General features: G+C 41.9%; 1 protein-coding gene, 1 long non-coding RNA gene and 1 pseudogene across 8 annotated transcripts; 1 reads left to right on the plus strand and 2 right to left on the minus strand.

Annotated features, from left to right (window-relative positions):
- Positions 1–75,662: 75,662 nt before the first annotated feature.
- On the minus strand, positions 75,663–77,115 carry LOC122493015 (annotated as a pseudogene).
- An 8,002-nt stretch (positions 77,116–85,117) lies between these two features.
- Positions 85,118–211,245, plus strand: PCGF5 (polycomb group ring finger 5). Of its 7 annotated transcripts, XM_043596959.1 has the most exons (11): positions 117,361–117,372; positions 122,351–122,360; positions 139,311–139,604; positions 157,861–157,957; positions 166,946–167,001; positions 167,116–167,175; positions 169,669–169,817; positions 189,002–189,100; positions 192,219–192,308; positions 199,594–199,653; positions 200,025–200,212. In XM_043596959.1, the coding sequence occupies exons 3-11, from the start codon at positions 139,493–139,495 to the stop codon at positions 200,187–200,189; spliced, it is 888 nt and encodes a 295-aa protein (XP_043452894.1). In that variant the 5' UTR covers positions 117,361–117,372; positions 122,351–122,360; positions 139,311–139,492; the 3' UTR covers positions 200,190–200,212. The 7 variants fall into 7 exon arrangements, with proteins under 7 accessions (XP_043452896.1, XP_043452892.1, XP_043452897.1 ...); XM_043596961.1 differs by lacking the exons at positions 117,361–117,372; positions 122,351–122,360; positions 200,025–200,212 and adding exons at positions 85,118–85,211; positions 205,521–211,245; XM_043596957.1 differs by lacking the exons at positions 117,361–117,372; positions 122,351–122,360 and adding an exon at positions 85,118–85,211.
- A 27,508-nt stretch (positions 211,246–238,753) lies between these two features.
- On the minus strand, positions 238,754–239,478 carry LOC122493542. Its single transcript, XR_006299916.1, has 2 exons — positions 239,155–239,478; positions 238,754–238,908 (listed from the first exon to the last, which is right to left on the minus strand). It is a non-coding gene; the product is annotated as an uncharacterized LOC122493542 (long non-coding RNA).
- Positions 239,479–288,358: the final 48,880 nt, after the last annotated feature.

Raw genomic sequence — 288,358 nt, forward strand, 5'->3', positions numbered from 1 at the left:
TTCTCTCCTGAACCAGCTCCTCACAGGTACCGTCTTCATACTTTCTCTTGTTTTTCAGGACTCTCTTTTCTCCTGTAATGGCTGCCAGCACCTAAAGCTTGCACTCTTTTTCAAAGCTTTTGCCCAGACAGTGTGAGTTTAAATTACAATTCATCTATGTAGACTAATAATTAGGTCATTTATGTTCTTGTGCTGTCTCCACGGCCACAGAGGAGTCCCTTTACCTCCCCAAACTTCTGGTGACTGGATGGGGAGAACTCCACTGGCAAAGGCATGTTCCCCAGGCACATGCACACACACATACGTGCATGTTTTCAGAATGAGTTATGAAGGTGGTTTGAATTACAACCCCACGGTTTACTATCACAGATAATCTTGGGCAAGTTAGTTCTTTGAGTCTCAACGTCCTCATCTGTGAAGTGGAGAAAAGAACATCTCCCTCAAGAAGTTCCATAAAGAATGAATGGCATCGTCTAGGCAAAGCACTAAAGATTGAGCCTGGCCCAGGGGAAGAACTTAGTGGATGTCAGTCAGCATCCATCATGGGCCTTCCCTCACTTCCAGATCTTCTGGTGTTCACAAATGCTCTCCTAAGGCTCCCTCCCCCCACCCCCACTCTCCTCTCCTTCCTTCTTTTCTTTTTTTTTTTTTTATTTAAAAAAAAATTTTTTTGTCAACGTTTTTTATTTATTTTTGGGACAGAGAGAGACAGAGCACGAACGGGGGAGGGGCAGAGAGAGAGGGAGACACAGAATCGGAAACAGGCTCCAGGCTCCCAGCCATCAGCCCAGAGCCTGATGCGGGGCTCGAACTCACGGACCGCGAGATCGTGACCTGGCTGAAGTCGGACGCTTAACCGACTGCGCCACCCAGGCGCCCCTCCTTCCTTCTTTTCTATCATCTTAACTGAATAATTCTTCAGCCTTCACTTCTTTTTTCCATTTGCACTGAAAGTGGTAGAGGGCGGGGAAGAGGGTGGATCTGTGTCCTTTAAGTATGCCAACTTGTACTAATTAAGGAATGACAGTGGCTGTTCCTACACTCTCCTAGCATTGGTGGCCAAAAGAGACAGGATGGTTAAACTCTATAACTGGGCCTGAGGTTAACTAAGATTGCCTAACCATTTAAATCATAACTTCATGAAAAATGTTTTATTGCCATCACACCATATTCTTGCAAGAAAAGCCAACAGCAACATTAGATGACTTTCTGAAAGTATTTTCTCAAATGTTTTTTTTCTGTAAAAATTACACTATAGGAAAAAAATGTGAGTCGTATGATTTTAATATCCCTTTTCTTTATTTTTTCTTAAAATTTATTTTTTATTTGGCTTTCCTGACTATACATTTATTTTAGAAAATAGGAAATTAGAGAAAAATATTTGGAGGAAATTAAAGTAATCCATAATTATACCTCCCTAAAACAAATACTGTTATTTTTTTAATATTTTCCTCTTTGTAAATGCTTTTATTTTAAAAGTTAAGAGCATATTTGAATGTACAGTTTTGTGTCCTGTGAACATTTTATGATGCCCATAAACATTTTATTTATAAACAGAAAATTTTAAGATATTCCGTTGTATCCAGATTTAACCAATTGCCTATAGTGAGCCATTTTGGTTGTAGTTTTGTCGATTTTGTCTGTTCTACGCCCCTTCTCCTCTTTCCTCTTTGATTATTAGTAATTCTAAATATTTTTACATGTTTATTCACCCTAGATACTTGTGAATTGTCAGTTCCAGCCACTTTCCTAGTAATGATACTGTTCACCATCATTGTCCTCGTCATAGCATTTCGGGCCAAGAATGGTCAAGGCCAGGTTAACTCAGACTCTTGGATAGAGAAGATACTGGAACAGATTTTATCTCACTCCCAGCATTTATCTTCCGATACTGGCATTCCCTGGGAACAGTTGGTATCGAAAAGAGTTGTTTTGTTGCCAAGAAACCTATTAGAAAGTGGTTTTGCAAGGACATCCAGGACTGGTGTGGGGCCTAGAGCTAAATAGGAAGCTACCAAGTCATGGGCTTTCTCAAGACAGCTCTAGTCTCAGCTAAGGGAATGAAATCCTAAGAAGAATAATTAATGAGGAATAAAGCATGGAATCTTTGTGATCTCAACACAGAGAAATCATTCCTCCAGGGAAGAATTAATTTTTTTCTACACAGTTCCCTTTAGCCCAACTCTTTACTGCTAGGCTCAGCTCAATTACCTGGAAATCTGAAGAAGCAGAGAATGGGAAATAGATACCCATGCTCCAAATTTGGGATTGTACACCAGCCAGGACCTTTCCAGGGCCACCTGCCTACCGAGTTCACTGACCACAAGATTGGGCAAGTCAGGGAAGGCAATTGTAGCTTGAGGACAAGTAGGAATGTTGGTTCCTTTACCGAGGATAAAAAACCAATCATTTCTCTTGTCACTAGAAAGACTGGACTTTCCTCCACCATGCTTCCTGGCCTTGATGCTTGATGACCTCCACAACTTTGGGGCACAAAAGCACATTTAATATCATCCTGAGAATATAACATTCTTGAAGTCAGAAATAAAATCTGCAACTTCTTTGGAACTCTCACTGCACAGAGCTATCAGACTAGGAGCCACCCAGAAAGTGTATCACTTTGCTAGATTCCAGGTCCTTGCAGGGATGGGTATTATTGCCTGGAGGGGAGGAAGTGGGCTGGAGCAAAGTCAGAGGCTAAGGATACCGTAAAACTTAAATCAGCTCATATCACTGTCTGCCCAATGCCCTCCCTCACCCCATATACTTTGAGTAGAAGCCAGCATTTTCATGATGGCCTCCAAGACTGCATGATTTGGCTGTGATCCCTCCCTTACCTCCTTCCCTCCCTTATCTCTTTCTTCTCTTTTTCCTACTACCATTCACTCCATTCTATGCACAGCGGCATCACTGTGGCATCACCCTCCTCCCTGGAAGAGCATGGCCTCAACTTGAAAGCTGGAGCAAATCCCTACAGCCCTAACAGCTGGATGCTATCAGATAAGCGCACTCCCAGTAGCTGAACAGCAAGTTCTTTCTTAAACAGAAATCCAAGAGGTTTATCCCATGGCTGCCATTCTCCCCAAAGTAATTTTTCCAGGATGTTTACCCCACCACCACCCCCAACCTACTGACCATGTCCCAACTACGTGCTCTCATGGTATCCTGCGCATTCTAACTCAGTGTCAGTGGCCATTCACTTGTCTCTGTCTCCTACTGGACAGAGGATAGAGACTGTGTAATTTTATTCACCAGTATATCCCCAACCCTAACCAGAGCTTGGAACACAGAAGACATTCAGCAGATGGCTCTTAAATGAAAATATAAATGAATAAATGATACCAGCTGCCTCCATTCCCTTAACCTGCTACAGAATTAATAAACAAATCTTGAACCTAGTGGATATATGAAAATAAAAATGTCACTGAGGACTATCAAGCCAGCCTTTCTGTACCGGTTACTATATTCTGCTTGCTGATTTATGCTAATAATTACTGCCATGTTCGCTTTGGATGTGGATGAAAAACTACAGTGTCACTTGAGGGAAAGCTCCCAAATTTCTTAGCATGGGGGACATGTCTGCTGGGGACATGAAACTTCAAAGGGCTCAGAAGAAATTTATTATGCACGCGTGTGTGTACACACACACACACACACACACACACGTCTAGCAGACCACATCCCGTGGAATAATTGAGTAATGAAATTTTTTATCTCAAACTGATTGGCCCCAGACCTCTCAACCCCATGGCTAAGCCAAAGGTGATTTGGCAACCTTGTAAAGATCCATAGGAAAATATAAGAGAAGGACTCATAATTTTTCTCTAGACCCAGGTGTATTTCCACACATTGGCTGTGCAATAGAAGTACCTGGTGAACTTTTAAAAATTCCAGTGCTCAGGCCATACCTGAGGCCAATTACATCAGAATTTCTGAGGGCAGGAAGCAGAGAATGATATTTTTTTCAAGGGCCCCACATGCTTTCAACATGCAGCCAGGATTGAAAAGCACTGTGCTAGATTCTTCCTTTCCCTGAGCTCTTTCATGGAGCCCTACTGTGTGACAGGTGTTGTGGGAAGCACGGTCCCTTCCCTTATCTTGTTTATACAGAATTGTATCTCATCCATTTTACATGGACTGGTCTGCTCCCCAGAAGGGAAGCAATTTTATAAGCCCTCATTGTTAACTCTATACCGTCAGGGCACAGGGCAAGAATAAGAACTATAGTTTATAAACTTGCTTAAGCTATTCCCCTAATATCTAAAGAGAATCCTTTAGCTCAATCCTTTTTAAGAGCATTGGAACTAAAGCCATTCCATAGATAAACTCTGTAGATGTTTAACTTACAAACTTAAATTTACATGTGATGGGATAAAAATGATTAATGTTTGGTGTTCCCGGCATTCTTTCCCGACCTTTGCTCACTCAGCCCCTCATGCCTCCTTCACTTTCGGTGAACAAAAAGGGGGGAGATCTTGCTCTTGTGAGAAAAGCAATTAGAGTAGAACTCAAACCTCAGTCCTCAGAGTGTGAGACTCATTTGGAGTCTGTGTGGAAGACCTTTGGGAGACCAAAGGACCGAGTGGCAGACACAGGGCAGAAGAAAGAAACTCTAAGGAATTTGGTGCGGTGGGGGAGAGGGGGCACCTGGGTGGCTGAGTCAGTTAAGCACCTGACTCTTGATTTCAGCTCAGGTCATGATCTCATGGTTGGTGAGATCGAGCCCTGCATCAGGCTCTGTGCTGACGGCGTGGAGCCTGCTTGGGATTCTCTCTCTCTCTCTCTCTCTCTCTCTCTCTCTCTCTCCTCTCTTTCTCCTTCTCTGCCCCTCCCACTTTCGTGCTTTCTCTCTTCAAATAAATAAAACATTTCAAAAGAGGAATTTAGGGGTTCTAAAAATAGAAGGGGACGAGAGATTTTAATGCATTTCTAAAGACTAAGTTATTATATCTGCTTCAATGTTTCTGGGGGAGTGAAGTATAGAAACTGAAACTTCTGTACAGGCCGTGCCACCAAACTCCAAGCCCCCCCGCCGCCCCGGCAGGACTGCAAAGGCCACATGTTTGTGTGACTTATGTCGATATGTGAGTCCACCACCTGGACTCTGATGCCTGTCCTGGACTCCCTGGATATTGAGGAGACGTATCGGGAGTGACTGCCGAGAATCTCCGCCCTGCTTCCCAGGGAATCCTCTTCTGTATCTGTCATTCTCCTTCTCCGTCTTCTCGTCTCCTTTTGGACTCTGAGTGCCCGTTTCTGCTTTGCATGCACACTGGTTGTGTCCTGTGTCACGTGAACACAGAGTTGTCCTAAGGTATATTGTAGTTCTAGATACAGTCTCATGTACTCATGGACGAACCAGCCATGTACTTATTTAACACGTATCTACTGAGTGTAAGCCGCATGTCTGACAATGCAGAAGTTAAGCAGTATAGTCACAGGCACCTAGCCCTGGCCTCAGAGAGCCTAACCTCTAGCAGGAAATTAGGTGCAATTAAACAAGCAATAGATTTTTTAAGTATCGTTTTTCATCCAGGGCAAAAATAAGGTGTTCGCTGCGGAGCCTCCCCATCAGGGAAGACTTCCTGAGGAAGCGACACTTAAGCTGAGGATGGAAGGAGACAGGTGACGAGGAAGGGGGAAAGAGTGTTCTAGCAAGCGTTAAGAGTGTGTTGGAAACCTGGTAAGGGCAGCGAAGAGCACTCAAGGAATCAAGGGAAGTTCAGCAGGACAGAAGAATAGTGCTTGACGGGAGACATGGCGAGAGACAGTGACAGAGGTCAGGAGGGGCCGGGTCTGGACCTTGAAAGCCATACTCGGAAATCTGAACTGCATTCCCGAGCAAAAGAGACCCCTAGAGCAGCACTATCCAAGGAACATTTGGGGGACAGTGGAAATGTTCTATATCTGCTCTGTTCGGTATGGTAGCCACTAGCCTCGCGTGGCTGTTGAGCGCATCAAATGGCCAACTCGACAAAGGGACTGAACGTTATATTTTAGTTAATTTAAATAGGATACGCAGAGCAGAGGGCACAGACCCACAGTGCTATAATCACCGGACACTTACACCTGAGTCTGTTTGTTGACACGTGTATGTGCACACACCTACATGAGTGGTTTTGTGTCTGCGCATAATTCTACACCCTCATACCTCGATAACGTGCACATAGATGCAACTAGATACAGCTTCATAGAACAGACCCTTTCCTATTGTTATAGGAGGGTACGAATGACAAAAGTTGAAACCAGAAATAGTGCAGGAGTCAGTACAGGGAGATTTGACACAGGAAGACCTGGTGTAAGAGGGATATGGGTGGGTCGTAAAACAAAGTGAATTTGGGGTGACACTTTTTAACTGAAAACAGGAAAAAAAAAAAAAAGAAAAAGAAAAAATCCAATGAGACCACCAGTGGTTTGGGAATCGAGGCTTTGTTTCCTTTGATCTTTTCATCTTTCGGCAAAAGGCTTTCACAAATGACACATATCCTTTGAAGGCAGACCTGAACTGTAAAGATGGCCTTGACAACTGGGAAGAGCTCCAAAGGGCATAGATCGAAAAGGGGAAGGAAGCCCTTCTTAGCCAGGATGATTTGTCCCACTGACATTCATCCACCAAGAAAATTTCAGGCACTCTGGTTTGCACAAGTACTTATTTCAAAGTTACTAAAATTGTTATGGGAAGAAATAGATGAAGTCCTAGCTGATAGAAATATTAGTTTACCTGAAAGATATACCATCTCATGGACTAGCGTGATGACTTTTTCCGTGTTGAAAAGTAACCGAACTACATACCCATGAACTAAATAATAACGCCTGTCTCCAGTAAGTGGTATAATTGTTACCAGCTAGGAATGTTATGATTTGCTTCCCAGTGCTTGTCTCACCCATCTAAGTCTCTTGGTGGATACTCTTTACCCATCCTGGCCTAGCAATTCCCTCAATATACCATGTTCCTGATTGCCTCTGAGTCTTTGCATGGGCTGTTTCCTCTATGTGAGACATTCTTCCCAATCTCTTACCAAGTTAGCCCGTGCACATGCTTCAGATCTCAGTGCACACACCACTTCCTTACGAATGCCGTCTCCAACCCACTCCATCTAACCCAGATTAGATCAGTCCTTCCTGTTTTATAATTTCATAGCCCCTGCTCTTCTCTTTCATAGCTCTTTTCACAGTGATAATACCTTAATTACTTGTGTAACTATTGTTTGGCTTTACCTTGTCTTCTGGATTGTTGGCTCCGTGAGGTCAGATATTGGAACCTGCCTTGGTCATCATTTACAATGCCTACAGGATTTAGTACAGGACCCAGTAAACAGTAGGTGCTCAGTAAATATTAACCAAATGTTCAATAAGTGAATTAATGTAATTAATTTTGTTTTCATTTTAGATTTAGTCATCTAATCCCTTCCTTCCATATTTCTGTATCATAAGTACACTATTATGGAGTTCTATACAATGGAAAACAACTCAAAAGAAACCCTAAGCCCTGTACATAGTTGATTAACTCTGATATTCCTTGTGCACTTCCCCTTAAGATCTGATAGAGCATCTGGTGCTAAATCATTAAGTCACAACAGCTATAAACATGTTCAGGCCCAGCATGAACTTGGTCTGACATCCAACCAGTCTTCTGGCTGTCGCAGAAATGCCTCCATCCATTTCAGAAATGTGCTTACTACAGAAATACGAGGCTCAGTTTGTTATATTTATGAGATACTGAATTTCCAGGATGCCTTCAATCAATAGAAAATAGACATTATATTCTTACCTGAAGGCAATAGTGATGTGACTGGCTGTGATTCTGGGAGTGAGTGAAATAAGACGGCTCTCAGAAAAATTATTTTAATAGAGATATGCTAACTTACCTTAGGGAAAATGACTTTTGGAACAACGAGGCTTGATTGTAATGAGAATTATGGAAATTTTTTAAATGTCCATTGGCCAAAAGGGGATTCATCAGTGATGGAGATATAGAAAGGAAGCAACACGAGTGAAGGACGTCACAGACAACGGATCACGATGAACTATGGTCCCATTGGCAGAACCTTTTCTCCCTTGAGAGAGGGTTGAGCAGGCTATCTGTGTCCATCGTGATTTAATATCCTTTTCATCTTCTTGTTTTGACTCTATGCTCACCAAGCTACCTTTGATTATAATTTGGTTTCTTATGTCTGTCTACTGGGAGGCAGTATGTTAATCTTGCCAATATGCATGTCCCTGTGGACCTGACCGTTGCTTCTCCTCAGAAAGACTTGCATTGGCACATGGGTTTTGGGAACTTGGTTAACTGGCTGACCACAGTCCTCTCCTGAGCGCTATGCCCCTCCTACCCGCACCCCCCCAACCCAGGTCATGTCTAGAAGCAGGTGACAGATGTGTCCAGTTGAGGCCAGCCCCAAAGACTGGGACCCCCACCACTACGGGTTGCCCTGGCAAGCTTCCTGAGGCACGGCCTGCCATCCCTCTTCTCCTGGCAAAATCCCAACCAGCTATACGCTGTCTCGGCCCAGATTTAAAATGGAGGCCCGTTCAAGTAACTTGTTTGGTACAACTAGCCGCACCCTCCTAGAGATCCTTTTGAAGATTTCCATTATGAGACATTAAATTCAAGTCACATTGAGGTGATGATGAAAACTACCGCCTCAGGAAAGGCAACGGCAGCTGGGAGGAAAGCAAGGAGGGGAGCAGAAGGAAAGAGTAAGGAGCCAATGTCCTCATCATAGAAACTGAGGAGACAGAAGATACTGTATCAGAGAGTTGAATGGAGACCTGGCAGAATATAACTAAGTCAACGAATTATCAACGTAAGAACTAAAAATAACCATAGTAACTACTCTGTAATAGATAACATCCATGAAGAAGGAACGAACAACGGTGAGAGTAACCACATTGCCCTAAATAAGTACCTAGGTGAGGAAACTAGAAAGGCAAGAGAATCACATTCAGCTTTACCATGGCAGGGAGCAGATTGCGTAAGTAGAAGCATGTTATTTAGAGACCTAGGACTAAACTCACAGAAAATATAGCTTAGAAAGTTCTAAGTGGTTACCTCTGGAACTCTGACTGAGTAAGAAGAGTTGAGGCAAAGGAGGTTTTTTTCTTTTTTAAAATAAGTCTGTTACTATTATCATTAAGGTTTGATTTTAATCACGTGCATTTTGATTCATTTGTTCGTTCAGTAAATATTTATTCAGTGGCCATCAGGTGCGAGGTACAGTCCAGTCACTAGAGATAGAGCACCAAACATTATACACAAAAATCCTGCCCTCAGAAATGTAGTAGAGGGGACAGAAAATAAGTAAATTAAATATAAGGCATGTCACATGATGTTAGTGTGATTGAGGAAGATAAAGTTCACCTAGGGGAGAGATTTGAACACAGACTTGAAGGAGGAGAGGGAGGGAGCCATGTGGCTTTCTGAAGGGAGACTGTTCCAGGCAGAGGGAACAGCCAACACAGAGGTCCTGAGGTAGGAATGCCTAATGAGTTGGAGAGACAGCAAGAGGCCAATGGAGCTGGAATGGAAGGAATGAGAAGGCACAACCGGAGGCAGTGGTGTTGGGATGGAGCGAGGACACGGTACAGGCTTCCTAGCAATAGCCAGATTTTGGCCTTTACTCGAGCGAGATGGGAAACCCAGTGAAGGTATTCGGCAGAAGAGTAGCATCTAACAAGTTTTTACAAATCTGACATTTTAAATAACAGGCTCTTTTCAGATTGTTGGGGGGGGGGGGTAAGAACAAGTAAGGAGGGAAGACAGTGGACAAACATTGTTTAAGTTATAAAGAAAGACAAAAAAAAAATAGACCGCCTAATTTATCATTAAATAAAACGGTATGTTTTCTTGTTTTAACATGTAAATATCTGTGGGCTAAATATCTCTCGTGACACAATGGAAGAACTTCCTAGAGTTGTCCTTGGAGATTCTTTTAGCATGCTTGCTTTCAAAGAGGGTCCATCTGCCTCCCTACGCTGCTGCGTTTCCAGAATTTGGAGACTGGAGCAGCTCCTTGGCCATCCCAGCCTCCACCCTTCACTTTCCGTGATGTTGAGTCCTACGTATTTCTGTCTCCGTTGTTCCCATGTTGGTGGTTCCCAGGCCTGGCTGATCACTAGAATCACATGGAAGAGCTTCCTGGGGTCCTCCCCTCAAAAGACTGAATATTTTGGCTTGAGGTGGGATCTAACTTAGATGGCAGGAGGGCAATACACCCTTGATCCCTCAAGGACAGGTGCAGGCAATTAGTGGGCGCGTTGTCTTTCGAGAATTTAAAGAATGATAATAGAACCAGCTAAAAGTCAGCCTGCTTTTTATTATCACCATGTGCTAACAGTTCTAAACATTGTCAGTGATAAAATACTTCAAAATCTTGTTTGATTGGTGGGTGGGTTGGTTGTTTTCATCTTTGTCATTTTGTTTTATTTTCTTTGTCTAAGTTCTAAGCACTTGCTGTTAAGTTTAAGTGATATATACTCAAGCCTCAAATCGTACATTTTTATTACTAATCCTTTAGCGAACATCATATCGTAGATGGAAGTAATTTGCAGAACTCATAGTTATTCAGCCAGCCCCCAACACGGTCTCACCTATATATATTCATTTCCAGAGAAAGTTTTTAACAGTTGACATTGGAGACTTGCTTTGGGTTCAAATTGTGTCTTCAATACCTGTAGTGCTACATTTTCCTGCATTCTAAATAAATAAGAATGACCCATGGTAATAGTCTTAGTCAAGATAAAGAAGCCGAACTTGAATTACTTCAAATTTGCCATTCTGTGTAATCATCTAGAGTTTTTATTTGTGTTCCAAATTTAAGATGGTGGAATAGAGTGTAAATTATTAAGTACACGTACATTTTGGGATGGGCACATTTTATTCCATTCGTGAACTATCATATTGAATAATCTCTTTTATTTTTTTTATTTTTATTTTTTAACATTTATTTATTTTTGAGACAGAGAGGGACAGAGCATGAGCAAGGGAGGGGCAGAGAGAGAGGGAGACACAGAATCTGAAGCAGGCTCCAGGCTCTGAGCTGTCAGCACAGAGCCTGACACGGGGCTCGAACTCACGGACCGCGAGATCATGACCTGAGCCGAAGTCAGACACTTAACCGACTGAGCCACCCAGGTGCCCCTGAATAATCTCTTTTAAAGTAGGCTACAATGCCCAAAGCGGTGCTTGAACTCATGACCCTGAGATCAAGAGTTGTGTGCTCTACCGACTGAGCCAGCCAGGCGCTCCTTGACAATATTTTAAAATTAAAAGGTCTTCTTTTAAATTGTCAACTATAAAAAAAAAATGAGGCAAAAATGTTTTTATATATACCATTATTTGTTTTATCTCATACACATAATGTACAGCATACATTTTACCTATATATAACATGACTTAGGTATCTTATATGACATAGTAACTACCAATCATTGCATAATTACTATTAAAATAATTTTGTCCTAGGGGCGCCTGGGTGGCACAGTTGGTTAAGCGTCCGACTTCAGCCAGGTCATGATCTCACGGTCCGTGAGTTCGAGCCCCGCGTCCGGCTCTGGGCTGATGGCTCAGAGCCTGGAGCCTGTTTCCGATTCTGTGTCTCCCTCTCTCTCTGCCCCTCCCCCGTTCATGCTCTGTCTCTCTCTGTCCCAAAAATAAATAAAAAACGTTGAAAAAAAATTAAAAAAAAATAAAAATAAAAAAATAATTTTGTCCCCAAATGGCGGCGGGGGGGTGTTAATGCGCTCCAGTTGTCAAATGTGCTGGGCACTTCCCTGGATCTAGAGGTCTATGTTTTAAAAGCTCTCCAGGTAACCTCCTACATGCAGCCAGATGCAAGATTCACTATCTGTACCACAATCAGCACTTACTCTAACTCTGTTTCTATACTCTCCATCTTCCTTCCCAATACCCCCTCTGCTCTCGTTAAGCGTCCACGTTAGGTCTACCAAGGTCCCTGGGGAGGTGAAAGGGTGCTAATTAAAACCTTTGTTGCCTCCAGGTAGTGTTGTGCTAATGAGTACTTGACGACCAGCTCTCTGGGGGATTCATAGCATTTATGGATTTCTGTAGTGTGAAATACTCCCAACACCAACATAATGTCAGCCTGCTCGAGAAGTTCCTGCAAATGTAACAGTCAGCTCTCACAAGCTTGTACAAGTCAGCTGCGGCACACAGCTGCTCCCAGGGGTTCCTAAGACATTCTGCTGGAAGGATAATGGATTCCCATTGAAGAGTTCACTCTTTTTAGAAAATAGAGTTCCATTTTCTGGAACATTCTTTAAGTTTGTAGGTTCAGCATTAAAATTTAGAACACTCTTATGTGCACTCTGCCACCAAGGGTCAGGAATAACAACCCTTCACATTCCTTTCTTTATCCATTTTGTGAAACACACACCAGCCCCATATTCAGAAGTGGTTTTGGGTAAAAATGTCTGTCCAGCAACGTGTGTGAACACACACGACTACAAACTCTTCCTTCTCCCCTTCAGTTTGTTGGAATGTACCCGAGAGAAACCACGCTACTTCCCCTGTCCCCAGCCAGCCTGTTCCTCCGTAGGACTCACCTTCAGCCTTTCTTCATTCTTTTCTCTCAAAAGGAGGTGCTAAGAGATGAGGCAGCTTCCCTTCCTGACTTTGAACTGTGAGTCATGGCCAAACAGACCTGGGTGCAAGTCCCATTTAATACCACTTACAACATGTGAGGCCATTTACCGTCTTGGAGCCTGAGTAATAATAGTCGCCACCTCGGAGGACTGGTGTGAGATTTAAATGAGATAATACTAGCCAAGCGTGTAGCCTACGCCCGAAACATAGTTAGCCTCAACAAGTGCTATTATTATTCTAATTACCTTGATAAGTATTAATGAGATCACTTCCCTAGATGTTCCAGTTACCATGGAAATGAATAGCTGGGGTGCTGATGTTCACTTAGATGCATATTGACTGAGAACAGCTAGAGGATTCTTCACACTGCTCAGTCCTTGCACTTATTAGTTGCAGAGCATTGCTTAGAAGCAATCCTAATATGTAGTTTCTTTGCATTGCTTTGTGTAAACAAACCCTCAATGCTTAATTCTTTCTTATTACTTAACTGTTCCCTTATTGTGCTTCGTTTTCTTAACTGTTTTGTGAAAATTCAGGAGTCATGTCTTATTTATCAGTGAGCTCCTTCAAAGCACTTAGCAGAGTGCCTGATATGAAGTGGATGTTCAGTAAATATTTGATTCGCTACGTTGTTTACAGAAAAAGTTTGCACTGTATTTTTGTTTGTTTGGTTTGGTGCTGTAAATCTGTACTATTTTCTTATTCTTGGTTCCCGGGGATTAAGGAGTGTGGTTCAAACAGAGCACCCTTTCCCCTGCCCCTCCAGCAAAAGAAGTGTACATTATTTATATTAGTACAAAGTATGTATTTATATAGATATATTTCATTATAAGGAATATACTTTTATCTTCAGAGTGATAATAAGGCATTAAGTATCTTCAGACCTGTTGCATTTCTCTGTGCCTCTGTTAGAAACTCAGTAGGACACTTTGGGAGCTGACCCAGGCTCTGTCCATGACTGTGCTAAGCCCAGGTGTTCAACACCTGCCTGCCTCAAGACAGATCTTGCCTTACTGTTCTTAAGTGGAACCAGGAGGCAGGAAGCCTACAGAAATTTGGGGACCTTGGTACTACCTGCATGGCTGCGATACACGTAAGAGACACACTTGCTGAACTTTTAGTTGTCGGGAGCGAAGGATAGGGAGAGTCATGGATGGAGCTAGTTGTTTGACTTGAACCATGGGAAGGGTGCAGTTTACTGAGTTGGAAAACTATGGCACAGCAACAGATTTCAGAAGGAAGAAAAAAGTCTGGTTTTGGAAACATCAAATTTGAGATGCTTATAAGTCATCTATGTGCAGATGTCAAGGAGGAAATTGGACATACAAGTCTATAGCCCTAAAGAGTACTCTGGGTTGGAAATGTAAGTCACGGGGAGGTCATGAACACATCGATGGCATTTGAAAACAGGAATGGATAAATTTACCTGGAAAGAGAAATGAGAAATTCCGATTTAGAAAAAGCAGAGAAGAGTGGAAGCCTGAAAAGAAGCAGATATGAACTGACATAGAAGTGAGAGAAAGACCAAGACAAAGTAGGATCACAGAAGCCAGAGAAGGAGCATTTGAAGAGGAAGGTGTTTTTAGTTGGTTTCCTCGGGAAGCAGACTCTGGGACAAAACTCTGCATCAAAGGAGTCTCTCTAGGTCTAACACACAGAAAGGAAGGGAGGGAGAAAGAAGTTGAACTGCAATGCGGGACCAAAGGCACCTTGGATTATCCCACAGGTGGCTCTGGAAGTAGAATGGCTCTTCAGAACGCAGCTAGGGTAGCCGGGCCTTTACTCTTCCCCACATCAGTCACATTGGGTGGGAGCCACAAAAGAAGTGTGCTCTTGGCCAAGGGGCTCTTTGCAGCTAAGGGCCTCCTTGAACAGGCTCACAGCTGAAGTCTCTGCCTACATGACTCCTAGCAGCTGGGGAAACAAGTCCCTCACTGAAGGTGGTTCTGGGTAGTACATCACAGCATCCGTCCAGACAGCAAGTCGTCAGCAGTGCTGAAGGTTCCAGTAAGTCAAGGGTGTGGAAATGCACATTGCATTCGACTATGTTAGTATGGCGGCATTATGGGTTCGAGGCTGGTTTTCTAAGTGCTGGAACATTACTGGAAGCGGAGTAATTCAGGAAGACATGCACACGACTCTTTTATTTGAAGGGGAGCTCAAATAAAAGAGTAGAAGCTAGAAAATGGAATGTGGGATAAGTGAAGGATTTTGTTGTTGTTGTTCGTTACACTCTGAAAGATCTCCTTCCCTGTGACCCGTTGGATTTCCCATCCTTGGGTTCCATGAGATATTTGCACACCCTTAAAATAAAGTAGCCTTTCTATGCTTAGGCTATGTGAAGGTGCATTTTATTGCTTGCAACCAAAGGGTCTGTATCAGCCAGGATTTGATCAGAGAAGTACTACCATGAGTTCTATAGGCTAAGGGATTTATTATAGTATTTAGACTTTCTACAATGATAACCTGTATTGGAGACTTTTATATAAGGCTGTTGCCTCTATGTCTGATGTTGGACCAGAGATACAGATCAGCAGAGCAGGCAAGAAGGAAGGAAGGAAGGAAGGAAGGAAGGAAGGAAGGAAGGAAGGAAAGGAAAGGAAAGGAAAGAGGGAGGAAGAGAGGGAGGGAGGGAGGAAGGATGGAAGGACAGGAAATGGGGAGAGAAAGGACAATCTAGAACCCCTGAAATGGAACCCATGAGGACAAACTACCTCAACTTTGTTAACATCTGTGACCTATGAGAAAAGCCAGTATCTTTCATCATGGAACTGCATACATACCTGGCCCAAGTCTCGGAGAAGCTGAAGGAGAAAATTCAGCAGTAAGTGGAGGAGCTAGAAGCCTGGATGCTGCCCCGCAGCACCAACAAGGGGAGCAGCAGACCAGTGCAATGTGGAAGAGCTGCCACTGTGCCTTGTATAGAAATGGCTGAAGCCGGGGCGCCTGGGTGGCGCAGTCGGTTGGGCGGCCGACTTCAGCCAGGTCACGATCTCGCGGTCTGTGAGTTCGAGCCCCGCGTCGGGCTCTGGGCTGATGGCTCAGAGCCTGGAGCCTGTTTCCGATTCTGTGTCTCCCTCTCTCTCTGCCCCTCCCCCGTTCATGCTCTGTCTCTCTCTGTCCCAAAAATAAAAAAAATAAAAAAAAAAAAAAAAAAAAAAAAGAAATGGCTGAAGCCGGGGCGCTTGGGTGGCTCAGTCAGTAGAGCGTCCGACTTTGGCTCAGATCATGATCTCACGGTTTGTGAGTTCGAGCCCCGCGTCGGGCTCTGCGCTGACAGCTCGGAACCTGGAGCCGGCTTCAGATTCTGTGCCTCCCTCTCTCTCTGCCCCTCCCCTGCTCATGCTCTGTCTCTCTGTCAAAAATAAATAAACATTAAAAAAAAAAAAGAAAAGGAAATGGCTGAGGCCTTGTTTGCCTTCCAAATCTCATCCAAATTTCTCTTGTAGCTAACCCTAATCTCCAATCATATAGGGAAGTAACTTCACGTCTCTCAATATACACAATAAAAAGACACCACAGAGCCCCAGATAATACAAGGGCTATAATTTCCTTGCAGAATTACTGTAAAGAACTGGAGATACTATGTGCATGTAAATCTCACAGAGTGACAGACATATAATTGGTCCTCGATAATGAGAAGGGAATGACAATGCTGTTGATGAGACTAATAAGATAACATGTAAAAATGTTAGCTTATGGTGTCTTTTTCTTATATTTTCCATTATGTTGTAAGCAGATGGCCCCAATTGTCCCCAATATATATTATTTCCTTCTTGTTAGTACTAGCATCCCCGCCAATACTATTTTTTCTTTTACAGCCATGAGTAGTCTTATGAATTAGTTCGGTCAGTGGATTAGAAGTACAAATGACATGAGAACTTCTAGATCATTTTCTGAAAGATAAGTTACGGGTCCTGGGCTTCCTCTCCTTCTCTTTTATGTGGGCTGGGTCACAGACATAGAGCTCACGCAGCTCTGGTCATGCAGATGAGGACAACATCCTAGGGACCAGTGGAGAAGAAGAGAGAAGGACCATGAAGAGAGACTGAGGAGGGGCTTGAGAACAAGAAGAAATAGAGCTCTCTTCCAGAGAAGAGGACCGAGGTCTTCAGGATCCCTGAATGGTGGGAACCCTAAGCCCACTCTGTGGCAGAATCCCAGGAGGTAGCAAGTATGAAGGGGAATGACTGTCTGCTGCCCCAGGAAGGCTGGACCCTGGTTCCCTGGCTCTGGGTCTCATCATAGAATACCGTGAATGGGACAACAGAGATGCCTGGGACAAAGAAGGTCTTAGCGGTAACCAGTCAATTAGCAAACGGGTCATGCTAACACTCTACCATAGGAAGACCCAGGAACCCTTTGCCCAATGGCAATCCGGATGGAACCTCAGTAAAAACTAACACGTATTTCCCATTAGCTTGGAAGGATGGGGACTCTGAGATAGATTTAATATTATTTTAAAGAAAATACAGAAATGCGGGTGAGTTTGTAGGTATGGATCAGTTGGATTCATCCTCATTTTTTATTATTATACCAAGAGCCACACTGGATTTTGTATTTATGTGAGGGTAATCCCTGCCTTGGCTCAGGGACCAGCTAAGGCTGATTTGTGGAGGGAAGGTATTAGTGTCGACAAGTGAGGAGGACTGGGGGAGGCAAGGCAGGAGAAACTTTCATGGTCTCAGAGGACTATGGCTCTGGGGCTGAGTAATCTTTTCCTTAGTTCTTATGCCTCTGATGTCCACCAGGCTACCTTTCTCTTTCCTCGAGTGCTTAGCTTGATGCAAACAAATAGGGTAGCTTGGGGACAGTGGTTTCCCAGAGTGCCCTCCATCTCAAGCTCCTCTTGGCGCAGTGAGTTCCAGGGTATCGGCATCATCAGACAGGTGATCACAGAAGATTGCAGAAGAGCCACAGCCGGCAAGGACTCTAGAGACCCTACAGCATAACTTTCCCATTAGTCAGATGAGCAAGCAGGGCCTAGAGGGAGGCCACTCGCTCACATTCACACAGCTAGTTGGAGGCAGAGATAAGATAGAGACGAAGGCTCTTGATTCTCAGAGTAGTCCCGAGTTTATTACACATAGGAAGAACCTAAAGAGAATTTTTCCATTGATTTTACCAGGGCAATATAAAAGGGAATTAAATGCCCATATTCCCCTTCCATAATCCTGCCGAGGAGCTGTAAACTTTCAGTATTCGTTTCAACCCTTGAAGCCTTAAGCCCATAAGCTCTTATGTTGACATAAGCAGAAACAGAGCTCCATGAGAATGTAGGAAGGGATGTGGAAGCCAAAAGATGCTGACTGGTGGGCCTTCCAGAGAACTCATAGGGAAGCTGACTTCCAGCATCTCACTCTCTTCCCCTCTCCCTTTCGTAGACGTACAAACCATCCTCAGCTAGGGAAGGGCACAAGAAGAACCAGAAGTGACAGGAATCAGACTAGCCTGGAGGGATGAGATCCCTCTCAAGGTAAAACACTGAAATTTCCTCGTGGCCACCTGGACACCCTTGAGAGGCTTTGCAAGTCACAAAGGGCTACCAACTTGTGGAGAGTCTCACCATAACGGCCTGAGATCTTACGGCCCCAAAGCAGGTGTAACAAATAGCTGGAGAAGACAAATAAAGCTTCTCCTTGGCGGCTAGGTGCACTGGTCCCAGGAAGTAGCGTGGCCAGCCCAGCTGTCTGTTCTTAAGCCCCTCCCTCCCTTTCTCCCTCTCTCTCCCATATTCTTTCTTCCTTCCTTTCCTGTTATCATTCATTAACTTACCCCAAAACATGTATTTGTGTTCCTTATATGTGCCAGGAACGCTGCTTAGACACTATGGTTACAAAGACAACCTTTAGTCTCTGCCCTCGAGGACATTGCACATTCGTATAGATTATTCATTCATTTACTCATTCATTCAACACACATTTATGAGTTGCTGGGCTAGGAAAAATACAGCCCCCTGGGCCTGGAGCTTATACTGTTACATGCCCTACACAATTAGCAACTCTTTTCTACCAAGTGTGCAAAGAAAATAAGCATTTCTTCCAAAGATGGATTATGGAATCATCCACCTTTCCCTTTCTCAACTCCTGCATGCCTGTGTCCACTAATGTTTCTTCCCAAAAAGGGAAATAGTTTGTGCCTGAAATTCTAAACTCCCTGATTTCAGACAAGGCCGGGAGAGTATAAATAAGCATATGAATATTTAGCAAAAATGACTGCTATGCGAAGCTCGAAGCACTGTTGTCATAATGCAGAGCCTGCTTTAATCGCAGCCACAGGGAAAGCATTTGTTGCCGTCTTATCACACAGGAATGATTTTCCCATTGGCAATGGCAGCCTGCCAGCTGGCTGTGGAGCCAGCGCCTTCTTGGTCCTTTGGGTCACAATATCAGCTGGCATGCTCCACCACCACCAGGCGCTGACATTTCTATTTTTGCAGAAGGTGCCAGGTCAGGAAGCAAAACTGCAGAATCACAGACTAATTCTTATTTACATTGAATGTGAATCTCATCTTGGCTCGAAAGCCTATGAATTTCTAGCCCTTACAGTTCAATACCTCAGAAATGACTTGGAGCTTTCCTGACTGAAGCCGGCTGATGGTCTTTGGATCTTATCATTCCCTTTAAATTCCCAAGGTGGGTGGGAGAGTGTCTCTATAAATCTACAGTAACTTGCCACTTCTAAATAAAGCTGCAGCTCCGCTGAGGCACCACTTTCATCCAAGCCTAGCTCAGAATGAGTACAACAGAGCAATGGCTTGTACAGAGAAAGTGAGTCTTCTGAAAGAGGAGTTTGGGACCATCCTTGGTTGCCCTCCCCAAAGAATGCTGCCAAAGGCTCCTTCAGACCTTCACCTGAGATAATTCATAGCCATGTAAACTCCATGATAACTATGTCTTGGAAATATCTTAACATTAGATTGGAACTTCTGACTCTAGCCAAGACAGAGGAACAGAGATCAAACTTATTCTCCCACATAAAACAAAAATACATGGACAAAAATATACGAAGTAAGTTTTCAAGACATTGGACAGCAGGCAATAATGGATTCCTGAGAGCCAGGAAATAAACAAGATAATGATCGTTTCAGCTTACTCATTTAAGAGACTTCCCAGGTTGCAGTTCAGGGGTAAGGAAGACACAGGTAGAGTGCAATAGATTTCCTGAGTTTGAGGACGGGGCTGAGAGTCTGAGAGACCAGGGCAGCTGGGGTTTGGAAGACAGAACCCTGGGGAGGAGAAAGCAGCATGCAGAGAGCATTCTGAAAATCTTAAGAGAGTCCCTTCTGAGTATTCAACTGAATAATAATCAGTGTGTGCATGTGAAGAAACTACATGAGGCTGAGGAAAGAAACGCCCCAGAGGATTAGCGGTCATAGTGCCCAAGAATCGCATGCATATAGGCATGATACCTGTTCCCACAAGCCAGACTGGAAACTTCATGATTCATGAAGCATTTGGTAAAGTACACAGAAGATTCTTCTGTAGTGCGGGAAAAATTAGCCCTTGACTTAGCACTGCTCCAGTCTTGCCCAATAAGTCTTAAAAGCAAGCCAAGAAGATCAAAGTACTTCTAAGTGAATCCCAGGCACAAACTATTTCTTAACTAGATCCTAGGAAGGAAAGAAAAAAGGCTTAAGGGTATTTATAGGAATACAAAAATATCCAGCACCCAACAAAGTAAATTTCACAGTGTCTGGTGTCCAATAAAAAATTACCAAGCATGAAAAGAAGCAGGAAAATACAACTTGTAATGAGGAGAATAAACAACCAATTAAAATCAACCTAGAGCTCATACAGGTGTTAGAAGTAGCAGACAAGGACATTAAAACAGCTATTATAACTACATTCCATATGTTCAAGAACTAGAGACATAGAAGATTTTTTAAAAAGGACTCCAACTTCTAGAGATGAAAACCACAATGTGAGAGATGAAAACTACTTTGGATGGGATTAATGGCAAAGCAGACATTGCAAAAGAGAAGATTAGTGAATGTGAAGGCAGAACAATATAAACTATTCAAAATGAAGCATAGAGCAAGAAAGAGAATTTTAATGACGAGCAGAGCATCAGTGAACTGTGGGCCAGTCCAAATAAGGTAATATAAGTTTAATTGGAATCCCCAAGGGAGGAGAGGAACAGAAACAATTTGAAGAAATAATAACCACAATGTTCCAAATTTGATGAAAATTATAAACCCATAAATCCAAGAAGGTCAATAAATGCTAAGCACAAAAAATTTTCTTTTAAAGTACACCAAGGTTGGAGTGCCTGAGTGGCTCAGTCGGTTTAGCATCCTACTTTGGCTCAGGTCATGATCTCGCAGTTTGTGGATTCGAGCCCCACATCGGGCTCCGTGCTGACAGCTCAGAGCCTGGAGCCTCTTCAGATTCTGTGTCTCCCTCTCTCTCTGCCCCTCCCCCACTCATGCTCTGTCTGTCTGTCTCTCTCTCTCTCAAAAATAAATAAAATTAAAAATATTTTTTAAGTACACCAAGGTCATCATATTCAAATCGCTCAGGCTCGGTGTTACAGAGAAAATCAGCAGAACAAAGAAAAGGATAACATCAGATTTCTCATCAGAAACAATGTGCTTGAGAAGACAATGGAGTGACATCTTTAAAATACTAAAAAAAAAACACTTTTGAACTAGAATTCTATACCCAGAAAAAATATCTTTCAAAAACAAAGGTAAAATAATACCTTTTTCAGAAAAAGAAATGCAAAAGAATTCATCACCAGCACACCCATACTATAAGAAAAATTGGGAAAAATTATACCAGATGGAAATATGGATGCACAAAAAGGAGAGCTTTAGGAATTGTAGCTCTGTGGGTCAACATATAGGTTTCTTTTTATTATTTAAATCTCTTTTAATTGATAATTGTTTAAACAAAAATCATAACAATGTAGTATGGATTTATGTGTGTGTGTGTGTATGTGTGTGCACATGCATGTAAAATGTATAAAACTATATCACAAAGTCTGGGAAAGGAGAAATGAAAGTATATTGTTTAAGGTTCTTATGCCATACACGACGCGACATAATATCAGTTGAATGTAGACCCTGGTAAGTTAAAGATGAATTCTATAAACCCTAAAGTAATCACTAAAATAACGAAGCAAAGAATTATAACTAATAAGGCAACAAGAAAGATAAAATGAAATAAAAAGTTTGAATTAATCACCTAATTTTATTGCCCAACATACTTTAAAAAAATCCAGTTAAAATTTAAGGAAGCAATTTGCATGACATGGGAAATGCCAGAGGAGTAGGGGACTATGAAAAAGAGTGGAATTCACCAGTAGAGGGGAGTGGGTGATAGATAAGATATGAGGATAAGGAAGAGTTGAGGAGGGAATCAAGGACAACTGGGGAGACAGAATGTCAAGAATGAGGGAGTTATTTGACATACCTACACCGTAGGATTTAAAAAATGATCTAGAGGCACTCAGTGGCTCAGTCAGTTAAGCGTCCGACTTCAGCTCAGGTCATGATCTTATGGTTTGTGGGTTCGAGCCCCACATCGGACTCTGTGCTGACAGCTCAGAGCCTGGAGCCTGCTTCAGATTCTGTGTCTCCCTCTCTCTTTGACCCTCCCCAGCTACTCTCTCTCTCTCTCTCTCTCTCTCTCTCTCTCTCCCATGGAGCCTAGGGTCTTCATTCAGCCTTCCCCCGAATGTTCCATTTGCACTCACAATGCCAGTACTCCAACTGGTGCCCTTCTAAAGTTCACTGCTCTTCCAGTGTTGATGGAAAATAACCAGGCACATGTTTTTATTTTATTTTTGTTCCACTTCTATCCCAGAAGAGTGCCTCAACTCTCCTCTTAAAGCACCCCCTATTAGGCTTCTGTTTGTGAGTATTTGTCCTGACCCAAAGTCAGCCTGGATTTATATTTGAAATTTCCTAAAATGTTAGAGAAGAGGAAGAGGAAGGAAAAGGATGTTATTGTTGTTGAATGCCTATCCACTGAGAACAGCAGAAGGACCCTTTTTGGTTTTGCCAAAATTAGCATCGCTAGATAAAATGGGAGACTTCTATCCTCCTGCTTGCCAGGAGAGCATGCCAGCTAATTTTAGCCCACTGTGTAAATATAACCAGCGCTGGTATGCACTGGCCTTTAACATCCACAAGGGTCAGTGACGTCCTGGAGCAGCCAAAGACACGCCTGTGCTGCTCCGGTATTGACCGAACTTTCTGGGCCCTTACGCCCCTGCTCCTCCAGGACATACTGATGTTCCACTCGGAAACAAGCTCAGAGATCCTGATCCCCTGCACCGAGCATGGCCTCCTCCACTTCTCCAAGCAGAAAATTGGCCACCAAAGGCCATTTTAATATGGCAGCATCTTTAATGAGTTAATACATGTAGGGCACTTAAGAGTTCCTGGAAGATGATGAGGGCTTCATAAGTACTAACTATTCTTTCATTGTTGCTGTATGAATTGAAATCACAGCTCCCTATTTACTAGATGGATGACCTTAGCAGGATCACCTGGCCTTGATTTCCTCATCTGTAAATGGGTATAAGAAAAAACCTTACCTGATACATAGGATTGCTGCTAGGATCAAATGAGTTGAAACACATAAAGAATTTGGCCTCTGCCTGGCACCTGTGTGTGCCCAGGGTGTGGTGGCTACTTTTGTTATTTCTGCAAGAACTCAAGAGTCTTTTCAGTCATCAGTCACACTGACAAACTACTCAGCTTAGACGTTTCCAGAAGCAATCTCAGAGTAGCTAAAGGAACTTAAGAGAGATGTATGTGTTCATTTTCAATTTATTTTTCCTGTATGGCTACTGAGATTAAGACAATGGCAAAGACAAAATGGTTTTAAAATATGTAAAATGCGTAGGGGGGCCCTGGGTGGCTCAGTCAGTTGGGCATCCGACCCTTGGTTTCGGCTCAGTTTCGTGAGTCCAAGCCTCACATTGGGCTCTGCGCTGGCACTGTGGAGCCTGCTTGGGATTCTCTCTCTCCCTCTCTGTCCCTCCCTCACTCACACTCTCTGTCTCTCTCAAAATAAATACATAAGCTTTAAAACAAAAAAATAAAATGTATAAAAATAATCTTAGAACGAGGTTCAGGGTTTGAGAAAGAAAACATTTCTGGGCTGGTGGGGTTTTTTTTCTTTACCTTTTCCTGGGTGGGTTTTGTTTTGTTTGTTCTGATCGTGAAGTTAGCTACAAAGACGATGATGGGGTTATTAGCCAAAGGGAACCAGCCATGCCACTGTCCTCTGGAAGCGCAGACAAACTGAGGGATGGAAGAACAGCATATTACTTGTATATAGATCACGTGAACGTGAAGAATGCCCTGAGGGGGTGAATATAAATGGATGGATGACCCCCCCCCCCGCCCCCACCAAGTTTCCCTCAGTTGTTTAAGTATGCATCACATTATTTCTTTTTAGCAACCAGTTTGTCCTGCTAGCTACGTGTGTGCTCTGGCTGATATTAGCCTATATAGTTCCTGAGCCAGTCACGTGATTGGTATAAGATAGTGACATGGGGAGGGAGTGGGCTCCGAGTTTTAAAACTGGTAACAGAACAACCACAGAGCAAATCGTTCCGCATTGAAATGTGGAATATTGCTAGTTTGTTTCCTTTTTATGGGGAAGCATTTCTTTTAGGTAAACTATTTCCAGTATTAAAAAAAAAAAAAAACAAACCTGTACTCCCAGGAGTATACCCTCGTTTGTAGTTTCTTTTAGAGGCGAAGATTTCATTGTAATGCTAGAATGACCGTGTGTGGCTCTTGGTGGACACCTTCTCACTACAGCTCCCTCCTCCTCCCAGTGAGAGAAGGGACTTATCTTTATTGCTCTACTGGGAAAAGTGCAGGGGCGCCTGGATGGCTCAGTTGGTTAAGCGTCCAACTCTTGATTTCGGCTCAGATCATGATCTCACGGCTCATGAGTTTGAGCCCCGTGTCGGGCTCTGTGCGGACGGTGTGGAGCCTGCTTGGGATTCTCTCTCTCTGCCTCTCTAAATAAATAAATAAATAAATAAATAAATAAATAAATAAGCAAGCCAACTTGAAAAAAAGAAAAAGCGTAGAAATCAGACAGACTTTGTTTAAAATCCTACTCTATGACTGGCAAGACTTACTTCACCTCTAAGACCCTCTAAGCAGGAACATGGCCCTGGCTTTGCATGCTTGCTTTTAGCTTAATAAATGCTAAGCTCATGACACCTCTGTGAGGTGGGTATTATTATCAGTCATACTTTACAGATGAGAAAACCAAAGCTAGTAAGTGATTCAAAAGTAAGGCCATGCTACTTACTGAAGGCAACCTAGACGATGATGGATTGCCAGCCCTAAGAGGATACAGACGTGCATGGGAATCTGGTTCCATGCTCCAAACACAGGGCTCCAGTACTCACCACGAGTGGGAGGTAGAAGGAAGAAAAGGATTGTCACCTCCCTACATCTGTCTCCCTCCCTATCCTCCCCTCTAGGTTGACGACAGTTCTTCTGAACTGTAGGTGGTTTAGTTGACTAAAGAAGGCATTCCTTGTAAAGCAGAACATTTTCATTTCAGTTCTTCTGCTAACAGGCCTTGTTGCTCATGCCCCCTTCCCCCATGCATGTACACACATGGACACACACACACACACACACACTACTTCTCACCACTCAGCTCCCCCTCCCCCTCCCCCCCCCCCCACACTCTGCCGTGGCCACGGGGTGGGTGCGAGAGCTTTCTTCGCAGTGATGCTAAATTGAGTCTTCTGAGGGCCCAGAGCCTGACAGCTTGGAATAGGCCTGTCTGCAGTAGGAAGTTAAAAGGCCAACAGAAAAAGAAGCAAAGACCAGCAGAAATGAAAGACACGCAGAAGGCAATTCAGGTCAAGTCAACCGATGGCCCCTCCCAAGAAAAAGGCCATCAGGTCCCTGTGTCTGAGATCTCTGGCATCTCTGTGCCGTGCCCCCCTGAAGGCTAGTTGTTCATCTCTTTTTCAATCCTGTGAGCTTCGCAGTGTCCCTCCCTCCCAGCTACCTGAGCCAGTTTAAGAAAGCAAATTTGGGTTGGGTATTTGCAGCCAAAGGATTCTATTTTAGTGTACTTAAGTCCTCCATCAGAGAGTCGAGGAGAAAGGGAATCCTAAATGTAAATCTGCTTTTTAGTTTTCTGAGGGTGATGCTACTCTCATTCAATGAACTTTTATTGAATGCCAACTACATGCTAGGCCTGTGCTGAGGGATGGCAATCCAAGGATGAAGATATGGTTCCCATCCTTACAGAGCCTTTGGTCTAGAAGAGGAAGATAAGCATTAAGTGAAAAATGCAATGCGATGCCACCAGTGCCTTGACAAAAGTCATGGGGAACTATAGGTGCAGGAAGAAAAAAAGTAGTCAGTTCTTCCTGGAACGTTCAGGAAAGACTTCAGAGAGATGATAACCCTTCTCTAGGGTTTGAAAAACAAGCAGTCTAGGCTTTTGCTATTCAAAGTGTGGTCCATGGATCAACCACAAGCAGCACCTTAGAAATACAAAATCTGGGGCCACACTCCAGACCTAATGAATCAGCATCCAAATTTTAACACCCCAAGTGATTGGTGCCACGTGAAAGTTTGAGCAGTGCTGATCTAGGTAACAGGAAAGGTAGAGGAAGAGTAACTTCAGGTTGAGGAACCATTTTGGACAGAGGCTGGCAGATACGACAGAGCATGATGCATTTACGGGACTGTAAGCCACAGCAGAGAGTGTGAGGGAGGATATGATGTGAATGAAGGCAGGTCCAGATCGCAGAGGGCCTTGCAATCCACGCACAGAGGGCTGGACTTTATCCTATCATCCACGGAGAGTCAGAAGTACGCAAAGTAAGAGTGTGACCTCATTCAGCCGCACACTTAAAAGCGGAGTAAGAGAACTTGCTGGCTAGCAGAGTAATAGATGAAGTCTGGACATGACCCCCAAAGGAGGGGAGCCACCGAGAGATTTCAAGACAGAGAATAACATGATTTGATTTGATGTGATTTATCTGAAATCTTATACCTAACTGCCTGAGAATAGCGTGGAAGATGGATTGGAGAAAGGGTTACACCGAAGGCAGGGAGGCCAGCTGGCATAATCTTATCCTGGTAAGAGATGAAGATCTAAACCACAGAAGTGGCAGTGAGGATAGGGAGGGAAGAGATGGTCTTGAGAGAGGCAAAGAGGTGGAATCTGCAGAACTTACTCAGTGGTTAAAAAATGCATGCTGGCGTCAGTTGGGACAAGGATTCCTGGCTTGTATGATACAAGAGATATGGCGAGAGAGTCAGTACTAGAATGAACAATACTGAGTTCTGTTCCAGTTCTATCGGGTTGGGGCCCCATGTGGGACACATACATGGAGAGAAACAGCACGACATTAGCTGTTTGGCATTAGCACCAAATACCTACCTTGATGTATAAGGCCTCTCTTGAAATTCCTCAATTAGAGCCTTCTTTACTTACTTAGAAAGCACTTAATTAATTCCACAAATAATTAGCTCTGATGTAGAATTTAGTGACTGTGAACTCAGACTCTACAGCTTAAAGCTGTTCTTTCACCTCTGCTCACGGCACACACAGCATGGAAAGCCATCGAGGGGTCAGCTGAAATTCAGAGTGTGATTCTAGAGACAGAACAAGAGGACTTCTTTCTGTCTTCCCCAAATACCCCCAGATCCCTGAAGTCTTAAGTACGATTCAATTTGGCAAGTGATGATTGAGCATGTTGCGTGAACCAAGCACTGCTTTAGGCACTAGAGACACAACAATACAGAGAGACCACTTTCTCACCTTCACTGGGCTTACCTCTAGCACAGGAGACAACAGTTAAACTGAAAATAAACATGTCAGAGGCAGAGATCTTCTGCCCAGTTCTCCCTTCAAGAAAGGACTTGCCCATCTATCGGCAGTAAAGTGAGCCGACAGCCTCCAGCACTTAGCACCTTCAGGGCCTCCTCAGCTTTCAAACTAAGGTCACACTCTTCTCAGGATGATCCAGACAATGACTGAACGAAGCAGCAGTACCTGAGAGCGTGCACTTCCTGGGGTGCCCCCCAGCGAGAGTTGCCAGATTTAGCAAATAAAAGCACAGGACATCTAGTTAAATTAGTATTTCAGATAAACAATGAATATTTTTTAGGGTATTTCCTAAATATTGCATGGGATATACTAAAACAAATTCGTTGTTTATCTGAAATATAAATTTAACTGAACATCCTATATTTTCTCTGCCTACCTCAGTCCCCAGCTAGTGACTAAGCAAGACAGTGGTCCAAAGACCTTCCCATTTCCATTCAACCTCAGACTGTATTCATAGGTGGTCTTTGCTCCAGAACTCTTACTGGGTTGGTGGGGCTTTTGTCATGTCTTTATCCTGGTCTGATGGCTTTCTCCACATAATCCTGATTTGGCCCGTTTTCCTTTCATAGGTATTACTCCTCCATAAATACTTTGCACTTCTAATTCCATTTCAGCATCTACTTCCCAGAGAACTTGACATGCAACAGTCGGTGCCAAGAATAAAGGTTTGGAGACAGTATTGCTCACACCCAGCTGATTATGAAGACCACTCCCTACCCCTGGTGGTAGGTGGGACGAAGGTAGCCTTTGGCATGAGATGGCAGTCCAGTTGTTAAAAGTTTCACCAATGGCGAGCTGGGAGGGCATTTAGACACAGGAAAATGCACCGATTCAAGCATTTGAAATGTAGTTTGAGGCTTGTACATATAAAGATAATGGAATTGGATGATTATCACTACGTTGCATTGATATCCTATAGGAGGATACTGAAAAGTTGAGAACTATTAGCAACTAAAACTAAGTAAGGAGGGAGTCTCTACAAAGAAGCCCTCTTATTGTGAGTGAGCAGAAAAGCTGAAAGTAAAGCACAGGGTTTAATCAGTTACTAAAACTTCAAAGACCATTCAATGCTCAATCAAAGCAGGGCTGTTGTGCCAAAATCAGACCGCAGTTTGCAAAACCTGAGATTGTGACACAGCACATGGGAGGTTCCCTAGACTCCTCTGAACCTTCTGAGCCCACAGGGCTGGCTTGCCTCGACCAGTGAAGAGCTAGCACATTGCTTGTGCAGAAAAATGACACCGAGGGTTTTCCCCCAAAATACGGCAGGTGGCTTTCCCTCTTCCTCTCCTGGACATCATGTCTACCATTAGGGTTAAGTCACAGCTTAACCCAGCCAGGAATACGCTAGGCCAGTTAAGGGAAGAAAGCGACCATAAGAAGCTGTTACATGAGATTAGGTGCTTGATCAAGAAGGCTAGAACTTAAGTCTGAATAATGGAGCGTACTTGGACTTGGGTCACTCTCTTGAGATTCAGGAAACACTCCAAGAAGCAATACAAAATTGCTGTTAGGGTGGCTCCTAGAAGCCTGAAGAAAATGATAACCCATGCTGAAAGGCTGAAATGCCTGAGTGCCATGGCAGACATAGGGGAAGAAATTAAAAGCCTCAGGAAAGTGGGCTTGCAGGAACGAGTTTATTACGTGAGGCCAGAAGGCCAATCAGAAGATACACCATTTACCAAGGCCACTGAGAAAGTGCTGGTGAGGGGAACATGACCAGCATCATGAACTGAGGTTTTTCCTCTGAGGTTGACAAGAGGAGAGTCTGTCACAGAACTTGGCTCACTGATAGCAACGGGGATGTTGGGCTCCTCCAAAGGCCAGGTGGTGGTACTTAACCATCGGAAGCCAGGTGGTTGTAATTATCATGACAACTGACAAGAACAGAGTGGTGGCCAAGAGGGCCTAACCTATAGAGCATCATGGGGACGGTGAATAGAGCTCAGCATTCCTAGGAACAGAATGGATAGGCAGCCAACTAGACTGCCTGTTAAATATATATAATCAAAGGGAGGAAGAATGAATGAGCAGAAGGTTGAGGGCGGTTTCACCAGTGCAAAGTCAGGATAACCTTGCCAAGGTGCCACACCTGAGCCAGTTTTCAGATTCAAAATCTGTTGGCTGAAAAGTGGCTAGATCTCTAGGAAGAAGGACTCTACAGTACCAGGGCAAGTATACACTGTAATGACACACAAGTCCTTCCCCAAGAGCCTTATTAGCATTTACTTAATTGACTATGCATTGGAGAAAGAAATATCAGGCCTTCCCCAAACTGTTGGGCACAGGATCTGAATTGTCATTGATGCCTAAAGACTGAAACACCATCATGGGCCCCCGTTTTCAGTGGGAGAACATAAGTGTAAGGTAATAAATGGACTCCTGACCAAATGGCTTATAGCAAGTCCACTGTTCCATGGATCCACATAGTGGTCACTTTTCCTGATCCCAAATGTATAATTAAGATGATTATAGGGGTGCCTGGGTGGCTCAGTCAGTTGAGCGACCGACTTCGGCTCAGGTCATGATCTCACGGTTTGTGAGTTTGAGTCCCACGTCGGGCTGACAGCTCAGAGCCTGGAGCCTGCTTCTGATTCTGTGTCTCCCTCACTCTCTGCCCCTCCCCCACTCATGCTCTGTCTCTGTCTCAGAAATAAATAAACATTTTTTTAAAAAAGATGATTATAATTGACAGTTGATACAATTCCTACACTGGGTCCTTGGTCTCTTGGGTAAGCACTATCATAAGGAAGAAGGTCAAGTGGAAGTCTCAGAAATTGCTAGTTTTTAAAAAAAATTTTTTAATGTTTATTTATGTTTGAGAGAGAGACAGGGCACAAGCGGAGGAGAGGCAGAGAGAGAGGGAGACACAGAAGCCAAAGCAGGCTCCAGGCTCCGAGCTGTCAGCACAGAGCCCGACGCGGAGCTCAAACTCATGAGCCTTGAGATCATGACCTGAGCCGAAGTCAGACGCTTAGCCGACTGAGCCACTCAGGTGCCCCCAAATTGCTAGTTTTAATAAGTAAATCAAAAATAGTATCGTATCCTGAAGGGAATAGTGGAGATTAAAGATCTCAGAATGCAGCGGGGATGGTGGTCCGTATCATATCTCCACTTAATTCCCCAGTCTGGCCCTTATGGAAGCTGAATGAATCCTAGATAATGACTAGAGACTATTACAAGTGCAACTAAGTAGTAGCCCTGATCACATCTGCTGAATGAGATATAGTACCAGTGCTAGAGCAGATAAATATGGCCTCAGGTATGGGGTATGTGACCACTGACTTGGAAAATGCATGCTTTTCATTCTCAATCAAAAAAGGCCATTAAAAACCGTTCACATTTGAATGGAATGGGCAACATCATACACTTACAGTTTTGCTCCAAGGCAATGCTAACTCTCCTGCCTTCTGTTATAATACAGGCCAAAGAGATCTAGACCATCTGGATAATATGAAGAATATCACATTGATATTGATACAATATCAATATTGACCCATTAAATTGATAACATGATAAGTAAGAGGGGACTACCACATTGGCAGCCTTGGCAAGACAGATGTGCTTCAGAGAGTGACAGATACATCCTGGAAGATTCAGGAACCTGACACTCCAGTAAAGCATTTAGGGATCTGGGTTCAGACTATGGTCGACACTCCAAAGGAAAAGACAAATTTCTGTGCCTTGCATCCCTGCTGAAAACAAGGTAACACAATGCCTGGTAGGTTTCTTCAGAGTCTGGGGGCAACATATTGCACACCTAGAAATACTGCTCCAGCCCATAGATTGGGCCATCATTGAGTAGGGCCTAGAACAAAAAGAGGGCTCTGCAGCAGGTCCGGGCTACCTCAAGCACAGGTTAGCCGCACAAGCAAGTTTAAACAGGTATCTCAGAACTCAGGCCACCCATTATAATTGAACAGATGTCCCTACTTCAGCTTATAACTATGGCTATGTAGGTGATCCCTTAAGGCTGGCTAAAGGAGGAAGGAAAAGCCTGACCTTTATTTGTGGGTGTTAGTTCAGTATGTGGGTACAAACCAAAAAAGATGGCAACTGCACTACAAACCTCACTCAAGCCTTGAATGACAACGGAAGGAGCGCTACAAGCAGGACCCCTACTCATCCAGTCTGGAAGGAGAACTGACCTGAGGTTAGAAGACATATGGACTCATGGGCAGTGGCGAAGGGCCTGGCTTGTTGGGCACAGAACTGGAAGAAAAAAGATTGGTAAACTGAGCAAGATTGTCTAGAGTAGGATAGAGGTAGATGGATGAAAATATGGAACGAGCACGAACTATGAACATTTTTGCATTGTATGTGAATGCCCACCAAAGAACATCCACCAGGGAAGAGGCGTTAAACAACCGAGTAGACAAAATGACTCAGTTTATCTTGGTCAGTTAGGCCTTGTTAGCAGCCATCCCTGTCCTGGCACATGGGCACGCTAAAAGTGTAGCCTAAAGCTTAGGGGCTTGAAACAACAATATTTCTTATCTCACAGTGTCTGTAGATCCAGAAATCCAGGCATGGCTTAGCTGACTTCTCTCATGGGCTTTAATCAAGGTGTTTGTTAGTCAGGTATGTGGTCTCATTTCAAGCCTCGACTGGGGAAGGATCTGCTTCTAAGCTTACTCATATGGTTAGTGGTAGGATTGAGGTTCTCACAGGTTGTGTGGCTAAAGGCCTCATTTCCTTGCCACATGGACCTCTCTGTATGGAAGCTGGATTCACCAGAGTGAACAAGGTAGAGGCCAGAAAGAGAGAGAGAGAGAGAGAGAGAGAGAGAGAATTACAGCAAGATAGAAGTGATAGTCATTTATAACCTAATCTCTGAAGTAGCAACCTATCATTTTTGCTGTGTTCTGTTTGTTAGAAGTGAGTCACTATGTCCAACCCACACACAAGGAGAGGGGATTACACAGGATTTTGAATAGCAGAAGGCAGGGATCGTTGGTAGCCTTCTCAGAAGCCTGCCTTTCAAGCTGTGTATGGACCCAACAGCATAGACCTCCACTTACCCATGCTAATCTAGCTACCACTGCCTATAGATGTCCAATATGCCAACAGCCAGAGACAAAAACTGAGCTGCCAGTGTGCTACTATTCCTAGGGGAGACCACCAAGCTACTTGTGGGCAAATTGACTACCCGGGCTCCTTTTTTCCCAGAAGTGGAAGTGGTTCCTTTGCACAGGAATAGATATGTATTCTAAATGTGGATTTGCCTTGCCTGCTCACAGAGCTTCAGCCAGTACCACTATCCAGAGGCTTACAGACTTCCTGACCCACTGCATGGAATCCCATACAGCATAGCACTCAACCAGGGAACTCACTTTACACCACAGAAGGTGTGGGAATGGGCCCACGACCATGGGATTCACTGGTTGTATCACATATCCCACTCCCCAGAAGCTGCCATTCTGATAAGCCAGCCCAGAGGCAATAATAGCCCAGGAGGATGGGGTGTCATCCTCCAGAACACAACATACACATTAAAGCAGAGACCTTTATATGATACTAGGTTCCAATTAGGAAGAATACATGACTTGGGGAGCCAAAGAGTAGTCGTGGAAATTGCCTCACTTACTATCACTCCCAGTGACCCACTGGGGGACTTTATACTCCATATTCCTGCGTCTCCAGGTTCCGCAGGGTTAGGAATTGTACCCAAAGAGGATATACTCTCACTAGGGACGCTACAAGGGTCTTGTTGAACTATAAGCTATGGTTGCCACATGGGCACTGTGGGCTTCTTGTGTCCAGAGATCAATACGCAAGAAAAGGAACCATCATCTTGTCAGGAGTGTAGACTGTGCCCATCAGGAGGAGGTGCTGCATTTACACAATGGGGGCAGGAGAAACCCAGCAGATGGGCCTGGGGATCTCTCAGTACTCTCTGGACCAACTGTGACCGTGAATGTACAAGAGCTGCAGTCCTGGCTTGAGAAAGAATAGTTAACGTGGGCTCAAAGTTCAAGTCTCAGCATTGGATAGGCTACCTAGACCAGGAAAGATGGCCACTGAGGACAAGATTTCAGAACGGATCATGAAAGAAGGGATGATGAGTACCAGTTGTAGCCCCAGGACAAACTTCAGCAATGAGGAGCTATAGTCCATCCCACTAACTTCCTCTTTTACATTTCCTGTCAGGAAAGAAGGCCCACCGGAGCCTTGGAATATTGCCCCTTGCACAGCGTAAGAGGTGGGTTGTGGCAGATATGCAGATATGTTGTTCAGACCCCCATTCAAGAAAGAATTCATCGTGTGGCTGTGAGGACTGTGGTTAGCTGGCCACTTTCAGCTGTGAGCTCCTTTAGAGTCTACCTCAGCTTTCCAGTCAAGACTATTCTTTTCTCAGGGTGGCCCCTAGACAAGAACTGATCATATAGCCTTAGTCTTTTCCGTCCAATACATAACTCCTCTGATGGGTAGCCCTCACTCCAGAGATCCCTGATGGCGGGCAGGGACTTTGTGAGGCCTGCATCATGATCTGAAAGGCCTCCCTATCTAATTCTGTTTCCTTCCTGCAGTCCCTACATATCCCCCCCACTGCCGCCCCAAATATGTGTGTCCATATCCTGATTCCCGGAATCTGCAAGAATTACCTTATTTGGAAAAAGAGTCTTTGCTAAGGTGAATAAATTAAGGAATTTTAAGTCATGAATGGAAACCATTCTGGATGATCCAGATGGGCCTGTAAGGGAGCACAATTTGCCACCCCAAAATGTATCTCTTTGGCATGTGGATTATTTTAGGCTGGTTATTTTTAAGAAACAGCAGGCTCAAGAAGAACTTTTGACCTTCCCCCTAACTGCCTGAGAGAATGTAGATAGAGGACCCATTCCAGGAAGGGAGCTGTCACCATAGACAACTACAGCATAATATGAACTAGGTGTGGTAGACAGGGAGGAACGTAGCTGTTTCACTGTTTGTTAAAATTCCTCTCTGTGTCCCTATTGTTTCTGTATGGCCCAGCAAACATTTGTTTACCAAACATTTCCTCTTTTTCATCTTCCTGTGAATGTCTTCCTTCCTCTTGAAGTCCCAGACCCTTACCCCCTGCTCCTTAGCTCTGGATGGCATATATGCCTCAATTGACCGACTGCCTGTGGGGCTCATAGTCTCATGGAGCTCCCGTGTGTACATGATTAGATTTGATTTTCCCTGTTCATCAGTCTCATGCCAATTTCTTAGACCAGCCAAAAGAACCTTGAAGGGTTTAGGAAAGTTCATCCTCCCCAACAAGCCCTAAATGTAACCACATGTATCCTTATAAGAGTGACACACAGAGGAGAGAGACGGAGAAGGCAGTGTGAACGTGAAGGCAGAGATTGGACCAATGCAGCTGCAAGCCCAGGATATCTAGGGCTCCTAGAAGCTGGAAGAAAGAAATGGATTCTCCCCTAGAGCCTTCAGAGGTAATGCCACCCTGCTGGCACCTTGGTTTTGAATTTCTGGCCTCTGAAACTATGAGAGAACAAATCGTTGTTGTGCGAGGCCACCAAGTTTGTGGCGATTTGCTGTGGCAGCCACAGGGAACTCAGACACTCCCCTTTTCTGTTCATGGGTGTCACTTCCCAGTCTTCTCCGTGCCTAACTACAATGCTGCGTCTGCTTCCTGGGGAATTCAACCTGCAACAGCATCATAGAATACAATTAAACTGTATGATTAGGAAGAGTACACAGGAAGGGGACTCAGCCCAGTCTTGGAGAAGTGGGAGGGGATGGGCACAGCAAGGGCTTTAGGGAGGAAGCGACCATTTCAAGTGGCCTGCAGGGTGGGTAGCCAAATAAAGACATGCCAGACAGGGTGTAACATACTCGCAGAACTAAAAAAACAAACAAACAAAAAAAAAAACCCTCAGTATGAGGGAAAGGACCAGTTGTGTGAAGTAAGGGCAGTGAGGCAAGCAGAGGCCAGACCAAACTGGTTGAGAATGGTTTTAGGTCTTTGTACGTAATTCTAACAGGATTTTAAACAGAGGGTGCGATGATCAGCATTTCACTAATAAAGATTTGGCTTTAAAAAATTGCCATAATACAACTATTCCTGAGAAAGACACAAAAATAAAACCTCCTCGTGTATGCATGCCTTTGTGTGAACAGTCGTACTGATCCGATCCTAAGAACATTTCCACTGGGGACATGGGGACTTTCCGATGACCTCCGGGAACACTCTTTTCAAAGTCTGATAAGGACAGCCTTTTCTTTTTCTTTTTACAGCCTTTTCTCAATCTTGATACAAAGTGCTATGCTAAGGGAGTTTCAGGTCCCGCCTTCCATCCAACCAGATGGACAACCCTCATCCCTTGTAAATAAACACTCTGGAGCTGTCTTTTGGCCATGGCCTTCAGGACAAGAAGGATTTTCCACCCAGATAGGAGTGGAAGTGATGCAGAAAATGGCATAACCATCTGCAGCCTTGGACTCCTCCCCAGGGGCTGCCAGCGCGGGACTGGGACTGCTCGGGGAGGTTATCTCCCGAGAGCAGCCCTGAGATATGACCACCCCCTCAGAGGAGAGACATCAGCACCCACTCCAGGAAGGCACAGCCTACACAGGAAATTGTTATCTTGCCTCCGTTGGGGAACAAAGAGGAAGCTTTGTTTGATGCAGACATCAAAAACGAGTGGCCTTAGGGCCACATCTGGTCTATTTTCTCTGGTCCTCCGGTGGTGCTGCTGCTACCCGTTTGTAATTCAACCGACATTCAAATATTAGAAGAGTTCAAGGAACAGCCCAGACCTCTGGGCTCTCTGATCAAAACAGGACCCGGGCCTCAGTGCACCTTCATTCCTGTAGCAACCAGAATCCGGAGTGGTGGTCAGAGGTCAGCACCTCCGCAAGGGGACAAGCTTCCTTCCATCTACGGTGTCCCACATCCTCCCGATGTTCTCCCCAATGCAGAAGCCAAGTGTTTTGTTTTTCTAACACAAGTAGTAGAATTATTTACCTGTAGCCGCGGTCCCACCAAGAGTAGGAAAATGAATGCTATGTTGAGAGGGCCAGAGCTTCAAACAAGTGGGAAAGGCTCTACGGTAGTTCTCCTCTGATACCCGCCAGTCTCGTCCATTTAATTTCTATGTCCTGATTTAAATGGTTTTGTTAATTTTTTTAATTGAAGCATAGTCAGCATACGATATTACGTTAGTTTCAGGGGTACAACTTAGCGACTCAACAATCCTATACGTTGCTCAATGCTCACCAAAGATGTGTGTGGTCACCATCTGTCACCATGCAGCGTTCTTACGGTATTGACTGTATTTCCTAGGCTGGACTTTTCATCCCTGTGGCTTATTTATTTTATAAGTGCAAGTCTGCCTCTCTTAATCCCCTTCACCTATTCCCTACCCACCCACCCACCCCCCCCCCAACACACACCTACCAGTTTGTTCTCTGCATTTATCGGTCTGTTTCTGTTTTGTTTGCTCATTTGTTTCGCGTAGCCCCTTGCCACCCACGCCTTCTCCCCTTCCCGGCCCAGCATCCGTCCTCGTCCTCCAGCTGAGACGCCAGGCCTTGCTTCTATCAGTGGCTGAGTGTCTCTGCAGAGCGGGACGGAGCCGCGGATACACCAGAAGACAGTTTCTGGAAACTGGGAGCCCCAAACTTCTGGGAAGAAGCCACAGGCAGGAAGGGGGAAGAGGGGGACTACAGGGAGAACTTGGCAGAAAGGCTCTGGGTAAAAAAGAGATTGTTTTGTTGCAGGTACCCCGTCCTTCCCCTTCCCTAACACACGCACACCCCCAGGGGAGACCAAGCCTCGCTGTTAATGGTACCAGGAACTGGAAGCGGAGCCTGCACGTGTCGACTCTTCTCCTTTGCGGGTCACTGGGGGAGATGCTGATCCATCTGGGGGAGCTCTGTACCGATGATCTCTTGGGGGGCGGGGCACGGTTTCCTCTCTCCTCTCCCAGGAGCCGGCCAGTGGCAGCCCTTGTGGGGTGGTGAGAAACCCCAGAAACCCCGGGGTTCCTTTGCTAAGGAACTGTGTCTTCAGGACGCAGTGTGCTGCAGGCTAGGGTGGGGCAGGACGGGGTGTGGAGGGGGAGCAGATCTCCCTAGCTGGGAGGAGTGTTTCATCACGGGTACCGTTTAGAATCACCTGCACAATTTGATATTTGCTGATCGGGTTTGACAACAAGGCTTTTTATTCTGTGTTATTATTGCGGTTACGTTCTCTACAGAAAGGCCTGGATCCGGGGCAGCACGCCCATCCCCCCTTGAGGTGCCACGGCTCCCTTCCCTCTGTTGCCTTTAAGCTCCCAGGCCAGACAGCCCAATAGGGCTAATGCCATTAAACCAGGCCTCATTAACATGCTTGTCTTATCTGACAGAATCGTCCCAACAGCCCTGGGAGGTCTTGTGACCATGCTCCTTTTTGGGATGAGGAAACAAGCTTAGGGACGGGGTGAGGGGGGTGACCTTCAAATGGTGAAGGTCTCGTGAATGCATCCTTGCGCTGGACTGATCACCCACTTAGCTTCTGTCTGGTCAGGCTCCCCGTCTTGCCTGCTTCTGGCCTCACGGCTACACGGTTCTTGTTTCAGCCGCGGCTGGCCCGCTGGCACAATACCGGGACACCTCTTCCCTGACTCAGACCTCTGTTTTTCTTCTCAACCGAGTCTAGAATTCTCCTTTTTTCCATTCAGCCCCTAGATTTCCCCAGGAAGATCCTCCACCTATTCCAACCTGGCCAGGAAGAGGTCCTCATATCTTGGAGGGTTTACTCGTCTTCTGTGAACAGGATTTGAACTACACGGAAATGCGTGTGCGTGTACGTGTGTGTGCACGCGCATCTGGAGGTGTGGAGTGGCATGGTAACGCATGGGAGGGGGCAGTCCTGTTGAGATAAAGTAGCTAGAGATACAGGGGGAAACCTGGCGGTAGCAGACCTGACTCACTGCCCTTGCACGCTTTACAAACGTGTCTTCCGCATAGATTCCTGCCTGGAAAACCATTCGTTGAGTTAGCCTCTGCTTTTCTGACTGATGCTATTCAGGAATAGTTCCTTTGTTTTGCTACTTGAATATTCTGTCAGTGCTCCAACCAGCAATGCAATCCCCCCCACCCAACTTAGCAGGATAGAAAAGCACTCTTGCTTCGTTTTCTCCCTTAGTCTCAGACCCACAACCATAGGACTCAGGCCTGGTCACCGGCCACTCTGTGCCCAGAGGACGGTCCGAGGGTACCAAGCATGTCAGTGTTCTAATGTGCAAGAGCGAACTGGGATAAAGGTATATTTTAAACGAACGATGCCATTTAAGTGCTACAAAATGGTTTTAGAAATGGATTTTAATTTCATAAGTAATGCATATTCATTGAAGAAGAATTGGAAAATCTATTTATGCAAAAAGATAAAATCTCACCACACATACAGGGAACCGTTGATAATCTCTGATTGCATATTCTCCAAGGCTTTTCCCATTAATGTGATTATGTATGTTACATATGTGTTTTTATAACAAGCATAAGAAGTACGTAGTTTTGTAAACTGCTTTTCTAAGGAACTGTTCATTGGGGCGTTGGTATAGTTCAATCATTCTGCAGAAATACAGCTTCCCCTATTACACTCTCTAACCTTTTGTAATTGAATGCATCACTGAACAAGAGACCATCAGGAGCAAGAATTAAATTTTTTAAAATTCGGTTTCTGTCTTAATGTCTGCCTATGATGTGCTGGGTGCCATAAATGTATTATCTCACTTAATCCTTACATTAAGTTGATTTTATCACTCTCCAACAGCTAAAGACACCTGGGGTTAGAGTGGTTAGTTCACCCTCCCAAGGTCACACAGCTGGGAATTGGCAGGTCCACTCTGATGTCTGACATCAAAATCCAACTTCTTTCCAAACTGTCGATCTGTCAATGAGCTGCGACTTGACCCTGAACTGGTAGGAGAAAATGTAGCAATATCGATCCTGCGATGTGGACTGGGAAAGAAAGTACCCGCCATTACCATGGGGCCCATCGTCAGCACCTGGTGTGAATGACTCTGATGGAGGCCCACCTCAGTCTCTGCTGTTGAGCCTCCTCCTAAGCATGGTAGGGAAACTGAGGCAACTGAACAGGCTTATTAATAGGCAGAACCGGCGCTGCCCTGTTGGTTTAGAGAAAATGGACAGATGTCATCATCATCAACTGGAGCTCTACTGACTAAAGTTGACTAGCAACTATATCGGCCCTAAGACGGGCTCACAGGGAATCGTGGGCAAGCACGCTCAGGGCCTATTAAATTCAACTGCTCTTTTGGAAAGGGATCCCTTGTGTTTCTTGCAAAAATTCACAATAAAACAGGGAAATTTCCTGGTGGTCACCCATGGACATCGGCTGACCACAATCCGAAAGAGAAGGACAAACAATTAATTACTCCATTTTAGGAGCCCTTTTTGTTCAATGAGTGAAACCCAAGAATGTATGTGCCGACTTGCAGGTTTTGGTGTTTCTGTCATAAAGGATGGAGGATTAGCACTCTATAACTTTACCCTCTACTTGCAGGGGGAGTAATTACTTGCTAGAACGACAGTCATTCATTTCCTTCTATGCTACAGTCATAACTCTAAACTATTTTAACATCTTTGAAGAGAATTAATTAGCTCTTCTGTTGATACTTCTAAAGCGCTTTAATGCAGGTCTGGTTTTAACTCAGCCTTTAAAAGAATTTCCATGGCAGCCATTTAACAGATAACAGACTTTTCAGGAAATGCCCAATGCTTTGTAGTATCTGAAAGGAATCATGTTTGATGGACATTTGTGCAATTAAGAAATATAATTACTCATTGATAAAAGTTGATGAAAAATCCCTTAAAAATGAAAGGTATGTCTTATAATTGATTTTTTTCTGTAGACAGAAAATAATATCATGGCCAATTTCTTTAATTATAAGGAAACTTTAAAGTATAGGACAGTACTGAGTGCCAGGAAAATCACAAATTATTTAAAATCTCCTGAGTGAAATTCATCATTTCTCCCAATGGCACATTCCTGCGTCTAACGGACATTTTCATTCCAGATCTTCTTAGTTTATCCTTGAATCAGATTTATTGAAAGCCACTGGGCACCTGCTGTATGCCAGGGTAATTTGGCAATCATTAATTTGAAATCTGCAAAACCAATTCCACACAACAGGTTGTAGTAAAGTAGCAAAAACACCCCCCAACCCCCCACTTTCCAGATGAGCAAATGCAAGTTTTGGAAAAATCAATTCACATGGTTGAAATCACATAACCGTAAGGGCCAGAACCAGAACTTGAACCCAGGTCTTCAGCCTACAGTCAAGCTGCACCTGCTTTGCTAAGGAGCAGCTGTGGGAATGTCACCCGCTGTGGTCCTGTGCACACCTGTCTCTTCTCATCCTGGTCCCTACGCTAAGAGAGTTGCTCATTTCAGGCCTGCTGCTAGAAGCTGGGTCTGTAGTGTGTATTGCCCAGTGAAAGCAATCCTGATATAAAAAGCGAGTTTACAGAAGCACCACTGTGTCTTATTTGATCGGGATTAATAATATATGGATATCTGTATTTTTTAAACCTTCCTCAGCCGTTTTTTGGGTAGGAAGAAAGAGTTGAGAAACACGCTTAAAATCTATGAACCCAATTCCATTGGCCTCTGTCACAAATCTCATTTTCTGCAAACCATCTTCACTTTGCCTTTGCTGCCTTGGGACTCATCCCTCATAATTAATGTGGAGTGGCCCTGGAAGAGACTGCCAGCTCCAGGATAGGACTGTGGCCAGTTTCCTTCCTGTCGAATCTCCTCAACGTCTTCTCGCTTATTCAATATTTAGGTAAAAAAAAAAAAAAAAATCAACGACTTTTTCTAAAGCTAAGACAGGTCTGTAGGTGTAGCTGTGGAGGCAAAACACATCTGTATAATTGAAAGAACATGAGAAGTCAGCAGACCTTTCTTGAAATCCTTGTGACTTGATTTGGGCTAAGTAATTTACTCTCTCTGAACGTATGAAATAGGGCTAATCACAGATACCTCTTGGAGCTGTTGGGAGATCGTGGATGGGCCTCAGATAGAACTGACACCAGAGCATCATACTCAGAGAAAATAGAAATCATCTCCAAAAATACCTTGAAAAGCAATGTATATCTGTATAAATGTACATCTGAGGTCTCTTCAATGGTGACAAACATGGCCGACAAACGGCAAATACACATCCGACTCAGCCATGGACTTGAAAGTCAGATTGCCTACATTCAAATCCTGACTCCGTCGTTTCTTAGTCGTGTGTCCTTGGACGTGTTTGTAGGTCCTGTCTCTGCCTCAGTCTGTTCATCTGTGAAATGAAGGTAATAATAGTATTTACCTCGGAGGCCTAGAAACTACGAGAAATAGAACAGCCAAGATAGAACAAATCTTTTCGAGGCCGGTTGCCTTGCTTCCTGGAAACCTATCTCAATCGTAAGTAGGCTGGACAGAGCTTGTGGAATTTAGATGCATGGTCTGTGTGTGACCTCTTCCTCCCTCCTATTTTCCTGACCACCACCCTCACCCCTGTCCCAACATCCAGTTCCACTGGTCTGGAATTCTGGAGGGCCATCTTTTTGTACAGCTGAGGCCTAGAGTCTCAGGATTCAATGCATTACTAGACGTAAAGAACAGTGCCTGGGACATAGTCTAGAAAGTGCCATGGTAATTATCCTTAAAACCCTTGACCCAAGTAAGTCCCCAAGGTCCCACATCGGGTGGCAGCTGCCCCAGTCTCTCATCTCTTTCTCTCCCTGGCAGTCCTGCCTCCCTGGCTAACGCCCTCCACCTGCCTCTCAAACATCTTCACATTCCCCCATCCCCATAGGCCGAAGCTCCTCCTCAGGTAACATGGTGGACCCCTTTCCCTACTTGCCTCATTTCTTCAACTAGCATCCCAACCTTTATTCCTGTCAGCCTCACAGGCGTGGTCAAGGGCCTGGAGAGGCAGCAGGTCATAGGATACTTTTGTCACACACACACACACACACACACACACACACACACTGTTATCTATTTTCGGTGCTTGGCACCTAGTTGGCACTCCATAACTTTGAGTTCCCTTCGCTCTTTAATATTGGTTGCAGAACAAAGGTAAAGTGACCCATTTCAGATGTTCATGGAAAGTCTGATACCACCAATTTCTTCACATCCCCAGTGTGTTAATACACCTACCTGATGATCTGGGTTCTGAAAACCAGAACCACAAACACGCACAGGCTTGAGGCACACGCAATCTGAGGCTCCACAGTTGGACTGTCGAGCGTAGCAGCCCCTAATCACATGAGCCTACTTCAGTTGGAATAATTAAAATTAAATAAAGTTAAAAATTCAGCTCCTCAGGCACATTAGCCACATTTCAAGTGCCCAACTGCCAGATAGGACGAATGGCTATTACACTGGGCAGCACGGCCATGGAACCTCTCTGCCGCAGCAGAAAGTTCTACTGGGTGGCGCTGGTGTGTCTAGAGAGATAAAACAGAGCATTTCAGCCCTTTTGGAGCCTCCAGGGCTCGGCTGCAGAAACCGAGCCCCCAAGTGTCCAAGACTGTTGCAGCCGGATATCAGGGCAGAGGCAGGGCAGTGCTCAGGACGGTGGGAAAAAGAAGACAGACTCGAGGTCGGCATCCAAATTCTGCAAGCTCTAGTCTGCCTAAGATCAAGATGGATTCCCAAGAAACAAGGCAGCATGCCTTGCAAAGGTTCCTTCTACCTCAACCAGTCTAGCTCTTGGGGCTGAACCTCTTGGGACAGGAACTCTGAGATCATTTCTTGCCTTTTCAAGTGGAGCAGATGTTGGGAGCAATTATCAGGACGTTTCAAAGAGAAAAATGTGTGAAATAAGTTATCAGCAAGGTTAATGCAACAAGTAAGCTTTCTGCCCTGAGTTATCCGGATTATTGCTTTGATTCTTATGCGGACATAATCTGAGAATTTGTTGCCCACGCTTGCTTGTGACTTGTTCCTGCTGTGAAGTGAGAACCGCAGGAGATGAGAACGGCCGCAGTCAGGAGGATGTGCTCGCAAACGTGGTCTGGCCAATGGCAGAGTTCGCTGAATGGAATCTTTTTTTTTTTTTTTCAACGTTTTTTATTTATTTTTGGGACAGAGAGAGACAGAGCATGAACGGGGGAGGAGCAGAGAGAGAGGGAGACACAGAATCGGAAGCAGGCTCCAGGCTCTGAGCCATCAGCCCAGAGCCCGACGCGGGGCTAGAACTCACGGACCGCAAGATCGTGACCTGGCTGAAGTCGGATGCTTAACTGACTGCGCCACCCAGGCGCCCCCACTGAATGGAATCTTGATCGTCAACTGGTTCTTTAGAAGTTGGCGAGGCTGCCAAAATGGATTCTCAAAGGCATCCTGCCTTTCCAGGGCCCCCTGCCTCTGGGCCTTTCTTTGCCGCTGTCTCTGGAAGGTTTCCACATGCAGTCCTGACCAAATGGGATTTCTGGATTTTTTTACAAGGTATTTTTTATTTTGTCTCCCTCTCTCTCTCTCTTTTTTAATGTTTACTTATTTACTTTGAGAGAGAGAGAGAGGAAGATAGTGTGAGCGAGGAAGGGGCAGAGAGAGGAAGAGAGGGATCCCAAGCGGGCTCCACGCGGTCAACGCAGGGCCTGGCGCAGGGCTCGATCTCACAAACCCATGACATCACGACCTCAGCTGAGATCAAGAGTCGGACACTCAACCCACTGAGCCACCCACGCGCCCCACGAGGTATTTTTAATCAAAGACTTCTACTCAGGGAAGACGTGAGCTGGTGCTCAATGGCCACGAGTGACCAGGGTACTTCTACGTTGGGATAGCAGCTGTCCAAAGTAGTCGATCAGGTGTCTGAGGAAGGATGAGGAGGGTATATACTGCCACAACCTCCAGGCCAACCTGTGAGTGTACAAAGCAAGCCAGCGGCCTCATTGGCACCTGGCAGCTTAGGGAGACTTCTGAGGCCCCCTGCCTCAGTTTCCCTTCTTTTTCTGTCACTTTTCCTACTGCCCCACAGCGCCCCACACAGAGACACATTCTGACGCTTACACAATATGTGAGGGCTTCTTTAGAAAAAAGGGTAAACAGTGGTGAACACAATTTAAGTCAAAAAGGGCATATTATTTACACTTTGAAGTCCTAGAATCATAGAAATTCAGTGCCCTTCCTCTGAGATCTCTTCAGGCAATTCACCAGAAATGCTTACACAGCATTGCTTCCTAATGGCAACCTGGCTTTTCCTCTCTACCTAGAACATTCTGGTTGTTGCCTGCAACAAGCGGTACTCGCGGGAGCCACGCAGGTGAGGGTCCCTGAAGTTCAAGCTTTATTAGCTTCACAGAAAATCCACCTCTGGGTGTAGCTCATAGATGGGCTATGGATGGGCTTGTAGGGTGAGCCCAAGTATGACAGCTCTCCAGTTTTTTTCTTTCACAAATAAGAAAATGGCCCCAGAAAAGTAGTTTCCCCACTCTCCCATAGCTTTTAACACTAGGAATGAGAACCGGGTCTCCTGATCCCCAGACCTGATTCCTCTAAACCACTTTGGTAAGAGGAAGCATCGTGGAGTGGCCAGAGACCGAGCTTGGAGTCAGAAGCCCCGAGTTACAAATCCCTGAAGTGCGTCTTCCTAGCAGCGATATCTCGGGCAAATCACACAGCTTCTCTGAACCTTTGTTTCTTTGTCTCTTGGGCTCGTTGTGTGCACTAAGTGAAATCATACATCGCAAATGCACAAAACGTGGTCGGCGCTTAATAAACGTTGACGGCCTTGTGGCGCGAATGCCATTTCTTGGACTACGCCTTTCCACGGGAGGGTGTGTGTTTACAGCAAGAGAGAGTGAAATTAAACGGTATAACTAACATTTGTTAAATTGTGTTTTGCAAGTCTAAACGAAGAGGAACCACGCATCCTTATGCCGTTTTTACAATTCAAGCAGCCCAGGTGTGGGGTTCCCAGAGTATAACTGTCTATGAAATTAGCTCTAACCCTGTAGGAAAATAAAGTACAGAAGTAATTTACAATTAACGTATTCTCCATTCGGCTCTTGATATCTCCGTGGTTAGTTTAACGCATTTAAAAATACGAATTCAAACCAATGCTTAAAATATGGGGTATCGATTCTGTTGCCTATTTTACCTGGTGACAAAAGAGATTTCATGCTGTCATATACACATTCAAGCAGAAAGCCATTTTGCTTTTTCCATTTGTTTTCATTACTTTTTTTCTATATTTGTTCTTTGACACTGTTTGTATTGAAGCCAGGGTTTGCCTTCTTTTCACTTTATCTCTCCATGGCAACAGATAGATTGCAATGCCACACACAAAAATGCAGAATTACAACCGCCCTGCCAGATCAAGCAGAAAGAACTGTATACAGTGTAACCAGTAATGGAAACTCGGGATAGTTAATGAATAAGCCAAATCTTTCTTTTTCAGATAGAATATAAATCACCATTCCTTTTTATATCTTCTCTCTTCTCCCTAGGAAAGATCCCTGGTAGGCACTCAATAAATATTTGTAGAATGAATGACTGATTGACTCTCACTGTTTCCTTTTCCGAGCGTTTGCCGCTCATCTGAGCCGTGATGTAGTTAAGAGATTGTAACTGTAATTATTGTAGTTAAGAGATTGTAACCGTAATTGTTGTAACGTATTGAATGCTTTCCTTCCACAGTGCACTGTAGAGAATACTTTACATACAAGAGTTCATTACGTCATAACTACAGCCCCATGGAGTGGGCATTGTCATCTCCTTTTGCAGATGAAGAGCCAGAGGCTCAGACAGGTTAAGTGCCGCGTTCACAGCTAAGTGGAGGAACAGAGATTTGCTCCTTTAAAGTCCGTCCGATGCTAGGGCTTGGCTTCTTAGCCTCTCTGCTGGCATGCACACCCAGAATTTTGCTCAGAGATCAATGTCAACTCTGTGGATCCATTTCTTCCTTGAGCTACTGCTCCCACCTCGATTTTAAGGGGGGGTACATCTCCTCATCTCTAATGTGTTCCTTGTGCTTTCTCAGAGGTTTCTGACAGTGGCTCTATATTACAATTCCAGTTTCCTTCAGTGTCTAGGATTTGTTCGACACAGACACCTGAACTCATCTGAAAATAGATACAAAGCCTCTTTCTTTATACTGTTTGTTACAGTCCTTCCAGTATCAATTCCACATTCTTTTCCTACGATTGTTCTCTTTGATGATTCATTCTTGGGAGCCATATTTGCTCTTCCTTCAATATTTACTCCAAAGTCCTGTTGGCTTTTTTCTCTGCACCCTCATTCAGACCTGTTCTTTCTTTTCCAGCTTTGCAGCCTCTATCAGATCAAGACACTGACACGACACCCCTAAATTATTGCAGCAGCCTCCTGAACATTCTCCTTTAAGATCTCCATCCCACTCAGTTCTCCTGCTAAAGCACTTAGGACTCTTCTGTTTAGGAGTTTACTGCAGCTTTACGTCTCTTCGAGGATAGGTACCAAATCCCTTCGCTGTCCTTGAACAAGCCCATTTTCTCATTCTTCCAAAGATCAGACCTAGACTAGCAAATCTGTAGGTCTCTGACATAGGGTCTACTGATATCTGTCTCTAAACTTCCCCTGCACCGCTCTTCTGATTGAAATTTCCTCTCGGCTCCTCTCTGTCAAAATGTGTCCTTTCCTTCCATGATTAGACACCAAGCTTCTTTCTCTCACTTCTGCCAGTAACTAGTTTCGGATGGTGGACAAGCCTCTTACATTTCTATCTTTTTAGGCAATTAACCAGAAATGCTTACATAGAAATGCTCCCCCAAAGATTGGCTGTCCTGGGCTTCCTGGTGCCCTCCCCAATTAAGGCTTCCCTTTGGCTTGGTGCCCAGGAGGTTTTACGACTTAGAGCAAGGCACCCAAGTAAAATTGTAGGGGAACAAGGACCAGATCATTCTTTTTGTGGAAAAATGAGCCACCTCTCAGGCAGATCAAACTGAATAAAAAGATCAAGCTTCATAATAATAATGCAGAAATTCTGGATCTGAAAATGGACTCTCTTCAAACACCCATAGGTAAGCACCCCTTGAAAAATCTTCCCATACAAATGCTCCAGATTGGAGATCACTGGGACTGCAGGATACTTGAAGGTTTTTCCAGTGATAAGGTTCCATATGATTTGAGTTTAAGCTTCTGTCTGGGCATCCTGGGAGGTGCAAATCCTGGAGCCAAATGATCGACATTCAGCTCTCAGTGCGTTCCACCACCTACTACCTGTGTGAGTAACATTACACATCCGCTCCTTGACTAAAGAGAAATAATAGTAGTGTCTCGCTCACAGAGACGTGAAGAACAAATGAGTTAGTGCAACGAAAGCACTTAGAACAGTGTCTGGCACATATTTTAAATACTTAATAGATATGAACTGCTATACTTAGAGAGATGCCCTCGCAAGTGTTTGAGAAGTCAGTCTTCCGAACGGTTGAGGGGGTATCTGCATACAGGCAGTTATGTAAATTGTGTGCAATGGTGCTTCCGAGGAAGTCCTTTCATTCAACAAATGCCTATTGATCACCCACTAACTGTGTGCTAACGGTCCCTCACCCTGCCAGAGCTAACAGCTTGGAAGGGAGAGTTACGTCAGTCAGTGCGTGCTATCATGCAACTTAGGGACAAAATGATTGGTCGACCATACTTGCTACAGGAAGTCAGAAAAGAGGAGAGCGGGAAGGACAGATGCCTTAGGAACTAACTGTGCCTTGGACAAATGTGGAGGGGGCTGACCATTTTACCCATGACCTGAGCATCACCAGAAGGGTTAGTACAGGAGACTAAGTTGGTGAGAGAGAGTGAGGGAGCTCAGTCAGCCGATGTTGAATCTTAATGGGGAAGAGATAATGGTCCCTAGCCAACAAGATGGCAATTGATAGCAAAGTTCTGTGTCCATGCCCCAAATGTCAGCTACGCAAGTTGAGGAGTAGGTAACCTTAAACTGTCAGTAGTTCATGTGAAAAAAATCCAGAAGGAAATTAGGGGCCAACTGACTGATTGCAAGCTTAATACGGGCGGGATTTTTTCAGTCTGGGCTGAAATTCCTAACCCAGCCTAGGAGGCTATGACAAGATCAAGTGAAGTGATCTTTGAAGACTATTAGGGGGCTGATTTTGGTTTTAAAATAATACGATGCTTTAAGATACGTCGTTTTAAACTCTAGTTCTTAAGCTTTGAACTTAACTTACAAACCCTATCATTTAATTCTAGTAAATTTAACAATCATTTTTAAATGGACTTTGAATAATACTTGACCCTGATTATAAATGTAAAGATCTCTAGACATTTAAACTATGTTTATAAATTTAATATAGTCCGTTATATTTAAAAAAAACTGTTTAATGTCTCACTTAACAGAAGACAAAACTTCCCAAGTGCTTAAGTAATTATAATAAAAATAAATTGTATTTATAAACATGACTCAAACTCTCTTAAATGTTCCAATACTATTATACACTTAGTAAGATTTGCACTTAAAATCGTAAGTCTAAGTCACATCCTCAGTTACATATTTTATTTTATTTTATTTTATTTTATTTTATTTTAAGTACGCTCCACACCCAGCACGGAGCCCAACGTGGGGCTTGAGCTCATGACCCTGAGATCAAGACCCAAGCTAAGGTCAAGAGTCAGACACTCAACCGACCGAGGTGCCCCAGCTACCCAGGCGACCCTAAACATTTGAAACTGGAGTAATAAGGTTGCCTCTCAAAACAATTTCTAAATATTTCAAATGTAAATACTAAATATGTATCGATTCCTTGATATAAAAAAATTAATATCTTGGGTTTTAATTTTTAAAACATGTTACACAATTTTAAATCTTCCCAAGGTTTAACCCGTAAGTTAACTATTTTACTTTTGCTGCACAGTTTAGGTGTTTACTTTCTCATGTAATATGGGGAGTGGCCTTTTCTGCATGAGATGACAAATGACCAGAGATTTCAGTGGGCCGCTGTCTGCATTTTCTTCTTGGAAAAGCTGGATGGAATGCTTTGAATCCAATTAGTTTTTATGGAAATTACTCCATAACTTCAAAGGGTTTACGGGGTAGAAGGGGAAGAAGAAAGGAAAAGTAACCTATTTCCCTGGATTCAAGTTTCATACATTACCTCGTTTTTATTCTTGTCACAGATGTTTGTGATTCCTACCTAAATTGACCATTTGACTGGATTTTGCATTTGTGTGGTTCTCAAGGGAAGTGTTTTTCCCTTCTAACTCTAAAAGCCCTTGTACTTAACAGAACAGTCCAATTTTTCCCCCCACGTATCTGCGATTGCTTTAGGGTCCCACACAACTCCTGTAATCAGTAATAAGACATACAATTAGATTCTGGATATCTCTCCAGATTTTGCCTTAATTTTTACCCCAACCCACAAGGCCGTGCGGATACTCCAAATCTACCGTATTTGGCGCTGGGCAGACTGCGTCAGGTGCCTTCTGTCCAGTGCTACCCCAGGTGATTTGAAAACGCATGACAACACAATAAATGCCTACCAAGGGGGCAGCCATCTGGACTGCATGGGGCCTGGAAACCAACATGCGTGCAGGAGGGCACAAGGGAGACATAACGACTCTCTGCAAACGTGTGAACAAGTGTCCCGTGGAAGAAGAAGAAGTAGACTTCTTTTATTTGGCTCCGCTGATTAGATGTAACAGAGTAGCAAACTTTCTAACTTTCTAACAATGGGGTTTCTCCCAAGGGAACAGGTTACCTTGGGAGATAGTTTCCCCCTACTAGCTGAAAGTATCCAAGTGAACCTGGGTACCCATCTGTCGAAGATGTACTAGAAGAGACTAACAATAGCCAAGAGGTTGACTTAAATGATTCATAAACTTGCTCCCACCTTTAAGAATCTCTGATTACAAAAAACAGAGCTCACAAAGCTAGATGGCTCATAAAAGGCATCTAAATGCCAAAAACTTAATGCCGCCATTATATTGCCCCACTTATGGCCTCATGGGCACGTCAAACCTCCTGAGGCTGAAAGCCTTCCTTTTTCCTGGGACAGAAAGCCTTTTGAGTTTGACAAAGAGATTAGAAGGGAGATGGATCAGGGAAGTGGTGGAGGGAGAACGTGGGGGGGGGGGGGGGGAGGCGTTGCAGCCACAGCTGGAAGAAATTAGAGCCACAATAGAAATCAAAAGGAACAGATACCCTGAAAGAAGCGAGAAAACAGTGCCACTCTGCAGTTTGGAAGGGGCAAAATGGTGGAAAAAGCTTTCCTTGAGATAAAGCCCTTGAAGACACAGGTACCCACATCTATATGTATATGCTTGTGTGTTTGAACACGCGTGTGCATGAAACAGGCAAAGGAAATTGACCTGAGTTAACTAATTATAGTTTATCAGGTATGGGACAAAATAAGTCATTTAGCCACTTCGCTATTAATCATTATATTTTCATAGTAGTATTAGCTAACGTTTATTGAATGCCTACTCAGTGACGGGCTGTACCAGACATTTTCCATGTTCTTTCGTGTTCCATATAAGGTACAGATTTGGCATGATAAAGTGATCAGATAAGACAGGAAAGCCTAAAGAGCATTGTAGAAAGATGTCCATTGACCACTCTTCAGATTACACAATTAAACGTTCCGATTCACTGGTCAGACACCCGGCTTTGAAACTAGGCTCCCCTATTTTACAGGTATGAAAAGTTTTAACTCCTTAAAACCTCAGCTTTCCTAGATGTAACATGAGGGATAAATGATATATCCACTATTTCACAGTGTTAGAGACGAGACAATGGGGCGCCTGGGTGGCTCAGTCGGTTAAGCGTCCAACTTCGGCTCAGGTCATGATCTCACGATTTGCGAGTTTGAACCCCATGTGGGGCTCCCTGCTGTCAGTGCAGAGCCTGTTTCAGATTCTCTGTCCCTCTCTCTCCCTGCCCCTCCCCTGCTTACACTCTCTCTCTCCCTCTCAAAAATAAACATTAAGAAACCAAAACAAACAAACAAATAAGACAATAGGTCCAAAATGGAGTCGCTTGTGTAAACTCCATGTCATCAAGTAGAGACTTAACTCAGTTACAGTTTCAGCCCCTTCCAGAAATGGAGTCTTAAACCAGTCAGGAATCACCCGATCAGAACTAGTTAGGTCATCTGCCTGATAGACCCTCCCATCCCACAAAGGAAAGTAACCTTACTGTATCACCAACTGCTTTTTTGCCTGGTGTAAGTAACTGCCTTGTTTCATTCCGTACAGCTCCTCGGAGCTCCTTTCTATCTGCAAGATTGGATGCTGCCAGATCCAAATTGATTTTTGCCCAAACAAACTCTTAAAAATTTTAAATATGGCTCAGTTTATGTTTTAACAATACGAAGAGTTGTCAAAATTAAATGAGGAAACGCGTGTAAAATTATCTCTATGGTACTTGGCACACAATAAGTACTCAGGAAATGGAAACTATTCCTCTCTCATACGGGTGGGCAAACTTTTTCTCGAATGGGCCCCACGGCAAATATTAGGCTTTGTGGGCCGTATGGTTTCTGTCACAACTATCCCACGGCCCAGTGACTTTATTTCTGGACGCTGAAATTTGACTGGAATAAAACTTTCACCTATCATACTACGATTTTCCTCTTCTTTTATTTTTTTTTTCGACTATTAAGAATGACAAGAACCAGGTTTTTTTGTTTGTTTTTTTTTTTGCTCGCAGTCTGCGGGCCCTAGTTTATGACTCCTGTTCCAGCAATCAGAAAACTTGTGCTTCCATTCCACAGCACGTACCAGTGAGGCTGCTCAGGCCTCAGACCCTGTCACCAGAATTCTCTTTCCTCTTAAACATCTCATTGCTTCTCCTCAGCCACAAAATGAAAAATATCTTTGCTAAGTGCCCCCACTGTGCTAAATGTTGCAACGGAAAAAGGACTGCCCTTCGATGCTTCTGATTCTGCTAGAGAGGCAAAGAGTAAACTCAGGGAAAGCTGATGGCCCCTGCCCCCTTGCTCTCCCAACATATCCATCAAATCCTGCCTGCTTCCTTACTAAGGGCATCTTCACACTCCGTTTCTTGCTTCCTAGTGCCACAGATTCCCTCCCCAACCTAGATCCCATGGTAGCTACTTGAAACTGACCTTTCAAGCAACGGGAACTCCCTAAAAGTTGTTTTTGTTTGTTTGTTTGTTTGTTTGTTTGTTTTTAATTTACACGCAACAATACAGGGAAACGCAGTGTGACCAAGTCCCTTTGGTGGGCTTTCATTACCATCTTTTTATCAAAACTGTGTTCACTGATGAGCTCTCAAATAAATTAACATTTCTATCCTACTGCAAACTGGAAAGGGGACATCAGCAAGGCTTTTTACAATGCATGGAGACGTTCATACAACTTTCCTGGAGAGTGACTTGGCAACATCTATCAAGGTATTTAATGTTGCCAGTGCTGTTGACTGGGTAATTGACCTTCTAAGAATGTGCCCCAAGGAAATAACCATACTCATACACAAAAATTTATGAACAAGATGTTCATCACAGCCTGTGTCCCTCAGACCAAATTCTTGAGAGAAAGACTCATCGCTTGCCATAGTTGGACCTATGGTTCTCTGCCCCCTGCCTCCCCGCGTCCTGCTGCCCCTGTGTCTGATGCCTATCTCTGGTCCAATCAGCTATGACTACAAAGGTTGAGAGGTGAGCAGGGTCATGTGATAATCAAGGTCGTCGCCCATCGGGGATTGTGGTTAGGGACACAATACTTTCCATACGCTATTTAATGACACAAGAAAATATCCACAATGTAATGGCAAGTGAAAAGAACAGACTGTAAACAGTACATAGGATAGATCTTAATTTTTAAAATACAAAATTATTCAAAAAGACAAAGATACTTACAAAAAATGAATCATTCAGGAACCAAGATATATATGTACAGATCATCAAAACCTATTTGTGAGGAAACTCTTAAAGTTATTTCTCTACCCTTACAAATGTTTGATACGTGCCCCCCTTAATGCCACGCTGGACCCATCAGTTCTACAGCCTGATGCATCCAAGCATAGCTCCAACAGTTCAAGTGGAGTCAGGATTTGTTCCTTCATCTCCTTAAGGCTACAAAGAAAAGTGGTAGCAACACAAAGTTTTTGACACATGCCTACAAGTAGACATTGCAAGGTATCACGAATATTGTAATTCTTTCAATTATCTTGTCAGCAACCTGTGGCTGCGTAACACAAACACACGTGTACATTTTTGCACATGAACACACACACACAGAAAGCCACTGAAGGATGCGCCCCAAAAGGCGAGTGGTCATTACCTCTGGGTGATAGGATTAGTGCTGTGGCTTGTTTCCTTCTTTATATCTTTCTGTATTTTGTAGATTTTTCTGCATTAAAAGTGTCTTTCCTTTATAGTTATCAACAGTAAGCATTTTTTTAAAGATTAAAAGGAAAACCATTGAAAGGTAGCAGAATATGGAACACCAACATATGACTGAAGGAGTTCAGGACATCGCACCCCAAAATACGCTGCTTTGGCACATTGATTATTTTGAGCCATAGGCACTTAAAAAACAGCAAAAGCGGGGAGAGACTCTCTCTGAACTCCCCTTATCTGCCTAAAGACTCATCCTCCAGAAGCAGCTCCATTGTCATAGGCCCCTATCTGCAGTTTCATCAACAAGGAAGATTGACTGTTATCCCGGGACAGGACAGTAGAAGTGGACTTCTGTGTCCCCAGCTATCATACCGTTCTCCTATTTTTCTAAGGTCTTCTTCATCTCTCCTAAAAATCAGTTACTCTCCCCTAAGAGGCCTACATACCCCCACCCCTTTCCCTGTTACAGGGTATTTAGGCCTGAATTCAAAGCCACCTCAGGGAGTAACTTATTTTTGTCTAAGAATCATCCGTGTATACATGAGGTGTACATGTTGACAAACTTCTCCTCTTGTATTTTAGGGGCCTCGGCGAAGAACTCAGAAGCGTAGAGGGACATTGTTTTCCCTCCTCCGTGGAATTCTTTTACAAATAATAATAATAATAATAATAACCATGCCAGATATCATTCCTGAGCTTGCTGCCCCCCTCCCCCCACCCCCAGTCTTCTCTCTGCTCTTCTATATGGGAGGTGGAGCCTCACTGCAGGGGGGGATAAAGCCATGTTGATTAGCCTGGAAATGTTCTCTGTGCTGCCATCTTCCATTTGCTTCTCCAGATCTACACTCTTCTTTCCACTGCCCTGTGCTATGGTAGACTGACGCATACGGGTCTGCATCACCAGCCTCCTTTGTCCTCTGGGATCCGTTGGATTCGGCCAACCTCAAGGCAGGGTGTAGGCCAGCAGAGAAACTGAGGGCAGCAGCGTTGGCCAAAAGCCACAGCTACCTGTCCCTGTTACTCCCTTCTCTGTAAGTCCTGATAATTGGTTTCTCCCCTTGTGTCTTCAGGCCTGGTAGTGGTAAGGTCCCCACTGTGACGGCTGCAGAGCCCTGCACCCTTTCTGCCACATTCCCTAAGAGGTGGAAACCAACCTTTGTTCAACTCTCCTTAAAGACCCAACTTGAGTGCGCCCTCTGTTTCCTGCTGAGTCGCTAATAAATATTCACACTGCTCCACACATCCTGCCCCACGCCGCTCCCCATTGCTTATGTTCCTCCTGCTGACTCTCCAGGGTTCTCCCACAATGAGGTCCCCACCACATTCATAGCTGGATCCTGGAACGGCTCAGGCCTCGCAGGCTTCCTTTCCACTCAGCTCTCTCCCCCCAGAGATCTGGAAGTCAGAGGATGCGGCCTCTCACAGGTTCATGGAAACCTTCCTCCTGGACAATCTCTGCTCCTTACTGCTTCCCCATTGTTGGCGGCTGCCCAGACTGCGGTGACACCCCAGATATTCCACCTCTGCCCCTTTCTCCTTTCCATATCATGAGATGGTGTCCACTTTTATTTCCAATCCTCAAACTAACCTTTGCCACACACACACACACACACACACACACACAGAGGCTTTGTATATGGTGTTCAGCTATTAGTGAAACTAAAAAGAAATAAAAGAGTACATCTCCACTCTCTTTCTTGGGTGAAACTCCTTCCCATCATACTAGAGATGCCCATGTGACGCCACGGACTCCCATAGCCCACCACCTCCAGACATGCCCAGAAACATATGAATCCTAGTTTTTTGGACAAGGCCCTTAGTTTTCCAAGTTATGCCACCAGGAATGGGCCACACAAGCCCCTAATGGGGTCAGTGAATGGAGTTAGCCGATAGGGTGAGAAGGCCTTCTGGATCCACGGCTGGGTGATTAGCAGATATTCAGCCTACAGAGAGCCGCAAGAATGATGTGAGAAGAAAGACCAGGTTCAGCTTGAGTTTCGTACGTGCCCTGGAAAACCATCTCTCGCATTTACCCTTCCGTCTTGCTTGTTTGTTTGTCTTTTTCCACTCTCTCTCCTCGTGTCCTCATACCTTCACTTCTCTTCCCATTAAGGTGGTGCTGTTCATAGCCCATGGCAGGTCCAGGGCAGCCTGGCCTGAGACATCTCATCATCACACTGACAAATAAACCAAGTGTTGAACTAGAACCTTGGTGGGAACGTTTGATTAGGATTTGACATACCTGCTGTTCCACAGCCTGAAGACCCGCCTTGACTTGGATCTTTTCAGAGCATTCCACTTGGGGAAGCACCTGGCTTTGGTTTTGTTCATTTTCTCCTTTGTATTCAGCACCGGGGGCATTAAACTTTATCTCCTCTGAACCCTCCTGGTTGAACTTCAGGGTAATCTTAGAGTGATCTTAAGTTCTTTTCCTCAGTCTCTAAAAGCTTATCAACTCTGCATGAATCTAAGATATTTCAGAAAGCAATATGGCGGTTGCCATCTAGGTGGAGAACATGGTATAGCTACTGTGGAATACGAAGGGTATTAAAAGGGAGTTTTGGGGCGCCTGGGTGGCTCAGTCGGTTGAGCGACCGACTTGGGCTCAGGTCACGATCTCGCGGTCCATGAGTTCGAGCCCCACGTCGGGCTCTGTGCTGACAGCTCAGAGCCTGGAGCCTGTTTCCGATTCTGTGTCTCCCTCTCTCTCTGCACCTCCCCTGTTCATGCTCTGTCTCTCTCTGTCTCAAAAATAAATAAACATTAAAAAAAAAATTTAAAAAAAAAGGGGGGAGTTTTCAGGATGCCTGCATGGCTCGGTTGGTTGAGTGTCCTACTCTGGGTTTCAGCTCAGGTCATGATCCCAGGGTCATGGGATTGAGCCACACTCAGTATGGAGCCTGCTTGGGATTCTCCCTCTCTCTCTCTCTCCCTCTTCCCCTGCCCCACCCGTTCAAGGGTGTGAGTGCACGCTCTCTCTCTTTCTCTCTCAAAATAAATAAAAATCAATAAGAGGGAGTTTTCGGCTAGCCATAATAACAGTAATAACAGACATGCATAGTGAGAAAGTTAAACAGCAACATTTAGAAACGGTTCAAGAAGGTCCCCAAGGCCGTACGATGCCATCCTTGCTAGGGCTGTCTTCTACACAGAGCCTGGCATGTAGCGGTCACATACCGTCACATAAACGTCAGTCAATTAAAAGCAGAAGGGAGCCTCCCAAGGAGCCCCCACAGCCAACCCCTCCGTGGTTCCACCACCTTCCTGGGTCTTCCTCGCCAACGTCGGCCCCATTGCAACTTCAGAAATCATTTCCTCTCACCTGCTTTGGCTTCTTCCTTTCCCGCCTGTCTGAGTCCATTTGGGCTGCTCTAACAGATACCATAGCCTGGGTGGCTTAAAAAGCAAACCGGTGTTTCTGATGATTCTGGACATTGGAAAGTCCAAGATCAAGGCACCAGCAAATTCCGTGTCTGGTGAGAGCCTGCTTTCTAGTCCCCAGAGGACCATCTTTTCACTGTGTTCTCACATGGAGAACAAAGTTCTGTCAAAGGACCTTTCTGGGGTATGTTTCATAATGGCATTAATCCCATTCGCAAGAACTCCACCCTCATGACCTACTTGCCTGCCTAAAGCCACATCTCCACGTCCCGTCACACTGCAGATTAGGTATCCACATATGAATTTGGGGAGAACACAACCATTCAGTCTATAACACCACACATGGCACTTGGTATAATCCACTCAATTTAAATGCTTGGGCTTTCACTAAATCACAGAAAAGAGCGTCATGTCAGGCAGCCTCTTAAATACAGCCCTGCAAACACCATAGAGGCCAGGAACACCAAGAAAAACAGTGGCAACAAACAAACGCTCCATAAATTACTCTGACACACCAGTCAGGAAAAATCTCTTTCTATCCTACTGGTCTACATTTCACCGGAGGCAGCACTGGGAGAGTGGGGTGTAGCAGGCCCTTGGCTATAGGCCAGTGAGATATAGCTTAGGGGGAGGACTGGTGAAATACACCCAGGACTGAAGGAGTTTGGCCATCGGTCCCACCCATTTGGCTTTGGATCACATGTTGCCTTACATTGATTCCGATATGATTGTCTTCCATCTCCATTTGTTTCTTGATTCTCATTTCTTTTATTGCAGTTATATATCCTGCCTCGCCAACGACACTCTAGTTCTTATAAGAGCAGGAACCTGGATATATACCTCTTTATATGACCCGTGGAACTCTACAGGTGCTTGATAAATACCAATCAAAATAAATCATGACTCTTAAAACTTTAAACAAACCCTCTCTCTTTCCTAAGTAAGATCCTAATTACTGTAGTCTTTCTTCTCTGATAAGTGGTTCTTCCAAGGCTGAATATTTACAGTTACTAATCTCCAAATGATATTCCTTATGTGCAAAGAAAAGTATTTCAGCAACAGAGAGTCAAGTTTTTAGAGAAGCAGGTATTTAATTATTTTTTATGGAATACTTTGCATTTAATTTCTAATATTAGGCTGATGACACAAAGCATTTCCTTGGCTATCTAAGGTGAGACAATGTATTCAGGGACCGGCCTCTAAGAGTGTGGTTCTCAAAGGGTGGTCCACAAACTCCAGTGACCCTGAGATCCCTGAAAATATAAAAATAATTTCATTCTTCTCACTCTCAGGGAGTGAGCAAAGTAAAAACTGTTTCCATAATAATACTGAGAAATTGTTTGCATTCCTGCATGCACTTACATGCAGTTGAATACTTCCCCGGATTAGCGCTGAGGGTGCAAAAGTGACAGCAGGTGAAACCACAGTTCGCTCAGCTGCAGGGCTCACTGTATTCTTCACCACCATACAGCAGCAATTAAAAAAAAAAAAAAAAGATGGGGCACCTGGGTGGCTCAGTTGGTTGAGCTTCCGACTCTTGATTTCGGCTCAGGGCATGATCTCACAGTTCGTAGGTTCAAGTCCCATGTCGGGCTCTGCACTGACGGTGTGAAGCCTGCTTGGGATTCTCTCTCTCTCCCCCCCCTCTCTGCCCCTCTCTGTGTGCCCCTCTCTGTCTCTCTCAAAATAAGTAAATACACTTTTAAAAAAGGCAATTTCACTTAAGAATGTCCTTCATGAAGGAGCAAAAATGATTAACTTTATTAAGTTTGAACCCTTGGGAGCATATGTTTTTAATATCCTGTGTAGCGAAATAAGAACCACATAAATAATGTCTGCATTATAAATATGAAGACTGTCTTGAGGAAAAACACGCATGCAATTGAATTCTGCACTATGCTCACTTCCTTCATGCAACATGTTACTTGAAAGAATGACAGACAATGGCCATGACAGATACCTTCTCCAAAATGAAGAAAGTGAGCCCATCACTTCAAAGAAATAGAACTGACAGTACTTGTTGCCAATGATAAAATTTGCATTTTCAAACAAAAATTACAATTTCAGAAAACTCGTATCGCTCCCTGCGAACTGGACCTCTTCTCAATGCCTAAAGAAATTGATGAGTTCCAGGGTAATATGAACAGCGTTGTTTTCTATTCTAGAGTGAAACATCAACATTGGAAAGATCTCCCAAATTCAGCCAATCAATAATTTCCAAATGAATAATTCACTATGCTACACAAATGATGCAGGGAGTTAAATTTAAAAAAAAAAAATCAAAGCACAGGGTAAATCAGTGGATTTTACTATAACAGAACATGAAAAGATAACATGGTCTCAGATTCCACAATGCGACCAACCTCTAAAAAGCCACCACCGGGTGAGTTTTAGTGTGGTATCCATAATTACCTTAGCAATATCCATAATTACCTTAAAAAGACTATGAAAATATAGACCTTTTCCAACTATTCATCTGTGCGAGGCCAGATTTTCTTCATCTACTTTAATTAAAATAGTATTACAAGAGCTTGAATGCAGAAGCAAATATAATTATCCACTCTTTTCTCCTAAATCATACATTAAAGAGATTTGCAAAAAAGATAAAAATAATTTCATTCTTCGCACCAGTTTCTTAATTTGGAAAATGTAGCTAATTGAAATTGTTTCATTTATATTAATGTGTAATGGGTTTGTTGTAATTTTATTTTTTTAAGTTTATTCATTTTTGAGAGAGAGGGACAGAGTGAGAGCAGGGGTGGGGCAGAGAGAGAGAGGGAGACACAGAATACAAAGCAGGCTCCAGGCTCTGAGCGGTCAGCAAAGAGCCCAATGCAGGGCTCGAACTCACGAACTGTGAGATCACGCCATGAGCCTAAGTTGGACACTTAACAGACTGAGCCACCCAGATGCACCGGTCTGTTGTAATTTTAAAATGAACTAATAAATAGCTGTTTGAAATCCTCTATAAATTGTGTATTTTTTAATGTTTATTTGTTTATTTTGAGGGGGGAGGGTCAGAGAGAGAGAGAGAGAGAGAGAATCCCAAGCACGCTCCACTCGCTCTGTCAGTGCTGAGCCCCACATGGGGTTTGATATCACAAACCGTGAGCTCATGACCTGAGCTGAAATCAAGAGTCAGATGCTTAACCAACTGAGCCACCCAGGCGCCCCCCAAATCCTCAGATTTTAACCTTTTGGTCCTGGGACCAAAAGGTTTGAGAACTGCTGGTCCGGGATAACTCAACCTGTAGGTTTTCTTCTTTGGTCACAACTTACCAACATGACTAACAGGGAGTTACATCTTTAAGGTATAAACCCAGCATCTTCAAAATATAAACTGGATTATTTTTTATCCACGAGTCTTATCTGATCCTTGCCTACACTGAGGCTCCCAGTTGGTGTTAATGGTGGCATTTATGGTGCTCACATGGCAAGACTGAAGAACATCCTGTATTTCGCTTCTCCGAGGAGCTTAGTGCTATTTGAAAATTTGGAAGATTTGCCTTTCCAGATCATTCATAAAGATATTGAGTAGGAGTTCCCTCTGTACTTACTACCCCTAAAAGGTATCCATTTTGCTTTATGTGCTTTCTGTCACAAAACAACTCTCTGCCCTTGAGTAAACATTGCCCTCAGTTTCACAAGGTTTCAACAATGGGACGGACTGTGGTATGGGGCTGATAATAGTCAATATCAACCGCATCCATATGTTTCCTTTGCTGTAGATGTATGTAGCCCCTCGAGGATTCCTGGGGCATTTTTCAGGCATGATTTCTCTTTACAGAATCATTTCCCCAAACAGTTCCTGCTTGATCCAGCATTCCCTGATCTTGCAGCTTGAGGGACTCATCCCGTAGAATCCTAGCCACTCAGAGATGGCTCATATTAAAATGGTATTCCCTATTCTATATGATCCTTGAATTTCTGCCTAATTTCTGATATGAGTTTGATCTGACAGAAGTTATATGCTTTCCTGTTTCTGTCATTTGTGGAATGTTTCCCTTCTCCCACGAAACCCTCTTACCGCCAGTGATTTCGTTTACTGCTCCGGTGAACAACATATGATTTTTCCTCCAACAGCTAATTTGCAAAATTGGTGACATTCATTTCTCAAGAAGGTATTTTTAAAGTCTTCGTATTATTTTTTTAAATGAACTACAGGTATTTATTTCAATGTGGCAATTTGGTTTTATTTCCCTTTTAAAATCAAGCATCTTGATGGATTTTTTTCTTACTTTCCTCTCCCTCTAGATTCCGAATTCAATCATGTTGTCACTATTATGTAACAGTTCCCCCACAGCTACTTTCTGTAGCTATTCCTGACCACCACTCAGGACAAAATACAATGTATTCCTTTCCTTGTGGATTTGAAGGCTAGCTTTAAAAAAAAAAATCTTTTTTTCTTTGCCCCAGACTCTTTATTTCTACAAATCCGTCTTGAGGGTAAGTCCCTGGCTATTATTATTTGGTCTAATTGTGTAGCTTCCCTTCTAATTGTAAACTGTCAGCTCAGACTCATCATTCAATTTAATAAACATGCGTCCAGAGCGTACAATAAAATGAGTGCTGTGGGATAGAAATATGAAAGACAATATAAAATACTAGACACACCATGGTTTCTGAACTCCCAGGAGTCCAGCCTAATTGGGGAGACAGAGGCTGACAGGAGTTAACTCCAACGGGCACTGACCAAGTGTGTTGGGAGGGCAGCAGGACTCCCGTTACCATAGCTGCATTATTGAAGGCAACTCTGCCTTAGGGTTCTCCTTCACCCACATGGTGCAGCCCTTGTATCCCTGAGCTACACCAGTCTTGGCATCTATGAGGCTAGGGTTATAAGCGCAAGGGCATTTGCATCCACCCACTTCAAGAGATCATATCCAACACCCTGTACTTCCCGGTGTATTCCTTTCTGGTGGGTTCTTCAACTGTGGTCAGTCTTCACTGCTTCTTCTAACATGTGTCTGGAACCCCACTCCACCGCAACACTGTGGCCTTGACTTCCAGTGCCTTCGGTGCTGGGCTCCCCTGCCCTCATTGCCATCACTGAAGAAAAGTTCGAGAAGCTGGGACAATACTTTTACCCAGTCTTTGAGGTCTCAGAAAGGTTGATTAGTTATTTTCAAGCTCTTAGGTTGGTCTGTCTCTTCCTTAGCCCCATCAGGAAAGGGGTTTGGTGAAAGCCCTGCAAAGCAGGGGGGAGGTGGGAGATACGACTTCAGAGGCACACCATCCGTGTGTTGAGCACTCATATGTATGATTTTTTTTCTCCTCACCATAAATATTTCACCTTCCCGGAGGCATACTGATCCCAGAGGTTGGGAAGCTCTTTATCTCCTTTCTGTTGAGCTACATGACCAAGGTATTCTAAAATCTGACACCTTCAAAGTCCCTTCAGCATTTATCCCAGGAACAGCATCTCCCATACAAACGGGGGTCTTGAGGGACTGCCTGGCTATTACAGCATTTCTGAGGTTAGCATTCAGATTAGGCCCCCACACCAATCCTCAATCCTCTTGTTAATGCTTTTCTAGCAAGACTTTTTCATTATCGGAGTAATACATGTTCTTTTTCAAAAATTAAAATTATACACAAAATATATATAAAGTAAAAAAGGTCCCCATTGTACCCTCCCACCGATCTCATTTCTCAGAGATGGTTATCATTTCAAATCTGGTGTCTTTTCTGTTTTTACACGCACGCGCACGTGCTCACACACACTATTGTTCACATGCAGATTTTTAACAAAATAACATTATACTATGCATATTATTTTACAACTGAATTCTTACCAATAATAATATATTACTGTTGTACCACGTCGGTTCATGTAACCCTACATTTTTCTCTTCATGGTATTCTTGGTATCCCATAATATGAATGCATGATAACTTGTATAATCATTTATATACCCATATGTAGGTATATTATTTCCAATCTTTTCTTTTTTTCAAGCAATTCTACAACTAACATCTTGTATGTCCAATTGTGTACGTGCACATTTCTTATAGGTAACACCAAAATAACAAGATTTTAAAATTCTTACCGATCATGCTGCTCCTCACACAGATGCTTCACCCTCTTCTATGTGTCCACCCCTGGATTTCCTCAAGAGTTTTTTTGTAGCCTGATAGTTCTCTGTCCCTTTGTTTGCCGACCTCTTAGCTATGGGGGTTCATTCTATCCCAACTCCTAGCACGATGCCTGAGACATAATAGATACCCGATAGGCACTTGAAAGAAAGGAGGGACAAATGCTAAGCACTACAGTACATGTATTGTTTTATTAGCTGCTATCTGCATATCTTTAATATTACTTTTATGCCACTCTCCACATCAGTTGTTGCTTAAAGAGGTCTTGGTTTTGTCTGTTCACAAGGCTATAGAGTGATGGAAAGTGATTGTAAGGAATTCTTGGTCCTTGGCCTTGGAAGCCCTAGAACCGTCTCAGAGTTAGGGAAGAGTCAAGATGTTAAAAGGGCCACCATAGTTCCCAACCTTTGTGTTATCCTCTCATGTGTCTTTAGACTTGGCCATGTAACTTGCTTTGGCCAATGGGACACAGAGACTTGGAAAATGTTTGCATATTTGGGCTTGTTTTTTCCTTGCAGCTCTTAGAAACCCTGAAACTACCATGTGAAAAGATTACAATTTCAGCCAGGCTCTTAGAGGGTTCAAGACCATATGGAGCAGAGACAAGCCTTGTCAACCAAGGCTTCCTAAATCAATCATCCCACCAAGCACCAGACATGTTTGTTGCTATCTCAGATCATCCAGCCCCAGCCAAGCTGCCACTTGACTGAGCTCTGATCAGAAAAACCACTCATAGCTGACCTAGAATCATTCAGAATAATAAATGTTTGTGTTTCAAGCAACTAAGTTTTGAGGTGTTTTTTTGTTTCTTTCTTTTATGCAGCAAAAACTAATTGATACACAAGAACTTACCAGAAAATGACAGTATCAGATAGAATAATTTAGATTCATATTATACCTTACAAATGCAAAGCCCTACATAACATATTAACAAATCATGTGCCATGTGTAAACATAGAATCATGGACAACGTGGGTTATCTCAAGAATATATGGGATTTGCCACTTAAATCATCCTATCAACAGAACAAAGAGAAAATGTTTCTAGTTGTCTTAATAGACGCAGAAAAAATGCTCGATAAAATTCAACAGTGATTTCTAATAAAACTTTTAGCAAATAGGAACAGAAGGAAATTTTATAATGATTGTCTTCTTAAAAACACACCTAATATCAAAGTTAATGATAAAATGTAGAATTTTCCTTTTAAAGTGAGAAGATTAGGATGTTTACTATCACTGCTTCTATTCAATAACATTCTGGAAGTCCTAATCAGTGTAATAAAGTAAGAAAATAAGATATGAAAGAATTAGGAAGAAAGAAAACAAATTGTCATTCACAGACAACACGATTGTGTAATAGAGAAAATTCAAGTGCATGTAAAAAATATTACAAGTTTAAGACATTTAAGCATAGTGGCAGAATACAAAACCAATACCCAGAAATCAATAGGACTTTCCTACAGAACAGTGGTAACCAACTGGAAAATTAAATTTGAAAAAATAATAATCGCCACGGTCAAAGCCCAGTCTAACCCTGTCTGCTTAATCATCCTAGCTGTACTACCATGAGATATGGACGGACTAGTTGCAGATTTCTAAGTTGCATGAGGGCAGGGACAGTATGTGTTTTGCTCAACACCGTAACTGTAATACCTAGCACATAGTGGGTCCACAATAAACATTTTTGCCTAACAAACCTGATAGAGTAACCAACTATCCTGGTTTGTCCGAGGCTGAGAGTCTTCCGAGGATATGGAAGTTTCAGTGCTAAAATCAGGACAGTCCTGAGCAAGCTGAGACAGCTGGTCACCCTACCTGTCAATAAAGTCAAAGGAAAGAGAGAATTTGAGGGTCTTTGTGTACTGAAAATTTCAGTTCGGTCTACCTCTGTTGCAGGGAAAGAAACCCTTTCTTCCCTACTGTGTGTCTTCCCTGTGACTCTCCTTTACTACTCACACAAAACAACTCATTTGTGGTCACCAAATATGTGGGTTTTCCCCACTCCAAGCAAGTCTCTCCAACACCAGCCCGGTCTCCTACAATTTAACTCAATTCTGACACTATCTTATCAGCAAACAGCTCAGATCCCACAGCTTAAGGGCTCAGTCCCACAAGACTGTCCCACCTACCTCTCACATCCACTCCTATCCCCCACTCCGGACTCCAGTCACAAGCCCAGGTTATCACCTTGTTTCTGACCAACTGCCTATAGATTGGAGGTTCCAAAAAACCCCTCTTTGGGTTCAATTAATTTGCCAGAGTGGCTCAGAGAACTGAGGGAAACACTTATGTTTATTGGTTTATGAAAGGATATGATAAAGGATACAGATGAACAGCCAGTTGATGAGATACATAAAGAGAAGTCTGGGAGCCAACTGAGCACAGGAGCTTCTGTCCCTGTGGAGTTAAGGTATGTCACCCTCTTGATGTGTACATGTTCACCCACCTGGAAGCTCCCCAGACCCCATACTATTGGGAACTTATGGAGGCTTCCTCACATAGATGTGATCAATTATTAACTCCACTCCCAGCCCTTCTTTCCTTTCTGAACGATGAGGGGGTGGAGCTGAAAATCCCTCGCTTCTAATTATGGTTTTGTCTTTCCGGTGACCAGAGAGCCATCCAGGACCCATCCAGGACCCCACCCAAGGTCACTTCATTAGAACAAAAGATACTCATAGTATTCTTTTCACTGAGGAAATTATAAGGGTTTTAGGAGCTCTGTGCCAGAAACTGGGCAGAGATCAATATATATCTTCTATTATTGCACAACCAAGGAATAAGCTATTGGTTTCAGGGTTAAAAAAGAAAAGTGACAGAGTTTTCGTTGAGTTTGTTGTGGTAGGTTATCAAGCAAATCAGGCTAGGTAATGAAACAGTGCCTCTCCCTGCTAAAAATTATACAGTGATATTTTAGAATCTAAGACACAGTTAAAACCACCAAGAGTTTGTAGAACTCATAAGATTCTCCTTACACCATGCCAACACAATCTAACAGCATCCCAAAGTGAGAAGCCATAAAAGAATTTTCTTCATTAAATTGCAAGTAACTGCAATGTCTTTTCTCCCAAAAGAAATCTGAAAAATTCAAAAGGCCCTGTTGCTCTGGAAATGAAATAATAATGAAATAATACTCATCTGATAAAACAACTACTTCTGGTGAGAAATAGAAGTAATAAATTCACATTACATTGAATACTTGACAATTTTTCTAAAATACCCTGAACAACCACACAGATTTTCTATTTCAAATTAACACCCATTATACTCAAGGTGCAGGGGAGGGATACAGTGGTATCGATGATTCAATATGTAAATAATATTTACCAAAGTGTCACGTCATGGTCTGTGATTTGCCTATCCACAAATAAATGCAAATTTCTTCAGCGTCCCTGGGTAACTTCCCATGTCCAGTTGAAATCTTAGACTCCTGTGTGACTTCCGCCTCATTCTTTCTCTATGTCAGCCACTCCTCAATGATTCTGCCTTTATGATGCTTTTCTAATTCTTTTCTTCTGCCCAAGTCGAACCCAGGTCTAACATAAGGGGAATAGAAATAGAAAATAGATCAATTTATGGTACTTTCAGATTGATCAGCCAAGCAACGATGGAAAAGAGAGAACAACATATACAGAGTCCCTAAAGTGTGCCAATAAATATGTTGCCTCATTTAATCCTTAAAATAACTCTGACAAGTATGTATTGCTATCCCTGTTTGCTTATGAGCAAACTGAGGCTCAGAAAGTTTGAATGTACTGAACAAGGTCACTCAGCTACCGAGCTGCAGGATTCAGATTTAATTAATCTGGGTGAACACACCCAGGTGGCTTGGGTAGTCAACGATAAATGAATCATCCAGACCCACATAATTAGAAAGTGAATTTTCTTGGCTTTAACTAATAAGAAATGTAAGAAAACTAACTTGTATGAATGTGTAATTATATTTTTAGAGTTTATTATTAACATGATTTTATAACTCCAAATTTGATTAAGCTGAACTAATAAACCACATATATAATAAATTTTTCCTGACCCCCTCCCAAAAACAAAACTCACCACTGTGTAGATAAACACATTCTCTTATTTTAGCTTCAATATATATTAGTAGTTTGGATTTTATATTATTTCAAAAGCACATCTAATTTAAGATATCTCATTTTGGATCAAATTATTTGATATGTGATGCAATACATCACCCATAAAGCCATAATTGCTAAATAATGTTTAGCAATTCAAAAACTTTTTAGCTTCCAATTCTTAGCTTTATTAAAACTTATTTTATTCTGTTCAAGTGACATTATATTCTATGTTAGATTTAATAATACTAGCCTTATTTATTTTTAGATTATAGGATCTGAACTATGTCATTAAACAAATTAGCAATGCTGTTATATATAAAGAGAAATATAGTAGAACAGAGGAGAAACAAGCAGAGGTCAGTTTATGGAGGGTCTTATAGGTCAGATAAAGGGGTTTGAACTTCACTCACATTCATGAAGAAGCTAATGGAAGATTTTAAGCAGGAGAATGACATGATCTGATTTCTGTTTTAAGAAAAGCATTCTGGCTGTTGTATGAAGAGTGGATCATAAGGAAGGGCAAGAGTGGGATCTGGAAGATGAGTTGAAAGGTGTGGTCAAACCATGTTTAGGGGAAAGACATTGGTAACTGAATGGTGGGGAAATAGTGGAAATAGACAGAAGGGTCGTGTTTGATATCTTACTGATGGATTGGGTGGGGAGTGGGCTGGTTAGAGATTGCCAAGAGCCAAGGATACCTCTCGGGTTTAAAGGCTTTGCATTGGATGGCAGCATTTTCCAAAATGGAGGATAGGAGAGAAGCAGGGTGCTTCCCTTGTTGGAAGGTTTAGATGTGTGCTTGTTTGGGGATGGTGTGGCTCCTAGAATTTCACCCTACTCTACTGCTCACATACATTTTGTAGTTTTCCAATTGCGGCAGATAGACTCCACAGTGGTCCTCTTGATCCCACCTTCCTGGTGCTCATGCTTTGTGTGACCCCTTCCCCTTGATGGGACCTGTGTCTTGCTTGTCAACAATGGAATACAGCTTCTCACCAATGGAATACGGCAAATGTGATGGTACATGTATATGGTATTATGTAACACTGTCACCCATTTTGTGAGGAAACTCTCTCTCCTGTTGGCTTTGGAGAAGCAAGAAGCAAGCTATCATGGTGTAGTCTGGCTGAGAAGAGAGCCAACTGGCAAATAACTGAGGGCAGCCTCTGGTTAACATCCAGAAAAATGCTGAGTCCCTCAGTGCGACAATCTGGAACAGATCGAATACTGCCAACAACTACACGAACTTGGAAGCAGATCCTTCCCCAGTCAGACCTCAGATAGGACCGCAGCCCAGCCGACACCTTGATGGTGACCTTTTGAAACCCTAAGACAGCTGAGCTGTCCCTAGATTCCTGATCCACAGAAACTGTGGCTTAATAAATGTGTGTTGTCTTAAGCTATGTGTTTGAGGTAATATTGCTAAGTAGAAATAAGTAACTAATAAATCAATTTTCTTAAACTATTTTTTAAAAGACATGATCATTGTAACAGGATTCAGGTTTCTCCCATAGAAACATCCTTATTGCTGTTTTGGAAAAGTTGCTTTTTATAAATGTATAATATTTATAAATGTGTAAGTCCATACACATTTGATACATATGTATAGAAGTATTGCACATATCTGTCAATTTAACACTTCTAGAATTATAAGCTACAAGGAATTCGGAGAAGTGAAGCAACTTTACCCAAGTTCCTACAGCCAGTTAGTGACAAATCTGGGAGCAAAACTTACCACATTGAACTGTGATTTTAACATTCACAGCACATGTAACCACAAGGAAAGCCTTGACAATCTTCCATTTTTAAAGCACATCCTACCAAAATCTTTCAAGAACGGCCCGAAAGACAAAAATTCTCTCACCTAGAAAGTGTACTGCCATATGTAAACTTAGCATTCTAAAGCCCATCAGAGCTGAATAAAATGGCTTTTACTTGTATCTGACTCCCTACTTCACGCTAAATTAGTTCATGATAAATGTTTTTTGGCTTTTATATTTCGTTCGAGATCTTATTAAATACAGACGAGCCACAGTAGATGCCGAGAAAGGGGGAGAACACAGCCTCCGCTCTCGCAAAGCTGCTGGTTTGAAGTGGTGTCTATGGCATACACGGATAGATCTATCTTGGCTTAGGAAAAGACTGTCTTAAAATGTTTCATTTGATCCTGATAAGAAAGCATTAATGACGATGCAGGCACAGTCCCGGGCACAGAGTAAAGTACACGTTGTTATTAGACAGAAAGGAAACGGGAGGGACACGGGGACGGTGTGTTCCAAACTTTCAGCCAATGATGACACAAACCTCCTCGCCCTATTCCTTTGTCATTCCCATGATTTTACTTTCGATAGTTTGCCATCTTATTTGATAACGACCCTGATAGAAACAAATGTTCAGCAGCATGCTGAGAGCAACCGGAATGATTCATCAACGTGAACAATTGCCCAACGATCCTCAGGTGTGGAAAGTGACTGAAAGTTGCGCCAGTACAAACAAATACTTCGGGCTTCTGCCAGAGGCTTGAGAAACGGCCATGGGCAAACTGCAGGGTTGAACTGGCAAAACCTGGAGTCTCTTCAATTCTCTTTGGCAGATATTTATTGAGCACCTACTGTCAATCAGACACTGTGCTAGACGCTGGGAATGGAAAAATGAATAGAGTACAATCTTTGGCCCCAACAAAAATAAATTGTAAAAGTGCTCTGCAGTGGAACGGTATTCACAAGGCCACACAGAGGAATAAAGGTGTAACTTAGCATGGGGGTCAGAGAAAGCATCTTGGAGAAGGTACAGGGTTTCTTTAAAGGGTGACGAAAATGTTCGAAAAGCGATCGTGATGATGGTTGCACAACCTTGTGAATATCGTAAGAACCATTGAATTGTATACTCTAAATGGGTGAGCTATATGGTATGTGAATTGTATCTCAATAAAACTGATAGAGGAAAAAAGCCACAATAGATGTGGGATCACTGAGCGCTCAGATGGTCTCAATTTTTCACGTGACTCTGTATCCATGTCCTTGGACATGTGACTTGCCACTTCCTCTCACTAAAGAGGTCGAATTATTTCCCTACACATCAAATCTGGGTTGACCTTGTGACTTGGTTTTTCTATTAGGATGTAGGGAAATGGCTCAGGGCCAGTTCCGAGCCTGGGACTCAAGAATCCTTCCATGTTTCCATTAGATCTTGGCTCCCCTGCCATTGTCATAAGAACATATCTGGATGAGCCTGATAGAGGATGGGAGACATGAGGTGCAGAGAAGATTCTCTTTCATCATCCTATCTGAGGTTATCCTAGATTAGCCAAAAGCCACCCAATTCCCAGATGCGAGCCCCAGGCGTGACCAGAAAACACCACCCTGCCAAACTCAGCCCGAATTGTTAACCTTCAAACGTATAAACTAGATGGTTTTTGTCTTAGGCTCCAGTGTTTTGGGATAGTTTGCAGGATTTTTTTTTTTTTTTGGTAGAAATAGGTAACTGACAAAGTGGTATAATACAGCATTCAAGTGTCATTTTATGAACTTCAAGAAGGAGGAGAGAGAGTATAGTGAATGAAATCCAGAGCTTCCTGGATACCTTCTCTTACAGAGAAAGAGCTGGAGGGTTAGAATACGTATATTCAATTATATGTGTATGTATGTGCACGTGTATGTGCATAAAAATATAAAAATGCTGTTTAAAAGTAGTACAAGGTGGTTGGAAATTCGATGGTGACACTTCAATATATAGCATATACTGGGGGGCCTGGCTGGTTTGGTTGGTAGAGCATGCAACTCTTGATCTCAGGATCATGAGTTCAAGCTCCACATTGGGCATGAAAAATTGTAAATAAAATGATAAATTAAAAACATTATAAATAAAATATAGCACATACTATTTAATATATACTAGTGATCACATTGAAAAATACATCTTCATTTTTTCAAACAACATCCCATCTGTAGTATTCATGCCAAAAATGTACGACCTCAACTTGTTTCTAAGAAAATTTTAGGGGCGCCTGGGTGGCTCAGTCAGTTGAGCATCCAGCTTCGGCTCAGGTCATGATCTTGCGGTTCATGGGTTCGAGCCCCGTGTCGGGCTCTGTGCTGATAGCTCAGAGCCTGGAGCCTGCTTCGGATTCTGTGTCTCCCTCTCTGTGCCCCTTCCCCGCTCACACTCTTCCCCTCTCTCTCTCTCTCTCTTTCTCTCTCTCTCAAAAATAAATAAACATTTAAAAAATTTAAAAGAAAATTTTAGAATACAGGCACCATTTTAGAATACAGAATTTAGGGGCGCCAGTGTGGCTCAGTTGGTTGAGTGTCCAACCTCACCTTGGGTCATGATCTCATGGTCTGTGGGTTCGAGCCCCGTGTCCGCTCTGTGCTGACAGCTTGGAGCCTGGAGCCTGCTTCAGATTCTGTGTCTCCCTCTCTCTCTGCCCCTCCCTAGCTCACACTCTGTCTCTCTCTCTCTCTCTCTCTCTCTCTCTCAAAAACAAATAAAAGCATTTTTAAAAAATTAAGAAAATGTTAGAATAATCCAAAATTGTGGGACATTCTAGCAAAACAATTGGTCAGCGCCTTGAAAACTGTCAAGGTCATGAAAGACAAAACAAGGAACTTTCCTAGGTCTGGAGGAAATAAAGGAGACATGGCAATCAAACGAAATGTGGAATCCTTGGATTCTAGAACAGAAAAAGGACATTAGTGGGATGATTAGCAAATTTTAAATGAGATCTGTAGGTGAATTAATAGTAAAAAATATTAAATCAATGTTAACTTTCAAGTTTCAATAACTGTATTATGTAAGTAAGTTCTCAACATTTGTAGAACCTGGGGAAGGATTATACAAGAACTCTGTACTGTTTTTGCAACTTTTTTGTAAGTCTAAAATTATTTCCAGACAAAGTGTTTTTTAAATAAGAAAGTTAGACCAAGGGTAATGTGATCACATTTATATTTATTTCTATTTATATCTATATTTGCATTTGTATTTTAAAGACAAGAGTATATGGAAAACTGTTAGCAGCAGCAAATAATTTGTGGACATGCCTGCCACACACTATTCTAGATACTGGTGATATAGCAGTTAATAGGAGAGAAAAAAACCCTGGACTCACTCGTAAGTGGACAGAAATATACAAGATAATTTCAGCTGGTGCTAAATACCACGTAGAAAATAAAACAAGGTGAGGGAGTAAAAATGGATTGGGTAGGCTACTTTAGATTAGGTGGCCCCGAAAACTCTCTTTGAGGACGTATCTATCCTTTGAGACCTGACTGACCTAAGAGGCCCACTTGGTGCAGATATGGAAGGGACATTCTAGGCAGGGAAAAGCAAAGCAAGGGCCTTGAGGAAGAAGCACATATGAAGTAGGAAGAGAAAGGCTAGATTGGCCCAGGGTGGAACATGACCAGGTCAGACTAGAATGCAGGGATTATTCAGAACAGGTCGGCCTGGGTAAGGAGTTTGTGTTTTAGTTTATGTGAAAAAAGAAACCATCAGATGGTTTTGAGAGAGATGGGACATCATATGACTGACATTCATTAAGATGTCATTTAATTTGGGGGGGGGGGCGGTGGAAATTGACCCACAAGAGGACAAGAGTGGAAGGAGAGGGGCCTGCGAGGAGGCACTTGCAGTAGTCTAGGGGACGAGGGATGGTGGCTTTATTGGGGGGAGGGGGTCAGTGAAGGCAGAAAGCAGTAAACGATTTGGGATATCATTTGTTGGAGATGGAGCTAAATTTTGCAGATGGATTGGATGTGAGAAGTGAGGAAAAGCAAGGAATCTAGGATAGTTCCTTGTTTTCTTGTGCAACTTTGCATGGATTTTGGTGCCAATTACCAGGGAAGAATGATGGAGGAATAGTTTTCTTGGGGGAAAAAAAAATCAAGAATTCTGGTCTAGATATATTAAATTTGAGACATTAGATCCTCTTTATTTCAGTTTTTTTTTGCAATGATTAGTGTGTGTGTGTGTGTGTGTGTGTCTGTGTGTGTGTAAGTATAAATGTATTTTCTTTTAGGAACTTACATTTTGAAAAAAAAAATAAGTTGAGGAACATTCAAAATATGTTTGACCAACCAGGTACCTCAATTATTCAAATAGACAGGGAGCATGCCTCACCTGGAAAAAGTTGCTGGAATATAGGACAAATGGTCCCATCAACAAGCAGTTATAGAATTCACACAGAAAAGCAATGTATTAAATTTGTTCCTGAACATGAACTGATGCTGGGCATCCAGGGGTGAACCTTTTTGTTTTTTTAATTTTTTTTTAACGTTTTTATTTATTTTTGAGACAGAGAGAGACAGAGCATGAACGGGGGAGGGGCAGAGAGAGAGGGAGACACAGAATCGGAAGCAGGCTCCGGGCTCTGAGCCATCAGCCCAGAGCCCGATGCGGGGCTCGAACTCACGGACCGCGAGATCGTGACCTGAGCCGAAGTCGGCCGCTTAACCGACTGAGCCACCCAGGCGCCCCGAACCTTTTTATAATCATCATCACCCATGTAAATACAACATCTTTTAAGAGAAAAACAGTAGAGACCATGCCCATGTCCTTCAGGTTTAGAAAAGGGAACTCTGACCAAATGTGCATCTAGGAAGAGATATAATGGTCATTTCTTTTCTTTTTTAGAGGAGCAGTGCACAGGGAACCTGGGGACTCTTGAGAGTGTAACTACAGGAAGGACTATGGTATTGCGGCCAAGGAGGTAAGCCGTGGATCCCACAGTCTGTGCTCTATTCCCACCACCACTTACTTGTGGTTGTACAACTTGGTTCAAGTTCTATAACCTCTCTGTGCCTCAGTTATGTTATCTGTAAAGCTGGGATAACAATATGTGGTAGACCCTGTAATGCCTGCCCCCTCCCCTTTCCCAGATTCTCCTTCTTAACTACTAGGAGTGTTACCAAAGGATGGACTTCAGCTGTCAGCCCTCTTTGGCAATTGCCTTGGCTGAAGAAATTGTCTCTCCTAAGGTCACACCTCCTTCTAGGGGCAACCCGTGTCCAGTGGCTGGTCAACAGGGGTATGAAGGCATGAACTCCCAATTCAGGGCAGCTAGAAGGGCCTTTCAGCTCCAGAGCTCCCGGTGGAGTTGGCTGATGCCTTCACCAGGCTTCAACTTTAGTGTCTCACTCTATCCAATCCTGCTTCCTTCTCCTCCCTCCCCCAGGAGTTGGTCCCAACACCTGTCCCTAAGAAACATCTTGTAATGCTAATGATCTCCCTTCCACTCAGAGACTGCTCCCCAGGGAGCCCAACCTGTGACATAAGAGAACCCTGGTGTTCTCTTAAGCACTTCCAAGAGTGTGGGTACATAGTAAGTGGATAGAAGTGTTAGCTACTGTTGTCGAAGAGTTTCCTTATGTAGTTATCAGTAGCTGCAATAGTCTTTTCCACCCTAGCCACGAAAAGCTCATTGCAGTGGTTTGAGTTAATTTTCCGTGCATTGTGTTATATACGAATAACGCTAAGTGGCTTGTTTTAGGTGACAAGAAAGGAAAGAAATGTATTTCTGACCTATTTGTTGCTACTGGAATCCCTTCATTCTTATTTTAAATGTTTGTTTATTATTTTTTGAGGGGGGAAGGGGCAGAGAGAGACAGAGAGAGAGAATCCCAGGCCGGCTCCACACTGTCAGTGCAGAGCTCGACACAGGGCTCGAACTCACAAACTGTGAAATCACGACCTGAGCGAAAAATCAAGAGTCAGATGCTCAACCGACTGAGCCACCCAGGCAACCCTGGAATCCCCTCATTCTTGATTGTCAGGGGAGTATCTCTGTGTTTGCAAACTGACTATTAAAAACCTTCTCTCTCTCTCTCTCTCTGTGTATATATATATATATATGTATATTTATGTGTATATACATATATGTACATATACATATACATATACATATACATATACATATATATTTTCAACTAAGAAAAGTTAAGCATGATTTGTATTTTTATTAGGCTGGGATTACATACATCTCCTGACAAAGACTTCTTCGCAACAGGAATTCACATTTACAGGGTCTTCTAAGATGAGAGGAAACAAATATCCTGAGCTTCATCCATTCTGTTCAGAAATAGTTCTGATAACCAGAGGGCTAGATAGTAAGCTCATTTTGTCACTGCATTTTATTTTTCTGGTTTGTAAGTACTTGATCCTTTTGAATAAAATAAAGAAGGAACCTTTCCCGCAAAATGAAAGATCCTAAACACACGGATAACTAGAGAGCTTTCGTTCTTGAAAACAATGAATACGAGACCACATAAAGCTCAATTTGAAAAACAAACGTTATGCAAAATACCAGGTTATGCATTAGATCAGACCACAATCTAACACATCAGGAGGAAAAAAAAGGAGTGACAAATGCAAGCTAGCTGAAAAGCAGAGGTTATGGTTGGTGAGAAGTTACCTTTGTACCATCTACAATTCTCCCAAGAGCACTGGTTGAATCATGTGGTTAAGAGTCATGTATACAACACATACAACAGGTGACTATATTCCTCTTCTTCTGACTGGAAAACCCAAAAGTCTGTGGTCCTGATCTCCTGTGTTTGATACTATTCCCTGACACAAAGCCCTCATACTGTGAACAGTTTTGTAAGTCATCACCAGAAGAAGATCCCTCCCTGTCCTGTTCAGTGGGAGTTCTCATCCCCCAGGTCCATTTGAAGGCCCCCGGCTTTCATGAGACTCCAAGTCGGTATTCACGGCACCTGGGACACGTGCCCTCACTCCAGTGGGCACCTCGTTTCTCAGCCACAAATTGAATGAACTGGGAATGTCTGGCACAAAGCCTGAGTTGATCAGTGACGTCCACCCACTTCACTTTCTTGGCATCATCACCGGCTTCCAGAGGAAGCTCGTCCATCACCTCACCCGTTTCATCATGGTAGTTCACAGCTTCCGTCTGCATCCACGCATTATCTGTGTTTCAAGGATCATCCACGTAGCCTTTATAGACTACAAAGTGTTCCTGGCTGAATAGTTTGTGAAGTTGTTTCTTAAACTCCTGTGTTTCTGCTCTGGATTTCTGTAAGGAGTTCATGGCTTCCTCACCAAATTCTCTCTTCAGCGTGGTACTAATTTTCTCTCCCGGCTCCACCATTCCCCCTGAGATGGCCCATTCTCCACAGTCCTTCCTTTTGATGGCTACAAATTGCAGGATGCTTCTCTCAGAAACAGGATGGGTAACTTTATTTCCCGTGCTATCCTTTTTCCACCTGGTTGAGATGGGGTCTGCGGCACGATTTGGAACCCACGGCCTTAAAAGCCCTCTGCCAACCAAGCCCTGTCTGACCTGCAGGATTTCTGGGTCTGCCATTTTCAAGCTCATACAAGCCATTCTGGCTCCTTCTTTCAACATGCCCATCCCTTTCGTTGAGTTTAGGAAAGAAGTTCCTTTCCCCCACTGCAGGGTCTGCCCACATGGGCTGGGCCAAGACAGAGCCAGCAGTGTCCTCGACAGGTTTGTACTCTGGCCATTCGACCAGCCAGGAACTTTCTCGTTGGGGACCTGGCTTTGCTCCACTTTAGAGCCAGGGTACAGAGATGTCCTGGCCTTCTTGTGGGGATGCTCAGCTGCGCCATTCAAATCTGACATGCTGAAGCCTGGAGGAAACCCAAGTGAGGAAAATGGGCTCCAACTGGGGAGACGTTGGGGCAGCTGCTGAGCCTGACGGCTGCAGAGGCCAAGGTCAAGGAAAGAGACACCGCCGCTAATGCCTTTGCCCAGCTGTGTCCGGCCATCCACCGTCCCACGGCCTGGGGGTGAGGGGTGTCCGAGGCACTCAGCGGGGTGCTGGGACCGCGCGTGGAGCCAACGGTGAAGCGGGGCCACGGTGGGTGCCCCACCACCCCCTCCAGGCCGCGCATGCCTTCTTATTTTACACCGAAAGATTTCAACATCTGGAAGGGCTTCCAAATGCAAAGTCTGGGGTTGAGAACAACCAGTGTCAGAACACCTGCGGCAAAATTAGCATACAAGAATCATAAAAGTGCTTTCTTGCTTGCCAGGGTATTAGCCATTTAGTTCCCTAGGTCTAGAACCACAGTCTGCTTGGGAGAGGGCAGAATGAATGCGTTACAGGTGGCAGGTAGGGGGGTGGGGTAGAGTGAATGGGAGCATAAAATGCCTTGTTTGGGATGATCAAAAGCCTGGTGAGTGTGACCTCCAAGGGGAAAAAGAGCTCGCTTGATACACAGAGCATGGTTCTTGTGGGAAATCCATGATGCGTAAGGTGTGGGAGATGGTTCAAATCTTAGGTCCACCGTTTACTAGCTGAGTGGCTTGGGCAAGTTGCTTAATTTTTCTCTTCAAAGGAAGTATTGGCTACAGCACGCCAGGTGCTGTGTCAAGCACAGAAGATTCTACTGTGGTCTGGACCGTGTGGCCACTGCTCTTAAAGGATTCTGGTTGGGAAGGCAGCGCATACATTAAAAAACAGAACGGACACTGGAAGGGCCGGGGCCTGGAATCCTTAAGAGTTGAACACAGTCAGGTTCAATCCCAGCTTCCCCTCCTTTGCTGGGACCCTCTTGGGCAAAATTACTTAAGCTCACCTCAGTTTTCTCATGTGTAAAATGGAAACCATAATATCTACCTCACAGGGTTGTGTTGACAATTAAATGGGATGTTATATGTAAAGCTGTTAGCACAATATCTGGCCCACTGCACACACTCAGAAATGCTATTTGTAATTACTACAATTATTATTACCTTTTTGACCCTTGAAAACTATAGAAAAGAATAAGACAGTTGAAAATAATTACAGGAATTGGGCAGCTCAGGTATGAGGTCAGAGTTAAATGAACTACGTTTTTTTCTGTGTGGAGAAATTCAGGCTGAGAAATAATAGCACCTGGGTCCTAAAATGATAAATAATGAGAAGAAGAGGCACAGGGTAAGTCATTATATCCAAGACAACAAACCCCAGGGAAAGGTATCTTAACATTAGAAACAGATAGTTTTGGAACAAAGGGAGTACTGTAGACTCTAATTGACCCTCAAAGGATATTTAACATTTCCTAAAGTTTGTTCCATGTTACCCAAGTCCCATAAATGATCTGATGGTCAAATATGTTTGGGAAATTCTACACATTTCACCACCCTCCCTTAGAAATTCAGGATTCACATTACTGTTTTAAAGATCCTGTGAATTCTGGTAAAATTGAACCAACTGACCCTAAGCTATTTAATTCTGTTTCATTTCATATTTTTCAGATTGCCTGACCGGGGAATGCTTTTTGTATGCAATACTTGGCATTATTTTAGGAACACACCTCCTCAACTTTAGAAAAGTTTCCAAATGTGTGCTTAGGGGTAGATCTCTAACTATTTGAAGTCATCACCATTCCTATGGAAGGCAGCTCCTGAAAACCCACCCATCACCCTCATCAAGAACCCTAAGCTAAATGAGCTAGGCTTCCAGAAGGCTTGAAACCCAGAAATAGCTGGGACCATAGAGAACAAAATAGTAGAACTGACAGCGTAGAAATGTGAGAACTGGTTATGGTCAGTCGTTGTCATCATCATCACTGAGTCCCAACTCTGTAAGTCATGCCTTCCTGTGGCTGCATTTTTTTTCACTTGTGGAATTCTTATTTCTCAGAGCCTCCTGGAAATGTATTAGGAAAACCACTTATATGAAAAGGGAAACATGTTGGAGGAAGACACTTACAAATTCCTTATAGTATTATTTCCAGGGATCATAATCCAACTCACAAGAAACAAATGAAGCAGAAGTCTTGGGTCTGGTTCTAGCTTTCCCCCACCATAGGCTGTGTAGCTTTGCATCTGACACTTGGCTTCTCTGGGTCTTGGTTTTATACTATAAAAGGAATCGATTGGCCTCTGTTATCTGCAGAAGTCCTTCCACCGTTAACATTTTATGATTCTGCGATGCTTGAAAAATCTCATTATTAGAAGGCCAAAGTCAATTTTTGCTATGAATCAAAAAGACCAGATGTTCAAATATAAACGACCAGATGCTCAGGGGGTAATAGACACTTGAGGAAAGCAAGGGAGCAGGGAAAGCCTGGTAAGTCAAGTACAATGCAGAAATTCAGTGGACCACAGAAGAACACCTACCCAGAAAAGGACATCAAAACCAGTAATGAGAGGTTTCGCTTGTTTTTGGCATCATCAAAGAGAAGAAGATGGTTAAATCACACCATTTGATGATCATGGTGCAAAAAGTGTCCTAAGGGAAGGAAATGAAGTACTATAGTCGAGACCAAAAGAATTATTTGCTGGGAAGCCACTGGGGAGATTCTCTTTCCTAAGTTGTTGTCTGAGGCATAAAAACAAACAGAGCTAGACACAGAGAATGTTCTGGTCCATCCAGGAGAAAGCCCTAAAGGAATTGTAAGCACAGTCAGAGAACAAGTCTTTGGCCTGTCATTATGAACTATTCTTGGGCCAGAGATTGCCTGTTTGATCCCCATTTTATCATGAATATTATGGAGGGCAGACTAGGGATCGATAGTGCCCGGCTGATTATAGGCCCCCAGCAGCACAATTAAGCCTAACCATCCTTCCAGCCTCTCTTTCAGAAGCAAAAGCAAGTGGTACCCGGAAAACTGGATTTCCGTGAATTATCCTCTCCTCCTAAAGTGATGCTAAAGTCCAACTTCTGAAAAAAAAATCTGGAAGGAAAACAAAGATGAGGCTTTGTACTCTCTTTACGGTGGTAACACTGATAGTGAATAACAATAATAAAATAACTACCATTTACTAAATGCTCTCTATGTAGCAGTCTTTGGTATAGTGGTCAGTGAGTGGTCAGGGCACTGGGTCTTGGTCTGGCTTTGAAGTAAAAGAGAAAAACGGACGACGATTAACTTTTTTAAAGATTAAAGAAAATTGTGCCTTTTAGGAAATGACTTAGGCAGGATAATTAATACAGCCATATGCAGAATGGAGGCCGTCTACAATTTAGCCTAAGAAATCTGAAGTGAAATGCGTTACAATGAAAGTCAAAGAGCTTTTATGTATATGAGAGGTAAGTTCCATTTTGTGCGGTGTGATGCAAAGGTGTTAGGAAAGTCCAGCTGCCCCCAAAAATGTCTTCCCGCCCCTCTTAAAATACTGCCTGGATTTACACTATTAAAATACCCCTCTTTGAATGTAGTTTATGTTGTAAAATGCACATTTATTTCACACTCAGCTGTTGTTGTGCTTTCCAGTGAATCAGTGCAACAGGCTGATAACTAGCTAAGGATGTCAACTGAAGAGAGAAAGATTTGAAGGGGGAGGAAGAGGGCATCCTTTCGGTACATGTGGCATTGCTCAAGTCCACTCAACAGCATGTGGGCACCTGGAAGGCCCCAGATACCGAGCTAGGTCTGAGAGATTAAAAAAAAAAAAATGGGACACCTGGGTGGCTCAGTCGGTTAAGCAGCCAACTTTGGCTCAGGTCATGATCTCGAGGTTCATGAGTTCGAGCCCTGCATCGGGCTGTGTGTTGACAGCCTGGAGCCTGCTTCTGTTTCTGTTTCTGTGTCTCCCTCTCTCTGCCCCTCCCCCATTCGTGCTCTGTCTCTCTCTGCCTTTCAAAAGTGAATAAATGTTAAAAAAAAAATTTTTTTTTAAAGGTGAGTAACACGGTTCATTTCAGACAGTGAACTACATGAAGATCATGGGGTTGGGGAGTTTTGAAAAGTGGGGCCAGAGACTAAGAAAGGAAAGGTGGAGAGAGAAAGAAAATTCTCTTCCATCACAATTTATTGAAGGATTGGACACTCACTTTTTAAACCAAGGCTTTTTCTTGGTCCCAGTGAGTTCCTCTAAGGAACCATCAAAATTTAAGCCGGTAAGTTTGACACTCTACAGGCTGCAGGATGACAGATAACTCAAACCCCTTTAATTCAACAATTATTTTTTGTCCTTTGAAATTTAAATGAGTAAAATTTGAGGATATCAGAACTTGTAAACTACATTGCTTAATGTGGAATGTGCCCATTGCTAATTTTTCATGCCCCCCACCCAGAACTTCACAGGATGCAATACTGATTGTATGGTGGGATTGCTGAGGCCGGTGGCAGAGCAGATAGCAGGAGGCGTAGAGGAATGGTAGCCAGGAGGATAACTGAGAACACCAGGCCAGAGGAGCCGCCATATTTTCACAGACAGCATCTTAAGATATGGCTTCTAAGAAATGGGGAGAACACTCAATTACTGCTTAAAAGGTTTGGGGACCATTTCTGACTCTGGTATTTACCAGCCAAATAGCCGTGGGAAATCATAATAATATTCACCTCTATTTAGTGAAGACTGACTATGTGCCCCGCACTGTGCTATGTGTTTTACCTGTAAGAACATTTAATTCTCACACCAGCCCACTGGGATAGATTCTATCATTTTCCTATCTTATAGATGAGGAATCTTAAACACTGATAAGTTCAAGGTCAAATAATCTAACATTTGTCAAAGTGGGCATTTGAACACAGGTATTCAAACTCTAATGTCCACATTTTTTTGCTTTTTTAAAAAGTTTATTTATCTTTTTGAGAGAGAAGGTGCATACATGTGCATGCACATGAGCAGGGGAGGGGCAGAGAGAGAAAGAAAGAGAGAGAGAGAGAGGGAGGGAATCCCAAGCAGACTCCATGCCACCAGTGCAGAGCCCAATGTGGGGCTCAATACCATGAACCATGAGATCATGACCCAGGCTGAGATCAAGAGTCAGCCACTTAATCAACTGAGTCACCCAGGCACCCCTCTAATGTCCGTGGTTAACTACCGTAATACTCCAGCTACCTAAGCCTGGTAGGCCTCAGTTCATTCACTTAAAAATGGACAAATCAAGACAAGGTCTTGATTTCTTTCTGGCTTTAAAATATTATGATTCTAATTATATGAATTATACACACGCTGAATATACTTAAGGTGAATTTGTGTTTCTGCGTAGTCTGTCTTAGCTGAAATCTAAAGGCAAATATTTGAAATCTGGTCCTATATCCTACCTGTACCTTTTGTTCATTCAAACTGGACCATTTTATTCACTGTCCCACCAAGAATGCTTTTCCTCAATCTCCATTTATTGAATTCTCCCCACCCTGCCAAAGTCAGCTGAAATGCCAGTTTAGACTACGGATCTGTTAGGCTGTTGAGAGTTGAGATTTAGGAAAAATAGTTGAGCTAGTGGAAGGAAGAGATGTGGCATAAGAAAAAGAAAGGGGGGAGGGAGGCACCTAACAGAGGAGGAAAGCTAAGAGCAGTGACGTTGGTGACCTGTACTAGCAAAGCCTTCCCTCCGATGGAAAATAATGAAGCCACCGGAGTTTATTCAAGGGTGCCCAGCTAGCAGGGGAGGTGAAGATAAAATGAGATCACATATGTGAAATGCCGCGCACAGTGTCTGGAGGGGAACTATACGATAGGTCCGGATTCCATGACCTACCATAGGAACCCATTGATCTCCTTCATGCTGAAGAAGGCTGCCATCCTGCTCAGGAAGGAGTAGGACAAAGAGGGGAGCAGGGACTCCATGGAGAGAAGAGAAGTCAGGAGGAAGTATACTGGAACCCAAAGAGAAAAATGGGAGCCACAGAATAAGAGAGAAAAAGGAAATATAAGGGAATTGTGGTAGAGAAGAAGCTAGAAGGAGAAATGGAAGCAAAAGGGCAAAGAGGGACCGGAAGGAGGAAGGGAGTGCTGGGGCTCAGAAACAAAGTGTGCTCTGTCCCTGCAGAATCCCTGCGAAGGAAGAGTCCCCGGGGTAACCAGATGTTGCACCCATGCCCTGGAATGTCAGTGGCCTGCCACTGTGCTCTCTGATCCACCTCCTTTCCCTCCTCTGATCTGCACTGTAGGGGCTCTGACCCCTGCTCTCTGTCATCCTGTCCCCTGGCTTCTACTTTCTACCACTGGGTGGCCCTGGAGGGTGAGAGGGATTTCTTTGCTATGGGAGGCGTCTTCAGCATTCTTTGTAAGTTTCTTCATGGCTTCAGCTCGCACTGGGCAAGACCTTCAAGGTTCCGGCAGCCTCTTCCCTTTGTCCCTCCAGCCCTAGGGGAGAGATGCATCCAGCAGTTGCTAATCTCAGGATTGCCTCACCTTCCCCTGGTTGCACTTCCAGTTCTTTCATCACGTTTGTAACTAATTTGCTGCCTTGAATCATCACTATGGAACTGCCTGGGAAAGAAAACTTTACTTTCACTTGGATTTACCCTCAGAATTCAAAGACAGCTTTCCCAGTGGGACTGGAAGCAGTGAATCTAAAGAGAGAAAGAAATCCAGCCATCCCAGGAGTCGGGGAGGGTCTGGGTCTACTTCCCTAGTGTTTGGCTGGAGACTGGCAAATCCATACTAGCTGTCAGGGTTGAGGGACTCTTAGCCCCAGGAATTATCTGTAAAATGACTGGGTTCCTGGGCATTCACGTCTATTCCTTCATGATTTACTATATTCATTTTAATCACCTTGAACTTTAGCTTAGGGAACATCTCAGTTTTACTCCCCCAAGGGTTATCAGGTGCCCATTAAGAGTATAGAGGGCACATAGCTAGGTGTGGTGGGGAAAAGACACAGAGACACAGGGGAAATGGAGGGCATTCTCGGGTTTTGGAAGTATTTGCTTTTTGCAAGATGAGGTTTGCAGACTATCAGGAGACCCTCTTGATAGAGGCTCTCTTGAGTCCTTCCGGCACCAGCAGAGCTGCAGACATTCAGTGACAATTTTATTCTTACAGCCTTCTTTTCTCCCATCCCCAGGGCCCTGTTAAAACCAGGCTCCTGTTCTTAAGGAATCCACAGACTGGTTGGGGGCACAGAGTAGGCACATGACTGACCCTCAAGCCAAACTGATGCCGGCCACAAGGGGTGGGTTCTGCACCCGGCTGGTGGAGACTGCACAGAGACGGTAGGAGATGCTAGACAAGCTGTGTCCACGAGGGTTTGACAAGCCGTGGGAGCTACAGGGTTCTCTGGGTTTGTGGCAGAGAACGGAGCAGGATCAAAATCCATCTGGAAAGAACGGGGGCACCTAAAGTGTTGTCTGCAGGCAAAGGTTTTGGGGGTGAGGGTTGTCAGTGGAGAGGAGACGGACAAGTGGAGGCCCAGGTGTGGAATACTCTGAGGCTGAGGAATCGGAGGTTGAGGCCATGGGGAGTCATCTGGGATCTTAGGCATCATGAGGCAAGGTCATTTCTGGGATGGCAACTTTGAATGCTGCGTGAGGACAGAATACAAGCCGAGAAGCTGAAGGCCCGGGAGGAAACTGAGCTCCCAGGGATAGCTTACAGAGGAAGGTTTGGCTTGACCATCGCCGAAGGGGCACATTTGAGCTGCTGCTTTCTATCCACTCAAGGGCAAGCTTCCTCCGTCTGTGGTGGGGGGGAAGAAAGTGCCCCTTCTCCTGCTGAATGACACGAAGTCCCCAGCTCAGAAGTTTCGAATTTCTCCTTGCCAAGGTCGGGCCACTACAGGTGGGCGATGGCGAGCCTTGGGCCGACGAGTGGCTCCGCGCCCGCCGCCGGCGGCCGCCGCGGCTCGTCCCCTCCAGGCCCGGGCGCCGCCGCGGGCCGTGCCGGGCAGGGCGCTCCGGGAGCTGCGCGGCGGCTGCTCGAGGAGGCCTGGCGGGCGGCGGCGAGAGGCTGTGCCCCAGTTTGTGTCCAATCAGGGAGTGCGGGCTGTGCCCCGAGCCGGGCAGCAATGCGTAAACAAACCCACGGCAACTCCTCCGCCCCCTCGGCGCGCTCGCCCCGCGCCCGCCGCCGCCGCCGCCGCCGCCGCCGCCGGCTCCGCTCTCCTCGCGCCCGCCCGCCGGGCCGGCCCCCCCGCCCCCGCCCGCGCCGCCCGCACCCCCGCTGCCCCGCCCCGCCCCCGCCGGCGCGGGCTCCCTCACCTACCGCCCCACGCGCGCGCGCTCGCGCACCACGCGCCCCGCGCGGCCCGCCCGGATCGTGGCCTCCCGAGAGCAAGGTAAGGGCGATGCACGGGGACCCGGGCGGCTTCCCCGCCCGGCGCGGCCCGGGGAAGTTTCTGGCGTCGCCGCTTTCCGCTGGGCCGGGGGGTGGAGTGGAGGGGGAGGCCCCCGGCGCCGGGCGAGCCCGGCGGGCGGGAGGGGGCCGCCCGGCGCCCGGGGGTCACAAGTTGCCCAAGCTGACATTGGCGCGGGCTGGCGGGCTGCGCGGCGGGGCGGGCGTCGCGCGGAGAGGGGCTGGAGGCGCGGCGGGGCCGGGCGCGGTGCGGGCGAGGGGAGGGCCCCGAGGAACTTTCTCCTCCCCGGAGGGGCTCCTTCCAGCCCCGGCCGCGGCCCCGCCTCGGGAGCAGCCGGCTCCCGGGCTGGAGGGAGACCATGAAATGTGTTTGAAGAAGCTGACGCAGTTTGTGACGCTCGCGGCTTCCTGACGGGGACCGGCAAGAGCGGCGCCTTCTGCGAGGAGGGACGAGCCGGGGCGGCGCTCGGGCCCTTCCCCCCCCCGCCCCGGAGCCGCGCGCCCGGGCGCCTAGCTCGGGGGCCGCGGGCTCGGGGGGCGAGCATCTAGCCCCGGCCGCGAGACGGGCCCCGGCAGCGCGCGTCGCTTCCGTTTTGATTAGCTCGGGTTATTATATAAGATGTCACGGAGAGGGAAGGGGCGAGCGGGAGGCGCGTTGGCGAGGAAGCGTCGGCCTTCGTCGAGTGGCGGGGAGGGGCGGGAGGCAGGGCCGGGCGGGGACCCACCTGTGCGCCCTCCGCGCCCCCTGCGGGCGCCGCCGACGCGCGTGCCGAGGTGGGGGGGTGCCGGGGGCCCGGGAGGCGGGCGGGGGGCCCAGGGGGCGGGCGGACGTGCCCGCCGCTCCCCTCCCGGCCCCGGGAACGGTCGGGCAGCGGCCGAAACGTGCCGTTTCCTCCCCGCCGCCTCGCCTGGGTCTACACGTTTCTGGCTCCGGGCATTCGTACTTTGAAACATTTGTTTAATATTAAGGAAGCTGCGTGTGCGGCCGTCATAGTACGCCCGGAACGTGTGGCCGTGAGCTCCAGGGCGGTGAATGAATCATCGCCCGCGGACCCGGGCGCCGATGATTCATGCGGGGTACACACGCGCGCGTACTCGCAGTGTGCCTCCGACCCGGGGACAGCGGCCCTTCTGCAGCGATGACGCCTGGAGGGGCGGGGGAGAGTTCATGCAAAAGAGCGGCGGCTTGTTTTTTGCCCCTGCCTCAATGTGTGGGAACTTTGGGGTGTCAGGTTCCCCAGATTTCCCGAAGCTCGTTTCCCATTCTTGGAAAGGTTACAGGATTCCACCTGGCTGCATTAATGAGTCGGCGGAGGAGCGCTGATTCGCTGCAAGGCTGGGTCCTGTCTCATTCAGAATTTGGATGGTGTCAGGTGAGGTACTGGGTTCTGAAGGAGTCCTTCTAGTAATTGCCTGTACTTAAGTACCGCTAAAGTAATTAGCACAAACTTGAAAAGTTGGTGGATCTTAAAAGAAAAACAAGTGGCCCCTAAGTAGAAGTCCCAGTTAAAGATTTAGGCTTTGGGTTTTGTTTTTTTTTTTAAGGCAAACCAAAAAGGAACTTAGTTTGCCGTTAATACAGAACTTTGAACCACTGTGACCACCCTTAAAGACTGACTTGACTCATTCCCACATCATTCCACATTTGTAGGATTAAGAGTAAAGTTTTCTTAGCGTTCAGGACTCACGTCCTGAATGTACTCAGCAAGGCCCTGTTGATCATCTTAAATAGCTTCTCACCCCTCACCCCAGGAACCACACCCAATCCTATTTTATTTTCTCCATAGCACTTCATCGCTATCTGAAGTGGTTTTGTTTAGGTATTCTTTAAGTCCTGTCTCTTTGCACTAGAGTGTAACCTCCACTGTGGCAGGGATTTTTGCCTGTTTTGCTCACCGCTGTAACTCTAGCACCTAGCACAGTACCTGGCATATATTAGGCACTCAGTATTTGTTGAGTAGCGAATGAACAAATTCTCTTTCCTCGTTTCTTGGTAGGGCTATCTTTGACAGTTGAAAGTCAATGCCTTTTATGAGCAAGGCACTGAGATGGTACAGTTTTTTTTTTTTTTCCTTCCAGTTTTCTTTTGGTTGATTCATTTCCTCCTCTGTGCTTGTTTAACTGATGGCACAAGATGCGTTTGAGCATCACATCCTAAGATGCTGAGTGTGAAGAAAGATAAGGCACAGGGAGCCTTGTCAAGAGAAAGTATATTACTGTATAAGACTGGGTGCTTAAAAACATTACCTGGGCTAATTGAAAACAAGTGCAGGATATTGAAACAGAATCAACAAGGTCAAGTTCCCAAAGGCCTATATGTTTTAAAACTAATATTTTAAATACCCATAGTTCTATATTCCTCCCTCCCCGCTGTTTTCACCAACTTCAGCATTAGCTGAAGCTTGGGAAGGTCCATCGGAAGTAGCACTTAATATGAAGTCTCAGTTTAACTAAGTGAATACAAGAGGCCGTATCCCTCTTCTTTGTTGTCGTTAATGTCAATAACTCTACAGAAGAGTAGATGGAAGGAGAAGATACTTAAAATTATATTTTAAACATCTTAAATGTATTATAAAGAATTAAAGCTGTAATCAGGCAATGATGTAATGGAAGAATTCAAATGTAGTGTACCCTCCTTGGAGGGTAAACTTTAGTATACTTTTTATTATTATAAATGATAAACTTTGGAAGGATATTAGTCAGCTTTACTCTTGTAGCAATGTTTTTAGAACTCGGTACTCCCAAAGTTAAAGAGGAGTGGGCATCCAGCAGGTCCCTTTCCCTGACAGTGGTTGTGATCGCTTTCAAAAGTGTAATCTAATTTCAAGAGTAAGCTGGGCAATAATAGAAATTTAAAACTAGAAGCGACCTTGAGACTACTAGCACAATTCATTCCTTTGTACCAGTCCCTTTGCTGAGGAAGCTGAGACACAGCGAGAAGACTTGCCAAGGCTGCAGAGCAGGGATTAGAACTTAAGTGTCTTGACTTCTTGTGGGAAGTCCCTAAATTAACCAGAGCTCCCCTAAGTAGGGGAGGAGAGGTTCCTACCATTAATCCATTGACTGCCTGTTGCTTGTAAACTCTCCAAGTAAAACTGTTTCGCTTCAACTTTGTGCCCTCCCATGTGCCTTGGACATCTAGGAGCTCAAAAATACTTGCTGAATGTGGTTGGGCAAATGTATTTTAAGTCAAGGAATGTACTTATGAATTGAAAAAGCAGGAAAACATATCTCTCTTCCAGATTGGGGAAGTTTTTTGACAAGAGTCAGGATGTTGGCAGTTATTAACCTTAGAACTTTCATAGTAATGAAGCTACTATTTAATTTTCATGCCTCCAGTTTCAAACAAAATGACTTACAACTTCTAAGTACGTGTGCTTGCTTAGTTGGCATAATTATTCACTGGAGAAACAGTAGGACAGGAGTCAAGACATATGGTAGGTCTTGCCTCTGCCACAGTGTCCAATTAGAAAAGCCTAGACTTGACAGCCAAATAGAATTAGGGCTGAAGCTCAACTCTGCCCCTAATAAGCAGGGCCCTCTGTAGCAACTTACTTCACTTTTCTTGAGCATTCTCTCATCTTCTAAGGGGGTAGTACCACCTCCCTCGAAGGATTGTCATGGGGCTGGATAGCATTTGTAAAATGTCTGATGAACACTAGGTCCTTAATAAATGGAATGGCTCCAATTATGACTTCTGATTTATGTGACTATGGGAACAGCTTCCTCTCTCAAACTTTTATTTTCTCAACTGGAGCCTTGGTAGCTGGGATAGGACAAGGGCAGGGGGAGGTGTGGTTTGGGGAGGAATTAAATGTTCTTTAAGATCTGGTCTATCTCTGTACCTGTCTGTAGTTTAAGGAACCAATGAAGAATGCACAATTCTCCTGCAAAGTTAGTAAAATGATTCATATATCCTTGATCTAACTTTCATGTATCCTTGAACCAACAGCAGAAATGGTTTGTTTCTAGGCCTTCCTAAGAATTTGGCATAATTAACTTTGATGATATTAAATGCGTTTTCATTCTTTTACATGATATATGATGGATACCAAGTTAACTTGAATATTTCAGCCTCTCAGCTTACTATATATAAAGCAGTATAAAGAGTATACAGGTTAATCAGGCCTTGGCACCCTTTCCTTGAGAGGTTTGAGAGTCATGCAAGGAGCATAGGAGAGGTAACCAAAGGCTCTATTACATGGAAGAACTGTGAGAGAGGCACAAAGAAAATTATTTGTGATTTCAGAGAAGGAAGAACTTAAATAAGACCGAATTCAGGCATCCTGAGCAAGGCCTTAAACAATTAGTAAGACTTCAGCTGGCTGAGAGGTGGGAACCAGCCTATACTAAGACCTGAATAAAAGGATGTAGGAGCATATCCAGAAATGGAGAGGGACATGCTTACGCTGAAGGGTGAGGAACCTGGAGGCAGATAGTCGGCCAGAAGGCTGCATGGCAAGGCTAGGACCCTACTGTGATGGTCTTGAATGCTGGGCTAAGGAGCCCATTTTGCAGGCAGTATATCACCATCAAAGGTATTTTAAGGTGGGGGAGGTGATGTGATTAAAGCTATGCTTTAAGAGAATTAATCTGAATCAGAGGAGCCACGGGCAGTCCAGTTAGGCAGCTATTAAAATACTCTCCAGAAGAGAAGCAACAGAGAATGTAAGTTAGGGTGGGAGCAGGTGGGTTGGGTGTGACACCATAGAAGTGAATGCGACAGGACTTGTTGACTAATTACATGAGGGAGTTGAGGGACAAATGAAAGATGGAAGCGGAGGGACTGGATGGCAATGGCAGGAATTGAAATAGTCAAGAAGAACCACTAGTAAAGGCACCTGCTAGTAGTAGAATGCAACCAATAAGTGTTTGTCTCATGAATGGAAGTGGCGATACGTTTGCATTTGGATATGTTCACATTTGTGTGCCTGTGGACCATTGCAAATAGAGGAAGATTTGGGGCATCCTTGTGAAGGGATTAAGTTGTGAGAAGGGTTCACGGTGTGGGTGAGAAGGCCAGGGCAGAGCCTTGGAAAAACCAGTATTTGTGCACTTGGAGGGAGACAGAAAGAGGCTGTCAGGATGCTGAGAAGAGGGAAGCAAGAGAACAAGGAAAGGACTGGGTCAGGAAAGGTGAGAGAGGAAGATTGGCGGAGGCTGATAAGGTTGGAAGGTGGAGGATCAAAGACTGGGAAGAAGCCGTTGGACTCATCTGGGAGACCATTGTCAGCAGCCTTTGAGGATGGAGTCAGTTGGGCTGTGGAGATAAGTCAGAGATAAGTCGCCAGATAGATGCCTGAGGGGTCCCTGAATGGGAAGGAAATGGAGTGAGCGTAAACTGGGATTGCACTGTGAAAATCTGAGAGGTCGGTGACTAAAAAGCATAAGAAAAGCCTGAGAGTGTGGTGGCTGTCCAGTGGAGAGGGAGGGACTGAAGATCAGGAGAGGGAGTGGGAAGGTGATTCCTGCACCAGGCCCTCCACAAGTAGTTGGGGGGGGGGGGGCGGTGGTAGGAGCAAGAGACAGTGGCTGTATGTCCGGATCACCCAGGACAGTCTCGGTTCACACCTGTTACCCCAGTTTATTTATAGGATAATGTTTGGATAGATACTACAAATACCTGGACAAATAATCCTCACTTTCATTCTACAAGAAGGTCCTTTTTTGAAAAATAAATTATTTGATTGCCCAGGTCATGGCACAGATAATTGTTCATGGAAAAACAGATGTGACCTAGAGGGGAAAAGAGGTTACATAAAGGCAAAAAGATTTAGAAAGGGAAGTTGGGAGCTGGGAGGGAGGGTGGCTGGATCCGAAATGGATCCATTGCCTTCTGTTGGGAAGTAAGAGCAACAACAGAGGAGGCTAGTTGATTTGGTCAAAGTAAGTTGGGAGTGAGGCGTAAAGTTGGGAGAGGGGGAAGGGGAAGAGCTTGGAGTAGCTGCACATCTGAGCACCATAGGGAGCCAGAGGTGGCTGGGCCTGACCAGTGGTAGAAGGAATCTTCCCCATCTCCCTGACTCTCTCCAGCAGTGCTCAGAGAATTGGAAGTGGTGATATGAGTATCACTGGCACTGCCAATTCCATCTGGGCCCTCGGTGGAGTAGAGAGGCACAGGAGACTGGCACAGACGGTCTGGGACAGTGGGCAACAGTCAGGAGAATGGAATGGGTTAAAGGGTAGCGGCTGGTTCAGCAGGGAAGGGGGGAGGGAGACATAAGAGAGGATGTGCAGGGGGTGGTTGTGTGGCTGGTGGCAGAGGGCACGGGGAACTTTTAGAGTGTCTTGTCGCTATGCGGGGGATCAGTTCTGAGTGATGATGTACATTCAGAATGTCACTGAGCTTGAGAAGGGTGAGGTGTCCCAGCCATGAGGTGGAAGGTCATTGACCTTCAGGAACTGTGAGGCCCAGGTATACAATGTCAACGTCTGCTTTTAAAATCCCAGAATACATTTATTAAAGCCTTTTCTGCCCTTTAGAGTTGGAAAGTACCTTAAAAAATAGGGAAGTTATCCCTTCCTTCAAAAGATGAGGAAGCTAAAGTCTTTCAAAGGCTAGAAAGATTGTGTCTTGCCCCAGATCACGGACGTGTGTGGAAGGGTTGGCTCTGGGAGGAACCAGAATCCCTAAATCTCAGTTTAATATTGCCCTCTAGGGCAGAAGTAATTAAAGTATCCACCGAACAACACCTTAGAAAGCTTCCTCACCACTCAGTTTGCTTACATACTGCTGTTAAAACACCAGTGTTTGTGGGCATAAGAACCCACTGAGATCTGTGGGATCAGGTCCATGTCTTCTGACTTCTAACCCGAAGGCAGTGGTGGCGTCTTTGAGGAGGACCCATGGAAAGCACCAGCCCTTCCCCGCTAATTAAAAAACAGATACACGCCTCAGCAGGTAGACAAAATATTTGCTTCATTATTGATGAAGGCTAGATGGGAAGACATAGTGTGGTGTGAAGGTGAACATGGTCTTGTGCAACCTCCACCTGGTGTAGGCTTTGGAACAAAATTTGAGGCTGCAGAGCAGAACTACCCGGGTTCCTGCCTTTCACTGTCCAGCTAGAGAAACAGAGAAAGAAGCCGAATCTCTTATGGTTAATATCTTTTGTAGAAAAACTCTGTCCATTTGAAAACTGAGAAATGGTTGCCACGTACTAACCAAATGAACTGTTCCACCTCTATGGGGAGGAATATGGTGTAGGGCGAGAAGATGGGGGTGGACAGGGAATATCCCTCCTTTGGAAACCTTGTGAATGGGAAAGAGATGTTCCCTTTGAACATGAGGTTATTAACCACTCGTAGGTTTCTTATTTGCATTTGAGTTAAAGTAACTTCTGAGGCAGCAGGTGCATTTTTATACTAACTAGAAGAAAGTGAAATAACTAAGAACCACCCTTCATTTATCAGTTTCACAGCCATACCTGGTGGATCTCTGCTTCCTCCCTGGGGATCTCAGGAAACCCACAGACAGCAGAGCAGAGACCATCAGCTTTGAGATCCTGTTTTTAAATTCAAAACTTTGGAAAAGTGGAAAGTTCTTTCTCCTCGTAAAGTGTTAAAGGAGCCCTTAACTGGACATACAGCACTTGGAATTAGTGCTAATTCCATCACTATTAGTAACCTTACTAATTAACTGTTAAGTTCCTCAGTTTCTTCATCTGACAATAACTATTGAAATTTGGGGAAACTCCAGTTTAGGCACTTAAGGTAAATCATGATGACTTTTCTCCCTTTTCCATGTCAGTGTGCATGATAATTTTAGACAAGTAAGATTATAGCACGGTGTTTCATGACAAATGAAATTTGACTTTTTATCCATTTCTCTTTTAACTGTTAAAAAAGTAATTTTTATTACAAAACATATCACATGAAACTTTTGAAATGTAAAATGTACAGTTCAATAAATTATTAAAAAGTGAACATCCATGTAACTACCAACCAGCTCGAGAAATAGAACAATTTAATTTTTCCCCCTATCGGAACCTTTTTTGTTAGATGCTTGGTTTTCTTTCCAGGGCTGTCATAAGTAGTAGCAGGAGGCAATATGTGCTCCTTTAAAAAAAAAATTTTTTTTAATGTGTATTTATTTTTGAGAGAGAGAGAGAGCACAAGTGGGGAAGGGGATGAAAGAGGGAGACACAGAATCCAAAGCAGGCTCCAGGCTCTGTGCTGTCAGCAAACAGCCCGATGTGGGGCTCGAACTCACGAACTGTGAGACCATTACCTGAGCTGAAGTCAGACACTTAACTGACTGAGCCACCCAGGTGCCCCAATATGTCTCCTTTTGAGTGGAATTAGATAAAAAATGCAATGTTGGTATTTTACCCTATAGTAATTTCTTATTTCTATAACTATGAATTTAGTGTTTAGGACAAGTCCTGGGTTTTCAGCCTAAAGATAAAAATCTTCAGATTAAGAGTCTTCAGATTTGTGTCTTTGGGATGAGAGTGAAGAAAATGTGATCATTTGGTTGTGAGAAAAGTTCTCATGCTTAATTATTTTTTAAACTTTCTGATCATCCCTCCTTTGCCTGTCTTTAGAAGCCAGACAGCAAAGATTCCAGTATTTCTGATGACTGACAGTAGTCAAGGTCTTCCTGGAAAATACCTGACCATTGAGGCAAATACCTTTCAATTCAGGTCACCATAGGCTAGATTTGAAGTCACAAGAAGGAGTTAACGAAAACAGCTTTATTGCCGGAAATATCTATATTTTCTTTGTTCAGTTATAATCTAGTATTTAGAAATCTGCTGGTTTGAGACTAAATTAATGAGTCCATAAATAAAAACTTTTTTACGGTAACCAGGGGTGCCTAGGCAGCTCAGTCAGTTAAGTGTCCAAGTCTTGATTTTGGCTCAGGTCATGATCTCACGATTCAGTTCGTGGGACTGAACTCCAAGTCAGGCTCTGCATTAACATTGTGGAGCCTGCTTGGGATTCTCTCACTCCTTCTTTCTCTGCCCCCCTCCTTCTTGCATGGGCACTCATGCTCTCTTTCCCTCTCTCAAAAATAAATAAACTTAAAAAAAAAAGTCTCAGGGCACCTGGGTGGCTCAGTTGGTTAAGCATCTGACTTTGACTCAGGTCATGAGCTCGTGGTTTGTGGGTTTGAGCCCTGCATCAGGCTCTGTGCTGACAGCTCAGAGCCTGGAGCCTGCTTCAGATTCTGTGTCTCCCTGTCTCTCTGCCCCTCCCCTGCTCAGATGCTCTCTTGCTCTCTCTCTCTCTCTCTCTTTCTCTCCCCCTCCCTGCCTCTTAAAAATAAATAAACATTTAAAAACAAAAAGTCTTTTGTGGCATCCAGAAAAGGATTCTCTCGGATAAGGTTTCCTTATGACTAAAAAAAGAAAATGATGATAAACGTTAATTGGAAAAATATCTTAGCTGATCTGGTGTATGTATAAAAACAAAAGCTATGGGTGTTTGAAAATTGGTAAAAAAAAAAAAAGGCTCATCTTTTGGGGCAGTTTCTGTGGTTGTAAGATTTGGATATGGCAGCTTCGGGTTAGAATTTGGTGGCCTGAACATGTGTTTAGTGTCAGTCCTGCCAAAACACCACTGTAATGATGGGGAACACAAGAGGCAACAGCAGATGGGCAACACCAAGTTTTTGGAGGATGAAAAGCAAACAGACCTGTGGCAACGGACTTAGTGCAGTGGAGAAAGTTGGTACTCAAGTGCCCTGAAAGGAATTTGGGACTAGATCCTGGGAAGAAACAGCCAGTTAATCTCCCAGAATCCCAGAAAGCCTCTGGAATGAGAGGCTCTGGAACGGGGTGATTGCAAGCCTGTGAAAGGAACCAGAGCCGCAGGTGACTTTCCCCATCCTGTGCGGTAAGATGAAATCCTTGCTGGACACTGGACATTTGTCTTTGGAGAAGCTGAAGTAAATTAGTGGTTTTGGATTTAGAGATACCAGGCAAAAAAGAGGATAAGGGTGAAATGCTCAATGAAAACAGACGAATGTAATGAAATTCAACATACTAAGCAGTGAGACCCTATGCTCTTTTTCCCCCTGCCCAGTCTTAGGAGAGCAAGGTGATGACCAACCCAGGTAGGATATTGAAGGACTCTTCTCTGGATGTAAAGAACAGCCCTAGGGAAAAGACCTAAAGTACAGGTACCGACATCTGAGGCCTCACGATGAAAACACTGACTTACTACCCAGTGTTCCTAAAGTGAACCCATCAGGCAACAACCCTCTTCCCTCAACTCCATGAGTCTGCAACTTGCAACCAGCTCTTTAGGACCTTACTCTTGAATCCAATTAGACTATATATTCTCTTACTAGTATGATGTAATGCCTGCTGAACGGATCCTCTCATTGTATCTCTTCTGGTTTTCTATCGTTTTGCTTTTATTTCAGCTTTATCTTCTCCTTCCAATGGTTTTTTTTTGCCATCTGATTTTTAATTTCTAATATCTGTTTCTTATTCTCTGATGATTATTTTGTACAGCCTCATTCTTATTTTATGATTTATAGGTGGATTTAGGAATATGAAATTAAATATCTGAAGAGATAGCTAGAAGTTTTAAATGTAGTTTACCTTTAGAAAGTGGGTTTGGGGGTGACGAAGAGGTAAGACAGGCTACTGCTGTATTTTCATTTTAAACATGGTAGTAGTATATGAATTTTAAAGTAATCTATATGAGATGGACAGAAATGAAATTAGTTTTTTTTTAAATGTTTATTTAATTTTGAGAGTGAGAGCGAGCAGGGGAGGGGCAGAGAGAGAGGGAGACATAGAATCCAAAGCAGGCTCTAGGCTCTGAGCTGTCAGCACAGACCCCGATGCAGGGCTCGAACTCATGAACTGCGAGATCATGACCTGAGCCAAAGTCGGATCTTTAACCAACTGAGCCACCCAGATGCCCCAGACAGAAATAAAATCGGTAAGAAAAAACTAGTGTGATGCCAGTAAGTGGATTAGGGAATGATTTACATGTATCCAGAGGTTAAAAAAGATAAATATTAAAAGTTAAGAAGTGATGTTTTGATGTCGGAATCCCCCGTCACAACTGGGATTCCAGCCCTCAGTCTGTCTCAGAATCATTTGAGGGAGCTTTTCAGAAACTCACATGATTCCCTTTAACCCAAGATTCTTATTTATTTGGCTTTGGGTGGACCCCTGGGAAGAGACATTTTTAAAGGAACTCCAGCAGCTTCTGATACGTGGCTCAGGCTAACTCCTAGTCAAATAGTTTAAACACCATTGTTGCTTTCTTCAGTGTTTCTTGTATTCTTCTTATTCTCTCTCTGTCTCTCTGCTTCTGCTTCTGCTTCTGCTTCAAGTCAGATCTTCCCTCTCTCCCAGTTCTGAATTGATACAGTCTATTTTAGGTCAGAAGAGTAGGAGGAAAGAAAGGGAGACATGGGAGAGGTCATTTGGATGACCATAAGTAATGAGAGTGGCTGCACACAGAGCCAATATTTATTTCCTTTCGTTTTGTAGAAACTACTTAAATTGATGACCTTATCTTGAATTTCCTATGGAGTAATTTTGGAGCTCAACTTGAAGTAAATTTGAACTTAATAGCATTTTGTTATTTGTGTACCTTTAGTGTTGCCTTTTGGGGGTAAATCAGCTGCACCTTCAGGTTCCCCTCAAGTTCTTTTACCTCCCTTGGGTTTTGCCCCTGCCTGTCCCAGCTGTGGTCTACCAGATGTTCACCAATTGCAGCATTTCCATTTTGCACCTGGAATCAACAGTAATTTTCATGGCTCTCTAGTTTTCTGTGAGGGGATTCTTAGAAGAGTGGTTAGCAGACAAGAGATGAAGGAATGTAAAAATTACATAATTTCCCAAGGGTGGAGGTCTTGTTGCATTGGATCTTTGACTACAGAGGATTTGTGTATCTAAAAGAAGAAATGTTTGTTGTGTGGAGGAGAGAAACATTTCAGACTCCAGGGAGAAACTTAAAAAAAAAAAAAAACCTGACTAACTTGAAGTTTATAAAAATACCAGTAATTACAGAGAGTTGAGGTTTCCTTTGTACCTTTCCCCAGTCCTACTCCCTGCCTCCCTGGACTCAACCACTCCTGTGAATCGGGTGTGTCCGTGACTTACTTGTCATTTCACATCAAGTAAGTCGTCAGGTAACGTCACATCAAGTAAGGCGTTTCATGCCCTGCTCCATAGAGTGGGAGGACTTACGTCTAGCATTCTGTCCAGTGTAGAGAGCTTTTTAGCTGGTGTCTGAGGGATCACTTCACATTTAGTACATTTATACAGCTAGGCCAAAGAATGATCTTTAAGGTGAGGGATGGGTTCATCTCATCAATAAGTCTTATTTAGAGCTTGCCCACTTGATGCAAGACTTCTAGACTAGGGCTTCTCACACTTGACCGTGTACACACGTCACTGTGGATGGCATTACATTGCAGACTCCAATTCAGTTGATCTCAAGTGGGGCCTGAGCTTCTGCATGTCTAATCAGCTCCCAGGGGATGCCACTGGTCTGCAGACCACAGGTAGAGAAGCAAGATCCTGGCTAGTGGTTCTCAGCCCTCATTGCTCATGAGGATCACCTGGGTGCCTTTTGGACCTATCCTTAGTGATTCTGAATTGACTGGTCTACGGTGGGGCCCTGACGTGATACACACGTGTGTGTGTCCATGTGTAGTTTAACTCCCCAAGTGACACTAATGTGCAAATAGGGTTGAGAACCACTGTTAGAAGTTCTGCCCACCTTTGCTGTGACTCATAGGTAACGATCTTCATGGATAGACTTTTGTAGCAATCTGGGAAGCACCTTAAATAGCCTTTATGAGGTAGATTCACTTGCTTTGTAGATACAGTCCATGAAGAAGAGATTCCTCTTGGATTGCTAGGTTCCTGAAGATAAGGTGGAGGTGCCTATCAGAGGAGGACATATCTAGGAAGAAAAAAAAGTGGCCTTTTCATTGAAATCCAGTTGTCACCTGATACCAAAATGATATTTGAAGTGATGAACAAATGCAAAGTTGGGGTCTCTTCATTTAGCAGATCTTTCTGTTTTCTACATCCTTTCGGTAAGAGATTGGGGAAAAGTATGTTATAAACTTTGATGCTTTGTGTTTTCTTCAGAGAAGTCTATAAATTTACTTCTTACTATTTCTATGTATATGTTTGTCTATAAATATATGTACTTGCAAAGTTCCTGCATAGCCAGAATTCTAGTATGTATTTATATTTTTCCTTTGCCAATTATTTAGAAAAATTTAGAGTATTTTCTATGCATTTACTTTTAGGTCCTAATTTGTCCTAAAAAATTCAGTGACGGCATTCTGATGAAGGGACTGTTATTCTCAGGAGCTTCCAATGCTAATGGCAGATTAATGATTCAGTTTGCTCATAACTCATAGGCCTTAGCCCAGTTCAAATTTTGTTGTTTTATTATTATTACAAGGATGATCCGAGAAGCAAATAATACAGTTTTATGTACATTAAAATTATGTGATTACAATTTCTTGGAAACAATAAGCTTTAAAACCAGTGGGTTAAAGTTAAATATAATTGTGCTGCTGAAACTTTGGAATCCTCTCCTCTACCTCCCCACCATTCAATCATAAAGTAGGCCTTTGATTTTATTTCCTTAACATTACCTTGTCTGCTTCATAGCTCCTGACTTCAGTCAGATTGTCATTACTTCTCATTCACCTTAATTTCCTCCCTGGACCTCACTCCCTCGAGTCTTGCCCCTTTCTCTCTCGTGGAGGTAAATCTATGGGTCTCCTTTGTCTGAGGATAAAGTTCAAATCTCCAGAGTGTCATGTAGAGCCTCTGACCTGGCCCTCCCCTTTCTCTGCCCTCATCCCCTGTCACTTCTCTGGATGGCAGTGTATGCATTCCTTAACTGAGTTTGAGGACTGGGGAGGAAGTATTGGAGGCTTGAAGAGAAAGGGAAAGGCATGAACGAGTGGTTTAGGAGAGGGGGACAGGAGATGGCATGAGGGCCATGAGGTGTGGTTGCTGACAGGGGATGATGGACATAGACTGAGACCAGTTAGCCTACAGCTGCAGGGTTCCAGATGCACAGGAAGTGGCACCTTGACTAAGCCATTCTACTTTTTGTCTCTGTATTTGTGCATGCCGGGTCCTCCATCTAAAATACTCCTCGTATCTTCATTACCCAGAACAATCTTTCTCCTCCTTTGAGAAACCCCAGTTAATAGTATTTCCTTTTTCCAGATATTCTCCCTTCATTCCCGTGGTATTTGATCATCGTCCTCCATTTTGCCCCCACTGTTCCCTTGACCAGTCCCTGTTAATTGCACTTACTACACCACCTGCTCATACCTGGGTCTACTGGGCTGTGAGCTCAGCAAGGGCAGGGACACAGTCTTCTGAGATTCCAATTCGTAACACAGTGCCTGGCACATAGTAGACACGTATAATAAATGCTGGATGCATTCATATAAGCTTTCTCTGTGAAGTCCTACTGGATTGGAGGTCATTTTATTTTTTTAAGATATTTATTTATTTATTTATTTTGAGAGAGAAGAAAGAGCAAGAGAGAGAGGAAGGGGCAGAAAGAGAGAGAGAGAGAGAGAGAGAGAGAGAGAGAGAGAGAGAATATCTGTGGTGACAGCACAGAGCCCGACATGAGGCTCGCCCTCAAAACCATGAGATTATGACCTGAGCCGAGATCAAGAGCTGGATGCTTAACTGACAGAACCGCCCCAGGCGCCCTTGGATTGGGGATCATTTTAAAAATGAATTTCACTTAATAGTAAATGACATGAAATTTTTATTGCCTTAATTTTTAATTGATCTACCTCTACCAAATATCCAAGTTAATAAGATCTGTCCAAATATACACATGTATGTACACATGTGTGTGTGTGTGTATATATATATATACACACACACACACACACACACACACACACACACACACACATGAACTACATAAAAATGGAGGAAAGTTAGAGACCAAAGAGTATGAATAAATATTAAGTAACAGTTCGTAGAGGCCTGTACAATACACATGGCTTATCTGCCCCCTTGGCTAGCAGGGAACAGATTGAACACATCTGTATTTCAAGTTGCGTTGAAGTTACGAGTAGAAAAATGTAGTTTTGAAAAGGTTTTTCCCAATCATGTAGAAACATGGAGATTTTAACTGCCAAAACAATTTCATAGCATTTGCAAATGAAAAAACCCAGAGAGAAATTAAGAGGTACCTTTTTTCTGAGGTAATGGTTTCACATTTTTCCTTATGAATGAGGGGACTTGAGTTCTGTTGTGACGTGCCATGAAGGGGCCGTGTTGTCGGATGATCTTTACCACCTCTCTAAGCTTCAGTTTCTCCGTGGATAAAATACGAGATTTGGTCTAAATTATTACCAAGGTCATTTTGAATCATCTGTGATTCTGGAAAGTTATGAAACATGGCCTGTAACCATGGTGAGGCAAGTTGATTGGTGATTCCAAAAATAGACTTATTTTCTCCTTCTGTACAACATTGATGCTCTCCCATTGAATAAGTCACTCTGTGTACATTGCCGTAATAAACCAGTTTCTTGATGTTTTTTTCTTGATGCCAAGCGCTCAAAAGTGAATGAAAGATTATCTGAAGAAATACCAAACAAGCTCTTGTCTCTTGTTTTAAATATAGATCTGAATTATTATGCTCTTTTGCATTCCCGTTGCAGGTATTCATAAAGCAGAAGGTGGTGATTTGGTAAATTAGAAACTATTTCGCATCAGTTCCTGCTGCCTTTTGTGTTTGTGTGGGAACCTCATTCAAAATATGTCTTGCCTATTCTTCCCTTAAAATATGCACTTTCCTTCATTTTTGCATTTGTACTTATAGATGTCCTCAAGGTCTTTGGGTAACAGTTATTTTTCTCTACTAACACGTAGATAATCTCATCAGATATCATTACATTTTCTTCCTGAAGCCCTTTAATATCTTGATATGTAGCATGATAAGCCTGTCCTCAGTGCAGTGATGTGTAGAGGGGCCCTCCTGGACTCACTCTGAGGTTGCAAGGTCTATGGCCATGCCTTGCCCTTCAGGGACTGTCCCCAGGCTGGAGCACTCCACCTGAACTAAGATATCTTGACCTAGTTGGGCTAGGCACAGTGCTGGTAGGCAGAATCTCCCTGTCTGTGAGCATCTGTGCTGGATCCAGCCCTTTGAAGCAGAGAATCAGCTCATTAAATGAACATTTTCAATGCCTAGAGAGATAACAGAAATTTAATTTTCACCATATTCTTTAATAATATATATCCAAAGAATCACATCACTGTCTAGCTCTGTGAGATTAGAGAAGTCATTTACCTTCTCTGAGCCTCAGTTTCCTCCTATAAAGTTTGGATTTGATTTCTAAAATGACTTTGGCTCCAAAATTCTTTTTTTTTTTTCTTTATAGCTTTGTCATCATCCCTCTAGCCCTAAACTGACTGATGGCAATCTGTATTCTTAAACTCCAGTAAGTCTTAGTCCTTTTTGTGGTGCAGAACAGTTCATTTTTCCACCCACGGGCATTCGTAGAGATTTTTAAAGAGCATCTAGGATGATTTTAGTCCATTTATTTTTTTGTATGGTTTGAGACCAGATGATGTCAATAACTCAGTTGTTTTACTTGTGTACTTAGATACTGGCATAAAAGTAAAGCATGCTTATTTTTGTGGAAATAACCAACTTTTTTTTTTTCAGCAACATTGCTCTGAGAACTGAGTTGGTTAGTGAGAACTGAGCTGTTAGTGAGAACTGGGCTGATTAGATGCGGGAATATTAAGAGAGCAGTTATTTGATACTTACCCATATTCCTCCCCATAAATCAAGAATCTTTGTTCTAATTAGTGTTTTAAAACCATTGAAGCTAAAAACAGTCTGTGGAAGTGGGGTTTGAAAATATTTCAGGATAGAATAAGTTTAGTTATTTATTCAAGAAATATTCACTGAGTGCCTACCAGGGACTCTTTGGACTATCAGTGAACCAAACAGAGATCCTTGACCTAATGGAGTTTATTTTCTAGCAAAGGAAGACAGGTAATAATCAATAAGCATAATAAGTATTTGTTATACGGTTTGTTATAAAGTGATAAGAGGTATGGAAAACAGAAAAAGTTGAGTAGGAAAAGGGGAATGAAAGGTGGGTGATGAGTGGAGAGCTGAGTTGCAGTGTAAATACCATGGTCAGGAAAGGAGGTGTGGAGCGCAGAATGGCCCCCAAAGACATCACTCCCTGATTCCTAGAATCTGTAGATGGGTTACATAGCAAAAAGGACTTTCAACCTTTAATTAAAGTTACAGACTTTGCAATATGGAGACCATCCTGGTTATGTGCGTGATCCAATCTACTCAGAGAGCCCTGGAGAGTAGAGTAATGGTTAGAATCAGAGAGATGTAGCTGATGTTGAAACATGAGAGAGACTGAACCCACAGTGCTGGAGGGCAGAGGCATGGAAAGCATGGGAAGGAAAGAGGGAGCCTCTAGGAGCAAAGAGCAACCTCCCAGTGATAGTCAGTGAGGACATGGGACCTCAGTACTACAGCTGTAAGAAACTGAATCTGGCCAACAACCTGGAAAATCCTGGAAGCAGATTTATCCTCAGAGCCTTCATAAAGGAATGCAGCCCTGCTGACAACTTAAATTTGGCCTTGTGAGACTCTGTGCAGCAGACTCAGCTGAGCCATGCTGTACCAGAACTTTTGACCTACAGAACTATGAGATAATAAACGAGTGTTGTTTTAAGCCACTGAATCTGTAGTAATTGCTCATGGCAGCAATAGAAAACTAATACAGGGACAAGGAAGTTAGCCAGGCTGGGAAAAGAATCTTCCAGGCAGAGGGAACAATGAGAGCCAAGTGCTAACGTGAGGTCTGCTTGGGGTGGTAGAGGCAGAACAAGTGGCCAGTGTGGCTGGAGTGAAGAGCACAAGGGAATGAGCAGTAGGAGATGAGGTCATGAAGGCAACTGGAGTGGATAATGGAGACCACGAAGGGCTTTGGCTATAATTCCAAGTGAGCTAGAGAGTCATTGCAGCATTTTGATCAGAAAAGTGATCTGATGTGACTTAATTGTTGAGAGGATCATGCTGGCTGCTCTGACAATAGGTTGTAGGGGAGAAGCCAGGAGACCAGTTAGGAAGTGATAGTAGAAATCTTGGCACAAGGTGGTGGTGGCTTAGACCAGTGGTAGTGGAGATGATGAGAAGTGGTCAGATTATAGACCTATTTTGAAAATAAAATCTATTTCTTTGTGACTTATATGTGAGATAAGCGAGAGAGAGGAGTCAAAGATGACACTATAATTTAGGTCCTGAATAACAGGAAAGATGAAATTGCTGTCAACTAAGAGGTGGAAAGCTGTGGGTGGAGGAGATCTAGGGTGGAGGGGAGAATTCAAGTTCAGTTTCAACACACCAAGGATAGCTTATCTTCTAGACATCCAATTGAAGATGCATAGTTTGGTAGCAGAATAATGGCTTCCAAGTATGTCCACACCCTAACCCCGGCACCTGTGAATATGATATCAAGAGGGACCTTGCAAGTGTGATTAAGTTAAGGATCTTGAGACAGAGAGACTTTTCTGGATTATCCAGGTGGGCCCAACCTTAAAAGTGGAAAACCTTTTCTGTGGTGGTAGGAGGGAGATACGACTCTGGAAGAATGGTCAGAGAGATGCGGTGACTTTGAAGATGCAGGAAGTGGGGCACTGGTCAAGGCACATAGAGGTGGCCTCTAGAAGCCGGAAGTGGGAAAGAGATGAATTATCCCCTGGAGCCTCAGGAAAAGAACACAGCCTTGCCAGCATCTTGATTTCAGCCCAGTCAGACTCATACCTGACCGACAGAACTGTAAGATAGTAAATTTGTGTTGCCTTAAGTCACTCAGTTCATGGTACTTTGTTACAACAGCCATAGAACATGAAGATACAGGATAAGCAGTTGGATATGAGTCTGGAGGTGTTGAAAGCATAGGGATTGTCCTTAAAGCTGTGGGACTGGATGAGATCTCCAGTAGAATGAACAGAGACTGGGAGGAGGAGGACAAAGCGCTCAACAGTTGGCACTGAAAGAAGGGAATAGCAAAGCACACCGAGAACGATCAACCAAGGAGGAAAGGGCTGTGTCCTGGAAAGTCAGTGAAGAAAGCGTATCAAGGAGGAGGGAGTGGTTGCTTGTGACCAATGCTGCTGCTGGGTTAGCTGAAGTGGAGAGTGGGGCAACGCTAATGAAGAGTTTTGTTGCAGAGGAGAGGAGGCATAAGGATGGTCTGAGGGCTTGAGTCGGGTGCCTACTTCGATAGGAGAATGGTGAGTTCTTTATGGTGTTCGTAGAGAAGGCAGAGAGTACAGAGTGGGTGAATGTGGTGGGAGTGTGGGGGGTTCTCTTCTGATGCTTCCATTTTCTCAGAGGAACAAGAAACAGTTGAGAATGAGGATGGGGAAGATGGTTTGGGTGATTTAACAGACTAGGGACATGTAGCAGGATTACCTGGCAGCATTAAAAGCCCATTAGAAGTTTATGGTCATGAATTCAAAGGAGTAAATACCACCACACACATTGGAGAAAAATGCCTCTTAATAGCTAGATACCTCCTCCCTCCAAAGGAAAAAGAAAAGCCAAATATTAAAGGAAAATTCCAAGTGGAATCATGTAAGGAAAGCCCAGTATTTCTTTATTTTCTTATCATTTCTATTGGCACCTAGATTCCTATAAGATAGCTGGCCTTATAAAGGTTATTAATACTTCTAAGTTGTTGAATATAAGTCATATCTTGCTAAATCAAATTTAAACACTGTCCTAGCCTGGGTTCCTCTGAATGTCAGAATGTGGACAAGGGTTTAGGGACAATTTGTTTATTTGAGGAGTAATCTCAAAGAACAGGATTTGGGGACTGGGAAGACTTAACAAGGAAAGAAGAAAACCCAATTTAAGGTTCATTCAGTAACTTGGTCACCACTGTGGGCAGCTGGGGCGTGATCTCACAGGGGACTGATGGTCCAAGATTATGCCTTAGAATTGCCCGATGGAAAGACAGAGTGAGGGAGGGGTAATTCATTTTCATCCCTTGCTCCCATCCCCTCCTGGTCAGGTGTTGCCCAGGGGGTGTAAAGTCCATCACAGGACCATGCTTGTGTCAGAATGCTCAGCAGGTTCCTACAGACGAGATGAGAGGAACTTGGCAGCAGTATCCCCAGGACTACCTGGAAGGAGCTAAGTTTCTACTCGTTGGGTGCATGGCTTCATCATTCATCTTCCTGTGTACTTTTTTCCATGCCGTGTGGCTCCTCTTGCCCAGTGAAGGTACTTGCTAGATGAGGAGCTGCTGGGGCTCTGGGAAGTCACTGGTGGACAAGACGCAGTCCCTGCCTTCACATCTCACAGTCTGTTGAGGAGCTTCCGGGTTCTTTTTATCCCACGCATGAGGTGGAGCCCCACTTGAATCCTTTTTTAAACAGAAGAATCACTTGGTATGGTTGCTGTATTAGAAGGAGACGAGGGAGTTGATTGGCAGTGTTCTGGTTATCTAATGGTGAGAGGCATGCCACCCCAAAACTTAATGATTTAAAACAACTGTTTTAACATCTGTTATCTCTCATATCTCTCAGATAACATCTGTTATCTCTCATGGTTTATTTGGGTCGGGAACTTAGACTGTGGTCAGCCGGGTGGCCTCTGTTCCGCTCAGCATCAGGAGGGAAGACTCAAAGACTGGGGGCTGGGACCACCTTAAGGTGTGCTCACTTATATGGTGCCGGGTCTGGGACACCTGGGCTCTTCGAACATGCTCTTCACCCTGTGTGATGTCTCCATGTGGTCTCTCCAGCACAGAAGCATCATGGGAAGCAGACTTGCTAATGGTCACTGAGGGCTCCCAAGGAGCATGTCCCAAAAGAGAAAGAATCAGAGAAAAGCTGTATCACCTTTTATGACCTAGTCTTGGAAGTCACAGAGGGTCACTTCTGCCTAGTCAGAGGCCTGCCCAGATTCAGGAGGAAGGATCATAGACCCACCTCTCTCTGGGGGAGCATCACACTATAAGTAGAGCCTATGGGATGGGACATGTATGTCAGTGCCACATCTTGGGAAAATAAGGTCTCATGGGCAGTATTATCATCACAATTGCTGACATTTATTGAGAGCTTACTGAGGTCCAGGCATTGAGCTCTACATGCTGGATGTATTCTGTTATTTAACTCCTGGCAGGTGTGATTTGTAAAATAGCCCCCATTTTACAGTGAAACAGGAAGACCCTGCGAGGGTAAACAACTGACGTAAGTCCACAAAGAATTTCTAAATTTAGTGATAAAAAGGCGAATAGTTGTAAGGAGTGTGTGGGAACCTTGCTTCCAGAGGGGAAACGGAACCTTAGGCCCCTTGATTGACTCCTCCTTCAGCACCTCCTGGACAGCTTTCTGCCACCCCCATTCCCTCCTCACTTTTCCTCCCAGCATCAGCATATTTTCATTGTGTTCATTAAATTTCAGAGATGTTTTCTACACCCTTTTTCCCACTATGCATGTAAATCATTTTAGTTATGTTTGAGTCTGTGGATTGATCTGAAAACATAAGTATTATGAAAAGGCACACAAACTGATTTAAAAAAAACTTTCTGGATCATAAACTATCGGTATGTTGAAAACTTTTATATATAAAAAGGACACGTTTTCTTAAACCAGTGAATCTCAAACATTTTTACATCCAGAAGGCACCCCTGAAAATTGTCTAGGTCAGTGATTTTCAAAGAAGAATCTCCATCCTGACAGGTTGGGAACTAGTGTAGTTTGGAAATACCCCACCCCCCCACCCCAACTTCCTCCCTCCTGCCTTGAGAATTGCCAGCCTATGGCACCCAGAAAGCCAGCGGCTCTGAAATCCTATTCATTTTACCCTTCATTTTTTAAAGTTTATTTATTTTGAGAGACAGAAAGAGAAAGAGCGCATGAGTAGGGGAGGAACAGAGACAGGGGGGAAGAGAGAGGATCCCAAGTAGGCTCCTCGCTGTCAGAGAAGATCCTGACATGGGGCTTGAACTCATGAACCATGAGGTCATGACCCGAGCCTAAATCAAGAGTCAGTTGGCCAACCGAATAAGCCACCCATGCACCCTCCAATCCTATTCATTTTAAACCTCATTATTGAGCATCTCATAGACACTGTCACTCAATATGTATTTAATGAATGAATTCCATAAATGTAAAACCTCCCCCTCCCAAACTGTTGATGCTTTTGTCATTTCCTCCTGCATCTAGGCATCCGGTTCTTAGAAATTAGAAACATATTTGGTTTTAGGGCCTTGCCTAGGTGCCTAAAAGAGCAAATAAATAGTTATTTGGTATTTTGGCCTTACAGGACTGATTTAAACACACACCTTCCAAGGATGCAGAAATATTATTCTCCTTGTTTGGATTTGGATTCATATTGCCATTTAGAAAAGAGATCTTCAGCTTCTTCTCAAGACAATCCATTCATCCATTCAATAAATATTGATTATTAAGTGCCAGACACTGGTGTGGCCATGGAGAAGAGGGGTAGTCTACAGCAATGAATCCAGGTGACAAAATTTGTCTGCCCTCATGGAGCTCAGATTCTAATGTGTTGAGACAGCCAGTAAGTATATAACATATAATTTGTCAGATAGTCAGAACCGCTATGGAGAAAAATCAATCCAGAGAAGGGAATAGGAGTGTCAGAGCTTGTCGCTGTAGCTAGTTACGTTTCCCTGGCTTCCCATCTTCCCCACGTAGAAGGTCTTATGGTGGCCCAGAAGGCCCTGCATGATCTGGCCATTATCCTCCCTGACTTCAGCGCCTTCTCAGTTCTCAGTCACTCTGGCCTCCTTGCTGCTCCTTGGGCATCAGCATCCTTCCTGCTAGTGGCCCTTCCATGTCGCTGCTCATCACCACTCATTCTTCAGATAACCATAAGACTAACTACTCATCTCTTTTTGGTCTTGGCTCATGCGTCACCTTCTCAGTAATGCCTTCCTTGTTTTAAGTTTTAGTCACCCTCCTTACCCACCCCTTGCACTCTGTACTGTCCAGGAGGTCACAGTCCAGCAGAGGAGGTGACTGGATGCCACCAGTTGGGCACCACCATAGGCCAAACAGCATCACGGGCTTCCTCTCAAGAGGCAGACCTGCCTGTGGTCGGAGAGCCCTCTCTGACTTTCAGTGTTGTTGGAGAGTTCTCAGCAAAGGCCCCCCTAGGGGCAGTACCATGGGACTCTCCCTGGCCTCTTCAGCAGCAGTGATCCAACCCTGAGCTTAATTAGTGGGAATTCCCAGGATGGCACTTGCTTTTGTCATACCATGGCATAATACCTCTTATGCATTAGTTGTAGTCTCTTGAAATAGAGGGCCCTCTTTGAGATGGATTATTTCTACCCCATGATTTTTGACTGGGTGTGTTTGGTATGTTTAGTCTGTTTCTCCTCCTTGGCGAGGCCGTTCTTGTTTTGCTTCTCTCTCTCTCGTCACCCACTGTGACTGCCTCATCTGAGTCCTCAGCTTCCAGTTTCACTGACTATGCTGACCTTTTATATATTTCTTGTTTTTGTTCAGAAACCGAAACTGCATCTCATACATGACTGGCTTATATCTGCCTCATTCCCATTTTATTAAAAAAAAAAAATAGCTCTTTCCCTCCTTGTCTCTGGCTTCCTGGTCTTACAGCATTAAAAAGAACATCCCTGCTTCCACAGGCCAAGTTCAAAAGTCTATGACTTTCGTGGCATAATAAACACAATTTAAAATGTGATTGTCATGGGTTGGGTTTCCCGGGAAACAGACTCTGAGGTGGAGCTTGGCATTCAGAATGTGTATTAGGGGGTAGGAAGGAAGGGGAAGAAGGAGAAGTTGGGCTGCGGTGCAGGCCCAGCGACAACCTTGGTCAGCCCCATGGGCATCTCTCTCTGGAGCTAGAATGGCTCTTCAGGGTTGTCTTGACTTGGCTGGGATGGTCAGGCCTTTACCCGCCAGTATCCCTCAGTCATTGCATGTTGGCCACCTTGGGAAAGTGTGTGACCTTGAGCAAAGAGGACCCTTGCAGCTGAGGTCATCCCTGTAGAGGCCAACAGCACCCCCGGCAAGTATGTTAAGAGGACCTCACTGAAAGGGAATCTGGGCAGTGCCTCTCAGCTCCTTCCACATTAACAGAGGTGCAGTGCGGCAACAGCTCCAGGATCCGGTGCAATGTTTTCATTAAGAAGTAGCCTCCATTGTTACTTTTAGTTTGTGATCGAAATTGGCTTTATTTCAACTGGAAGCATAGGATATTGGAGCCTGAAGAGGCCATAGAGATCCTCTATCCAGCCTTCTTGTTTAATGAATGGAGAAATGCAGTACTAAAGGAGAGGAGATCTCAGTTTGGTTTCCCCAGAAACATACCCTAAAGCAGGGTTTTGAAGAGGAAGTGGTTTATTGGAGAGGTTCTCCCCAGAAGCGGGCAAGTGGGACAGGGAAGAGAAGGAAGGCAACAAAGGTGCATTTGCGAAAGAGTGACTTCCGTGGGCGCCTAGAGCTCAGTCCCTTAGGGGAACTCGGGAGAACAGCGCACACGCTTCCAAGTTGCCCTCTGTAAAGGGCAAGGAAGCTGGGGTATTTGCTCAGCAGCTTGCCCCATCCATCCTTGACGGAGGATGGCACTAACTTCCCTGCATTCCCAGCTCACTCAGTGAGTGGGCCCAGCCTCTTCCTGGAGCCAGAGGAAAAGCCACAGGTGTTCCCAGAAAGCTGCCTGCCACATGTAGAGGTGAGCCTTCAGGACATAGGAGGGAGCGAGAGACAGAAAGAGCAGGGGACATAGTCCCTCTTTTTGAGAAACAGTCTAACTGGAGGGCCAAGCACACACGCATGTCGGGGAGAGCACAGAAGTTCCCAGGCATCTGCAGCAACGTGCGCGGATGATACTGTATCCAAAGCTGTGGTGCGCGTGCCAATGTTGAGAAGCTGCTATGAATCGCTGCCTCAGAAGGAAAGGTGTTCTTTTGTTTTGTTTTGTTTTGTTTTGAAATTGATTTATTTATTTTGAGAGACAGAGAAAACAGGAGTACAGGAGGGGCAGAGAGAGAAGAGAGGGCGAGAATCCCAAGCAGGCTCCACACTGTCAGCACAGACCCCAGTGCAGGACTGGAAGTCAGAAACCATGAGATCATGACCCCAGCCGAAGTCGGACACTTAACTGAATAAGCCACCCAGGCGCCTCTTGGTTTTTTGTTTGTTTGTGTGTTTGCTGTTTGTTTTTAAGCACGAGTCTCAGTCAAAATTTTGCACGTGGAGTGATGTGGACCGAGAGGCAGGGTAGAATACTGGTGACGAGTCAGGGGCCTTTGGAGTGGGCCGTCTAGTTTTTCATCCTGCTTCCATCACTCTTGGTCACTGGATGGTGGGCAAATTAAGCCTCAGTTTCCTCCTCTATAAAATGGGGACAGTAATAGAACCGAATTCATAGAGAGCATATTCATGAAACAATTGATGCAAACACACTGAACCAAGAGCCTACCATGTGGGAAGGAGTTTGATAAACGTTGGCAGTGGTTGTGATAATTGTTGACAGAGAAGAATGGTAAGGTAAGGTCAAGTGGGAAAGTTATTAGGGCATGAGATTCAAGAAGCGAGAAGAGACATACTGTGAGGTACAGCCTCTGGGATGCTGGGGGAAGTGTTGGGGAAGGCTTTATAAGGTCGAGAAGGGCTGCCCACTCAGACTGAGTTCTCATGGGAGCCTAGGTCCCATCAAAATGAAAGTTTATGGGGAAACCCAGTATGTTAAATATATAAACACAGCTACTCATTTGAAGGTGGAGTGGGGAAGCAAGGTCCTGTCTTCTCCCCTCCTCCCTCAACCACCCACAGCCCCTGAGGGAATTCTGAGAAACCCCAAAGCTATGAGAACAAAAACAATTTCTACAGAAGGATTTTAAAAAGCTACTGTAACACCTCATTTGTTCTGTATTGAGTTAGCTTTCCAGAAAAACATTTTTTTAGAAACTCATCTTGGTTGAAATTTTGTTTAAGTGTGTTACTTTTTTGCCTTCTTAACAAGGCTGAGTGAAAACCTTTTAATCTGTTCTTGATGATTTTTGATTATAGTAATGAACATTTAGTTATGGTTCTGTGCTTTAATGCGGTGATTTCCAACCTCAGAGGTTCTGAAGAGTTAGGACTGTTTACTTTACTCTGCTTTTTAAATTGTTGCAAGAAGCACCATGGCTTCAGGGAGGGTCTTGGATTTGGGAGCCAGACTACCCGGGTTTCTCCCCCAGCCTTGCATCTTTTTAACATAGTGACCTTGGGCAAGTACTTAACATCTCTTTGCCTCAATTTTTTCTTCTGTAAATTTGGAATAATAATCCTACTTACCCCATATGTTTATTGTGAGACATAGACAAGTTTTTGTATGTCCATTGTTAGAGTAATGCCTGCATATTAAAAAAATGCTATGAAAGTGCTGTTGTGATGATGATGATGGTGAGGATACCTGTTTTTAGAATCCTTCTGTTGTCTTCTTTGATGTAGCATAGTGGTTAAGCCTATGGGCTCTCAAGCTAAATAACCTGAACTTGACTCCCACCACCATTGTGATTTGGGGAAAGTTCACCAATTTTCTGTGATTCAGTTTATTCGTCTGAAAAACGGGGTTAATAACACAAACCAGTTCACAGGATTGTCATAAGGATTAAATTGGATAAAATTTGTAAAGCCTCTATTAGCACAGTGTCTGGCACATTGTGTCATAGCCATAATTAGTATTAATTATTAAGGCTCTAAATGAAGGATACTGAGTATAACATGTAATGTATACGTGTAATGTAATATAGAGCCGGAAGTTTTTACTACATTGACTCCTTAGAAGCCTTTTGAAAGTTCCTTCTTGTTACTCAATTGGTTTTCAGTTAGTAGAGGTTGTTAATCTTAAACAATAAACATTTTTTTTTCAACGTTTATTTATTTTGGGGACAGAGAGAGACAGAGCATGAACGGGGGAGGGGCAGAGAGAGAGGGAGACACAGAATCGGAAACAGGCTCCAGGCTCCGAGCCATCAGCCCAGAGCCTGACGCGGGGCTCGAACTCACGGACCGTGAGATCGTGACCTGGCCGAAGTCGGTCGCTCAACCGACTGCGCCACCCAGGCGCCCCCAATAAACATTTTCAATGTGCCTCTTAATTTTGGAACAAGGAGTGCATGGGCAAAGGGATTAACCATTGATACTGCGTGATGTGGTGTTTATTATTAAACCCTGACTTAGAACGTTTAGATGTATTTATGTTGAAGGAGTTAGATATTTTTTGGTTAAAAGGTCGACATGATTGGGGCACCTGGATGGCTTAGTCAGTAGAGCATGAAACTCTTGATCTCCGCGTTGTGAGTTTGAGCCCCACGTTGGATGTAGAGATAACTTAAAAAATAAAATCTTTAACATAAAGTGAAATGAAATAAAGGTAGATATGACTAGTATTCATACAAAGGGATACTGTCAAAGGAAGAAAAACAGAAAAGAAATGTGTTGGTAGAAGCAACACATGATAGGCAGCAGATTCTCTGATATAGAAGAATAGAGACTAACCATGTGCTAAAAAGCAGGGAAGTGGATAAACTGATTTTGCAGCCTTGGTTGGGGGGCAGGGAGACTGTTCAGCCATCAACCATCAGTGTGCCCCTTAGTACTCAGCATTTCGAGGTCTAAATTAAAGTCTGTAGAGCATGTCACTTTCAAGACTAACTCTTGCACAAGGGTGTTGTATACCCAAGGTTTTATTGCATATCCAGGTCGTAAGAAAAACTATCCAGTACTTAGGAATAAGGCACAAGGATGACGCATGCCCTTTCCATGTTAGACTGGAACATTGTCAGACATACCCAGCCAAGGATCACATCATTCTCTAGGGAAACATACCTTTATGTAACTTACTATTTGCTGTTGATTGAGACCCAGATTTTATGAAGTTAGATGTTAATTGTAGATAACTTGCAAATTATTTGTCTGATGGAGAAGATAATCCCCAAAGTTTAGAGTTTTATTGACCTATAGGACATTAACTAGTTTTATATCTAAACTATTTTTTAAAGCTTATTGTATTCTTTCATTGACTGTATATACTCCAGTCTTTCATATATTCACCGAACCAGATGTATCATCCTGCTGGTTTTCTCATTAATAGTTTAAATAAATGTTTGACAAATGTTCAGTTTATATTTGTGTAAGTCACATTTTTAACTTCTTGAAAACTATATGCCAACAAATAAACTACCTATTAATGGAAATTTTCTTTCTTACTGTTTTTTTACTTTCCCTAACATTTTTGTTTCCTTTTCATTGTAATTTCAAAATTGGAGTATATGTTATATGTCTTTTATTTTTTTAATGAAGGCATCATGTGAAGAACAGAAGCAAGTGTAGGAGTTAAAAAATTTTAAACCTTCTTTTAGGGTAAGTTTAATTGTGAATCTAATATTTTCAGTAAGATCCACATTTTTGAAGTGTGTGTAAGCTGATGTAATGCTTTTATAGTTTTCATGTGACTGTACAACTAGTTGCTGTTCGTTGTAGTCGATTGAGTTTGTGGAGCATGACATCAAAAATTGTTAAGATGTTCAGGGCTCCTGGGTGGCTCAGTTGGTTAAGTGTCTGACTTCAGCTTGGGTCATGGTCCCGCAGTCCGCGGGTTTGAGCCCCACGTGGGGCTCTGTGCTGACAGCTCAGAGCCTGGAGCCTGCTTCGGATTCTGTGTCTCTCCCCTCTCTGCCCCTCCCCTGAGCACGTGTGCTCTCTCTCTCAAAAATAAGTGAACATTAAAAAAAATTTTTTTTTTAATTGTAAAAATGTTCCATTTTATGGAACTGGAACTACAAAATGAAATAGTGTTAAATTTAGAGAAGGCATTTTTAAATAGTTACTCTCTTTTATAAAGAAATGTTTTAGAATTACCAATATAATGTTTCATTTACATACATTCCTGCCCACTCTTTACTCCTTATAAAATATTCTGACTAGCTTTGCAGTATAGAAGAGAGGTATTGTTAGGGACGTCTTAGACAGGGTGCCAGGCTTGGATAATAAATTTAATGTGTGACCTTTAAGGTCACTTGGATTGTTTACGTTATGTGATCCTAAGTTTTTCATGAAAAATTTCTCATGTTAGTCTCTCCTCCTTTTGTTGGAAGTTTGCTTTCAACTGTCTTAGATACCTTAACTAATATTTACTTTACAGATATTTGTTTAATATTTAATTCTTTTGGAATATAAGCTCCCTGAGGAAAGGGTCATGTCTGTGTAATTTACCATTGTTCTCAGACACCTGTCACAGTACCTGATATACAGTAGGCCTTCAGCAAAAATATTTCTATAATACACTGTATTATAAAATGATTTAGAATGCGATCATAGACAATTCCTGCTGAATCCACATGCTGAATGTGGCTAGAGATGTAGTCTGGGGCTTTCCCCAGCAGTGAGAATCATGCAGACACAGCACACCTTTCAAGTTCTCTTCATGGTCCTCCGTCTCAAACCCCTCTATTCTCTGCAGCATTGGTTGTCATTGTTGTTTAATTAGCCTGTTTGGCAACTACCAACATCGGAAACAAATTGATATGAAATGGTAGAGCCAGCTCTATCCAGACACACTTTTGGTTCTCAAAAATCTTGGGAGATGATTAGCATGAGAACCCCCAAAAAATACAAAGAGGGAAAGCTCAGAGAATAAAAGCAATTAGTTGTCATAGCAAAATTTCCCCCAGTCCCAGTTGATGGTTGCTCTGTCCTTGTTTTCTCTCTTCCTCCTCCAATTCCTTCCCCTGTTAACTGCCTCAGTTTCTGGTTCTGAAAATGAGTGCTCTGGGTATTGATTTAGTGCTGTGTAGGCCACCAAGTTTGAGAAATGTAACAAACTGCCTTTATCTGGGCGCAGTGTTAAAAGTTTTCTAACTGTACAAGTTTTAACTTCTTTCTCACAAAATGCCAGCAGTGAAGATTTTTGTAAAATTCAGAATGTGTGTTCAGTGTATTTAAATTGAGTATCTATATTATGTATATGTAATTGGATATATTATGTATTAAATTTGTAATCTTTCTAAAAACGGTTCTTTTTAAAATTTTTTTTCAACATTTATTTATTATTAAGAGACACAGAGACAGAGTATGAGCATGGGAGGGGCAGAGAGAGGAGGAGACACAGAATCCAAAGCAGGTTCCAGGCTCTGAGCTGTTAGCACACAGCCTGACACGGGGCTCGAATTCACAAACCAGAGAACATGACCTGAGCTTAACCGATGCTTAACCGACTGAGCCACCCAGGCATCCCAAACCTATTCTTTAAAATTTTGTGGGCAAACCAAATTATAACAAATACAGATTTAGTACCCTAGTCCTTCCAGTCCAGTGGGATTAGATCTGTAAATATAATCTTTTTTTTTCAATTTTTTTAACGTTTATTTTTGAGACAGAGACAAAGCATGAACAGGGGAGGGGCAGAGAGAGAGGGAGACACAGAATCTGAAGCGGGCTCCAGGCTCTGAGCTGTCAGCACAGAGCCCGATGCAGGGCTTGAACTCACAGACCATGAGATCATGACCTAAGCTGAAGTCGAACGCTTAACCAACTGAGCCACCCAGGCGCCCCTAAATATAATCATTTTTAAAACATCAAATGTATTTCTGTCCCTCATTAGAGTCACTAAGTTGGGCAGAATCTTTATTTCCTTCATTCTCTGTCATCCATTCTTTTTTTTTATTTTTTATTTTTTTATTTTTTTATTTAAAAAAAATTTTTTTTTCAACGTTTATTTATTTTTGGGACAGAGAGAGACAGAGCATGAACGGGGGAGGGGCAGAGAGAGAGGGAGACACAGAATCGGAAACAGGCTCCAGGCTCCGAGCCATCAGCCCAGAGCCCGACGCAGGGCTCGAACTCGCAGACTGCGAGATCGTGACCTGGCTGAAGTCAGACGCTTAACTGACTGCGCCACCCAGGCGCCCCTCTCTGTCATCCATTCTTGAGCACGGTTGCTCTCAAATAGTTTGAAAGCATATTATTGAATTAATTATCTTTTTTCTGAGTTTCCAAATTATGTGGCACACCTCTCTGCCACCGGTCCCCAATAGTATGTGAGTAAAAACGTACCTGTGGTCTCAGATACCAATATTACAAGTGACAGTATTGTATCCAAAGTTCATTTATGAACTAATTGCTATGAACCAAACTCAAAGTACTTTTTTTTTCCTCTAAAAATTCTATTATAAATATTATAAGTGATGGGTTTCACAACTCCTATCTGATGTGTGGTCAGTCGTCCATCTAACCATCCCTCCATCCACCAAATGCCTGGCAAGGTCCCTACTATGTGCCAAGCAGCTTGCCCTGCATCAGACTGCATCTGAATAATTTACAGTTAATAGGAAAGGTACAGTATTAACATCTTGGCAGCCCTCATAACAAGCTTAACCAGAAATTGGCTTTTTAATCTTTTAATCTATAAACCAGTTCCACAAATATTTACAGAAGAACTTTTATGTGGCAGACTTTGTGCTCATCACTGGGAAAAAAAGAGCGAACAGGGTGATCCCTGCCTTCAAGTAGCGTAACAGCAGAACTCTTAAAGAAAAGCGAGTTTGGTTAAAGGCAAATAGAGAGGTAGGCACAGTTTTCTGAAGCCTGTTCTGGGTGTTGTGAAAGACTTTTTTGTAGTGATGGCACCAATGGTTTATTGTGCTTCAGTCCCCTTCAAAACTGCACATCCAGGAAAGGGCGATGATTCTGTGAAAACCAGCACTGGATGTTGTAAATACAACTCTCAAGCTTGTCAGCTGTGATAGGGCTCATTTTTTTTTAACCCCCCAAACCAAAGAGAACATTTCTGAGGCCTTTGAGGGTTAACAGAGAGTGAAGGGAGGAAGGAATTAGGCAGAGTATGTTTCCTCGGACGTGGAAGAAATAACCTGAGATGGAGAAGGGGAGCTTGTATGGAGCTCTACACACTGAGCGGAGCAAACTTAGCTGTTTACCCACAGTGGCCCCTTCCTGGTGGTACTGCAAAGTTGGCTGGCCAGAGCACAGAGGACATTCACTGGACAAATGGAGAAGTGGGAGATAGCAATCAGACTAAACAAGAAGGCCTTGATACTGTCCTGTAAGGGATACTGACCTCTGATCTCATCTCCTACACCCTCCACCTCACTCTGTGATCGTGCCTCCGTGCCTTTGCACATGCTGTGCTGTCTGCCTGTTACACTCTTCCCCCAAGACACTCATATGGTTTAGTCCCTCACCTCATGTAGGTCTCTGCTCAGTGACCCTTGGCTGCAGTCCTCTGACCACCCTGTTTTAAACAGCACTCCTCTGCGGTCCCTCTCAGCTTTAGTTTTCTCTATAGCACTTAACTGCTATCTGACATTGTTTATTTGTTTATTGTCTGTTTCCTTCTACTTAAATGCAAGCTCCATGAGAACAGGCTCTTGGTCTGCCTCACCTTTCTATTTCCTGTGATGATAACAAGCCATGGCACATTGTAGAAGAATTATGTGGTGCATTTCCAGAAAGTGGGCTTTTAGCCCAAAAAGTGATTTTTCCTAAAAATCTTTTAAAGAGGGATTTTTTTGCAGCCTGCCATTTCATTGTATTCAATTTCAAGACTGCTCTGTGTGGGGAGAGGGTACAGTTAATTCTGATATTCTGTATCCTTCTACCAGAAGGTTGTGGGTTGGGGGGCCATTTGTGATTGAATTGTTTTTTGGTCTTTCACTGTTTTTTTTTTTCTATTTCTAATTTTTTATTTTGACAAATTTGAACTCTACAGAAAATTTGCTACAGTCATTCAATGAATATCCATATACCTTTCACTTAGATTTATTGTTTAACATTTTGCCATATTGCTTTGTGTCTCTATATGCATATATTATTACAGTTCTCACTGAACTACTCAATGTTTAACAGTAGGTTGCAGATATGACCTTTGGCCTCTAAATGTTTCAGTTTGTATCTCCTCAAAAGGAGATACAGTTACCATGTTTAGGAAGGTAACATTGATACAATAGTAGTGTTACCTAATGTGCAGACCTGTCTCAATGATGTCTTTATAACAATATACATCTAACAACAGGAAGGAAGTCTTAATCCAGGAAACAGTCCTAAAACTATAATCTGTAATCACAGATTACATTTAGTTATGTAGTTTCTTTCATCTTTCTCAGTTTTCTTTGTTTTTCATGACATTGACATTTTTGAAAAGTACAGGCCATTTGTCTTATAAAATAAATGCCCCTTAGTATGGGCTTATTTTATATTTCCTCATGATTAGAGTCAGGTTATGCATTTCTGGCAGAAGTATTATGCAGGTGACCTCCTATCTCAGATCTCAGGACTCATATCCTCCTAAGTGTATCACCTCAGCAGGTACATTGACGTCAGGTGGTCTCATTACTGATGACATTAAATTTAATCACTTGGTTTAGGAAATGTCCAACAGAATTCTCCACTGTCAGGATACTGTTTTCCCTTTGTAATTTAGAAGTAACCTGCAGAGAGATAACTGTAAAACTATATATATATATATATATATATATATATATATATATATATATACACATATACATATATGTATATATATACACGTATACGTATATGTACATATATATACATATACATATATATATATGTGTGTGTGTATATATATATATATATATATATGTATATATCCTACTCCTCAAGAAACTTTCACCTAATGGTTTTAGGATCTCTGGAGATTCTTGCCTGAATCCATTACAACCGTGGTTGTTGCAAAATGGTGGTTCCTGACTCTTTCATTCCTTATATATTTATAAATCGTGAATTCTATTACACATTCCATTGTAAAGAAGAGCATCCACTTCACCCATTTGCTTATTTCCTTATTATAAGCATGGATTCATGCTTATTATACGCATTGATTTCCTTAAATTCAATGTGTGATAATTCATTACTGTCATTCATCTTGATGTTTGGATTGTCCTAGAAATGGCCTCACTGCATTGATCCCTCACATGTGGGGAGAGAAATACCTAATCACAGGAGTAAGAAATATTTTTAGTACATTGACAGTGCTTCTTAAATTTTAATTGCATACAAATCACCTAGGGCCCCAGATTCTGCATTCCTAGCAAGGTCCCTGGTCATGCTGATGATGATGGTCTGTGGACTACAGTTGTAGCAGTCTGTAGGCTGATCTGGAAGACTTTAAATACATCCTGCTCTCCCCATAAAATTCACCTCATTAGCATGGAAGAGACTGATCTTTTGAACAGTGTATGAGCTCTGGTAGGCATGGAGAGAGAGGAGGTACACCCCAGCTACTTGATTCCCAGAAATCATGATAATGTGAAACACTGTATTCCCACTCACATTTGCATTTCCCTAGAAATCCTGACCTTTCAGGAAGCTGTCTTCGGCTGGGATCCAACACCTGGGATCAGGGGACAAGAGTGACAACGTTCATGGAGGATGTTTCTACCAGTGTTCTCCATTAGTCAGACCCAACTTTATTGATACCCAGGGAAGTTAGGCAGTTTGAACTCCCCTCCTCAAAAAATAAATATTTATTTATTTACTTATTTTGTTCCACAAGAGGTATGAGTTTTCTCTCATTGGAAGATTTCGATGGCTTTTGTTCAAATAATTTCCTTTTCCCCCTTTAAAGCCATTTTTAGATAGATTGTTGTTGGCACTCTGGCCCTTTGCAGTTTGCAACCACCCCATTCATAAACATTACAAATGTCCATGGAATTTTGTATTGCTTAGTCATATTGTCTAATCTGTTTACATTTTTTAAATCAGTAATCCTTTCTTCCCTTGGCATGATTTCATTTACCCATCTGTCATCTGACTTTTCTATTTCCCCTTATTTTCTTCTATTAAGAATGCATGGCATCTTCCTTAGAAGAAGAGAGCTTTACAGCTGAGGGAATCCCTCTGCGGAGGTTATAGAGGATGCGTCCGAAATCCGAGGCCATCTAGTGTTAGGGACTGAGTGTGTGTGCTGCTAATCACCACTGGGGAGTGAGTGTGGAACCCATGGGCACATAGCAACTCATTTAACAGGATGCTGAGGATTACTAAAGTCAATGTTTTGTTTCTGACTGTATGTTTGTTTTAATCTCTGCCATTTGTATCTTCTGCTGTCTCTGGCATTTACATAGATAGCTGATAATAATAGTAGAGTTGAGTAAAACTTGGGCAGTTTCTGGCTTAGGAATGATTCACAACTTCCTACATCCCAATTAGTGCTATTAGTGCCCACTTCCTTTCAGAAGGCCAGTCCCCACCTCCCCGCTAAGGGATGCAGGACACTCTTACCTTTATTGCAAAGAATCTGTCTGCTCCCAGAGCCTCCTTCTCTAAAAGAAAGTGCTACAGCTCTTGCGATCTTGTTCTTGGTCACGGCACATACTAACATGTCCATTGAATTAGGTGGGGCTACAGGGGGTTTTATTCCCCCTCTCTGAGTAACATATGTTATAGAGGGTGTTTAATATGGCCCCACTATGAAAACATTACGTCTAAAAGCTAACCTGAAAATCTCGTGAGATACACCAACAAGTAAGCAACTTTAGTGTTTTCTTTGTTAGAGGATGCAACCTGAAGATTTCTAGGATCAAACAGTATAATCGACTTAGCTTGGTGATAGATGGATTGCCCCACAGAGGGTCAGTGGTTGCTATAGAAGGTCAGGGCCAGAAGAACTGTGGTCTGTGCAGGCCACTTTCAGGGTATTCAGGGGCTTGGCGGGTGCCAAGGACTGTCATGGCGGGTGCCAAGGCCCTGTGGAAAGCAGAGAGGCTGCGTCAGTGCCTCAAATGCTAGGCACCTGGTACCAATTAGACCGCACCTGCTTTCTGCTGTTGGGTCTCTCCCTTCCTCCTGTGAGCTACTTATTTTTTTTAAGTAATTTATTTATTTTGAGAGAGAAACAGAGCAAGTGGGGGAGGGGGACAGAGAGAGGGAGAGAGAGAAACCCAAACAGGCTCTGCCGCATCAGTGTGGAGCCCAGTGCAGGGCTCGAACTCATAAACCATGAGGTCATGACCTGGGCTGAAATCAAGAGTCAAATGCTTAACTGACTGAGCCACCCAGTGCCCTTCTTGTGAGCTACTCTTAAAAAAACAAATCACTGAAAACCAGAAATGTTTCAGATTCTGACTCAGATCTCTGTGTATCTTTATAACCTCTGGAAACTGAATTCTGGTGATGGCAGTAAGTAGGAGAGAAGTTTCACCTCTTCTCTCCTTCAAATGTAGAGGAATATCTCATTCTAGCATTGAAAAATTCTCGGGTGAGCTGCTTCACACACATACAACACACACACACACACACACACACACACACACACACACAAAACCTCAGCAGGACGATGGCAGCATCCTTCACCATGTACAAAACAGTGTTTAACATGTAGGTACTGGGAAGTGCTTGTTAAATGATCCAAAGCAAAAAGGCCAATTGAGTGCCTTTTATTTCCATTTCCCATCTTATCAATTTTTTCAAAACATCATTTTAATTCCAACAAACTTGGATCCCTCATTATGTTTCTAATGTTGTATTTGAACGTTGCTTGAATGTCTGTCCCTGGCTGTTTAGGTGCACACATATGCATACACTGACTCTCTGTATCCAAACACAGAAATGCCTTAACTTAGTTGATGTGATTAGCTGGAGAAATTGGCTGTTAGGTTGAAGAATACCCTGGAAGTGAATATGTGCCTTTAATTTTACCCAAAAAGTCTTGAGATGATTTCTAGAGTGTTACTTTATGACCATGAGCTGCATGAATTTTACTTCCCATGTTGCTAGAGAGGTTATATAAATTCAGTCAACATTTACTGAGCATCTGCTAGGTTCACAGACCTGTGCTGGGCCCCGTCTGTCCATGCCTTCAGGTGTCCGTCTTACCTGACAGACTACATAAACACAAAACATTAAAACTCACACTAAACTAGTTAAATATCAGGTGCACAGGTTTCAGGAAACAGAGATTCCAACGAGGTAGAAAGGTTGGAAGAAGGAACAGTTTGGAAAGCTGTGTAATTGCCACTGGCCTTCATGGATGGTGAAAAGGAGGAGAAGGAGGGAGAGCATTCCATTTAGTGGCACATAGTGTAAGCAAAGGCTAGAGGTTGGCATTCACATTGGATTTGTGGGTCAGCGAGAGCTTGGTCCGGTTGTGGCGTAGAGGTTCTGTGTTGGAAAGAGCGGAGATAAGGTAGCGAAGCTTGTCTGGGTCCAGGTCCCAGGGGTATTATGCTGCCACAGAGCAGAGTAGTCTGGAACGTGGTTTCAGCAGCACCAGGACCTTCTCTGCTAGCTTCCGCCCTTGCCTCCATCAGTCCTCAGCTTTGTGATCCCGTTGTCCCACAAGCTCTGGGCCACTGCTTCTTCATCTGTAAAATGAGGGCAGTGATTTTATTTATCACGCAGGGTTGCTGTTGGGAGTAGAAGAAGTAATAGTCACACAAATTGCTTGGCACCGTTCTGGGTACTTGGTAGGGCTTATGACGTCATTAGTTCTTGGCAAGGGGAGAAGTAGTGGCAGCTATGCCTTAGAGAGCTGACTTTGATAGAGGATAAAGCTTTGGTACAGGACTGAAACTTGGAGGCTGGGTAGAATTGCCTCCCGCCTGGACGGAGTTGAAGATGGAATTTTAGAGCTGTCCCCACCATTTCCAGCCTCCACAGGAAGGCACAGGAAAGGGTACAGGGTGATGTGCTGTGCAAAGCCTTTCTGCTTCCACTGCGTCTCCATTTCACAGATTTTAGGAATGATTATGCTTGCTCATCCTTCAAAAATGATTTGGTAAGAGTAATTGGCAATGTCCCTGAATCACTAACCACAGAGAACTCCTAATGCTGGTCAGTAGGCAGAAGTGAATCGTTGAGCCAGAGGTAACTGGAAGTTTATTTGCTTGCTCTTTTTTTGGTTAATATTTTATAGTGTGTACCCAGAGGCTGCTGTGCTGACAGGGATAAGATAGAGAATTGAATCTGAATAAATCAAAATGGAAAATAACTCTGAATATCCCTGTAAGAATTGCAGCGCCTAACTTCCATAACTCATGCATGCTAATTCTGCCTGTCGTATTTACACTTTGGGTGGACGAGAAAATGGAAGGCAGGCCTCTCTGTAAAGACGGGAATTCTGTTTCGGACCTTTCCTTGAAGCTTTTCTTTCTTCTAACCGTCAGGTTTTTAGCCTGAAGTAAGTTTAATTCATCTAGTCGGAGGTTTGCGTTTTTACTCAGCTTGTCTTTGTACAGGTATGAATAAGTTGCACTTTGGCCCTACCGTCATGGTGGCAAGTTGTATGAAAAAAATGTACAACATGAGCACTATGCTTCATGAAGAAACAGAATCTTCAAAGGGTAGCATTACAAAACATTTACATTTTTGCTTATCACAGTGAGTTTTACTTCCTAAGTGCTACTTGTCTATATTTTGATTCTGAATATTACAGATGGTCCCATCTATGGTTGGGAGTGCTCTTTTGTGCAATTTAAAAATGGATTCAGGAGTCAGGGCGTATAAATGTTGGTAGTTCGGGTACAGAGCTCCAAGTGTAATGCCCAGTGTGTACTGACATGTACAGTTGTTGATTAGTCTTGATGATATTTGTGCCTTACAAAAGAAAAGAGATAATCAGTTAAAATGAGTGTGACTGTACGTTTGAAGAAGCACATCTCTCTAGTTCTTTGCTCGTGCAGTCTTTAATATATACTACGCATATGTGTATACAAATACGTACATATGTGTATGTTTACGTATATACGTATCAAGTAATCTCTGTAACTGCTTAGCTCTGTATAGCACAGAGTAGTTCTATGCCAGGTATTTTAAGTATTAACCTATATCAGATTCCCTTGAACTGATCCAAAAGAATGTCTAGAATTAAGTACAGTATAACTTGGTTTTAAAATAAGCATATTTTAGCTTATATGCTTGGAAAGTCCGTTGATATAAGTGGGTATTCACTGCCCCTCCGTTTCTGTTTAGTCCAGCCAACCCTGTCTGGATCCCTCCCTTCCTTGTCTTCTTCCGCCCCCGGTGTGATCATCCTGACCCTTCTCTTAGCTTCTTCCTTCTACCCACTGTGTCCACAATCCTTTACCCTTTGGGCCGGTCCGTTTATCCATTTGTGCTGCTTCTCTGCCACCATGGCTGTCTGCAAATCTGTACCGCTAGAAGTGTGTTATCCAATTCAACTGGGTTCTCAGTGCTGCTGGGTTTTGTTTTGGGTTTTTGTTTGTTTGTTTGTTTGTTTTGGCTTGGTTTTGGTGTTGGTTTTTTGTGGGAAGCGTTGTTTGTTTGTTTGTTTGTATTCTTCTTCTATATGTGCCTGGACAAATTGTCTCCCATTTCCCATAGCCGTGATCATAAACTCGATCAGTGTCCGTAAATTCTTTGACCCAGAGGTAGTTGAGCTGCGGTGCCCCCTTCTGGCGGAAACCTCCCTGGAGGAGGCTTCCCCTGTGGCGTGTTAGTTGTGGTGCCGCTACCCCAGTCTCTGCCTGTGTCGTCATATGGCCTCCTTCTCTGTGCGTCTGTGTCTGCACACGGCGTTCTCTCTGGGTTTCTCCTGCTCTTCCGAGGGCACCAGTCCTATTGGGTTACAGGCCCAACTACTCTGGTATGACCTCCTTGGAACTTCATTATGCCTTCAAAGACTTCACTTCCTAATAAAGCCACATACGCAGGTACCCCGGTCAGGACTTCAACATGTCTTTTTGAGGCACACAGTTCAACCTATAACAGGCATTTAGAATAAATGTGTGTAATATTTAACATGTATCCTTAACATGTGTGTTAAGGGTTTGTGTTTAATGTGGCATTTAAAGATCACGAAGTCAGGAAACAAGGTACGGAAGTGTGAAGCATTCACACCGGTGTTGGGTATGGGCGTTGTAGTATCATACAACTTTTAACTTTTAAAACTTTTTTTAACTTTTAAAACGAATTCTATTTATTCAATTTTATCAATGACTAGTTTCTTGTTGGATACTTCTAACGTGAATTAACTGACATAACGTAAAGTCTTCATGCAAGCATTCATGCCTATGCATATAAGTTCAGTTTCTAATTACAGAAATTCTTTCTTTTTCTAGCAGAAATGAGTACTCCACTTAAAACTTCAGACTTCACTGGTTAAAAAAAATGATTAAAAAATAAATTGTTCAGGAAATACTGTAAAGGAAATGGTGATCTACTAATTTATAATTATCAAGTTCCAATTAACCTCGTCAGTATTTGTGATAAGCATTATCCTTCCAAAATTTTTAGGAAGTGAAATACCACTGTAAGTTGTTCGAATCAAGAACAACAATTCTTGACAAAACTTACCTTTGAAAAACGTTAAGTGAACCCAATTTGACAATAAATTATATAAAGAGAGAGAGAGAGAGAGCGCACAAGTCGGGGAGGGGCAGAGAGAGAAGGAGACACAGAGTCCGAAGCAGGCTCCAGGCTCTGAGGTGTCAGCACAGAGCCTGACATGAGGCTTGAACCCACAAACCGTGAGATCATGACTTGAGCCTAGGAGCCCGATCTGATATCTCTGATAAGAGAGTTCTGTGTTCTATATTCATCGGCCTCTTTTCTGTGTGACCACCATTCAGCCTTATTTATGATGTTCTGCTTCTGCACAATCTGCTATTGTAGTGATGAAAAAAGAGGGACAGGTTGCCTTTAATAAAAAGAGTAATTTTCTTATTGGGGAAGAAAAAAAAAGCGTTACGTGAATACATGTAACTACCTCTTTTCTTTTGATTTTTCTGCAGTTTTCTTAATTTAGTAAATTAAAATGCCAGTATTCAAATGATCCAATAGCAAAGCCTCCTCTTGTAATTCAGCAGTACAGTAGTGAATGGACCTCAGTTGTGATGACTTACGGGAAAAGTACTTTAAACTCTTTTACCCTTTTCGCAGATTCTTCTTGATTTGCCTGTAACAGTCATCCAAAAAAGCTAGAAGGGGAGAATATCATCTTGACCTATCAATTGCATCATAGGAATAGAAGCATCCCTCCTTCTCCTTAGGTTGTCAGGCCAGATCTAGTTCCCACAGTATCCTCATTTTAAATGTGCCCTCTCAGGCTGCCTGGGTGGCTCAGTTGGTTAAGCTACCGACTCTTGATTTTGGTTCAGGTCATGCTGTCATGGTTCATTAGATCGAGCCCTGCCTGGGGCTCTGCACTGACAGCATGGAGCCTGCTTGGATTCTCTCTCTCCCTCTCTCTCTGCCCCTCCCTGTGCACATGCACACTTTCTCTCTCTCTCTCTCAAAATAAATAAACATTTAAAATAATAGTAAATAAATGTGCCCTCTCTCATTGGAGCTGCTGTTCTTCGAAGGAGATGGGATGGTGAACTCTTCCCACCTGGTCCTTCGTGGCCTCTTCTCAGACCAGGATCCAGGCTGCCAAAGCTGGCCACAGGGAGGCTGGCGGTGACATACACACACATTGCAGTGTGACTTGCCCAGGTCAGGCTAGCTTGCAGCACTGTCTCTAAGTATGTAAGCAGATAGCTTACCCCTTGAAGCCCTGTGTTTTCTCTTAAATCAGCACTCTAGAATCTCAGGTAAAATGGGAAAATATTTAAAAAAAATTTTTTTTAACGTTTATTTATTTTTGAGACAGAGAGAGACAGAGCATGAACGGGGGAGGGGCAGAGAGAGAGGGAGACACAGAATCCGAAGCAGGCTCCAGGCTCTGAGCTATCAGCCCAGAGCCCGACGCGGGGCTCGAACTCCCAGACCGCGAGATCGTGACCTGAGCTGAAGTTGGACGCCCAACCGACTGAGCCACCCAGGCGCCCCTTAAATATTTTTTATTTAAATGCCACTGGGACTATATGGTGTCTTTAAGTCAGAGGTGAGAGACTAAGTCTGCTCTTCAGCAAACAGGACAGAATGTGTTTATTTAATATTCTTTTTCTCTTTGTTGGTAGATTTTCTCCACTGTGACATAGGAGAAAGATCAGATTATGATAAACCTTTAAACTAAAAAACAATTTTTTTTGTTGTTGTTTTTTGAGAGAGAGAGTGAGAGAGCACGTGCACATGAGTGGGGGAGGGACAGAGAGAGAGAGAGAGAGAGAGGGAGACACAGAATCTGAAGCAGGCTCCAGGCTCTGAGCTGTCAGCACAGAGCCCGACCCGGGGCTTGAACCCAGGAGCCATGAGATCATGACCTGAGCCAAAGTCGGATACTTAGCCGACTGAACCACGCAGGTGCCCCATGATTATGGTAAACCTTTACAAAGAATGAAAGATAGTTTCTAACTCTCTGAGCTGTTGATGGTGGTGGTGTTGGTGGTGATGAAGATGATGATACTACCACCATCTTTTGGTAGTTAAGCCACTGCATTCTACTCACTGCCTGGAAAATAGAAATCATAACATTAAAATGTTACACTAAAACAAGAGCTTATTGGAATTGTAAACATTATCAACCCTGGGACACAGAAGAATTTTAACTGCTATCCTCTATACATATTCACAGATATATGCTCTAGGTCAGGAATTGGCAAACAATAGTCCCAAAGGCCAAATCTGGCTTGCTGCCTGTTTTTTTTTTTTTAAGTTTATTTATTTATTTTGAGGGACACAGAGACAGCAGTGAGGGACACAGACACAGTGAATGGGGGAGGGGCAGAGACAGGGAGAGATTGAAAATCCTAAGCAGGCTCCACGCTGTCAGCGCAGAGCCTGATGTGGGGCTCGAACTCACAGACCTCGAGATCATTACCTGAATCCAAACCAAGAGTCAGTCGCTTGACTGACAGAGCCACCCAGGTGCCCCTGCTGCTTGTTTCTTAAATAAAGTTTTATTAGAACATAGCTACAGCCATTCATTTGCATATTGTTTTTGGCAGCTTTTACCCTATATAGGCAGAGTGGCATTACAACAGAAACTATGTAGTCCACAAAGCCTAAAATACCTGCCATCTTGTCCATTGCAGATAAAATTTGCCAACCTCTGCTCTAGGTAATGCTTCCAAAGGGTCATTAGAGATCATGTAGCCCAAGTCTAGAGCAGTTTTATAGATGGGCAGATCAAGGCTCATGAAGTGATTTGCCAAGGGTCTTAACTGTTTGCTGTGATTTACTTTTTCTTTTTTTAAAAAAAAAATTTTTTTTTTCAACGTTTATTTATTTTTGGGACAGAGAGAGACAGAGCATGAACGGGGGAGGGGCAGAGAGAGAGGGAGACACAGAATCGGAAACAGGCTCCAGGCTCTGAGCCATCAGCCCAGAGCCCGACGCGGGGCTCGAACTCCCGGACCGCGAGATCGTGACCTGGCTGAAGTCGGACGCTTAACCGACTGCGCCACCCAGGCGCCCCTACTTTTTCTTTTTAAAAAAACAAAGATTTTTTTCCCCTAACATTTTTTTATTGTGGCAAAATATACATAACAAATTTTACCATTTTAACCATATTTAAGTGCACAGTTCAGTGGCATTAGATACATTCATATTGTTGTGTGGCCATCTCCATCATCCATCTGCAGAACTTTTTCTTTAAAAAAATTTTTTTTAATGTTTATTTATTTTTGAGACAGAGAGAGAGCATGAACGGGGGAGGGCCAGAGAGAGAGGGAGACACAGAATCCGAAGCAGGCTCCAGGCTCTGAGGTGTCAGCACAGAGCCTGATGTGGGGCTCAAACTCAAGGACCACGAGATCATGACCTGAGCTGAAGTCGGACGCTTAACCGACTGAGCCACCCAGGCACCCCCAAGCATCAGTAGTTTTTAACGTTTATTTATTTTTGAGACATAGAGAGACAGAGCATGAACAGGGGAGGAGCAGACAGAGAGGGAGACACAGAATCTGAAACAGGCTCCAAGCTCTGAGCTGCCAGCACAGAGCCCGACGCGGGGCTCGAACCCACGGACCGTGAGATCATGACCTGAGCTGAAGTCGGATGCTTAATCGACTGAGCCACCCAGGCGCCCCTGCAGAACTTTTTCACCATCCTAAACTGCAACTCTGTCCCTATTAACCTAACTCTCCCCTCCCCTTCCCCCTAGTCCCTGGCAACCACCACAGTACTTTGTGTCTCTATGAATTTGACTACTCTAGATACTTCATATGAGTAGAATCATATAATAGTTGTCCATTTGTGACTGGGTCATCTATAACTTTTTTTAATTGAAGGAAATGTGCTTTACAGAAACAAGAAAATTCTATCCTTACCCCTTACTTGACTTGGCCCAGGGTAAGCTGGCCAACCTTACTTCATGTCCCCAACTCTAAAATGGCACCTTTTAAGATCTATCTATGAAGAATTTAATACGATGTCATTCATGGTATTAGTCAGTTACAGTAAAAAAGAAAGATCTTAAACTTTACAGTGGAATAGTCACAGATATTAATTTTACAGTTCAAGTATTTGTTTTCAGAATTTTGGTATAGGAGAACACAAGTGCATACTTAGAAAGTAACTTTGTGGGCATTGGAATCAGGGCCAAAGATGAAGGGTGGTAATTCAGGTCTTAGGAACCACTGCTGGGTAGGATCAGAGCATGCTTCTCTGGTAACTGTTTCAGAGTTTGCCAGATTCAGTGTCTCCCTATCCTAGACAGAGCTGTCTACACACAGGTCACATCTTGCCCTTTGTTCATCATCCTTTGTCTATTTACATAAAGTTACCCCAGATGAGGTAAACTATAATTGATTTTTAGTTTACTAACTGTCACATTTCAGTTCTGCCTCCCTAAGACTATATGCAGATCACTCAGTTGGAATTTTGAGTGTTCATAACACTCTTCAGACTTCTGTGCACATCCTATTTCTTGATTTCGTCTTGAGTAGTAGAAGCTGTGAGTTTCATATTTTACTCATTTGCCGCTTAGAGAGTAAGCTTGTTTTAAAATTCTTCCAGGGCAAGGAAGGGCAACTGGCAGGAAAGTTGGGTGACTGAAAAGCAAATAAATTGTACAAGGCATTTGTTCAAAGTATTTGTTTGTCATCAGGCCTTAAATTCTGTCTTCTGTTTTACTGTTGTTTTGTCTAAATAGCAAGGAAGCGTATAGATCTGAAATTCTTAAACTTAAGTCAGCATTTTCTTGCTTACTAAGTGCATTGCTTGAATTGTCTCCTATAATCCCCTTAAAAACTCCTAAAATGTGTGCTTTTATTATATCCATTGAAGTCATGGGAAAGCTGAGACACAGAATAGTTCTTTGCCCTATGACATATAGCCAGGAAGAGACTGTGCCAAAATTTGAACACTGGCACTCTTGAGTGCGAAGTCAGATTTCACTTATTTGCTTGTTCATTTGTCCATTCATTTATTCAACAAATATTTAAGGAGAGCCTGTTATGTGTTAGACTTGATTTAAGGGCTACAGCAGTCATGATAAAAAGTCTTGCTCTCATGGAGCTTATGCTGTTAACCACTTTGCTGTGAACCATCTTGCATTCTCCTTCATCATCTAGTCTAAGATGCTTAGATGCTGGTGCTTTTTTCAGCTTCTCATCAAGAAGATATCAGGAAGTTTTGGTAACTGGTAGAAGCTTTTCCAGTCAGCTAGTATAACCCATTTCAACAGACAGAAATTAAGAAACCATTGAAGACAAATGTATCATTTCTTTTTTCTTGAACTATCACAAGTTATCATGGCTTCTGAGACTGTTGTGGGGTTTATCACCCGGAAGGTAAAGAATTAAGAATATCTAATAGCTAATGTCCCCTTGCTTTAATTTAGGCCAGTGTTCTCTTATCTTCCTGCACACCTGAACACAAAGTAATCGGCATCTTAGTCATTAATTCTGAATAGTTGAAGACATTGTGAACATACCAGTTTGCCTTTTGTTTTCAAGAGTGTTTTTGTTTTTGTTTTTGATCCAAGACAGAATTGTGTGAAGTACAAGAGAGAAGGTTGTTTTTGGTGGTTTGCTTTCCTCCTCTTGCAGTTAGGCTTTCCTTCCTCCTACTGGTTCCCCCACCTCCCAGCCAGCAAAGTGTTACAGTTAATATCCTGCTAAAGTGTTAAGTAATAACTAAAGCCTCCTGTCCTTCCCTGGCCTTTCTCCCTTCCTATGGTCTTTCTCCCTTCTACTAATCCTGGTGAGCTGGGAACCCATAGCTTAAGAGGTGGCTCATAAGAGCCTAACTGTGACCCCCTCCCCCCGGATATTTTGCATTTCAGTGGAAAACCTTAAATTTCTGCTACCCCTTCATTTGAGGGAAGTGAATAAAGATTTAACACATACCTCTGAGATGTTCAACTAACCCAAATTATTAAACATTTGGGGATTTAGTTTTCTTTGTATGTCACTGAATTGCTTAGTGTGAAATATTTAGGGTTTCCCGTCTTGTTTTTAAGCATTGGGTGGGAGAAATACTGAGTTCAGAGGAAGGAATACTTTGTGGCCATTGCGTGCCTTACTTTATGCTGTGTCCTAGATCCGTTGCTTTGCCTGAAGTGTCTCATTCATCCTACAAACATTCTTTGGCTATATCTCAGCATCAGGACCTCTGCTGGGTGGGACAAGATTACTAGGTACCGTTCAGTGCTGGTGGCCCACAAGATTACCACTTATACCTTTCATGTTTATAGTCCTTTATGGTTTATAATTTAAAAAACATTTCTCACTTACCATCTCATTTAATCTTCTATATGCTCATTATAATAACACAGAAGTATATAAAGAAAATAATCTTCCCTGTAGACCAGTGATTAAGATGATAATATTAATCGTAGTTTTTATAGGAGGAAAATGAAGCCAAGGGAAGTTAAGTGACTTGCCCTGACCGAAAATCAAGTTCTCTTATTAGGTCTAGTGTCCCTTCCTCCAAACCACAGCTACCTGTAAAATAAGGACTTTTTCAAATCATGTGCCTAGTCTCCTCTGGTATTTGAGTGTTTATATCACTAAATTTTCATATTGCATTTGCCCCATTTGAATTTCATATCTTTTTTTGGTAGGGCTTTTTTTCTAACTTTTCTATAATCATTCCTAACTTAGAATCATCTACATTCAGATTTGATGGAATATTCTTAGTTTCTGCATGTCAGTCACTTGTCCATTTATAATCCTCGGGGATTTAATCTGACCTCCCAAAATAACAGTTGTGGTTTTGTCATGATGTTTTAAAATATCCATAGCCCTGATGATTGGAGTAAATGCAGCTTTTCCTTATAGTCTGTACCTATTTTAGCTACATCTCTGTTCTTCCAGTATAAATGGAACTTGCTCTAGCCAACTGTTGAAATCGCAGTAAAGAAAATACAGCTAGTTTTTTCTGCCTCTCAAAAGAGGAAAAAAACAAGTTGTGTTGGTCTGTCTCTTTAGCATAGTGTATTTAAGGCACTTTAAAATATTTAGCTAGTTGCACTGTGTTTCACAGACTAATCTTGTCCCTATACCTAATGCTATTTATTTGTACTCACTTTTAGCATATTGACTTAATTTCCCTTTTTTTTCTGGCTTTCTCATTTATTTTTCATATCCATAGCTTTTGGTATTTTGCCTTGCTGTATTTATTACTGGTAGAGTCATAAGCATGTAGGACTAGTTTCTTGACCTCCAATAGCAGTGCCTCTTTCAGCTGGAGTTTTTGTCATTTAACACCTTATTAATAAGTTTGGTGTATTTGCTCCCTACTTGTTTCTTGTGGATAAGTCTCTGTTGCCTGTTGTGATTTCATTTAGTAGTCCTAGATGGCAGGGATTATGCCTAACATATCTTTGGAAAGGTCCCTCCAGGAAGAAACCAGAGAAAGAGTACACAGAATAGGTCTTAGAGTGCCTACAAATATTCAGCTTTCAGTCAGTGTTTATTTGAATGCTTACCATTTGCCATCCATAGTGCTAGTGAAGCACAGTCGAGCAGTGGATCCAGAAGGGGGCTCAGCCGCGTCAACCAGGTAACCCAAGACAGTGTGATATGAGACTTGAGAGAATAAGCTGAGTTGTCATGTAGGTACGCAGTGTATGTATATCATGGAAGTTCTTCAGCACCTTCAGGGTGTCTTGGAAAGTGGCCTTTGAGATTTCCTGATACCTAAAGGATAAACAAGGGCTGACAGATTTAGCAAGAGTGGGGAGGGGTGAGGGAACTGGGACAGGATGCTCATTTGAAAGAAAGGAGACCCACCTCTGTAGTTCGAAGGTAAAAATGTTCATTAGGGCTACAGCCTAGACTTCAAGGGAGAGGCTGTAGAAGGAATGGGAATCTGGGATGGGTTTATTAAGTGTTTGGGTCGTTAGCCTAAGAAGAGAGTTGTGTTTTTTCTTTGTTTTTTTTTTTTTTTTTAACTGGGGAGCAACACGATCCGATTTGTAGTTAGAGAGTCCTCTGGTTATGCTGTGGAGAAGGGTTTGACAGACAAGAGCCATAGCTTTCTAAGAGTTCGTTGAAGTGATGGAAGGTAGACATGGTAGTAATCTCAACCAGGGTAAGTGGAAGGATTCAAAGGCATTTAGTAGAGAGAGTCCTTGACAATTATTGATCATAAGGGAGGGCTGCATTAACAGGAAAAGAGACGTGGTTGAGGGTGATTGGAAGGCCTTCAGTTCTGTTCCCCTCTCATTCCACTGTCACTGATTTTAGGTAATCATAGATTTTGAGCTGTAATATCCATGGTTATAAAATAAATACATTTTATTTTATATGTCCCATTTATTTTATTTTATTTTATTTTTATTTGTTATTTTTATTTATTATTTATTTTATTTTAAATGTCCCAAGGGGCATTCAATTTGAATATTTCCTAAAATCTCTGTAGGAAGACTTTTAGATTACAGAGGATAGTTTTATGTTAGAGATATTCTGTATAAAACGATTAAATAGCATACTTAGGTAGATAAAATAATTTACAATAATGAAAAAGCCATCTTATTTAATATCCCAGGGGAAATGTAAATAAAGTTCTAACCCGATTTTTAAACATTATGCTATTAAACGTCAGTTCATTGATAATATATTTATTAGCCAAGGACAGAATGTGAACTTTTCAGTATAGAATTACTTATCCATTACCAGGCCTTGACTGAAATAAAAATCTAGACATAAAATATAAAGTAATGAAAACATTTGTCAGATATACAGGTACCTCCAAATAGTTCCAAGAGTTATCAGGAGCCATTTGTGGTTCCCTGGAAGAGTCTGGATCAATGATGAAATGAAGCAAGTTATTGCTTTGGGATGATGCTTCTTTGATAGGAGATCACCAGTGGCAGTTCCTCCTGCATGCCATATCGGCAGTAATTCCCCTCTCTCCGTTCATCCATTCTTCTCTCCCTTTGTTCCTTATTTTCTTGTAAGCTCATTTGTTTCTTACCAAACCTCCCCTAAAATCCCGGACTTAGGAAATTCCCTTTGAGAGATGTAAATGATATGGAACCGGTACCTTTGTTTAGGTGTTGGCTTTACCAAAAGCAGGTCTGTGATTACGAACTTGCCACTTCCCAGGATCTTGGTTTCTACGTTTGTAAAATGAGAAAGCTGAAGTAGATTAGTGATAAGGGGACTCTCAGCGATGATTCTTTTATCTGCCTTCCCCCCCGCCCCCAGTCCTGTATATCCAATTGCTTCCAGGCCTTTGTTTATTTGAGGGTCTACTGGTACTTGAGATTTGTTATCAGAGCACCTGCTCACATGGAAGCTTCTGTGGTTTGTTCCAACCCCATGTCAGAACCAAAGAACTAAGAGGTAAGTTACTGGCAAGTGTTCCCAGGGAAGAAAAGGAAACAGCCACCAAAAGTCCTATGTTTAGATGCTCAGAACCTACACCTAGGTCAGGAAACTTGTCTCTTTGTAACATTCTCTCTTACCATTTCTTTTGATACTAATTTTTTTAACCAGACAAATGTTTGAGGTTTTTTCTTATTTTTTTCACATGTGCATTTTTTTTTCTTGGGCTGGGAAAGGTGGGTGGTTGCTGAAGAAGGGAAAGGAGGCACCACCGAGCATTTTACTACATCTTGTGCTACCTCTGGGTACACAAGGCACAGATTTCCTTACCAAGGTTGTAATTCTTTGTTACCCCCAAGCCCACCATTTGTGGTTCTGATTGTGGCAATGCCACCTCTACATCCGTGTTCAGATACTGCTCTAGCATGTTCATCATCCCTCTTCCATTGCTAATAGAAGCCTTCCTAATATCCATCCTCGAGCTCATTTCCTCAGGGAATGCTGATTAACCCCACTTACTATTGACCACCAATTGCATTTAAGCCCCCCTGGACCTTCTGTAAGTGGTGTGTGTGTATGTGTGTGTGTGTGTGTGTATATATATATATATATACACACACACACACACATACACACACACACACACATATATATATACACCTATATATGTATATACACACACACATATATACACATATATGTATACATATACATATGCATACATATACATACATATACAAGTGCATATACATATATGTATACATATATGTGTGTATATGTGTGTGTGTATATATACATTTTCCATTACATGTTTTACACGCACTTGAAATAGGGCGACTTTTCACATATTCATCTGTTTTGTCTCTAGGATGAAAGATTTGAAAGTAATCCTTCCACTCTAAAGTCATTTGACCAATGTACACATTGTGATTGCTGTGACTTATTGAAGTTGATCTTAGCATGGAAATTGACATATATATTTTAGGTTCTTATAAGGATGATAAAAATGTCATTGAAAGCTGTTTGAGAAAATGTATTGCTCCTGCTGTAATATTAACAGTGGTATTTTTTAAATGTTATGTCCACTCTACATAAGTTTTATGATAAATTGGATATTTTTAAAAGCTGTCTTTGTCTACTTGTTTGGTGTATTCACATTTGAAATAGATCTTTGAACACCTGTATGGTTGCTGGACCGGTGGTTGTTGGGTTTGTTGGCCACTAGAACCATTTCCACAGTCTGTCCCTCTGGTGATAAGGAAGGTTACTCCTGTCAACAGGAGATCAAACAAATAACTTTGCATTAATCGCCCCCCCAACTGTCAGTTCCCTAGCCCCCACTGCTCTCACTTCTGCAGAAGCAAAGATGATGTAATTGCAACACCTTTCCCTCTTATGCACAAATTGAAGCCACCTTTTGCTGATTACCTTTGGGATGTTCGCTTTGACTTTTGTTTTACTGGTGGAGACCACACGGATTTGCCTGCCACCGTAGGATTACTGGGTTGCAGTCTTCTAAGAAGCAAAGAACCAGGTCTAATTTAATGTTTAGCAAAAGAGTGGTTGTAGAAGAAATTTGTTAAATTTTTGGAGTGCAGTAGAATAGGATTGAATGACTTTAAGGAATCCTTTAATGCATGGTTTTGAATACATTTTTGCAGTAAGTGGTCTCTTGCAGGTCTCAAAGCCACTAGGAAGAGAACTGGGGTTTTTGTTTGTTTTGAACCTTGAAAATAGTAGTAACTCTTTACCTTTCTGCTAATACCCCCACCCCCACCGCGCTCCTTGCTCAGTTGTCCACGATCCCCACCCCACAGTAGTAAGTTCGTTAGTGATTTTTACATTAGGTGTAAATCAAGGAATGTCTTCGTCCCCGCTGCTGCGCAGGTGGGACTGGCTTGGGGAAGACGCAGTTGAGTAGACAGTTTCACAGGGTGACTCATTATCAGCACTGACCGTTGCTTTTAAACGCACCAGGGAAAATGTACCAGACATTGTTATGATGAAAACAACCGGGAGGGGTGGCGAGAAGAAGAACCGAGATGAAATTTGGCCAAGGCTGCGAGTCGCGCTGAAGCCAAGGAGGCCAGGGCGGGCGGCAGGCCGCAGCACCTGCGAGGAGCGCGGGCAGGCGGGCGTGGCCTGCGGGCGTGGCGCCGGGGGCGTGGCCGGGGGCGTGGCCGGCCGGCGGCGCCGGCGGTTGGAAGGGGGTGGAGTTGCCCTTGGAGGCGGCACCGGCTCTGGGCCCCGAGGCCCGCCGCGCCCTATCGGGCCCGAGCCGAGTGGCCCCGCGGAGCCGGCGCGCTCCCGCCTGCAGGGGGAGGGCGGACGGGGCGCGGGGACCGGCCAGGCCGCGGCGGGCGCTGTTTCTCTTTCACTTTCCTTCCCTCTGAGGCCGGCGCGCTGGCGGGCGAGGAGCGGCGGCGGCGGCGGCGGCCGCGGGGTAGGTACCGGGCGGGCTTGAGAGCGGCCGAGGGGCCCCGGCCGCCCCCGCGCTCCCTGCCCAAGTTTGCGCCCGGGGCGGGAGCGGCACCTCCAGGCACCTGCCGCGGCCGGCCTCGCCTGGAGCCGGGAGTCTCTCGCAGCCGGGGGCGGGGTGTCCGGCCAGGGTCTGGGGGCTTCGGGGCCGCGTCCTGGCCTCGGGCGCGGAGAGGGCGGCGAGCTGCCGGCGCTCGGCCCCGGGAGAGGCGGCGCGTCTTCCCCGGCGCAGCCCCGGCCCGGCCCGAGCGGCGCGTCCTCCGGGCCCGGGCCCGCGCACCTGCCAGGCGGGCGGGGCGGACTTGTGCTTGGACCGCCCCGGGCCGTGCTGCCGGGTCCCGCCGGAGGACGCGGAAAAGTTCCCTTCCTCCCCGTCACTGCAAATACTTGCTTCCTTTAACCGTCGTGGTGACAGGACTCTGTGGCTCGGGACCGTGCATTTCCTCTTTCAGAAGACTTTCTCTTAACTTTGGAGCTTCCTGGCAAACCTGTGGACAAGGCAGGGCCCTTAGTCCCAATGTGTACAGGAGAAGCTGAAACCCAGGCACGGATATTAAATGCCTTGCAGAAGGTCATAAAGGGCCGCAGACCAGACCCCCCCCCCCCGCCCCGGCCGGCTGTTATTTATGCTCCCTTTGTGTTACACTCTCGACACAGTTCTCCTGAACGGTTAGGATGACACCCCCAGAACGTGTACCGTGCACATTCTTAATGGCGATGTGTCAATGGAGTGATGCCTTTTACCTCTCCCATTGCTTTATACTCACCTGTGAGTTAACCGCTAAGATAGGAGAAAAGTTCCTGTTCATAGGATTCACTTAGGAAATCAGTACCTTCCTTCATGCTGTTTTCTCCTAGAACACATTTGTTTGTAAGAAACCTTTAAAACTTTTTCTCCAGCAACTCCACGGACCAGCCAACTGTGCTAAACATTTCTGGGAAAAAAGTTAATGACGTTCAGTTCTTATTGTGTGCTAGCTTTATGTATATGGTCTTATTTAATCCTTACCACTGTAGGGCGCGCGCACTCTTTTCATTAATAGTTTAAAAACTGAGATTTAGAGAGGATAAATAACATTGCCCATGTTATACATTTACTAAATGTGACCAGTTTCTATCAAAGAATTTGCAGTCTAATACAGGAGATAAAGAATGAATGGAACTATAAATTAAAAGAAAGATGTAATAGGAGAGCAGTAAGGGTTAAACCCGAGAAGAGAGTACACTGAGCATAACTTTGGAGAAGGGTTTCCAAGGATACAGGTAGGATTTAGAGGAGAGGAAGGGCTTGTTGGACGGTGGGTATATAGAGCCTGCAAAATGGACTATGAGAGATCCTTTCACTTTGCCTGAAGAAAAGTGTTGAAGGGTATGCTAAGGTCAGCCTGTGAAGGTCTTGTATGGAAAGCTAAGGAATGTAAATGTCTGTCTGTTTGTAAAGAGGGAACACTGACAATCTTTGAAAAGAGGACCCGAATGTGATAGAATAAACTAAATCTGGTAGAATGTAAGATGGACTGCAGGTGGAGAGGTAATATTCAAATAGGGTGGCTATGGATGGAATGGAAAAGGACATCAACTTGATTTCACTGACTGGATGCAGGGTACAAAATGGAAATAGGAAGCATTTTGATAGGATAATGATTTCAATTTTGAATCTTGTAACTTGTATTGGTAAGGACTCCTAATAGAGAAGTCAAGCAGATAGTTAAACTGCATTACTGAAGAGGTAAAGATATCAAAACTGGAGTTAACCGCTTTGGGTGTCACTTGTAGAATTGAGAGTTAAGGCTCCAGGATTGGATGAATTTGTCATTTTCCTGGATGACACCATAGCAGGTTTACAAATTAATGTGACAGTGAATGAAGTGTTCTGTTCACCCATACACCCAATTTGGAGCATATAACACTTGCTGCTAATATGTTATTAATACCGTATGAGGAATTTGACACTCTTTTTCTCTTATCTTTTTAAAATTACTGTGGAAACAGATATGGGAAAGCAGAACCACCAAAAGGAGTGATGACCAGCGATCTCATGATAAATCTGGATGTTAGTTCTCATGCCTCAGGACATCCAGTTGGGAACTCCACGCCGGCTCCTGGGATCAGACTTCGTCCGCTTACTACCCCTCTTTGCCTGAACTACTAAAGCCAGTCCTAGCTAACCACGAATGGCTACCCAAAGGAAACACTTGGTGAAAGATTTCAATCCTTATATCACCTGCTACATCTGTAAAGGGTACCTGATCAAGCCAACTACAGTGACAGAATGCCTCCATACCTGTGAGTATTCTTTTTTGTCATTTATGCCTCAGAAGTTATGGGCTACACTTGTTCTTCTAAAACCACCACATTTTGTTTTTATCTAGATTTTAGCTTTCAAAACAATGAGTATTCCAAGAATTAACTTTGAATCTATTTTCAGGATTGAATTTGTCATTAAGATACCAGGGGCATGAAATTTTTCTTGTATTATTATGTAATAGTTGACTTTTGTTTAATTTTCATGTTCTAAAAACCATAAACATATTATTGGATATAGTTTTTTGAAAAGCGAACCATTTTAGCTTTTTGATTTAAAAAAAATTATATTGCAGGAATTAATCTCACAGGTTTTGTTTGGGTATGCTTGCTTTAATTCTTTGGCTTTTTAAGACTTTATTGTATGGTTGACTTACAAAAAGCTGTACATATTCAGTGTATGCAACTTGATGAGTTTAGAGATAAGTATATGCCCATGAAATCATTACCATAGGTCATAAACCTATCTATTTCCTCTAAAAGTTTCCTCCCATGCTCTTGTTATTATTTTTTTGTGATATGACCACTGAATATAAAATCTATGCTCAGCAAATTTTAAGCATACAAGACAGTAATATTAACTATAGGCTGTATGCCGTGCAGATCTCTAGGACTTCTTCGTCTTGTTGAACTGAAATTTTCTACCCTTTGACCAAAAAAACAGCAGCCTATGCGTCACTTGGGAACTTATAAGAAATGCACATTAACAAGCCCCACTCCAGAATTACTGAATCAAAAGGTCTGGGAGTGGACCCAGCAATCTGTGTTCAATAAGCCCTCTAGGTGATTTGGAAGCATGATCAAGTTTGAAAACCTCTGTTCTAATATGGTCATGTCTATGGAACTCCTGTCAAGTTTCTTTCTCACCTGGCCTATCAGTAGAAGTTTCATTGTTCTAGCCACTTATGCCAGGATTCCACATACTTTTTGTGTTTCTGCCCATATGAAACTGTTTTCCTGTTTCAGTGAAAGTAATTCTAGTAAGTTCTAGTTTAATGCCTATTATGTGCACCAAATAGATACTTTATTTTATATTATACATATATATATATATATTTTTTTTTATATACTTGATTTCATTTTAGCTTTGCTTGAAACAGTCTGGAGTGGATATTGGGAAAGAGAGAGTATAGAGATTATCTTCATTTTGTGGGTGTGGAAACCTTGAGTTAAGTAACTTGCCCAGTGTCACAGCTAATGAGTGGTGAACCTTATTCAACTCCAAAGCTCGTGCTCTAAGATCCTCCCTTTCACCTGTTCTCCTGCTACGAAACTGACATAATACTACACCAGGAGTTTTAGATAGGTACAAAATAGAGAATCACCTGGAAATGGTTAAAATGGCAAATTTTATGTAATATATAGTGTACCACAATAAAAGCAAAATAGAATCATTCTAAGAAGCTGTTTAAAATACATACACTCAGGGGCACCTGGGTGGCTCAGTCGGTTGGGCGTCCGACTTCAGCCCACGTCACGATCTCGCGGTGAGTTCAAGCCCCGCATCGGGCTCTGTGCTGACAGCTCGGAGCCTGGAGCCTGCTTCTGATTCTGTGTCTCCCTCTCTTTCTGCCCCTCCCCTACTCATGCTCTGTCTCCCTCTGTCTCAGAAATAAATAAACATTAAAAAAAATTAAAATAAAATACATACGCTCAGATTTCCACCTGGAGCGATTTGGTGAATCAGTTGTGGTGAGGTCTGTGTATGTGTATTTTGGAAAACCTCTCCAAGTGATGGAGATATGTATTACCTTTGGGTATTACTGGCCTATGCTATTCAATTAGCAATTAACTATGAACTGTCTTGAAATACTAATTTGCTGTTGCCCTGTATCATTACTTAACTTGAATAATTACCAGTTAAATGTCATCGAACAAATATTTATTGAATACCTATTGTGTGCCAGGCACTGTCCATCCTGGACACGGAGGATACCGCAGTGAACAGGATAGTCAAACATCTGGGCTCTCAAGAAGCTTAGATTCGAGTAGCTGAAACTAATAATAAATATGTGCCATGTAAGATAATGATAAATGCTATGAAGAGAAATAAAGAAGGGTTGTGGATAGGAGAGATGGGGTTATTTTATATACAGTGTCAGGGTTGGCCTCTTTGGTACGATGACATTTGAACACAAACCTGAAGGAATTGAGCTCTGTGTATATATGGGAAGAGCATTCTAGATGGAGGGAAAAGCAAGTATGAGGCCTTGAGGTGGGAATGCCCTTGGCAGGTTTATGGAGCAGCAATCAGAAGGCTATCACTGCATGTCAGCTGAAAGATTATAGGGCCTTCAACCAGGGTAATCAGGTGTGCAGTGGAGGCGGGGAAGAGTGGATTGTGGATGTATTTTGGAGGAAGAGCCAATAGGATGTGAATACTCTAGGGCAAGGACTCAATCTTCTACTTACATGTTTCCCACTACACCAAGCATAGTACCCAGACCTGGTCCACGGTCTGTTTTGTTTTACTTCTTCTAACATTTGTGCATTATTTTCATATTTGGATTTCTCCAGCAAAAACTGCCAAATCTGGGAGATAAGAAGAAAGCACAAATTCTCCAATTTCTTCCTTTCTAATGCAGATTTTATATCTGTTTTTCTGAAAGAAAATTTTCTCTGGGACATAATAAAATCCCAATTTTAAATTGAGATGGAAAACAAAAGATTCCAGAAGTATAAACAGTCATGTTATAAGCAAGGGCTATGTTTATGTTTGCAACAGCAGTTTAAAGTCTAAAGGGGTAAGTGACAGTTTAACTGCACAAGTCATTCTGGCCTGAAAAACTCCTTGGCCATCATCAAGCCCCTTTGCTGAAAGAGAATGTATGTGGCAGAAGTGGGATTAAAAGACAGTGGTAAATAAATCATAAATGTGGCCTTTATCATCAGCAGAGAATACCAAATAGTAGAGTAAATGATGGAGTCAGATACTCAACCCAGTGTTTCTGGAGAGCTGAGGATCCTGTAGTACTCATCTTTATTCACTTTCTGGTCCTTGGATTTCTGGGTACTATTTTGCTTGTATTTATATTAGAGCTTGTAGGCAAAAACTATCCCATTTGCAAAGTATCTTATTTGTAACGATAAGATAATACTGCAACTCAGCGTTTCTCAGTCATCGGTTGGGTCTTTGATCTTACCCAGTTTTCTTTTTTTTTTAATAAGTTTTTTTTTTAATATTTATTCATTTTTGAGACAGAGAAAGACAGAGCATGAACGGGGGGAGGGTCAGAGAGAGGGAAACACAGAATCCGAAGCAGGCTCCAGGCTCCAAGCTGTAAGCACAGAGCCCGATGCGGGGCTCAAACCCACGAACCGTGATATCATGACCTGAGCCGAAGTCGGATGCTCAACCGACTGAGCCACCCAGGTGCCCTTACCCAGTTTTCTAATGTATAATATGGGTCAGATATAATGATGCTGTGATTTGAGATAGTATAAAATATAAAAGTAAGATGGCCAAATGGGACAGGAGGAAAGTGAGAAATGTTAAGTGACACTGCAGTACATCATCGTATTTTTTATCTTGACTGATAGAATACAGAAAGAATATCTTATTAAAATAACTCTGTACAGGGGCGCCTGGGTGGCTCAGTCGGTTGAGCGGCCGACTTCGGCTCAGGTCATGATCTCGCGGTCCGTGAGTTCGAGCCCCGTGTCAGGCTCTGTGCTGACAGCTCAGAGCCTGGAGCCTGTTTCAGATTCTGTGTCTCCCTCTCTCTGACCCTCCCCCGTTCATGCTTTGTCTCTCTCTGTCTCAAAAATAAATAAACGTCAAAAAAAATTTTTTTTTTTTAAAATAAAATAACTCTGTACAAAGACTATGATTTTGTGATTCTTTAAGTAAAGCATGGGTAAAAAAAAATAGTTCTTACTATGAAAATTCATGATATAAGATTCTGGTCTTGAATTTTGAAAATTAAAATATATAAATGGAGCTTTACCGTTGATGAGTAAAACCAGACATGGAATCTGCCCTTCTGGACTTTCTGGTCAAATGAGGAAGGACAGAGTAATCAAGTTAAGAAATATATGAAATTTGGATGCTGATAAGTGCAGTGAAACTAATGAAACGGAATGATATAATAGCAGGTATGTGTCGGGATATTGCAGCAGAATGGCATGCAAGATAAGAAACTAGAGTGTTTTTTGAAATTCCTAAAGCCATAGGCCCTGGCCTTCTCAGGCAGAGATGTGAGTAAGCTTGGGCCTGGCTGCGGTAGAAATGCAGGCAGCAGGGCGGGAGGTGGGAATCATGCATGATGCTCCCCACTGTCATATGGATACATGAAGTTACTTTTTTCCTTTGGGATACTCTGCAAATGCATTTCACCTCTTTGTCTCTCCTCCTCAGATCAGATAGGTTGATGCTCTCCCATTCTCCCAGTAAGTTCTGGAGCTAACACTGCCCGGCTTCCCTATTGATGTAGAAAGAAGGGCCAACAGAACCAGCATGATAAGTGACTGCAGCAGCCCTCGATGTTAGCACGCCAGCTGTGTGGAAGAAAGAGAAAGGGGCAAGCCAGTTAGAAGGATGTGGGAGGCAGAGGTGACAGGGCAGGCTGTGTCCCAGGCTCTGGGTAAGGAATTGCCAAAACAAACAGACAGACAAAGCTTACAAAAGCCCCCATTTTTAAGTAGGTTTGTACCTCACCTACTAACACCACTTCTCTAAAGCAGGCCAAGGACACTTGATAAAAAGATAAATTTTTTAAATTAGGTGGAAATTAACATACAAATGAGTTTTATCTTTGGTCACTTCATGCTAGATGAGCTAAATCCACATTAACCATGGTTGCAGATCTATGAGATCCTTTTAATAATCCAAAACTTAAGGAAGTAAACGTCCCTCCGAATAATTATTGAATTATTTAAAATATTTACTTGTCAGTCACTTTGCTAGCCACTGGAGTAGAGTGGTAAACAAAAAAAGATTGATTTAGAACTTAAACTCTATCAAGCAAACTTCTCATAAGCCAAGAAAAAAATTCTATGTGTGTATTTGGATCTTTTTCTTTTCCATGTGAGCTCACCTACTCTGGGACTTCAGCTGCATGTGCTGATGTCTCCCAATCTTTATTTCTGGCATAAACCTTTCTTCTGAGTTTCAAAATCCTCCAGGTGTCCACCTGGATGTCCTGAAGCCATCTGGAGCTCAGCATGTCTAAAAATGAGTGAATGGGATACTGATCTTCAGTTATTCCAGCAGGAAATAAGCTCCACACTCGACTCTGTTTACCCTCCCTAACAGAATGGGGACCAAGTCCTGTCTGGTCTCTCTCTTTAATCCCTCTCAAATCTGTCCCTTCACTGCCACCCCCCTGTGACTGTTCAGGCCCTCATTACTTCTGCCCAAAGTCTCTGCAGCCCACTTCTAACCTGTGTCAAAGCATGATCATTTAAGCAGTTTACTGTCTTCACTGCTCACTCATCAGCTGACCCAGAATTTCTTAGAGATACCCAGGTGCCTCGGGATAAATTGAAACTACTTAGCCGTGCCCACATCTTCCTCCCTCACTGCCTACTGCACATACATGCACATACTTGGTTCGGCAGTGTGCTCTGCTTTAGAATGCACTTCACCCATATGCCCAGTGAGCAGATGCACATCCTTTAAAACCCATCTCCTCCAAGATATGCCACCGACTTGCTACCATAGGTAGCTTTGGGTTACGTGTACCTTAGTGCCTGGTACTTAGGTGCTTGATAAAGGATTAAATGAATAAATGGCCAATTTGTTGATTATTTTATTGTGTTTTTTCTGTCAGAGATTCATACGCAGTAATAGGTAGCTTGAAAGGCATGTAGGCAATGTCAATTAGGAATTACATATTTTGAAAAACGTTCCTCTACAATTTAGGGGGAAGCGTCGTGGGTCTTAGGGAGAGAGAGACACTGGATTGGGGACCAGAGATTGGCAGTTCTAGATTAAAGGATGCTCTGTCTCTTGCACCAGGATCCTCAGAAACTTTTTGAGGTTGCTTAGGGTGTATTTGCTTGTGGCTGTATAGGTTGTTGACTTAAAATTAAAGACTTTTCACTTCAACTAAGAACAAAGGAGCTTTGTTCCGGCAGCTAAAATGTAGAGAATACAGTGCATTGGTTCTTAACTCTCTTGTGGTTAGCGGCCCCTGTAAGAGTGATGATTCTTTCCCCAGGAGAAAAGGAAGGTTATAGACGTAGAAATCTGTGGTACAGGAAAGGAAAGCTTTCTTCTTTGTGCCCTTTCAGAGATTGTGGCAGTAATCCCTGCACAGAGAACAAATTCTTTGGAAAAGTGTTGCCGTACTTAGTTTTTAACTTATGCAAAGAAGAAGGGTTAATTGATAATTAAGGGACTTGGTGATTTTATGTGGTAATAAGTAAAAATGAAGGAACAACACAATCATAAGGTGGTAAAATTTAAGTATAACCAACCATTTATTGTTTTTGAACAAGTATCATAAATATATTAGTACTTTAAGGTACAGAGATTTCTTGATATGTTCATACTTGATGTTTAAAAATCTCGGGCTACATCCACTTGCTATATCCAAAGTGCAGTCTCCATCTGCCAGCAACAACATCACCTGGGAACTTGTTAAAAGTGCAAATTCTTGGGCCTTACCGTAGACCTGCTGAATCAAAATCTCTGGGGACAAGGCCAGAAATCTGTGTAATAACAAGCTTTCAGGTGATTCTGTGATGTGCTAGTTTGAAAAGCACAGCTCATGACCAGACTTTTATAATACTAGCATACTTCAACTAGGCAGTCTGTAATCATACTGCAATTAAATCACACCATAATTAAAATAAATGCTAATAAAAGATTAAGCTAATGGTTATTATTTATTGAGTGTTTGTTGTATTTGGGGTCATGAGCTTTACATTTATTATCTTATTCAATCTTCCCAAGAACCCCTCAAGTTAGGTGGTATTATTTAATCATTCAACAGATGTTTATTAGCACCTACGTTGTGCCAATCATTATTCTAGCCAATGGAAACACAGCAATAAACAAGACAGACCTAGTCTGCACCCTCCTGGAACTTCTGTTCTAATTGGAGAGACAGACAATAAGCAAGTAAACAGGATAATTTCAGATGCTATGTATAACAACAGCTATGAGAAACAATAAAACAGAGAAAGGTCTTTCTTGGGACTTACCATTTGAACAGAGACCAAAATAATAGGAAAGAGCAAGCTGTGACAATGGTTGAGGGGAGAGTATTTCAGATTTTATCACAGTGTTTTTCACAGAAATAGGACTCAGAAAGGTTAAGTAACGAAGCTGATAAATGCTGGAGCTGGGTTTGGAATCCTGGACAGCTGACTCTGGCATATCTTCATAATAAATTATGATATTTTCCTAATTTTATTTTTTCTTCTTTATGCTTGGCTTTGTTTCTGAAGCTTCTTTAAGCAAAGAGGTGAATTTAAATATACGTATATACAGAGAGAGAGCGTGCACACCCGTGCACATGAGCTCACACACACGGCTCTCCCAACTATGTTTGCATGACAGTATACCTGTCATTATGTACCCAATCATGATCTGAATTTATTAATTTATTAATATTAAATAGCCATTATATTGAAGGAAAGATATAAATTGAACTTTCCAATAAGGTATTCTTTATAAATTTCAATTTTTTGAGGCGAGACTTTTTCTTAGAATAAAAATCAAAGACCTAATTAGGAATTATATTTAAAGTCTCAACAGGTTGCACGTACAGTGTTTCAGGATTGTACTAGAAATGAGGTGAGGTCAATGGTATACTGATGTTACATGTTTCAAACAATATTTTGGCAGAAACTAGACATTCATTTATGAAAGTGGTTATAGTGTTCATTTTGATGGTTCTTTTTAAATAAGAAAATAATTATAGGTGTTAATCTAGGTGTTACTAGCAATAATGCTAAAGAAAAACCATTAAATTTATGGTTCTTTTAGCTTTTGAAACTGTGCATGAGATAATAAAGAATGTTTAAACAGTTGAGCAGAGCATCATAGTGGACACTAAAAGACAAAACTAGGGGTAACAAATTTAAAAATGAAATTGTCTTATATTGCCTTCTGAAAATAAATTATATCTAGGTCATAACCGTTTGTGATCAGTGACGGATTGAAAATAAAATATGTACCCTAAAATAAGTAAGTATTCAGAGTTAGAAATCATGGTTAGTGTACTGGTATGTTTAAGAGTTGAACACAATGGTTGAATGTAACCGTTATGAGTAAGTACAGTCCAAACATGTAGAAAAGGCAGAAGACAATTTCTATTTGGATACTTTGAAGACTTTTCATAACTACTAATTTTTTATAACATACTGGTTTTTTTTTTAAGTTTCTTCATTAGAGAGAGAGAGAGAGAATGAGTGGGAGAGGGGCAAAGAGAGAGGGAGACACAGAATCCGAAGCAGGCTCCAGGCTCTGAGCTTGGCTCGAGTCCACGAACTGTGAGATCATGACCTGAGCCGAAGTCAGATGCTTAACCGACTGAGCCACCCAGGCGCCCCGATTGGTTTTTACCAGGCTACTATATTGTATCAAAAAATTTAAAACCAGTAGACAAAGCTTTGTTCTCTCAGAATGTTCAACTGCTGACATTTCTTTATTCAGTTAACAGAAAATGATCATTGTATTTTAGAAAACTAAAATAGATTTTAATTTCTGTTGAATTAACTCTTTTTAATTGTCAAAAAAAATCACTAGTAAACTCAGAATCTCTTCCCTTGCTCTAGTTAAGTATGTAGGCTGATTTCTGACTTGACTACAATAGGACACTATAGGCCCTAAAATCCTGGCTCCCTTTATTATTCCTAACCCTTGTGTCCTCCTTTATTTCACAAATATGTACCGAGCACCTCCTCCTCCAGGTACAATTCTGGGCACCTGGGACACATCAGGCAGCATAGTAGGCAATAGGTAAGTCATAGTGTATAGTGGTAGGGGGTGGTAAGTGCTCTAGAAAAAAGGAAAGTCAAACTGGGTAAAGGGAATTGGGCAGTGACATGTTACAATTTAAAATAAGCCTGGGGGCACCTGGGTGACTCAGTCGGTTGAGCATCTGACTCTTGATTTAGGCTCAGGTCATGATCTCATGGTTGTGAGATCAAGCCCCATCGATGTTGGGCTCCACTCTGTGTGTGGAGCCTACTTCAGATTGTCTCTCCCTCTCTCCCTTTCTCTCTCTCTCCCTTTCTCTCTCTCTCCCTTTCTCTCTCTCTCCCTTTCTCTCTCTCTCTCCCTTTCTCTCTCTCTCTCTCCCTCTTTCTCTCTCTCTCCCTCTTTCTCTCTCTCTCCCTCTCTCTGACCCTTTTTCTTTCGCTCTCTTTCCCTCTCTCTCTCTCTCAAAAAAATAAAATAAACCTGTGTTCCGGGTAGACCTCATTAAGAAAGTAACATTTAGACATTTAAGGGTGCGTGGGTGGCTCAGTGTTAAGCGTCTGACTTCGCCTCAGGTCACAATCTCACAGTTCATGAGTTCATGAGTTTGAGCCCCATGTCAGGCTCTGTGCTGACAGCTCAGATTCTGTGTGTCCCTTTCTGTCTGCCTCTCCCTCACTTGTGTGTGCGTGCTTTCTCTCCGTCCCCCTCTCCCTGCCCCCCCCATCAAAAATAAATAAACATTTAAAAAAATTTAAAAAAAGGAAAGTGGCATTTGAATGGACAAGGAGGTGAAGGAGTTAGTCAATCACATATCCGAGGAGAGATTATTTCAGGTAGAGGAAGAGCAAGAGCGAAGGCTTTAAGGCAGGTGTGTGCCTGCCATGTTGAGAAATGGTCAGGAGGCCAGTGTGGCCACATGGCAGTGGGTAAAGGAGAGTTGAGGAAGGTAATGGGGTGGATGTGGGCCACAGGCACAGTGCACAGTTCTTGTAGAGCCGCTTTAAGAAGTTTGGCTTTTACTCTGAGAAAAACAAGACCCACTTCAGGCAGAGTTTTGAGTAGAGCAATAACATGATCTAACAACGTTTAAGAGCATTACTCAGACTCCTGTTGAAAATGGACCCGTTAGGAATGATTGCAAATAAGCCAGGCAAGAGGTGGTGATGGCTTGCACCAATGGGGTGGTGGTGGTAAAAGTGGTCAGATTCTGCTTGTATTTGAAGGCAGAGCCAGATTTGCTAATGAACTAACGGCGGGTCATACAAGAAAAAGGAATTAAGGATATCTTCAAGGTTTTTGGCCTGAGAAACTTGAAGGATAAAGATGTCACTAAAGCATGTAGGACAAACTGAGGGTGGGAGATCAAGTGGTTGTTTTTTGGAAATTGAACAAAAAGCTGTGAGGGACAGCTGTGAGACATCCAGAGATACCGAGTTGGGAGGTGGACATAGGAGTCCAGAGATTATCAGCATATAGATGTATGTAAACAATGGAAGCACCGAGGGAGGGAGTGTAGATAGAGAAAAAGAGCAAGGACTGACCCGGGGACGCTGAGAAGGAGAAGAGGAGGCCTGAGGTAGGAGGAAGACTGCACGTCACCTGGAGGAGGAGTCAGCTGAGTCAGCAGGGTTGAGGTAGACAGGACTGAAGTGTAGACCTCTAGGTTTAGCTACCTGGAGGTCACAGATCATCTCATCAAGCAGTTTCAGCGGAGGGGTCAGGAGTGAAAGTCTGGATAGATGTGAAAGGATGGAAATTTCTTAACTCCCTGGTTTTGATGATTGTAGTATGATTCTGTAAGTATTTAACCTTCATGAAGGTAAAGAAAAGGTGAAAAAAATCGGGAAGAGAGGAACTGGGGAGAATAAGTGTGGTACCTCTGAAATGGAGTGATAGCTCACAAGGGAAGTAGAGTCAACAGAAGTTTGTGGGTTGTTTTTTTTTTTTTAAGGTGGAGAAATAATATATTTGCATGTTGACGGGAATCTCAGCAAAGACTAATGTAGGTGAAAGGGGAGACGCACTGGAGCAGTGTTCTTGGGCCATTGGGAGGGGATCTAGTCCACAGGCAGAGACTGGCGTGAGATAGACACGTGAATGTTTGGAAACAGGCAAGAGCACAAAGTAAAGATGCTAGTAAGTAAACAGATGTGGTATGAACTCTTTCAGTTTTGTTTTTTTTTTCTTTCCCTTTTGCTTTCAGTAAAAAGGAAGTGAGGCCATCGGTGGATAGTGAGGATGGGGGAGGAAATGTTGGGGATTTGAGCAGAGGAGAAGTTACGAAGTGTTAGCAAAGAGTGTAACGGACTTGGGGCAGATGCACGACCCACTGACGTTCACGGTCATGAGTTTAAGGGGAGAGACCAGTCAGCATGGTGCGTGTGTTTGCCCGTGATACAGTGTCCCACTGTAATCCTGTAGAAGCAGAGTATGTAGAGAGGTGGATTTTGTGGGGGTATAATAGTTTAAATGAACCAAGTATGTCGAAAAAGAGAGGCAAAAGAACTGAAGTAGAAGAGAGCAGAGCTATTCAAGGGCATGAATGAGGAAGTATAATTATTTTGATTGATCATGAAATTTATATGGATAAGGAGGGGGACAAGGGCAGTGCTGCACTGACTGAACTACCAGACTCTACCCTGACCTTGGAGTCCTGCTTGACTCCTTAAACCTTTCTGTGGAAGTGGGGTACCCTTTCTAGCCTTTCTGGACCTTTTGGTCTCCTGGACTGAGATCCCCCTTACCATGCTTAAATCCCAAGACTCTATCCTGATCCTGTTCAGAAAATTCTTTTTGCTACCTGTTCCTCTGTCCTGGCCAGATAATAATAATAATAAAGCATTCTGCTCAGTAGAAAGGAATGCTGTCCTTAGTGTTCACCATGAAACCACAACTCATGTAGGTCTTTGAAAGAAATATGCTATGTATGACATGAGAGAAATAAAGATGTTTATTAGTTTCTTATGGAAGTAAAACCAGAAGATACCATCTCATGGAAGCAAATGGCAGATATTCTGGAAAACTTTTTAAAAACTGTCAGTTTCACACATAAGAGTATGCATCAAAAGCAGGAAACTGATGCCTCTTCTCTTTGCAGATGACCACAGTTTACTTCCAGACTGTTAGCAGATAATAGATAAATTTTTCAAAGGCAAAAAGTATCAAATGAGTGCTATCAAGAAGGGCATATAAAGATAGTGATGTGTTTAAGGAAACTAGAAAAAACATGCTTCTGTGTTAACAGATAAAACTAACACATTCAGATGATTTTAACAAAGGAAGTCAGCATTTGATCACGTTCAATAAACAGGGCATTACTAATGAATGACTACACCAAGGACATGAGAGAAAAGAATATTATTGTTTTATTATCAGTGATAGCAGACTCTGCTCAAGAAGAGAAATTTGTGCAGATTAGTTTGTGTCATCAAAGCTGGGAAGCTAGCCCTCTGTGATACATAAGAGATGTGGGTGGACCATATATCTAAGATAGCAACAACAAATGGTCCTTGTACCTGTTGTGAAGAACTCTCTCCCTCAAGAATTTGAAAATAAAGTAAAATAGATAGCCCTTGAATAAACTGTGAAATCAACAGATGACAGTGCTTCAGAGCAGGTATGTGCAAAGTGATTGGGAAGAGACAGAACAAGGTAAGGCCTAGGCAAGTGGGGCTGTGCTGGAATTATATTAAACATATAAAGTTAAGGAAGGAATGTGTAGTGGAGAAATGTTGGTAAATCTTGGAACCTCCACCCCAGAAAAAGAAATACCACACATGCAGAGATAGGCAGTTCCCATTCAGGTGAAGGAGTGTGTCATAAATGTCATAGCTGAATTGCAAGACTCTCTAGGGTGGAAATGGCTGCAGAGGATTGATCCCACTACATGATAGAGATTTCAAGTTTCGTTAGCAAGGTCATCTGGTATTTAAGATGGACACATGAAACTGATGCCGTTCAATATTCAATTTCTCTGATTCTCCTCCTCCTCATTTTATGTTCATCCACTGATCAATATATAGTGGTAGCTCACATGTACTGAATATTTACAAGCTCTCTGCCACGCATTTCCATACTTTGCATATACTATCTCATTTAATCTTCACAAGAACCCTGTGAGATAGGAACCTTTGCTATCTTCCTCGTACATAGAAGTGCAAAGTAAGTAATTTGCCAAATGAGAGAACTGGGACTCAGCTCCAGGCAGTCTGCTGCAAGACCATTTTTATCTAGAACAACTGTGTTGTATACTACCTGGTTCTCAAGTAGATCTGCATTATGGGGAGAGTGAATTAATCCCACATTCTTTTGACTATGTTTTGTCCTGTGACAGTGATTTCCTTATGGTGAATAAGAAAGTAACTTCTGAAGGAATCCTTGGTCAGGATTTCCTGGTTGTTTTTTGGCTGCCTCAGTGAGAGAGCTTTGCAAGGTTAAAATCTCTGGTGCTAATCTCACAGAGATTCAGGCTTAATTGGTCTTGGATGTGGTCCACCAATCTATCTTTTAAAAAAATCTCACTGGTGATTGTGGTGATTTGAGAACCACTACTTTTAAAAAAAAAAACGTATTTTTATTGAGGAATAATTGACATACGATATTATATTCGTTTCAGGTATACAACATAGTGATTTTATATTTACCTACATTACAAAATGGTCAACACAATAAGCCTAGTTACTATCTGTCACCATATAAAGTTGACCCAGTAATATTGACTGTATTACTATATATATTACTGTACTATATATACATTACTATATATATTACCATATTATATAAACATATTCCCTATATTCTACCTTACAGCCCATGTCTTATTTATGTTATAACTGGAAGATTGTAGCCCTTAATCCCTTTTAACTATTTCATGCATCCCCCCCCCATATTCATCCCCTCCTAACAAACTAACAACTATTAGTTTGTTCTCTATCAATCTCTTTGTTTTATTTGTTCCCTTTTTTTCTTTTTAGATTACACATATAAGTGGAATTTGGTTTTCTCTGACTTATTTCACTAACCATGTAGGTCCATCCATATTGTTGCCAAGGGCAAGATTTCATTCTTTTTTATGGTTCATATTCATATGTATGCATATTATGCATGCATATTATACATATTATGCATGCATACAATACACACATACATGTACATACAGACGCGTATATACATATATACATACCCCAGAAAAAAGAACCACTGCTCTTTTTTAAAAAAATTTTAATATTTATTTATTTGAGAGTGAGCACAGGTGTGCACAAGCAGGGGAAGGGCAGAGAGAGAGAGAGACAGAGAGAGTTAGAGATCCCAAGCAGGCTCTCTGCTGTCAGTGCTGAGCCCAGTGTGGGGCTCCAACCCACCAACTGTGTGTGAGAACATGCCCCGAGCCGAAATCAAGAGTCCAACACTTAACTGACTGAGCCACCTAAGCACCCTGAGAACCACAGCTTTAATTTTTTTTTTTTCAACATTTTATTTTTTTTGGGACAGAGAGAGACAGAGCATGAACGGGGGAGGGGCAGAGAGAGAGGGAGACACAGAATCAGAAACAGGCTCCAGGCTCTGAGCCATCAGCCCAGAGCCCGACGCGGGGCTCGAACTCACGGACCGCGAGATCGTGACCCGGGTGAAGTCGGACGCTTAACCGACTGCGCCACCCAGGCGCCCCGAGAACCACAGCTTTAGATGATACAATGATTTTTACTCTGTTTGTGCAACAACCTAGTTCAAATACAAGAAACGGTGAAAAGGAAAATTTTGCTTAGAAAGCTTTAGGCAGAAGTTTAAGGCTATTTTAGTGCTGGGCGAAATATAAGCATCAGTTAAAAAAATGCTTAAATGCCTTAAGTGAAATCTTTATGTCAAGGACCAAGTGTTACAGACATTAAGATTTGGTGTGTGGCGCCTTGGATTTTAGGCCTGGGGCTGCACGGCCTGAGGATGGATGTCGTCTGCGCTAGGCAGCCGACCAGCTGCGGACAGCCGCTCCGCTCCGGCTCTCCAGTACTGCATTTCTCATTTGCCCAAGGGGGTGGTAAAAGTCCATCCTGTAATGACACAAAGCCTTGAGCCCAGAGCCTGGTATTTGGTTAGGCTCAGGAAATGTTAGCGCTTGTTGCTCTTTAAGTGTTTTCCAACTGGGGATCTTTGGTGAGCCTGATTCCCTTTCTCACCCAGGTGTTTCTTGTGGCTAGAACATCTGTCCGTAGAGGGGCTTGTGAGAGTGAAAACTCTAGTTGGTCTCCATACACAGTCTTAACCATGGGCCGGGACTTTTTCAACATCTTTCTCAGACTCGCTGATTTAACCAGTACAGCAGTTGAGCAATTAATTAGAAAGCTTGGTATTAAATCTTTAAGATATTTTTAAAATGTATTTTCCACCTAATATAAACAATTATAAACTAAGAGAGGTCAGTTTTGTAATGATGGATTTTTTAAGCATCTAAGGGAAAGTAAATCCTCCCTTTACTTTTTTCAGTTTTGCTAAAATCCTGGCCTGGATTTTCTCAGGTTCTAATTCATATAAGGTTGTGCTTTATTCAGCAGTTTTTAAAAGCATGTAGGAAATGTATTTTCTAGAGTTTTTCTTTATTTTAAGGAATAAATGAGCTATTAAAGGGGCTATTTTGTGCAAAATATTCAGCTTAAAAGGAGATCTGATTCTATACATAGACATTTTTAAAGTTTCCAAATTAAGTGGTAAGGCATTCTTTTTCTATATATTATAGGTCCATAGAAATAAAATCAGAAGAAACTATATCATGTAGACATGCATTAGTTAAGCAAATGGGCTCTTGACTCAAACCCTGGCTTTTCACACTTACTGACTATGATTTTTGCCAAATTATACTAAAGTTCTACTCTATTTCTTCAGCTGTAAGAGGCCTAATAATATTACCTAATTAATAGGGTTGAAGCATTTAGGGTAGTGCCTGGTACACCTGGTACTTTCCTCTGTAAAGTTAAAAAAATCTTTAAAATTTGTGATTTCATATCAGAAAACCTGGATTCAAGTCTCTGTGCTGCCATTCATCAGAGTAAGCAGGTAACTTGGCCTGTGGAAACCTCTTCTTCGTATTCAAAAGTAGAATAAAGTACTTTATCTCAAATGTTGGTGTGAAAAATAAATTCACCTCCTGATGGGGCTTTCTGCATCCTTCTAAAACAGCACTCATTCAGTAGAAATAAAATGTGACATTCCTGGTAGACAGCCAGGAATTCCTGAACTCTTTGAGTTTGATAAACCTTTTGAACCACAAGGATCAGAGCTCCAGGGTCGGATCAGAGATTTAGGATAGGATCAGGCTTTGTAATACTCTTCATTCTTGCCTCTTATCTGTCTTTTTTTTTTTTTGCTTCTTTCCCAACTTTCAGAGACTTATCTTGTGTCCCTGGGAAAAGAGCAAATACTAGCAAGCTTTGAAAGAATTCAGCTTCTCTGCTCTCCACTTTAATATAGCTTACCAAGAAAGTCCTTTCTTCCCAAACATTGACTTTTTAAAAGACATTTAGAACCTTCTTGGGGCCAAGGGATTTGGAAGACAGAGGAAGTATTCATATCTAAGCTCTTTTATTTTTAAGGATTTTGATACTGTTTTCTCATCCAAATTTGGGGAGAATTTTAGTGAAGAGGTATTGTCCTAATAGCTATGTGCTGGGAAAAAGAGAGAATATGGGAATCAGGTGTACTTACCTAACAAAAAATATCTGCTCATATGTCATCTTCTTAGAAAGCCCTACCCTGGCCACTCTGTCTAAAATAGCTGATAGTTCTTAGCACTCACTCTAGCTACTTTTTTTTATATATAAATATCACTTATTACTAAAATTCTTTGCTTGCCTGTCCAAAGAAAATACAAGCTCCGTAAAGGTCTGGGCTTTGTTTTGTTTGCCCCCACATCCCCAACTCCTAGTACGATGCATGGCATTCGGTGTCTATTGAATCAATGAGTAAGTGAAAGGAAGTACCAAGATATCATTCTATATATGTACTAATGACTTTTTTTTTTTTATTTAAAAAAAAAAATTTTTTTTTTAACTTTTATTTATTTTTGAGACAGAGAGAGACACAGCATGAACGGGGGAGGGGCAGAGAAAGAGGGAGACACAGAATCGGAAGCAGGCTCCAGGCTCTGGGCCATCAGCCCAGAGCTCGACGCAGGGCTCGAACTCACGGACCGCGAGATCGTGACCTGAGCTGAAGTTGGACGCTTAACCGACTGAGCCACCCAGATGCCCCTGTACTAATGACTTTAAAATTAGAGACCTAGTAGAATTCTTCCTTGACCATTGATGCCCTGACCGACGTATGTGAGATGCTTGAATTTTCAGACCTAATCTCAGTGGGAGGAATCCTAGTGTGTACTTTTGATCAATTGTTTACATAAACTTTTTCCTTCTTTTAGTTAGTGTGGGGCATGAGGAGGGGGGAAAGTAGTAGTTTGTAGTGGAGTTGAAAAAGGGAGCTGGGGGAGCTGATCTGTACTGGGTAAGAATTTCAGATTATACAGGGTAATAAAATGGAGGAGGGGGTATTGAGACAGGGAATTAGATCCGTTTTTTTTTTTTTTTTTTTTATAGTTTAGGTGCTATAAATATGTTTAAGGTTTTTGGGCAAAACAGTTGACATAGTAGGTAATAGAAACCTAGGGAAAAGGTGAGAGAGATTCATAGCCAGAAAGATTTGTACTGTTAGAGGAAACATAGGGCTATATGGACTTGTGGCCAGAAATCCACATATCGTATTTCTGTTGTCTTTGTTTAGAACTTTTATTTAAAATCTTACTTACACCTGTCCGTTTCTCAGTTCTTCCACTTTAACGCTCATGCCTTTGTACCAACTTGATGCCACTACTGTACTTTGTGCTCCGTGGAGTTAGGGCACTTGGGAGCACAGACTCACCAGGCTCTGCCACGGCCGGCAATTCCATTGTAACTCCCCACCTGTCCTGGGAATTTTCAAATGTGTTGAAAATTCTCAAGTTTTATTAAGAACTATTTATGTTGCATTCAAAAGAAGTGCAGAGTTACCAGTTTGTGCTTCTTTTCCTTCTTTAAATGAGAAAACTGTTGTTTACGTAAATGCACCAGCTTTTTCATAGTAATATGAACAAATTATTTGGTTTGTGAATATATTTAAGAAAAGCAATCAGCAAAGTAGTATATACTTTTTATGTTGTTGACTGTAAGCTTCATTTCAGTTGGGTATTTATTTTATTATTTGGGTGTTAAAAAATTTTTTTAAGGTTTTATAAAATTTGGTAAAAGAATAGTATTCTACCCATAGTAGGCAGTTGTTTCTAATTACATTTGATTTAAGTTCAAATGATATGTTTCAACCTAACATCTTCTTCCTTCTTAGTCTGTAAGACTTGTATTGTCCAGCACTTTGAAGACAGCAATGATTGTCCAAGGTGTGGCAACCAAGTGCATGAGACAAATCCATTAGAAATGTTGAGGTAAGTAAATGTATTTTATAGTTTGTCTAACTTAAATTATATAAACTCTTAATATGTTTTATTGTGCATCATAATATTTGTTGGCACTTGACTCAGTTAATATAGGTTTTATGAATTTTTTTATTTTCATTCAAAGTATTTTGTTTCACTTTAAAGCATTTTATTAAGAGGAATTTAAAAATAAGGCTGTGTATATTAAATACTTGAGAAATGTATTTCCAAATTAAAAATTATAACTTTATCTCATAGCTACTTTAGATGTAGTTATTTTTGGTGTTTTAATATTCCACACATACTCTGCTTTTACTGAGCAACATGGTAGTGGAAGAGAGGGCAGACCTAACAGTGAGGGAAACTGACCTCGGTACTGTTACTTTTCTAATTATATCAAAAAGTATACAAACATTTATGTAAACTTAGACTACCATTTACTTAAGAAGTGTAATCCTAGGGGCGTCTTGGTGGCTCAGTCGGTTGAGCATCCGACTCTTGGCTTCGGCTCAGGTCATGATCTCACCGTCGTCGGTTCAAGTCCTGCACTGGGTTTCTCTCTCTCCCTGTCCCTCTGCCCCGCCCCCAAATAAACTTTTTTTAAAAAGAGGTATGGGGCGCCTGGGTGGCGCAGTCGGTTAAGCGTCCGACTTCAACCAGGTCACGATCTCGCGGTCCGTGAGTTCGAGCCCCGCGTCGGGCTCTGGGCTGATGGCTCAGAGCCTGGAGCCTGTTTCCCATTCTGTGTCTCCCTCTCTCTCTGCTCCTCCCCCGTTCATGCTCTGTCTCTCTCTGTCCCAAAAATAAATAAATGTTGAAAAAAAAATTAAAAAAAAAAAAATAAAAAGAGGTATAATTCTTTATTTTTAAAGCTGGAAGTAGTCCATAAGATCCTAAACTCTTTTTTTTTCCCAGATAAAATTGAAACTTACAGAAGTGACATAGCTTTTCCTAGGGCTTCAGCAAACTCAAATGTCCTTTCCCAAGCCCAGTGTCCTTACCACCTAACCCATTTGCTTCCTATTTTTCCTGCCCTAACTCTACCACAGATTGCCTGTGTGATCTTAGGGAAGCACACATCTAAAAACAGTACTAGATACTCCCTAAATAGCCCTTCTGTAACCCTCATGATCTGTGTGATGTTTGCCATCATTCTGTAAATCTGGATTTGCAAGTCTTCTCAGACTTTTTAAAATTAAAAAATAATTTCTTTAAACCTTTATTTATTATTGAGAGAGACAGAGCATGAGCATGAGCATGGGAGGGGCAGAGAGAGGGAAACACAGAATCCGAAGCAGGCTCCAGGCTCTGAGCTGTCAGCACAGAGCCCGACGCGGGGCTTGAACTCACAAACCACGAGATCGTGACCTGAGCCGAAGTCGGACACTTTACCGACTGAGCCGCCCCAAGACTTTTTTAAATTTTATTGCCGTGTCTGTAGTTGGGAGTAATTAATCTATCAGTAAATGTCAAGCCTCGTGGTTTTCAAAATGTGGTCCCCAAACCATTAGTATCTTGTTGGAAACGATAGTGACTGGTCCCCCCTCAGACCTGCTGAAACGGAAACTGGAGAGGGGAGCCCATTTTAATTAGCAAACCTTCCAGATGCTTCTGATACACTCTTGTACTGTGGCCTGTAGTTCTGAGCAGGGCTTCTCCTACTTGGATTTACACCAGTGCTTCTCAAGCACCAATGGTTTTTCCCCCCACCCCCACCCCTGGTGTACTTTTAGCAATGTCTGGAGATATTTTTTTTTTTTAATTTTTTTTTCAACGTTTATTTATTTTTTGGGACAGAGAGAGACAGAACATGAATGGGGGAGGGGCAGAGAGAGAGGGAGACACAGAATCGGAAACAGGCTCCAGGCTCTGAGCCATCAGCCCAGAACCTGACGCGGGGCTCGAACTCACAGACCGCGAGATCGTGACCTGGCTGAAGTCGGACGCTTAACCGACTGCGCCACCCAGGCACCCCTGGAGATATTTTTGATTGTCAGGACTGGGTGGGTGCTGCTGGCATCTAGTAGGTAGAGGCTAGAGAGGCTGGACACTACTGAGCATCCTGTGATTCATAGGACAGTCTCCTCCCACACCAGTCAACCCAAAATGTCAACATTACGGGGGTCAAGAAACCCTGATTTAATTCACTCAGAAAAGAATAGGGCAAACTCTTTCTCTAAAATTTTTTCCTGATGCTTTTATCAAAAACTGTGTCAAAAGTTAATTATTACCTACTCCATTTTAAAGTGCTGTGTTGGAAGAAAAATTAACTTTTGGTTTTGACTGTTAGATACCCAAAGGACTCCAGTCACCATTTAATCAAATGTACTCCCGTGGCTAAAGTATGATAGCACATTTTTTTTTCTACGTTTTTATTTGGAAAAAATTTAAAACAAAAAGTTCCCAAAAGTAGTACAAGGAGCACTTGTACTCTCTTTACCCAGGTTAGTCTGTTGTTAACATTTAATCTCATTTGCTTTGTCGTGTGCGTGCATGCATGCCTGCTCTGTTTTTTTCTGAATTTGAGAGTAAGTTACATACCTCATGGCCCCTTACCCCTAACTACTTTAGTATGTATTTCCTAAGACTAGAGATATTATGCACACTGCATAACCACAGTGTGCTTACAGGGGCATAATATTTTAATCTATCCTCCATATTCCAGTTTTGTCAGTTTATCTAATGATATCCTTTATAGATTTTTTCCCTCCTATCCCACTAAAATTATTCTACAAAGGAATAACTTTAAAGATGTAAACTCACAGAAATGATAAGAACGAAAACTTTAGTATTCTTGGCACCTCGGGATAACTCCTGGAACGCAATACATTCTCAGTAAATGCTTGTTGAAAGGATGAGAAGTGATGGGAATTGGAAATGGGAATTGGAAAGCAGATTGATGGTAGTGATGGTCCAGCAGACCCAAGAGAATGAGGTGGCAGGCAGAAGATCTTCCCCAAAGGGTACCCTCAGCAGCTTCCACACTAGGAAACATGCAAACCCTCGGTAAAGGAGTTTGGGGGGGGGGGCGGCGCGGGGTGGGTCTACAGGTGCCTTAGTAAATTCTCATTTATGCCTAAGGCTGGACATATTGCTGCCAGAACATAATCATATTTTGTTAGCAAGAAGAAAGAGGGATCAAGCCTTCTTCAGTAGGTAACATTGTGTCTGTTACAGAGGTATCAATTTTTTCTCCTACATACTTTCTCAGAAGGCTGCTGGAGGATGTGCTGGTGCATAAACCAAGGAGGAAGGGAATCTAACATAGGAGGGAGATGAAGGGGTATGGCAGTTGTGCAGGAGGCCTGGACAAGTCTGTGTCCATGCTGTAGAGTCTGGTAGTCATTAGCCACATGTGGCTGTTGAGCACTTGGGATTTTGCTGGTACACCTGAGGAAAGGAATTTTAAGTTTTACTTAAATGGAACACTGCAACAGTATGAATACTTTCACATGAAATGGAACCTTATTGTCAAGGAAATTCAGATTACTAAACAAGCGCATTGTTAAATATTTTAATGCATTAACCTTATTAGAATTACCTTTACACAAAACATGTAAAATACTTTTGTTCTTGTGCCTACAAGAGAATTTAAAATTATTTCTACCGGATACAGAAGGTAGAAGGAAGATGGAGTACTCTATGAGGAATCATTCATTCAAATATTTACTGAATGCCTGCTGTGTTCAGGCACCGTACTAGGTGCTTGAGGTCCATTAGTGGGCAAAATAGATTAAGATTTTTGCCCTTGTAGGATTCATATTTTTGTGGGGAGAGACAGACAACAAACTGTATAATAAATAACTTATATGGGATACTAGAAAGTACAAAGGGGGAAAAGGAGGGGGTGCTGCAGGTGAGGGGGATCAGGAGTGTGAAGAGAGGGACAGATTGCAATTTTAATTACAATGGTGAGGATAGGCCTTGTTGAGAAGGTAAGCTTTGAGCAAAGAATTAATGGCCATGAGGGAGTTAGCCGTGTATAAATCTAGGGAAAGCAGGCCTGTTCCAGATAAAGGGAGAAGCCAGTGCAAAGGACCTAAGTCAGGAGTGCTCCTGAAACTTGTTTGAGGAACAGCAAGGAGAGCAGTGTGGCCAGAGAACAGTGAGGGAGGGAGAAGATAGCGGGAGATGAGGGCAGAGAGACAATGGGAGCCTAGGGGCCACGTAGGCCACCGTAAAAAACATTATCTTTTACTCTGAGTGAAATGGGGAACCACTGCAAGGTTTTGGTTACAGGATGGACATGATCTGGTTTTGTTTTAAATCATTTTGATGACCATGTTGAGAATACACTGTACATCACAAGGCAAAGGCAGGAGCAGGGAGAGCAGTTAGAAGGCAATTGCAGTGATCCAGGTAAGAGATGGTGGCAGCGGAGGGTGCAAGAGAGGGTGCAAGGGATGGATATAGTTTGAAGGAAGATCCAGCAGGATTTGCCGGTGGATTAGATTTAGAGTATGAGAGGAAGAGCAGACCCTGACCTGAGATTCTGGACCTGAGCAACTGTAATAATGGAGCTGTCACTAACTGGGACAGGGAAGACTAATGATGGAGCAGCTTTGGGGGAGGGGTAGATTGGGAGTCTGGTTTGGGACATGTTGAGTTAATCATTTCAGAGAAGAAAGGAAGTTGGCAGGTGGAAATCCAAATCTATGATTCAAGGGAAAGGTCTGGCTGGAGATAAATATTTGATAGTCTTCAGCATATAGAAGGTATTTAAACTGTGAGACAGGATGAGATCACCTGAGGGAATATAGATAGTGAAGAGTGGAGGACCAAGGATTGAGTCTTGGAGCAAACCAAGAGATCAGAGAGAGGAGGAGGAACCAGCAAAGGAAACTGAAAAGGTTCAGTCATTGACATAGAAGGAAAATCCGGGAGTGTGGGTTGGAAGCCAAGTACAGAATGTATATCCAAGAAGAGGGAACGATCAGCTGTGTCAGATGTTGTTCCTGGGGCCAGGTAAGGTGACGACAGAATTGATGCTCAGATTTCACAACATGGAGGTCACCAGCCTTGACAAGAGCACTTCAGTAGGGCCATGATGCAAAAACCTAACGGGATTGCTTCAAGAGAGAAAGGGAGAAAGAATAATTAGACATAGTGAATATGGACAACTCTTCCAAAGTTTTGCCACAAATAGGAGGAAAGAATGGGACAGTAGCTGTTAGGGGAAATACAGTCGAGAAGGTTTCTGTTTGATTTGATACAGGAGAAAAGATGTCATGTTTGAAGGGAATGGTCCAATAGACAGCAGAAAGTTAATGTAGGAGAGTAGGGTGGAGGGGGGACTGGTGAAACAATGTTCTTGGATAGATGAGAGGGAATGGAATCTTCTAGTATAAGAGAGGAGACAGATTTTATATAGGAGCACTGACAGGTCATCTGTAGCAACAGGCAGGAGGGCGGAGTATATGTGGGTACAGACACTGTAGGTAGATACGGCGGTCAGAGTCTGTGGAGGTTTCTCATTGAGGAGAAAATGTTTATCGGCCAAGAGGAAGGATGGAGAGGGGGATGTAATGGTTTGAGGAGAGAAAAAACGGTGAATCCAGGAAAGTGAGAGAGTAAGTTGACTAGGGAAGGGAAGTAGGATTCCTAACGACTTTAAAAGAACATTTGGATTATAGTTATGAAATTTGTAGGGGTGTGGTTGTGTTTTTTTCCAGCCACGGATGCAGGCACAGAGTTGATGGATAGTTGGATTTAGCCAGTGTTGTGGTTGTACTAAATAATTTTGAGCAAGTGAGAGAGGGACAGACAGGGGAATCAAAGGTACATGCAAAGGTGTGGTTTTAATGACTGACCTTGGAGTAAATCAGTCCTAAACTGGATAGGAGGACAGAGGGCATCAATTTGATGAGGGATGTCTCAGGGGAACAGAAATGAAACTAGTTGATTCCGGATCTGTTTGTTGAACAGTGAGAACAAATTCTTTTTTTTTTTCAACGTTTTATTTTATTTTTTTTGGGACAGAGAGAGACAGAGCATGAACGGGGGAGGGGCAGAGAGAGAGAGAGACACAGAATCGGAAACAGGCTCCAGGCTCCAGGCTCTGAGCCATCAGCCCAGAGCCTGACGCGGGGCTCGAACTCACGGACCGCAAGATCGTGACCTGGCTGAAGTCGGACGATTAACCGACTGCGCCACCCAGGCGCCCCAGTGAGAACAAATTCTTGTAAGAATTTGGGAATAGGTACTTAGAAAATGAAGAAAAGAAAGCAATTTCTAGCTTTAGAGAAAGAAAAAAGTTGCCTGAGGTGATGTCTATAATCAGAGTACACTGCAAATATTTATATAACCATGTAAACTGGTTATTAAACCAAAAAATAATAATAAGAGTAAATCAGGGAGATGAGAGTAGTTTGGAGGAAAGGGGGCTGGCAAGATGATAGCAGAGAACCAAATCTTTATTTTCCATAAAAGGAAGTCAAAAGAATCTAGACAGCAGAAAAGGCGTGGCTACCAGAAGAAACAGGTTGGATTTAAAAGCGGCTGCCTCCTCAGTTGTGAGCGTCAGAAATGGAAGGGTGGCTCATCAAAATGTTGTATTTTAATATAAGTTTAATGGGCAAGTTTTATTTGGAAATTGTATGTGTGTATGTGTGTGTGTGTGTGTGTACATACATATATAATGTGTATAATTGTGTATGTATACACATAGGTATATGTATATATAATAGATGTGTATATATGTATGTGTATATATACAATTATGTATATATTTACCCATGTATATAGTACTCTGATTTAAAAAAATCAAGAAAAATACTGCTTCTCAAGTATTATTTCTATTAAATAGTCTGGGAAAACTTTGTGAACAAGTTAGTATTTGAGTTAAGTTTTGAAGAATAAGGTGACATTGGTTGGGTTGGAGAGCAAGAAAAGAGTGTATGAGCCAGGATGAAGAGCATGAGGGAGAAAACAGATGGGAATTGACAAGACATTCTTAGGGATAGTTAAGTAAGCCAGTTGGCTAGAGAAGAGAGACAGTAAGAGGGTAGCACCAGTTACGATTTGTGGGTTGGATTCAAGTTAGATAAACACTCAAACCAGCTGGTGGGAAGAAATCAGTCCTTGAGCAGGCAGATAATGGTCAAGTGACTGCTTAAGGAAAATTCACTAAGAGTATGTCAACTTAAAGAGAAGTAGTTATGTGCTGTCTTCTAAGTAGGGTGGTGACTGACAGTGGGAGCATGGGAGGTATGGAAAGACCAGGTGGGAGAGACATGGAGAAGGTGCAGCCAGCGGGGCTTGGTGAGTCAATGTACGCATTGTGAGGGGGGGTGGGGGAAGGCTTAGATAATTCTTGCATTTTGAGCCTGTTTGGGAGAGCTGTGGTATCATTTCTAAATTTCATTTTTAAAAAGTAAGACCATGAGAGAGGTATTCAGTATTTTGTTGAGGGATAGATGAGACAGTCTTGACACTGATGAGCAAAAGGAGGTGCTTGAGATATTCAACATCAGTTCGAAAAATGGAACTTGAGCTCAGCAGAGAAGTGTAATGGATATGCATCTATGTTTGTGTATACACATGCACACACGTGCACATACAATCTGCCTGGATGTTAGCTTTCAAGCCACAGAGTGGATGTGATAGTCAGGGCATGCAGCCTGTAGAAGAGGTCAAGAGTGCACAGCAATGGAGAACAGTCAAATTGCGAGGTAGTCGGGAAAAGAAAGTACTTAGGGACAAAGAGAAGTAGAGAGAAAAAAGGAAAACCAGGAGGGGGAATTTTCAAGGAGGCAGTATCTGGCAACAGTGTCAAGCTGCAATATAAGAGAGAAATGACTTTTAAAAACCATTTTAAAACTTTAAACTGCAATTCTAAAGCAAGAATTTAAACCTGTGCACTATGGAAGCTATGGATGATTCCAGGAGTCCAGGAGAGTAAAAGAAACAAAACACAGAGTATGGGGCAGAACTAACATCGATTATGCTTTCAGACTTTTCCAGTTAGAAGAAAATATTGAGAAACTGCCAAAAGCTTGAAAAGACAGTAGATTAAGGAAAGGTTTGGGGGGTTTTGAGATGTGAGAAGATTGTCCATATTTGTATCCTAGAAGAGCGATGCTGCTGAGCAGGGTGTGGGGGTGGGGAGCAGAGGGGCTGTGGGAGCAGGGGGAGAGTGAAGAAACAGTCACAGAAAGGAGGCATTTCACTCTTACATGGCAGGAAAAGGAAACAGGAAAAATGTCAAGATAAGTGTTCACATGTATTATCTAGGAAGACAGAGTGACTAAAAGGTCTAAATTGCTCAGAAGAAAGGAATGGACATCATTTCCATTACAGCAAAGAGCCAGAATTGTGGTAGAGAGTTTGAGAACAGGTGTACCGGCTATTGCTGCATAACAAACGAGCCTTAAATTTAATGCTTAAAGCAGTAATAAAAGCGTTTGTTATTCCTCACAGTCCTGTGTGGTTCATAGATCTAGGTGGTTCTTCTGGTCTTGGCTGGACTCACTCAGAAGACTACAGTGAATGAATGAGTCAAAAGTGGTCTCATCAGGGCAGCTTGGCTCGTACGTGGTGTCCCGTCCTCCTGACTTGTTCTCATGATGGCAGGATTCTAAGAGAGAGAGCGCACGGAGCACAGGAGGCCTCTTAAGGCTTTGGCTCAGAACCCAGCACAGTGTCATTTGGGCCACATTCCGTTAGCCTAAGCACGTTTCAAGGCTAGCCCATATAGATTGTTGAGATGGGGAGATAGATGCCATCCTTTAATCAAGGGAGGGATTTCAAAGTCCTGATCAGAGGGTGGAGATGTAGAGAGCTGGGGACTCTGGGACCATTTTTGTCATGGATCTGACACTGTGGGAAAGGCTGGAAATGGGTGCACTCTAAATGCAGAGGAGTTTGGTATAGTGGATGTGCTAAAATTGTGTATGTTCTGAATTTTGCAATACATGTAAGATACAGATCTCAAACTCTTTACATATTGGATTTTGATATCTTCATTGTTAGTATATTCTCTTTTTTCCTCTTTGGAAGGTTGGATAATACATTAGAGGAAATTATATTTAAGCTGGTCCCTGGACTGCGAGAACGTAAGTTGCTTTTTGGCTTCTTGCAGATTTTTGTGTTCTGTGAAGTCAGCATTTCTATTAAAGATTTTGTGATTGTTTCTGTTATTCTTATACCTTTTTTTTCTTCTAAATTAGAAGAACTTGAGCGTGAATCTGAATTTTGGAAGAAAAATAAGCCTCAAGAAAATGGACAAGGTGACTTTTTCTTATTTCTCTGGTACAATCTCTCAAATCGGTTAGCTTTATGTAGCTTTGGTGAACTAATATCTCTTCAAGCTCAAATTTATCCTGTACAAAATTCATGTACCCCTTTATTTACATTGTGAACCTTTTACATAAAATCATGAGATGTTATATACATATATGTAAATCTGGAGTTACGGCAGTTGAAGGTAATTGGAAATAGAGGAAATTGGACTTTGGGAAGAGAAAAGGGAGTTAAGACTAAAAACTGACTACTGATTATAGCAATATTTGCTGGAGAGCTGAAGGAAACTCTAGTAGCCATAGTCTGCAGCTAAACATGGAGGGGTTTTCTGTTTTATTTATTTTAGTTTATGTGTTTATTTTAGTAAGAGAAGGAACCAAGATGTGGCTGAGTGCCAAAATAGGGGGTCTTTCTATGCTCTGATAATCTGGAATTAAGTTTTTATAGGTGGAACTCAGATGATACAGATTTGTATATTTTGGGATTTAAAAAATATTTCTAGTTGCTTATGGGGATTTTCTCCATCACTTATGCTGAGTGTCCAGATTTCTCTTTTGGATCCCAGGAGACTCAGCCATCAGTAATTTTTAATAACGTCAGCAAAATAGCAAACATTACTGGGCAGAGAAAAGGCTTTTAGTATGTATAATTCACACAAAGGGGGGGGGGGGGAGTACACCATACCTGAAATTAGAAGGAACTAGTATCCTTTCCCATTGTTCTCTAATACGATATTTATTTCAGGAGAGCCTGAATACCACTAAAATCTTTTAAGGATGTATGTTTTTATAGGCTCATTGTGAGCTCAGTCTCTTACCCTTGGTTTTCCCTTAAGATCATAGGATTGTCAATTATACATCATTAGTATGGGTGAGGAAATGCTCTCTTTCTCTTTTCATCTGTAAACTGAGGATCATAGTTTTATTAACTGTTCAAGGCTGGCTTCCAAAGCAGGGGAGGTTTGAGAATAGCTTTCAATGACTGGAATAAGATAGTAAAGGCTTATTATCTATAACAACAAAATGGGCAAAGAAGTCAAATCAGACAAAAAAAAAAAAAAAGACTTCACTAAAGGCTTTGTCTTACCAAGTGTACATTGCAGTTTAGACAGTAGTGCTCTAATAAAAGTGCAAATAATTTAAAGTTGACTAAATGTTCCAATTTTTGACTGTCTTTTCAAGAGGGCAGGAACCCAAGGGACTGTTATCAGAAGCTTTTACGTAGTAGGTTTAGTCGCTAACTCTGTATCTTACAAGACTCACAAAGGACCACAGCCTCCCGTGTGTGGACCTCCCTTTACCCATCTCTCTCTCTTTTTAAAGTATTTTACAATGTTTGCTCTTAGTTTGGGTAGAGAATTTGGATCTTTTCTTGGAGCCTGGGAGGTCGGTTCATAAAAACCCACCCTGTCTACTTGGGCTCCATATAAATATGTAGAAGAAAGAGAACCCACCTGCCCTTTATGATATAACTGTGATGCTTTTACTAGTCATTAAAGAGGAGCTAACCTGTCATTTTTTTCTTTCTGGGATTTTGTATACTGTAATGCTTAACTGGCTAGCTCTTTCAGGTTTCAGCTTAGAGATAGTTTATCTGGAAATCTTCCCTGAATCTCTGCTTCACCCCAAAGTTTGGATTTATTACCTCTCTTACATGTGTCCACATAGTCTGTTTTTACCTCTTCCATCAAAGTCCTTATCATATCTCTCCATCTGTCTGTTTTCTTTACTTGCCTGTATCTCTTCCTGTACCCTGACCACTATGAGGGTGAGGATGATAACACTCTAGTTTCAATATTCCCTCAAGCCTAGCACAGTGCATATCCACCACAGAATTAAAGGGACTCTGTAAATAAGGGAGTCAGCACGTGGAGTTGCAATGTAGGCTGCAGGTATTTCATAGGCTAAATACACTTGTGTAGAACACGACGTATGCTATCCAGACTTCCCTAATGGATTGTTAATGTTACACAGCTACATACATGTTTCAAAAGCTAACTCATTCTACTCATTTCACTAACTGATTTTATGACTATTTAATAATTTGAAATGTTGAGAACTCAAAGAATATTTTATATTTTGAAAAGAGTACTTAGTTTCAAATTTGAATGTATATAGAAGTTGGAATATTTTTATGTCCTGCCTACTTTCTAAGTGATCTAATCACCAATTGCGATCACTTTTGTGGCCAGATATAGCTAGTCCTGAATCTTTCATTTGGATGTCCCAGTAAGTCTAGAAATTTTAGGCCATGTTAATGAGCCACTGATGGCTTTTTAAAAATATCTCCATTGTTGAATTGGTTGGAACATTTTAAAGATATTAAAATTTTTAGTTATTCTTCAATCAAAAACTAAGAAATGTCTTTTAAACATTTTTGTTTTGATGATTTTGTTTTTGTTTTGATGATGAATATACTGTTGCTTAACTTTAAAATCAACTTTGAGTTCCATCTAACTTAGTTTTGTTTAAATTATACAGATGATACTTCAAAAGTTGACAAACCTAAAGTAGATGAAGAAGGTGATGAAAATCAAGATGATAAAGACTATCACAGAAGTGACCCACAAATTGCTATATGTCTAGATTGTTTACGAAATAATGGACAGTCAGGAGACAATGTAGTAAAGGTGAGTGGATGAGCAAAGTTATATTTTTTAGTAATCATTTCATAGTAAACCTTTGATAATTTGTTGATGAATTTAGCTGGTGTTTGCTTTCAAAATTTTTGTTAACATTATCAAGTAGAATGTCATTCTCTCACAGTCTCGTAGCTACAAGGGACCACACGGTTGCTTACTCCAGGCGCCTGATTTCCAGCCCTCACAACTGAACAGTCCTGGGCCAATGCCACCACCTAGTGGCTAATTTCAAGAATCACGCCTCTTTTCTCTGTCACCTCCTTTTATACTTTTGTTGGGAGTTCATATACATTGTTTCTCCCTTCTTACGTGTAGTAACCAATTCAGACTCCCATCCTTACATCATGGGCACTGCCTCCAACTCTTTCATTCATACCTTCTTCATTTTCCTATTTTTCTGTTTTTATTTGCAATTCAAAAAGCTATCCATGACATGACTAATACATTTCATACATAATATAATTAGTTTTGAAGTAAAATTGGGTGTCATAAAGTGCCTACGAACTTTTAAAGTTCTTGAAGTCTCCCAGACATTTCCTGTAGAATCTCTGTTTCTAATTCTGTTTCTCCCTGTATTTGCTAATTCAAACTTTTTTTTAAAAAATCTATATACTGAAGAGTTTAAAACACCCTATTCAGTTTTATTTATTTTCTTTGGTTTTTACATGGTGTTGTTTAAATATTGTTTTCTGCTTTTTTATTGCAAGGCACTTCCCTTTTCGTTATAAATGTTCACTACTTTAGCTCTTAAATAGATTTTTGTCCATTTGTCCTAGCAAATATCAGTGATTGAGAATATTGTTTCTCTCTTTATACTCCATGTTTTATTCAAATACCTATCTGTATTCATTGTTTCTTGTTTTCTTTTACTTACTTGCTCTGTATAAATCTGTAGGTGAGTGAGTTAGATTCTTCACTAATACATTTAATGATATTTTCCTATTAGGAAATTAAAAACAAATAATTTTCAATTCAGATTAAGTTTTCCTAGCATCTTACAACAAAGTATGTAGGAGCATGGGGATTCAGTGAAGATATAAGTGATAAGAAAAACAATTTTTCACTCAGGGAACTTTAGTTAGGACCTACGCGTGTAGCCAAACAGTTATAATAAAATAATGGGTTTAGTTAAGAGGGGCTGGTTGGACAAGGCATGTAATCAACAGCAGCAGTCTTTTTTAAATTTTTTTTTTCAACGTTTTTTTTTATTTATTTTGGGGACAGAGAGAGAGAGAGCATGAACGGGGGAGGGGCAGAGAGAGAGGGAGACACAGAATCGGAAACAGGCTCCAGGCTCTGAGCCATCAGCCCAGAGCCCGACGCGGGGCTCGAACTCACGGACCGCGAGATCGTGACCTGGCTGAAGTCGGACGCTTAACCGACTGCGCCACCCAGGTGCCCCAACAGCAGCAGTCTTTAGAGAAGTGGTTACCAGACCTATTTATCCTTCCAGGCTTCTCTGTTGTTTCTTATGTCCTGGTGCAGCACTCCTTGCTTTTTGTAAGTCTTTTTATTAACCTTACATTTCTCTCTTATTGCCAATCATTTCTGTAATCCTCTTTTTAAGAGATTCTTCTTAATAGCGATTGTGATCATCCTTTAGCTGTCTGACACATGAGTTTACTGTCTTGTAATGAAAATTAAATCAGTAGAAAAGCTGAATATCTTTTCATAAATAAATGTGAAGTCTACTTCCTGTAGGATTTCTAGTATGAAAGTTATAAAGCACTGCATTTAATAGATTCACCTGAAAAATTACCCCTTGCCTTGATACTCTCTTTTGACAACTTTGACACGTGGCCGTTCCAGTTGACCCTCTATCCATTCAGTCTTTCCTTTATAGAGTTTTGTTCATCCTTGTGCCTTCTATTCATAAAACAGCTTTCACAGCTTATATGACTTTTGCTACCCTGATTCCCACCTTTCTCTCTGGCCCTTCCTCCACTGTCTCCACTTCTTCCAGTCCTCTACTTGATATATGTGAGTATCTCCTAATACTAGTCTTCCACTCAGTTATCCTTTCTCTGGATTTATCCTAGGAGTTCAGTACGATTCTCTGTGGCTTCAACTCTACAGAGAACTTTTAAACCCCCATTTCCAACTCTGTCATCCCTCCCATGTTGAAGTATTAAGTCTCTGACTATTAAATATCCCGGTTGAAAGTTTCACTAACACCTGAAACTTAGTATGTTTAAAGACAGATTCATTATACTTTCACCTAACTTTACTCCAAACGTTCTATTTCAATTAGGACTGCCATCTTTGTCCTAGTCCTACAAGTTCAAAACCTTGGAGTCATGTCTCACTTTTTACTGTCTCCCTTCAACAAGCCATAAGTCCTGAAAACTTTGCCTCATCTAGTGCTGCTCACCTTTTTCCTAGATTTTTGTAAGCAGTCTTATCATCCATGGCTGAGGCTATAGCCTGAAGGTGTGGGCCAGAGTCATGGCCAATATTAGGGTCAGATAGGAAATATTTTAGGCTCTGTGGAACTCCCAACAAAGATACGAAAGGAGAGATGAAATACGTTCTCTTTTGCAACTTTTCAGCTTACTTATTGTAGCACTACAGCAGCCTTCGACCATAGTGAATGAACTGGCATGATTGTGTTCCAGTAAAACTTTACCTACAAAAATAGGTAATTTTGGCTTGAGGTCTGTGGCCGTCGTTTGCCACCTTCCAGCCTACGGAATCAAGTCTCACTTATGTTAGCATTCAGGGCCTTCCGCTAACTAAACCCCATCTTGATAAGTTTATCTCCCATTATACCTATGAGTGAACCCTCGTCTCAAGACAAATGATTATTGCCATATATCTGACAAAGGATTTGCATCCAGAATACATAAAGGCTCGTATTAAGAATATTTAAAACGCTCTCAAACTGAGAAACACTTCCTTTTCTGGCACGTTCTTGCCTCATTTCACCACTTTGCTATGTTTCTGTCAAGACCCAAGCAGAGACCTCCTTTTTGTGATGCAGTTTTCAACCCTACTCAGTCCCTTCTCTGAGATTCTGTAGGATTTGCATTTATAACTCAGGTTGCTATTTATCCAGTCAGCATTTATCGTGTTCTTGAAGTTTTCAGGTACTGATACTTTTATCTTTTGAGTATATGTCTTATCCTTCAGACTAGATTGTAAACCCCTTAAAGGCCAAGAAACCCTGTCTGTGTTTCTTGATAGCCTTCTCAGCCACCTCACTTCTGTGGAGTAGGCTGTGCTTTTCAAATGTGGGGGTGATGTAGTTGCACATACAGTTTATATAGTATACCTGCTGTTTTTGTAATTCCAAAAATCAAAGTCGGGAGCAGGAAGACTGTGAAAATGGTAGAGTGAGGACCTTCAAAAATTCACTCCTCCATAAAAGCAGTGAAAAAACTGCCAAAAAAAAGAAAGAAAAGAAATTACCTCTCAAAAGCTTGCAGAAGCCCATGGAACATTTAATCAAGAAAACGGTGTGAACAGTGAGTTTTGTGGCATTTTAACTTGCCTTAGTCCAATCCCCTGCTCTCCAGCTCAGGAGTAGCCTTGAGAAAGAAGAGCCCACTTTTCCACTGCAACCTCTCAGGCACCAAAGGGACAAAACAAAGGTGGAGCTCTTTCAAAGCCGAATTGCCAAATAATTATCATTATTTGACCAGACTGGTGGTTCCTCGAATACCCCGCTTACAAGGCTGTCCATATTAGACCTGATATGGACCTTGCCCAGTAGAAAACACCTCTGTGGTCTGGGAAGGGTGGAGCATTTTTCAGAACCAATTACAAATACTTTAACTTCATGGCTGTCTGAGGTATAGCTAACATTTGGGGCAAACCATAGACAACCAAAAAGCTTAAAAGAAAAAGCTGGTGAATAAGAGGTCCATAGATATCAAAGTCTATAGGGACTTTGAAAAGCTCTAACAATCTACAATTTTAAGCATGTAGATAGGACTGTGTACATGCTCAAGAAAGACCTAAGTAGGCCTTAAGCTCTCACCTCTGGCTGACCTTGAGGCTCTGTACAGAGTCAGGATGTGAAAGACTAAGGCAGAATCATCAACAGCCTGGTTGAATGTTGAAGGTGTGCCCTCAAACAGTCAATTAGCAAAGATTGGGAGACTTATTGGTTCCAAGTGTATAAGGAAATCTCTGTTCAATCACTAGCCAGCCATTAGGTGGAAACTTAAGTGGGTACATACTGTAAAGAATACCAGCTTCACAGAATTAGTTTAGGAAAGGCACTAAACAAAGAGAAACAGCAAGACATAGACACAATAACAAACCCTAAGAGGCAGGTGGGAACCTGATTCCATTGTTGCCACATTCTATTACTTTAAACATCAAGTTTTCAACAAAAAATTACGAGATGAATAGAAATAAAGCACAACTCATATACAGGGCAAAAAAAAAAAAAAAGTCAATTAAAACTGTCCCTGAAGGGGCGCCTGGGTGGCTCAGTCACTTGAGCATCCGACTCTTGATTTTGGCTCAGATCATGAGCCTAGTGTCATGGGATCAAGCCCTGCATCCTGCATCAGGCTCCATGCTGAGTGTAGAGCCTGCCTCTCTCCCTCCCTCTCTCTCTCTCTCTCCCCTCCACCCCTGACCCTTTCCGCCATCCACACACTTACTCTCTGTAAATTAAAAAAAAAAAAAAAAATCTGCCCCTGGAGAAGTCCAGACATTGGACTTATTACTAGATATAGATTTTAAGTAATCCATTTTAAATGTGTACATAGAACTAAAAGAAACCATCTGTAAACATTTAAATGAAAGTGTAAGAGCAGAGCAAAGCTGAGGGCCAAACAGGATCTTGAGCTCGCCACGTCCCAGAGACACACCAAGACAGCCACTACGTTGATTATGACTAACTCTAAAACTGACTTCAAGACTGGCAGAACAGATCTTCCATAGCTAGTCATAGAAAGAAGGCTACATCAAAAAGGGTAAAAGGAGTGAAGATTTTGTTGGGAACCATGCTAACCACAGACAAGAGGGATATCACAAGCACAGAGGAGCAAGGGGATTAGACCCCTTACAAGTCACCCCAGCCCTGGGGATGCACACTGGGAAGATGAGTCCCTATAATGCCTTTGAAAATAAGTGGGGCTTAACCCTAGGAGAGCCAGAAGGTGATAGGAAACCAAGTCCCCACACTTAGTGCATTGGCTCTCTAAATAACGTGCCCTGAGACACAGCACAGCACACAGCATTTTGAAAAGTATTTGAGGTATACGTGAAGGATATTTATTGACTAATCTTAGGACCTGTACCAGAAGGGGAGGGATCTGCAGAAGATTTCTCTGGGAACAAAACTGCTTGCAGGTGCCGTATTTCTTGCCCTCTCCCAGCCTAGGCAGCTGGACGCCTGCAGAAGCCAGTTCTGACACTCTACATCTACCTTGCTAGCACCACAAGACACACCCCAGGATTCCCCTGCAGATTTGCCACACCCGACACATTCAGTTCTGCAGACATCCCTCCAAAGTGGCACTTGCCCTGCCGTGCCCAATAGGCAACCCCAGCCAGGACTGGCACCACTCCAAAGTGACTCCTGCTCTGGAGAGGGGGACAATTAACCCCACAAACCAGCACACCCTTAGTTTCTACAGCCAGGCTTTTTAGCTGGCTACCAAGGGAGCAAGCCCTGCCTGTCAGTGCACCTGCAGCTGATGCAGAAACGAATTGCAGATGGCTAAGCTCAGTACCAGCCCCACCCACCAGTGAGCCCATGGCAGCTGCAGCCAAGCCTCTGAGTTGGCCATGCAAGAATCAAGCCCTGCCCATCATTGCACATTTCCCTGCAGCTAAGTGAAGACAGCTAGCCTGTGTGCTGGCTCCACCCACCAGCAAGCCCATGACAGCTTCAGACAGACCTCTTAACAGCATGGGGAACAAACCCTGCACAGTGTGCCCACGCCAAGTGAAGTGGGTCATTATGGTCAGCTAGGCTGAAGACCGGCTTCACTCACAAGCATGTCCACAGCAATCACAGCTCAGCCACAACAGGAAGGTGCACACAGCCCACACAGGGACACCCCTGGAGTACCTTGTTCTATTGTGCTACAGGGCACCACAGAACCTCTTCTACACAGGGCCAGTTATTTCAAGACCAGGAGGTGTAGCTGACTTGGCTAATACATAGAAGCAGAGAGTTAGACAAAATGAGGAGACAGAGGAATATGTCCCAAATGAAAAAAAAAAAAAAAAACCCAGAAAATCACAGAAGAGCTAAATGAAATGGAGATAAGAAACATCCCTGATAAAGAGTTCAAAATAATGGTCATAAAGGTTCTCATAAGACTTGAGAAAAGAGTGGAGGAACTCACTGAGAACTTTTTAACAAAGAGGTAGATATAAAAAAGAACTAGTTAGAGCTAAGCATACAGGAACTGAAATGAAGAATACATTCGAGAGAATCAGCAGCAGATTAGAGGCTGCAGAAGAATGGGTCAATCTGAAAGGGTAATAGAAAGCAACCAGGCTGAAACACAAAAAGAAAAAAATGATAAAAAATAAAAATTAAGGTTAAGGGAAATTTGCCGCATCATCAAGTATAAAAACATTCATATTATAGCGATTCCAGAAGTAGAAGAGAGAAGAGGGCAGAAAACTTATTTGAAGAAATAATTGCTGAAAACTTTCCTAATCCGGGGAAGGAAATAGACATCCACATCCAGGAATTACAGAGAGTCCCTCACAAGGTGAACCCAAGGAAGTCCACATGACAACAGGTAATAATTAAAATGGCAAAAAGTAATGACAAAGAATCTTAAAAGTAGTGAAAAAACTGAGTTACATACAAGGGAAACCCTTTAAGAATATCAGCTGATTTTTCAACAGAAATTTTGCAGTCCAGAAGGGAGTGGCATGATATATTCAAAGTGCTAAAGGAAAAAACATAAAACCTACAGCCAAGAATACTCTACCTGGAAAATTTGTCTTTCGGAAATGAGGGAGAGATAAGAGTTTCTCAGACAAAAAAGTTAAAAGATTTAATCACCACTAAACTAACCTTATAAGAAATACTACAGGAAACTCTTTAAGTAGAAAAAAAAAAGGCCATAACTAGAAATAAGAAAAGTATGAAAGCAGGGGGAACCTGTATTGCTTTACACAGAGTAGTAAAATCAGTTCTATCTACAAAAATTAGTCAAGGGATACATAAAATAGAAAGGTGTAGGGGCACCTGGGTGGCTCAGTTGGTTAAGTGTCCGACTTCGGCTCAGGTCATGATCTCACAGCTCCTGAGTTTGAGCCGCACGTCGGGCTCTGTGCTGACAGCTCAGAGCCTGGAGCCGGCTTCCAATTCTGTGTCTCCCCCTCTCTCAGCCCCTCCCCTGCTCATGCTCTCTCAATAATAAATAAATGTTAAAAAAAAAAAGAAAGAAAGAAAATGTTTAAAAAAAATAGAATACACATTCTTTTGAAGTGCACATGGAACATTATTTTTTTTTAATGTTTATTTATTTTTGAGAGACAGCACTAAGTGGGGGAGGGGCAGAGAGCGAGGGAGACACAGAATCTGAAGCAGGCCTCAAGCTCTGAGCTGTCAGCACAGAGCCTGATGGCGGGGCTCAAACCCACAAACCGTGAGATCATGACCTGAGCTGAAGTCAGACGCTTAACTGACTGAGCCACCCAGGCACCCCATGCACATGGAACATTCTTTAGGACAGACTGCATATTGGGCCACAAAACAAGTCTTGATAAACTTAAAACTAAAATCATACCAAGCATCTTCCTCAATCATAATGGTATGAAACAATCTTTCATAACTCTTCTATAGTTTTCAGAGTACAGATCTTTTGTCTCTTTAGAAAGGTTTATTCCTAGGTATCTTATTGTTTTGGGTACAGTTGTAAATGGGATTGATTCCTTGATTTCTTTTTCTGCTCCTTCATTATTGGTATATAAAAATGCAACAGATTTCTTCCTGATTTTTATCCTGCAACTTTGCTGAATTCATGTGTTCTAGCAATTTTTTTGGTGGAGTCTTTAGGGTTTTCTACATATAGTACCATGTCATTTGTGAAGAGTGAAAGTTTGACTTCTTTATTGCCAATTTGTATGCCTTTTATTTCTTTTTATTGTCTGATTGCTGAGGCTAAGACTTCCAGTACTGTATTAAATAGTAATGGTGGGAGTGGACATCTTGTCTTGTTTCTGACCATAGGGGAAAGCTCTCAGTTTTTCCCCATTGAAGATATTAGCTGTGGGTCTTTTCATATATGGCCTTTATGATGTTTAGGTATGCTCCATCTATCCCTACTTTATCGAGGGTTTTTACCAAGAACAGATGCTGTATTTTGACAGATGCTTTGTCTGTATCTATTGACAGGATCATATGGTTCTTACCCTTTCTTTTATTAGTGGGGTGTATCACACTGATTGGTTTGCAAATACTGAACCAGCCCTGCAATCCAGGAATAAATCCCACTTGCTCATGGTGAATAATTCTTTTAATGTACTGTTGAATTCAATTTGCTAGGAACTTGTTGAGAATTTTTGCACCCAGCTTCATCAGAGATATTAGCCTGTAATTCTCCTTTTTAGTGAGGTCTGGTTTTGGAATTAATGCTGCCTGGCTTCATAGGAGTTTGGAAACTTTCCTTCCATTTCTATTTTTTTGGAACAGTTTGAGAATAAGTTTAACTCTTTTTAAATGTCTGGTAGAATTCCCCAGGGTAGCCATCTGGCCCAGGACTCTTGTTTGTTGGGAGATTTTTGATAACAAATTCAATTTCTTTGCTGGTTATGGGTCTGTTCAAATTTTCTATTTCTTCCTGTTTCAGTTTTGGTAGTTTGTGAGTTTCTAGGAGTTTGTCCATTTCTTCCAGATTGCCTAATTTGTTGGCATATAATTTTTCATATTATTCTAATTGTATTTCCGTGGTGTTGGTTGTGATCTCTTTTGTTTGTGATCTCTTTGGGTCCTTTCTCTTTTCTTTTTGGTAAGTCTGGCTAGGGGTTTATCAATTTTGTGAATTCTTTCAAAGAATCAGCTTTTAGTTTCATTCATCTGTTCTACTGGCTTTTTTTCGTTTGTTTTCTATATTATTTCTGCTCTAATCTTTATTATTTCCCTTCTGCTGGCTTTAGGTTTATTTGCTGTTCCTTTTCTGGCTCCTTTAGGTATAAGGTTAGATTGTATATTTGAGACCTTTCTTGCTTCTTGAAATAGGCCTGAATTGCTATATACTTTCCTCTAGGATTGCCTTTGCTTCATTCCAAAGGGTTTGACTGTCATGTTTTCATTTGCTTTCATGTATTTTTTTATTTCTTCATTCATTTCCTGTTTAACCCATTCATTCTTTAGTGGGATGTTCTCTAATCTCCATGTGTTTTTTTTTTTTTAATGTTTATTTATTTTTGAGAGAGAGAGAGACACAGCATGAACGGGGGAGGGGCAGAGAGAGAGGGAGACACAGAATCGGAAGCAGGCTCCAGGCTCTGAGCCATCAGCCCAGAGCCTGACGCGGGGCTCGAACTCACAGACCGCGAGATCGTGACCTGAGCTGCAGTCGGACACGCTTAACCGACTGAGCCACCCAGGCGCCCCTAATCTCCATGTATTTGAGGGCTTTCAAAATTTTTTTCCTGTGGTTGAATTCAAGTTTCATAGCATTGCGATCTGAAAACATGCATGGTATGATCTCGATCTTTTTGTACCTATTCAGGGCTGATTTGTGACCCAGTATGTGATCTATTCTGGAGAATGTTCCATGTGCATTTGAGAAAAATGTGTATTCTGCTGCTTTAGAATGAAATGTTCTCAATGTATCTGTTAAGTACATCCAGGCAGGCCAATGTGTCATTCATAGCCATTGTTTCCTTACTGATTTTCTGCTTAGATAATCTGTCCATTGCTGTATGTGAGGTATTAAAGTCCCTTACTATTATTGTATCATTATTGGGTTTCTGGGTGTTTGTCATTAATTGATTTATATACTTTGAAGAGGACATAAAGAAATGGAAAACATTCCATGCTCATGGATTAGAAGAACAAACACTGTTAAAATGTTTATACTACCCAAAGCAATCTATACATTTAATGCAATCCCTATCAATATACCACCAGTGTTCTTCACAGAGCTAGATCAAACAATCCTAAAATTTGTGTGGAACCGCTTAAGACCCTGAATAGCCAAAACAGTCCTGAAAAAGAAAAACAAAACTTGGAGACATCACGATCCTGGATTTCAAGCTATATTACAAAGCTGTAGTCATTGAGACAGTCTGATACTGGCACAAAAACCGGCACATAGATCAATGAAATGGAATAGAAACCCCAGAAATGGACCCACAACTATACAGCCAACTCATCTTCAACAAAGCAGGAAAGAACTCCAATGGAAAATAGTCTCTTCAATAAATGGTGTTGGGAAAACTGAACAGCGACATGCAAAAGAATGAACCTGGACCACTGTCTTATAACATACACAAAAATAAATTAAAAATGGATGAAAGACCTAAATGTGAGACAGGAAACCATCAGAATCCTAGAGGAGAACACAGACAGCAACCTCTTTGACCTTAGCCAGAGCAACTTCTTACTAGACACATCACCAAAGGCAAGGGAAACGAAAGCAAACATGAACCATTGGGACCTCATCAGATAAAAAGCTTCTACACAGTGAAGGAATCAATCAACAAAACTAAAAGGCAGCCTACACAATGGGAGAAGCTATTTGCAAACAACGTATCTGATAAAGGGTTGGTATCCAAAATCAATAAAGAACTTATCCAGCTCAACACCCAAAAAACAAACAACCTGGTTAAGAAATAGGTAGAAGACATAAATAGACACTTTTCCAAAGAAGACATCCAGATGGGTAACAGACACATGAAAAGATGCTCAACATCACTCATCATCAGGGAAATACAAATCAAAACCACAATGAGATACCACCTCACACCGTCAGAATGGCTAAAATTAACAACACAAGAAACAACAAGCATTGGCAAGGATGTTGAAAAGGGGGAATGCAAACTGTTGGTGGGAATGCAAACTGGTGTAGCCATTCTGAAGAACAGTCTGGAGGTTCCTCAAAAAAACAAAAACAGAGCTACCCTACCATCCAGCAATTGCACTATTAGGTGTTTACCCAAAGGATACAAAAATACTCAACGGGGTACATGCACCCCAATGTTTATAGCAGCATTGTCAACAGCAGCCAAACTTTGGAGAGGGCCCAAATGTCCATCAACTGATGAATGGATAAAGAAGATGTGGTATATATGTACAATGGAATATTACTCAGCCATCAAAAAATGAAATCTTGCCATTTGCAACAACGTGGATGGAGTTAGAATGTATTATGCTAAGCAAAATAAGTCAATCAGAGAAAGACAAATATATGATTTCACTCATGTGGAATTTAAGAAACAAAACAGATGAACATATGGGAAGGGGGAGGAAAAAAGAGAAGAAAGGAAAACAGACCGCAAAAGACTCTTAACAATACAGAACAAACTGAGTTGACGAAGGAGGAGAGTAGGAGATGGGCTAGATCGTTCGATGGGTATTAAGGAGGGCACTTCTGATGAGCACTGGATATTGTATGTAAGTGATGAATCACTGAAATCTACTTGTGACACCCATGTTGCACTGTATATTAAAATATAACTAAAATATGAAAAAAGGACTTCTCAAATTAAAAAAAAATAAACATAATGGTGTGAAACTAGAAACCAATTACAAGAAAAATACTGAAAAAAAAAAAACAACAACCAAACACATGGAGGCTAAGCAACATGATACTAAACAACCATTGGGTCATTAAAGAACTTACAGAGGAAATCAAAAAATACATGGAGACAAATGAAAATGGAAACACAGCTATCCAAAATTATTGGGATGCAGCAAATGTTCTAAGAGGGACATTTATAGGAATACAGGACTATCTCAAGAAACAAGAAAAATCTCAAACAATTATACTTAAAGGAACTAGAAAAAGAACAAAGCCTGAAGTTAGCAAAGGAAGGAACTAATAAAGATTAGAGTGGAAGTAAATGAAATCGAGATTAAAAAAAAAATCTCAATGAAATCAAGAGCTGTTTCTTTGAAAAGGTAAACAAAATTTGATAAACTTTTAGCTAGACTCATCATGAAAAAAAAGATGAAGACTCAAATATACCAGAAATGAAAAAAGAGAAATAACAACTAACACCACAGAAATACAAAGAATTGTAAGAGAATATTATGAAAAATCCCATGTGAACAAATTGGGACAAGCTAGAAGAAATGAATAAATTTCTAAAAACATACAGTCCTCCAAAACTGAATCAGGGAAAGGTAAAAAATTTGAACAGACTGGTTAATAGTAACAGAATTGAAAAAACAAAAAAAACAGAGGATCAGATAGTTTCAGAGATAAATTCTACCAAACATTTAAATTTTTTAAATAATTTTTTAATTATAAAATTATTTTTAAGAAGAGAAATAGAGTGCGAGCAGGGGAGGGGCAAATAGAGAGGGGGACACAGATTCCAAAGCAGGCTCCAGGCTCCAAGCTGTCAGCACAGAGCCCGACGTGCGGCTCAAACTCAGGAGCTGTGAGATCATGACCTGAGCTGAAGTTGGACACTTAACTGACTGAGCCACCCAGACACCCCAGATTTTACCTGCATTTAAAGAAGAGTTAATACCTATTCTTCTCAAACTATTACAAAAAATAGAAGAGGAAGGAAATCTTCAAAATTCATTCTATGAGGCCAGCATTACCCTGATACCAAAACCAGAAAAAGACACTACAGAAAAAGAAAACTACAGGCCAACATCCCTGATGAGCATAGATTTAAAATTCCTCAATAAAATATTAGCAAGCTGAATTCAATGATACATTAAAAGCATCATTTACCATGATCAAGTGGGATTCCAGGGATTAAAGGGTGGATGAATATTGGCAAATCAGTGTTATATCACATTAACAAGAGGAAGGATGAAAACCACAATTATCTCATTAGATTAAGAAAAACCATTTGACAAAAATACAACCTTTGTTCACGATAAAAACTCTCAACAACATGGATTTTAGGGAACATACTTCAAAATAATAAAGGCCATATGTGAAAAACCCATAGCTAGCATCATATTCAGTGATGAAAAACAGAACTTTTCCTCTGAGATCAGGAACAAGACAAGGATGTCCACTCTCACCACTTTTATTCATCATGTACTAGAAATCCTAGCTGAGCAATCAGACAAGAAAAAGAAATAAAAGGCATCCAAATTGATAGGGAAGAAGTTAAACTCATTAATTGCAGATGAATGATACTATATATGGAAAACCACCAGAAAACTATAGAATACATGAATTCAGTAAAGTTTCATTAAAATTAATATAATATTAATATAAAGAAATCTGTTGCATTTTTGTACATGAATAATAAAGTAGCAGAAAGAGAAATTAGGAAAACAATCTCATTGACAGTTGTACCAGAAATAATAAATTATCTAGGGAATTTAAAGAGGTGAAAGACCTATACTCTGAAAACTAGAAGACACTGATGAAAGAAATTGAAGATACCACAAATGTAAAGATATTTTCATGGATTGTAAGAATTAATATTGCTAAAATGTCCATACTACTGAAACAATCTACAGATTTAAATGTAATTCCTATAAAAATACAAATAGCATTTTTCACATAACTGGAACAAATAATCCTAAAATTTGTATGAAACCACAAGATTTTGAATATCCAAAGCAATCTTAAGAATAACCAAGCTGGAGGCACCACGATCCCAGATTTCAGGATCTACTACAAAGCTATGGTAATCAAAATGGTGTGATACTGGCACAAAAACAGACACATAGATCAATGAAACAGAATGGAAAGCCCATACTTACAAGGTCAATTAACCTACAACAAAGGGGACAGAGATATACAGTCAGGAAAAGATCATCTTTTCAATAAATGGTGCTAAGAAAACTGGACAGTTACATGCAAAAGAATAACATTGGACCACTTTATTACATCATACACAAAAACTCAGAATGGATTAAGGACTTAAATGTGAGATCTGAAACCATAAAATTCTGTTTTCTAAAAAAACATAGGCAGTAATATCTTGGACATCATTCTTCCAACATATTTGCAGATATGTCTCCTTGAGCAAGGGGATAAAGCAAAAATAAACTGTTGGGACTATACCAGAATAAAAAGCTTTGACACAGGAAAGGAGACTGCCAGCAAAACAAAAAGGCAACCTGAATAGGAGAAGATATTTGCAAATGATGTATCTGGTTAGGAGTTTATATCCAAAATATATAAAGAACTTAAGCAACTCAACACCAAACAACCCAATTTTTTTAAATGGAGAAAGGACCTGAATAGACATTTTTCCAAGGACATAGAGATAGCCAACAGACACACGAAAAAATATTCAACATAATAATCATCAGAGAAATGCAAATCAAAACCACAATAACATATTACCTCACGCCCATTAGGATGGCTACTATCAAAAACAAAACAGGGGCGCCTGGGTGGCGCAGTCGGTTAGGCGTCCGACTTCAGCCAGGTCACGATCTCGCGGTCCGTGAGTTCGAGCCCCGCGTCAGGCTCTGGGCTGATGGCTCGGAGCCTGGAGCCTGTTTCCGATTCTGTGTCTCCCTCTCTCTCTGCCCCTCCCCCGTTCATGCTCTGTCTCTCTCTGTCCCAAAAATAAATTTAAAAAGTTGAAAAAAAAATTTTTTTTAAATTAAAAAAAAAAAACAAAAACAGAAAATACCAAGTGTTGGTGAGAATGTAGAGGATGACAGATGTATTGGAACCCTTATCCACTAATAGTATCAAAAAGAGAAATACTTAATATATTTAAGAAAGCATAAGATTTATATGCTGAAAACTGCAAAACATTAATAGAAATGAAGAAGGCCTAAGAAATGGAAATATATCCCATGTTCATAGATTAGAAGACTTAATATTAAGACAGCAGTCCTGCCCCAATTGGTCAGATTTAGTGAAAACCCTGACCCAAATTCTAACTGCTGTTTCTACAGAAATTGACAAGCTGATCCTATTTGCCTTATAGAAATCCAAGGGACCTGGAATAGTCAAAACAATCTTGAGAAAGTACAACAAGCTGGAGGACTCAAAGTCCCGTTTTCAAAACTTGCTTCAAAACTACAGTAATCAAGAGAGTATGGTACTGGACAAAGGGTAGATATATAGGTCAGTGAAAAGAATTGAAGGTCAGAAATAAACACATGTGTCGATTATGAATTTATTTTTGACTTGAGGGCCAAGCTAACTCAAGGGAAAGAATAGTCTTTTCAAGAAATGGTGCTGGAACAATTGAATATCCACATGCAAGAAATGAAGTTGGGTTTCTACCTCATGTCATAGACAAAAATTAACTCAAAATGGACCCATACCTAAATGTAACAGCTAAAACAGTAAAACTCTTAGAAGAAACATAGAGAGAAAATCTCATGACCTTAGATTTGGCAGTAGATTCTTAAAAATGATACCATCAGCAAAAGCATCAAAAGAAAAAATATAGATAAATTAGATTCTATCAAAAGTAAAAACTTCTGTGCTTTTCAGAGAACACTATCAGGGCCCCCTGGGTAGCTCAGTCAGTTAAGCATCCAACTCTTGATCTCAGGGTTTTGAGTTCAAGGCCCACACTGGGCTTTGAGCTTCGCATGAAGCCTACTTAAAAAGGTGGGGGAGGTGTATGGGTGGCTCAGTTGGTTAAGTGTCAGATTCTTTTTTTTTTCTTTTTTCTTTTTTTCTTTTTTTGTTTTTTTTGGTTTTTTTTTAATATTTTTTTTTAATTTTTTTTCAACGTTTATTTTTTTGGGGACAGAGAGAGACAGAGCATGAACAGGGGAGGGGCAGAGAGAGAGGGAGACACAGAATCGGAAACAGGCTCCAGGCTCTGAGCCATCAGCCCAGAGCCCGACGCGGGGCTCGAACTCACGGACCGCGAGATCATAACCTGGCTGAAGTCAGACGCTTAACCGACTGCGCCACCCAGGCGCCCCAAGTGTCAGATTCTTGATTTCAGCTCAGGTCATGATCTCATTTGTGAACTACCAAGAAAGTGAAAAGACAACATATAGAATGGGAGAAAGTATTTGCAGATCAGGTATCTGATAAATCTTTAGTATTTAGAATATATAAAGAATTCTTACCAATCAACAAAAACATAACCCATTTTTTAAAGTGGGCAAAGGATTTAAATAGACATTTCTCCAAAGAAGATGTACAAATGGCCAATGAACACATGAAAAGATGCTAAACATCATTAGTCATTAGGGCTGTGCAAACCAACATCACATGACACTTCACACCCACTAGGATGCATGTAATTTTTTTTTTACAAAAAGGAAAATATGATAGTTTTTAATAAACTATAAGCTAGAATCAAATACTGTAACATGCTATGACATGAACGAACCTTGAAAACATTATGCCAAGTGAAAGAAGCCAGAAACAAAGGCCACATATTGTATGATTTCATTGCTATGAAATGTCCAGAAAAGGCAGTCCATAGACACAGAAAGTAGATTGGCTTTTGTCAGGTCTAGGGAAAAGGAAGGAGAAGTGACTGCTAATAAGTAAGTTTCCTAGTGGGGTAATGAAATGCCTTGGAATTAGATAATGGTAATGGTTGCATAACCTCATGAATATACTGGTATTACTGAATTGTACATTTTAAATGGTGACTTTTATGGTATTTGAATTTCAATTTTTAAAAAAGTTGAAGTCGGGGTGCCTGGGTGGTTCAGTTGGTTAAGCGTCTGGCTCTCGGTTTCGGCTCAGGTCATGATCTCACGGTTCGTGAGTTCAGGCCCCATGTCACACTCTGTGCTGGCAGTGCGGAGTCTGCTTGGGTTTCTCTCTCCCTCTCTCTGTCCCCCTCTCCTGCTCACACTCTCTCTCTAAATAAACTTTAAAAAACTTTAAAAGTATATATATCCATCACCACACCTAGTTACAAATTAAAAAAAAAAAAAAAAGTCGAAGTCAAGCTTGATAGCCGTTTTAGCTGGTGAAGATACTAGCCCTACCATTCCAAAGATGACAGAAGAAACAGGGGGTTGGGTTTAAAAAAATAAGCTCAAATAATCGTTATCATAAGAACTAGAATTTGTTGCATTGTATTCTACATAACTGGAAACCCGTATAACTCATGATTTTGACCACTAGCTGATTTCAAATCTAGTCTCTTACATCTTTTAAAACAAAGAGATTAAAAAAAAAGTAAAAGTGCCTCTAGGGTAACCACCTTAGAAGCAGAAAGGAGCCTTTTTTTTTTTAACTGTTCCTCTTCTGGTTTGAGTTTAGGGAACAGGTTAGAAGGCAAGGCACTGTGCCATGCAAGAGAAAGGTAATATTTCTTCAGATATACAGGGGAGCCTGAAATGTTGATCCCACCAGAGCAGCTGACTACACAGCTGCTGTCCCAGCCAGCAGTCTCCCGTTAACCCCCTGTGTGTAGTCCAGATGTTTCCATTTTCTGTGTGTTCTGAAAGGGAATGCTGGGAAGATGCACTGCTCTTAGGCTCACCTCTTCCTGGTCATCTACTCAGCACTCTTGTCATTGCCTCTCTTAAAACGTGTTGATTACTTGTTGATTCAGAGGTCTGTATAGCAGTTTCCAGGTGTACCTATCTAGGAAACAGCAAGATTAATTTGGTATAATTGTAAAATGTTTCTGTAGAGGGAGAATGCATAATTGTTATATTGTCATTTTCTAAGTACTTACAAATCAAATATTAAATAATTCAGGCTGGAATTTTGTTAGAGAATAATGTCAAAGTTTATTGAGTTATAAATTCCAGAGACAAGCTTTTGCCTAATTTTTAAAATCTTCTCTTAACTCTTCTGACAGCTCTCTCCTTATTAACAATTTCCAAAAAGTAGTGATGTCATGTTCATTTCTGTAGGTTATTTTAACAAGCTGAGATTTCTCTGCAGATGATAATATACTTAGAGGGTCTTCTAGTACCTTCACATTATACTCTAACTTAACTGGGACCTATAAAATGTACCAAGAATTCTTTATAAACCGTTTGGAACAATAGACTGGAAACATTGGGGTAGTTTAGAGGATGGGAATAGATAACAGGGAAGATCTATGTGAATATTTATCCCTTCATTTTCACGCTATCTGGAGTATCAGTCTTTCCATTTGAAATGGCTAGTGTGTGTTTTGCTTTAGATGTAACTTTTGACTTCTGTTTTCTTTTAATGGTTACTTTACCATCTAAATAGTGACCAAGTATCATTTGTAAATTTGTTTCTGTTGGTCTTTGCTAGGAAATATATTTTGCCAGGAACACATTTGCTAAGAATACATACTGACTGGATGGCTCTACTTTGGGCTTAGTGAATTTAAGAATATCCTGTATATATAAGTAGAAGTAATACCTTACACCTTTAAAAGATTCAGTTGCTGGTTTTTGTTTTACTGTTGAAAACTTTTAAGGTTTGGAGATGTAATTTTGTTTCACACATTGGTTCGTGTTTATCATGTCTCCACACCTCATTTTGACTAATTTTAGTTTGAGCATTCATTCTGGATTGCTAAAAGAGTAAGTCAGTACTGCTAATAAAATGAGAAAAATCCAGGTACAAAGAACATGTTTTTCCAGTAGAGTAGTCACAACCCATCAGACACTGACTGGGACATGTTTCTCCAGAACCAGAGTCCGTTCCACATGACTTTTACTTGCTAGGGATCTTGTGGCCTGACTGGCCTCTACTGAACTCTGGAGCTCCTTATGGCCCCATCTGAGATCACTGCTCTTTTAAAAAACATTTAAAAGTTTATGAGACTTTTAAAAAATATCCCTAATTCTTTTAGAAGTGACATTCTTTAATAAAATATTTTATATTCTTTTTGTGACCTTTATTTTTGATTAAATTCATAATGCGTTGTTAACTAAACAAATTGACAAACTGCATACCTCTAGACATTTCTAGACATGTCTAGAGGTATGAAGATTTTCAATTTCCCAGGATTTTCTGAGTGTACATAATAGTACATTCTTGAAGAATACCATGTAAGTATCTAAAAATTAGAAACATTTTTTATTTAGTAGTACTAAAGAGTATAATTTGAAACATTTTCAGAATATATTTTGAAAATCCTCAAAGTGATAGTGGGAAAGGACACCTGTGGTTTCATTACAAGATATATTTTAACTAATAATCTGTTTCCTTTAGGGTTTAATGAAGAAATTCATTCGATGTTCTACCCGTGTAACTGTGGGAACTATTAAAAAATTTTTAAGTTTAAAACTAAAACTTCCAAGTTCTTATGAGGTAAGTTAACAATACAATCTTGATCATTTTGATAATTCTAATCTGAAGTAAAATTCTAACAAAAGAAGTAAAAATTAACAATAATTTTGTGGAAACTTGGGTTATTTTCATGTTAAAAATTAATTTTGAGAATGTAATATTCTGTTTATGTAATGTGTATTTTTTAACATCCTGACTAAAACATACAAATGCATTTAGTGTTTTACCATTAGAGGAGATACCTAAATAAAATTAAGTGATCCAAAAATAAATATCTCAGCTAACTGGACTTTAATGCCAACATGCTTTAGGGTCTTTTTTTTTTTTAATCTGAGACCTGTGAGATCCAGTTTTACCAATTCTTTATAGACTTCTTTTTCAGAATGTAAAACATTGTCTTTTTATGAAAAGGGATTTTACAAATAGTGTTCCTTTAATTATGTGATTTGCAAAAGTGATATTGTTTAGCAGAAGGTAAAACCAATGTAATTGCATCTGCATAAATGCAGTCTACCAGTTTCCTTACAGGAGAGGTAAATTGCCCTGATATTGATCACAGCACAGCTTGTAATGTGTTCAATGTTTAGAGAATGTTTAAGATGCTAGAATTACAGCTATAACATAATGAGGAGATACGGTCACCATTTCTCACCTGCCCAAATGGCAGTCTTACAACTTCTATTAATTTTCTCTTGCTCCCCTTTGGGTTCTGAGAATAGCTTCTGAAAAAACCAAAGACCAAACTAGTGTTCTGTATAAACAAAGACATCAAAGGCAACATAGTTCTTCAGGCTTAGGTATAGTAATATTAATATGAATAGTTTATCATAGTAGAAATAAAATAGGATTTGAACATAGGCATTGACGGGTATTAAGACTGTATTATGAGGAAGCCTCTGATCCTAAATTTATTTAAAAACTTCTCTCAGACAACTAATTAATCTATGGATTAAAAATTCTTACTATGGTTTGGTCCCACACATATTAAAACATTTCCAGAGGGGCGCCTGGGTGGCGCAGTCGGTTAAGCGTCCGACTTCAGCCAGGTCACGATCTCGCGGTCCGGGAGTTCGAGCCCCGCGTCAGGCTCTGGGCTGATGGCTCAGAGCCTGGAGCCTGTTTCCGATTCTGTGTCTCCCTCTCTCTCTGCCCCCCCCCCCCCCCCGTTCATGCTCTGTCTCTCTCTGTCCCAAAAATAAATAAACGTTGAAAAAAAAATTTTTTTTTAAATAAAAAATAAAAAAAAATAAAACATTTCCAGAGACATCAACTTTTACATTAGGGAAAAAAAGGATGAGAGTTAATCAAAGCCCTATGTACTTGGTAAAGTAAAAGATAACAATTTATAGATACAACAGTGAAAATAGAAAATGAAACTGTTTTTGTACTTTATTATCTTCTTAGAAAATACCACATGCAGTTTTATTTCCTTACTTTCAGGTGTGACTCAGTTATTTTCTAGTTTCCAGGAAGTTGTTAGAGCTGAGAGGATGATTTCTCTCACAGTCTTACTGCGGGCACTTATCATCTCTCTCCATAGAAAACAGCAAGGCAGGAGACTTAGTCCACTGACAGCTCCTTGTCTATCCCAGTGTAAAGGACTTTTCCTGTGATTTTTAGAAGGATTTACTGGTTCCTCCCTTATTTTGCTGTCTTAACATATAGGGGGATGTAGTAATGAAATACTTATGAGCTGAAGCCTTTTGCAACAGCATTGCTCATTGGGGGAGATAGTTTCATCTGTAAATGACAACAGAAGCAGCATACCGAATTAGGGATTGCATCCTAAATCTCTTTACTTCTTTGCTTATGAGTTTATTTTACAGGCAAGATTAAAAAAAAAAAAAAAATCATCGGGGCACCTTGGTGGCCCAGTCAGTTAAGCATCTGATGCTTGATTTCAGTTCAGGTCATGATCTCACAGTTCGTGGGTTCAAGCCCCACATCAGGCTCTGTGCTGACAGTGAAGAATCTGCTTGGGATTCTCTCTTTCTCCCTCTCTCTGCCCCTCCTGCGCTCTCTCTCTTTGAAATAAATAAAATAAACTTAAAAAAATAAAAATAAAACTATTTTGTCTTTTTAAAAATGTCTAAAAAACATTTTGAGGTCCATGTAAGTCACCATAAATCATCAAAAAATCAATATAATTTAGCTAAACATTTGTGTAATACAATTGGAACTCTACTCATTTTAGACTTTTAAAGTTCAGGACTCTCTAATCTCTATCTAGCCAAACACAGAATTATTTAAAACCCATTCTTCTTCCCCCTTTCCACACTTTAAATTAAACTCTTATCAGTTTGCTTTTAATAGCTAAAGAACTGAAATGTTTTACTTTGGGGGCCTATGATAAATGTTTGTTTATGTTTTGTTGAATTGGCAAATCATAGCCACAGTTCTTGGGGCCTTCTTAATTAAGGATTTGGGGGGTTGTTTGGTTCCTGCAACTCTAGAGCAAAAGTGAGCTTTGAAACACGCAACCTTTTTTGAAGTTTGATGCAAGGTGAGAAGAGGGTCCTGGAAGTATTATGCAAGTTACCAACCAAGCAAAACAGGCCAGAGAGCCCTAGAAGACACAGGCCTGTGGCGTGGTCCTAACTGTTCTGTCGACTTTAGCTACAGGTAATTACCAGAAGTTCTCATATGCCTTGACGTCCCCAAAAATCTTGTATCCACATTCATTCATTTACCCTCTTGGAATACAAACTAATGAGAGGAAAGCAAGTCCTCTAAATCTTGGGAAGGTGAAAGGATTCTGAGAGGTGAGCTCATAAGCCCCAGGTGCTGTGAGGTCTCCACACTTCCTCCTCATTCTGTAAGAGACAATCATGGAAATATGTCTAAACCTGTAAGTGCACAGAGACATGGACTAAAAAATCTTACACTGCATTTCAAAATTATGTGTATAGACTTGACTGACAGGTATGTGGGACAAGACAAGCAGTCCTTCATGTTACTTCTATCTGAATTGTTAATACTTATGAAATGGACCAGTGCTTTTAATAAAAATATTCAATGCTCTTTTTAAATAATGGATAATACCTCTATTTTTTATAACTATTTGAATCTTTTTTTGAAATTTGGAAAAAAGTGTAAGACACGAACTACTTACGTTAATGGATCTGTATTCTTTTTAAAGTTGGATGTGCTGTGCAATGGTGAAATTATGGGGAAGGATCACACTATGGAATTCATCTACATGACAAGATGGCGACTAAGAGGCGAAAACGTAAATTGCTTTTATATTTACCTATGTGTATATTTAGTTCTATGTCATTTTATTACTCATATTTAACAGTATTACTTAGAAACAAAAAACTAGCTTGGGAAAGAGAAGAAACTGATTCCTTTTACTGTTTACACCCAGCTACTCCATGCTAATTGGTCCCAAGTACAAGACCAAGGTCTGTGTTAAATATGGTTTTGTTATATTGAAGGTGAGTTAAAAGTCCCATCTAAATATGTTCAGAACGCTACTAACCTCAAGACAGAGATGATGGCATGTAAATGCTTTTAAACCCCAGTAAGATATGGGAATTTCTAACTATATGGAGTTGAGTGGGGAGACTGAGTTTTGCCATGATTAGTACGTCTAATTGATGTTATTTTTTTGGTTGTGCTAGAAGGGACAGATAGGGTAGAATCTAGGTAATCCTTTTTTTCAGGTACCTCCTTTTCGTGAAAGTGTAAAATCGGACCAAAGGGTAAGTGAGTTTGCAGTGGTTTCTGATGCCAGAATTAGACTATTGTGAGTTAGACCCTAGACAATACAGGAGAAATGATTTAAAAGGAGAAACCTGAGAAAAATCCAAGAAACCCCAAAGGAGAATTTTATATTTTGAAATGTATCTTTGCTTAGGGTTAATGAGAAGGTTCAAGCATATCTTACCTGAGTTATATATTACATTGATATTATGGAAATCCGAGGGACTAGGGATTATGACACTGATATAGATCAGTGAGGAATGTAGTGGTGATGCTACCAGAAATTCTCTTCATAATCTGAGTACATGAATACACATTGAGATTGACTAGAAGGTTGTGCTAGGTGACCTACAAGGTCCTCTCAGACATTGAGACTCTGTGGTGGTTATGGTATAATATGTCATACTTCAAAACTCAGTAGTTTTAATCTCTCTAATAAACTAGGCTTTATTATATTTTTGTGAAAACCTGAGTTATGAAAGAATACTAAAGAAATGTAACCTCAGTCAAGGACAAGTGATACAGAATCTGAATATAATGAGGGTTGCCATATTCCAGTGGTTCAAAAACATACTTGTGTGGATTGGAAACATCTATGGAACATTAATGAAACAGACCTCAAAAAATCATTTTTGTGTGTTCTGTTCAATGGATAGGATAATTGGCTACATTTTTCAGAAATGTCTTGATATAACGATAAACGAAGCACCCAACTTCTAAGGTCAGACTTTTTTTTTTTCTGAGTCCTACTTGGGTAAAATCTTCCTTTTGAGGCGGAATTCTCATGACCGGAAAGAAGAAATGATGTTTGAGGACCAGTCACCAGAGAGTTGTGTGCCCTAGAAAAACATATTAGACCTCTCTAAGCCTCATCTTTTAAAAACCAAATCTAATTGTATTTGATAAATTACTACTTGACTTTCGAGGATATTTTATAGTTTTTTAAAAAACGGTTCTACATACATCACCCTCACTGAATCCTTCCAGCCAGTGTTTCAGGTCCCAGGTGCAGCTAAACAGAGGTAGTCAGTTCTTTCTTACCCAGCACAGTTGGGGCCTAGACATTGTGATAGTACATATAATTTCGTAACGATATAATTGCAGCTTTCTTTCTTTGATAAGTCATTGGGCATTTTAAGTATGTGTTAATGATTTTCAGCCACTATGAATGGGTTTGCCTTAGGGTTGAAGAGATGTAAGAAGTCATCCACTGCAAGACCTCTGCCAGCACTCACTTGTCCTTCACACGACCCCCCTCCCAGCAGTCGCCCACACTGCCAGTTATTTTAATGTCAAAGTGTGAAGGAGCTAATGCATAGAAATTGATATTAATAGACCATCAGTTAAATCAGTCTTTACTACAGTTATGTTTCTGATTACACATGTTTGACAGTTTAAATTCCTTGGTTGTTTAAGGCATATTTTAATAAAAGTTGCTTGGAAAAATGGTTCGGTACCTTATGATTTTTCATTCCAGTAAAAATGAAACCAATAGATAGAAAAGTTAACCACATTTTATATTTAGTACAATGGTAAAGTAATGTATTAGCCCAATTAATTTTTTCAACACGACAGCCCTGTTTTTTGTTGGCTCTCCTCCAAGCCTGTTTGCCCCTCAGTCTTCACAATCTCGGTAGTTCCAAAATTTGTCATCCCATTTTTCCAGTTTCTCACACCAAAATCCTTGAAGTCAGTCCTCATTAGTTTCTTTTTCTTTCTTCTATCCTTAGCAGATTCTGTGACCTCTGCTATCAGAACACCACCATCAGAATCCAGTTATATCTTACTACCTCCACTCTGCCACTCTGGTCCCAGCCACTGTCACCATTTTCCAGAACATCTGTAAAAATCTCCTGCCTGAGCTCCATGCTTCCACTCTTGCCTCCACCTGGGGTCCACATACTGTCTTTGGCCGGCATAGTGATCCTCCTAAAACAAGTTAGAATATGTCGCTTCTCTGCTCCGAGCTCTCCAGTGACCTCTCATCTCACTTAGATAAAAACTGAAGTCCTTCCAGGGTCCTGTAGATACTGACCCCCATCATTTTCCCCAGACATCTCTCTGATCCTATGCTTTACTTTCCGTTGGCTCATCACATTCTGACCCCACTCACTCCTGTTTCCTCTAACATGCCAGGCTTTCTCCTGCCACCCTAGGTATCCACCTATTTTCTTTACCCTCTTCACTTAAAAGAATTTTGCTTCTATATCACCTTTTCAGTGAGGGCTCTGACCTTCCTTAATATCACAACCACCACTCCCATTCTGGCATTCTCCTAATCCGTTTTCAGGTTTGACTGTTTTCCGTAGTATTTTTTTCATACCATCTGACACACTATGCCACTTAGTTATGTTATTATCTGTCCCCCAACTAAAATGTAATCTGAGGATGGGGATGATTATTTGTTCCCTGCTGAGTCTCCAGTAGCTAGAGCAGTGCCTAGTACAAATACTCAAAAAAATATTTGTTCAAAGAATAAATTAAATGCAGAGTTTGTCTTTTATAAGGTAATAGTTATGCAAAATATATCCTAAAGATCATCTCATTTATTTGGATCTCCATTTCCCATTTGTTTTCTGTTAAACAGATTTTAAATTTTGGCTCATGTTCCAATTAATTAGGAGTTATTATAATAATAATTGGTGAATTCTGACAGTTGGAGTGAATGGAAAAATAAGCAACAAAACAGTCATTTCTTGATCAAGCCCCTACTAGTGTACTTGTTGCAGTCACATCTGTCCCCATCTCTGCCCCCCACTCTGTCCCCATCAGTGCCCCTCCACTGCCAGCGGGATGCCAGGATGTCGGTCTGAAAAGTTCACCTTATCTACTGCTTTTGCTCCCTGGCTGTGCCTCCTGCTGGGGTCAGCTGATTTCCTACCTTGTGATTCTTTTACTTGTCTCTGGTACTTTTTTACGGTCAACATTTTGATCTACCTGGGATTTATTTCCTTACACACACATACCTACCACTAGGCTAAGACTCAGGCTCCTGGGTGACTCAGTGGGTTAAGCAACCGACTCTTGGTTTTGGCTCAGGTCATGGTCTCATGGTTCACAAGATGGAGCCCTGTGTCGGACTCTGTGCCGATAGCCTAAAGCCCGCTTGGGATTCTGTCTCTCCCCCTCTCTTTCTTCCCCTCCCCAGCTCACACGTGCTCTCTCGCTCTCTCAAACATTTAAAAATTTTCTATTAAAAAAATAAACCAAGACTAAGACTAAATTATTCTAAGATTTTTTTGCCAAAAATATCATTCATTGAATAATCCATACTTTATCTCCGTGTTTTGAGCTGTCAGCATTATCTATGCAGATGTTACCTGTACACGTTTGTACACACACAGGTATGTACATTGTGTTCCTGGACATTGTTTTGTTCTTCTGAGTGGGTCTTATCCCTGCACCGCATTACACATCATATATAGCTTTTATAAAAATCTGATCACATACCACCCCTAATTTAAAGCCCCTAAGTTGTCCATTTTCCTTGGGGTAAGTTTGAATAAAGTTCAGACTAATTTATAAGGCAAATAGGTTGCTTCTATCCTAGGTTGCTCCTTATTACCCTTTTAAAAATTGTGTTGGCTCGCTTTACCCATTTGTTTTTTCAGATGAGCTCTAGAATGGGACTGTGATTGGCATTGGAATAAATTTTTAGATTGACTTGGCTAGAATTGGCATCTTGGCAACTGTTTTCTTCTCTTCGGTGCCGTGGGGTGTTTCTCGTAGGTGCTATGTTCTCCTGGGTCTCTGAGTAAACCCTGTGGCTGTCTTCCCTTTTCACACGGGATGCTGCCCTGCCCCCTGGCTCTTCTGCCTCAGGCAAGGCCAGTCATACTCCAGTCACCTCCTGACTTTAGACCTACATCTAGACTCCCAGGAAGAATCTCAGAGAAGCCAGCTTTGCCTCCGCTTCTCCAGGGCTGCAGCGCACCTCCGGTGCCACAGGGCCTCGGTGCCGCTTCTTCCTCCTGGGGCAGCTCCCCTTCAGACTCGGTCTGTTTTCTCAAGTCCTAGCACTTTCTGAATTCTTCAGTGTGATGCATTTTTAAAAGGTTTTTATCATTAGGAATCAAACATCTGGTTGCACTTAGCAAATCCTTAAGAGATTTTTCAGTTCATAACGATACTGCCGCCTGAAGATGTTATACTCAGGATTGGTGTTTCATCTTTTGCTTATGAATGGGAGAAAATGTACTTTTTTAAAAGCCAGTGCTTCTCAAACTTTAATGTGAATAGAAATCATGTGGGGATCTTGGTAAAATACAGATTCTGACTCAGTAGGTCTGGGGTGGGGCCCAAAATTCTGCATTTGTAACAAGCTCCCAGGGAATGCCAGTGCATCCGATCTTTGGACCATCCTTTGAGTAATAGAACTTTAGGAAACATGATCCATGACCACTGGCTTGCCTGTGGCTTCCAAATCTGTAAATTGAGGGTATAGAATCACAGAATCTGATCTCAATCTAGAAGGGACTTAGTTATCTAGACTAATCACCAATAATACATGATCCTGTTATAATATCCAGGGTTCATCACAGTTCTGAAACATAAACGGACTCATATGTACTCTTCTGCAACTTTTTTTTATCATTTGATGATGTGTCTTATGGAGAATCAACAAACTTTGATACAATTCTTTATACCACATTTGATAGTATTCCATTTGTGTGTCTGTAGCATAATCTGATTAGCACACTCCTTTGGTGGAAATTTAGACTTTTTCAAGGTTTTTTTTAACATTACAAGCAATAGTTACTCCAGTACATAGATCTTTTTACACATGTGCAAGCATATTCATTGGTTAGATTCCAGGTGTGGGATTTACAAGAGTATGCATATTTAACTTTTTGGTAGATAATAACTATCCTCTTAAAAGATTTTAGCAGTGTATAATTCTACCAGTAATACACGAGAGTGCCCATTTTCTGACACCCTCACCAACACAGCATATTATCAATTATGTATTTTTTCTGTGAAGTTTCTTTTCATATCAGTTGCCTTGTTGTTTTTCTGTTGTGGTGTTTGTCTTTTCCTTACTAACTTCTAAGAGCTCCTTATGAATTCTAGAAATGAATCTCTGGTCATATGTGTTGTAGCCATTTCCTCCCAGTTGTGTTCTGCTTCCTAGTTTTGACTCAATTTTTTGATCCCTAAAATTTGAGTAACAATACTTGTCTCGAAATGTCTTAGTAAGAATGAAATACTATGTAATAAAGTACGTGGCAGAATGCCTGACATAATAAATGTTAGTAAGTTTACGAATAGCTTATGTATCTTACATAAGGATTATTGTAACTCTCTCTAGTACCTCCTCTCATCCCTGAGAGCTTACTTACTATTCCTATCTTCCCATTCGGCCTCAGCTTTCGTCATGAGCTCGTGTTCTTCCTGCTCTCCTTTTCTTGGGTAGGTTGAATACTAAGCCTCAGTACAGCCCATCTTTCCCAGATGATCCTGGTTGATTTTAGGTCTTGTAGCAAGCCCCTGCCAGGACGTACCTACAGTTACTGTACCACATTTGTCTTACTTTGCGTTATTTGCATTATTAAGCACTTTTAGGAAAAACAAACATCCTTCGTGGCTGGTACCAAAAGAGATTAATAGGAAAAAATAATCATCACTCTAGTGAAGTAGCCTCTTTTTACCTGAACTCTTCCCTTAAATGCTGTTTGGGACTCGGCACAGTTGAGGACGTGCAAGGTCTGATAGGCCAGAGCATGGGGACTCCAGAGTGAAAAGGGAAGGTTGCCAGGGCATATCCTTACAGCATGTTGGTGAACCCTGGACACAAAGTCAAGAACTCACTTCTGGAAAAAACTGCTAGTCTTTTGAGGAAATGGATAATTTCTAACATTTTATTTAAAAGGCCACCAATACATTTGTTTTAATCATTGCTTACTTTAATATTCTTTCAAAAAGGTGGCTTGCTTTGGCTAGATTTATCCTGGTTAATTTACACCTCACATGTTTTTTATGCGTTTTTCCCCATTTTGAAGAGGCATACAATGTTGAACTCATATATACATAAGTTTAAAGTATATAATCTCAATTATAATGTTTACGTTTAATAAGTATTTAACCCAGTATTGAAAAATCAAGATTTGGGAATGATTTCTTTCTTTAAATATGAATGGTTAAACTGTTAGAACTTAGCAGGTTTACAAATGAATCCACTCAGTAGTTTTAAGATGTGTTCATTCATTGATTTACTCACAAAACCTTCTGTAAGAAGCTGCTGTGTGCCGCTCAAGGAGCTCACAATCTCATGCTATTAAAATAGAGACAGAGACTAAACACCTCATCTGAGCAACATGAAGAGCCTAGCCTAATACGTAAAATGGACCTCTTACAGGTTGGGGCAAGCCTCATGCCCCTTTCAGAGTTCCTGAGGTCCTTAAGCAGTGTTCCTTTCACGGGTAGTGGAAAGGAGAGCTAAGCGAGATCAATCACAGGAAGGGGTGGAAGAAAGAGAATACCCCTCCTGAACTGAAGATGTGAGGGTTTTCCCAGAAATCATTATTTGAAGAGGAAATGGAAAGGATAGCCACCATTTTGGTAAATATTTGCAGAATAGTAACAAAACTGATATTTTAGATACTAAAGTTGTTTCAAGCTACGTTTTACCAGCCACTAAGTTCTTAAAATCTTTTTTTTTTTTTCCAAAAACAACTACCATATTTTGGAAAGTGTTTACTTAAACTAATCATGTTGACTCATGTTTGACGTTAAGATAGTTTAAATAATCAGTTTTAAATATGTATCCAGTTGTGGATGCCTCTTATCTGATGAGTTCATCTCCTCCGCAGTTTCGGTGTCTGAACTGCTCAGCTTCGCAAGTCTGCTCTCAGGATGGCCCTTTGTATCAGGTAAGAGGCACTCACGACTGTACATATGACCCTGACGATGCCCACCAAGATGGTGATCGCTCTCATCCCAAATTCAAGTTTCTAAGACATGTCACTTTGCCAAACTAATATTTATTTGAGCTACAAAACGTCATTTTTCAATTTACGTCCCCAAATTTCCCATTATTTTAGTCATCTTGTATTATCTATTTAATTTCACAGAACTAAAAAATGAAATTATAAATGTTAAGGCCATTATTTAGGAGTCAGAAATTTTCAATAATTACTAGTTTCAGCCCTTGAGAAATCTCTGCTCCATATTGGATCTCTGCTCCATACTTAACACTTCTTTGTGGAAGTTTTTGTTTGTTTGTTTTTTGTGTTTTAATCAGTCCCCTACAAGCGAAAGATGCAACGCCGGGTTAGGTGAGGCTCAGCAGCGGCAACAGCCACATGTAACTGTGAGCTTGCTCGGGTCACTTACTACAGATGATAGTGGACAAGTTTTAAAACGCACTGACAAAGACTCTCCTCAGATGCACATCCCAGTTATCTAATAAAAGTACATCTTATATTGGGATGATGAGTTGTAGTGATGCTTCTGCCTTTAACCGTAACTCCTACATGTGTGGTTTTATGCTTTCACTCTTGGCACTGATGTCTGTTCCTTAGAAATAAAGATGTTCTTAAACTCCCATCTAAAGTATCAGAGAAGAACCGGAATAAGATCGGATTTTTCAAAATCCTCACAAATTCCCTTTTCTTCCTTCAACACTTCATTATGGAGTATATGGTCCTGTCGCAGAGTTGAACTTGTGATTAACAGGATGCACCTTTAGCCAAAATTCAGCTACAAGTTTTCAAGGGAAAAGTTATCACTTTTTTATTTCAAGAAAATATTATGTATATACTCTTTACACTATTTCATTTTTAAATTAAAAAAATTTTTAAATTCCACCAAATGGACAGTTTTCTAGGAAAATACCAGTGGACTAAAATTCACCCACGAAGAAAGAAAATTTAAATCTGTAAGCCATGAAAGAAAATAATTATTCAAAAATTACTTCCTCAAAGGATGCCTAAATAGCTTGATGGTCATGCTCTCTCAAATTTTCAAGCAATAGATCATTCCCATTGTAAACTGTTTTAAATTATTGAAAAAGATGGAATTCTTTTCAAATTTATTTTACAAAAGTAACATAATCATGATACCAAAAACTGACAGAAAACCCCCAACTAGAAAACCAGTATCAATCTCATTTTGAATACAAATACAAAGATGATAAGTAATATACTAAAAGAATGATAAACCAAGACTAAATAGTATTTTTATCAGAAATGGAAGAATGGCTTAATATTGGGAGGAAGGAAGTAATATATATTATGTAATATAAACATATTTTATATATACACACACACACAGAGTCGAGTAAAAACCATCAGTAGATACTGAAAAGGCATTTGATAAAATTCACTAAGTCCCAGTTTTTCCTACCAGCTTATTTTAAGTTTTCCAAAAAACAAAACAATTGAAATAATACAAAGGAATATCCTTTACTTGTGCTTAGATTTTACCAGTTAACATTTTGCTACATTTTATGCTACCTCTTTCCTTCTCTTCCCTTCTCCTTATCTTATTAATCTCTTTACCATTCTGTCTATTGTTTCTTTGTGCAACTATTTGAAAGTAAATTGCAAGTATCATGACAGTTGACTACCAAATATTTCAGCATATACTTCCTAAGATCAAAGACTTCCTCATAAATAACCAAAATGCCACTTCACACACAAGAAATTTAAATAGTAAATTAAATATTACAGAGATGTCATTTCTCCCCATAATTAAATTATCAAGTTTGATATAGTTCCAGACACACTTTTTACCAGATTCTTGTTTAACTTAACAGAATCAGTCATTCTAAAGTTCATCAGGAAGTACGAGCCAGTGCTTCTGGTCCGTCACAGTTTTTGGTGGGTAATCAGGGGGCATGTGCACCGCCACATCCTAAAATGCATTTGTAAGCTGAAGTAATTAAAATAGGGCACTGAATTAAACACAGACCTATGAGTCAAAAGAATAGCTCAGGGCTCAGGGACAGACTCTAGTATTGTATGAATCTGTAAAGAGAGTATTTCACGTTAGTGGAAGAAAAAAGATTTATTTAGCAAATACCTACTGAACACTTAACTATGCACTGGGTACTCTTTTAGGCCCAAGTACTCTTTTAGGACACAAGTAAAAATGAACAACTTCCTCACAGAGCTTACACTCTAATGACGGTAACAGATGAAAAATAAATGAGTCAGATTTGTAGTGTTAGAAGAAAAATTAAAGTAGGGAAGTAGAATATTTTAGATAAGATAGCCAAAGGAAGACTTCTTTGAGGTGGAGGTTCTTGATCAAAAGCAAGTGAGAGAAATAGCTATGTGTGTATCTGGGATCGGATGCTTCAGGCCAAGGGAACACAGTGGAAAGATCTGGAGAAGTGGTCATACCTGGTTGTTTGAGGGTTGCAAGGAGGCCAGCAGGGCTGGACCGGAGACAGTATTTGGCAGTCGGCAGGGCTAATGGGTGAACTCAGAGTATAGATTTTGGGGGGAGGCTGTGATCTAGTAGGGTTAGTTTTCAATAAATTTTAGTGAGACTTGGTGGTGGTGATGGAGATTCAGTTCATACCTCACATTATAGGAGATTCTCATGGCTTAAAGTGGTAAATATTAAAATAGATACCATCAAAGATCAAGAAGAAATATAGTTGAATAATTTCAGAGTGGGGATGGCCTTTTTCACTGTACACACAAAAGGAAAAAAAGACAAAGCAAGTTGACTGTTAATATTGAAAAGTACATGGCAAAAATATCATAACTAAGGAAATATTTGCAGTATACGCAGAGAGGTTTAATGGCCTTAATACATGAAAGAATTCATGCAAATCTGTAAGACAGAGTTCAACTTATCACAGAAAAATGAACAAAAGACCTGCTTAGGAAAGTCACAAAAGAAGGAAACAAAACTGGCTAATCAGCATTCAAAAATGGTTAATTTCTTTAGAAGAAATAAAATACTATTTTATGCTTATTAAATTGCCATATTAAGAGGGAAGAAAAGATAGTACTCATTATTGATGAGACAAGTGAAGAATGAGCATTTATATTTCTTTTGGAAACGTAAAGATAGAATAACTTCCCTGAAGTTCAGGGTGACGGTATTTATGCTGTTTGAACCAGCAGTTCCACTCTAGGAACCAGCCCTGATCCTTGGGGCAGGATTAATCTATAATCACAAAAAAAAAAAAAAAAAAAAAAAAAAAAGGGAGGGGGGGAGGGCACCTGGGTGGCTCAGTCAGTTGGGCATCTGACTTCGGCTCAGGTCATGATCTCACAGCTTGTGAGTTCGAGCCCCACTTCAGGCTCTGTGCTGACAGCTCAGAGCCTGGAACCTGCTTCAGATTCTGTGTCTCCCTGTCTCTCTGCCCCTCCCCTATTTGCACTCTGTCTCTCTCTCTCTCAAATAAACATTAAAAAATTTTAAAAAAAAAGGAATTAACTAAAATATACAGCAAAAGGAAATTTTTTGGTAACTTATGATTCTTTTCTACAAAGCTATTATGTTCTTCCTTTAAAAATGATCAAGGATATTAAATGGTGCCAAATAAGTTATGGAATTTTTAAATGGAAATTAAAATTTTACACGGACAAAATGATTTACCAAACAATATGTGTAGCTTGATTACAGTCTTGAAAAAAAAAATATGTATACAGACAGAAAGACCAGAAGGATAGACACTAAAATAATTATGGTAGTTATCTTTGGATGGTGGTATTTAAGTGAGTTTCCTTTTTTCTTGGTGCTTTTCTGTATTTTCCAAATCTATCATGAAACCACATTCACTTTTATGATAAAGATTTTTTACGAAAAGCAGTACATCAGTCAAGGTCGATGTGATTTATCACTTTCCAAAGTTATCACATTTGAAATGGATACTGTGGGAGTATCTTTTATTTTAGCACATGATGAGACTGACGACTAGCAACTCTCCAAGTAGGCCCATTTGGGGCAGTCGCTCAACACTGTGGGGTGGTGCGCCACATTCCCTGATACTAAGCACGGCGCTGTTTTACTTCAGAAAGCAAACTGAAATACAAATAGAACTTAAAGTAGATCTTAGTGGTTTCCAGCATTGTAAAACACTTCAGTAAGATTAAACTTCAGCTGTCATCATAGAACAAACACAAATGGTTACTTGGAGAAAGCAAACCATTTTCAACCAAAACCAGAAAATCCTGACCACCGACAAGCCATTTTACTTCCCTCTCTGCCTTCATCCCAGTAGAACTGCTGATGGATTCTTCTATATATTATGAAGGAATTCTAGAGTGAGTGCCTTAATCATTTGCAGAAAGCGTGCAGACTCCACAGAGTCCGGGATGAAGAACAAAGCTAGGAAGGTTGTTGTGGCGGAGGGAGGGCAAGCCGTGGGCTGGGCCAGAACAGGAAGTAGATCCTACCCTACTGCAGAGTGTAGGGAGTCTGGGTAGCAGTCTCCACAGCTGGCTCAGTTTCACAAGACCCAGGGAGTTTTTTAAAATGCACATTCCTGTTTCTCCCAGATATTGTCATTCAGAGGGAACAGAGTTTAAATAAAACCAAGTAAACAAAATATAAACCAAAATAGATTTAAGACCGTGGAAATCTTGAGACACTGTGACTTTTACTCCAGCCCTCAGAACTGGTGGTGGCATCCCCCTACGTCCTCAGCTGGGAAGAGCAAAACCTAGAAATTTCCATTCCCACCTCCAGTCCCATCCTGAGCTGAATGGCTAAAGACCAATGAGGAGTTTTCTCAGGATAGAACCTAGCTATACGGGCAGAAATAGTCCTTTTTAGGATTATAGAGCCTCAGCCCACCCCTTTCACCTGTATGAAAGAGTACACAATTTCGTGGCCTGGATTTTTGTGTCCACTTACACTGAGATGAAGGGGAACCATCAATGACAGTCTCAGCACTTTCTTGGTTTCATAAAAGGAGCTTCTCAATGAAATTTCACTTAAAAGGGGGAACCTGAAGCTTTCGGGAAGGGAAAACCAGTGGTTCTCCAGACCAGACTTTGTGATGTTAGGTTCTGTATGAAAAGGTACAATAGCAGGTGAAAGCAGATACTGAAGTGGCAATGTGGCCTATGCCTTTTATGCCCAGGAAGTAGTTTCCTCTCTAGTCTGTTGATGTAGGGATACCTTGTCTGTAGTCACAGCAATGAAGAACAGTCCGTACCTTTCAGTTGTGCGTCCACCCAGAATATATAATAGTATCAACTGACTATTGAAAGGAGGTAGCAACCCGAATGTTCCATGTAACAATTCGCTACTTGTTTTTCAGTTTTTAAAGGACCATTAAAGTTTCAATGCTAAAAAAGAAAAGTGTCAAATTTACCAAAAACAAATGTGATTTGTGAAAACTACCCCAGTTTTCATAGCAAGAGGTCTCTGTTAATTGGTGACTCAGCGGGCCCTCACAAACAGCAGCTTGGGTGGAATGCAGCCCCACGAGGTACATGATTGAACGAACACCTTCAGGCAGGGCACAGAGCCTTCAGTCCTCCCTATTACTTTCGTGCGACTCATACCCAGCCAGCGTGACCTCGTGAGCCTTTGAACTTGACCTTTGTTACATATCAGAGAAAACTTGCCTGATTCTAGAAAAATAATGGTAATTTAAAAATAAAGCATTTTAATGGTAACTAGTCTTTAATTGTCATAATCACTAGTAGTACTAGGAAATATTGTGAATAATAATCCTGCATTCTTAAAGCCTTTTGTATGTAATCTATATTGTTTTCATTTTTCATATAAACACAGTCTTATTCATCATCATGTTTTTATTTTATAGTCCTACCCCATGGTATTGCAGTATCGACCAAGAATTGATTTCGGTTAGACCAAGGGGCCTAGATCCCACGGAGATGACTCCTGCACTCTTTGTTTACTCATCAGCAGATCGCACAGGGAACGGTGTGTGGACGAGAGGGACACAACCAGATTTTCAGCATGCAAATAAGGCCATTGTCTGTCTCTAAATTGTCAGTTGCATTTATGTTGTTTCTATTAAGAGTGAACCAAGTGCCATTCTGCTACTGAATCATCCGCATACGGTATTTGTGCTGTCTCAGTGTACAAGTCGTGGTTGCAATCAGCTACGGGTGCAGCCACGATTCAGCCTCCCGGATATTTTGCTTGCCTGTTCCAAGACCGTTCTAACGTTTGATTACACTAGTAATATGACTCAATCTGTGTGGTGTTGCAGTTTTCACATACTTAATATTTTATTAATTTTTGTTTAGAGTACTGTACAAGAAATAATTCTTATATCTTGAAGTTATTTTGTATGGGAAAGTATTTAGAAGAGTGGTTTTTGAGCCACGGTCCTGTTCTAAGCTTTTTCTGTGTGAAATAGTTCACTTTTGAGTGTGCAAGACTTTGGGGGAAGAATTCCAATTATTCTCGTCATTAGAGCACATTATAGTTGTAGACATGTTAAGTCCTCCAGCTGTGTGGTCTACCTACCATTGCACAAGGAGGCATGCTAGCCCTCCAGATTGAAAGTGTGTGTGACCGGGTGGACTACTGAAGTCCGATTCAGAACCATTGGAAAGGTCGACAGCTGGCCACACTTACTTCTAACAAAATTACTGCATCAGCAAGGTCAGTCTTTCGTAATGCCTTATGACGAGCAGGTGCTGCTTCGTGAAACATCACTGTGTAGCCCGTTCTATGTATGCGTCATTCTATTGTGGCTCTCATTTAATGAGTAGAATGTCTCTCTTTTTAAGTTGGCCTTAGGTGTGTGTCATTGTGGCATGCAGAGGGTTATGATGATTTTAAATATTAGGATTTTTAGAGCAGATAACATTAGCTATTTTATGGATTTTAGAAGTCTCAAGGCAATTATAAATTAAAACTGTTACCTACCGCAGCTCCAAGCCACATGCGTCTAATAGAGTAACTGCAGTGTAGTAGGTGAACATGCTAACCCAAATTAATGATTTGAGGAGATTCCATTTTAGATCCTGTAGTCAGCAGGGGGAAATGGGATTCTTGTTTTATACATAAACCCGTTAAGGTCAGAGCTGGGATAATGTCCTTGATTTTGCAGTTTTGTTAAGTCTTCCATTCATTTTGAGATTAGTCTGCAAGTCAGAGAAAGTCTCATTACCTGAAATTATGTGAAGAACTTCGTTTTAAACCTTTAAATCGACAGTTGTTTTCAAAAAAACTTATTTGGAAATTAAGTTTTGTTAATTGCCTCAAAATAAACAAGTTAACCTCCGAAACTTAGTAAAAGTCTTGAAAGCTAGGAAAAACTGTTTTAGAAATCTGACACGAGCACAATCTGTGTGTTACACACATAGTTTTTATACTGTATACATTGTAGACGTGCTACATTTTCCAGTAAAATGTATCACGGATTAATGCCTTCTGAATCTCAAAATGCTTCTTAGGAATAAAACATTGTACAACTCTAAAAAACACATACAAAATACAGCTAAATCTTGATGCATTTCACACTATAAAAGGCTGAAACTTCCTAAATTACCTTTTCATGTGTCATTGTTTCAAGTCAGGAAGCCTCTATCAGAGTTTTCTGTCGTTATTGTTTGGACTTTTGTGAAAAAGGTTATGGCAGTGCTTTCTTAATTTCATTCTGTTAGATTCTGTTTGTGCCTGGAGGGACTCAGAAGCAGAATTTAAAAGGCAGATTATTGTGAACTCTTTCAAGATGGTTAGAACAGACCATTACACTCAACCAAAAACAGCATCTACTCTCTAGCTACAGAAATTATTTTGCTGTGCTGTGAAATCCGATTCCCTGACATCCCTAGGAAGTTCTAATATTATAAATTTGTCACATCTAGGTCAGTGATTCAAATAGTGTTTTACATATGGAAGTTAACTAACTCAAAATGAATTGAGAGTGCATTTTAAAATAAAACCGCAAATGAGACCTGTGTGTTTTGGGGTCCCCAGCCAAAACTTAGAGCCTTCGGTGAGTTTTAGACACATGAGCTCTTTAAGTTGGGTCTGTTGCCGCCTCATCACATGTAATTTTACTGTTTTCCAAGGAAATACGTAGGAAGCGATTATGGAATTGAGAATCGTTTTATGTAAAGTTCCTTTATTCACTGTTCACATGTTAACATTTTTATGGAAATGCAGTGGAATATGTGCCAAAACATGTGAAAGGAAACCATAAGGGAAGCAGGGCATCAGTTGGCATTTAGGGAAACGTACAGTTTAGGACCGTCCTGAGTGATACAGCATTACTATTCAGAACTGTAGACTTCTTCAGCCCACCTCTTGTGGTATATTCAGCTATAATTTCCTAAGTATGGGACTGCTTTCATGTCTGAGCAATACACTAATTATCCCCTAAGTCAGCTTAAGGAAGTTGCAAGAAACCAGATACAAGAAACATATACAGGTGACTTTTGCAGTTAGTTTTATAAACTTAGGGTGCTAATAAAGCTCTTATATAAGTAAACTGTAGGGATAACCCTCTGAATCTGCAAAACTGGAGAACAAAACTCCATTAAATTTGTTTAAATCTGTTGTCTCTTAAGCAAGAAACCGAAAGAACTTTACCTTCCATAAAGGACTTTGTAATCGCTTTTCTCTGCCCTAGGATGTCAGAGATATAAGAGGGCCAAGGAAGCTTGGATATAAAGAAGGACTGTGGTTCATGCATACCACTTTAACTGAAGTAATCACATCAGTTAACAGAAAAATCAGAATATGGCCTTTTCTCTAGATGAATGGAATACTTTTAAGAGGTATAAAAAATAAACTAAAAGGCTCACTGATGAGGTAAGATAAGGTCATTCAGTCTGGGGTGCGGGTACTTTGGGTAAGGTCTTTTAACTACTTTTAGAAAAATGTATTATTTATCCATTGAAAAATCTGTCCCATACTCAACTACATTATACACTAAAACGAAACCCAAATTTAAGTGATTCTTGAAGGGGGAAAAGTGTGTTATATAATACTGTCAACTCTTTAGCTTTAGTGAAATATTTAAGAGAAAGTGCCTCTTTTGCTAAAAGTGCATTTCTGTTTAGATTTGCTGCATAACTTTTGAGTTCTCTGTACCTGTCTCTTATGAATGGTTTTATATCCAAATAGGCACTCATAAGTGAGAGTAATCTCTTTTTGAAAGATTTTCATAAGAAGTAGAGATCACCAAAGACATTCTACTGTTGATTAACAATCATGCTAGAGAGACAGTTTTAACAGTTTGGAGGGTGGAATTTTTTAGGTTGCAATTTAATTTTATATAGTTAGGCAATAACCTTAAGTAACCTTAACTGCTACAGTATCACCAAAGAAAGGCTTTAAACTGATTTTTGTGGTGAGATCAATCAAATGTAGGTTTTTCTTGCAATAATCAGAGCACACTTCCTCTCCAGTAATGGCCCTTGTTTTTCCAGCACCATCTGACAGATCTTAGGAAATCCTCAAAGGTGAGAAAGAGATAAAGCACCACAGTTAGCTCCCCCTTTGGATTCAAGTGGGAGAAATACATCCTTTGAAGAGAATATTGAAATTGAGATTTTAAAGTTTAATTTGAGAAGCTCTTTAATTCACTTCATTAGAGTCCATATAAACGAAATTTGTGCTTATTTGGTTCCTGGGTTCTTAGTAAAAGGAGAAATTTCATTACAGACAGACTTTGGTAAAAGTGCTGACATGCTTACTTGTATAAGAAATAGTACATTCTATTGGACTTACGTAAGTGGGTTTTTTTTTTTTTTTTTTTTGTATTCAAAAGCAAAGTTTTCATTAAGGCTGATTTTTTTTTCTTAAAAAGCAACTCTTTGTCTTCTTTCTTAGTGATTACCTTATTGTGATTAGAATGTAGCCATACAGCCAAATTTGGCAAAATAAGTCCCAGATCAAGAGCATATACATCAAGTTAGGCACTGCCCATCCGCCGTTCTCCCTGGGAGCTTACGCTGTGGCCACCTTGAAGGTCAAACTCACGTGATGCAGCCTGATAGGCCACTGGGTCAACCTCCTTGGATGCAGTCTGCCACATACTCTGGTTTATCGTAAGGAATCTTCCCTCCGGCTAAGCTTTATACCAGTAAGATTTTGGTTGTAGGAATTGCAAAAATGAATCCATTTGCTATAACTTTAATCTTTTGGATTAGAAACAAAAACGTGAAAACGCTATTAATACTGTAAGACATAGATCCTTACAGTAAGGAACGTAACATGCCCGCCAGATCTGGTCTATGGAAAAGTCAAAAAAGATGATATATACTAGAGATGCAGAAACCCTTCGAAAGCACAAAAACACCATCCAGTTCTGGATTCACTTGACGTACCTAGGTCTGTAGTATTTTTGATGGAAAAACTTCAGATTGAAAGGTCATTAAAATGTACTTCTACATTACAGGGTTTTCATGGTTTTCTTTTTCCTAAAACAGAGGTATTTTCCCAATAATTTAAAATGCTTCTCTTCCTAGGGAAGAGTCTTCACAAATGGTATATTTACTCACTATCCTTAAACTGTATTTGCAAACAGAATTAAAATGCTTCAGCACTTCCTTTTCAGAAAGTTATGAAACTTTAAAATAATTTATTTTAAATGCTCAAATATGTATACTCATTGTGCCCCTTTTTCTAGGATTCAGTACTGAGACATTATTCAGAAATGCCTTTTAATTTTAATTGTCTTTAAATATAGAATCAAATGAAAGATCTGTTAAAATACTGGGTCTAGTTTTCTTCCATCTTTCAGAGCTTCATGGAATAAGAAACTAATCTAGTACAGACGAAGATTAAATATTTCTGGGCACATTGTACAGACAGTAAACAGATCATCTGTCCCTAGACTGCACCTCAGTCCACTGGAGCAGAAGTTCTACACGTTAGAAATGTAATGGGATCAGCCTCACATTTTGGGGGGTCGGTTTTCTTTTGCTGTATTTTTTAGAATGGGGATGGGGGCCTAAGTGTCCTTACGAAGCTGTGGCCCACGACGAGAGCTTGTGGGAGAGCGCCAGCCTTCAGCTGCGTTCCTGTACTTGGCGACAACAGCAAGCACCAGAGTTTGGTAGAGTAGCCCTCCCGTCAGACAAGACCGTCACAGGATATACTGTATAGTTATGTTGCTAATTTTCCTTTGAAATATAAAATATTTTAAGCTTTTTTTGTCAAAAGTGGTAACATCTTAATACAAATAAAAACCTTTTTGTGGTTGTAAGATTTAGCTTATAAATCATTCAAATTGAAGTGAAAGATTACCAGGTCATTGTTAATGACTTCGTCTATTAAGAATATATGTATTTTTGTAAAGGAAAAGCACTTGTAGATATTTAATCAGTACAAGATATATGTCTGTTTTGCAGAAATAAAATGCTGCTTAGAGATTCTCTTTAAATATTTTTATTTTTGTGCTCAAATGTATTTTCTGTTGATCTATGGAATGTTCTGTATAAAGCTGTATGGTTGTACCGTTGGGCTAGATTCTTTTGTTTTTTAAAATCTGGACTTAGCCGAGTATATTTGACCATGTTAAAAATAGTATCTTTGTTATTAAAATTCTGATTGCATAATTTCTTGTTGCCTGTCATCCTTAATATTAGTGGTTGTAGACCGCAGCCTCCGTTAATTACTGCTGTGGCAAATTTTATGACAGTTTTGAGTGTCTGAGATCATAAATCTTCTCTAGAGGTTCTCGAGCTGCTTAGTTTTGAGACGGTGGGCTGTCCCCAAGTAATACTTGAGGCCTGCACACACACGCACACTTTAGAACAGTTTATTTTGTTAGCTTCATCCAATCGAAATAACCCTTCGAAAGGAACTGTCAAAAGAAAGGCCCACGTGAATTGAAAGCTGCTGTCGTCGGCCAGTTAGAGAAGAGTTTTGTTTTATTAATACATCCGTAGGTTCTCGCCCTAGGAGTTCTAGTTAGGACGCGTCAGACATTCAGGTCCGGAAGGTTGCCGTGACTCCGCTCTCTTTCCCGTCGTTACTGTGGTGCCTGAGCTCTGTCTCCTGTTACTGACACCATGGTGCTCCCCGGCGCCACCGGGCACACAGCGAGACATGGGGAGTGGCACCCGCTGAGCAAGGCTGGACTCCTTCCTTCCGAGGCCGTTGCAGAATGGGAACAAACACGGAGCCCCGTGCGTGGGAAGTGCTCAGAAAGGCAGCACAGGTTACTTCGGTCACGTGTCACTGGCCGGGACTCACTGCCACAGCCCCCCCTCGCTGAGGCGAAGGCCTCCGGGAAGGCCGGGGGACGCGGCTAAGCCACGTCCCAAAGGGAAGAGATCAGAAACCTGCTGATCGGTGTCTGGCAAACCTCCGTGTGAGAAAAGGGGTCACGGTTTCCCAGCTCTTAGAAGCGTTCTGTCAACACAGGCTCCGCTCTGATCTTCCCACTGGTTTAGAAAGGTGTGGAGACGTCTTGTTCTCCCACGAGGCCTGAGAAGCCGGGGTCAGCCCCTGCTTTCTACGTGGCCGGGGGATTTGCAGGCAGTATTTGGCTGGAAACCACACAGAACCCTGCCGGACACCCAACCCCCTGCCACGGAATGTGGGGCGCCAGGACCGCCACCGTAACAGCCAGGCGCAGAATCATGTCCAGGAGAGAGAAACAGGCGACAAATGATCACCACTAGCTCCGACCCACCAAAGCCCTGCGCCTCCTACAAAGCCCGGTTCCGATCCAGCAACTCAGGCGGGCTTATCCAGACCCGCTCCCTCTTCTCTACCACTCAGCGCTTCCAGCGCAAGCACAGCCATGGGCGTTTGTCCTCCCACTAGACCGTGAGCATCGGGAGGGATGTTGACAGCCGTCGTTGGATAGCCCCACGCCCACGCGACACGCCCACCCCACGTAACTGGCACCCACCAAACCACAGTGGAAGAATCCAGATTCTACAAAGAGGCAATGCTGCTGACAGAGTCTCCAGGTGTCCCTCCCCTTCTTACAAGGACACCAGTCCTACTGATTGGATTAGAGCCCCACCCTCATGACCTCATTCAACTTAGTCACCCCTCGAAGGTCCTATCTCAAGACACCCTTCAGAGAGCCATGTGGCTGCCCGCAGACTGGGGTTCAAATTCAGGGTCACTGTTGTATAACTTTTGGCAGTTTACTTAACCCGGCCTAGTCTCTTGTTTCCTCAGGGTAAAGCACAACCGCCCCAACTCACCCCATACGTTTGTGGAGGAAGAGTTGCCTTGGCTCTCAGAGCGACCCCAGAAGGAACAGGGACAGTTCTCCATGTGCTCGCGTGCAGATCAACCTGGGTTACATCCCTGTCCTCCCCGTTGGCTGCAAGTATAATGCAGTCAACTCAAATCTTGGGACACCTGGGCGGCTTAGTCAGTTGAACATCTGACTCTTGATCTTGGCTCAGGTCACGATCGCACAGTTCGTGAGTTCAAGCCCCACATCGGGCTCTGCGCTGACAGCATGGAGCCTGCTTGGAATTCTCTCTCTCCTACTCTCTCTGCCCCTTCCCTGATCACATGCTTGCCTTCTCAAAATAAATAAACTTAAAAAAAAAACAAAAACAAAAAACCTCACATCTTGCTTACCTAGAGCTATTTCAATCCCACGGTAGCTCACAAAACTCATTCCCACTGAATGTGCTAATCCATGAAGGATCCAGCACAGAATCTAGCACATAGTAGGCACTTTACAGATGTCTTCCTTTTCTCTCACACCCATGTAATCAGCCGAACAAAGCTATTTTGGCCCAATTTTAATGGTGTGAAAGGGAGTCTCAATAACTCACCATCCACAGAATGTATTTGGGTCTCCAACACAGGACTTCTTTGTCCGAGGGGGATTCTGCTCTCAGAGGCACGGCCTGGGTCTGAGGGCTGAGACATGCAGGGAAGTTGTGCTCAGGCCCTCGGAGCCCCTCCGGGATGGCCCACATACAGGGTAAACACTTGCCAGCCAGTGTGTGCCTCAGACGACACAGCAGGCAGGTCACTCCTGTGTTCGACACACTGTTTGAGCACCCGCTGTGTACCAGGTGCTGTGCGGGGCGTGGAGATGTAGGTGGTGAGCCGAACAGGTGCCACCCTTGACACTAATGGAGCCTCCAGTACGGGGAATAGAGAGACAGGGAACACACAATAAATAAATACACAATAATAAGAACACAGAGGGGCGCCTGGGTGGCTCAGTCGGTCAAGCGTCCGACTTTGGCTCAGCTCATGATCTCACGGTCCGGGAGTTCGAGCCCTGTATCAGGCTCTGTGCTGGCAGCTCAGAGCCTGGAGCCTGCTTCGGATTCTGTGTCTCCCCTCTCTCTCTGCCCCTCCCTCGTTCATGCTCTCTCTCTGTCTCAAAAATAAACATTAAAAAAATTAAAAAAAAAAAAAAAAAAGAACGCAGAGTGTTCATGTAAGAATGCAAGGTCCAGACTTTTCTGAGAAAATGATGTTTACGCTGAGACCTGAAAGATAGGGTAGAGCAAGCCAGGCCAAGTGCAGGGGGAAGCGTGTCCCTGAGGGCAAGAGCGAGCATGGAGGGCTCCGTGCAGCACAGCCAGCTGCAGGAAGCCGGTGTGGCCAGAGAGGAGCGACAAGGCAGAGAGCAAGGAGAGAGGATTCCGGAGAAGGTGGCAGAGGCCGGGTCGGTAGACACATCTGGCCCTGTTTAGAAGCTTGTATTTTACTCTGAGCACAAGAGGAGGATTGGATTTTAAACAGAGGACTGACATCTTTTTTATATTTTAAAATTATCACTCTGGGAGCGTTGCAGAGACTAGAGTGTTACGGGTGTAGGACTATAGAACAGAAATGGAAACAGGTTAAAAGCCCAGAGCAGTAGTGCAGGTAAGAAAAACAGAAGGGGCCCAAGCCAGTGTTGGTGGCACTTGAGGTGAACTTAAGCGGCCAGAAGACATGCTGGTTTCTTTTTTTTTGTTGTTTTCTTTTTCTTTGAGAGAGACAGAGAGGGAACAGTGAACAAGTACATGAGAGCAGGGGAAGGCCAGAGAGAGACAGAGAGAGAGGGAGAGAGAGAATCCCAAGGAGGCTCTGCACTCACAGCATGGAGCCTGATGTGGGACTCGATCCCACGAACCATGAGATCATGGCCTAAGCCAAAAGTCACGAGTCAGACCCTCAACTGACTGAGCCACCCAGGTGCCCCCAAAAGCAGATTTCTTTACACACATCCGCCCCATCCCAGGGGCCCAGGTTCATTGTAACCTAAGTTTTCAGGTCTTGGGTGAAGCTCTGGATGGGGGTGGGGGATTCAGAACAAGAGGATGGGGAGAAACCTTGGAACCAGAGGGTATCGGCCACGTCCGAGCTCCCGCTCTTCCTTAGGAAACCTGGGCTGGGCAGAGGACGGGAGCAGGGAGGTAGGTCGGTCCTGTTTGCAAGGAGAGAAAGGATCCCGAAAAGCCTTCTCTGCCAGCCCAGTCCAGGGCCTGCCACCAGGACTCTCACGGGACCTGCTCCCAGCCAAGCGCCCAGACTTGTCCAGTGAGGCCCCTACTCAGCCCTCGAGGCCCAGCCTCCAGCACCTGCGGAGATGCTTCTCCAGGAGCCATCACCCAACCTCCCTCTCTGGGGGTGGTCTCGCCTGCCCTCCACCCAGCCCTTATGGAACCCTGTCCTGTCACAGGGGTTGGAGGGACACAACCCGATGCCCGCTTGGGTCCCACTGATGAGCTGCAAGAGGGTAAATGGCAGCGTCTCTTCTCAGAGGTGCCCGAGGCCCTGATGCAAATGTGACCTTCCACTAGCAGAACTCACACGATGTAACTGCAACTGACTTACTTGTGTCTCTCCAGTCCCCTTCCACTGGATAAACATCAGCAGTCCCCCAACTTTCTTGGTGCATTTTATTTTTTTATTTTTTTATTTTTTTAATTTTTTTTTTCAACGTTTTATTTTTGGGACAGAGAGAGACAGAGCATGAATAGGGGAGGGGCAGAGAGAGAGGGAGACACAGAATCGGAAGCAGGCTCCAGGCTCTGAGCCATCAGCCCAGAGCCCGACGCGGGGCTCGAACTCACGGACCGCGAGATCGTGACCTGGCCGAAGTCGGACGCTTAACCGACTGCGCCACCCAGGCGCCCCTCTTGGTGCATTTTAAATCCCAAAACCCTGTCTTAACTCAGAAACCAGAATGTCCACTTAAGTATATTAACCAATGCTTCAACATTCTTTGCAAGATGACCCTTCTCTGTTCCTCACCGAGACCTGGAAAAGTCACCTTCCTTCCAGAAATAGAGGGTGGTCGATTTCCCTCCTCCTCTTGCCCTCTCTGGTTTGGGAGTGGGAAACAGCACAACAGATCGGGCTGTGAGCCAGCTCCACGCCACCCGGGCCTGACATTTAAAGCTCCCTCTCCCGGCCATCTCTCTGGGTTCTTTGGAGGATCCCTCTTGGACCTTTCAGCCACCACTCGCTTTGCCAGGGGCCATGCCTTGATTTCAGTGGGCTGCTCCTGGTGGCCTTCACCTTCTATTCCGGGCAGTTCTCTCCTCTCACAGGCTGCCATCTTGTGCGGGATCCCTCATTAGTGGCTCCTGGCTGATATTCATAGCTGATAGCCCTCAGGGGGTCCTGAACAGCCCTGCAACACCACCCCACTGTCAAAGACAACTCTGTTTCTTACCAGCCTGGCAGTAACTCTCCCTCCCTCCCTCCCTCTTCCCCTCTCTCCCCAGTCTAGATGCCTCAGGACTGAGAGTCACAGCCTCTGGCCTCTAGATTCCTCTGTGTGTGTCAGTTCCAGGCAAAATGTCCCCACAGCCACAGTACACACAGCAAGTCTCCATGGGGTGCTATTGCTGTCCCACCCTCACCAGACCTGGGGGCAGGGCCCAGCGCCCACCACCTTTCTGCCCTGAGGAATGGAGTTCACAGCCCAGCTCACTGCCCAGAAGACCTCTGCCTAAATCTTTTGACTCCTGCAGCTGGTGAAGGATGGCCCACCCGGTAACCAGAAGCCTTGGCCAGTCTATGGTCACTGGGCACAAGCAGACTCCTCCCTCTGCTTTCTCTCTACTTCATGCCCTTCATGTCCCAAGGAACAGAGGCTCTCCAGGCTCCCAAGAGAACACAGCTTGCTCCTGGTCATCTCGTCCAGCCATAATATAGCTCTGAATGGCACCAGCAGATCGAGAGAGACCCACCTGCACCCCGCCTTGCAGTGCACCCCCCAGACTGAGGGACTGAGCCCTGGCGCCAGCCCAGGCCAGGCTCTCCAACAGCGGCCCCCTGAGAGCAGAGGGCACGGCCGAAGGAAGGGAAAGCCGAATCCCACCTGAACCGCCAGAGTCCAAGACGGCTGACCTGGTCACTGAGAGCAGTGACCCACCCGGGGACCAGGTCGGAACAAGCAAGTCCTGCATTAGGTTGTGCAGATCCCCACAATGCAGAGGGCTCTGCTCCCTGACTGTGGACTCGGTGCCAGCTGTTCTGGGCTGGTCGATACAATCTACTGGCATCAAACTGCCTTTACTTCTCAACTCCCCACGTAGAAGCAGTTGGGTGAAAAGTCAAAGGGCAGGGCTGTTCTGCGAAGTTTTCCCAAGGGTGCTGATCAAGAAGGGAGATGGAAACAGCCCAAGGACAGGATTGCCTGCTGATTCTTAAAAATGTGCACACTGAGGGGCGCCGGGGGGGGGGGGCTCGGTCGGTTAAGAGTCTGACTCTTGATTTCCGCTCAGGTCATGATCTCTTGGTTCACGAGATGAAGCCCCGCACTGGGCTCCGTGCTGACAGCGTGGAGCCTGCTTGGGATGCTCTCTCTCCTTCTCTCTGCTCCTCTCAAAATAAATAAACTTTTTTTTAAAAATATGTACACACTGAAGGTACCTCTCAGGGCTGCCACTGGGCGGGGGGGGGGGGGGTTGCACCTGAGGCAGCCCCAGAGCTCTGGGCTTGAGTGGGGTGCTGACAAGGAAATGAGAAGGTATCCAGAAGCATAACGAAGGAAGACTTCATTTCTAGCTCGGCACTCACTAGCTGTGTGACCTCGGGCAAGCCACCTGGCCTCTCTGGTCTCTGCCGTGGCTCCGTTGCCCTGGGCCTCCCTTCCTGGAGCACATCTCAGCTACAGGGACCTGTGCAGCATCTGTCTCCGCAGGCAGGCCACAAGCTCCCTGAGCAGACAAGCCAGTCTATGTGGCTCTGCCCCGTGGCCCAGCCCCCGGCACAGCTGGAGAATGGCGGGGACTCCCCCACACTTCGAACTCACACGTGCTGCTCTCAGTGGAGACGAAGGAGGTGCCCTCCCACTGGGGCGAGAAGGGGCCTGCTCCGTGCCTGCCTTTTAGCAAGCCCTGCACATCACAAGCTCCACAACACGTTTTGGAGGTTTTTTTCTTCTTTTTTTTTTTGGTCTTTCAGGAAACTTTGTTGAAGGTTCAAAGACCACATGAGTGAACAGGAATTAGGGGAGAGGAACATGCCATCTGATTTGGTCTCTCCGGCCACAGGATGCTGGGGGGGAAGGGTCATGGTCTCTGTCCTGGGAACTATGGAAGGGGGGTGCTGCCTGGTTAAAGTCACAGGCCCCAGATCACCCCCAAGTGAGTATCCCGGCGGACAGCGGCGTCCTCTCCCTCGCCTCTGCTGGGGTCGAATAATTTTGGGAGGCCCTGGCTCCCTGGGGATCCTGACGAGTCAGTCTCCATCCTGGGTTCAGGCGGGTTCCAGTGGGTCCAGAGAACATGGGAGCCCGGGCCAGTACCCAGCTTCTGCCCCCCCTGCCCCAGGGGGCCCATGGAACCACTCAAGCTCACAGAGAGCAGGACTGCCTGGGGGAACAATGCCTCTTCTATCCTCTGGGGATCCGTCTGCAGGGTCCTGAGTGAGAACAGAGGCTGGCTTGGGTGGTAAGATGCTATAAATAACTAAGATATTTAGGCACGTGCCATGTGGCCTCCATTTGTACTCTGGCTTCAAACCCTGCAAATTTAGGGCTGTGTCTGTGTGGTTGCTCAACGCTCAGGGTTAATTAGTCAGGAGCCATCACTCCTTATGCGCTAGGTACTGTGTTAGTACCAGGTCCTTCAAAGATCTCAATGTCCGGTGAAGTTGACAGACACATGGATAAGTAGATTATAATGTTGTGTGCCCAGAGCAGGGATAGAGATGCATAGAGGCTACAGGGAGAGCACGGAGAAAAGTGTCTAATGCAGGAAGGGGTCAGGTTATTTTAGACTTAAGTGCCTCCCCAGCCGACAGGTCGAGAACAAATTAGACTGCCAATCTGGAATCCAAGTGCTTCCTGGAAAAGCTAGAAGAAGCCAAAAAAAAAAAAAAAATCAAATAAAAATAGTAACAACAGCAGCAAAAACTGCTGCTGTGATTCTTCAGAGTGGAACCTGGGCCAGGCACTGTGCTAGACCCCTTCCACGGGTTAGCTCATTTAATCCTCATAGTGACCGTTCGGGGTGTGGTGATGGCCCTCATTTGGCAGAGGAGGAAACTCTGACTCAGAGAGGTTAAGTGACTTGCCTAACATCACAAAGCTAGTGACAGAGCTGGGATTTGAACCCAGGTCTGTCACATTCCAGAGTCTATGTCTTTAACCACCGTGGCTCGTGCACCGTCTGTGTGCCCAGCACCGTGCTGGGTCATGCACACAAAAGGATCTGCCAGGCGTTCACTATTCCAGAGGGGAGACCTTACAGCACACGCTTAGCTGCTAAGATCTATCCAGCAACTTCAACCACAGTAGGCGGGGAATCTGTGACAGATGAAGAGCCCCCCTCACGAAAAGGGAGATAAGATGACTAAGGTGGGAGGCTGGGGGGAGGCCGTGCTAGGAGAGATATGGGCCATTAGGACTGCTCAGTGGGGAATGGTGAGGAAAGAGAAGGGCACCAGGGGCATCTATAAAAGAGGACGGAGCCAAGATGCGGGGACCTTCAACGTCTTCACCCCTCCATCTCACACAGGACACAGTGCCTAGGCACACAGGTAAAGGCTAACTTTTTTTTCAGTGCCTAGATGATCTGTCCCCTTAGCACAATGAAACAACGGTGACCATTGCTTCCTTCTTGAAAACAATTTCTCTTCTCCTGGCTTTGCCTTGCAACTCTCTGATTTTCTCTCTTCCTCTCTGGCCAGCAGGAAAGGGACTGGGGGGGGACAGGTGGAATGTCTAGGCTGGGTTCTCTCTTCCGGTCAGCCTAACTTGCTTCCCTGGGTGATTTCACCCAAGCCCACGGCTTCGCTGACCCCATCGGCTCCAAGGACATGCAAACCCCATCATTCCTCTGAGCTCCTGAGCCAAATATCCAGTAGCCTACCCGGGAGTCCCTCTTGGTTGTTTCAAACTAAACATTCTCAAAGTAAAATGTAAAGTCCCCTCTCCCCAAACCATCTTTTCCAGTGCTCACAGACTCAGTCAATGTTTCCACCATCTGTCAAGTCCCCCATACCTGAAACCTTGGGGTCATCTTAGACACAATCCTCTTCCATCAAATCCACCAACCCCAGTAGGTCTACCTCCTTAATATCTCTTCAATGTGGTGCACATCTAGTCTGCCGTCACCACAGTCTAATCCGCCATGTTCTCTCAACTGGATAGCCGTAAAAGCCTTTTCTTCCGGCTCCCCATAGTGGCTCTCACCAACACCCCGTCCCGTGCCCATGCTCGGTTTTCGCAACACTATTTACAAATTGCAAATCTGATTACGTTTCCCTATCCTCCACACCTACCCCCACTTTTGCTGAGAGCCTTTTAAAGGCTTCTCATTGGTCTTAGGAGAATCAAAATCCTTTAACATGGCCTCTGAGGACCTACATATTCTGAGCTCTGCCTACCTCTCCAGCCTCATTGTGCCTCCACTTGGTCATTAATGATTCTTAATCCAATTCCAATGTGTGGGTGGAGGGGAGTCCCCCGCACCAACAAATTCTTTGTGACGTGAGCCGGGTGTCCTACAATTCAGTTCAACTGTGAGGTTTCTACCTGGAGATAGTGTCAAATCCTGCAGGTGAAAAGTTCAGTCCTAGAAGATTACCCCCCACCTCAGATGCCAACCACAAGTCCAGATTGTCACCTCTGCTTCCGACAGACTGGCCAGAGACTGGAGGTTTCAACAACGTCCTCCTTGGGGTCAATTAATCTGATCGAGTGACTCACAGAACTCAGAGAATTATTTTACTTACTAAATCGCCAGTTTATCATAAAAGGAATTAACTCAGAAACCACCAGAGAGAGGAGTTGCAAAGGCACAGTATTGGGACAGACATAGAACTTCCATGCCCTCTCTGAGCATGTCCCTCTCCCCAGATCTCTCCAGGTTCACCAACCTGGGAGCTCTCTGAACCCCACCTTTCGGGGCTTTGCTGGGGCTTCCTTACATAGGCACGGCGGATTAAATCATTGGCCATCAGTGATCAATTCAACCTCCTGCCCCTTTCTCTGGAGGGTAGGACTGAAAGTTTCAACCCTTCAACCACATGGTGGTGCTTCAACCACCATATTCAGGTGCTTTCCAAAAGTCACCTTATTAACAAACTCAGATGTGGTTGAAAGGGGTTATGAATATTAAGACTCTCTTATCATTCCTATCGCTTAAGAAATTCCAAGAATTTTGGGGGAGGGGGGCTCTGTGCCAAAAACAGGGATGAAGACCAAACACATAAATTGCAATATCACAGTCACGATCTACAAGGTCCATCCAGACATACCTGGCCCCTTAGCCTTGCTAGTTTCTCCCCATCACTGAGGTTTTGCTCACATCTCCCCTTCCCTTGACCTAAGTAACTCCCAACAACCATTCGCTCAGCTTAGTCATCATTACCTAATGAGCCAACCCTTCCCAGTTCCACTCGGGAGAACCTACTTCAGGGAAATCTTTCCTGACTTCCACGGCTGGGCTCTTCCCAGTTCCGGTGGGTATCAGATACCTTATGTAACAGAGGCAACTTGATGTTTGCGGGATGAGTTTAATAGCTCTCTCCCATGCTAGCCTGTTAGGTGTGATATTGTCGGATGGATCCCCTGTGGCATCTCCAGGGCCCAGCACAGTGCCTGACACACAGAAGGCACTCCAGGAATATTTGCTGAATGCTTGAATGAAATAAATTCAGTGTAATGGACGGTAGGATTCAATACATGTTTGACGGTTTGAATTTATCAGTGTTTACTGGGCTTCCATAAAACATACCAAGTGGACCCTTGAGCAACACAGGGGTTAGGGGCACTAACACCCCAGGATCAGAAATCTGTGTATACCTTTTGACTCTCCCAAAAGTTAACTACTAACAGTCTACTGTTGACTAGAGGCCTTACCCATAATACAAACAGATGATGGACATATTGTCCAGATGCATATGGACATAGCATATGTATGCTACATGTATTATATACTATATTCTTACAATAAAGTGACTGGAGAAAAGATGGCATTATTAAGAAAATCGTAAGGAAGTACCCTACAGTGACAGATGGTAACTGCACTTGTGGACACAGCATAATGTATAAACTTGTTGAATCACTATATTGGATCCCGGGAACTAATATAACTCTGTGTGCTAACAATACTCAAAAAAAATTTTTAAAGCATTACAGGGGTGCTTGGGATTCTCTCTCCCTCTCTCTCTGCCCTCCTCCACTCATGCTCACTCACCCTCTCAAAATAAATAAACTTTAAAAGAAGCATTACAGAGAAGTATTTGCAAAAATGAAAATTATGTCATGTTGTTTTGCATAACTTTATACTTTCATTTTGGAATACACAGACATGTGATGAGCTATGTACTTTTGTATAAATGTAATAAAACACAAATTTAAGGTGATAACTACTTCTTGCAAGCAAAGTTGGGATGCAAAGTTTTCAACCATTTCAGCACTATTTTATTTTGTAAACATGTTCTGAAGAAAATGTGGAAGATTTATCAGAATTGATAAAACAGGACAACAGAAAAACAAATGTTGGGTTTAGTATACACCATAATTTTCTATAATATTAAAATATTTTATAATTTGGGGGCGCCTGGGTGGCTCAGTCGGTTAGGCATCCAACCTCAGCTCAGGTCACGATCTCGCAGTTCGTGAGTTCGAGCCCCGCATCGGGCTCTGTGCTGACAACTCAGAGCCTGGAGCCTGCTTCGGATTCTGTGTCTCCCTCTCTGCCTCACCCCCAACTCACGCTTGCATGCACACTCTCTCTCTCTCTCAAAAATAAACATTAAAAAAATTCAAATACTTTATAATTTCAAAAAGGAAATCATAAGGAAAATATATTTACACAACTATATAAAAAAATCCGCGTATGAAGCAGACCCGTGCAGTTCAAACCCATGTCGTTCCAGGGTCAGCTGCAGTCTGAGTGAGGGCAAATGAGAACCATCTGATACCACAGTTGATTCCTGAACACCATGGGCCGCCCTGCAGAGATCACTGATACACAGATTTTTTGCAATAAATGTACTAGAAAAATTTTGGACAGGTGCAACAATTTGAAAAAACTTGCAGAACCACATAGCTTATAAACATCCAAAAAATTAAGAAAATGTAGGTATTATGGGAAGAATACGGTGTACCATACATATGTGTATACAGTATACAGAAATATGTGTTGATCAACGGTTTAGGTTACTGGTAAGGCTTCTGGTCAACAGTAGGCTATTACTTATTTTAGGGGGAGTCAAAAGTTACAAGCAGATTTTTGACTGTGTGGGGGACTGGTGCCCCTAACCTCTGTGTTATTCAAGGATCAACCGTAATTTCATGGTGTTCAGATCGGATAATTTGGTCCAACTGTGGAATTTATGAGAAATTCATGAGAGAAGATTGGACAATTACATTCTGTGGTTAATTACACTCTCCTCTTATTCACCAAGAGATGCTTTTCCAGATATTCTGTTCTTATGACTCTTCACCTATCCTTTCCTTTCTCTCTCCTAGGTGACTTTCAAATGACTTCACCATCAGAAAAATCAATCTAATATGCATGGCCTTTGATCCAGACATGCTGGTTTGAAGGATCCTAGCTTACAGAAATACTATTACCACTGCAAATGATATTACCACTTGCAAAAGGGTATTCAGTGCAGCATTTTTTGTAATGGCAGGAAAATGCAAACAATATAAATACCACCAATAGGGGAATGGATTAATAAATCCATGAAGAACACAATAGGTCCCGATGAGGAGAGTTGCATAGAATATCTTGACAAGGAGGAACAAAGTTAAAGCACAATATGTGCATCATGATCCCTCACCCACAATAAATATATGAGTAGGTGCTTGTCTGAACTTGGGAAAAATCTGGAAGGACACACATTAAAGCACAAAGGTGGTTATGTGTCAGGAAGAAGTTGGAGGAAGCTTGGGAAGGAGACCTCATTTCTTGCTTTATACTACTCTGCATTATCTGAATTTGTGACAAAAGCATGTTACCCTTCTACCTTTAGAACAACAATATAAATAACATATTTATTTGTTTATCATCTGTCCTTGCTAATAAGTAAACCACACGTGGTCAGCAACGTTGTCCATCTTTTCTCAGTGTAGTACCCCCCACCCCCATGCCTAGAATGGTACCTGACGCAATGGTAAGTACTCAATACCCATTCTTTATGAATGAAAAATCTATTTTTAAAAAAGAAAATTGCATTTTCACGAAAGCGGCCTTCCATGTATTTTCCTGCTGGGTGTCTTTGCCTGTGAAACTGATCAGGTCCTGAGAAATCTGAAATTCTCTGCACCCCTGCGATAGGCCCGGAATCAAGGTTGGCCTCTTCCCCACGAGTGAGTTGAAAACCCACAACGTTCCCCCCAGTTACAAGTGTGGAAAACCCTGACACGCTCAGAGTTTTCAAGTGAGGACACTTCAAAGTAACCAAGAATGAGTAGTTTTAAGAGAAACATTGATATTGGAACAAAGTTGATCCGTTCAAAAAATAAGAGCTAAAAAAAAAAGAACACACTGAGTAACAAAGAATGTGTTGTCATGTTACAAGCTCAGTCATTCAAAGGTCACAGCTGCTTCACCACCAAGCTAGTTAGAAGAATTAAAAAAAAAAAAAAAAAACCCACAGAAGTATAACAGATTATAGCTTAGGAGGAAATCTGCAAAAATATGCCCTGAACAGTGTTCCATGGTTAGAGTTTCTTTTCAACCTGCCTTTTGCTTTACTGCAGAACACACAGCAGGGCAAAGGAGAAGCATGATCTCGGGACACATGGGCTCTCTCCCCTTTTCTCCACAGAGGCACTCCTAACATTTGGGGGCCACAGCATAGAGAGGGAAATTGGTCAGGTCATGGTACCCCAAAACTCACTATGGATCTACCTTTTGGACAAGCAGGGAGGAGAAAGGAGGTTGTTTGTCCATATCACCTGGACCTAATAGTTTTGGGTCTCGCACATGACATTCAAAGAACCCATGACTGCTGTGTTTTTGATTTTTTCCTTCCTGCATCGACAGGCTACTGGAGAGGTCAGTACACAGTCTGGCTATGGCCAACCAGGAAGATACTCAATGAATTCTTAACGGAAGAATATAAACACACTTATTCCCCATTTAGAACTACAGAAAAAGGTAATTTGCTAATTTAACTTCTAGAACCTACTGGAAATAAAATGCTAACAGCTTAAAGAATTTCCAACTCAATCTCTGATTGTTTTTCTTTATTTATAAAAGAGAAAACTGTTGTCTTTCCCTTGTCCTTTCCCTGCAGCAGCAGCAGCTCAATGCAACCTCCTCCCATATGGGTGAAAGTTAAATATTCTTTACAAAGTAAGCTTATAAGAATAAGTGGCAGAAGTAGAAAAGGATGTGAAGGAATTTTATTTTAAGGGAAATATTTACAGGAAAATTAAATGAGGTGTGTGATTTGAGGTGGGGAGAAAGCAAGAGAGAAATTTTCACCTTTAGCTTCATTCTGTTCTATGTTATTTGAATTTGTGTCAAGGACCAGGAAACACATAGCAAACATAAAGGAATAAAAAGTGAATTCAGATCGGATAAAATCTATAATTTTCTCCAAGTGCTATAGCTAACATTGCCTCATAAGGTACTTGGAGTCCTTTCCCAAGACATCATTCCCCTGCCCCATCAGCACCAGCCAGCATATGTGGCTTCTCTCCAAAGGCCTCCCTAACACTCGGCTCAAGTCTGATCTCTCTGGGCAGACTGGGTAACTTACAAGGGATATTTGCACTGATCAGAGAGCAAAACTTCAAGCCACAGGCAAGAAACTGGAGGGCAATGAACTGTAGACTATGGAAAAAGTACTGGGATGAGAGCAGAGGGAGCTATTTATTCAATTTCAAGCAGTATGTTATTTCGATAGGAGAATATGTGTGGCTAAGAACACAAGCTTGGTGGTCAGAGAGACCTGGGTGCAAATGTTTCCCTGCCCCTTGCTTTGGGCAAATTATCTGCCCAAGACTCAGTTTTCTTACCTACCAATTAGGTATAATAAAAAGACAGTGTTTTTCTAAGGAGTACATCCAAGTGTTCAGTAAAAGGTAGCCATTAACCCAAAGCTATCTACAGGTTCAGTGTAATCTCTATCAAAATTCCAATGGCATTTTTTCACAAAATTGGAATAAAAAATTCTAAAATTTGTATGACTCCACAAAAGACCCTAACTAACCAATGCAATCTTTAGAAAGAAGAACAAAGCAGGAGGCATTACACTCCCTGATTTCAAACTATATTACAAAGCTATAGTAAGCAAAACAGTTTGGTATTGGCATTAAAAACAGAGAGAGAGAACAGAATAGAGAGAGCCAAGAAATAAACCCATGCATATACAGTAAATTAATAATGACAGAGAAAACACATTGAACATACAATTCGGATTTATAATTATAATTTATAATGATATATTCTTGAATAATAAACCAAGGATATACAATGGGGAAAGGACAATCTCTTCAATAAACGGTGTTGGGAAAACTGGACAGCCACATGCAAAAGAATAAACTGGACCATTATACCATACCCCCAAATTAAGTCAAAATGGATTAAAGACTGAATGTAACATCTGAGACCATAAAACTCCTAGAAGAAAATATAGGCAGTAAGCTCTTTGACGTTGGTCTTGGCGATGATCTTTTTTTTTCGATTTAACACTAAAAGTAATTAAGGCACAGCAAAGGAAACCATCAACAAAATGAAACGGCAACCTACCAAATGGGAGAAAATATTTGCAAATCATATCTGATAAAGTGTTAATATCCAAAATACATATGGAAGCCACACAACTTTAAAAAAAATTTTTTTAATGTTCATTTTTGACAGAGAGAGAGAGACACAGCATGAGTGGGGGAGGAGCAGAGAGAGGGAGACACAGAATTGGAAGCAGGCTCCAGGCTCTGAGCTGTCAGCACAGAGCCCGACACGGGGCTTGAACTCATCAACTGCGAGATCATGACCTGAGCTAAAGTCAGACGCTCAACCAACTGAGCCACCCAGGCACCCCGGAAGCCATACAACTTAATAGCAAAGAAATAAAGTCATACAACTTAATAGCACAGAAATAATCCAATTAAAAATGGGCAGAGGATCTGAATAAACATTTCTCTAATGACACACAGTTGACCAACAGGTACGTGAAAAAAAAGCCTCAACACTACTAATCACCAGGGAAATGCAAATTAAAACCACAATGTGGTGTCACCTCACACCTGTTAGAATGGATATTACCAAAAAGACTAGAGATAACAATGCTGGTGAGGATGTGGAGAAAGGGAACCCTTGGGCATTGTTGGTGGGAATATAATTTGGTACAGCCACTATGGAAACAGATGGGGGTTCCTCAAAAAATTAAAAATAGAACTACCATATTATCTAGTAATTCTATTTCTGGGTATTTATCTGAAGAAAATGAAAACACTAACTCAAAAGGATATCTGCACCCTCATGTTCACTGCAGCCCTTTTTACAATAGCCAAGACATGAAGGAACCTAAGTGTCCATCAATGGATGAAGGAATAAAGAAGCTGTGGTGTGCATATGTGTGTGTGTGTATACACACACATATATATGTATACATATATATACACATATATATACATATGTATATACACATACATACACGCACACATAAAATGGAATATTACTCAGCCATAAAAAGGGAAAATTTTGCCATTTTACAACATGGATGGACCCTGAGAGCATTATGCTGAGCGAAATAAGTCCGACATAGAAAGCCAAATACTGTATGATCTTTCTTACATATGAAATCTAAAAATAAATTAAAATTAAAATTAAAAAAAAAAAAGCTCATAGATACAGAGAATAGATTGGTGGGCCAGGGGGAGGGGTGGGTAAAGGTAGTCTAAAAGCACAAACGCCTAGTTATAAAATAAATAAGCCTTGGGGATGTAATGCGCAGCATGGTGACCGTAGTTAACAATACCTCACTGCGTATCTCAGAGTTGCTAAGAGAGCCAGTCTTAAAAAATGTTCTCACAAGGAAAAAAAATGTGTAACGATGCACCGTACTGGGTGTTAACCAGACTTAACTGTGGTGGTCACTTCGCATATATACACATATTGAATTATGTTGTGCACCTGAAACTAATGTTATATGTCAATTATTTCCCAACAAATAAGTAGCCATTCCTTTTTTTTTTTTTTTTTTTTTTTAGCTTTATGAGATGCATAAGCTATTTAGAGTCATAAGGAATTACACAAAACGCACAGAAATCAAAAGGATTCATGTTTCTTTGGCAAAAATTCTGGGTTGCTTTTATGTTGTCTAAGGAATTTGACTATGAGAGATTCGAAAAGGGAGTACTAGGCCAGCGTAAATGTAAGTCAAGGCCACACCTTCCTGACTGTGGGAGCATGGGTGTCCCCCAAACTCCCAGAATTTACAGGAGTTGCTTGTTTTCTCTTTTCCGGCCTCTCTCAGAGCCCTTCTGCCTCTCCTTTCTGCAGAAGGCCCTGCACTGCCCCGGAATCCTGGGAGTACGGTGACCAAGGTCCCAGCTTTCCCAGAACTGCCCCAGTGTTAGCACGTAAAGCCCCGCCGTCGAGGAGACCCCTCAGTCCCGTGCACCGAGACGGCTGTTCACCCGGGTGCCTGCGCGGCGGCACCCAGATCAAGCCCTGTGGGATTAGCTCTTGTCTGCACCCAATTTTACTTCAAAGCCAGTACTTTCTTTCCTTTGGTAATCTCACTAACGCTCCTGTGAGTCTTGTCAGAGATGATTAGAGTGAAATTTGGGCAACACAAATGGAATGAAAAAGGGAGATGGAATTCCGTCCCCCCCCCCCCCCCGAAATAACTGGTGCACACGTGGGGGAGGGAGAACGTGTGTAATATACTCGGGAAGAGACAGAACAGGCCAAGTTTCTGACCTGGGAGGCGGGGTAAGGCCTTGGTGGTTGCCACGCCCGGTCACACAATTCCCCGCACTGGCCTGCAGGGGGCGCCATCAGCCCGCAATAGTAGTGTTGCCTTGGGGGCAAATTGGGAGGAAGCCGGTGGATCCGGAGGGTGAAGACTAACAGGATGCACCTCTCCCCGCCTCCCCCCCCCCCCCCACCTCACCAGCTTTAGGGGTGGGGCGTGCAAGAAAGAGGTGCTTACTAGGAGGGGAGCACCTGATTTCCTGCTCGTTAACCCTAGCGGTGATAAACATGTCCATCTCATCAGACCCAAGTTCTTTCATCATGGCTGTAATTTGTGGGCCCCGTTTACTTTGGAAAGCATGAGAAACCTCATCCTCTCTATCTCAGGCATCTGTATCCCCAAGGGAAAGAACTCCGAAAGCCGGTTACAGCAGGTAGCAGTGAGGCCAGGCCTCCCACACGGTGTCCCTGCCGCCCAGCTGCTTTTACAGGGAGCCTCTGGGTCACCAGCCTGAATGAATAGAGGGCTGATTGCTGATTGCCACTCCGCCCCGGTTGCTGTGTGTTGATTCCATTTGAAATGTTCTGAGAAAAGGACCGTCACTTGAAAGGAGAAATGCGGGTGAGCACAATGAACATTACGGAGAGATTCCAAAACCACTAGGAGGTCAGGCTCCTTGCCGAGCGAGAATGTGGAGCGAGAATGTGCCACGGAAAGCATGAGAGGGTTTCCAGCAGCCTCTAGTAATTTAGGAACCCCTGTAACAAAGGCTTTACATCGTCTCCTTGTCACAAGCCCACGGGTGTAAATTGTTAAAAGACAAGCCAACAGGCCCAAACTGGAGTCCCTTATGCTAGGTCCCACGCACCAAACCGAAGGCACCCAATTAGTTTCAGCCCTCCCAGAAATGGAATCTTAAACCAGTCCATCAGGACCTGCCTATCAACACTACTTAGGAAACCTGCCTGATAGACTCCTGCCATCCCCTAAAGGCAAGTAGCCTTGCAATAAACAACCCGCTTTGGGGCCCGATATAACTACCTTGTCCTGCTCCTTTCTGTCTGTGCAAGTCATTTACTGCGCACAGCTCCTCAGAGCTCCTTTCTCTCTGCCGGATTGGATGCTGCTTGTTCCAAATCAGTTTTTTGCTCTTAAAATGTTGACTATGCCTCAGTGAACGGGTCTTTTAATAGAATCAAAAAGTACAGAAGCTGGTCCAGTGCTAGTTCTGCCGTTGCCCTTTGTGTGATCTCTGGACAAGCCACGTGAATATGGGCCTCAGTTTCCCCGTCTGTAAAATGACGGCGCTGGGCTGGATGGTACCCAAAGTCCCCCCAGGGCGGCACTTCAGGCGGGGGATCTCACTCACCACGGAAGCGGGACCAGTTCTCAGACATTTTGCTCTTGACACTTCATCACAACTCTTAAAAGTATCAAGAACTCCAAGGAGTTTTTCTGTCTGCGGGTTAAATCTGTCAATAGCTATCGTATTAAATTTGAGAATTTTTCAAACTTGATTTGCGATTTGGGAAGTCAAAAGTTATCCAATTAAAGCTGAGAAAAATTTAAAACAGGAATACGTGACTACACATGCAGAACTCTCACCATCCATTACATATTCTGCGGAACATTCCTCTGTAAGAAGGAAAGTGACATGTAATAACTCCTTCGTCTTATGATGAAAGTTTTGATCTCATTGATCCCCCTCCCCCCATAAGGGTCTAAGACCCCAGAGGCCCCCAGACCACACCACTGTGAGCACTGCTGATGTCAGGAACACCCCTGGCGCCTGAACTTGCGTTTGAATCTTGGTTGTGCTACTTGCTAAATATGTGACCTTTACAATTTCCTGTCAAACTGTAATAATAAGAGTACCTCATTCACAGGCTTTCAGAGGGTTAAGTAAAATAACGCATGAAAAGCACCTCAACGTATGTAAGTGCACCATAAATGTAGATGATTGTTAATCCACTAAAGATACATTTCCATCAAAGAACTACATTTAGCAACTTAACAACAGAAAAAAGAAAAGAAAACTTACCGGTACCAAAGTTGCTACCTTTTCAGACAGCAGCCAGACTACAGGCCTGTGCAGAGACTTCGGGCCAAGCCTTCTGGTCTCCGAGCTGGAGCCCTGTCTGCGTTAGCAAAGTCCGGGCAGAGTGACCCGGGCCCGACCAGAGCTCTGTCTTTACCACGTTCAGCGGTAACTGCGGCCGGCGCAGATCTTCCCACTTAGGCCGAAGTGTTTTCACTGGTGGCGTCCCCCACAGCTGCATGTGCCCAGCACCTATTTGGAAACTACCTCATTGAACAATTTCCTTACTCTCAACACCTGAGCCCCCACAGATACATGGTGGGGGGTGGGGGGCTTCTTTCGATATTTGGCAGTCAGTACCCATCACTGGGTACCCATCACTGACTCGTTGACATACAGGAATTTCAGTCTATACTCCCTAGGTGCAAGGTTCTCTCCAGGCCCCTATCTCTGCCCCTTAAATTTTCCATTTGTCTTGTTTGATGTCATGTACAGGTCGTAACTCTGGATGTACAGTGGAATCATCTGGAAGGCTGAAATACAGCCTGGGACCCACTTCCCAGAGATTCTGATATGTCTCTGGTGGGGCTCCCTGGGGATTCTCATGTAGCCCTAGACTTGAGAACCACTGTTCTGATTGCCTTGTTGTTCTCGAAGTGTGGTCGTGGCCAACAACATCGGCATCACCTGGACCCTTGTTAGAAATGCAGGTTCTCAGGCCCACCCCAGACCTACTAACGCGGGACCCAGCGATCTGTGTTTTACCAAGCCCTCCAGGTGACTCTAATGCACGCAAGTTCGAGACTCCGTGCTCTTGATTGCCGCATCTCCACGGCTTCCACATCCACCATCACCATCACCATCACCTCCATTAACTAGACAAGCCCACGAAAGGAAGGTATCAGTTTCCTGTCTTCCAGTGTGCAGATGCCCATGTGCCCTGCGGTGGCACAGCTTGGGTGACTCTGATGGCATTTGTATGCAAAGTCCTTCTGCAGAGCTGCTGGCTTCTGGAATAAGAGGATGAAGCAGAGGTCACTAGGGGTCATACACATACACACACACACAGCCAATTCCCCAAGTAATAATTGCACAAATGTTCACTGAGACATCAGGCTACTGCTAAGGGTATTAGAAAGGCAGGTAAATCTTGGGGCGCCCCGGTGGCTCAGTTGGTTGAGCGTCTGACTTCAGCTCAGGTCATGATCTCACGGTTTGTGACTTGGGGCTCTGCATAGGGCTGTCTGCTGTCAGCATGGAGTCTACTTCGGCTCCTCTGTCCCCCTCTCTCTCTGCACCTCCCCCGCTCGTGTGCTCTCCCTCTCAAAGTAAATACATAAATAATAAAACATTAAAAAAACAAAACAAAACAAAGACAGGTAAATCTCAGCCCCTGCCCCAAGGAGCAAATGGTCTAATAGGCACAAGACACACATACAAACAAAAAGGCAGAATACCAGGGACTTCAGAGAGACATAGCAATGCTAAGATCACATGATAGCTAACATTGACTGAGTGCCCTCTAGGCCAGGTCAAGCGCAGAGGGCTGGTGGTGTAAATCCTCACAAAACCTCACTTAATCCTCACAACAAACTGAGACTTACGTGCTAGTATCACTCCTCTTTTATAGATGAGGAGACAGGGTTACAAAGAGTGACTCCATTGTTAGGGGACACAGTTAGCAAGTCTGACCTTCAATCCTGGCAATCATGTCCCTACATGTGCTATTTGTAACAGGCAGAGGGTATAAGAGAGACTTGGTGAACATTTCCCAGCCAATGCTAAAAAAAGAAACTTTCCTAGGGTTTGTGCAAATGGGTTGAGACAATGGCAGGATTCAAACAGCTTCCGGTTAGACTAAGAAAACCAGAGGAAACCAGGTGTTGAATTTTCATAGCCTTTCACCTGCAGAGTGCTTGGAGCTTAGAAGAGGGTCAAAATGCCAGCTTAAAGAATCCTCAGCCGTTCTTCCTGGTGCACAGGAATCAGGCTTCGTGTCTGCTCTGTCCCGCCTTCGGCATCTAAGAGAGGCTCTCAGCCTTAGGAATCCCGAACAACAAGGCTCCCTCTGGCACAACAACCAAGAGGAAAATCACAACCACCTCTACGCCATGCCTGCCTTCTCAACAAATTTGCTAAAAAGAATGGAAAATATTTACAAGTACGAAACAATATTTGCATGTTCGATAATTAATCTAATTCTTAGTTATTCTTTATAGAAGTGCCATTTTATTGTGGAAACCAATATACTGAAGATCTGTAGGACTGCCTGCCCATACTTGTTCTGTTAGAAACTGCCACTCACCCCATCCATGTCTCTCGTGGGAGCTACTGTGTGTGTGTGTGTGTGTGTGTGTGTGTGTGTGTGTGTATTTACATGACCCACCAAAAGTAATCACAGTTCATTTGTACAAGAGTTGACACTCAATCCAAAGTGGGCTATTAACTCCCATGCTTGGGAATTTTTGGACTCCACGCTGACAGTCTCCCTCTGGTGACCAAAGCTGGAAGGTACACAGCACAAAGTTGGACACTTTTCCTGGCCTTGTGCAATTATCCCGTCTGCAAGCAAAGAGAAGGAAACTGACAACCTACAGACAGAGCAGCAGAGACGAGGGAGAGTGTCCTCCTGCTCTCTGAGAACCTGACTTTGGTCATTCCTGAGGCTGGCCTGCATCCCTGCTCTTTCCCGGATGTGGTTTTTCAACATTTCCTTAGACTGTGTGATTCCGTCAAATCCCCTTTGAAATAAAGCTGATTGGAATTTTGATTCCATCACTTTTACAACAGCTCTGACCAAAGCAGATGTTTGAGCAGCTTTCGGGTGAGTAAAATGAATACAAAACAGAAATCAAGCCGTAGCTCTAACTTCTCATTTTCTGCTGCCTCATGTTTTTCTTAATTTTAAACATATGGATTTCAGTAGATATCCTCGAAGGGCGAGTTTTGTAATTTTTTTAAGCAATTTTTTTAATTGAATTATAACACACACACACACACACACACACACACACACACCAAAGTTGCAATCACGACTTCTCACAAAATATATCCACCCATGTAACTAACACCCTGATCAGGAATCAGAACCTTTCCAGTGACCCAGAAGGCTCCCTTGTACCCCACTACCACAGGATACCTTCTCCCAAGATAGCCAGCCACTCTTCTGACTTCTGACCTCAGAGATTAGTTTTGCCTGCATTGGTACTTTAAGGAATCACACACCATGTTCTCTTTCATGTCTGGTTTCTCTCTCACTCGTGAGACACATCCATGCATGTGAGGTAGTCCATTCTTTGCTGAGTAGTACCCCCAGCTTTGAATTTTAAATCCGATTTTTACGTACATAAAGAAACCAGATATTATATGGGGTCATCTAGCAGAAGTGGCTGTTTGTTCTCCCGATGACTTGTGGATTGCGATGGCGAAAGAGCTACGTCAGGCAAGCTGCCTGGAACTTCGCAGCAGAGAGAAACTGGTCTTGAGAAGTTGAAAGTTTTATTGAGATTATTATCCCGCTCAGCTCAGGTGAGGACGCGGGCTGCTTCCTTTTTATGAAGGAGGAGAAACAACAAATGACCTGGCTCCTATCCTCCTTGGTTGGAAAAGAGCTTCTAAAAGAAAAACATGGCACAGCTCTCCTTGGAAGTGACCCTTCCAAAAGCCTAATCAGACCGCATATTGTTTATTTCAGAAATAGCGTATGGTGACTCTCAAGACAAATAACCCTTTACTGCAAGTTGTATCGTAATTTCTGGAAGACAACAGTATCCTCATTTTTACCAAGCAAGGAAACAGTAGTTTATCCACAGGGCCCTTCTGTCAGCCCTTCCTTCACCGGCCCTGAGTTACAGATTCTGAATATAATTGCCATCAGTCCTGTAGTTTTCCATCCTTATGCTCCATGGGAATTAGAATGCAAACAATTACAAGCCCTACTTCAGCTGGTTTTAAAACTAAGAAAAATTTAGGGGCTCCGGGGTGGTTCGGTCAGGTGAGCATCCAACTCTTGATTTTGGCTCAGGTCATGGTCCCAGGCACGTGGGTTGCAGCCCTGTGTCAGGCTCTGCTTAAGATTCTCTCTCTCGCTCCCTCTCCCACTTGTGCTCTCTCTCTCAAATAAAAAAATTTTTTTCAACTTGAAAAATTTATTATTTTCCATCCCAAGAAATATGGAACTAGATTAAGTAGACTCAATGAAACTGATAAGGACCTGGGTTCTTTCTGAATCAGACTGTCCAAAGGAGAGCACCCCACAGATCCAAGGAGACTGAGGCTACTCCAGGAATTATGTCCAGAAACAACAACTTCCAGCAGCAAAAGAAGCTGTGTTCTCTGCCGTCCTCCCTCTCTCTTTGTCTCTGAAGAAACCTTCCTCAGAAACCTACCACTCCTCATCAGCTAGAACTACATTCAGACCCTTTGGTAAAACTAACCAATGGCAGAAGGCAGAGGGAATGGGATTACTACACTTAGCCTATAACAGCAGTGTTATCCCTAAAACTAGGAATAGAGTCCTCTTACCTGAGTCACTTTCAAGCAAACAATGGTCCTGCTGGCAACAAAGGAAAGGAGAAGATCACTGGTCTGCCAGCAACGCAACTATTGTCTTCCACAGTCCACCTCTTTGGCTTTCCAACATCTATACATACCCCATGTTCAACACATCATTCAAAACATGCTCATACTACCACGAAATACAAAGAGTCCCTCCATAAGTAAACATAACCTAATCTCATTGAGAACAAACAAGGTAAATCCAATAAAAACTGTCACCACTGGTCTAAGGCATATATTATTCCCCGCGGGACAGATACAGCAAATATAATTTCCATGACCAAGCCAATCCCACCATCCTTGGTTCTGCTCTCCTGGAGGGCTTCCCCTGCCTCCTTGGCCTTTATGGCCACCTCTGAGATAATCATTGAAGAAGATATTCTCCTGAATCTGCTGGATTTAGCAGCCCACTTCTTACAGGTACAAATTCTATAGCCTCAGGACCACCTTAGGGCTTGAATGTCCCAGACTTTCATCAACCGAGTTTGGATATAACTTCTGGTTCACTCTAGGGATCAGTACTAGCCAATGATATTGTCTGAATGAGGTCTCTGTGTCCCACAACCCCTGTCTCCTCACAATGCTTCTCTGCGCTTTCCCACCTCAAGCCCAAAGTTGCATGGCCTTCACTTCGAGACAGTTGATAACAATCACCCAGTGCTGGTTGGGGGAGCAGGGCAGAGGTGGGGAGAGGAGGCAGCACCGGAATCCCAGCCCTCCCAGGCACATCTCAGCCACACTGTGCCTCTTTTCTTATGAAGATGTGAGCAGGGCTATTAAGGGGAGGTGTGGAGAATCACATTTGCTTTCGTCTCAACCCTTTCAGTTTTATTTCCTTCTACATTTCTTTCTTCCCTAGCTTTTTTTGGGAAAGAAGGCAGATCAATTTTGGACCAAATTGGAATTTCTAACTTTAAAGTCAACTTAGATTGCAGGTTACAAGCCGAAAGAGTCTATATTAGAAATTGTTGCACTATATGCTAACATGGATGTAAATTTAAAAAAAAAGAAAACTCTATTTTCTTCCCTTTTTGCATTCAAGCAAGCCTCTATTCATCTAATTTTTCCCCAAGACTTCTCTTTCTGGAAGCCTGCAAGAAATAGACAACACATGCCAATATCCCCAAATTTCCTACCATTACCTCTAATCCTATAGTCTCTACAGGCAGATGATCAGGAGCCTGAGGTCCAACAAGTGACAATTGGGTCAAAAGACCTCAGACTCAGAAATTCTGAAATATGCCTTTTGCCGTTACAAAATGTATAAATGCTTCCTATAGGAAGAAGTCAAGGAGCTGACCACCAGCGGTAGCCACATACTACCAAACCTCAGTTCTTGAAATACCAGATCTATCTTTCCTCTTTATGCATGAATGAACTCCAGTTTTCTCTGCCCACTCCATGTTTCCAGATATTCTTTCAGAATCTATAGCAAAGGGAGGCTTTTCTGAAAAGCCACCCTTCTGAAAAAGGATTTGAATCCACATTCTGAAAACAAGGTGAGTCACAGCAAACAATGGAATATATACATCTGAAAACAGATTAAGGTACACTTCCTACAATAAAAGAGGGGAATCATTCTTTTGAGCAGAAGAAGGAAGGGGACTATAACAGGGTTTCTTTGTTCACTGAGATTTTTCTCTTTTAGAAAATATGACACAAAGTCTAAGTTAGCTTTTGTTTTAAGAAGGATGCTTGTCTGGGGCACCTGGGTGGCTTAGTCGGTTGAGCATCTGGCTCTTGATTTGGGCTCAGGTCATGATCTCACGGTTTGTGGGAGCAAGCCCCGCATCAGGCTCTGTGCTGATAGTGTTGAGCTTTCTTGGGATTCTCTCTCTCCCTCTCTCTGACCCTCCCCCCTCTCTCAATCTCTCTCTCTCTCTTAAAGAAAAAACTTTGCTTTTTTTTTTTTTTTTTTTTTTTAAAGAAGGATGCTTGTGTTCATCAGTGTTCCACTAATGGCCAGTTCATTTTCCTCCACGAGCCCTGGGAGAAAGATTGGTGCCAGTGCCCCATGGAACTTTCTCCTTTCGGCACTCTTATCAAAGCCAGCATCTAACCCGGAAACATGTTGCGCCTACAGGGAAGGCACACTGAATCCCACGGGACTGGAAAGTCTCAATGTTCCCAGCATTAACACCAGCATCCTGGGACTCACCACATGGTTCTAGTGGCATAATTTTCATCACACATGGGTTTGACAGTTTTTGACATTATTCAAACCAAGCCAAATTCCCTACCCAAAGTGAATACTCCTATCCTGTTTTGAATTGAATGTTAATCAGTTCTACCACTTTATACAAGTTCAGCACATTTGTCGAAAATACAGCCATGTGCCAAAAGCAAGGTGGCTACAGTATATCATGTTCGCCAGTTCATCCCTCATGGTTGGCATGTCCCTGGCACATGGCAGGGGCTCAACAGTACTTACTGTGTTGATGTGAAATGGTCGGTCTACGCCAGCCGACTCCATCTTGTTCTGTGTCCTCCACCTTGAGTGACTATGTCCCCGACATGACCCCTTTTCCGGGAAAATCACAGAAACCTCAGACCGTGCCTCCTCTCCTTGAATAACCTCCCGCTCACCCATTCAAACTTCCTGATCAAAACAGCCCAGCGACCTGCGTAACAGGACTCCGACCCTTCCCCAGCCAATCGGCGGAGGCCATGACCCTTCCCCAGCCAATCAGCTGAGGCCACAGCCATTAACCTCACCAACTGCCCCTAGGCCCCAATAAAACCTTTGTCCTTTTGAAACTCGCTCTCTCTCTCCCTGGTATCTCACCACTGCATCGGTGCAGGTAGGGGATTGAGCTGGAGCTAGCTCGAATAAAGGCTCTTTTGCTTTTACATCGGACTCGGCTCCCTGGCGGTATTTGGGGATCACGAATTCTGGGCATAACAGATGACTAGCTGAAAAGAGACATGTGGGGGCACCTGGGTGGCTCAGTCAGTTAAACATCTGACTTTTGGTTTCAGCTCAGGTCATGATCTCTCAGTTCGTGAGTTCGAGCCCCGCGTTGGTCTCTTCACTGACAGTGTGGAGTCTGCTTGGGGTTCTCTCTCTGCCCCTCCCCAGCGCTTTCCCTCTCTCTGCCTCACTCAATATAAAGGATTAAACATTTAAAAAAAAAAAAAAAAAACAAAAAAGGAAAGGAAAGAGACACGCCCATTCAGACATTTCACTGGTCACATGGAGTTGTTTGCAGGTTACTAACAATGCAGAGGAGCCGGACGTGGCAAAGCCAGGTTTTTGTACATCTGAAATCTTTTATAGCTTCATCAGACTTGGAGTCTTGCGTTTCTTGTCAGATATTGTCTATTCACATCCGTTCCCTCCCAGGCAGCCCTGCAGGCAGAGAGCAGAAAGAAAAAAAAAAAAAAAAAAAAAAAAAAAAATCCGGAATGAATCTTTCTACATTTTTCTTTCTCCACCCTAAATTCCTGATTCTGAGCCAGGTGGCTGTGAGGTCTCGGCCTGAAACGGCCACGAGGATTGGCCCCGGCGAGACTCCTTAAACCCTGCCTCTCCTTCCTTCTTCCCTCACTCTCAGAAGTAACTGCTGCCTCCCAATTCCCACGACTTTGTCCTCACCGCGGGAAGAGTCGTTATTACGGAGAGTCGCACGCCCAGGACTGTAAAAATGACTGAGAACACACAGCTGTTTCTCGCTCTGCCGGGTCAGGCCTTCCTTGCGGGCGGCGCCCGTTTGTGGTTCTACCGACCGGTACAGTGCTGAGCGCATCCTTTGTCACGTGAAAGAAGAAATGAATGAATGAATGAATGAATGAATGAATAAATAAATAAATAAATAAATAGCGGAGATACATTGTTTTCCTCTCTGTGAACTGAGAATTTAAAGGCCAAAAAGGAAAGCCCGAGAAAATGCCTTTCTTTTGTATGGCACGAAGGGACAAAAGTAAGGGGAAATTCAGGACTCGATTCGGTGGAAAACCAATGAAAGGGAAGAGGAGTCTAATTCTCCTCGGGCTGTTATTCTAGAGAAGGTATCCAGTACGCGAAAAGCTCTTGACGCTCTTCTCATCAAGACACGGGGGTCTACTCCGTTCCTTCCCCTTGAACCTGGGCCTCTCTTAGGGACTTGGTTGTAAGCAATGGAGGCAATGGAAGTGATAGAAAATCACTACGGAGGCTAAGCCAGAGAAGTCTCTGCTGCTTGCACCTGGTTCTCTTAGGAGGCTCACCCCCGGGGCAGCCTGCCCCTGCCACCACGTAAAAGCCCGACAAGGTGGGACCACCATGCTGGAGAAGCCACCTGTGGGCCTCTGGGCAGCCCCGGCTGAGTTCCCCGTCAACAGCCGGAGTCCGTTGTCAGCCCTGTGTGGGAGCCGCCTGGGACATCTGGCTCACCGGAGCCTTGGGACGACTGACCCCTGCGGACGTCTGATGGCAACCTCTCCAAAGACCCCAGCAAGGGCTACTCTGATGAACATTTCTCCATCTGACTCACAAAATCACGACCAAAATATCGCGATCGTTTTAAACCACTAAATGTGGGGACAGTTTGCTCCGCATCGAGGATTCCGACTGGAGAAAACCCCAGAAATTTCCTCCCATTCCTGAAGGGGGCGGCTGAGCCCTCTGTCGACGTTCAGACCCAGCATGCACGAGGACATACAAGCGCACCATGTATCGGCGAGTGTCTCAGCCCTGAAGTAAGAGCAGCTTCAGAGCTTGCAAACGTAGAACCCATCAACATGTAAATTAAAATCACAAAGGACTTCTGGAATGGAAGCAGTCGCTCCTTAATTAAGAAATGCAAAAACTCAGAGGAGAGTCGTTAGGGTGATTATTCGAGGCTTCCGGGAAGTGATGTTTCTCAGTTACTGAACAAAGACTTGGTTACTAGAAAGGCTCCGAAATTACTCTCCTCTGAAAGGAACGGAAGGGGGGGAAAAAAAAAACATTCACAGAAATATCTTGTGATTGAAGCCAGTTCTGCCCCCAGGCGGGGACGCAGAGCTGGCTTCACCCCCTCCAGCGTCCCCGCGACTGATCTCGCGACAATGAGTCCAAACTTCCTAATACTCCCTCCAGCCAAGGCAGTGGTGGGAAACCTTTCCCCACCGCCAAATCTTTCCACGGGTTGGCAGGGTTCGTAACTCAGAGCTTTCACTCGCTCAAAAGGGACGCAGCACCCGCGGGACCGTTTGCTCCTCCTTGCTTCGTTCCCCTTGCCATCCACCTGTGACTGAGGAGGAGGCTTTCTGAAGCTTGGGCGCCTTTCTGCTGTGGGCCCTTCAGGACACCCCACGTTTGGGGGGGGGGTGGTGGTGCGGGGGTTGGCGCAGCCTGACCTGAGGGCCACCTAAAAGGAGAGCTGAGCTGTGCTCACAGCCTGGCGGTCCAGCGCGCAGAGCACAGGAGGCAGGGGGTTGGTTCCCAGCAAGGCTCCTGCTCGATGGGCATCTCCCTGTGGCTGTCCCTGGGCCTGACAACTCAGAAGTGTAACCCGCTTCTTGGCAGCAGCCCCCTCCGGCCACCCGGCTGGAGCAACCTCCTCGCCAAGATCCCCTAGCAATCCAGAGAGGCGGCTGTCTGCCGACTACTCCGAAAGGCCGCGTTGGACGACCCAGGGAGACGACCGGCGGAGGGTGGGAGACGGAGCTGAGTGTGACTCTGAACCCCCATCCACAGGACAGCCAGAGCGCCTCAGTTTTTGTCTCACTTATTTGGCTTGAAATAGTTCCGTTTTAGGGGGAAAAAAGTGCTACCCTTAAAAATTATTTGGAAACCACAGCAGAGTAGAAAGAAGGTGCATTCTGGAATCGGAGGGCTATGGGCCTAAATCCCAGCTCTACCCCTTACAGACACGGAATGTCTCTGACCTTAACTCTTCTGTAAAATGGTGATAACGATGCCAAATTCACAGGCATAGTGAGGATGGACTAAGGTGATGTGATCCGAGAGCCTGGCACATGGCAGTTGCTCAATAAATGATGAAGGTTGGGGCTTTAAGGGGTCGGTAAATATTACTGTCTTTTTCTCTACCTCTGTTCTGAGTCAACTGAGAAAAGACATGAGAATCAGCCAGATAAAGGCCAAAAGGAGCAAGTTGTTCAGAGAATGAGGTTTAGCTCTGTGGCAAAAGAGGGCTTTCTAATTTGTATCCCAGAATTAAACTTACCGACTCAATCACAGGTAGAGATGGAAATCTGCAGGCCTCTGGTGGAAGGAGGTCACCCTTGTACAATTTACAACATAGAGGATTTCTCTACAGAAAGGCAGATCCCAACTAAGTAGGAGAAAGGGGCTGAGTTACACATACTCAGTTCTCTCAAACTCACTAACAGACAAATCACCCAGGGCCATCATGTACAGCTGCATATGTTGTTCACTGCACCACTGGACAATACCATTTATTATGCATTTTGATGTGCCTTCTAACCATAAATCCAGAAGCCTTCACAGGTCACGGTCAACAATTTCATTGATTTCTCACAGTTTTGTAAGATGGCAAGTGAAGAGCAAAGTATCCAAAGGGAAAATTCATCAGAGTCAATCTTGGCTATCCCTTAACAAGTAATTTTTCTACAAAATGAAGGACGGACTAAAACCATTAGAATCAAAATGGACAACACTGCTCATTGCATGAGAAACTCGAATATGTAAGAGCTGCGGGTTGCCATTGGTTTCTTCATCTGGGATGATTGCCCTAGGATGTGACAGACTTCACACACCTGCTGGGCCATATGTCATAAGCCTTGTTACATATTTGTTGTCTGGGTAACCTTTGGGAAAATTTTCCAGGGGTGCTTATTAGTTATTGTTAGTGATATTAGTTGGTACATTTAACTTCTGTGGTCATACAAAGACACTCTCTGCCCCCTGACTCAGACTATTTCTATTCACCCCCAGGGTGTATCTTGCCTGGAATTTATGCAGATTAAAAAAAAAAAAAAGGCTTTTACAATAACTCCTCGGTCTCTTTTAACATGAAGGCCAATCTTGGGAGAGCACCAGCAGCTCACCCTAATGCCACAGTGTTTCATGTGTGTACTCCCTACTGAGATGAAAATTTCAACTCAGTGTGAAGATAAGCATTTCCCTGTATCTCTCTGAATACACTCAGTTTAACTAGTATTAACACTGGTCTTGAGTTGCCAGAAATACTTGGAAAGGAGACAAAGGTTGTTTATTTTGGTCTTGTTCCCTTCCAACCCTTCTTCCTAGCTTTCTGCCGGAAGGATTTTGCCATATTTGACGACAAGAAATGGAGAAGGGGTTTGTGGGATACCGAGTGGGAAAACATAACTGCAGTTTATTTGGTAAAACAGTAAGGCCTGAACAGAAATATGAGTATTGCAAAGGGCAGAGGTTTCAAAGATTTGGTGATAGTTCTCTGTAACTACGGAATTTCTCTGAACTTCTTCAATTTTGAAAACTCCATGGTCATGAACAGGAATGCAAATAGGGTGAAAACAATAGTTACCATCTGTTGACCTTCTAATTCATTGTGTGCCCTGGAGGGTGCTAAGTGTTTTACGTCAGTATTCCTTTTGGCCCTCACCACAATTCTATGCAATTGGTTCTGTATCGTCCCCTTTTTATAGAGGAGGAAACAGAAGAGATTAAGAGACTCACCACAAGGACACAGAGTTGCTAAATTCCAGAGATGTTCTTGGATCCAGAGAGCCTGATTCCTGAGGTTGTAAGAATATGTAGGAAGTATTGTTGCTCTTAAAAAGATTCAAACGAATATAACTTGGGTTTTTCTATAGAAAAGCCACTCTGGTTTCCACTGGAGTTAGAAGCGTTTAGCCAACAACACAACTCTGAAAAACTTTCTTCCTTATCACTAGAAGCAAAGGCCCCCACCCCTGGTTTATGGAGTAAACCTGATTGGAAAGATGTGTCCAGACAAGGAGCCCTGTGAAAGAAAAATTCTCCTGTGTGTGTGTGTTTGGGTGGGGGGTGGGGGTGCATATAATGGGTTATGAACAACAGCAAAACAGCCTCTGCATTACTGTGCTGAAAATGCCCCACCCCTGAGCTTCTTCCCCAGTTCTTAGCTGGAAAGATATTCTATACAGTCAGGGTTGAGGTAAACCTCTGGTTTCAATAAATGCAAAATACCTGAGGGGCATAGAGATAACACAATTCCCAGTAGTCTTTATACTGATAGCAGTGAGGGATCTGAGAATAAGAACAGAATAAAACTTGGGGTAAATTTATATGAAAATAAAACAAAACTAAAAAGAACCATCTTAAAAGTTCAAGACAAAATTTCAGAAGTTTCAGGACAAAAATCCCTCTCCATTTAAAAAAAAAAAAGACAAAAATCTCTTAGTGCATATTCATTAGGGCTATTTATCTTCTAAAGGCACTGGGACGCTGTGGTAAGAAAGCCTACTGAAATCATTTTAAATTGAAAATCAAACAAGAGTTGGAACCCTCATTATCTAAGGGTTCAACTGTTCGGGAGCTTTTAGTTCTCTGGATACAAAGCTTTCTGAATAAGCCTCAAGTATTTGGAAATTGCCTATTGCTTCATCACAAACAATCTTCCCATGTGAGGTTGGGGGAAGATGGGAGGTTGGCATTGGCAACAATGTAGGAAGTATTTTAGGAGCAGCTCAAACCCATGGCTCTGCCTCATGTCCCACAAGAATAGAAAACAATCCTAGGGCTAAAAGGAACTCAGGAAGAATTCTCTGATTCAACTAGAATCAAGCTTGGACAATCCAAGGACTACCTAAGGAGTTAATTCTATATATTATGCATCAATGCCAGTCATCACCATTATCATTCAAATCTCAGTGAACTGTTGAGCACAATGCTGGGGCGTGGGGGTGTAAAGATAAACACACTTGGTTCCTACAAGGAAATCACAATAAAATTGAGGAGACAGGGCACATCCATATCAAGATAGATCATGAGTCAAGCCAGCATTTGATAGTTGATATATAATAGGAAAGGAAAAACAATACTCTAGTGACTTAGATTAGTGAAATCCTGGGGGCTGGGGAGGCAGCTAGGTCTCTAAGAGGAGAGCTAAGGATCCTTGGAAAGGCACAAGAGGAAAATGGGTTTCAAACTCCACATGCTCCGTCTCAAATCTGGTTAAAACATGAGTATAGTTTTAAATAACACAAATTGAAGAATTCATTTATGAGACTTTATTGAGATGTAACATGCTAATGATTTGTGCACTTTTCTACATATGTTGTATTTCAATGCAAACTTTAATTTCAAAAAAAAAGTTTAATTTTTAAAACATAGGAATGCTCACCTGTAAGATAGTCAAGTAGCACAGAAAATTTTAAAATAGATAGTGAAAGCTTCCCAGATAATTGTCTCTCTCCTCTCTCTCTTTCTCTTTCTCTCTCTCCCCCCCACCCTTTACTCTTGGTCTCATTATTCCTCCTTTTCCCCACAGCTGGAAAATCACCTGTCCTCAGGCCAATGTTCAATTGGTGGCTCTCTTAACTCCACAGTGGCTTTAGCTGATAACTGAGACACGCTCTGAGAACTTTCCCAGAGACCCACACATGAGCCCGGAAGAATTTCCTATTCCCTGCAACCCCAGAACTTGTATTATTTGTGAGTAGGGTGGCAAGATTTAGCAAAAGAAAACAAGACCCAGAATTCTCAGTTGTATTTGAATTACAGATAAGTAACTAATGAAATCTTGGTATAATTATATCCCATTCAGTATTTGGGACATACTTGTACTAGAATATGATTTGCTTTATCCGAAATTCAATTCTAACTGGGAATCCTATATTCTAACTGGAAACTCTATGTTTGAAGCACATGAATCTACAACTACCTTCCAAGCATTAGAGTTTGTTGTCTACTCCCAACTTACATAGAAAGAGAAACAGTATTTATAATATTCTAGAACCTTGCCAACATTTATTTGATATTTTTGTTTACTTTATTTGATGTATGATTTGTTTGGATTTTAAATTTATACATGTTTATGATTTTTAAAAAGTTTAGATACCACCAAGGATAACATCAGCAGGAATGGTAGGGTAAGAACATCCAAAAATTTGCTCCTTCATAAAAGCAAAAAGAACACTGGCAAAAAAAAATTATCACAATCAACATTTTCAAAACTCTAGAAATTAACCCAAGACTGTCAACAATCCAAAAAGTGTTCTTTCAAGATAAATGGCTGAATCTCAGAAAGAACAGCAAGATTTGTGGTATTTTAATTTGCCCTATCTCATTCTCCCCTGCAAAACTCTGAGAAGACTTGAAGAGAAAGATCTGCCCCAAACATGGTGAAAACCAGCAGCTAAACCAATTCCTAGAAGAGGCAGAATGGGTTTGGCTCCCCGAAAACACCTTTCTTAGAAACCTGTCATTCATTTCCTTAGAAATGCTCAGTTCCAAAGTTCAAAGGCTTGTCTTTTTTTTTTTTTTTTTTTACATGACTCAGACCTCTCTCATTTCAAACAGCCTTTTTCCTGGGAGTGTGTGTTGATAGCAATCAGTCACAGTTTAACAATACAGTTGCCTAAGACAGTAATAGCAATTGGAGCTAACAAGAAGCTGATAAAAAAAATTAAGAGGAAAAGGTGGGGAATGAGATGTCCATTGGGAGCTTTGAAAAGCTCCAACACATTCTTGGGAATCAAGAAAGCCATGTACATGTGTAAAGTTGCACATACGCCAGGGCCTTGCATATGCCCAGGATAAACCTAAGAAGGCCCCAGCCTAAGCTTTCATCACTAGTTGATCTTGAAGATCTTTGTAAGCAGGAAGTAAAGACTAAGGCAGAATTGTAAACTACTTGCCTGAGCATTAAAATTGTTCCTGAAAACACACACAGACCCCACTGGCAAAAGTTGGGAGACTTATTGGTTCCAGCCATGTAGAGAAATTTCTGGTTAATCATTCACTAACCAAGGGGAGATGTCATTGCCCAAAGATGATGAAGAATACAGACTTTACAGGATTAATTCAAGAAAGTTACTATACAAGCAAACAGCTACAACAACAAGCCCTGGGGAAGGATAAAATATGATTTCAAGTGTCATATTACATTATTTTAAATGTCCAGTTTCAGGCAGACAAATTATCAGACATGCAAAGAAATAAGACACATTGGCCCATACACAGAAGGGGAAAGCATTCAACATAAACTGTTGCTAAAGAAAGCTAGATGTTGGAACCTGTCGACAAAGGTTTTAATTTAGCTATTTAAAGTATGTCCAAAAAATTAAATGAAATTATGTTTAAAGAACTGAAGGAACAGATGATAAGTATATTTTACTAAATATCAATAAAAATAGAGAACACTAATTAAGGATATAGAAATTATTTAAAAGAAACACAGAGATATTCTGGCATTGGGAAGTACAATAACTGAAATGAAAAATTCATTAGAGAGGCTTAACAACAAATTTGAGCTGTTAGGAGAAAAATAAGCAAATGTGAAAATAGGCTTATTGGGATGATGCAGTCTTAGGAACAGAAAGAAAACAGTGAAAAAGAAAAACAAAACCCAAGAGCTTCATACCTGTGTGACAACATCAAGCATAACACCATATATATAATGGAAGTCCCAAAAGGAGAGAAAAGAAAGAAAGAGTGAAAGAATATTTCAAAGAAGCACTTCCTAAATTCAATGGAAAATATTAACCTATATATCCAAGAAACTAAACGAATTACAAGTAGGATAAACTCAGAGATCTATACCTAAATATATCATAATCAAATTGTTGAAAGACAAAAAGAGAATCTTGAAAGCAGCAAGAGGGAAGTGATGCAACACACACAGGAGATACTAATAATGATTTCTTATCAGAAGCCATGGAGATCAAAAGGCAGTCGCATGATATTTTCAAAGTGCTGAAAAAGACTGTTAACCAAGAATTTTATACCCAACAAAATGATCCTCCAAAAATGAGAGAATATAAAATTGGTCACCTGCTTTGGAAAACAGTTTGGCAGGAAAAGTTGAAAAGTTCCTCGAAAAGTTGAACATGGAGTTATTATATGGTGCAGCAATGCCATTCCTGGATACCCAAGAGGATTGAAAATATATGTCCACACAAAAACTTGTGCACGAATGTCCATAGTAGCATTGTTTATAACCAATAAGGGGTGGAAATAACTCAAAGATCCATTTACCAATGAATGCATAAATAAAATATGGTACATACACATACAATGGAATATTATTCACCTATAAAAAGGAAGGAAATACTGTCAATACTACAATATGGATGAACCTTGAAAATATTACACTAAGTGAAAGAAGCCAAACACAAAAGCCCACACATTTTATGATTTCATTTATATAAAATGTCTATATTATAAAAATTCTTTTAGACAAAAAGTAAATCAGTGGTTGCTAGGGTTGGGGATGTGAGGAAGTCAGGAATGAGTGCTAATGGGTATGCCCTTTTTGGAGTGATGAAATATTCTGGAATTAACATTAAATAAGTGGCAATGGTTTTGCAATCCTGTAAATATGCTAAAACCTACTGAACCGTACACTGTAAATGTGTGATGTTTATGGTATATGAAATATATCTCAAAAAAAGAAAAGAGGAAAATACCTAAAAAAATATATAAAGTGGAAAACAATGCACTCTGACCACTACTTCTTCCACCACCCAGTGGCAACCATTATTAAGTTTCTTTCTATTTCTACACAAATGTTTTGTGTATAGGTAAGTATATACTTCTGAAACTTAGCCAAAGAGGACCACACTACACACACTGTTGTCATGTGCCTTTTTGCTTAAATATAGCTTAGGTTTCTCCCGTTTTAATACAGAGATGATTGTCCTTGGTGGTTTTTTTGTTTTTTTTTAAATTGCTCTAAAGCATTCTACTCTGTGGATGTGCCATAATTTATTTAATGATTCCCCTGTTGAAGGTCATTTGAGTTGCTTTTACTTTTTTTCGCTGAAAAATCCTGCAGCAAATATTCTAGAGAAATCTTTGTGCCCTTATGATGGTGTATGGCTAAATTCCTAGAAGTGGAATTGCACACAAAGATTTTAAAGTACAACAAAGAGTCAAGAGTGTAGTGGAAAGAAATGGACTCGGTGGTCAACTGGACCTTGATTTCTGGTTCTGTCACTTATTAAATGTGTGCTCTTGGCCAAACTGTTTAGCATTTCTGAGCCTCATTTTCCTGATCTGTAAAATTGAACTATGTTTCAGAAACACTTCCCCAATTTCAAAGTTTTCTTCCTAGTTGGGGGAGCTCAAGCAGGGATGTGTTTGGCCTTTCTCTAAGGGGGAGGTGAATGATTTATCTGAGTAAATTTAGTAAGAATAAATAGCTCAGATTCACCATTTTCCTTCTTAGGAATGAACTCTTCTGTGCTGTAAGTCTTTTTTGCACAGCTCCCATGTTGGGAGGTCTGCACTGGTCCAGCATCCAAGTGACTAGATGGGTTCAGCGAAGGAGGCATTTGTCTCTCCTATGAATCTAAAATTATCTGACTTTGTCTTTTACAGTCAGAAAAGTGATATTTGTCTTCTATATGCTTTTTCTTACTTCCCAGGTTATTTAAAACTTAGGTAAAGAAGACAGGTGCTATTTATTTGACATTGTCAAGATCCTTACCTATTACTACCTCCCTTGAAGTAGTTTTGAGGATTGAAAGAGATGATGTGGGGGCACCTGGGTGGCTCAGTCGGTAAAGCGTCCGACTTCCGCTCAGGTCATGATCTCACAGTTCATGGGTTTGAGCCCCGCATCAGGCTCTGTGCTGACAGCTCAGAGCCTGGAGCCCGTTTCGATTCTGTGTCTCCTCCTCTCTCTGCCCGCCCTCCCACCCACCCATGCTCATGCTCTCTCTCTGTCTCTCAATAATAAATAAACGTTAAAAAAATTTTTTTTTTAAATACTATGTCTAAAAACACACAAACATAAAAAACAATGGTTTACATTATGCTCTCACTCTCCATTATATGTATCTCAGCCCACTGGCTGAGATTTTTTTTTAAGCTCCACTTTCTGTGTTTTGAATTACAAAAAAAAGTACATATATTTAATATACCATTTCAAACTATACTTGCCCTTTTTATACTCTTGCCAAGGTATTTTTTCACCCTCTACATTGATCAGAGTCTTATACATGCAAGAAACAGAAACAAATTCCATCTTAGCAAAAGAGAAAATCTAATGACTTTATGTGATTGGGAAGAGCAAAATGGATATGATCTCAGGTAGGACTAGACCTAAGATCTCAGTGCCACCTAGACTTTCCTTTTCTTTATTCATCATCAAGTGTGCTGCTCTCTGCTTGTTCACCACTATATTCCCAACACCTAGGCCGGTAACTGGCATATAGTAAGGATGTAACAAAATATACGTACAATGAGATAGTGAATATATAAGTTCTTTCCTAATGTCATCATGCTTCCTCCATACAGCTTCCCACAGTTGAATCTTGGATTATAAAATCAAGCTATTGACCTGAAAAGCAAGGGTATCTTCTGTCATCTATCTTCAGTATATCTTGATATCTCTGTCTATTCATATCCAAATCTATATCTAAATCTCCTAAGGATGGGTTTGTGTTGCTTGAGTCTTGTATCAACCTCTTTGACCACTGACTATGAAAAGTAATAGGGCACCACAACTGGCTAGCTTTGGTTGACACGACCCCTATGGCTAAGGCAATGTGATTGGTAGTATTACCACAAGCTCATAGATGGGTAACCGTAAAGAGGAAGATTCTCCAAAGGAGGAGGGGATGCTGTTAACAGAAAAAGGGAAGAAGTGACACTGGACACGTACAGACAATGGAGGCTAACTGCATCGTTCCATCCCAAGGGTCTGTGCCCTGTTGAAAATTACTGCAGTTTATTTATTTATTAAAAAAATTTTTTTTTAACGTTTATTTATTTTTGAGACAGAGAGAGACAGAGCATGAATGGGGAAGGGGCAGAGAGAGAGGGAGACACAGAATCCGAAACAGGCTCCAGGCTCTGAGCTGTCAGCACAGAGCCCGACGCGGGGCTCGAACTCACAGACCGCGGGATCGTGACCTGAGCCGAAGTCGGCCGCTTAACCGACTGAGCCACCCAGGCACCCCAAAAATTACTGCAGTTTAAATTGAATTCTAGAACTGAGAGTGTATTGATTCAATAAAAAGAATTGATTGCAATGACTCTTCTGTGACACTTACGAAGGCCTAGTAATTCTCCAAATACTATGACATTTAACAGTTTTATTGAGGTATAATTGACATGCAACAAACTATACATCTTTAAAATGTACAATTTGATAAGTGTTTAAATTTGCAGGCTGTGATACCATCATCAGAATCAGGATAATGTATATAGTATCCATCACCCTCCAAACGTTTCCTCATGCCCTGTTGTCATTCTTTTCCACTCTCCCCACCTTCCAAAGGCAGAATTGCCATAGGCAGCTTGTCAATTTGCACCAAAAAGACTGCTGAGATTTTTATTTCAATTACACTGAATCTCTGGATCAATTTGGGGAGAACTGAATCCTTATCAATATTGAGTCTTCCAACCCATGAACATGATATATCTCTCAATTTATTTAGACCTTCTTTAATTTCTCTCAAGAAGTTTTGCATTTTTTATTTTATATGTCTTGAGTATATTTTGTCAGACATTTTTATGTTTTATGCTATTGTAAATGGTATTGTTTTATCACATCAATTTCCAGTTGCTGCTAGGATATAGAAATACCATTGACTTTTGCTTATTGATCTTGCTGAACTCACTTATTAATTCTAGTAGGATTTTTGTATATTCCGTTGGATTTTGTACAGAGACAATAATGTCCTCTGTGAAGAAAATTTTATTTCTTCCTTTCCAATCTGGATATTTTTCCTTTGGAAAATATTGGAAAATAAATATTGGAAAATCCTCTGGATAATGTTTTCCTTTTCTGTATTGTTTTTGGCTAGTGTACTGGCCAGAATTTATAAATTTTTGCTTTATGGGTTTTGAAGTCTGTTACCAGGTTCATTAGCATATGTCCCTTGACATTTGTCATTATGAAAAGACACTTTTTATCCCTGGTAATATAATTTGCTCTAAAATCTTCTCTGTCAGATACATATATAACTACTTCAGCTTTCTTTTTGTTAATGCTAGAATTAGATATCTTTTTTATCATTTTATTTTTAACCTATTCAGGAGCTTATCTTTTTTAATATATTTTTTTAATGTTTATTTTCTTTACTTTGAGAGAGAGAGCACAAGGAGGGGAGGGGCAGAGAGAGAGGGAGAGAGAGAATCTGAAGCAGGCTCTGCACTGCCAGCACAGAGCCCCACACCGGGCTTGAACTCATAAACCCCAAGATCATGACCTGAGCCAAAATCAAGAGTCAAGTGCCTAACTGACTGAGCCATCCCAGCTCCCCTCAGGTGTCTATATTTAAAGTGGGTTTCTTATAGACAGCATATGGCTAGGTCTTGCTTTTTTATACAGTCTGATAATCTTTGACTTCTAATTGGGAGTATTAAAGCCATTTACATTTAATGTAATTATGGCTATAGATGGGATAAAACCTACCATGTTGTTATTTGTTTTCTATTTGTCCTATGTGTTTTTGTAATAATGTGTTTGTAAAATGTGTTTTAGCTATAATTCTTTGTTGTGTTTTTAGTAGTTGCTTTAGGTCTTACAGGAAAAAAAATATTTAACTTGTTAAGTCTATCTTTAAGTGATATTATACGACTTTATGTATAGTATAAAAACTTTATAACAGTATACTTTCTCCACTCTCAGCCTTTGTGCTATTATTGTCTTACATTTTACTTTTTGTGTTATAAATTCCATGATACATTGTTATTATTTTTGCTTTAAATAGTAGACTATTTCTTAATTATTTTGAATAATAATAAAAAAAGTCTTTACATTTACTAATGTAGTTATTTCCAGAGCTTTGCATTCCTTTTTTTCAGATCCAGATTTCAAACTGGTATCATTTCCCTTCTGCCTAAAGGATTACTTTAAACACTTTATATAGTGCAAGTCTGCTAGTGATGAATTCTTTCAGCTTTTGTGTGCCTGAAAAGTTTTTATTTTGCCTTCATGGAAGGTATTTTCCCTGAACAAAGAACTCTACTTTCAAAGCTTTTCTTCTTAAAGCACTTGAGGATATTGCTCCATTGTTTTATCGCATGCATTTTTTAACAAGAAATGTATTGGCATCCTTATCTATGTTCCTCTGTCTATGAATCTTTTTAAAAACATCTCGTAATGCTTTTTGAGATTTCTTCCTTATCACTGGTTTTAAGCACTACGATTCTATTGTGCTTTTAGTGTATTTTTCTTTACGTTTCTTGTACTTGGGGTTGGCTGAGCTTCTTGGATGTAAGGGTTTACTGGTTCATCAAATTTGGAAAATTTTCAGCCATTACTTCTTCAAATACTTTTCTGTCTTCCTTCCTCCAGAGACTACAATTACACAAATATTCAACCGCTTTATTTGGTCTGATATTTCAGTCATTTTCTCAATTTTATTTATCTTTCTCTGTGTTTCATTTTGACTATGTCTATTACTGTGTCCTCAGGTCCAATAGTCTATGTCTAATCTGCCATTATTACTGGCCAGTGCATTTTTTTCTCACCTCAGCCATTATAATTTTCATGTCTAAAATCTTGATTTGGGCATCTTTTTTATCCTTCCTTTCTCTGCTTATGTTCAATATTTCCTCTAATTTTTTCAACAGATGGAATACAGTTATAAGTGTTTAAATGTTCTTGTCTACTAATTCTATCACATGTGCCATTTCTATGTCATTTCACAGTGCCTACATTACCCAAAAGTTTAGCCCCAAATCCAGGCTAGTGTGAATTTGCTGAGATAAAACAGATGGAAAAAAAAATCTCCTTTTGCCCTCTGCTGGAAGACTCAGGAAGAAATTCTACTGAAGATGATACTCAGGCTCATTAAACTGGCAGCCTCAATGGAGACAAAGTAGGATGAGAAGAAGACTTACCCAAGTCCTCTGAAAACTGACTAATTGAATGCATGTTGTTTCCCCCTTGGATAAATCAAAATGCATATATCTGTGTTGAAATCTATGATGTGTATACACATATTTGGAACAAACTCAAAAGTCATCAAGGGATTTTGCAAACCAAGAGTTGGCAAACTATGACCTGTGAACCAAATCCAGTCACTCTCATTTGTTTAAGTGTTGTCCATGGCCTTTGAATGCTATAATGACAGAGTTGAGTGTTCTCAAGAAAAGATGATATGGTACCCAAAGCAGACATATTTACTACATGGCCCTTTATAGAAAAAAATTTGCTGATCTCTGACCTAGGCCACTTTCCCAGCTTTGTTCTTTAAAGTTGGAGCAATCTACAGTGGTGCTCTGGGGTTTCATGGGGAATGAAGGGAAGAAGACAGCACCTGCCATTACCACAACCACAACCTCCACTTGGATATAGCAACTCTCTTTTTATCTATTAGGTTACCTTTTAAAGTTTCTTTGGAAGACAGCATTTTAGAAAGTTTACATCTATTTCAAGTCTTTTTTTTTTTCAGGTATGAAAATGAAGATTGAAGAAGGAAAGTAAATTTCTTACTCAACCTAATTGCTCCTCATGACCAGAGAAAATTCTGCCTTGGGCTAGAATTCCCAGGACCACATCACCCACTTCTTGACAGCCTTGCCCTTGATTCATGGAATTCTTGTGAAGCTGTCCCACTCATGAAAAGAATTGTTTATTCAACCCTATGTATGGGGTGACAAGAAGGAGTAATGTGAACATGGAAGGTTTGAGAGACTCAGAAATAAAAAATAGAAGAGAAAAGCAAATATGGACATAATAAAAGGATTAGCGAGGAACACAGGAAAGGGCCTGTGCCAGGAGAAATTTCATGTCAAAACAAACCTGGATGGAAATATGTGGATTTTCCATACAGGCTAAAAAAAAAAAATTTTTTTTTAAATAAATAAATAAATAAAACTTGGTGCCACTGCAAACACTACTTTCATTTAGAGAGAAGGATAAGTAAAATATGGGAGAAAGGCAGGAAAAGACCACAGGAGTAGCTCTTAGTCTCTCTTCAGCTCTGGCCCCAAACTTGCAAACTCTACGTTAACAAAACAAAATATCTGTTAAGACCCATTCTCCTTTAAAAGCAGTGTGGTATTTATTCTTTCCCAAGCATAAATTTTGGGGTCTCATATTCCTCACCCCAAGTAGTATATTGTTATGGACTGAATGTTTGTGTCCCCCAACCCTGCCAAATTCATATGTTCAAGTGCCAACTTCCCAGTGTGAGGCCATTAGGAGGTAGGATCTTTGGGAGATAATTAGGTGTAGATGACATCATGACAGTGAAGCCCTCATGATGGGATTAGTGCCCTTATAAGAGGAAGAGACACCAGAGTTTTCTCTCTCCACCATGTGAAGATATAGGGAGAAAGTGGCCATCTACAAGCCAGAAAGTGAGCCTTCACCAAGAGCTGCATCTGTTGGCACCTTGATCTTGGACTTCTCAGCCTCCAGAACTGTGAGAAATAAATGTCATTTATACCACCCAGTCTATGGTATTTTGTTATAACCACTCAAGCTGACTAAGACACATATCAAAATACTTCTTTCAACTTCCCCCTCACATTAGCTCTCCTTATATATTGGTACCCCAAGCTTCAGTTGGCCAACTTATTTGCTTTTATCTCTTAGTCACTATGAAATGCGTAACCAAGTATGTTTCCCTCTTTGAATTGGCTAGCTTAGAGACAAATTTAGGTCCCTCCCATAGCAAGAGCGTGAGGACTCCTTTGTATGCATTCTAGTAAAAACCTCATTCCTAGCTCCATTTTATGTCCCTGATTTCTTTTCCCTTCCATTTTAAGTGAAGGTCATTTTAAACGATCTAGAGACACATGGAGGACAGCAGCCACCTGCTAAGTCAGGAGGGTGGTAGCAACAGTAATTAGCAAAAGGAAGGGGAATCTCTTGGGACTTTAATTATAAGCTTCCAAATTCCCTCCCCACATGGATGTTCTTCCTCCACTGCTTAACATTAGAAAATTTCAGTTTGCTCTTGCGACTACTGACTACAACTGGGCCAGCACCTCTTAAAACTCAGTTAATAGAAGAAGGCTTTACCATGGAAATCAAGGTTGGAAATTTAGGTTTATCTGCATGATTCGTTCCATATTATGACAACAGGAGAATGGTGGAAATTGTATAGAGACCCATGGAAGACTACAGGCAAATTAAGCCTTACGGGAACATATCTCTAAGTTTTGTTTGTTTATCTTTTGTTTTTATTAAGAAATAATTTTAAAAGCCTATGTGTGTGAGCAGCTCAAGTGAAGAAGGAACTGGTAACATGTCTCTAGCAAAACAAGCTGAGAAATTTGAAAAACTATCATGAAAATGCAGCTAGAAAAACCGCCATCCACTATCCTGGGAAAGTGTCCATGAGTCTTGAGGGTAACCAGAACACTGGGTGGAAAACATTTACATAAGCCATGAGAAATCAAAGCTCATACACATACCTAAGGGTATAAGACCCAAAGTTTTACTACCCTTAGATTGCAGGAAAACAAAGTGATAAATTAACATTACAGTTGGTCTAGGATTTGTAAAACCACTGGGACTGAAGCATAAGCAAACTCAAACTGGCTCTGAAGGAATATGTGTATAATTCAGAGCACACAGGAATCAGTACCTCTAAACAAACTAAGATAACTTCAGAGTAAAGACATCACAAATGATACAAGTGGACAATCTACCACGAGGGAGAATTGGCAGAAGCAACAAACAGGAGAAGCAGCATTTTCAAGATCTGGAGAAAGTACAGATCTTCCTCAACTCATGATGGGTTATATCCCAATAAACCAATCATAAGTTGGAAGTATCCAAAGTCATAAGCTCATTTAATACACCTCACCGACCAAACATCATAGCTTAGCTGAGCCTACCTTCAGGATGCTCAGAACACATACATTGGCCTACAGTTGGGCAAAGGCATCTAACACAAAGCCTATTTTATAATAAAGTGTTGGGTATCTCATGTAATTTACTGAATTCTATGCTGAAAGTGATAAACAGAATGGCTGTATGGATATAGAATCTTTCTAAGTGTATCAGTTGTTTATCCTCATGATTGAAAGGCTGACTGGGAGCCAAGTTCACTGCCCCTACCCAGCATCAAAAGACAGAATTATATAGCAGCGTACCAGCCCAGGAAAAGATCCAAATTCAAAATTCCAAGTACAGTTTCTACTGAACGCATAACATTTTGTGCCATCATAAAGTCAAAAAATCATTAAGGCAAACCATCTTCGGTGGGGACCACCTGTAGAGCCATCTATAAGGCTAAAACAGAAGTATTCTTAAAACAAATAAAGACATCATAATGAAAGAACACAATAGGATATGAAAAGAATAGGCAAAGAGAGAGAAAGAGAATAAATAGAACTCTTAAAAGTGAAAAACTGTTTAAATACCAGACTAGGCATGGTAGAGAGAATAAGTGAACTAGTGGATAGATTTAAACAAATTATTAACAATGCAGCACAGAGAGATAAAAAGGTGACAATTACAAAATAGAAATAGAAATACGGAGAGATAAGTAAGAACATTAATCCTACATATACATAATATACCAAGAACAAAGTGAACCAGAGAATTTGGGAGATGACTTTAAATAGGATATTGTGATAAGTGAATGTTCACTGATGGGGAACGTCTTGTGAAAAGGAAGGGGGCCCGAAATTTTAAAGAGGCAGATAAACAAGAGAGTCATGGAGAGACTTGTAGGAATCATGAGGAAAAACAGAGACAGGTGTCATATCAGAGGATACAAGGGCAGGGAGGTCCTTCAAGGTTAGCTGTTTTTAGAATGCAAAAGAATTGGGGGTGGGCGGCTCTTAAGCGTCCTGCTTTCTGGAAACACAGATCGCAGATGAAGTTCAACATTGCCGAATAGGAGTTCAGAAGAACAGTGTAGAAAGAATAAAGAGGGAATTTGCCCAAAATAAAATCCAAGAATTTTTCAGAACTGAAAAAGAGACATAAGTCCTCAACATTATGAAATATGCTGAGTCCCAAATAAAGATAAACAAAACAAAAGCCATACCTAGACACAGGGTAGCAAAACTGCAAATATGAGGAAATATTCTTAACTAGAAACGTTTTTCTTGCTCTATTTTTTTCATCTTCCCACATTTCTGGTATTACTGGTTTTATACAGTTAAAATGATACTTTCTATTAATTGCTTTCTGAACAAAATCAGTTACTAAAATAAGAAGATTTGGAACACCTCTAGACTAATTGCCCTTCTCTGTCACAGGCAATTCCTCTTTAGGATTTAGTTTGCCACCATCTTGGGTCTCTTCCCTTCTCTCCCTACATTTGTTTTCCGTCTCTGAGACTGCTCCCAAGAATCCCCACAATTTCCTTCATTTGTTTTACAAAGAAATTCAGCCTCCTGCCTCTCTCTCTCTCTCTCTCTCTCTCTCTCTCTCTGTGTCTCCCCTTCCTTTCAGACCAAACCCACTCCCAAAGGGAGCTTCAATGTATTTCCCTAAACAAAGCTCCCCTCATACAAATCATGTTACTACTCATGTAGATGGAAGTTGCTGCTGTTGGTTTCTTGTAATAAGTAGCAGTTTTTCCCCCGGAAACAATCATTTTCCCCCTTAATTTTCAAGTTCTGTATGTAGCACATGTCATAGTCTTTTGATTCACTTTTGACTCCCAATTTTCCGTGCTGGACCAGGCTTGGAGTGGAACGCAGGAAGGGGTTAAAGGTTCTCATAAACACATTGATTTAAAACTTAAAAAAAAAAAAGTAAAGTGTAAAAGATTTGTTATTTTTTAGGCCACATGAAAATGGCTAAGCCAAAGCAGCCACATCAAAACTGTTGAGTCAACATGTCATGTACACACATCATAGTGATGTTCCTATCGGATAGATGAGTAAACTGAAGCTCCAAGCATTGAGATTGACTTCTCCAAACTTGCGTAGCTGGTGAGTGGTTGAGCTGGGCTTTCCGCCCACATCTTCTGACTCAAAATACCATTCTTTTTTAGTGACGCTTTGCAGACTGTAGAGTTTCCTTCTCAATTGAATACGTTTTGTTTTAGCCTAAGGAAAAAAAAATGGAAGGTTATTGCAACTCCATATACTTTATATTCCCTCCTAAGTGTCGTGATTGGGTACAACTGGGAGTTCAACTCCTCTTCACAATGGAAGTTCCCAGAGGGTCACAGGGAAAGAACTTAGGCAATTCTTCAAGCAGACCTTTCTTTTTCTTTTTTCTTTTTTCCTTATAAGTCAGCGTGCAAAATCCCAGAGCAGTGTTGTGACTTTAATACTTATGGAAATCAGATTGGCCTCCTCCACTTTAAATAAAGTGGGTGTCTTGATGGCTTGTATTATTTCCCACGTGTAGTGTTCAGTTATGCTGTCAGCCAACAGCACCACCTAATAGGATGGAGGCACGACTTTCTAAAAGCACTGCCCTGAAAGCTGCTAAGAGCCACCATCCACCAAAGCATCGATCTGATGCCCTGCAGAACTTGGGCAAAGGGACAAAGCAACGTTGTCTTGTAGACTTCAGTTCAGCTGGGGATCAGAAGCTGTATGGAGCCATTGAGTGGAGTCATCCATTTGTATATTCATCCAACAAATATTGGAACACCTCTGACGGGCCAATGCTGTGCTAGGCACTGGGGTTGTGTCAAGAGGAGATGTAAGTCCTATCTTCTTGGAGCTTATAGATTAGTCAGGGAAACAGGCATTAAAAAGATACTGTAATTATACAAGTAACTCCAATGTCACTGTCCCTGCAAACGGCTTCTCTTTTTTTGGACTCCTGCTAACCTTGACACTGGACACAGCATCAGTCTTCTTTCTAGTAAGTAAATAGAAAATCCTCGCTTCACCGAAAGCATTAATGAGCGATGTTAAGTGTCGACCAAGATTCTGTATAGGAGATGAAGGAAGGGGTTTGGTTTCTGTGGTTACGCACCTCAGGGAATACTCCAGATTCTCTCAGGATGTGTCTGATCTGCAACCTGCATTTTTCTCTGTCCTTTGTGAAGCAGTTCTGGACCTTGCTGTCTTGTGTCTCCATCTTCCTGTATGTTCTCCTACCCGGGAACTTTCTTTTCTGCCCCCCACACCCACCCCCATCACAGTGAGCAATTCAGCTCTGCTTCTGAGTTTGCCTCCAGCCTCTCTCACTGGCATCGTATCCGGGCACAGCAAAGAAAATGCCCTCCATTGGCTGGAATCCACCTCCTTAAAAGAGAGCATGTGTGTTCGGGTAGGGTGTACATAACAGCAAAAACTGGTTGTGCTACTCTAAAATAGGCAGTAATTATAATTGGAATAATTAGCTACAGGAAGAAATACAGGTGCGAGGAGACTGAGTAAGAGGCCAGCCTGGCATGATGGTCAGGAACAGCTGGGTAACACCCCCTTCCCACCATGTCAGGACCCTGCCTCCTGAGTCAGCCTGTGTCTAATTGGGAGCAGCCACAATCGCTGTCTGAATAATTTTCTGGAATAGAGTTTCTTCCTGAATGACTCGATTCACACGGGATGAGAAACTGTCTCTCTCCACCAGGAAGTGGAATAAAACAACTGACTCACATTTCACGCTTCTGTTTTTGCCAAGCGTAGATGATAATGTCTGTTATTCAGATGTGGGCTGGAGCTGAATCTGCTTTGTATAACTGACTGATCTGGCTAGGAAGTTAAAATCCAGGTAGCAGGCAGCCAAAGAAGACATACTGAGTTATGGTCCTGGGTCCTAGATTCCAGTCAAGTCCTAGAGTATGGCCATCCCTCAGTCCAGTGATCTGGACCCATTTTGCATCTTGGGCAAGGCCTGAGGTGATCCTGTTGATCCAGAAGCCTCCTTCCACAAGCCATCCTTTCTCGATATCCCCTGGAGAAGTTACAAATCCCACCCTTTCAACATGTCTGATGTCCTAGACCTAAAGCATGAAGCATCTGGCTTCAGAGACCAATGGTGGATGCCACCTGTAGACACTAGAGAAGTCAGTGTTGAGAATATATGGCAGAGACCAAGCTCAGGGACTAAGCTGGGAGGAAACATGACCACCGTGGCCAAAAATAAGAACAGTCCCCAGATTTAAAGTACTGGACAGACACCAGGTCTACAGGCTCAGTGCCCATGGGTTGTACTTTATTGGGATGTAGGCAGGGTCTCTGACCTGAATTTATGTGCCTTCTAATTACTGATAGTGATTAAGGGTGTCAGCCATAGGATCCTGATTTTTCCCTTTTACCATCATTTCCTAATCATTTTCCTATGTAATTACATATTGGAGACATCATAGTTCCACCAACTATTGCAAAAAAAAAAATAAAAGACCTGTGATTAATATTCACCTAATTATGCCATAATGGGTATTGCTCACTGTGTTCTGGGATATGTCCACACAATATGCGACATCATAGTAAGTCCATTGTGCTATACTGAGGTGACAAAATTTCTTCAGCTATACCACCATCACCACTAGGATGTTCACATATTCTCTCTACCCACATGGTTGCTAGTCATGATCCTGTTGTTTTAAAGACTACCTTGCCATTTAAAGAGCAATCACTTTTGACCCTTTCTGTTGATACTCAAAAAACTAAGAATTGACAAATTAAACACTTTATTGGATAGACTCTGTACAGTTATAGCCAGCTGACATTTACTGAGCTTGGCACACATATTAATAAATCCTCACAATAATCATGTAATATAAGCACCTTTATTATCCCAATTTTATAGAGAAGGAAACTAAATCTTAAAAAAGGTTAAGCAGCTTAGCCAGTCATTTGATAAACAAATCATTGAAAGTCATTCAATAAACCAGGACTCAAACCAAAGTCTGTCTGGGGCCAACCCCATCTGTATAACCACTCTGATTTTTCTGGGAATGCATGTCAGATACTTTTATGAACTTTTTCTGATGTTTCTTGGGTTCATGGTACATTGATATTTCTCCTTGGCTACCCTCTCCTCCACAGAATGTTCTTATCAAAACAACTCTTCCCATAGTTGAGAGACTCTTCATTAATCAAATGTTATCATGGCCACTGTCTTCCCTGACCCTTCTGTCCTTGATCATGTCAAGCTAGAATACTAAATAGTGGACTCTGATCTTAAATTGATCATCTCCAGAAAATGCAAAACTACCGATCAGTTTAGATGATCCTTTAGAAAACTCAGTTCTGCCCGAGGCTGACCCAACCTGAACCCGAATTAGGGAGAAGTGCAGGCCAGTCAGTTTCCCGAGAGCAATCCTAATAGTCATTAAGACATCTCTAGAATCAATCAGAAGTCTGTGTCATGTTTGCCACTGAAGTCAAAGTGCCCTCATGTGGAAAAAAGAAAAACATTTACCACACAGAGACTTACCTGTGTTGGTTATGTTTGAGATATTCTCTGGAACTTGAATAATCAGTTGTGCCACCAACCGTGGGACCTGCCGGGTAATAATGACTGTAGGTCAGCTGAAATTCTTAAACTAAAAGTTGGTTTATTTTATTACTTAAATTATAAACCTTTTATATACAATATAAACCTTTTCTATTTAAATAAGTTGCCTCCAAAAAATAAAAAAGTGAAAGTGAAAGTAACATTATAGAAAAATGGAAAAATTTTTGGCAACACAAAAGTCCAAAAAAGAAACTTTAAACATAATTTGAACAGGATCTGTGACTGCATGTGCATAAATTATGTCCTTTCATAAGGACTATGAATGACTTATGACCCTGAGTTGTAAGTAATGGGAAAATAGTGAGATGAGAGACCATTTCAAATAGGTTAAAATATCATATTAGCCCGTGGAATCCAGAATTCTCAATGTTTAAATTTTTTTTTTCAACGTTTATTTATTTTTGGGACAGAGAGAGACAGAGCACGAACGGGGGAGGGGCAGAGAGAGAGGGAGACACAGAATCGGAAACAGGCTCCAGGCTCTGAGCCATCAGCCCAGAGCCTGACGCGGGGCTCGAACCCACGGACCGCGAGATCGTGACCTGGCTGAAGTCGGACGCTTAACCGACTGCGCCACCCAGGCGCCCCAGAATTCTCAATGTTTAAAGAAGGGAGTTAAAAAATGGAAATAAGGAAGGCTAGAATCAACATGGTGGTTCATAAGGTTGAGAAGGTAATCTCACTCACAGTATCCCCTTACAGGTTACTTATTAATTAATGGTTAATTAATAACATCATCGATAATGGGACAAGCTGACTGCGTGCCTCCTGAGGTGATGCACAGAGGAGGACACAATATCACATTTGTGGGGTTTCTGCCAAAAAATGCATAACCCAAATTGAATCTCAAGGAAACATCAGACAGAGTAAAATAGAAAAATCTCCTATAAATAACTAGCTTGTCCTCTTCACAATTGTCAAAAACATGAAAGATAAGGAAAGATGAAGAAACGATTCCAGATTACAAGAGACCAAAGAGACATGACAGCTAAATGCAACACGTGCTCCTGGATTGGATCCTTGGTCAAGGAAAGTAATCACTATAGAAATAGTACTGGGGCCCTGGGAGCAAATATAGATAGGAATTTTAGGTTATAGTATTACATCAAAGCTACAGTTTATGATTTTGATCATTGTGTTGTGGTTACAGAAGAGAAGTTCCTGCTTTTAGGAAATACACAGAAAAGAACTTATGGATAGAGAATCATAATGTCTGTAAAGTATTTTCAAAATTTTTAAAAAAAAATTAGAGAGGGAAAGAATGAGAGCAAATAATAAACAAATGGAGCAAAATATTAACAATTGGTGAATCTAGGTAAAGGGAATAAAGGTGTTTCCTATACTATTCTTTTGACTCCTGTGTAAACTTGAAATTGTATTAAAATTAAAATGTTTAAAAGTCATATTTAGAGAATTTAATAAATCTTTTTAAAAACATAGATAAAGTGGGTCATCTGGGTTAGGAGTCTGGCTCTTGATTCTGGGTCAGATCACGATCTCACAGTTCCTGGGATCAGACCCCTGTAGGCTGGGATTCTCTCTCTCTCTCCCGCTTTCTCTGCCCCTTCCCGTCCCCTTACCCCCCCCCCCCACACTACATGCATGCTCTCTAAACAAACAAACAAACAAACAAACAAACATTTTTTAAAAGATAGATAAAGAGTGTATTGCTTTCCTATTATTTTCCTATTGTAACAAAGTACCACAAACTTAGTGGCTTGAAACAACACTAGTTTATTATTAGTAAATGACAGGCCTGTCTGGCTTCTAGAGGCTGCCTGCATTCCACATCATTCCACATGATCCCATCCTCTGTTTTCATCATCATGTCTCCTTTCCCGACACTGGTGCTGTTTCCTTCTCCTAAAAACCTTTTGTGATTACATTGAGCCCCCCACCCTATCCAGATAGTCCAGGATAATTTCTCCATCTCAGGTCCTTAATCACATCTACAAAATTCCTCTTGTCACAAATCCTAGAGGTTAGAATGTCTCTGGGGGGGCCATTATTCTGTGCACCACTGAGTAATTCAGTTTTCAGTACAGAGAAACAATTCTATCCCTCTCCCAAATCAATATTAAACAACATTTAAAGAATTTTGGTTTGAAGAGGCACCCTCAAGCCTAGGAAGAGGGGATATCATTAAGAGATGAGAACACAAGGTATCAAGGGCATATACTATTCTAGACCTTAAATTGGGGAACAGATATAAGGGTATAGGTTTTATTATTCTTATTTTCACTGTGATTACACATTATTCCACTATATGATTTAGTTCATAACTGTTTAATAAAAAAACATGGGGGGGCACCTGGGTGGCTCAGTGGGTTCAGAGTCTGACTGTTGGTTTCAGCTCAGGTCATGATTTCATGGTTTGGGAGTTCAAGTCCTTAATCCTGATTATAGCAGTGGCTACATGAATCTCTTCATGTGTTAAAATTCATAGAACTGTATGCCAAAATAAAAACGTCAATTTTACTTTACAATAATGTAAGAGCTTACTGTATAATGTATGGAAAAAAAAATTGTGCTCATCTATTTTCATCCAACAGTTTTAACTCTAGGAATTTAGCCCATGAAACATATCCATACCCACACTCACATGTTCACAAAAATAATGAGTATACTCACTGAAGCAATAGCAAGAATCTGGACCCTACCCAAATGTTTATCAGCAGAGGATGAGTTAAATAAATTATGTTTTCATGCATGCAAGTCATTAAAATAAACTTAAAGGAAACTGACAAGTAATAGGCTGTTGTTTCAGAATTGGCTAGAGATTGGGCTGTCTAAAGGGTGTCTGAAGTAATTAGAGGTCAGGTACCTCTTCAGAGCAGATAAGAAACAGCTAGATTGGCTCAGCTATTCAACTGTTGGCACATAATTGCCTCTAACCTATACATATATATGCAAACCACTTTGGGAAACAAATTCAAGGAGGATTTTCAGTCTTCAGATGTCAGGCTTGTGGGAAGTGCTATGGTTTCTCTTTCTTTCCTCATGAGGGGACTGTCCCTCAAAAGAATTAAGTAAGGGGAAACACATAGAGATTAGAGGTGCAGGCAAGACAGGGGTCATCACACTTTACTTTCTGTTTGCATAGCTGCTTATTCAGTAGAACTGCTCATTTGTCCTCTGTGTCTATCTGAGCAGGAAATAAAAGGAGACTGAGCTGGGCAAGGAGACCACAGCTATGGAACAGTCTGCCTGTCCACTCTTGGGCGTGACAAGGACATGTGGGCTTCCTGAGAGTGAAATGATCTTTGGAATGTAGCTGGACTCCAGACACCTTACTGGGTACCCTTTACAAGAGGCTTGGTCACCAGGAGAGAACTGCTCTCCCCCCACCTCGCCTTTCCCCCTCTTCAAACATGAGACTGCAGCATGAACTATCCTGGGTGGGAACTGAGAGGGAATTGCAAAAAGTTGAACTCCAGAATATTTTCCATACCAAAGAACTGTGCCCTGAGGAGAACTTTCTGGGAGCCCACTGAAGAAGCCACATATGTGACCCATGAACAAGGCAGCCTTTAGAATACAATGAGTAGCATCTGAACCCCCCAACAATCATCACTGTATTCCTCTGCTTGGGCTGCCATAGCAAAATACCACAGACCAAGTGGGTTAAACAACAGAAATTTATATTCTCATAGTTCTGGAGGCGGGAAGTCCAAGATCAAGGAGCCTATAGGATTGGTTTCTCTGAGGCCTCTCTCCTTGACTTTACATCATCATCCCTCTATGCACGTGAGCCACTGGTGTCTCTGTGTGTCCAAATTTCCTCTTCTCTCTTTTTTTGTTAATGTTTATTTATTTTTGAGAGAGAGAGCATGAGTGGGGGAGGTGCAGAGACAGGGGGACACAGAGGATCTGAAGCAGGTTCATGCTGACAGCAGAGATCTCAATGTGGGGCTTGAACTCACAAACCATGAGATCATGACCTGAGCCAAAGTCAGACGCTCAACTGACTGAACCACCCAGGTGACCTAAATTTCATCTTCTTATAAGGATACCAGTGAGACTAGATTAGGGCCCACCCTAATGTCCTCATTTTAACCTAATCATCTCTTTCATGGCCTTGTTCCCAAATACAGTCACATTCTGAAGTTAGGACTTCAACAAATGATTTGAAAAGGGACACAATTCAGCCTGTAACAATCCTATAAATAAGAGACACTTGTCTCTCTGATTCTCCCTCCTTGTCATCCCAATGAAACAAATAGGAGGGCAGATAAAGTGAAAGGTGACCCACACTCTACTTCACATCCTCTCCCTGAGGTCTGCCCTGTACCTGGTGGGTTTGAGGAAGAAAACAAACATTATATGGGATGAGAAAAAAAATTATTTTTAATTTTTTAAAAATTGGATGTGAAATTTAGTTTTAGACTACTCTAGACATTTTAGTAATAGAAAGTGGTCAGAAAGCTATAAGATCTGCTCAAGATATCATTGAGGGTCAGAAATGTCAGAGAGATTTCATGCAATATGATGGAAAGACATGATTGGAGAGAAAACCAAAGCAGTTTCATAATTCTGTTCTATTGAATATATCTTGTTTGATAAGTTTATCATAATATATGTTGGTTTGGAAAGAGACACATGATACATAATTTACTGACTAAAACACATACGAGAATAATATTCATGTTATGATCCTACTTGGATTAAAAAAATGGGATGAATATCTATTGTTCTTGGCTGCCGAGCATCCTTCCCTTGCCTTTTCTCTTAAAAATTTTTTTTTTCAACGTTTATTTATTTTTGGGACAGAGAGAGACAGAGCATGAATGGGGGAGGGGCAGAGAGAGAGAGGGAGACACAGATTTGGAAACAGGCTCCAGGCTCTGAGCCATCAGCCCAGAGCCTGACGCGGGGCTCGAACTCACGGACCGCAAGATCGTGACCTGGCTGAAGTCGGACGCTTAACCGACTGCGCCACCCAGGTGCCCCTCCCTTGCCTTTTCTAGTAACAGACACTTTCCTCAGCAATGGGTTTGGCATGTGACTCCAGCTGAGCCACTCGTGATATCTCATGTACCTATCTAGAGTGATTGATTAATCAACAGAGTGAACCAGGTAGAAACATGCCCTGGGATTTTTCAAGTCAAAAGAACAATGTTCTTTCCTCTTTGGGCGCAAAGTTTTAAGGCTCAGAACTGGGAGCTACTGATGGTCCTATCTCCTGCCTCATGGAGAACTCAAGGTAGGACACTGAAGCTAACATGCAAAAAGACATAGAGATGAAAGACAAAAAAGTGATTCCTGATGATGTTTTAGTCCTGGTTTCAATCATTATGAAGGCCAATTCTACTCCTATCCTTCCAAAATTTGGGGTTTCTGAGCCAATTAGGTCTCTCCTTTTGCTTAAGTTAGTTTGCTTTTGTTCTTATCCTTTGAAACCAAAGAATTTCAGCAATAAAAATATATATCTATTTGTATGGTATATTATATTCCATGGAAACTATCTAGAAAGATACATGTAAAATTGTTAACGGTCATTAATTCTGGTAAATGGCATACTTTTTCTTTATGCCTTCTTGTATTATTTTAATTTCTTTATATCAATTATTTGTTACTTTTGCAATAAAACATATTAAGGAAAAGGAGAACACAAAATAGTATAGCACTGATGATAACCAAGAAAAATGTACAAATATATATTGAATAAAATTGGGAGATGAATTTAGAACAATGGACATTTAGCTTAACATTCTCTTTGCCCCCCTTTCCGTGGAGAGTTGTTTGAATTTTTTTTTTAAAAAAAAATTTTTTTTTCAACGTTTATTTATTTTTGGGACAGAGAGAGACAGAGCATGAACGGGGGAGGGGCAGAGAGAGAGGGAGACACAGAATCGGAAACAGGCTCCAGGCTCTGAGCCATCAGCCCAGAGCCTGACGCGGGGCTCGAACTCACGGACCGCAAGATCGTGACCTGGCTGAAGTCGGATGCTTAACCGACTGCGCCACCCAGGTTCCCCTGTTTGAATTTTTTTGAGAGAGAGTGTAAGTTGGGGAGAGGCAGAGGGAGACAGAGAGAGAGAGAGAGAGAGAGAGAGAGAGAGAGAGAATATTAAGCAGGCTCCACACCCAGGATAGAGCCCAATGTGGGATTTGATCTCACAACCGTGAGATCAAGACCTGAGCCAAAATCAAAAGTTAGATGCTTAACCCACTGAGCCACCCAGGTGCCTCCTTAATACACGTTTTAAAAGGTAAACCTCAGCCCTACAAAAAGGTAAAGAGATTGTGTATTCTAAGATCATATATAGAGAGAGCACTGAATGTGTTCAGGACAAACAAGCAATACATATTGAATGGCCCTAATGCAATGGATGTGTATGTGGAAAAGAGAAGAGAAGGAGAGTAAAGGAGAAGAGAAGGGAGGAGAGGAGAGGAGAGGAGAAGAAAAATGCAATGCAATGCAATGAAATGATGCCATGGACGCCTGCCCTGTGGAGCCACCTCTGGGTGAGCAGAGACTCCATCTCATTCATCTGCTCCCAATGCAGCAACCAGTATATTACTTGATACACTGTTGGTCCTTGTGTTAGTGATCTATCACTGCCTAACAAATTATCACAACATGTAGCAGCTTCAAAGAATCACATTTAATATCTTGGGTTTCCGTGGAGCAGGAATCTGGCCATGGCTTAGCGGGGTGCCTCTGACTCAGGATGACTCACAAAGCTGTGATCAAGGTATTGCCGAGGGCAACAGTTTCCTCTTCCAAGTTCACTCGCTTGGCTTCAGGCTGGCCTCAGGTTCTCTCTGGCTATTTGCTGGAGACATTAGTTCCATGCCATCTGGGCTATTCCTAACGGGGAAGTTTGCTTTCCCAAAATGGAGGGATGGGGGAGTAAAGGAAGGAAGAGGAGAGGAAGTGAGAGACAGAGAGAAAGGAGAACAGGATGGAAGTCAACCGAGGGGGTGGGGTACTACTGACATCTCATTTGCAGATTCAAGGGGTGCTGCTAAACATCCTAAAATGCCCAAGAGAGCCCCCCACAACAAACACTTATCTGGCCAAAGTGTCAAAAGTGCTGAGGTTGAGAACCCCTGACCTTGAGTGTTGAATGTTTGCAAGGCATTTTACGTACACTATCTCAATCCTCACACAACCCTATAAGGTAAAGGGGTATTATCTCTCCATTTTATTGCTGAGGAAACTGAGGCTTTGAGAAGTTCAATGATTTGCTACCTAGCAAGCAAATAGGGAGGCTGGATTGGAACATAGTTCAGTCTCTCCCCATTGCCAGGCTCCTACCCTGGGAAACAGGAGCAGAGAGAGGTAAAAAGGGAAAACAAGGTCTGGGAGAGTGGAGGGGAGAAATACTCTCTCTGCCAGGAAAAGCTCCAGACACCACTCTTGTCACCTCGTCTGAAATTTGCAATGAGGTAAGAACATAAACCTGAGCAGACTCTGTTCTCTGAGAAAAGATAGCTTGGCAAAGTCCCAGTGTGCATCAGAGTTGGGTTGGAGCTGGGGCTACCTGCGGTCTTGGGAACCCACGGTGCTCACACGGACTGCATCCTCTGCCTTCTGCTCTGGGCCCCACCTGTGCTTCCAGATGAATCACTGGTGACTGCTCGGAGAGCCATGCCAAGCTCCCCTTCATTCCGCTTTCAGTATGGTAGGCCTGGCTTCTTCCATGCCCAGGAATGCACCACCGGTTAGATCCCATTGTGAAACATCTTATAAATACATTTTAAATTTCTTATCATTTCTATCTGAATGTGGTCCCCACCCCAAACCCCTTTTAGACTTTCGGACTTATTTCCTCCTGACCCCCTCAGTCAAAGTGTGAACATTTCATTTCCCAAAGGATCATCTCATCCTTAGAGAGTCTCTGACTTCATTATGCCCTCTCAACATGCCTTTCCATTGGGGAAGTCACCCCTTTATCAGTGGGGCTGTTTATTGTAATAGGACTTACTTCCTCTGGGATGGAAACATGCAAATCCAGCCTGCAGCGGCTCTGAGACAAGAGTGAATGGCTGCTCATACCACAAACCTTTAGAGTATTTGAATTAAGAAATTCTAGGTGTGTATGGGGCGCCTGGGTGGCTCAGTAGGTTAAGTGGCCAACTTCAGCTCAGGTCATGATGTCACGGTTCGTGGGTTCAAGCCCCGCATCAGGCTCTTTGCTGACAGCTCAGAGCCTGGAGCCTGCTTTGGATTCCGTGTCTCCCTCTCTCTCTGCCCCTTTCCTGCTCCCGCACTCTCTCTCTCAAAAATAAATAAACATTAAAAATTAAAAAAAAATTCTAGGTGTGTAGGCATTATGAAATCTTGTAGCTCTTACTAGAAGCTTTATATTTGAAAAATTTGGCAAGGAGAAGATTGCTCCATCCTGGGGCTGCAGGAATAGACAAACCTTTCATCAGCTGAGAATCTGTAGGTATGTGCCTGCTGGGATTTCAAAGGGCACACATTCTTTGGCCAAATATGGCCTTGCCACATAAGCCAGCCTTGTAGGAGCCTTGGTTGTTGCAGCTTCCGTGTGTGATTGAGTGACTAATGTCCTCTCACCTTGTTCATATCATGACCTAAACTGTTGGGTGGGGGAGGGAAGGAGGGGGGTCGGAAGCTCCCCTTCATTTGGGCCCTGGGTGGACCGACTACAAAGTTGTGTGGCCTTATTCATCTTTCCACTCGGCTGTATCACAATAGCTACATCCAGAGACAGACAAATTCCAGGCTGGAAATGGCAGTTATCAAGTAACAAAAGTGCATAGGGCCCTTAAAAATCCATAGAAAAGCATAATAAGCAAAACCACACAAGAAGAACAACAGATCAAGTGACACCTAGTATCCTCTTCCTTCTGTCTGGTTATTTCTGATTTCTGACTGGCTGGCTCGGTATAGCTTTAGTTACCTGATTCAGGTGACCGGTTATCGGAAATTGGTTGGAAAGAAATTTTCCTTGAGTTATCTTGTTTTCCTCCCCTTGAGTTTTTTTTTTTAATTTATATATTTTATGTACAAATTTCATGACCTAGGGGTTTTCAAACTTTTTAAGCAACGACCACAGTAAGAAACTGATTTTTACATTGTTGACACAGCACATACACGTGTGCACACACACACGCACACACACGTGTGCACACACATACACACACACAAAAAAAAGTTCTACAAAAAAATTCACTTTTTACTATAGGTGATTCATTTTCGTATTTTCATTCTATTGTATTCCATTCAGACCTGGTCTAGTCTATTGTAAGTGCATTTTTCTGCCCATTAAGCTAATTTCACAATACATTAAAGGGACATGACCTGCAGCTTAAAAATATCGTATTACTTAAACTGTGGTTTAAAGAATGACAATTTATAGCATTCTGCTGAAATACAAACTGTAACTAGAAAGTGAATTGAATTAGCATTTTTCAGGATTTTTTTTTTCTGTGGGATCAATAATATTGCTCATCCATCGCTTTGGTGGCATTTAATGTGCCCGTAATTTCTCACTTTTCCAATTCTGATGATCGGCTGTAAAAACTGCATAATTAAATCAGACTCTTTCTACGCCGCCCCACAGGGTCTCTGGGCACTCCTTTCAAAGTGTTACACCCATGAGGCTTAGCAAGATTGGGGGACATAGTGCCAGTTACCTGTGGTCGTGGTGTGTGTAGACATGTAGGAGTCCATACTGGAAACAACATGCCAAGGAAGCACCAGAGTTTAACCAAATCCACCTGGATTCAGCACCAAAGAGGGAATCAGGTAGAAGGCCAAGTAAGATCCAAGCTGTGAAAATCACGCAGGGAAGGAAAAGGGAGCAGGACATAAGGCGATTCCCAAACTGAAGAGCAAAAAGCTGTAGGGGCTCTTAATCCTCTTTTGGTGGCCTTGTTTAGGACACGCTCCAAAAGCTGTAATACTGATGTCTTGTCCTCTCATCTATTAATATGTCAGGATGCATTTAAACACAAAACCAGATTCCATCATTGTGCTTAAAATGTTTTTAATGATTTCTTTTTTTTTATTAAAAAAATTTATTTTTAATGTTTATTTTTGAGAAAGAGAGAGACAGAGCGTGAGCGGGGGAGGGACAGAGAGAGAGGGAGGCACAGAATCCGAAGCAGGCTCCAGGGTCTGAGCTGTCGGCACAGAGCCCGACGTGGGGTTTGAATTCATGAACCGCAAGATCATGAGCTGAGCCGAAGTCGGACGCTTCACCAAATGACCCACCCAGACACCCCTTTAATGATTTCTTAATATCATTCACTATCTAATTATCCACAATTGCTCTGTCCCATAATTTTTTGTTTTTACGTTTTGTTTTTTCTAATCAGGTCCAAATAATTAGGGTCATGCGTTTTAATTGGTTGATTTGTCTGATAATTCTTTTCATTTGTAAGTCCCCCACACACACACCTTTTTTTAGTGTAGCAAAGTAAGATCTAAGACCTCGTTACAACTGAATCTTCCCAAGAAAATATGCATTGTTTGTTTCAACTTGTATGTCAGCTGAGAAAAATAGCTTCAGGCCTGCGTAGGGGAGAAATCTTGTTTCGGGTGATATGGTGACAAGGGTGATAGAAAACTGGTCCCATCTCACTGTCCCCATCATTTCTGAAATCTCCTCCATTAGACTCACTCCCTTATACTTCTAAAAGGCCTCCTTTAAAACACAACTGCACTGGGACACCTGGGTGGCTCAGTGGGGTAAGCATCCAACTTCGGCTCAGGTCGTGATCTCACTGCTCATGAATTTGAGCCCCGCATCAGACTATCTGCTATCAGCAGAGAGCCTGCTTTGGATGCTCTGTCTCCCTTTCTCTCTGCCCCTACCCTGCTCATGTTCTCTCTCTCTCTCTCTCTCTCTCTCTCTCTCTCTCTCTCTCTTTCTCTCTCTCTCTCTCTCTCTCAAAAACAAAAGAAACATTAAAAAAAAAAAGAAATTGGGGCGCCTGGGTGGCTCAGTCAGTTGAGTGTCTGACTTCGGCTCAGGTCATGATCTCACGGTTTGTGAGTTTGAGCCCCGCGTTGGGCTCTATGCTGACAGCTCGGAGCCTGGAGCCTGCTTGGGATTCTGTGTCTCCCTCTCCCTCTGCCCCTAACCCACTCACATTCTATCTGTTTCTCTCAAAAATAAATAAACATTTAAAAAAAATTTTTAAAGAAATTAACTGCTATTAAAAAAAATAATAAAAATAAAAAGTAAATAAAACACAACTGCTTTAAATCCCCACGTATTTCACATTCTATAAACAGGAAATCTGTTAACCTCTGATATTCATCTCTGAGTTCTTTGCCAGAACCATGTGTATAAATGATGGCCCAGGGGAGGACAGCCTGGTAAGCTATCAAGAGCCAACTCTAATTAACAGATTTTTAGCATTGAATGCATTTAGATGCCTTCTAATTTTCAGAAAATTGACAATCCACGTATTTATTGCTTTTTGTGTGATGGTACAAACCAGGATCAGATGCTAGTTTTTCCATTTCCAGAGTGAGTTTTCTTACATTCACTTGAATAAACTAACTTCATCACCATTCAATGGCCGTTTCCTACCTTTCAAAAATTACGAAACATAGTATTGTATTTTTAAGCTAGTGGGCATTTAGAAACCACGGACTTTAGTTTCTCTTTTTTTCTTTTTCCTTTGTCATGTTGCTTCCCCTTCCCCTTTGCCTGGATTTGTGGGTGACATGAACTAGAGAAATTATGCAAGAGTAGAAATGCCACCTGACAGCAACCCACAATACAGTGATCATGTCAATTGTTAAATCAACTTTATTGAGCTGTAACTTACATAACGTAAACTGCTCTCATATTAAGGGCCCATCTTAATGAGATTTGATAAGTGTATACACTTCTGTAATCTCCACCCTGATCAAGACAGATATAGGACATTTTCATCATCCCTAAAAGTTGTCTTATGTCTCTTAGCAATCACCTCTCCCTTCCCTGGCCCCAGGAAAACACTGATCCATCAGCAGAGATGAAATGTGCCTCCTCTACGATGTCATATAGATGGACTCTACAGGATATATCTTTTGTGCCTGGCTTCTTTAGCTCATCCTAAGTTTTTGAGACCACCCATGTTTTTCCAAGTATCGATACTTGTTCTTTTTTTTATTGCTGCAAAGGATTCTATGATATGGATACACCATAATTTGTTTATCCATTCACCTCTTGATAGACATATGAATTATATATCCAGGTTTTGGCTCTTCTAAATAAAGTTGCTAAAACGAATGTGTACAGCTCTATGTGGACATAGGCTTTCGGTTCTGTTGGGTAAATACCTACAAGAGGAATTGCTGGTAAGTGGATGAATAACTTTATGAGAAACCTCCAAACTGTTTCCCAAGGAGGTTGTGTCACTTTCGAGTCTCACCAGCAATGCATGAGAATTCCAGTTGCTCTAGATCGTCACCAACAGTTGCTGTTGTCAGTCTTCTTAATTACAATCATGCTGGTACATTTGTAAAAGGATCTCACTGTAGCTGTGCTTTGCATTTCCCTCATGATGGAAGATTTTGAGCAAGTTCCCATGTGCTTATGGGCTTATTTTTATACCTTCTTTTGTGAAGTATCCAAATCTTTTGCTTATTTTTTATTGGGCTGTCTTCTTCTTATTGACCTGTGAGAGTTCTTTCTATATTCTGGATATAATCCTTTATCAGATATATGTATTATGAATTTTTTCTCCCAGTCTGTGACTTGCCTTTTTGTCATCTTAATGGAATCTTTCAAAGGGAAAAATTTTTAATTTTTGATGAAATCCAATATATGTGTGCGTGTGTGTGTGTGTATAAGATTTTTTTAATGTTACTATTTATTCTTTTCATATCCTATCTAAGAAATCTTTGCCTATACCCTGATAAGGAAGATAGTCTCCTCCGTTTTCTGTGAGAAGTTACATTAGCTTTTATATATAGATAAATGACCCATTTAAAATAAATATTTGTGTGTGGTATGAAGTGACAGTAGAGGTTCGTTTTTGTCCATATGAATATCCCAATTGTTTCAGTATCATTTGTTGAAAGAATATTCTTTTCTTACCTTTATTGAAAATCAATACATGTGTGGGTCTGTTTCTGGAATCTTGATTCTATTCCATTTATCAAATTGTTTACCTTTATGCCAATACCATGTTCTCTTGATCACTGCAGTTTTGTAAATAAGTCTTGAAATTGAATAGTATAAGTCCTCCAACATTGCTCTTTGTCTAAAACAAATAGACTATTTCAGCTCACTTGCATTTCCAAATAAAGTCTAGAATTAGCTGTGCACAATAAAAAAAACTTCTGAATAATAAAAAGGAATGAAATATTGATACATGTGAGAACATGGGTGATTCTAAATAATTATTCTGAGTGAGAAAAACCAAGCAAAAAAGAATACATACTCTTTGAATCCATTATATATAAAATCCTAGAAAATGCAAAAGAATCTATACTGATAGAAAGCAGGTGAGTGGTTTTCTGGATATGAGTCATGGAAGGGAGGTAGCAAAGAGGCAAAAATGAGAGCTGATACAAGGGCACAAGAAAACTTCAATTGTTCCAATCTGATGTATCCAAATCGATGGACATGTTCTTGATTATGGTCATAGTGTCATGAGCATACATAAGGAATAACTTATCAATTTCTACACTTTAAACTTTTACAGTTCTTTGCATGTCAATTATACTTCAATAAAGCTGTTTTTTTTTTAAATAGATATTGCAAAAAACGGAGATTTCAAAAAACTCAAAGATACAAACAGGATGAAAATTAGAAGGGTTTGGGACTTCTCACAGCAATGCTAGAGACTAGAATACAATAGAGAAATGCTACCAAAAGTCCAAATGAAAATGATTTCCAACTAAAATTCTATATCCTGTTCATCAATAAATCAAGAAGATGAAATAAAATTTACAGAAATATGCAACACGAACAAAATTACTTATGATCCATTCTTTCTCAGGAAGCTTCTTTAATGTCCTCACCAGCAAAACAACAAAGCAACTGAAGAAGAGTGTTATATGAGGTTCAAAATTTCCTAGGATCCAACGCACAAGACAGGGGAGAGGAATTCTCTGGATGATGGGAAAGAGAAACCCCAGAATGCAGTAGTGAACGCAGCATTCTAAAGAGCAGGAGTTGCAAATGAATAGAAGCTCCAGGGGAGAAGTTTACAATGTAGAAAATTGTTATGAGAGGCTGGTGGAGCAAGTGGGAAGCATTAGCAATAGATACAGAGAAAATGAAACAGATGATAAGAATTGGACAATTATTAATGCCAGAGCTAATAAAAAGTTGTGAAAGAAAGAAACAAAACCATGGTATACTCTGATTATGTTTCAGCAGGAAATGATATTTTAGTCATAACACTAAAAATACTCAATATTCTTTAAAAAAAAAAACTTGTGACATGTTTCTACTGGAAGGAGGAGAGGAAGCATGGGGCAGAGTAACTTATGTGTGTTAAATCCTGCTGTACCATAATAGAAAATACGTAGATAGTGTAAACAATTATCTATTAAGAAATAGAGTTTGGGGCACCTAGGTGGCTCAGTTGCTTGAGAGTCTAACTTCAGCCCAGGTCATGATCTCACAGTTCATGAGTTCGAGCTCCTCATCTGGCACTGTGCTGACAGCTCAGAGCCTGGAGCCTGCTTCAGATTCTGTATCTCCCTCTCTCTATGGCCCTGCCCTGCTCACGCAGGGGATAAATTATATTTTCATTACCATTAAGTTCAAAATATTTTCTAATTTCCCTTGTGATTTTTTCACTGAGCTATTAATTATTGATAAATGTGCTTTTTCAAAATCCAAATATTTGGGAGTTTTCTAGTAGCTTATTATGATTGATTTCTAATTTCGCTGTTGCTTGAGACTGTATATGATTTCAATTCTTCTCAATTTCTCTTAAGATTTACTTTATGGGTCACTAGATGGGTATTTTAGTAAATGTTCCACATGCACTTGAGAGGCATGAGTATTTTGTAATTTGGGGGTGTAGTGCTTGGTAAATGTCAATTAAGTACCTGTGATTGATAGTGTCGCTTACTAATTTTTATCTATATTCTATTACTGAATGAGGGATATTATAATCAACAACTATGATTGTGGGTTTGTGTATTTGGTTTTTGTCTTTTGGTTTTTCAGTTTTTACTTTATGAGTTTTGAAGTTATTATTAGATGCATACACATTTGACTTTTTGATGAGTTACTCCTCTTTCTCTCTTCTCTTTTTGTCTTGAAGTCTAATTTATCTGATATTAATATATTAATGCCAGTTTTTTATGCTTACTGTTAGCATGGTTTATTTCTTTCTGTTATATTCATATCATTATATTCAGAGTATGTCTCTTATAGATATCATATACTGGGTTGTGTTTTTTTATCCAACAAGAAAATTTCTGCCTTTTAATTGGAGTTTAGCTCATTTACATTTAATGAAATGATCCATGAGATTTTAACATATCTTCTGTCTAGTTGTTTTTCACTGGCCCCTTCTGGTTTTTGTCCCTCTGTTGCTTGTTTTCTGTCTTCTTTGGGACTAATTGAATATTTTTAGTATTTTGTCCATTGGCCTCTTAGTTATATCTCATTTATTTTGAATTTTTAGTGGTTGCTCCAAAGCTACCAATGTGCATCCTTAACAAAGTCTATTTAAAGACCATACTATTTAAAGTCCATATTTGAAGTCCGTACTTCAAACTTCACACTTCATATCTGACCTTTGCATTTCCTACTTTATCTTTCCTAATTTACACCTGATACCTTTCATTTCCCACTTTTCACTTCCCAAATGTAATAAACATTACATAAACTTCCCAAATGTACACAGATATGATTCCACTTATTCACCCACCCTTGTCCTTTGTGCTAATGCTGTCATATCTTTTGCTTCTACAAATGTTATAAAATCCCTTACAACATTAATTTTGCTTTTAAGGATTATGGAAAAAAAATAATATTGTCATTTAAATGTATCGTCTTATTGGGGTGCCTGGGTGGCTCAGTTGGTTAAGCATCTGCCTCTTGATTTCGGCTCAGGTCATGAACTCATGGTTTGTGAGTTCAAGCCCTGCATTGGGGTCCATGCTGCAAGCACTGAACCTGCTTGGGATTCTCTCTCTCTCCCCCTCTATTTTTGTCCCTCTTCTGCTCACACATATGTGCTCTCTCTCTCTCTTTCTCTCTTTCTCTCTAAATAAGTAAACAAACTTAAAAAAATAAAATAAATGTATCCTTTTATTTACTATTCCTGGGGCTCTTTTTTCCTCCTTCAGATCTGAGTTTCCTTCTGTATCATTTCCTGTTAGCCTACAGAACATCCCTTAGGATTTCTCATAGAGTAGGTCTGCTGGTGATAGATTCTCTAAGGTTTTATTTATCTGAAAATGTCTTTATTTCATCCTCTTTTATTGCAAACTACTTTCACTGGATATTGAATTGTGGGTTGACAGGCTTTTTCTGTTTCCTTTTTGTTTGTTTAAACATGCCATTCTATTATATTCTATTTTATGTAATATGCTTTTTGTTTCTGCTTGCTTTCAAGATGTTTTACCTTTGATTTTCAGCAGTTCAATATGTCTAAGTGTGATTTGTCTTATATTTACATTTCTGGAAGTTTACCTCTTTCCTAGATCTTTAAGTCAGTAATTGTCATTAAGTTTCAGGAATTTTTGGTCACTATTTACTCAAAAATTTTTCTGTGCCTTTCTTTATGTCTTCTTCTGATATTTCTATTACATGTATATTGGACCATTTGTCCCACAGTTCCCTAAGGATCTTTTATTTTTCAAATTTATTTATTTATTTTGAGACAGAGAGAGAGTACATGCAGGAGGGGCAGAGAGAGAGGGAGAGAGAGAGGGAGAGAGAGAGAATCCCAAGCAGGCTCCTCACTCTCAGCACAGAGCCAGATATGGGAATCAAACTCACAAACTATGAGATCATGACCTGAGCCAAAATCAAGAGTCAGAGGCTTAACCAACTAAGCCACCCAGGCACCTTCCTAAGGATCTTTTTTATTCACATAAATTTGTCTTTCTGTGCTTCAGATTAGAGAAGTTATGTACTTTTCAATTCTAGAATTTCTATTTGGAGGTAGATAGATAGATAGATGATAGGTAGGTAGATAGATAGATAGATAGATAGATAGATATCCTTTTCTCTGCTGTAATTCCCTAACTATTTACTCATTAAGACATAATTTTCTTTAACTTTTCCATAGTTTTCACTTTTTCTCTCAAGATATTTATAATACCTGCTCTAAAGTTTTGTCTGGTGAATCCCACATCTGAGTCATCTTGGAGTTGGTAATTATTAAGTTCTTTTGTTCTTAACTATGGGCCATGTTTTCCTGTTTCCTTGCATATGGGAATTTTTTTACTGTATATTGGGTATTGTTCATGATAGAGATTCTAGATTTTGTTATCTTTCTTAAAAGCGTGTTTATTTTTGTGCTAGGAGGCAGATCTAGTAGGCAGTGTTACTGGCTGATCACCTTGAACTTGTGTAGGTTGGCTTTTCACTGTACTGGATTGGATCTGTGAAAAAAACCCTCAACTTGGTCTTGTGGAGGATTGGTATTAGGTGTTTTGTTTTGTTTTTTAGATAAGGTTGAGAAACTAGGCTTTATTCTAAGGTGTGGTACTTCTAAGATGTGGCCTTTCTTGTCTCAAAGCTGGATGCTTGAGGTATTAACAAGATGTTAATGGTGTCTCTCGACTCTGTGGAGGATCTCCAACATCCCCCAGTCCCGCTCAACCTTTATTATTTCTGCTCCATAATTGGAACAGCAATTGTGCAGCAATTCTCTGGTGAGCCTTGTGTAGTCTTGCCCTGCATATATACAGTGCAGTACTTGGCCAAGAATTCAGGGAGAACTCCTTCCCAAACCTCCTACCTACTCTGTACAGCTTCTCTCTGGTGCCCTGCTTTGCAGATTCCAGTTGCTTCAAATACCCCAGACTCAGATCTATGTTTCCTCAACACTATGACTGTGCTCTTCTTAGATCCTAGCTTTTCATACCATGTTTGGGAACACATCCCCGGGGAAAAAACTGCATCGAGGTGAGGCTTACCTCATCCTTTGCAATGCCCGTTTTCCAATGTTTAACAATAGTTGTTGCATATATTTTTTCCAGTTTTATGATTGTTTACCATAGGAGGCATAATCCAATACCAGTCATTCCTTTATAGCTAAAAGCAAAAGCTAGCCAGGACTTAAACCAGACCAAAAATGAAAATGTTTTCTGAATTTCTTTGCATATTTTACATCCAGTTTTCCAACTTTATCATATTCATTTTTATGGCCCATAACGTGAATATAAGTTCTTTAATCCATTAAGAAGCTTAATATATTAAACTTAGAGAACAACCAATTAAACCAACTTGACCATTTGCAAACACTGAGCTGCTTTGAGATTGGCCATTAAGGCTGAATAACTGACTAGTCAAAAGCCCTCCTCTACCACCATTGCTCATATAGTACATTTGAATTTGAACCTTAGCTTATTGGATGGCTAACCGGGTCTGTTTAAACTTTGTATAATGGAGGAGTCTAGATAGAAAAATAAAATATATCTGAGTCTATAAAAGGATACACCTAAAGTTGCACAGCCTCCAACAGCCTACTATTTGTGTAGAATAGGAGAGTTAATGGTCTATCAAAATCTCAAGGAGAATAAACAAAAGGATAATACTACCTCATATTTGAATAATGAATATCTCAATTGGACCTCTCAGTAACCTCTGAAAAAGGCAATAAGCTGTTATCACTCCCATTTTACAAAGGAGAAAACTATGAGTTAAATAAGTTCATTGACTTGTCCAAAATCACATCAGTAGATGATGACAGAACTCAGAAAGGCAAAATCATTGTGAGTAAATTTGCAACTTACGCCCTGATACATAGGTACCTCAGGCCAGCCTTGCAAATGGATGGAAATCATAGCCAACTATCATAGCCAACAATCATAAATTGTAATTTAAGAAATGCCAAATCATTCACCCCCTAACTTATCACAGAGCGTAAAATGTCAGCATTAGTCATTCTTTTTTTTAAATTTTATTTAAAATTTTTTTAATGTTTATTCATTTTTGAGAGACAGAGACAGACAGAGCATGAGCAGGGGAGGGACACAGAGAGAGAGACACACACAGAATCCAAAGCAGGCTCCAGGCTCTGAGCTGTCAGCACAGAGCCTAATGTGGGGCTCAAACTCAAGCCAAAGTTGGGTATTTAACCAACTTAGCCACCCAGGTGCCCTAGTCATTCATTTTAATTTGAACCATCAGTGTTAAAATGGAGATCTAATTACCTTGCATTTGTACAGCCATTCACAATTTTCCAAATGTGATTTACCTTTAATAATAAAACCTAACATTTTTTATGAGTTACTCTGTATATGGCAGGCACTATTTTAAGTGTTTTGCATATTTTGACTATTTTTACCTATATAATAATTCTAAAAGAAGGGTACTATAAATATCTCCATTTTGCGTATGAAGAAACTAAAGTATAAAAAGATTAAATGTCTTGCCTAAGGTCATACAATTAGAAAGTAGAAAAGTTAGGATTTGAGTCCAGATTCAGAGTTCTTGCTTTTAACCATTAAACTCTTTGCTATGCTATTAGATCCAAACCAAAGTCTGAAAGATAAAGGCATCATTAAACCACCTTTTACAGATGAACCAATGGAGATCCAGAAAATTTAAGTGACGTACCCAAGGCTCCCCAAATAATTATTAGTCAATTCTTGCCTAATTCTGGTAATCACTACTCTTAATCAACTCTTACAATATATTAATACAAAGGATTACTGGCCAAGCCATTATCAGCAAAAAGAGAAATTGGGGCAAAGACAGTTACATTTTGATGAAATCTAAAATAAGATATTCTGAGAAGCTAAAAAAGAGCAACTTGAGAATTTTTGAAACCCAAGATGGTGATGAGAAATATTCACTTTATTCTACAAATACTTAACGAATTCCCTAACTATGTTAGGCACCATTAGAAGTACAGGAGTCTATCTATGAATAAAACAAAAAAAAAACCCTACTTTCATAGAATTTACATTCTAGTAGAATATAAGAAAGCATTGATGATGATACAGAATTACTTTGAAAATAAAGAGAAACAATATAAAGCAGAATTATAAATGAATTCAGTTGAATTTTTTTTCAAATCTATTCTTTCCTCAGTAACTCATTTATTTCTCACATACTTCTTCCCAGAAACAACTCACTTATATATAAAATGTAGGTAACCTGAAATGTTTCAAAATACAACATCAACCTTTTGGTAGAAATTACAGACTATCAGAGGAATTGAGAAGTCCTCCCAAATAATAACACAGGATCTGGTGGAGCTATAAATACACAGATTTTCCAGCATACAAGAGCACATAAAATCTTGAGAATGTTGCCCCACCTTTAAAAAAATCTTCTAAGATTCTTTCTTTTTTAAAGTCCTCTTTTAGGGGCACCTGGCTGGCTCCGTTGGAAAAGCATGCAACTCGTTGCCACGGAAGTTCAAGCCTCACATCTGGTGTAGAGATTACTTAAAAATAAAATCTTTAAAATAAATAAAGTCCTCTCTTAGGTTATTTGAGATTCTTACTACTAAAAAGCAAAATGCTGGCAGCTAGAACAAGTGGAGACCACTGAGGGGGAGGAGGGCTGAGAAACTACCTCCAGTCCTGTGCAAACTTTCTTCACCATCATGTCTTTAACAGAGGTCTATCTTCTCCAGTTCTCTACTTGGGTTTCCTTTAACAGACTCATCAGAATTGACAAGGGACGAATTCTTAGTTCAGGGTAGAAAAACCTCTGCTTTTGATTCTTTAGCCTGAGTTGCTAGGCAGCAGCTGTTCCCACGCTGAGGGAGCCAGCTCTCGCTTTTATCAGTAGTTGTCAATCATGTGCACCAAGCAAGTGCCTCCATGAAAAGCTTATTTTTCTTCTCTCTCTAGCTGGTCACATCCACATCAATTTTTGTGGGATCTCTGCAGGACCATGCTTAACTTCCAGGGATCGATGACTCCCAAAACCACTTCATTCCTACCGTTCAGAAAAGTGTTTTCTTCTCCAAACAATGTTTCTGCTCAACCAAGACAACTTGAAATTTTCAGAGGGCTTCACTCTTTGGGGCAAAGATTCTATTTTACATTGAAATGCAAATCCAGTCCCTGTAACTGACAGGTTTGGGTGAATGAATTTCTCAAATCACTTCCACTGGCAAGGTGGGTGTGGTAGAGGTGAGATGAGGTGAACAGAAGAGCATCAGCAAGGGAGGAGCAGGGAGAGGAAGAGGCATTGGCAATGGGAGCAAAGAATCCAGGAAGAGAAGCTGGGACCACTGATGACAAATCTGTCAGTTCTTTGGTTTCCCCAAGGGATGGTCTTGTACTTGGCACCTAAGCCATAGTATCTCACTAGACAGAACCTGAGCAGCATCCTGCTGTCCAACCACGTAAATCAGAAATGGAAACTATAGGTCAAGATGGAGGTGCATGTGGGGGATGCTGGGATGTCCTCCCAAGACTCCCAACTATTCCCAGTGGCTGGGACTCTACCCTAGGCCATTCAGGAATTGCCTTGGCTGAAGGAAATTGCCTGACCAAGATCACCTCTCCTTCCCAAGGGATCCTACATCCAATGACCAATTAATGCAATGGGATAAAAGCCCTACCCATGACACTTCTGCAGTTTCATTCCATCTTCACAACGCTCCATTTGGTTGGTTGAGGCATCTGTTAAGACTGCATCATAGCTCAACCTCTGCCCAGTCCAATTTTCTTTCCTTGTCTTTCAAAAGAGTTGAATTCAAAAGTACACCCTAAAAAATCTGCATGCCAATCTCCATCTCAAGGTCTGCATCCTGGAGACCCCAAACTACAATAACCAAGCTGGGAAGCTTCAATGTCCAAGATGAAGATAACCACATCCTACACTGTGACATAGATGAAAAGAGTAGGATGTCTTGGGCTGATGTACATGGCTGCCTACGGTACCATTTAGACTGAAACTGGGAAATTTGGCTCAATGACATTAATTAACCCAAAGGGGCCCAAAGAAGTTTTCCTTTTTTCCTGAGGGAGGTCCTGGAAGCTTAGCTTCTCAGACATTAGACAACCACAGCAAAAAAATTGATCCATTTTTTTCAACAAACATTCACTGAGTATGTCCTCTTCATTGAGCACAAAATTATTGCTGCCATCATTGTCACTGTCATCACCATCATCACTGTCATCTGTCTTTGTTGTTACTAACTGGTATTTCAAGTGAGTCTCCCAACCTCGTACTTCAGAAACTGGAAAACAAATCACTATCCGCTCATGGTCCCATTATGGTTGCATAGATAAAGATGATATCCCCTTTTGGCCTTTATATTTACCAATAAAAGTATACTTTGTCTCCAAACTGTCTGCTTGTAGACATTGCCCCAACTGCTTAGTCATTCTAATGGCCTTTTTTTGGAATTTCTTCACCTCTGCTGGGAATTTTTGAGTCTTCGTGATCCTATATGTTTCCTATTTTCTACACATGGCTGAACTAGAATTTTGAAACCAGGTAAGATTATATTCTTTTGGTTTGCTTCCAGAAGTCTCACTGAAGACATCCAACCAGGCTCTACTTCTCTGAGCATATCTGATAGTTCAGGGTCCATCCGCATAAGCAAAATTTGAACCATTATATTTTCTCACACTCTACATTTGCCCTCACTGACACTCAGCTGCTCATTTCCTTGTGAGGGCTCTGTGATTATCTTTGCTAGTTGACACTTCACTCCCTCAAACAATTTAATATCTCCTGTAAACTTTGAAGCTTCACTACAGATGTTTTTTGCCAGTAATGTTCCTAAGCGTGAGAAATAATTAATTCTGCTCTGAGCCCTCCGGATTCCATTATTTAGACTTCCATTATGTGCCCATATTCCTACCTTTTATTTCTTTCCTTTAACTTATATTGTTTCTCCTTCAAAAAATAATTCCACAAATTCCATGATGATGCATACTGGGGACTGACAGTGTGGCAGCAACCATAGGGCTACCCTAAGATATATGCTGATCTAGACATTCCATGGAAATACATGCCGCTCCTTGGTTGGTTGGTCCTTGGCCAAAAGAACCTGGGAAGGCCTGGCTAAAGCAGAGTCCCTAGTCTTTCTGAGTCCAGGCTTAAGTTTAGTCCATGTCTTCCCTCAGTCCTGCAATGGGTTCTGAAGTCCTTCATTGATTCTAAACCTGCTCCACCTTCTGGTTGTGGCCTGACCAATTTCAGTGTCCTGGGTATGACCTCTTTAACCTTCCTCAGGTTGGATTCACTCCATAGAGATTCCAAATAGACTCAGAATAACACAGGCTACAAAGGTTCTTGTGAAATTATCACCTTTGGGATGTGGGCAAGTTATCTTAGAAACAATAAGATCAATAACTTCTACCGTAGACAGGATTAACATTGTGCAAATCATCATCATTGCATTAAGATGTGATGAGCTAGTAAGTCCAGTATTACCTTTCCAACATAATTTGGACAAAATCTTGGAATTCTACCACCTATTAGAGACTGTGAGCAATATTGCATGCATAATGTACAGCATCACAAGAAACAAAAGCATCTGCTCTTTCATATTGATCCATGAAGAGCTGGGAAAGGGGACATTTTATAAGGTATGAATATAAAATCTCTATTCTTTCTGACTGTGAATCATATCTCTAAATATAGATTTGCATGTATGTGCATGCACACAATTATGGCATCTTCCCCGTTGACTCAAAGGATTTTATTTCAACTTCTCATTTCTAGGATGTCACTGTTCTTTCCTATTCCCACATGCCTGAGTCACACACCCCTTTTTGCCCCCTGTAAGGTAACAGGGACAGATTTACACAACCAAAGTACAGGGTATTTTTAGGAATAAGCTACTAAAGTTAACCTTCTTGAATCAAAACCAATCATATCATATATCAAGACGAAGCTTCTTATCCAATGACTACCTATAAGACAGCATGTAATTCATGCATCTTGAATCACAGGTTTGGAAAACTTAACTGGGATTCAATGCTTTGTTCTTGTGAATTTCTAAATATACTACAAATTTCTTTAAGCCATTGTTGATGATTGATAGATAGATGATAGATAGATAGATAGATAGATAGACACAGGTGAGCCCTTGTAGATTCTAGTTTATATGTTTGGGTGCTTTCTCTTCAGTCACTTTAAATATTTGACTTGATAACTTACCTGTGCTTAAAATAGACTGAGTGTCTTATTTTATTTTATTGTTAATATTAATCTATAGGACATGCAATGCTCTACCACGCAGCCATAGAGCTGAGTCCAGCTACTGGCATATAGCAATATATACGGTAGTAGTATAACAGGGAAAGTTTGAATTTAACCAAGTCTACAAGCAGGGAGTTTTCAGACCTATCAGTAAAAAGGATGTGCTGCTGGTCTATAAGATCAACTTCAGTACTAAGACTAAGTAACGAACACTCACAAGACTAGGCATTAACACCCTATTATAGATGGCAGCTCTAAGTCCTCTCCACTCTAGGCAAATCCAGTCCTACTCCACCCCCGTTCTGGCAAAATAATGAGAAACATAGACTCGCAACATTATTGTAGGTGAATGGTAGGATTAAAAAACAGAACTTGCGTCTGGGAATTCTTAACTTTCTGTTAAAGTACAGGGGTTATAATTTCTTCCTTGTTTTTTTTTTCCCCCCCAGGAAATAAAATATCAAATAAATGGAATGAACTGGGATTGAATCTATGATCATTCATTATCAATAACATTACAATGGGGTTGTGGGATTCATATTTCATTTCACTTCATACCATTTAGTTTTCAATGATCATTTCTGATATTTTCCAGTGTCTTATACACTAAATGATGAAATTCCTTTCTTTTTTCTTCCTTCCTTCCTTCATTTCTTTCTTCCCTTCCTTCCTTTTTTATCTTCCTCCCTTTCTTTTACTGAAACTTATGTCATTTTTATATGATTTTCATTGCTAATTCTATAGAAGCAAAAAGAGCTACAATGAGAAAGCTTTGTTCGAACGTGAACATTTTTTTTTTGTTACATCCAGAGCTGTTTGTTCTTTTGGCATTTTCTGGATACAGCTGAAGAGACAGTGTGTCTATCAGCATGTGATCTGTAGCAGACTGCCAGACTACAATGTTATTCCAAGCTTTTGGAGAGTGGAGTAAGTGAAAGAATTTTCCCTTTGTAGTTTCGCGTATTACCTTAATTATTTAGAAGGAGGAAAGGAAGAGAGAATGAAGTTGTCATAAGCCAGTCACTTTCACTTGCAGTAAGATTCTCTTTACCTTTGTCTACTGCTTGGCTATTTATATGCTCTTGCTTTGAGAACTGAAAACTGCTTTGTGAAAGCCAAATATTATTAAATTATTTCAAGCTTCCAAAGTTATCTTAGCTATTGAAACAATAATACCTCTAAACATAGTCCCAAGAAACTTTTCTCTCTCACACAATTTTTGAGACTCATCCTGTATATTCAGTTAACAAAAAAACATCCCCCTAATGTCCGGCTTTGCACAGGGGGATGTTTCACTTTGTGCATATGTATACAGAGTATATACCCCAGGGAAGGAAATCAGTTTGTTGGGGCTCAAAGAACACAGACCAGTGGTCACCAGACCTGGGTTCTAGACTTGACTCAGCTGTGTGACCTTGGGCAAGTAACTTCCCTCACCAAGTTTCAATTGTTTCATCATATAGTAAAGGCTCTTAGATCTACAGTGGTTTCTTAAATTTCTGTTTACATTCATTGAAATTTTTATTGTAAATATTCACTGAATGTCATTTGGTTCATAAAGACCAATGACTATATCTTCATTGAGGAAATTATACATGATCAAAGTAAAAGTATTCAGTGGCTTTTTTTTTTTTTTTTTTTTTTACCATTTATTGCACTTTCTCTTGAGTTCTACATTAACATTGCAATCACTCCTTTTTCTTAACCACTTGATTAAGGCTTATTGACTCACTGAGGGTATAAACATGGAACAGCTTTATTATACAAATTAACCCATTATCAGCTAAGCTGAATAGACTCTTTACAATATTTCAGTCTGATCTCATAGCTTTCCAGGTGCATTAGATTACTGAAGTTCCCCAGTCATAATACTAACGTCTCCCGTTCTTCCAGGCCCAGGCTAGAGCTGTACTTGCAGTAGCTTGGTGAGAAGAGTCCCTGAAAGTGGAGGAAGGAGGGGAGTCTGCAAAATAGGAGTTATGCCCTCATGCCCTCTTCCTCATTCCTGTGGCTGTCCCACAACTGATAAAAGGAGGAAGATTTTCTCTTGTGTGACTGTTCAAGGCAAGGTAGATGGCCTCTGATTTGTTGGCTGTAAATGTTATTCTCTTTTGTGAGC

The sequence above is a fragment of the Prionailurus bengalensis genome, chromosome D2, assembly GCF_016509475.1.
Source record: "Prionailurus bengalensis isolate Pbe53 chromosome D2, Fcat_Pben_1.1_paternal_pri, whole genome shotgun sequence".
Classification (NCBI taxonomy): Eukaryota; Metazoa; Chordata; class Mammalia; order Carnivora; family Felidae; genus Prionailurus; species Prionailurus bengalensis.

Excerpts from the sequence above, each read along its gene's own strand:
- PCGF5 (XM_043596957.1), top strand. The coding sequence starts at position 139,493 with ATGGCTACCCAAAGGAAACACTTGGTGAAAGATTTCAATCCTTATATC. Across the intron at positions 157,958-166,945 it reads AATCCATTAGAAATGTTGAG|GTTGGATAATACATTAGAGG; the intron begins GTAAGTAAATGT and ends CCTCTTTGGAAG. Across the intron at positions 199,654-200,024 it reads AGGATGGCCCTTTGTATCAG|TCCCCTACAAGCGAAAGATG; the intron begins GTAAGAGGCACT and ends TGTTTTAATCAG.